General features: G+C 43.5%; 1 protein-coding gene, 1 long non-coding RNA gene and 1 pseudogene across 26 annotated transcripts in view; 1 reads left to right on the forward strand and 2 right to left on the reverse strand.

Annotated features, from left to right (window-relative positions):
- The window catches only part of LOC149128651 (uncharacterized), a 12,458-nt gene extending 6,968 nt beyond the window's left edge, over positions 1 to 5,490 (reverse strand). The window contains exon 1 of the long non-coding RNA XR_016222643.1: positions 4,578 to 5,490. This is a non-coding gene — a long non-coding RNA (uncharacterized LOC149128651). The remainder of the gene's footprint in view (positions 1 to 4,577) is intronic.
- A 29,555-nt stretch (positions 5,491 to 35,045) lies between these two features.
- AGTPBP1 (ATP/GTP binding carboxypeptidase 1) lies at positions 35,046 to 217,955 on the reverse strand. Of its 25 annotated transcripts, XM_089315703.1 has the most exons (28): positions 216,973 to 217,042; positions 197,883 to 197,947; positions 194,550 to 194,667; positions 176,632 to 176,756; positions 156,924 to 156,991; positions 153,071 to 153,134; positions 152,515 to 152,661; positions 148,448 to 148,579; positions 145,896 to 145,989; positions 136,529 to 136,566; positions 132,757 to 132,965; positions 131,971 to 132,148; positions 127,197 to 127,252; positions 123,556 to 123,653; positions 122,116 to 122,232; positions 113,746 to 114,449; positions 103,426 to 103,509; positions 102,729 to 102,815; positions 102,488 to 102,636; positions 75,130 to 75,217; positions 71,405 to 71,549; positions 66,601 to 66,754; positions 65,422 to 65,602; positions 64,030 to 64,159; positions 62,896 to 63,027; positions 57,378 to 57,554; positions 52,508 to 52,668; positions 35,046 to 38,796 (listed from the first exon to the last, which is right to left on the reverse strand). In XM_089315703.1, the coding sequence occupies exons 13-28, from the start codon at positions 127,216 to 127,218 to the stop codon at positions 38,619 to 38,621; spliced, it is 2,607 nt and encodes an 868-aa protein (XP_089171829.1). In that variant the 5' UTR covers positions 127,219 to 127,252; positions 131,971 to 132,148; positions 132,757 to 132,965; positions 136,529 to 136,566; positions 145,896 to 145,989; positions 148,448 to 148,579; positions 152,515 to 152,661; positions 153,071 to 153,134; positions 156,924 to 156,991; positions 176,632 to 176,756; positions 194,550 to 194,667; positions 197,883 to 197,947; positions 216,973 to 217,042; the 3' UTR covers positions 35,046 to 38,618. The 25 variants fall into 25 exon arrangements, 24 of the variants coding, with proteins under 24 accessions (XP_089171829.1, XP_089171773.1, XP_089171776.1 ...); XM_089315647.1 differs by lacking the exons at positions 127,197 to 127,252; positions 216,973 to 217,042 and adding an exon at positions 217,699 to 217,719; XM_089315650.1 differs by lacking the exon at positions 127,197 to 127,252 and having other exon boundaries at positions 194,550 to 194,623; positions 216,973 to 217,043.
- Positions 217,956 to 232,135: 14,180 nt separating this feature from the next.
- On the forward strand, positions 232,136 to 232,747 carry LOC127487608 (small nuclear ribonucleoprotein-associated protein B'-like; annotated as a pseudogene).
- The last annotated feature ends 25,713 nt before the right edge of the window (positions 232,748 to 258,460 follow it).

Consider the following 258,460-nt stretch of genomic DNA (forward strand, 5'->3'; position numbering starts at 1 on the left):
GGGTAAGGAACCAGCAGCAAGGCCAGGGCGTCAACAACACCAGCTCTGAGCCCAGCCTCCCTCTCTGCTGATCACACCCACAAAAATGAGCGAATCACCAGCACAACCAACAGTGCCCGGGAATCCAGCTCTGGAGAACAGAAGGCGTTCTGTTGAGCATGTAACCACCTTGGCAGTGAGTGTAAAGCCTGCATGTCAGCCTCACGGGGCCCTGGGTCACCTTGCCATGGAGCAAGTAGACTGGGCGGTAGGGCTGGCATTGTGGTGTAGCAGGTAAAGACACCGCCTGCAGTGCCGGCATCCCATATGGGCGCCAGTTCGAGTCCTGGTTGCTCCACTTCCGATCCAGCTCTCTGCTATGGCCTAGGAAAGTAGTAGAAGATGGCCCAAGTGATTAGGCCACTGCACCCACATGGGAGACCCAGAAGAAGCTCCTGGCTCCTGGCTTCGGATTGGTGCAGCTCTGGCCATTGCAGCCAATTGGGGAGTGAACCAGGGGATGAAAGACCTCTCTCTCTCTCTGCCTCTCCTTCTCTCTGTGTGTAACTCTGCCTTTCAAATGAATAAATAAATCTTCTTCTTTTTTTTTCTTTGACAGGCAGAGTAGACAGTGAGAGAGAGAGAGAGAGAGAGACAGAGAGAAAGGTCTTCCTTTGCCGTTGGTTCACCCTCCAATGGCCGCCATGGCCAGCGCGCTGCGGCTGGCGCACTGCGCTGATCTGAAGGCAGGAGCCAGGTGCTTCTCCTGGTCTCCCATGGGGTGTAAGCACTCGGGCCATCCTCCACTGCACTCCCGGGCCACAGCAGAGAGCTGGCCTGGAAGAGGGGCAACCGGGACAGAATCCGGCGCCCCGACCGGGACTAGAACCTGGTGTGCCAGTGCCGCAAGGTGGAGCATTAGCCTAGTGAGCCGCGGCGCCAGCCCAATCTTCTTTTTTTTAAGGGCCACGTTCTGTACTATCCCAATCATAGCACATCCTAGGGAAAGCAGATCAAGGGAGACAGATGAGTAGCTGCAGGGGATTGGGAGTTGTGGGCTAGAGTGAGCACAGAGGATTTTTAGGGCGCTGAGCGGAACCCTGCGAGCATGGATACATGACATGGCATGTGCATTTGTCCAACACCAGGAGTGAGCAACAGTGTCAAGTGTGGGCTCAGGCTGACAGTGCTGTGTGCATGTAGGACCATGAGTTGCAGCAACTGCACCACCCTGTCCGGGGTGCTGAAGACAGGGGAGGCTGTGCAGGTGCAGGGACAGGAGGAAAGTCCTAGGGAAATCTGAGTCTTCATAAAAGTCTTTCTCCCATTTCAGTGGTGGAAAAAAAATTCCAGATACGCCGAGCACCACTGGTTCTGCAGATCATGGGGGGCAGCTGTGAAGGTTCCAGTAGCAGGGATCCTGCCTGCTATACGAGAGTTCCCGGCTCATGAGTGCTTGGTCATGAGTGAAGATGGAAATCTCAAAACCTCTCTCTCTCTCTCTCTCTTTCTCTCTCTCTCTCTCTCTCTCTCTCTGCTCTCTCAAATAAATTACCAGCAAAGACATTGTCCCTGTGGAAAAAAAAATTGGCAAATCTCAAAGATTCTGGTTCCAGCACAACTTAATATCCCATCCCTAACTTGACACACATCCATAGGACTTTGTCAGCTAATGCATCACCCCTGGACCACCATCAATTATCAAAGAACATTTCCCTCCCACAGAAATTTCCATAAGAGCACCAGATGCAGGGACCAGAGTGATGCCCTGGATTGGGCTCACCCAGACCTGACTGTTGTGGACATCGGGGGGAGACCCATAAGGTGCCAGATCTCTCTTTCTCTCTCTCACTTACTTGCTTTCACTCTCGCTCTCTCTCCTTCACTCTCTGTCGCTCTGCCTTTCAAATAAATAAATAAGCAAATCTTTTTTTTTTTTAAAAAGAACCTCGTATGCAGCAAGAAAAACAGCTCAACAGGGGCTAGCGCTGTAGGACAGCAGGTTAAAGCCCTGGCCTGAAGCGCCAGCATCCCATATGGGTACCAGTTCGAGTCCCGGCTGCTCCTCTTCTGATCCAGCTCCCTGCTACAGCCTGGGAAAGCAGTGTAAGATGGCCCAAGTCCTTGGGCCCCTGCACCTGCTTGGGAGACCCGGAAGAAGCTCCTGGCTCCTGGCTTTGGATTGGAATAGCTCCGGCCATTGCGGCCATCTGGGGAGTGAACCATTGGATGGAAGACCTCTCTCTGTGTCTCTACCTCTCTCTGTAACTCTTTCAAATAAATGAAAAAAGAAAAAAGAAAAACAGCTCAGCAACAAGAGCAGGGAAATCTGCTCACATAAAGATGTTTACAGAGGCTGCTCGCTGCTCTTCAGGAATCTGTACCTTGAACGATGACAGGGGACAGGGGGACATCAGGAGGGTTCCTGGGGGGCTGCAGGCTGCAGACAAGGAAACAGAAGTGAAGCGGACAAGCAAAAAGACACGGTGGAAGCTGCACCACGAGCTTACTGGAAGTGAGCTTCAGGGGAGGTGTAAAACCCGACCAGCTCGCCCACCCTGGGGCCAGCACGGCACAGCCGAGTGAATGCACCCTGTGATGAGGCTTGGAGAGGAGCGAGAAGGCAAAGGAGTGCTGAATAAAAGGCAGGTGCAGATAAGCATCAGGCGGTCGTCCAAAGCCAAGTCCAAGTCCGGACAGATCTGACACCGGCGGGTCGTCCAAAGCCAAGTCCGTACAGATCTGACACCGGCGGGCAGGATGACTCAGGGCAGCCCACTGATGCTGACAACAAGCTGAACTTCACATAAGAGCCGTGTCAGCTCCGCATCAAGGAGGCTACACTGCGCTCCCCGTGCCTGCAGGCCCCGGAGGAGATCTCTGCCCGTGGCTGTGGCCAGCCGCGGCTGCCTCGGGGCCATCGGGGCTTGGGGACTTATTGTTGTGTGTGCCCCAGCGAGCTCAGAAGAGAGAGTTTTGAATTGATGAAAAAGCGAGACCTGCATTTTGAAGGGTGGCTTTGGGATTCTATAAAAGATCTTGCTGAAAGCATTGTGAAGCGATTTATGACAGTGGGTCCTGCTCCCGGGATCACAGCTAGGGAACTGCTGGCTAACCAGCAACTAGCAGGCAACCCACTGCTTTGGCTGCATCAACAGAGACGGTAGAAGTGATTGAAGAATGCAAAAGAACCCTGGGGAACAGGTGAGGAACACACAGCAGCCCCAAAGAAGCACAATCAGCCACTCCAGGATGCGTGGGAAGGTATCAAGGGTGATGGGGGGGGGGATGTCACCAGCATCAGACACCAAAGAGGAGAAACACCCACCCCCTCATGGAAGGACAGCCTCTGTGGCCAGTAAGGAGGTGAGCTGGATGGTTTGCACGTCTCCTCCTCAGGTTGTATACCCAGCCACCAGAAACACCCCATGTGACTTCAAGGCCAGGACTAGCAACCAAGTGCATGGCTCCACCCAAGACCTATGGACAACTGAAGAGGAATGTTTAGGCCCCTCCAGGCAGGCTTATGTTTCCTGAGCTCATGGGGCAGGAGAGTCTGTGGCATCAGACTGAAGCTAACCCTGCACAGTAGCCAGCATTGCATTGACGTGATAGGAGAAATGCCAAGGGGCTGGGGGCAGGCTGCAGCTGCAGAGAACTCAAGGTACAGTGTGTGCAAGAGTTGTCTGGGTGGGCAGATGCCCTCCAAGCAGGAAGGGCACTTGGGAGGGCGTAGGGTATACGTGCACAGTTTTCCTTATTCTGATGGTTAATTCTGTATGTCCTGGGGCTGGCATTGTGGAATAGCAGCTTAAGCCTCCACCCGCCATGCTGGCATCCCTTATGGGCACTGGTTTGAGTCCTGGCTGCTCCACTTGCAATCCAGCTCCCTGCTAATGACCTGGGAAAAGCAGTGGAAGATGGCCCAGGTGGTTGGGTCCCTGCACCCATGTGGGAGATCCAGAAGAAGCTCCAGGCTCCTGGCTTCAGTCTGGCCCAGCCCTGGCCATTGTGGGCATTTGGAGAGTGAATCAGCAGATGGAAGATATCTGTGTGTGTGTGTGTGTGTGTGTGTCCTCCTCTCTCTATAACTCTGCCTTTCAAATAATTTTTTTTAAAGATTTATTTATTTAACTTGAAAGTCAGAGTTACACAGAGAGGTAGAGACAGAGAGAGAGGTCTTCCATCCGCTGGTTCACTCCTCAATTGGCTTCAACGGCCAGAACTGCACGGAGCCGAAGCCAGGAGCCAGTAGCTTCTTCCGGGTTTCCCACGTGAGTGCAGAGGCCCAAGCACTTGAACCATCTTCTACTGCTTTCTCAGGCCATAGCAGAGAGCTGGATCGGAAGTGGAGCAGCCAGGTCTTGAACCAGCGTCCATATGGGATGCCGGCACTGCAGGTGGCAGCTTTATCCGCTATGCCACAGCGCTGGCCCCTCAAATAAATTTTTGAAAAATTTCATGTCACCTTGACTGGCCACAGTATGCCCAGATTCAACATTATTTCAGGGCATGTCTGGGAGGGTGTTAAATCCCTCATACAATCCAAATACAACCAATCCATACTTAAAGCCAGATCATCCAGCTCTAAGGCTCACCTATGGTCTTTCTTCCCATGGGACAATCCTGACTCCACCTCTGACCCAGCAGGGCTGAACACCACAGCCTGGCTTCCAGAAAGGGCAGGGGCCTCTCCTCTTCCATTGCTTAACAGAAAATGATGGAGCAGCTTCTACGTGCGGGCTGCATGCTGGGTGTGGGTGCTGGCAGTGCAGAGGTGAAGAAGAAAGTCCCGGCCCATGGCCCTGCACAGGGAGGAGCCTGCTTACGGTCAATAAGGGGGTGTGGTTGTCGCTCCCCGTCTTCGTGGAGGAACGACACAAGACCCTGCGCTGTTCTTTTGTCTGCTCGGCCCTCCCCGGGTTTGCTGCTGGTTCTTCCTGGGTTGGCTACCGACCCTTCCACCTCCGTGGAAGGGCGGTTCCCCCAGCCACTTTACCCACTTCCGCGGGGGAGCAGCACACCGCCGGCCGGCTCTCTCGGGGGCTGCACAGGTGTTCCTTCAGATAGATGTTCCTGGTGCATGTTGTCTCTCTCCTCCTTTATAGTCCTCTTCCACCAATCCCAACTCTGCTACCCACACGCCGAGTACGCTGCTCTCCTCCGATCAGGAGCAGGTCCTGCTGCTTATTGGTTGAACTGGAGGCAGCTGTGTAGAAGCTGTTTCCTCCTCTCCCAGCACCATATTGTGGGAGAGCAGATGCATAGAATAAGTCTTAATTCCAATAACAGTCTCGTCCGAGTTGCTCCCAGTTGCTCCCCACAGTGGTGAGGGAGGCAGTGGGACTGCATGATCAGAAGCCAAGGAGATCACGTTTGGAATGAGACCTGCAAGTGCCAACAACTGTCAGCAAGATGGAGGGTGGGAAGCCAGGACCCACCTTCACCCTCTGAAACATCCTCAGACAAATTTCCTTTGTGAGGAATCTGCAGCGATTCAAAGAGGAAAAATAAAACTGCAAGACTAATGGAAAGCAAACAATAAAATAGTAATAGTAACCCACCCCTTTAAAAAATACTGAAAATACAAATGGATAATCTCTTCAACCAAAAGACGTGACAGCTGAATAGGGGAAAAGTTAAGGGACTCGGGAAGCCAGCTATTTTCTATCTACAAGAAACTCCTTAGAGTTAAAGGCATTTGTAGGCTGGAAGTAAAGAGGTAGGGAATGACATCCCACACAAATGACAGACAAAAGAGAGCAAGGATGGCTACACTGGTAGCAGATACATCAGACTTGAAGTATTTCAATTAAGAAATTGCCACAGGGCTGGTGCTGTGGTGTAGGGGGTAAAGCCCCCGCCTGCAGTGCTGGCATCCCATTGGGGCGCTGGTTCGACTCCCAGCTGCTCCTCTTCTGATCCAGCTCTCTGCTATGGCCTGGGAAAGCAGTGGAAGATGGCCCCAAGTCCTTGGGCCCCTGCACCTGTGTCAGAGACCCGGAAGATGCTCCTGGCTCCTGGCTCCTGGCTTTGGATCGGTGCAGCTCTGACCATTGCGGCCAACTGGGGAGTGAACCAGAGGATAGAAGACACCCTTCTCCCTCTCTCTCTGCCTCTCTTTCTCTCTCTGTGTAACTCTGACTTTCAAATAGTAAATAAATCTTTTAAAAAGTTACCACAACAGAAAAAGAAGGGCATTATACAATGACTAAAAAAAAAAAAAAAAAGGAAGACTCCATCAGGAAGATGTAACAGTTATAAATATATATATACCCAACATCAAAATACATAAAGCCAAGTATAGAAAGCCAACACTGGCAGAACTAGGAGAACAGATAGAATAATAATAGGAGACTCCAACACTCTGCCTTCAAGAATGGATAGAACATCAAGACACGAGGTCAACGAGAAAATAGCAGACTTGGACAACACCATAGACCAAATGGAGGTAAAAGACCTTCTAAAGGACATTTCACTCAACAGCAGAATGAGCACCCTCCTCCAGCTCACGCACAACACACTCCAGGAGAGATCACGTCAGGCCACAAAGCAAATCTTACAAATTCAAGAAAACCAAAATCATACTAACATGGAGACAACTGTGAGTCAGTAGCAGAAGGAAAACTGAAAAACACACAAACGTGTGGAAATGAAACAAAACACCATTGAACAACCCTTTAGCCAATGAAGAAATAAAGAGGAAATTGAAAAGTACCTCAAGACGCATTACAATGAAAACACCACATGCCAAAAACTTATGGAATACAGCAAAAATGCCGAGAGAGAAGTTTACTGCAATAAATGCCTACAATTTAAAAAAGAAAAAAAGAAAGACCTCAAATAAACAACCTAATTTTATACCTCAAAGAGTTGGAGACAGAAGAAAAAAGCTAAGCCTAGACTTAGCAGAAGGCAGGAAACAACAAAGATTATATTAAAAATAAACAAAGTAGGAAGTAGAAAAACAACAGAAGAGATGAACAAAACTAAGAATTGTGGGGGTTTTTTGTTTGTTTTTTGCAAAGGTAAACAGAATTGACAAATCCTCACCTAAACTAATCAGAAGTAGGAAAGAGCAGAGAAATAAAGAAAATCAGTAATGAAATAAGACACATTATAACTGATACCATAGAAATAAAATGGATCTTAAGTGACTGCTATGAACAACTGTCCATCAACAAAATGGCTAAGCAAGAAGAAATGGATAAATCCCTAGAAACATACCACTTGTAAGACTAAATCAGAAATGCACTTAAGTGTTCAGAAAAATTTTTATCTCTTTAATTGAGTTTATTCCTAAGTATTCAATGTTTGGCAATGTGTTATAAGTGGGATTATTTTTCTTTTCAGATAGTTTATTGTTAGTGTATAGAAATGCAACTGGGTTTTATACCCTGCAACTTTACTTAATTCATTCATTAGCTACAATAGATTTTTTTTTTAATAGAACCTTTAAGGTTTTCTACCTATTAGACCCTGTTGGCTTCAAACAGGGAAATTTTACTTCTTTTCAGATTTGGAAGCCTTATATTGTTTTTATTGGCTAATTGCTCTGGTTAGGATTTCTTTTTTTTTTTTTAGGATTTATTTATTTATTTATTTGAAAGGCAGAGAAATATCTTCTATCTGCAGGGCACAAAACTCAGTTGCATTTCTTTTTTTTTTTACAATACCAGATTTTGGCAATGGCCTGTTTTATTAAAAATTTGCAACTTACATAAAAATTATATACACTTTTTTATGACAGGCAGAGTTAGACAGTGAGAGAGACAGAGAGAAAGGTCTTCCTTCTGTTGGTTCACCCCCCAAGTGGCCACTACAGCCAGCGCACAGCGCCTATCTGAAGCCAAGAGCCAGGTGCTTCCTCCTGGTCTCCCATGCAGGTGCAGGGCCCAAGTACTTGGGCCATCCTCTACTGCTTTCCCGGGTCACAGCAGAGAGCTGGACTGGAAGAGGAGCAACCAGGACAGAATCCGGTGCCCCGACCGGGACTAGAACCCAGGGTGCCAGTGCCGCAGGCAGAGGATTAACCTATACACTCTTAATAGCTATATTTGACTCATTAGGTCTTTTCTGTTAGAATTTACAGTTTCAAATCCAAAGGCCAAAGTGAAGAATCTCTTCAAGATTATTGAGGGCAAATAATTAAACTCAGTGTGTACAGTGTTATGGACTTTTTCCGAGAGAGCAAACCAAGTAGGCAGTACTTTTACCAAGTACCTGATTGAGGCCCATTCCCATTGGTTGATAACTGCTCCTTCACAGTATCTTAATCTTGTAGTACAAACTATCTTTTCAAGGTTTTCTTTAAAATGTGGGTTATTGCTTATATGATTAAACATAGGACCTCGCATACTATGGATTGAAAGGCGTGTCAGAGATTACTGGATCTAGGGCTGCCACCTGAAACGCTAGTGTTCCATATCAAAGATCTGGTTCAACTCCCAGCTGCTCTGCTCCCAACCCAGATCCCCACTAATGCAGCAAGGAAAGCAGTAGAGGATGGGCCAAGTACCCGGGCCCCTTCTATCCATGCAGCATGGAGTTTCTGGCTCCTAGCCTTCAGTTGCATTTCTATACACTAACAATAAACCATCTGAAAAGAAAAATAATCCCATTTATAACACATTGCCAAACATTGAATACTTAGGAATAAACTCAATTAAAGAGATAAAAATTTTCTGAACACTTAAATGCATTTCTTGATATGTATACTGAATGCATTTCAAGACCCCTAATGAGTGCATTGAAACTTGGATTGTACCAAATCTTATATATACTATCTTTTCCTACAAAAACAACAACAACAACAACAACAACAACAACAAAAACTACTATCCAGTTTAATGCCATTTCCATTTTTTGTTCAAGATTTATTTATTTATTTGAAAGTCCAAGTTACAGACAAAGAGGGAGAGACAAACAAAGAAAGACATATCTTCCATCTGCTAGTTCACTCCCCAGATGACCACACTGGCCAGTGCTGAGCCAGGCCAAAGCCAGGAGCCAGGAGCTTCATCCAGGTCTCCCACATGGGTGATATATGCCCAAACACTTGGGCCGTCTTCTACTGCTTTTCCCAGGCCAGTAGCAGGGGGAGAGCAGAATTGTAAGAGGAGCAGCTGGGACACAAACCCAGTGCCCATAATAGGATTACGGCATTATAGGCGCTGGCTTTACCCATTATGCCATAATACTGGCCTCACCTTTTCCATCTTAGCTGAACACTTCTGCACTGTCACTACAAATTTTTCAGGTTGAGGTGTGACAGCAAAATACTCAGGAATCTCTTTCTCCTTGCAATTTTGTGGCAAGATTTGTTCTTACTGCAGATCTTAGCAACCTCAATGTACACTTCTTTTCTTTTTCTTCCATTAAATCAAGAACTTGCACCCTTTCACTTAGAGGAAGCACTTTGCAGCTCTTGTTGGCATAGCTCAGTTGCCAGTACCATTGCTCTTGTGCTCTGGGGCCATGGGTAAATAAAGGTTATCTGAACACAAGCACTGCCACACCATGACAGTCGATCTGACCACCAAGGTGGCTGCTGAGTGACTAACATACATAGCACTGAGGATACGTGGGAAAAACAATGAGCCATGTCCCAAGTGGCACGAAGCGGGACAGTAAGAGACGGCTCATCACACTCCTAAGAATGGCCAACAGTTGAAAGCTTATGAGTTGCTTATTTCTGGAATTTTCTATGGAGGATTTTCAGACTGTGATTAACTGTGGGAAACTAAAGCCACGGAGAACCAAACTGCAGGCAAGGATGGGGAACCACTGTCTAGAGGAGAAAAGGGCCCAGGGAGAGGGTCCTTTGCTTACCTATAGAGCTGGAGCAATAAATTCGGCAGGGCCAACCTTGCAGGGTCTTTGCTTGGATCAATGAGGCAAGGATGGAGTTCTGCTCCAGTGTCAGCCATTGTCACTAAGCTTCAAATGCTGTCCAGCTGTTCCTTCTTAGAGGTAAGGTGGCTGACTGAGGATTTGCCAGAGTGGGGAAAGCTCTCCAGTGGTGAAGAGCCTTTAGGGGCCGTTGGAGAGACTGCCACCTTGCACTCCAGAAGCAGCTGCTTGCTCCGAGCCACAGCCTCATTTCAGTGACGCTGGGACGACTGAAACTGAGCTGCTCTTCTTCCCATTCTGCCCATTGTGTTTGTGGGGCTCATTTCCAAACCTGCAGGAGCCTGTTGTGTTGTTGCGGTCCCATGATCCATTGGGCAGTTGCTCTGAGGAGTCGGAGCAATGCCAGTACTCCCTCAGCTTCGGGAATCTACCACGTGTGAGGTCTCATTTTGTAATTGTTGGGTATTCTTCTGGTATTCTTCTGTTATCTGTGAGGAAGACAAATTATGTTCCTTTTGGTGCATTAAACACACATGCATGCAGGCAAAACATCCTCCTGTCTAGTTGCAAAGCCAAAACATTTTTTACTGAATAGTATATTTTCCTTTCTTTGGAAATGCAGGCCAAGCATGGAAATTGTCCAGCCAAAGGAAGAGGTTGGTGATGGTGAGGTGTTGAAGGTGTGTTACTCTTGTCCAGAGGGACCACGGATGGTCCAGGAGCCCAGACATCTGCACCTGATCCACAGCATCCCAGAGTGTCCAGCCTTCAGTGAAGTGAACAACATCATTTCATTTTCTCCCTGGAGACGCAGTCACACACGATTCTCATCTGAGTCACGGTAAAATGCAAATAGAGTGAACATGTAGCAGAGTGAAACACAGGCTTAGGACTGCTCTTTGATCTCTCTTGATTAAAGAAGTCATGAACGGCTGGCACTGCGGCTCACTAGGCTAATCCTCCGACTTGCGGCACCGGCACACCGGGTTCTAGTTCCCGGTCGGGGTGCCGGATTCTGTCCCGGTTGCCCCTCTTCCAGGCCAGCTCTCTGCTGTGGCCAAGGAGTGCAGTGGAGGATGGCCCAAGTGCTTGGGCCCTGCACCCCATGGGAGACCAGGATAAGTATCTGGCTCCTGCCATCGGATCAGCGCGGTGTGCCGGCCAAAGCGCGCCGGCCGTGGCGGCCATTGGAGGTTGAACCAATGGCAAAGGAAGACCTTTCTCTCTGTCTCTCTCACTGTCCACTCTGCCTGTCGAAAAATAAAAAAAAAAGAAGTCATGTGTCGCTCCCCCTCTTCATGGAGGAACGACACTAAACCCTGCCTAGGCTTCATATCTGAGTCACGGCACCATTATGTCGCTCCCCCTCTTCGTGGAGGAACGACACAGGACCCTGCGCTGTTCTTTTGTCTGCTCGGCCCTTCCCGGGTTTGCTGCTGGTTCTTCCCGGGTTGGCTACCGTCCCTCCACCTCCGTGGAGGGGCGGTTCCCCCTGCCACTTTCCCCACTTCTGCGGGGGAGCGGCACACCGCCGGCCGGCTCTCTCGGGGGCTGCTCAGGTGTTCCTTCAGATAGATGTTCCTGGTGCATGTTGGCTCTCTCCTCCTTTATAGTCCTCTTCCACCAATCCCAGCTCTGCTACCCACACGCCGAGTACGCTGCTCTCCTGCAATCAGGAGCAGGTCCTACAGTTTATTGGTTGAACTGGAGGCAGCTGTGTAGAAGCTGTTTCCTCCCTTCTCAGCGCCATATTGTGGGAGAGCAGATGCATAGAATAAGTCTTAATACCAGTAACTTAGTCTAGTCCAAATGCTCCCAGTTGCTCCCCACAGTCATGATCATTCATGCAGTAACAAGTGTTTCCTGCTCCTTCCCTTAAATATATTGTGTGTGTGTTTGTATGCACCCATTAACATATACACACTTCTCTACAATTATACGTAAGGAGGCTGGGCCAGTGCTGTGCTAAGTGCTGTGAATTCAAAATGAGGAAAAGACCTCTCCATATGGTGCTCACTCTCTAGCGATACCACACAGACCTGGAGACACACTCTCAGATTTGGACAGTGTTCAGAGGAAGACCCCAAGCAAGGCTATCTGGCAGAATGTGTGGTGGCTCAGACAGAAGCTGAGTTGGAAGGCTGGAAGTCCACCATCAAGCTGGCAGCAGGATTGGTTTCCTCTGAGTTCTCTCTGCTGGGCTTGCAGAAGCCATCTGCTGCCTGGGCATTCACATGGTCAACCCTTGGTGCCTGTTCTGTGTTCTAATCTGTTCTTTGCAAGGACATCAGTCGGGTTGGATTAGGGGCCACCCATACAACCTCATTCTTGACTTAATGACCTTTTAAACATGCTCTCTCCAAATATGCTCCCATTGTGAGGTACTAAGGGTTAGGACTTCAGTTTATGAATTTGGAGCTTTGGGGACACAACCTGGCCCACAGCACAAGGCTAAGTTCAGAGTCACCAAGAGTAGTGCTGGGGGCAGGATCCTGGGGCAAGGCAGGGGCAAGAAAATTTAGGTCCAGTAATGTGATCCACTTGCTACATGAGGAATTCAGAATTTTGATTTTGATTCATTAAATCATGGGAAGTCTGCAGATTTTTAACTGGGAGAGTATCGTGATGAAAAATTGGATTTAAGGACATAACAGTTCCAAATATATTTCTTGCTACACAGAACACTGACTTAAAGAAAATTAATAAAAGCAGATTGTAAATGTCACAGCTCTGATCCAACATACTGATTTCAGTTATCAGCTGCACAGTAGCCCAAGCTTGTACGGCTTCACCAACCATTTTAGTTAGTTTCACAGTTTTGTAGCTCAGGAACTTGGACTCAGCTTAGCTCGGCACATCGGAGCACCCAGAGAGTGTTCCAAAAGAGAGAGCATGCTAATTTACAGCCTTTCAAAGACTGGACCTGGGAAGAAAGAAGGAGTTACTTAGACTGCATTCCATTTGTCCAGGTTGCATTAACTAAGAGTGTAGGAGTCAGGCAGGAGCGGGCACAGGAGCTGGGCAGAGGATCCCGGACAGTCCTCTCACCTGAACTTGATTTTCCAAGGCTGTTCCAGGAAAGCTCACCTTGGAACGTTGTCCTTGGAGGGCCAGACCAGTACAGCCAAGGGGAGCTGCAAGACATTAGGCTGAGCCAGAGGGTTTTTGTTTATTTGAAGATTTATTTATTTATTTGAAAGGTAGAAAGAGAGAGAGAGAGAGAGAGAGAGAGAGAGAGAGAGAGAGAGAGAGAGAAGTCTTCCATCCACTGGTTCACTCCCCAAATGGCTGCAATGGCCGGAGCTGCACTGATCTGAAGCCAGGAGCCAGGAGCTTCTTCCAGGTCTCCCACATGGGTGCAGGGGCCCAAGCACCTGGGCCATCTTCTACTGCTTTTCCAGGCCATAGCAGAGAGCTGGATCAGAAGTGGAGCAGCTGGGACTCGAACCTGCGCCCATATGGGATGCTGGCACTGCAGATTGGGTAACCTGCTGCGCCACACCGCCAGCCCCTGAGCCAGCGTTTAAACACACAGTGGATGAAGAAGGATGTGGCTGGAGCAGGAGGGGCCTTCCTGCACCCCCTCTCCTCCACCCTGGACGCTCCCCTACCCACGACTATGCAGACTGCTTCTCCGGGAAGCAACTTGTTCAAGGAGCTCGCCTTGTCTTGTCACAGAAAAAGTTCTCCTCTGAGCAGCTCCCCCTGGTGGCTGATAATTTGGTGACCCCTCGCAGACAGATCGCGTGTCTGCTAACGGTACTGGCAAACAACACGAATCCATTCTCTCTACCCTGTTCCATCAAGGGGTGCACTGGCTCAGTGAAGCCTGCTTTAGGCCCTGGGTGACTGGCACCCCCCTCAATGACACACCTAAGGCAGGAAGTCCACGTCGCCCGGCAACAACTGGCCCCAGATATCAGCGGCTGAAAACGAATCCAAGTAAGCCAGGGATTACGTTAATGGTGATGAGATTATCTTGCAAGCTGAGACTAGAATTGCAAACATAAATGCCTTTTATTCAATAAAACTCAGACTGTAATGGTAACGGTGCATTAACTCCCAGCGAGAGGAAAGAATGCATCAAGCATTTAAAGGGTTTCGGGAGTAAATTTTCAGACCAAATTGGATGAGAAGGAAGGAGGAGGAAGTTGGGGGTGGGAGTGGGATGGGAAACTGACACTTTGTGCTGCGCCAGGCTCTGCTTAAACCAGCTCCTTCCATCCTCACAACACCATAAAGAGTTAGGACGGGGCTGGGGTTTGAGTAAAGGTCTCCCTGAACTGAGGGGTGAGGTCCCCAGGTCTTAACAGTGATAAGGCTAAGCCAGGGGGTGGGGTGGGGGCACGGGGAGTCACTCCAGTTGTGCGGTGTGAGTCTTGGAGAGGCGATTGGGTTGGATCGGGTTGTTAGGGTACAGTCCCTGGGATTGACTCCTGCGGCTTTGCACAGCTATGGACAGACGGGCACACTCATTGTCTTGTGCCACAGGATGCTCTGTGCTACCTAGTGCTTGCCATCATCAGAGGTTGAATCCATGGGCCCCTGATCTTAGACTGTGCACCTCCAGAACCATAAGCCAATAGAAACCTGTTCCCTTAACAAAGCTGGGCTGCCCCTGGCATCTCTGAGAGTCCTGAAACAGTGACTGATCCCCGTGGTGTTTTCCACAGTGCAAGGTAAAACTCAGGCACAGAGTCATTTAGCTTATGAATGGCAAAACCAGGATGCAGGGCCCGGCATTGTAGTATACCTGGTAAAGCCACCGCCTGCAGTGCCGGCATCCCATATGGGTGCTGGTTCGAGTCCTGGCTGATCCTCTTCCGATCCAGTTCTCTGCTGTGGCCTGGGAAAGCAATGGAAGATGGCCCAAGTCCTTGGACCCCTGCACGTGCATGGGAGGCCGGGAAGAAGCTCCAGGCTCCTGGCTTCAGATTGGCACAGCTCTGGCTGTTGCGGCCAACTGGGGAATGAACCAGTGGATGGAAGACCTCAGTCTCTCTCTACCTCTGCCTCTGTATAACTCTTTCAAATAAATAAATCAATCTTAAAAAAAATGCAAGATGTGAACACCTGTAACCTGATGAAGCAAAAGCTACATCTTTGGTCAGAAGTGGAGAAGAGAGGGTCCATGGGCTAGACTGCCCTGCAGGCAATGGCTTTACCCGCTATGCCGCAGCACCCATATGGTGTTCTCCCCCAAAGGGAGGCATCCAAAGGGATCCTACCAGATCCCACTAACGAGTTGGCTTCTGGGTCGGTGCTGCGGTGGACTGGGCTAAGCCTCTGCCTGCAGTGCCAGCATCCCATATGGGCACCGGTTCGAGTCCAGGCGGCTCCACTTCCAATCCAGCTCTCTGCTATGGCCTGGGAAAGCAGTGGAAGATGGCCCAAGTCCTTGGGACCCTGCACCCACGTGGAAGACCCAGAAGAACCTCCTGGCTCCTGGCTTTCCTGCATTGGCTCAGCTCCAGCCTTTGCAGCTATTTGGGGAGTGAACTAGCGGATGGAAGACCTCTCTCTCTCTCTCTCCTCACTGTAATTTTACCTCTAAAATAAATACATACAATCATTTAAAAAAAAAAGAGTTGGCCTGTTTTTCATAAGGATTTCCCAGTTAGTCCCGGGAGAATGGCGCAGATCTGCGTGTCTTCACTAACTCGGAGCCCTGCTTTCTCCCTCCCCGTGCTCCCAGCTCCATCTCCACAGGGCCTGCGCGGTGGAACTGCACTGAACACACGCTCCTTTGTCTTTGGCCAAAGCGGCTTCCGCAGAGCAAGGAGCAGCGCATCCCTGCAGTCGGTGGATTGCTCCATGTGTTACCTGGTCCCGGGCGGCCAGAAGTCTGTCCGCTGGGAGCGGTCCACTAAGCTCCAGCAGGTGCTTAGATCTTGTTTTGATGCCCTCTGATCATTAGAAGGAGCAGAGTTTGAAAGGGTTTCTGTCTGAGGATGCAAGCCTCACACTACTTGCTGACTATGCAATGTTTTCACAGTTGGGATGAATCTGCGACCCAGTGTTTGCTTATTTTTGTTTCTCATCCTTGCACTCTGGATTCTGAGACAGCAAGGTGATGCAGGGTTCTTGATTTTTTTTTTTTAAGATTTATTTATTTATTTGAAAGTCAGAGTTACACACAGAGAGAGGAGAGGCAGAGAGAGAGAGAGAGAGAGAGAGAGAGAGAGAGAGGTCTTCCATTCACTGGTTCATTCCCCAATTGGCTGCAACGGCCAGAGCTGCGCCGATCTGAAGCCAGGAGCCAGGAGTTTCTTCCGGGTCTCCCACGCAGGTGCAGGGGCCCAAGCACTTGTGCCATCTTGCACTGCTTTCCCAGACCATTGCAGAGAGCTGGATTGGAAGTGGAGCAGCCAGGACTCAAACCAGCACCCATATGGGATGCCGGCACTGCAGGCGGCGGCTTTACCTGCTACGCCACAGCGCCAGCCCCCGACTATGTTCTTAATTTGTGTTTTGTTTTCCTCTGAGCTCTAAGGAGGCAGTCTTGGGCTCCTTGCTTGCTGCTGGATTTCAGAACATGGTTGTGCTGTGGGGCAAACAGCAGGACCCACCTGTACACCTGTTTGGGGGACAGAAGGCATCCCTAGGAGCGTGTCTGAGTTTGGGAATCTCCAAATCAGGCCCGAGAGTCCAGCATGTTGGCACACGTGGCTTATCTGGGAAAATAAGATGGTGACGGAGGGAAGGGAATGAAGCCATGAGAGGACGTTGGAGGGGGTGGGGGTGGGGTCTGGGAGCTGGGGACACCTGGGGGCCCAGGCTGGCTGGGCACTCTGGGAGACAGTGGAGACGGCGCCTGGAGTGACCTCTGTGAAGGAGCCAAGGCCCTAGGGCTGCTTCCAGGTGGACAACAATTGCCCCAGACCTCAGCTTGCCCCGTGCAGGTGCAGTTGGGCTCCCAGCAAGGTTTGAGTCAGGGGGCTTGGAGATGATGAAGCCTGGGGGGACATGGTGGACATCACCATTCCTGCCTTGGTGCCACTGAAGAGAGGGCGGAGCTGGCACCTCTGAGGACCACAAGGAGGAAGAAGGGTGCTCCTAGGGTTATGGAGAGCTCACGGCTCCCACTGGGTGGTCAGTACCCCAAAGCTTATGGCTTCTTGGACTCCTGGTTGGTGGCTGGACTAAATTGACCACCCTTGTGTTTGCTTCCACTCTTACAGCCTGGGAATGAATTAGCCCTGGTAGGAGGGATTCGCCTACGTAGGGGAACTCCACACTGCCCAGCCGACTCGAGTGGACATTCAACCAATCGGGATAGATGTCTAGCTCCAACAAGTGAGGTCAGAGAAGCAGGGATCGGAACCAGAACTGGCCAGTGGCAGTGAGGCCTCCTGGCTGTGCCACCTGCTCTAATTGCAGGCAGAACCAAACCCAAACTGAGAGCTGAGGCTGGTGACCTTGGACTTCAGCTCCCAGCCTCACTGCAGCGTCCTCTCCTCTCCCTCCCGTGCTGTCTCTCCCAGCACCCTGATGCCTTCCTCTGGCCCAGAGCTCTTAGTTTCAGAAACCTCACTCAGGACAGGCTAATGGATCAGTCACTTACACATAGTATGAATGTAAGACCCTAAAGCATCTGCATATCTCTGCCTGTGGAAGAAAAAACGTGGAAAAAAAAAACGTAGGGGGTGGGACCAACGCTGTGGTGCAGCGAGTTAAAGCGCCAGCATCCCATATGGGCACTGGTTCTAGTCCTGGCTGCTCCAATTCCAATCCAGCTCCCTGCTAATTCACCTGGGAAAGCAGTAGAAGATGGCCCAAGTCCATGGGCCCCTGCACCCATGTGGGAGACTCGAAAGAAGCTCCTGGCTTCTGATCGGCTCAACTGATGCATTGCTATGTGAAAAGACCCCTCCATTGGAGATGAAGGACAACCAAGCAGGCAGGAGAACAAAGCGCAATGACCCAGTCTACTGCTGGGTTTCCAGAACAAGGTGTGTGCAGAGCAGCTATTAAAGTGGCAAGTTTACAGAAGCTAGAAGCAGGGTTAATATGATAGTTGTTTAAAAGAAGTAGGAAGAATGACCAAATGGACAGATGAGTGAGGGTGTGGATGGATGGATGGTTGGTTGTGCAGTTGGGTAGGTGGATGGATGGATGGATGGGTGGATGGGTGGATGGTTGGATGGATGGGTGGATACACAGATAGATGGGTGGATGTGTGGATGCATGGGTAGATGATGGATGGATGGATGGATGGATGGGTGGATGGTAGGTGGGTGAGTAGACGGATGGGTAGATAGATGTGTGGATGGATGGGTAAATGAAGGACGGATGAATGGACAGATGGATGGGTAGATGGTTGGATGGATAGTGGGATGGGTAGATGAAGGATGGGTGGATGGACAGATAGATGGGTGGATGGTTGGATGGATGGGTGGATGTGTGGATGGATGGGTAGATGAAGGACGGATGAATGGACAGATGGATAGGCAGATGGTTGGATGGATAGTGGGATGGGTAGATGGATGGACAGATGGATGGGTGGGTGTGTGGATGCATGGGTAGATGAAGGATGGATGGATGGACAGATGGGTGGGTGGGTAGATGGATGAATGAATGGTTCACGAGCTCATGGTTTCAGATAGTCTAAGAGATCACTGAAACATTTACATTTTCCATCCTTTAGGGGTTTTTGCATATTACAAATATGGGAGAATTAGGGTTTATTCATAAAGCAATTCTTAGAAAAACTTGAGAAAAAACAGTTTCCTTCCATAGTCTGGCCATGATGTGTGTGTATGTGTGTGTGTATATATATATATAGTATATATATATATATATACACACACACACACATATATATATATATACACACACACACATATATATATATATATATAATATGATATCATTTTTTCACAATGTTTTCCTTCTAATTATGGTTAAATGTAAAAATCACATTATGGGGGCTGGAGCCATGGCATGGTGGGTGGAGCCACCACCTGCAGTGCAGGTGTCCAGTACAAGCACCAGTTCGAGTCCCAGCTCCTCCACTTCTGATCCAGCTCTCTGCTATGGCCTGGGAAAGCAGTAGAAGATGGCCCAAGTCCTTGGACCTCTGCACCCACGTGGGAAAGAGACTCAGAGGAAGTTCCTGGCTCCTGGCTTCGTATCAGCCCAGCTCCAGCGGGCCACTTACAGAGTGAACCAGTGGATGGAAGACCTCTCTCCCCCCCCCCCCCCACCGCCTCTCTGTAACTCTTTCAAATAAGTATATAAATCTTCTTAAAAACCTCATATTGTGCTTCTAGGGAGGGAGTGTAGAATTTGTGTTCACCATCTGGTAAACACAGTACAAATTGCCATCTTCTGGCTTTAAAAGCTCATTGGTGCCAATGGAATGTCCCAGATATGGGGCCAAAAATAAATAAATAAATAAAAGACTTAACAGACTGCATTGCTGAGGGTTTTGGTGGCTTAAAAAGAGCCAAATTGAGGGGAATACCTCAAGCCCCTGATGGTTCGCGTGCTTTCTCTCTCTCTCTCTCTCTCTCTCTCTCTTTCTCTCTCTCTCTCTCTCTCTCTCCCCCCTCTAGTGCAAATACTGAATGTTAGCCAAAATTGGCATTTTGATGATTTCAAACCTATTGCAAACAGGGTTCCAAAAGAAAGGCAAACAGAGTTTGGGAAGCAGAGCAGAAATCCAACTCTGAGACACACCCCAGAAATCTCCCCGTGTGCACCCCCTACTTTCCTGCAGGGTTTCTGTGAGTACACCGGGAATGTAACTCTTTAGGTTGGTATCATGGATCGTATTTAAGACGCCCTGTGAGCTCATATGGACCAAATGAATAGAAACCCAGGCCTATGTAGGAGAAAAAAATGGTCGCGTTAATACAGCAGAGAGGGAACAGCTGGCCACTGCAGAAGTCTCATCTCTGATGGGTTGGGTTCACTCCGCAGGATGTAAACGTGCGGTTTCCTCCTGGGGCCCCGGTGGGGTTCGTGTGGCTTGGCCTTTACTGAGAAGCTCATAAAAAGGAGAGGAAAAAACCACGTGGTTGCCAAGAGTACAAAAAGGACGGGATTTGGTTCAGCAGGCCAGAAAGTTTATTGCCTTTTCCACAGTTCATTAAGCAACCCGGGGAAAGCTGCGTTCTATGCGGTGGACTCTCCGGGCAATGAAGAAAGAAGAACCGGCCATGCTTTTCCCCCACAGGGCATCAGAAACAGGACTGGACCAAAGAAACTGGCAACAGGAGGCAGGGAGCACACCCGCCTGCCCTAGCCCACAACTAACGACCCTGTACAAGTGAGAGGGCCACGGCGGGCCAGCGAGACATGGGCGCCACCACCGCCATTGCCACAGCTGCTACTTTTAAAATATATTTTATTTTATATTTTATTCAAAAGTCATAGTTACAGAGAGAGGGAGACTCAGAGACAGGGAGAGGGAGATGCAGGGAGGGAAAGGTGGGGGGGGAGGGAGAGGGAGATCATCTATCTGTAGGTTTACTCCCCAGATGGCCTCAAAGGCCAGGCCAGAGCCAGGAGCCAGGAGCTTCGTCCAGGTCCCCGTGTAGGAGAAGGGGCCCAGGCACTTGGGCCATCTTCTGCCGCTTTTCCCAGGTCATTTAGCAGGGAGTGGGATTGGCCATGGAGCAGCTGGGACACAAACCAGCAGCTGCAGTCTGTGTGCTGGGCACAAGCAGCCCCTGGAAGGTACCGCCCTGTCTTCTTTGTGCCCTGACACTGCCTCTGAGCCAGGGCCCCTCATCGCCAGGAGTCACTTGCAAGGAACTGTCCCACGCCCACCCAGGTCCCCACATGGCCCTTCCCCGCGGCAACTGATGAGATGAAAAATAGCCCCAGGTGGGATTCAGATGCAGGACCCGGGACTGAGAGCCCTGAGGGGTATCTCCAGGTACCAGGGGCTTTCAAAATGTTCACAGAGGGACCAGCGCCATGGTGCAGCCAGCTACCCCACCACTTGTGACAACCGACATCCAATATGGGGCACCTGTTCGAGTCCCGGCTGCTCGGCTTCCAGTCCAGCTCCCTGCTCATGTGTCTGGGAAAGCAGTAGGTGCCTGGGCTCCTGCCACCTACGTGGGAGATTCTGATGGAGCTCAGGGCTCCTGGGTTTGGCCTGGTCACGCCCTAGCCATGGTGGCCATCTGTGTCCTAAAGCAGCAGCAGCAGCAGATGGGAGATACCTGTGTCTCTCTCTTCTCTCTCTTCCCACTCTTCAAATAAAATAAATCTTTAAAAACTTAAATAAATAAGGCCAGCGCCTCGGTTCACTTGGCTAATCCTCCGCCTGTGGCGCCGGCACCCTGGGTTCTAGTCCCGGTAGGGGCGCTGGATTCTGTCCCAGTTGCTCCTCTTCCAGTCCAGCTCTCTGCTGTGGCCCAGGAAGGCAGTGGAGGATGGCCCAAGTGCTTGGGCCCTGCACCTGCATGGGAGACCAGGAGGAAGCACCTGGCTCCTGGCTTCGGATCGGCGCAGCGCACCAGCCTTAGCGGCCATTTGGGGGGTGAACCAACGGAAGGAAGACCTTTCTCTCTGTCTCTCTCTCACTGTCTAACTCTGCCTGTCAAAAAAAAAAAACTTAAATAAATAATTAAGCATAGAGAAATACAAGGACAAGTGCGGGGCGAGGGCGGGGCGAGGCAGGGTGCAAGGTGGGGGGCCTGGGGCGGGGCATCAGCTTTGCCCCTCCCTCTGGACATTCTCGACTGGCCCTGGGGCCTGGGCAGAATCTTCAGGAATCACCCCCCCACATCCCCACACCCCCAACACACATGGCGGGGAGTCTTCCAGCTGCCGTCTTTGGGACCCCTGCTGTCCTGGTTTGGCCCTCACAGTGCAGTCCCCAGAGCAGCAGCCTCGGCTGATCCAGGAGAAAAGCAGAGGCCGAGGCCCCACTGGCCATGGAAGGAAGGGAGGGGCACAGGGAATCTGCACCCACTGACCGCTTCCCAGCAGGTGCACCCCGGGACCTGCATGTCTGTGTCCCGTGAGGGCAGGATCTCCTCTCCTCTCTCTCCTGGCACCTCTGGGTGTGACTCCCTGCATCGGCCTCTCCCTGCCGGTGTTAGAAAGATGCTGTTCCGCTGAGTTGGGTTTCTGTTGCCTCCCTAAAGCACTGCGCCACAGTGCCCCCGGGGGACATCCACACAAGCGGCCCGCGATCCGGCCCACCGTGGCTGCACAGCAGAGCCCCATGGGGCGTGGTAACTTCTGACACTAACTTCTCTCACACTCAGACCTGAACTATCTGAAGGCTCCATAGCACCCCTGTTCACGGTGGCTCCTCCCACAGCAGGTGCATGGAGCCAGCCTCAAGGGGCTGGATGCTCGGCCAGGGCTGGAGACTGGCGCACCCAAGTGGCCTGGGGGATTTTCTCAGAAACTCACATGGATAAGGCTCCTGCGGAGGCTGGCTCAGAGTTCCCAGCCACCTTGTGTGGCTGCGGAAAGTCAGGCCAGCTCAGATTCTGCGGAAACAGAATTAGATACCACATGAAGAAAGGATCTGTGGCCGTCTTCCGTCTACACCTCATGGGGCTTTTAAATTGTTCATCTCTTTTATTTTCCTTTATTTGAAAGGCAGAGAAAAAATTTCCACCTGCTGGTCCATTCCCCCACCTACCTGCAACAGCCAAGGCCAAGAGCTTAGAACTCAGTCTCTGTCTCTACCTCTACCTCTCTCTGTAACTCTGTCTTTCAAATAAATAAAATAAACCTTTTTAAAAAAAGTTTGGCTGGTGCCACAGCTCACTTGGCTAATCCTCCGCCTGCGGCGCCGGCACCCCAGATTCTAGTCCTGGTCGGGGCGCCGGATTCTGTCCCGGTTGCCCCTCTTCCAGGCCAGCCCTCTGCTGTGGCCAGGGAGTGCAGTGGAGGATGGCCCAAGTGCTTGGGCCCTGTACTTGCATGGGAGACCAGGAGGAAGCACATGGCTCCTGGCTTCGGATCAGCGCAGCACGCCGGCTGTGGCGGACATTGGGGGGTGAACCAACTGAAAAGGAAGACCTTTCTCTCTGTCTCTCTCTCTCTCTCTAAATCTGCCTGTCCAAAAAAAAAAAAAAAAAAGTTTAAGAAAGTGGGAAGCAGGCCGGCACCGTGGCTCACTAGGCTAATCCTCCACCTTGCGGCGCCGGCACACCGGGTTCTAGTCCCGGTCGGGGCGCTGGATTCTGTCCCGGTTGCCCCTCTTCCAGGCCAGCTCTCTGCTGTGGCCAGGGAGTGCAGTGGAGGATGGCCCAAAGTCCTTGGGCCCTGCACCCCATGGGAGACCAGGATAAGTACCTGGCTCCTGCCATCGGATCAGTGCGGTGAGCCGGCCGCAGCGCGCTGGCCGTGGTGGCCATTGGAGGGTGAACCAATGGCAAAAGGAAGACCTTTCTCTCTGTCTCTCTCTCTCACTGTCCACTCTGCCTGTCAAAAAAAAAAAAAAAAAAAAAAAAAAAAAAAAAGAAAGAAAGAAAGTGGGAAGCTAGAGGTTGAGCCGCCACCTGTAACGCCGGCAGTATCAGAGAACTGGTTCAAGTCCTGGCTGCTCTGCTTCTGGTGCAGCTCCCTGCTAATGCTCCTGGGAAAGCAGTGGAAGATGGCCCAAGTCTCTGGGCCCCTGCACCCACGTGGGAGACCTAGATGGAGTTCCTGGCTCCTGGCTTTGGCTAGCCCAGTCCCAGCTCTTGCAGCCATTTTGAGGAGTGAAGCACGGAATGGAAGATCTCTCTGTGTCTCCCTCCACTCTGTCACTCCACTTCTCCAACAAATAAATCTCAAAAACAAAAGTCCATGAAAACGCATGTTATGGAAAAAATACTATGCATGGATTCCCCCAATTTCTCATGCCTCATCAATGTCCACCAATCTTCAGAGGTCAGTGGCACCCTCGTTTCCAGATGAGAGCATTGGAAACGGGAGACATTCGGTAATTTGTCTCAGATCCACAGCAGAGGCAGAAAACCCTAGTGGGGTCAGTGCTTTTCTCTTGGCTGCGACACATCCGACCCTCTGCGCCTGTGTTGGGAAGTCCACCTGTGTCAGGAAGCCCTTCCCCCGCTGCAACCAGCTCCAGGCTCCTGAGCTGTGGCAGCATTCACCCGTGTGACAAACCCCAGGCTCCGTAAAACGCTCTGCGTCTTTGGAGGATCCCACCCCCGAGAGAAACAGATGGAAACAAGAATCCTCCAGCTGAGGTCTGCTGGTCTATCTGATCGCTTTTCCCTGCTTGCGACATCACTGTTCTTCCAAGACGTGGACGTTAAAAATAGCTTGGCAAACCCTCTGCCTCCTCATCTCCCTAAAACGCAGTACGGATGATGTGAGTGTTCACACTTTGCAAGAGGTGCCTTGTGACATGATGCCTGCTGACAGGTGCTCAGGGAATCCACACTTGTGGGCTCAGTGTAAACAGAGCCCCTGTCCCCAACACACACACACGAAGCCGAGAGGCTGAGACCCCATTCTCTCTCTCTCTCTCCCCCCCCTCCCTCCCCTCCCTCGTCTCCCTCCTCTCCCCCCTCTCCCCCCTCTCTCCCCTCTCTTGCTTGCTCCTATGCAGGTAGATGATCAGAAAGATGCCTGATGCAGCAGAATGCTAAGGAGCAGGCTTTTCTGACTGCCCTCTGTCTGCAGGAACTGAGTGCCTCTTATTCAGAATCCTGGCTCAGGCTTCAGCAGGTGCAGGAGCGGTGGGTGGGGCCTCCCCTGCTGGCTGGGCTGGGGTGGATCCCTTCTGACCTGCTCACACAGCAGCCTTCTGGACAGGAGAGAAGCCATTTGCTGTGGAGCCAAATGCCACCCAGGGCATGGGAGGCGCTGTGGTGTGGCTGTAGACTGTGCTGGAAGCTTGGTTCCCTGCGGGGCCACGGCGGGGGTGGGGGGTGGGCTCGTGGGGGTGATTGGGGTCTCCACCTTCAGGAATGTATTAAAGGGGGTGCCTGAACCAGTAGAAGGAAGCTCTATCAGCCTGCTCTTCTCTCTCTCACGCCCTGGTTCAGTATCTATCTGTTGCAGCCTCCAGTCCCCTTGCATCCTTGCAGAGACGGAGAGCTCACTCCTCCTTGGCTGGCTTTTTCCATCATCTCCAGCAGTAGGGCTCCATAGCAACTCTCACCCAGAGCCTACGGGATCCCCTGGGGCCAATGCACTCCATCATCCCCACAACACCGGCCCCATATCTTGAGCAGCTCTCAGCTCGGGGTCTACCCACAAAACATTTTTCTTTTTCTCCAATGAGTCCCACCGCACCTATTCTCCTGTCTCCTGCCTTTGGTGGCATCAGGTGATGGATTTTGATTCCATGTAAGCCTCCTCCTGGTCCCTAGGCTGGGACAGGGCTCCAGACCCCATAGTCAGGCATTACAGCCTGCTCTAAGTCCTCCTTCTTCAGGGACACAAACAGCACGGCTTCTGTTCTCTGGGTCTCACCATGGTCCTCTCTCGCCATTACCAGGCTCAGAGTTGGGGGTTGTGGCTCAGCCCCGGCCATACAGTGCACTCACTGGTAATTGCTGGTCCCCCAGAGCTCCGCAACCGAGTCCCTCCATGGCCCCTGCAGTCCTCTGCTAAGCACAGCTCCTAACAGCCTGAGCTGCCCTCCGCTCCCACTGCCAGCCTTGGATGAGGCGGGTGGCAGGACAGAGTGGGACCATGGGTTGGGGGGCGGGCATTTGGCCTATTGGTTAATACCAGTTAAGACACTCACATCCTATAATGGATGTACCCGGGATCAATTCCAAGCTCTGGCTCCTGACTCCAGCTTCCTGCTGGTGGGGGCCCTGGGAGGCAGCAATGCTGGCTCAAGTACTTGGGTTCCTGCCACCCACGTGGGAGACCTGGACTGAGTTCCATGCTTCCGACTTTGGTCTGGCCTCATCCTGCAGTACTTGGGGAGTGAACCAGCAGATGGGAGCGGTCTTTGTTTGCCTCTTGGATAAATAGCTTTTAATGTCTTTAAAAGTCACAGGGAAAAGACCCACTGCAATGGATGGAGAAGCCCACCCGCCCGCCTGCAGGAGGAGGTGGAGGGGCGTGAATGTTTGCTTGACCACAGTCCTAATAACTCCAGAGGGTCAAGGATGGTCACTCACTGTGCAGGGGCTGGGAGAGATTTGCTCCTGCCTCCAGCTTGCACCTGTTCTGCCCGTTGTAAGCTCTGGGGCTGCCTGTGTCTGAGCAGATGAATTCTGTTTGCCAGATCCCTACAGCTGCCTTGCTTGCTCATCTGTTTTCCAACTGCTGAGATGGTGTGGCTGCCTCCTAGTCTATTCTCTGGGTCCTTCTGAGTTTGTAGTTATTAGAAATTACCTCTCTCGGGTTCTTCCTGTGCTGGACCAGTTCTGCATCTTCTGTTGTTACACAGAGTCACACGTGATGACACTGCATGGGACATGAACACCCACACGCACACACACACAGGTGCATAGGGAATTGGAGAAATCTGAATAAACTCCGTGGGCTGTACCAATGTCACTTTCCTGGTTTTGAGGCTGTATTTTTTTTAAAATGCATTTGCACTTTAATTCCATTCTCCACATGGATTTTTAAAAATTTTTAAAAACAAATTCTTGTAAAAATTTATCCATTTGAGAGAGAGAGAGAGAGAGAGTGAGAGTCCATCTGCTGGTTCACTTTCCAAATGCCCAAAAATAGCCAAGGCTGAGTGAGGGCCAAAGCTGGGAGATGGGAACACAATCCAGGTTTCCCATGTGGGTGGCAGGGGCTCAATTCCTTAAGCCACCACCCTGGCTCCCAGGGTGTGCATTAGCAGGAAGGTGGAGTCAGGGGCCAAACCAGGACTCAAAACGCAGGTAATACGGGGTGTAAGCATAGCAGCCATTTGGCCCAGTACCCACCATGTTTAGCATACTTCAAATATGCAAGATATAACCATCAGGAGAAACTGGATAAAGGGTATACAAACCTGCCCACACGTGTTTGGCTATTTTCTTGGAATCTTTATTATTTAAAAACAAGATAAAAAATTCTCCTGACTCCTTGCAGCGAGGTGTTGGGGTGGTGGTGGTGGAATTTAATACAGCTTCCAAACCCCTACCCTGAGTCGAATGTCCTCCCCTCCCTGAGTCAGGAGTTCTAACTCCTGGGTCAGATGTGTTAGTAGGAAGTGCCCACGCTGTCACACTCAACGTTGCATCCGAAAATAACTACTGCTTTTCTTTGTTTTGAATGCTTTATTTATTTATTTATTTGAAAGTCAGAGAGAGAAAGAGAGGCAGAGAGGCAGGGAGAGAGACAGAGACAGAGACAGAGAGTGAGAGAGAGATGTCTTCCATCCAATGGTGCACTCCCTAATTGGTCGCAACGGCCGGAGCTGTGCCAATCCAAAGCCAAGAGCTTCTTCTGGGTCTCCCATATGGGTGCAGGAGCCCAGGACTTGGGCCATCTTCTACTACTTTCTCAGGACATAGCAGAGAGCTGGAGCAGCCAGGACTCAAACCAGCACCCATATGGGATGCCAGCATTGCAGGTGGCAGCTTTACCCGCTACGCCACAGCACCGTCCCTGCTTTTTTTCTACAAAGGTTTGTTCTTGTAGTCCCCACTGACCTCGACAGAAACACCTTCCACTTGTGCAGGTGGCAAGCCCCAGACAAACCTAGCCTAGCACATAGTTTCACCCATGAAGCTGGCCCAGATGATTTACAGACAGAGATGGAGGGCTTCTGGTACTTCCCATTCAAAACCTTGACAGACTAAGAAGCTCACATTCCAGGAAATGTGCTACTGGCTCACCACACGGTTTGATCCAGGCACACGGAGCAGACACGCTGGCTCCCTGTTTGCGCTCTCCCCTTGCCCAGGTGACAATGACTCAGCAAATTCACCAACTGGGAATTGGTTTGCAGAGAGAGAGAAGGAAAGATCTTTGTCCGTTCCTACAGAGGGCCTGCCAGCCAGCCTGAGAGAGCTGTCAATCAGTGCTGACACTGATGCTGCCTGGAAGTCCTCGGCTGAGAGGTCCAGACCTGCAACACGCGAGAGCTTGCGTGTCGGGTTCATTGCCCTGAGCCCATGTCCCACTCTGGTGACTGAACCAGCTTTGTAACCTGGGACAACATACTGGATCTCTCTGAGCCTGGGCTAACACAACAGTAACATGGCAACAACAGTGCCTTTTTTGAATTGTTGTGTGGGTTCAACTACGTTCGTCAGACATTAGGCACAAAAGATTCAGCACAAAATAGGAGCTAAATAAATGGTGAGGTTGTAGATGGTGGCCCCAGTGTGGCTTGTCCGGTGATTACAGTGGACATGCGACTTCCGGGCTGCTAGGACAGTCTGCAAGGGCCCCTGGCCCAGGGAGAGGGTGGGTCCCAGTTCTCAGAGCCCCTCGTGAGTTTGTGGTACAGAGAGTAGGGCTTGCTTGAATATAGACTCATCCCCAAGGAAGAGCACTGGGAGGCAACACTCCTCCAGCCGATTCTTTTTTTTTTTTTTTTTTTTTGGATAGGCAGAGTGGATAGTGAGAGAGAGACAGAGAGAAAGGGCTTCTTTTGTCATTGGTTCACCCTCCAATGGCCGCCACGGCCGGCGCACCGCACTGATCCAAATCCAGGAGCCAGGTGCTTCTCCTGGTCTCTCATGCAGGTGCAGGGCCCAAGTACTTGGGCCATCCTCCACTGCACTCCCGGGCCACAGCAGAGAGCTGGCCTGGAAGAGGGGCAACCGGGACAGAATCCGGCGCCCTGACCGGGACTAGAACCCGGTGTGCTGGCGCTGCAAGGCGAAGGATTAGCCTAGTGAGCCGCGGCGCCGGCTCCAGCCGATTCTTTTGTCCTAAAATACAGATCGAGTGCCATCACTGCTGGCTTGGGACACCCCCCCCACCCCCATCCACACCCACACCGCTCCCCAGTGAGCAGAGTCCAATCCCACAGCACGGCTCCCAAGTCCATGCCTGGACCCTGCTTCCGGCTCCTCCGCTCCATCCTCTGCCTGGATGCCTTCCCTCGCCTCTCACTCCTCACCTGCCAGCCCCCTTCTTGAACTGCTCGGTTCCCCAGGCTCTCCCTGCATCGCACACCTCTCCCCGGGGACCTTGGCAGCATCTGTCACCCTGCCCCTTGTCCCAGCACACTGTGCCCTGTCCCCCATTGCTATCAAGTTGGTTTTGACCAGCGTGACCAACAGACTTGGCACCTGGCTCTCCCGTGGGGGCTCCGAGTTCCTGCTCCCCTTTCCATGCCTATGACATCACTACGCCATGGGAGCTTGCAAAGTGCTGCTGCCCCTTAAGCAGCTTTCTGGATCTGGTATTTGCCTCCAATCTAATGGCATTTCACCTCCAGGAACAGAACAATCGGTCGTTTAGGTGAAGGGAAAGACATTTATTTTTTGATAGATTTACAAACAACAAAGGACAGAGATATCAAACACAAAGCTTTGGGTGTGTGTGTGGAGGGGTGGGGGGAATAGCAACCTAGACGTATTTTGCTACAACTCTGCAAAAGAATCAAAGCCTTCATCAGTGTTTGGGCAAGGACATGACATTTTGTGTCTTTCAAAATATAAAATGCACCAATGTCAGCGCAGACCTCCGATCAGACAAGTGCTGTCCCTGTCAAGTCCATTGCCAAATCGCATTTGCTCAGACTTCTCATTTCACGTGAGCTGTCATCCTCTGCCACCACTTAAAAGCCTCATTATGAGGCAGCGAGTGCACACATTTGGATGGAAGAGAGCATTTGCAATTATATTTCAAGGGGCTTCCCAGAGCTATAAAGTCAGAGCTATAAATGTGTGATGTGTCACGTTAATTGTCAACAGAATATGAAAGGAGTCTGAAATTAAGAGTGAGCTCCACACAGCGTAGTGGATTGGGGGTATGGGGGTGGCGCCCAGGGGCACAGTCAGAAAGCTGGGTGACCACGGACAAGTCGCTTAACCTCTCCTGGAGGAATTGCTTCATCTAAGTGAGGGAAGGGCACTTGATGATCTCTGAGGGTCCAACCAGCACTACGGGGTCTCTGGAAAGACAGGGCAACCCCCAAATATTAAGTAGAATCCATGAAACTGAGCCAAATGGGCCACCATGCACAGCCTCAGTATTCATGGAGCTGTTATTTTGTGCTGGGCTTTGTACCCTGTGGGGAGCAGCCCGGACTGGACTGAGTTACTGGAATTAAGACTTATTCTATGCATCTGCTCTCCCACAATATGGCACTGGGAGAGAAGTAAACAGCTTCCGCACAGCTGCCTCCAGTTCAACCAATAAACTGTAGGACTTGCTACTGATTGGAGGAGAGCAGCGTACTCGGCGTGTGGGCAGCCGAGTTGGGATTGGCAGAGGAGGACTATAAAGGAGGAGAGAGACGGCATGCACCGGGAACAGCTAAGGGGAACATCCAGCTGAAGGAACACCTGTGCAGCCCCCGAGAAAGCCGGCCGGCGGTGTGCCGCTCCCCTGCGGAAGTGGGGAATGTGGCCAGGGGGAACTGCCCTTCCACGGAGGTGGAAGGGACAGTAGCCAACCCGGGAAGAACCAGCAGCAAACCTGGGGAGGGCCGAGCAGACGAAAGAACAGCGCAGGGTCCTGTGTTGCTCCTCCACGAAGAGGGGGAGCGACATAATGGTGCCGTGACTCGGATATGAAGCCTAGGCAGGGCTTAGTGTCGTTCCCCCACGAAGACGGGGAGCGACAGTACCCGATGTAGTACCAATGTAATTCAATTCACGCAATTCAAAAATGGCACCGCTGTTGCCATTTTGCAGTGGTGGGAGCTCAGGCTCAGCGAGATCCAATGTGTCATCTGTCCCACATCACAAAGCTGGTTCAGTCACGGGCAGTGGGACATGGACATGGACTTGGGGCTGACAGAGCCAAGCCCTTCCAATGAGGCTATGCTTTCTCTTAGCTCCTTGCCTTTCCCTCTTTTTAGAAAAGACACCCAAGTGTCGATTCTGCACAAATCTCACATATTGCACTCATGTTGTCTACACCTTTTCAAGGTTGCCCCGATAGCTTATTTAAGTCCGGCTCGACTTAAAGCAACAGTGCGAGTTCTTGGGAATATTGGGTCCTGATTCACCAATAGAGACCATAAAATAAGGACTTGGGTCCAATAAAGAGAAATGGTGGCGTGAGGCAGGTATAAGCCTCCCGAGCTTGCCTTTCTAGTAGTTCACTGGGCAAAGTGTCTCTAATGATCATGAAATCTTAGGAATTTTTTTCACCCAAAACAAAGAATTTCTAGGCAGTTCAAATCAAAAACAGAGGGAACAGAATAACTCTTGCTCACCATGTTTACAAAACAGACTAAACTGTGTTGTGCCCTTTTCCCACACCCCATATGTGGCTGCTACTGCCCCAGGTCTTTTAAGCTCATGAACCATGAGTGTGATATTGGGTGATTCGATTACATGGACATTAAATCATCTCCACCCAGCGCAAGCTCATCCCACGTTAACCAAGGAGAGCTACTGCAAACAGCATCCTGCATCCGGTTATTTGAAAGAAATCTGCCATGAGTTGAAATCCCAGGATTTCTGAGCTAGGACACAAAGTGCACCCCTGCAGCCTGCTGGAGACCACGGGCCGCTGGAGAGGTCAAAGCCAAAAACCATCGCTTCAGAGCCGATGGTGAACTTAACACCTGTGGGTGGTACAGTTGTCCCTTATAAATTCCCAGTGGGGAGAGCCGTGACCTGGTTGAGGACTGCTTACAAATTCACCCACTGTGCCGGTTCTAGTCCTGGTTGCTCCTCTTCCAATCCAGCTCTCTGCTATGGCCTGGGAAAGCAGCAGAAGATGGCCCAAGTGCTTGGGCCCTTGCATCCGTGTGGGAGACCCAGAGGAGGCTCCTGGCTCCTGGCTTTGGATCGGCGCAGCTCCAGTCGTTGCAGCCAATTTGGGAGTGAACCAGCGGATGGAAGACCTCTCTCTCTGTCTCTACTTCTCTCTGTAACTCTTTCAAATAAATGAAAATAAAAAACAAAAAAACAAATTCACCCACTGAAGAATTAAAGGTACATTCTGGGTTCATCTTCCTAGGGGGACCTTTGAAGGGATCAATGTCAGAGACAAGTTTCCACTTTTCTATGTCTCTCAAGGTCAGTTTCACTATTCTGGTGAAGCTGACATCTGAACATGCAACTCCAGAAGTCTGTTTTTCAGGCATGGGGCCGGGGCCTGCTCACAACTGTTCCTCAGCCCACTCCTCTTTCTCCAAGTCCTCTGCCAAGTGTGTGACACAACACCTCCCATTCAGGTTGCCACAGACGGCACCTGCACACGATCAAGTACTGCTTCTCATCAGAGACCGTGCTGGGCTCCACACACACAGCCACCCGCACTGTACCTCCGGTACATCCCAGACAAGTGCACCAGGGTAGAGGGCTTGCTTAACCTGGGGACTTCCCTCAGGAAGGAACACTCACATTCTGATTTCTTGGAGCCTTCAGGCTTACAAGTAGCACCAAGCTTTCTGTTTGTTCTCAGTCCCTGCATCCATCTAGACAGCAACACAATTCTGTTTGTTTTCTCCCTAACAATGAAGTCCACAGTGAGCATTACTGGCAGCTAGGCCATGCGGTGGCTGACCTGGATCCCACCAAGAAAGCGTGGGATCCAGTGGGGTGGTCGGTGGAGCTCCCAGAGAATGCCAGTGTGGTGGGACAGAGGCCACTGCTGCCAAGCCTCAGGGTCCAGTGCACATGTCACTGCTTTACCACATTGAGGGGACCACAGGTCAAATGCTGGGCCCACATCAGCAAGCCCACTCTTGTGCCATACTATGCTCCTCAGACAGGTCTGTGGAACCTGGAAGAATGCTACTTTATAAAACTCCCAGGGCCAGCGCTGTGGTGCAGTAGGTTAATCCTCCACCTGCAGCACTGGCATCCCATATGGACACTGGTTTGAGTCCCGGCTGCTCCTCTTCCGATCTAGCTCTCTGCTATGGCCTGGGAAAGCAGTAGAAGACGGCCCAAGTCCTTGGGCCCCTGCACCTGCGTGGGAGACCCGGAAGAAACTCCTGGCTCCTGGCTTCAGATTGGCACAGCCCTGGCAGTTGCAGCCAATTGGGGAGTGGACCAGCAGATGGAAGACCCCCCCGCCCCTCTCTCTCTGCCTCTCCTCTCTGTGTAACTCTTTCAAATAAATAAATCATAAAGAAAAGATAAAAAAAAGTATAGCCAACAACTCTATCATAAACTAACACCAAGTTGCAGTGTGTCAGCCATCTTGTTGTTCTGCACCATAGAAAGGTCATATACTTCTAACTAAAATTGCCTCTTGAAAAAAAAACCAGGTAATTTGGGGCTCATTTCTAGAACCTGCCTGTGAATGTGACAAAGAAGCTACTGAATAAACTATCTTCCCATTGAAAATTTCTATGGGGGTGCAAACTGTTGAAATCTTTACTTAATGTATACTAAACTGATCCTCTGTAAAAAAAAAAAAAAAAAGAAATTATCAACTCCCAACTTGACTCTCACTGGGATTAAACATGACAATAGGTCTGATCTGATTTCATCATCATTTAAAAAAAATCATCTATTATTTTTCACTTTATGTTTCTGTGTGGGAGCAAACTGTTGAAATCCTTACTTAATGTATACTAAACTGATCTTCTGTATATTAAGATAATCGAAAATGAATCTTGATGTGAATGGAAGGGGAGAGGGAGTGGGAAAGGGGAGGGTAGTGGGTGGGAGGGACGGTATGTGGGGGAAGCCATTGTAATCCATAAATCGTACTTTGGAAATTTATATTCATTACATAAAAGTTAAAAAAAAAAAGAAAATGTAAATTCTTTAAAGAAGAGGAAGCAAAAAAAATTACTTTGGACAGTTCTGTTAATACGAAATTCCTCTCTCTTGGCATCATGGATGGAAAAGCGCCTTGTCCTACACCATCACTATTTTGTTAGAAATAAAATTAAAAAAAGATTCAAGGCTCTGGAGAGGAAACAAGATCTTTTGTCTCTCCCTCCATCATTCTGCCTTTCAAATAAATACATCTTAAACAAACAAGTAAAAGTATGAGAACAAAATTTTAATTATTTTGGTGCAAATTACTCTGAAACCCAAGCGTCGTTTTCTCGTCACACACATCTTCCAGGAACTTTTTCAAGATCCCCCTATACATTCCCATCTTTTTTGCACCCAAATAATCATCTCTTTTCCACCGACTTTTTCGAAGTTCCGTCTTATTAGCTCTGAACACACCCAGTGAAAAGTCTCATCACTGGAAGAAATACTCTAACTTTAGGGCAATAATGACAAAAATGTGGCTCACTTCTGGTCCAGCAATTAAAACCTGGTTTGCCTGAGGTATTAGAGCAACATCTGCTGTTCTCGCCCCGTGTCTAACAGAACTCAGCCCTTAAACTTCCCGGCCGCTGGGCGGTGGGGGGCGGTGGAGTCATAGCTTCAGGAATGGACACTAGGAGGTGCAGACCTACCTGTTCTGTGCACAGGCAAATGCAGCTCAAACAACTGGAACAAGGAAAGTGACTCACCAGCCTGCGGAAGTCCCTCTAGGTGTGGCCAATGTCTTGGTGCTGTTCCTTTGACGGTGGTGAGCTCTCCTCCGGGGGCTGCGGGATGGCCGCTGGCGACTCTGTCTTCCCTTGCCAGAGAAAGGCCTTGTTCTAGCATTGCCATCGCCAGGGCTAACAGGCACTCTGCTGGGTCTGGCTCAGGTCACGTGCCCATGGGCCCCCGCGAGTCATGGGGGACGTTGGTGAGCTCACAGCACAGAGATCCAGACCATCAGTTAAGCAGAGGTGAGAATGAGTATCTCCCTCCAGGGATGTGGGGATTTCCCATATGTGACAGTCCCTGTGGTGGAGTGTGGGACATCGTTTCATTGTGTACAGCTCTTATGGGAAGGAGAAATGAAACATTGCAACTGTACACTGGGCACTGTCCTGGCTACATTACATAGACAACAGCCGTGTACAAGGAATATTTTCAGAGTTTCAAGTCTATCTTTCTATGTGTGGTTACACAATTCACTCTACTTCAAGGGCCCACATTTTGAAACAGAAAGAAAACAGATGGGAGTGTCAAGAATTTCTAAGAATATGAGGAAGACAGGAGGAAGCAGCAATCCCGGATGAGGTGAGGGAAGAAGGGGAGTGTGCAAACAGTAACAACGTCAACATCGTTTGACTTCATTGTATCTTTAGCACTGAACGTCAAAGCAAGCCCTTAGTTTTAAAAATTCTCTACCATATCGTTTAGCTGGAGAAAAATGTACAGAGAAGCCGATTCATTTTCAAAGGTGCAGACTTTTATTAAACTCTAGTCTTTTCTATTTCAATTTTCACCAACAAGCATCTTTTGCCTTTTACAATTTCTTCACATGTGCCATTTCTTACGGATCTTTTTATGGTTTCAAAGTACATTACAAACATTTGCAGGATCATGCATCATAATTACTCGGACCAGGTTTCTGCAGCCGTTCACCTCATACTCGGCATTTTTATCAATGACGTCTTTAAAAGGAACAGTTGTACACCTGGCACCACAAAGGTAAACTTTGCAAAATATTTGGAGCTACACCTCTGACCTTTTAAAGTCATCTAGGATTTCGAGGAGCGGAGTACCACAAATCCATGCCCACTTCACAGGGGTTTGTATGTGTGTTCACAAAAGCACAACCACAAAGATCACCACAGTACTCCACAAACCGCCAACCATGTCCTAAACTCCGAGTCCCCGTGTGACCCCAGAAATGCCATTGCTAAGAGAGTCCATTGCTTGGATGTGGGCCATACATAGTCGGCAATCTCAAATTGGGGGGAAAAAAACAGGCTAACCATTCAATGTGCCCAACATTCAGCCAAGCTCTGAAGAAACAGATCTGACAGAGGATTTCGGGAGTCTGCCTTGTCAACAGGACTTTGTGGAAGGAAGGGGTGACCACAGACCTGAGTTACTGCACACTTACAGCTGCCCAGGACAGGCACGTTAAGAGTGCTCTGTAAACACGGCTGACAGGGGACATCTCGAGGGTTAAAGAGACTTTCTCCCAGGTTTGCTTTTCTGTAGGTTGCAGGGATTTGAATAGACTTTAATCAGAGAAGTATTACCTAACAGTGACATTCTATTGTATCAAGTAGAAATACTGTTTCAACAGGTTTTTCCTCGCGGAAAGAACTCGAGTTTGTATACAGCTACTAAACCTTCACCAAAACAAGAAAAAAATGCATCGATATTCAATACTTCGCAATGTTTAAGGTCTGACTAGGAGAACAAGATTGATAAGGATACATTTGAAGATTCGTTACTGTCACTTACTACCATGCAAACAATTCCATTAATACATTTATCATCCACTTCAGCGCTTAAACTACCATAGTCATCTTGATTTGGGTGCTGCTAATTTAGAGAGAGCGTATTCACTGCTCTCAGTGTCCTACCTGGAGCAGAACTCCAGAATTCAGACAGGTCCACGTTTCTATAAAAAAAACTAGACTGATTCCACTTCTTGTGTTCAAGCAAGTCTAGGACCAGGACAGAAGGCCCACGGGAAGCAAAGGGTCCTGCCTTCTACCTTGCCTGGACAGATTTCACAACTTCAAGACACTCTCAAGCTTTGCACAGTCCTTGCTCTTGGGGAGGTGGGGAGAGGCAACAGGTGAGCAAGTTGTCAGGAGACCCTGGCTCTGCCTGAGTGGCCCTGTGACCTTATTTGACCTCTGCGCCTCTATTTCCTGGACTGCACCAATCGGTGACCCTCAAGGTGACATCCTGCACTGATGTCACCAGCTGGGTACTCACACAGGCGGCAGGTCCTTGTGCCCCAGCCCTGATCTACACACCAGCAATGTGTGTTTGGAGAGGCTTCCAGGCACAGAATTCAAAGTTCCAAACGCAAGGTGAATCAAAAAGATCTGAACTGGATCATTAGACTCAGTTTATCAGGCTTTGTCACTGCTGTGCAGGGCAGAATATTAATTTTCAGGACTATGGTATTGAAGATTTTCTCCACCATTCTTTGGGAAAAAAATGAGGCCACAGAGTTAACATGAGGGCAATTTTAGCTACTAGTAGCCAATAAAATGAAATGTAGTTATAGCCCTAATTAGGAAAGTTGGCATATTAAGTTATTTTTTATTTTTCCAAAGCTACTTACTGTTGACAAAAAAATCATCTTTTAACTATAAAGACTTTCCCTTCCATCTCTTTAATAAAAAAGGTATATTCAAGCTTGTAATATATGCTGAAAGTTATATTTAATGTAAAATGTTCCAACAGTACAAAATAAGAGATTTTTACACTGCTAATGTAATAAACTTAAATTGCCAAGTCAACCCGAACATGACAGTAACTGTAGTTACCTGACATACATGGCTACCTTGGGTTTTAGTTTCTAATTTTCAACTCTGTAAAAGCCGCCAAAAATTCTTATGTGGGTGTAATGGCTCCATAATCTGCTCTCTGCAAAAAGTATGATTTTAATGACAGATGTAAATTATTTACATTATAAAATAGATTAAAATATTATAATTATAAATAATTAAATAAATAGTACTTTCCCTTGCTACAGTATCCTGATCTTTCCTAAATTAAGGTTCATGTACTTAGAGAACTGGTTCGACTTCCCAGCCCAGTTAATCTTTATTTCCTGAGATGGATAACAAGTAAGTGCCTTTCAGCTGCCCCATACTGTGTTTTTAAACACGGCTCCCAAGACAACAAAAAGAACTTACACTACAGATGCAATACCTTCAGTTGTACAAAGAAAAAATCACTGGTTTGGAAAACTGTAAAACCTGAGAAGCACGTTTAGAATTTCTTTTCCATTCTAATTAGTTGAAAAATATTCTACTCTAGGAACAAGCGAGGAAGATGGGGGCCCAAACACTTGCATCTTGGCAAGGACCTGTTACTGGAGTATCTTCTGGGGTGTGTTTTGTCACAACAAAACCTGTTGCCCATCGCTTGACGACAAAGGCATTTCCTGCAGCAGCGTGGCTAGAATTCAGGAGGCTATAGCCACACAAAATACTTTCCATCCACGGCCGTCACCCTGGACTCTACCTTTCACATCAGCAGCCCCAAGACTTTCACATCAGAAGCAGCACTACTCAGGGGACGCTCACGAAACACACCATCAGGGAAAAGAGGTGTGCGAATACATCTTTTATGATATGTACAAACACACCCATACATCATAAAAGACTTAAGAGTAGTAAATTGGGCTTTTTTTTTTCTTTTCTAAATTTACCAATGTGTCCAGAGATTCTCACATAGTGCTATGGACCAAATCATCTGAGCTGGCCGAAAAGGATGACGAAATGAATGCAGCATTTAATAGAGTTTTTATTTGCTTAATTTGGTAAAGGTAGAATGTGATGGTTTCAAGGCAAACGCTTGGAATATTTCAGTCACAACCCATAACATGATTCTGAAGCACAGTCTTCGATATCTACCCGACCTTACACAGACACAGCTATAGAATTCCATGTACAATATATTCTGGTCATGAACGACTCAGGGATTTCAATAGCTCTAGAATTTAGATGTCATATTCTGACACACTGCAGGACATAACTATAACAAGATAAAAAATCCATGCAATGCTACTTGGGTTTCTTTTTAAAAGTAAATCTAGTTTTTGATCATTCAATGCTATATAAAGTGCATTGAATACCTAAAATAAAACAAGTGCCAATTTTATCACGAATTAATAACATATTTATTGTCCTGAAACCAAACAGGCCCAAGTTACTTTTTGTCCTTTTGAGTCAGTTCTCTATAAACTCATTTCTCTCAGCTTCCCCGTGTAGGGTATTTCGCTTCTTCTCTGCAGTTAGTCAAGAGATGACAGGGGGCTCAAGGGAGGTGCGTTCTGGATAGTTCTGAGTCAGAGAGCGCTTCTTCGTGAGCAGAAGGTTCATAGTCTCCCACATTTTCGGTCAGTTCGATATCTAACTCATCATTACTTTCTGCGCTGTAATCAACTTCTTCAAGGAACCGAGGTTCATCTTCATCCAAAACGTAAGTGGTAGGGCTGTGGTCAAAACATACACAACACGCAAGACTTCATGAGAGGCTGCTGTTCTAACAGAAGGCTAGCTCACTAAACGGGATCAACTTGGATTCCCATAGAATACGAGCAGCTTGTATTAATTTTTAAAACTGTGTCCAAATGAACAAGCTGAGATATGTATAACAGTTGAAAGCTCCTTGTATGAACAATCAAGGGTGACATGCTTACTTTCAATTCTATTACAAGAGTGTCAATATACATCCTACTCAGATTTCTAAACAAAAAAAGTGGGGCTCTCTCATTAGGTTCTTTCTTGGAAGGATTTCAACCGTTTGCAGGCTATTAAGATTTATATGTAAAGTTCTGTAATAATTAACGTAAACCAGGCCGTATAGGAAACTGTAGGTATCTGGTTCAACTGATGCACTGACATCACTTGTGCCAAGACTATCGAGTGATCAGCCATCATAAACACAGCCCAAAGACCCACTCCCACGGCTGCCGCAGCTCGGGAATAAAAGTGAAAAACAAGTGAACACTCCATCCTGAGACTAATTACTCTCCCGGGGGACACAGAGCAATGAATGTCTGCCCGAAAGCACTGAGCACTTCTCAATGCTCAGTAGGTAGGCTGGCAGGGAGTGAGACCGCCTCTCCACTAGGTCTCGTGACATACTCTTTCTTCTTGAAAAAGAAGTCACGGCATTCTGATTTCTCTCCATTTGTGAGATATCAGACACGTGTAAGCAGCACGCACACACGTGTACACTGTAGCAAAGAAACATCACAAACATTTGCAAGTTCCGAAGGCAGTGACCAAAACCACTGTGATTTCATACAGAGGTACGTTTGTTTATATCCTCTCTGTTTCCAAAAGGCATTTCCAAAAGTCAATGGATTTAAAAGCCATCAACTCAAATAATGCAAAGGAACAATAAATTGCTAAGATGATCAGAGAAGCAGATGTCATGAGGCACCTAAAATTAGGGCATTACTGCAACTGACTGTTAAAATCCAGTTTGGATACCCACAAGGCAAGGATGGAGAATTAACGGATGGTATAGTTCTAATTTTTGAAAAGGAGAAAACAAAATCCATCTGGCAAGAGCACTTTTTTCCTAGAGTTACTTTAATCTTATTCATTAAAGAAAAGAGAAAAATACATTGGAAAACCACCTTGAGCTAATATAATATAGCAAACTCCCTCTGCAGCACTCAGAGCTTGCCCATGACAGAGCAGTCCTGATAAATCAAGCTGAACACCATACCTAATGCAAGAACAATGTCACAAGTTCAATACTGTAAATCAAATATGTAGAGTAAATCGGCTAGGTCTTTAAAACATGAAGCTATCGAAAGAGAAGGTTATGTGCCCTTTAAAATGCCTGTTGCCATCTTTCTTTCTTTTGGACTACAATCACTCGTTTCCCCTCCTTGTTTCAAATTCTCAGGAGACATCCTAGGTGAGTCTTAGAATAGATGGAAATGGAGTTAAAGGAGGAGGCGAGAGAGAATTGAGAAAAGGCGAGTTGTCTATTGCCACAGACTTGGGTGTCGCTATTTTCTTCCTGGAGATGTTGTAACTAGAAGTGACCATGGAAACGCAAGGAGAAGGACCTGCTCCAAGGCCATGCCCTGTGTATGCACAGGGGCTGGACCCAGAGACAGGGTGCACGGGGATCGATGTATCCTGACACAGGCAAGGAGTGCACAGCCTCTGTGATGTGGCCGGCTGGGTGAGTGGGCTCGCGAGACGTGAATCTCAGCCTCCCAGGACCCCAGCAGAAAGCAGAAGGCCATACACGAAAGTGGTTGTGGGGCTGCAGTCATGCACTGGGGTCGGGGTCGGGGCCAGGACCTAGCTTTCCACACGAAAGTGAGTGACCAGAAAAGTCAAACCAATCTGAACTGAAGGAAAGGGTTTAAAGAAAAAGCCTCGTGTCAGAGGCTACGAGGAAGCAGGAGAGGAATGTGACATGGGAGGGACAAAAATATCCTAGATGGAACCAAACAAGCTAAACAGCAAGAACACTTAGAACAATGCTGATATTAGATGCTGATGTGCACTTAAAAAAAAAAAAGGAATTATTTATTTATCTGAATGGTAGAGTTAACAGAGGGAGAGGGAGAGACAGAGAGGTCTCCCATCTGCTGGTTCACTTCCCAGATGGCCACAACAACAATGGCAGTGCCAGGGCTAAGCCAGGAGCCTGGAACTCCATCTGGGTCTCCCATGTGGGTGGCAGGGGTCCAAGCACTTGGACCATCTTCTCTTCTGCTACTGTTCCCAGGCACCTTAGCAGGGAGCTGGTTCGGAGGTGCAGCAGCCAGGACACAAACTGGCATGCACTTGGGATGCAGCTGTCTCAGGTGGAGGCTTAACCCGCTACGCCACGGCGCTGGTGCGCACTTTTTAAGACAAAGTAGCACACCCTGGAGGGTAAGTTCTTGAAAAATCAGAAGCAGCGCCATGGCAGGGAATGTCCACAATCCAGAAAATAATTTCACCCTGTCAGCTCTTGATGGTGGCTCCTTCTTCAAGCCGTGACGGGAAATAAGGGTATGAAGTAGTCCCCTCCTCTTATCCCACTCCTGTGACTCACACGGGCTCTGATATTTCACTCCTGTTCCTGCAGATCCCAACAAAATCATGTTCCCAGACCTTGCTTCCCTTAGACCTACACACCGCGACTGAAGTAGACCACACGCGACCAGCAGCTGTGAGGAGGCCCGGTGCTCCCTGCAGAACATGAGCAGGATCAAATGGACCAAAGGGAAGAGGAAGTTGGTTGGAGGAACAGGCAGGCACGGCAGGGGTCGGGGAGTGAGGAGAGAAGGTTCCAGGCTTAAGTAACTCAAACACTAACACAGTAGAAAGAAAGGCAGGGATTACAACTCTCAACACTGACACTAACCTTTGTCATACTATACCAACTGCCATTTCCAATCCCTTTTTTACTAGATCTTTCCATTCCATGAAACAGTGGTGAAAATCCCTGATAGCCTGCTGTTCTGATCTGCTTCATTCCTTTCTGTCTCCTTCTCACCGGCTTCCCGTTATCTAGACAGTCCTCAACAGGTATCTAGAGAAAGGTTCTTGGTGGACAGCTCTTTTTATGTGAGGGAGCCCATCGATTTTCATCTGCATTGGGATGATTTCCAAATCCAAATTTCTAGCCCCCACTTCTCCATTCAACTTCTCCTGCAAAGCGTGGCCTTGCAAGATTGATTCTCAGGGCTCTCTCACTGCAGCCTGTTGGAAACACAGCACTGCTGCTCCCCCCACCCAGAGCCTACTCTAACACAGCACTGCTGCTCCCCCCACCCAGAGCCTGCTCCTCCTTCTAGTAGTCCCAGATCACTCAGTGAGTCACGACGACCAAAATTACCCTCGCGCAAGTCAGCCACTGCATCCTTGGCCCAACTCCTCGTCTCACACTTCACGTCACAAGCCTTCGCCGATGTCGCTTCCTCTGTGTGAGGTCTACGTCTCACCACCCTTCTGCTTCTGTTTCTTTCAAAACCCAGCTTGCGCTCCTCTTCTGATATTCTTCCGTAAAGCCCACCTTGGGCCAAGTGCCTTCTCTCCATTCCCGCTTCTACCCTGCACACACATTCTGTCCGAGCGCTCACCATCTGCAGCTGAGACCACCCACTGGGGCCTGTATCCCTCAGTAGGATGTCAACAGCCTCAAAGTCCGGAATGGCAGCTTCCCCATCTGAGTCCCTCCTGGAGGTCTGACAAGATCATCAGTTTTTGTCTGGAGTACGATCCCATCCCATTGAAATTACATTACTGAAAACGCACTGCAGGCACAAGACCAATCACAGGAACTCATCTTTACTTTATTATCAATTCTAACGCATGCTTCACGCACACAGCTTAGGAGTGTCTTCATACCCATCATCTCACATTATTGTTGGGGCAACCTTCATTTAAAAGACAGACCAGCCCCTAAGGTCATTGCCTGAGGGTTCTAAAACAATCCTTGTGTGTCAGCAGATGGGAATTCAAATGTCCTTGGAACCATAAGAAAAAGAGAGGCCGAATCAGGAGGTGACTATTTCCCATCTCTGTTAACTTTGCTTTCCTGCCACTCCCGACTGGTTCCCTTCATTCCCTTCACGCACGTGTACTCCTTTTCCGTGTTTTGTTTCATTTGCCAACAGCCCTTTCCATTCTAGATTTTTCCAATCTTTCCATTGTAGATTGGAGTTCTTACGGTGAACAGGAGCAAGGCATTAAGAAAATACTACATTCTAAAAAACGACAGTAATTTAGACCAAAAACAAACGCTGCTTCATGCAAAATATCAAAACCTGTGCTCCAGGAGCCTTCTCAAAGGATGAACGCATTGACACACTCTGCTGTACGGCACCACTACAATGCACAGAAGGTTTACGATGCCAACTGCTTTCTAAAGAAAACAAACAATTCTGCTTCACACTAAGCTAGTAATCACTACACAAAATTAAGCCTAAAAATCTACCTTCTCTCTCAAGTACCCACCGTCTACTTCTAGTAGAGCTACTCTGCCAGCCGCAGTAGCAGATTCAAGACCTGCACTGCCCACGGAGCCAGAAACTCCGGGCTTCTACCTGGATTCTTCTAACCAGCCGGGGACCCAGAGCTGAGCCCAGGGTCCCAAGTGCAGAGCTCTCTAGCTCACAACGCTGTTTGGTTCAAGTTAGGTAATAAATGCGAAAACACTTACTAATATTATAACACAGAATGTTATGACAATAATAAAACCTATCTTGTTAAAGAAAAAAGGAAATCAACTTTTCTCAGCTTCTAAGCAGGTCAGACAGCAGCCTGTCCCAGGCCAACTGGACCAAAACACTCATTCTAACCTCCGTAGCCCAGAATCCTCCCTTATGCAATTTTGAGAATAATTTACCTGTTTTAAGACAGGACAGTAAAAACATCACGGGGAGTGGGGAGGGGTGTTGTAACTGATGCACAAACAAGAACATTCCAATTTGTGGACTGCCTGTGTCTGGCTTTCTTGTGTTGAAATGTCAGATAAGGTGAAAGCACAAATACTAGAGGATAATTTATTTATACAGTTTGATTCCAGTCTTCTGAGATAATTACATCACATCCTAAATATCACAAAATAAACAAAGTCATCCACAGAAAATACAAGTAACAATTTTTGTCAGTAGATACTGCATACACACAGAGCTAGTGAACAGAATATCTATTTGGAAAAAAAAGGAAGGAAATTTGACAACTTATTGATACTTTTGCTGAAAAAAGTACAAGCCGACTGCAGGAAACAGTAATTAGTGAAGTCACTAAACTCCACTTCACTTGCTATCCATCTAAAAGCATTCCTTACACATAAAGAGAATGTTCAATGGTTAGAATACCATGCAATAGAGTTCCACAAACTGAAACCAGTGTGTTTCAGTAATTCTGCTTATATTTTAGAGTGTGATACAAGGTATAACGAAGGGATAGGAGTTTCCAAGTTAGAGCTGGGTCCAGTTCCTGGTTTGGTCAGGCACTGCTCCGTGGGTCCTTGGGTCACTTCATCTCTCTGAGCTTCAGTTGCACACATATGTAAAATGACCACAATGCCATCTGTCTCTGACTGTTCTTACGAGAACACTAGACTCTCTGACATGACCACACTCAACAGAAATTCATCCAGTGTCCCAAGACCAGGTTCGGCGATTTGCTAGGGAGACTCCGGACTCAGCAAACAGTCAGGTTCACGGTTGTGACTTATTACAGTGAAAGGATACAATGCAAAATCAGCAAACAGAAAAGGTGCAAGGGGCAAAGTCCAGTGGACACCAAGGTCAAGCAAGGCGCAGCTGCTAAGAAGCAGGGGAGCCATCCAAGTTTTCAGTAATTTCAAAGGACTGCAGGCAAAAATTGGAGTTCAGAACTGCCAAGTTTCCTGAAAGAAGGGAGTTGCAGAGATGTGACCCCAATACTTGACAGTTTTCTCCTAGAGGCATCTGACAAATTCTTAAACTATACAGAGCAAGAAGCTAAAATAAAATGCAAAGCAGATAGCAGCAAAACAAACAGAACAAAATAAACAGACGAGCAACGGGTGTATCGCAGTCTTGTGGAGCTGAGGCCAGGAGGAGCCCTGGGCCTTCCATGGTGACCTCTGCAGGGCTACAACCTGGAAACCGTGGGAGGGTAAACCAAGCATTAGATGACTTTCACACATTTTTGCGCCCTACCTAAAGTCAGCTCAGGAATTGAGGTGTTCTGCTGCGCTCTGCTCCAACAGCCTACCAGAAGAGAGAAAGGAGGAATTTATTTAGAGCCTTTAGTTTTGATACACAATATCTGGCATTTGACCAATATTACCAAAGTCATGTCAAGAAATAGAACATGAAGGAAAAAAAAGTCCACTAGAAACAGATTCAGAGCTGGTACGGTATTGGAGCTTGTCAGATACGAACTTTCAAGTAACTGTGAAATAGATGACAACAGCAAGAATTAAATGGAAAGGGCGAACTGAAAAAATAAATGAAGTTAAGAAGTCCAAAATCGGTTTCACAGAACTAGTGAAGCAGAAATAAGGAAGCAGAAAATTTCCATGCGGAAGCAAAAAGAGCAGAAAAAAGGACAGCAAAATTCAAAAAAAAAAATAAATACTCACAAAAATTAAACCTTCAGAAAGAAAAGCATGTGGCAGAAGCTACATTGAAGAGCTAATGGCTTGGGATTTTCACGAACAATGACAGACTCCAGCCATGTATTTAGGATGGACTAAAATTCCAACAAAGTAGAACAAGTACAAGGAAAATCCACTGTCAGCACTCATAGCAAACTTGCTTAAAAACAACAGCAAACAGCAAAGGAAAGAGATCCAGAAGAGACACCCCCACCTTCAAAGGAACAAGAAAAATAAGACTGACAGCCACGTTCAACAAAAACAGTGGGTGCTGAGTTCACGGAAGTGACATTAGGCATCCTAAGATCGCAGCATTATCTGTGAAGAGGTGAACAGTGATTAACTTGTAGCCTAGGAACTCAAGGACTCATACTGTCATCTCCAGGCTGTCAATACAAGAGAATGCCGAGCATGGAAGAAGCTTAAAGAGACAAACACGGAGTAACAATAAAATAATTAATTTCAAAGCAAACAAGGGAGACGAAAGGAACATAACACAGGTGAGACTAACAGGAAGTAAATATGGTCCCTGATGGCTCTCTCTGTCTCTACCTCTCTCTATAACTCTGTATTTCAAATAAATAAAATAAATCTTTAAAAATACATACACACAGAAACAAACAAAAAATTGAATTAGATGAGAAATATAGAGTCAATAAAATACAAATCTCTCATGAGATAAGCTCTATGGATAGTGAATTATAAACTGCTACTGAAGACCCAACCAAGGGGCTGGCGCTGTGGCGTGGAGGGTTAAGACACTGCCTGCAGCCGGCGCCGCGGCTCAATAGGCTAATCCTCCACCTAGCGGCACCGGCACATGGGGTTCTAGTCCTGGTTGGGGCGCCGGATTCTGTCCCGGTTGCCCCTCTTCCAGGCCGGCTCTCTGCTGTGGCAAGGGAGTGCAGTGGAGGATGGCCCAGCTCCTTGGGCCCTGCACCCCATGCTTCTCGAAGGCAGGAGAAGCACCTGGCTCCTGCCTTTGGATCAGCGTGGTGCGCCGGCCGCAGCGCGCCAGCCGTGGCGGCCATTGGAGGGTGAACCAACGGCAAAAAGGAAGACCTTTCTCTCTGTCTCCCTCTCTCACTATCTACTCTGCCTGTCAAAAAAAAAAAAAAAAAATAGACACTGCCTGCAACACCATCCCATATGGGAACTGGTTTGAGTCCCGGCTGCTCCACTTCCAATCCAGCTCCCTGCTAATGGCCTGGGAAAAGCAGTGGAAGCTGAAGAAGCTCCTGGCTCCTGGCTTTTGCAGGGTCCAACCTGCTGCCATTTGGAGAGTGAACCAGCAGATGGAAGATATCGCTCTCTAACTCTTTCAAAATAAATACATAAATCTTTTTTTTTTTTTAAGACTACTTAGAGTGAAGAGGTAGAAAACAGGACAAGACAGCTAACAGACATGTGTGAAGAAGAGGCTCCAATACAGGAATTCTGGAAGAACACAATAAAGGGAATGGTTAAGAAGCAATTTTCAAAGAGAAAGTGGTTCAGAACTCTTCACTCAAATGTGTCAAGGTCTATTAAAAATAAACCCATTCCTATACACAATGTGCCAAAATTAAATAGCACTGGAGGTAAGGATAAAATCTTAGAGTTGCAGGCAGCAACATTCCGTTCTAGAACAATGCTACTTAAAGTGTGGTCCACAGACCAGTGTGGCTCACAACCCTCTGACCACGAGGACGAAAGTACAAATAGCAGCCAGCATGATGTATTTAGAAACTCACACAACAATCGGACACTGTGACTATGTGCGTGGTGACCCACAACAAGAAACTGGAGCGGAGGCCTGTATTCCCTTAGGCCCCTTCTGCCATTTTCGTAGTATTTCATTCTGATATTGTCACTTGAGTAATCAAACAAATCGGAAAACAGAAACTAGCTATTTGCTCTGGCTGGTTTTGAAGCACTCTCAAAGGCTAGACCAGTGAGAAGAGAGTGCGAGTGGGGCCAGCTGAGAGAAGAGGCAGGCATGGCTGGCTCACGCTGCCCCTCTGAGACGCTGGCAGTAGATGGCTATGTTTACTGAGGACACATGGTGGCTGCTGCGTGCAAAGCAGACGGGAGCAAGACTAGGAGGCCACGAGAGGAGCCCTGGCAGGAGACGGTGGCAGCCGGAACTGGCCTAACGGCAGAGATGGCCAGAATGTGGAAAACCAGCAAGACGTTTCAGGGAGCAACCCGAGAGCGCCGGGTGATTAATTGAGGGCAAGGCAGGGAGTGAGAGACGCCAAGACGTGAGCACCTAGGTGGACGGAGAATGCTGATTTGCTTTGGGACAGGTCGGGGGGCCGAAGTCTCAAGCTGGGTTGTAGACAGGTTAACCCAGTGTGCGAGTGTGTGTCGTCAGGTTGGAAGCTGGACATGCAGGTCCAGAGCTCAGAGACAGAGAATTTAAAGCCCTGAGAACGAATGTCACCCACAGAAGAGAAAAGGGAAGAAGATGCAGCAGAAAAGCTCAGAGAATATTTATGGTCACCTCCCACCTGCTCCCTCCTTTTTTCCTCCTCAACAAACATACTCAAGTGATCTGTATTACATTCCCTAGGGCTTTCATTTCCAAGGTAACTGGTATTAGTGACCACTAAATGACGAATACAAAAAGCTAGGAGAAGAGAGGTTAAGATACATACAACCCTCCACCCACTTTACCAATAAAGTAAATAATGACAAGAATCTACAATTATTCCTGAAAGGTTTCTGAGAAGAAAAGGATAGTTGAATGAATAAGCAACTGCTATAAAATTATTGAAATCATAAATGGTAGTAACTGAGAAAAGCTTTGCTAAAATAGGGGTGGGGCAGAGGGTGGAAGTCTGGCTTGGTTAAAACACTGCTTGGGGCACCCACATGCCATATCAGAGTGAATGGGTTCCAGTCCTGCCTCTGCTTTTGATTTCAGCTTTGTGGAAGGTGTGCCTGGGAGGTAGCAGTGGGGTCCCTGACATCCACAGAGGACACCCAGACTGCATTCTGTGCTCCAGCCCTGGCTGTTCAGGGCATCTGGGGAGTGGACCAGTACATGGGAGATCTATCTGTGACTCCTTCTCTCTGCCTCTCAACAAAACAAAAATAAACACGTTTTCAAAGAAGTCAGACTTAGAGTCAACAGTACGTGCCAATGATCCTGTCTGAAATTCTGAAGCTGGCTGGGGTTGCCTTCAGCCCGCACTCAGCACTTCTTTGCTCCATCTGTATTACATGGAAACTGGTTCAACAACAAATGTGCATCGAAGGCTCTAGCAGTGTACCACATTACACTGGAACCACTGGCTCTGCAGTCACCACTCCCCTCAAAGCGCCACATCGCCTGCGGCTTACGTCCATTCCTAACATGCTGAACTTACACATTTTACACGAGGATGCATCAGATTATCATTCCATGCTTAACAACATAGACACTTTCTCACTTTCTCACTCTTGTTCTCTCTCTGCCTTTCAAATAAAAGCTTCAAAAAAGTGGGAAGGGAACACAGCCTTGTGGCACACTGGGCTAACCCTCTCTCTGCCCGAAATGCCAGCATCTCACAGGAGCATTGATCTGAGTCCTGGCTGCTCCACTTCTGAGTCAGCTCCCTGTAATGAGCCTGAGAAGGCAGCAGAACATGGCCCACCTGGCGCAGTGGCGCAGCGGGTTAACGCCCTCGCCTGCAGTGCCAGCATCCCATCTGGGCGTCAGTTCTAGTGCAGGCTGCTCCTCTTCCCATCCAGCTCTCTGCTATGGCCTGGGAAAGCAGCAGAAGATGGCCCAAGTGCTTGGGCCCCTGCACTCACACGGGAGACTTAAGTTTCAAGCTCCTGGTTTCTGCCTGGCCCAGAACCAACCACTGTGGCCATCTGGGAATGAACCAGTGGATGGAAGATCTCTTAACTCTCCATAACTCTCTGTAACTTTGCCTCTCAAATAAAAAACAAATCTTAGTAAACATACACACACACACACACACACACACACACACACACCCATTTACTATTTCTTCTTGAGCCTAGATCTGAATACTGGCTCCCTTGATTCTTCCACCTTAGCTTTTGTAATCGCCCAATAAGCCTTTCTTTCTTACCTCAATTAGTCTATTTCCCATGGCTAATTTTGTTTACTCTATATTCAGCTGCTGTTTCTTTGCCAACCTTTATCTAGTACTTTTGAAGTCGTAGCCTAAAACTCAGGGAAACTTTCAGACACACCGAGGCCATTTTAAAGTACTGCAGTAACTCTTCGCTGTCAGTGATGTTTCGCTATTCCCCTTCGTGGGCCCCGCTGTGCCCCTGCACGCGGCTGAGCTGGGCGGCTTCCATCACATTAGCTCCCTTGGCACACCGAGCACTCGCCCCTGCTTCCTGTTTCTTCTGTTCTCCCAGAGCCTTGGACAACACTCTGCCTGCAGCAGGTCTGCAGTAACACTCAGAAATAAGGCCAGCCAGCCAGCAGACACCGCACGGCAGGCTCTGAATGACCAAGACTGCCTTTAAAAAGCTCCTCGCTTTGGAGAGGTGGAGCCTGAGCGGGGTGAGGAAGATACCCAAGAGAGGGCCGTGGAGATGGGAGACTGTGGTACACAGGTGGGCTGACCAATAAGTAAAAATACTAAAGATCATGGGAGCCAGGTTTCTTCCTGTTAAACAAAGGAGTCAGAAATTCAAAAAATAGCCTGAACCCCTAGTTATAGGATTGGAATGAAAGGTTTCACTGGGAACTCAAGATTTTCAGATTATGTCTACGTTACGCCGGTAAATATGTAAATATATTCTAGATATCTCTGTCTACTGAGAGAACTTGAGAGCAGTGACACCACAAAAGCATCAATACAACCAATATCTAGACTTACTGTGTTACACCAAAAGCAACCAAGGAACCCTAAAGAAACGGCTGATCCCAACGCTGGGATTAAACTAAATGCAAACACGTGCCTGGAAAGCCTGTGTGCCAGAAAGGAAGGAAGTCCTCAGAGCATGACGGGAATATGTCCAAAATGCAGGGAAGTTGTTCAAAGAGGCCAAATCCAGGCAACTGTGAGTTTCAACATAAATAATAATAAAAACTCATTGAATTACAACTGTTGAGCCATAAGTCAACACATATAAATTTTAAAATGAATTTAAAGTTTCCTAAAAGATAGAATATTGGGACTGGTGCTGTGGCATAGTGGGCTAAGCCTCCACCTGAGGTGTCAGCATCCCATATGGACACTGGTTTGAGTCATGACTGCTCCTCTTCCAATCCAGCTCTCTGCTATGGCCTGGGATAGCAGTAGAAGATGGCCCCAAGTCCCTGGGCCCCTGCACCTGCATTGAAGACCCGGAAGAAGCTCCTGACTCCTGGTTTCAGAACGGCCCAGCTACGATCATTGAAGCCATTTGGGGAGTGAACCAGCAGATGAAAGACCTTTCTCTCTCTCTCTGTAACTCTACCTCTCAAATAAATAAATAAAATCTTAAAACACAAAGAAGAAGAAATAGAATATTGACATATACCCATAAAAACACTTGTTAGTTATGAACAGGGAGAAGAGTAAGGTTGACAGACACCCCCTTGGTAAAGTGTGGTCAAGAGAACGTTCTGAGTAGAGGACCACATCAAATCTGTGTGTACAACAGCACAGATACAAGGGAAAGAACACAGCATCCACACTCTTGCCAGGGCTGCAGAACTTGAATATAACCCCAAGGAAAGGCAGGCAGACTCAGACGAAGGATTTATGATCTTCAAAAGCATCAAGATCAGCGATCTACGAAAATTCACTTGAGATTTCATAAACAAGAATGGCAGCATGGAGGGAGAAGTCAGGAAACAGGAAAAAAGGGCAGAGTAACATTTCAGGGGCAAACTTCTTTCAATTTCTAATTGGCTCTAGTAGGCATATAAGTTTACAGGCATACACTGATGAGAAGGAGAGACTGTTAACCCGTTCTGTGCCACAGTTGCCTTGGAGAGTCTGATGAGGCTTATGAACTCCTCATGGCAGTACTTTTAAATACATAAAACTAAATAAATGCAATTACAAATGAAACCAACTATACTGAAATTCAATGATCAGATGCTAAGAACACATATAACTGTGTATGTGGTTTCTTTAAAATATGTGCTTTTCTAAACACATATATGTTCATTTTAAGAGTAAAATTAGGCAAGGGTGTAAAAAATAGACAGTTGTGAAGTACTGGTAAGTCTAAATGATATTTCAGGATATCTAAAGCAACTGTAGTATGCCTGTGGTTTCTGGGTTATGAATTCATCAATTAAAAGTTAACAGGAGGCTTCTAAATTCAGTGAGAATTTCACTTCCATTGTTTTCAGCAGGCACACTGAAGAACAGAGAATGCAGATGACCACCTGTCTAAATTAGCATATTTATAAATAATGAAGTTCCAAGTAATGCTTCAGTGACACTCAAAACTGTGATGTATATCAGTGATACGGATGATAACGCATGCCAATAACTAACAAAGTTGAAAACAAGTTCATATCTAACAACGAAAATACTGAAGTTTCTTTAAAATAGAACTATTCTTACCCATATGCACCAAAATATAGAGTCTAAGCCCTGGCATTATAACGATAATTATGGTGTTGAGCTTACAACCAGGCAAAATTTCCATAGCTGGAATTTGAAAAGAAAAGCATGAGCTAATTCAGAAGAGGCAGAAACAGGCCTCCAAAGGGAGGCTAAATTTAGCTGTTTCTAATATGTAGAACCAGAAAGTTACTGGATAGACATCCAATGTGTGTACACATCAACAAAATAAAGGTTCTTGATGTATGAATCCTCACTCTAAGCCCATTCTTTATAGATTACCAGGTGCAATATTTCGCACATTGTTTCTTTCTGAGTTAAAAGTAGGCTTGCAAGATCACTACCAACAGCTGCAAAGTATATCCATTAAAATCTCATCCAAATATCAACATGAAGAGAATCAGGAATATGATCACAATTTGGAACAAAGATTGGATGAACAAAATTAATTATTATCAATTCTAAGCATACTTGTGGCAGTCAAACTCTCTATGCCTTTCCAAAACGTAGCTATTAAACAAAGCCTAAAAGTACACTACAATATAATAAAAGATAGGTGTGTCCTACCTAGTTACTTTGCAGCTTGATTCAATTAAGTCATTTTCAAAGTCGAGCAGGCTGGAAGGTAGATTGTATTCCAATGGGGATGTCAATCTTTTCAAACGCAACAAACCAACACAAAATTTTGCTCCCATCTCTTCCAGTTCTCGAGTACCAATCTGTAGACCCTAGAAACAAAGAAATATTACATATGTATTTAGAAAGTCTGGGGGGCAGGTGTTCGGTGTGGCAGCAGAGACACTGCTCGGGATGCCTGCATCCCATATCGGAGGGCCTGGGTTTCAGCCCAGCTCCACTCTTGCTTCCTGATAATGTGCACCCTTTGGAGGTGATGGTTCAAGTATCTAGGTCCTTCTATTCATGAGCTACAACTGGACTGAGGGCTGGTGTTGTGGTGCAGCAGGGTAAGCTGCCACCTGACGCCAGTAGCCAGCATCCCTATGGACACTGGTTTGTGTTCTGGCTCCTCCACATTTGATCTAGTTTACTGCTATTGAGCCCAGGAAAAGCAGAAGATGGCCTATGTACCAGGGGCCCCACCACCACGTGGGAGACACAGTTGGAGTTCCAGGCTCCTGGTTTCAGGCTGGTCCATCCAGGCAGTTGTGGGTGTTTGAAGAGTGAAGCAGCAGACAGAAGCTCGCTCGCTAGCTCTCTCTCCCTCCCTTCCCCTACCCAATAACTCTGCCTTTCAAATAAATAAAATAAATCCTTAAACGACTTTTAAAAACAAAGTTTGCTATTTTTTTTTTATCTTTTATTTAATGAATATAAATTTCCAAAGTACGACTCATGGGTTACAATGGCTTTCCCCCCCATACCGTCCCTCCCACCCACAACCCTCCCCTTTCCCACTCCCTCTCCCCTTCCATTCACATCAAGATTCATTTTCGATTATCTTAATATACAGAAGATCAGCTTAGTATACCTTAAGTAAGGATTTCAACAGTTTGCTCCCACACAGAAACATAAAGTGAAAAATAATAGATGATTTTTTTTTAAATGATGATGAAATCAGATCAGACCTATTGTCATGTTTAATCCCAGTGAGAGTCAAGTTGGGAATTGATAATTTTTTTTTTTTTAACAGAAGATCAGTTTAGTGTACATTAAGTAAAGATTTCAATCGTTTGCACCCCCATAGAAACACAAAGTGAAATATACTGTTTGAGTACTCGTTATAGCATTAAGCCTCAGTGTACAGCACATTAAGGACAGAGATCCTACATGAGGAGTAAGTGCACAGTGACTCCTGTTGTTGACTTTACAAATTGACACTCCTGTTTATGGCATCAATAATCTCCCTATGCACCAGTCATGAGTTTCCAAGGCTATGGAAGCCCCTTGAGTTCTCCGACTCTTATCTTGTTTAGACAAGGTCATAGTCAAAGTGGAGGTTCTCTCCTCCCTTCAGAGAAAGGCACCTCCCTCTTTGAAGACCTGTTCTTTCCACTGGGATCTCACTCACAGAGATCTTTTTGCCAGAGTGCCTTGGCTTTCCATGCCTGAAATACTCTCATGGGCTTTTCAGCCAGATCCGAGTGCCTTTAGGGCTGATTCTGAGGCCAGAGTGCTATTTAGGACATCCGCCATTCTATGAGTCTGCTGAGTATCTCACTTCCCATGTTGGATCACTCTCCCCTTTATTTATTCTATCGGTTAGTGTTAGCAGATACTAGACTTGTTTATGTGCTTCCTTTGACTCTTAGTCCTTTCATTATGATCAATTGTGAACTGAAATTGATCACTTGCAACAAAATGGAGGAATCTGGAACACATCATGCTGAGTGAAGTAAGCCAGTCCCAAAGGGACAAATACCATATGTTCTCCCTGATCGGTGACAACTGACTGAACACCAAAAAGGAAACCTCCTGAAGTGAAATGGACATTATGAGAAATGGTGACTTGATCAGCATAGCCCTGACTGCTAATGGACAACTTAATATATTATCCCTCATAGTATTTTTTTTTTGTCTGTTCTACTTAATATGACTGGTTTAATTCTGTAATTATCACACAGTTATTCTTAAGTGTTGAAAATTAACTGAAATGTGATCCCTGTTAAACATAAAAGTGGGAATAAGAGAGGGAAGAGATGTATAATTTGGGGCATGCTCGGGCTGACTTGCCCCAATTGGTAGAGTTGGAAACATACCAGGGGATTCCAATTCAATCCCATCAAGGTGGCATGTGCCAATGCCATCTCACTATTCCAAAGTTTGCTATTCTCTGCTACACTGCATTAAAATTCCAGTAAAGTAATTTAAACTATATTAATAAAATTAAAAACCTGAACCAGAACTTGACAAGGATAATGTCTGTAACATGTAACCATTCTGGGTCACAAAGGAACTATCTTTCCTATAGGACATTGCTAGAATGTCTACTGACATTCAGTGTGTTGCAAACTGTTATCATCAATGCACTGGGGAGGAAAAAAAAGGTAGATGAATAATCTGTGGTCGCTGTTACTCTTGGAGTCAATATGCTCAACTATGCTTAACAAGATCTTGATGGTATTTCTTCTGATCTGCTACTTCAGATGCCAGTGTTGAGCTACTACAGTGTTAAAATGAAGGCTCCAATATGAATCCTTCAATATATATTACAGGACTTTTACTGTGTGATAAAAGAAATTGGTCAGTAAAAAACCAACAGAAAGGTAACTGTCAAAAAAAGAAACAAATCTATGTCAATGAGGCATTAATAATGTTAAATATCTATGATCCATGTCAATTAATGTCCACTCCAAATTCTCTCTACCAAAGAAGACTTTATCTCAACTTCTCCCCTCTTCTTACCACTAGTTTCTAAATAAGCAACACAAAGTTTACCAAAAGTTAAATGTTACCACAGAAAATAAGACTATAAACTAAGATACTGCTTATTGCTTATTCTTCAGATATAAAAACCAATCTCTAATCTAAGTGGGATTCTTGCACCAACCAAAGTTGCGGATTTAGATGAGAGCAGAGCCCAAGAGAGGGGCATCGTAGAACAGCTCCTCAGTGCCTGGGCTACAGAGCTCCTACGGCTCATGGCGCCTGAGGAAAATGAACCGTGGAAGCCACTACTTACTGTACATGATGTATGTGCCTTTACAATGGCTTAACTAAACAGTCGAGCCAGCTCCCACATAGCCCAGAAAATATGACTCAGTGGCTTTATCAGAACGTGTGTTTGCTCCTCAACTCAAAAGTTTTAAAAAGGCCAGGCCTGTTTCTGAATTAGTTCATAGAAAATAAAAATAAAGAATATTCACAGCCAAAACTCAGTACATAAAAATATTGCTGAGGCCGAAGGAGACTGCTTCCTAAAACATTATTAGATTACTAAAACAAATCAGCAAACAAGTTTAAAACTTGTTATGCATGAGAAGCATGTGTGGGGACAAAGCATATGGGAATTCGGTACTTCCCAGTCAATTTTGCCCTAAACAGGAAAGCTATTACACACACAAAAATCCTGACTTGGTAAGACACACTTCTCTCCATTAGTTTTGAATGAATGTACACTCTATTAAGTGAATCATATAAAAGAGAAATGAGTATTTGTTACATATTTGTTTTATTTTTAAAGGTTTATATATTTATCAGTTATAAACAACAACTTCAGAAAACTGGTTTAACAGTGTATATTTCAAAATAGATTTTAGCTTCCTTTAAAAATTTGGATATTTCATGCCCAAATTTATCAAAACACAAACACAGTGTTTTGTTTTTATTTTGAAAGAGTTACAGAGAGGCAGAGAGAGAGAGAGAGAGAGAGTCTACCATCTGCTGGTTCACTCCTCAGATGGCCGCAATGGTTGAAGCTGCGCCCATCCAAAGCCAGGAGCCAGGTGCTTCCTCCTGGTCTCCCATGCGGGTACAGGGCCCAAACACTTGGGCCATCCTCCACTGCCCTCCCGGGCCACAGCAGAGAGCTGGACTGGAAGAGGAGCAACCGAGGCTAGAATGTGGCACAAATATGGGATGTCAGCACCACAGGCAGAGGATTAACCAAGTGAGCCACAGCGCAGGCCCCAGAGCAAGATCTTCTATCCACTGGTTCACTCCCCAGATGGCCATAATGGCCAGGGCCAAGCCAGACTGAACCCAGGAGCTTGATCCTGATCTTGATGTGGGTAGCAAGTACCCAAGCACTTGGGCCATCTTCTACTGTGGAAGTGGAGCAGCCAGGACAGGAAAGGATGCCCACATGGGATGCCAGCTTTGCAGGCAGTGGCTTAACCCATTGTGTGTGTCTTTGAAATGCAAATCTCTTCACTGAAGAAGAACCAATGGAAGGAAGACCTTTCTCTCTGTCTCTCTCTCTCTCTCACTATCTATAACTCTGTCAAATTAAAACAGAAAGAAAGAAAGAAAGAAAGATAGAAAGAAAGAAAGATAGAAAGAAAGAAAGATCTTGCTCTATCGCTCCCTCTCTGTAACTTCTTCAACTAAATAGAAATATTAAAGACACAAAATATAAATATAACTAGTTGCTTTATGAAATACAAATGTTTAATTTTAAATACATAAAAATAAATTTATACCCAACATATTAAAATATTTTTATTAACAATGTCTCATTCATTATAAATTACTTATCGGTATTTGAATATTACTCCAGTGCATTTTCTTAAAACTTACGAATGTAAATAGATGCAAATAACAAAAACTTAAGCATTCCAAGCAAGCTCATGAGTTCAAAGAGGTAGAACAGAAAAACCTGTTCTGAAGATTGCATATAATTCAATTCCATTATCATAAATTACATATAACTCAACAAAACAATTGCATTATTTCATACATACTTGAACGCCCCCAGAAGTACATAGGAAAGCAAAGTCCTCAAATGTTTTTAATGACTGAGAGCCTTAGAGTGTTTTACCTTGTACTTTCCCTGGTCACAGCCACACAAAGTACTCTCCATGGTGTAGCTTCTTTGCACTCCTATTTCTCTCCAAACCACAACTCGTGCCGTGGATTCTTTAGATTTCTCCACTACGAAGCTACAACTGCTCATGCAAAATGCTGGGGCAATATGGCTCAGTATCTTAGGTAAAGTCTGTAAAACAGGAAAGATAATAAAGCAAGAGTTCTTCTTCATTAAAAATGTTTAATTTTTTTCATGAAACCATAGTGTTTATAGTGAATCTCCTTGCTGACATATCCTCTGCTAATCAAATATCAAAACGATCCTCTTGTAAATTTAGAATGCTCTGCATTGCTAAACAGATAGAAATCAGTTAAAGCATACAATGGGAGACAGGATCACATTTATAGCATCAATCAATACGTAGACTAAAACCATGCAAGCCCTGCTGATGGCACTAAGTGATGGTCAGGAGACAGAAGTTCCTATGGTATGTAAGATGACTATGGATAACTACAGGACTGTGTGTATGATTTTTTAAATAAACTAGAGGAGAGGATTTTGATGTTTTCACCAGAAAGAAATGATGAATGTCTGAGATAATTACGTTTACCCTGAAGTGGACCTTGCATAATGTCTACACGTTTCCAAAAACATCACATGCTACTCCCTAAGTGTTTATACTTTTTATATATTAGTCGAAAATACGAATTGTCTAAAATGTGGAAATTTAATCATGAAAGATTTAACACTGTAAATGTCAGTCACTCCTAAATTAATCAATAAAGCTAAGAAAAATCACAATTGAAGTGTACCCAAATTCTTGCAACTTGAAATTATTCCTGGGACAGGTGTAGTGCAGGTTAAGCTACCACTTAGTAAGCCTACTTCCCATATCTGAGTGCTGGTACAAGTCCCAGCTACTCCACTTCTGATTCAGCTTTCTGCTGATGTGCAGCAACCAGGTATGCAGTGGGTGATGGCTCAAGGGTTTGGGTCCCTGCCACCCATGCAGGAAACCCAGATGGAGTTTTGGGCTCCTAACTTCAGGGCCTGGCACAATGCTGACTGCTATGGGTACTGGGAGAGTAAACCAGTGAATGGAAGGTCTGGGTCGGTCGGTCTCTCTCTCTCTCTCTGCCTTTCAAGTAGATGCAAAAAAATAAATAAACAAACATTAAGAGATTATTCTCAAGTTCACCTGGATGTGTAAATAAAGGTATACATCCTAGAAAATCCTTAGGAAAGAAAAGCAATGCCTGGAGAAATAGTCCAATAGAGATAGAAACCTGGATCACAAATCTAAAATAAGTTACACTGTGACAATATTGTAGGAACACACAGATCTCCGGAAAAGAGAATCTGGAAATAGAAATAAAGCTATTACAGTAATCATTAGTGAAGGAAAGATATGTCATTGCTTAAATGTGCACAACTCAGTGTTCACTGAGAAAAACATCTGAAGTCACTCTTCATTCAGTTAAATTCTATCTGGACTCAGAATTTAAACTTAGTAAGTAAACTTTTCAACTGAAAATAAAAATAATAAACATGAAACTGTACTTTGAAAAATTTGGAACACAAATGCTATGTTAAAAAATCAACAAATACCATAAAAGTTCTAAATTACTACATATAATAATAAAAAACTAGGAAACATATTTGTAATATGCAAAAGAGTTCTTATTTTAAAAGTAATAACTAGATAATTAGTATAAAAGCAACCAGAGGGGCGGGCGCTGTGGCACAGTGGGCTAAGCTGCCACCTGTAGTGTTGGCATCCGATACTGGCAGCCAGTTCGAGTCCCAGCTGTTTCTCTCTTGATCCAGCTCTCTGCTATGGCCTGAGAAATCAGTGGAAGATGGCCAAGTCCCTGGGCCCCTGCACCCCCGTGAGAGACATGGAAGAAGCTCCTGTCTCCTGGCTTCAGATCAGCCCAGCTTTGCCATTGCGGCCATTTGGGGAGTGAACCAGCAGATGGAAGACCTCTCTCTCTCTGTCTCCCCCTCTCTCTTTGTAACTCTGCCTCTCAAGAAAATAAATTAAAAAATCTTAAGAATAAAAAAAGCAACCAGAGAATATGAGAAAACGCTATTTGAAAAGAGGGAGATCATAATTGGCCAAACATAGGAAAAGATGCTCAGCCTCATTTATAATTACAGACATGGAGAAACAGCACTATCTTTCATGGTATCTCTGAGACTCAGTTCTACAATCTTTTTTAAAAAAAAAAAAAAAAAAACAGAGTGGCAGACTGGCAGAGAAAGGAGGAGAGGCAGCAAAAGAGAGATCTTCTATCCACTGGTTCACTCCCCAAATTGCTGCAACAACCAAGGTTGAGCCTGGCCGAAACTAGGAGCCTGGAGCCTCTTCCAGGTCTCCCATGTGGATGGCAGGGGTTCCCGCTGCCTTCTCAGGCTCACTGGCAGGGAGCTGGATCTGAAGTAGAGCAGCTGGGTCCTGAACTGGCACCCATATGGGATGCTGGCATCGTAGGCAGAGGCTTAACCTGCTATGCCACAATGCTGGCCCCCAGTTATACAACCTTTATGACGAACAGTTTGGCAATATGAATCAAATTACCACCAACAGTGGACTACTGAACAAATACATTGTGGAACACCTGTATAAGAATAATGAAAATGCACCATAGAAATCTTGGATAATTATTGAAAGACTGAGATAGAACTAGCAAGAGGCAAGAAGCTTCACTGAGCACACTGATAAAACTGACTCATTAGTATTGAGAGAGAGTGGGAGATGACTTTCACTTCCTACTTTATGTGCTTCTGGAATGTTCTGTTTTAGACAACTCTAAACATTTTATTTACTTGGGAAGGGAGAAAAAGAGACAGGAGACCAAAAAGAAAATGTGCTTTAAAATTCTGTTAGGAGCACTGGTTTGCTACCAAAACCTTTTTTAGGAAAACAACCTGGGGTGCTTGTTTTGGCATAATACTGTGACAGAACGTAGAAGTTTAGAACTTGAAGCAGTAACATCTCATCCCAGTGTGATCCACACAACGTTTTAGCCAAGCAAGTGTGTCAAGGCACACAGAAGTTCTGTTCACTCGTCTGTCCAACAGCAATGATAGTCTTATTTAGGATTAGGGGTCTACTACAAGCATAGTTCAAACACTTCATGGGAAAACAGATGAGAAAGTAACTTCATTTTGTTGCAAAATGAATAATTGATATCCATGCAGTTTTTGTCACAGTATGTGTTTTCCATAAACTTTTTGGACATCCCTCATATCTATAATATTTAGCGATATTAGGTGCCTTAGAAGCTAATATTTCATTAAGCCTAAATCACAAGTTTTCTCCCAATAAGATGATTATCACAGTGTAAGAATAGTAACAATACTTTTATAACTTATTTTGAACTTATTTAAACAGGGAAAAAGTGCAAAACTAGTACAAAAAAATGCCACCTCTCTCCCTCAGCTACTCTTAATGCTAACAACCACAGAACAGCATCAGGACAAAAAATTAATCCTGATTTAATACTCTTAGTAAAACCACAGATCTGTTTTCAGTGTCATCAGTTTTTCTGATATCTTGTTTCTGTTTCCAGATCCCATCCGGAATCTCATACTGCATTTCGTTACCAGTCCTCCTGCGGTCGCTAGTCTTGCCACAGCTTTCATGATCTTAAACAATCCTGAAAATTACCAGCTTTTCTATCAAATGTCCCTTGATTTATATGCTGTAACTTTTTGTATTTTTCTTCACTAAACACATACACTAACAGGACACAAGAGTCCTAAGATTTATCATCAGAATCCCCGCATTTTTGAGTATTAACCTATCAAATTATCTGGGGTGGGGGGCAGGTCATGGCACTGAGTGAAAAACAGAGGCCCATCAAAGATGTTCACGTCTTAATCCCAAAACCAGGGAATTTGTTGGCTAACACGGCATGGGCCTCAGAGACTCTGAGCAGGAGCAGGGTCTCGATGGACCCTGTAAGCGGAAGTGGAGAGAAGCTGATTACAATGGAAGCAGAGGTCAGAGGTCATTTGATTCCATGACACAAAGAACACAGGCAGCCTCTCCACGTGGAGGAGGAAAAACAGAAATGGTTCTCCCCTAGGGCCTCCAAAAACTATGCAGTCCTGCTCACACCTTGATTTTAGCTTACACTTCTGATCCAAAGAACCGCACGTTCATAATACATTGCTGAAGCTCCCATACTTGTGGTACTCTGTGGAAATGCTCCCTCTACTCTTCCCCCTCCCCGCCCCTGTCTTTCTGTCTCTGTCTCTGTCTCTCTCTCACATACACACACACACACACAGATTCCCCTTAACAACCCTGAAATGTAAGATAATATTAAAGAAATGAAGAAAAATGGACACCAAAGGTAAACACATTTGCTCTCTCGTGACTGTGCCGCAAGCTCATTTCTGGAGGCTAAGTAGGAACTCCCAGAGGGAAAGCTGACAGAGAAGCAGGAAGGATGGTGATGGCAGTGGTGTCCTAGAGGCCAACACATGGGAAAGTGCGCCCTCTGCCATCCTCCGCGCCTCACTGGTGACTAGTCCTGGGCTCTGCTAACCTACTGTCTCCTTCACTTAACGTGGCCTCACACCACAGGGCTCCAGAGCCGCGGACGGCAGGCAGGGCAGCGGCATGGCTGCTGTGCCCACACGCTGGCCTTCCACTCTCTTCTGCTGCCTCTCACCCCTGACCTGGGCCTCTCTCTTCAATTTAGTTTCCTCACACTTTCCTCGTTTTCAGAATACTCCTTTATTTTTGTGAGACTATCTTCCAGTAACTCCAGAAAAAGGCTATTTGTGATGTAAATTATTAAGATTTTCAAGGTCTGAGGACATCATTTTTACTTTCACACGGATGCACAGGATGGAGTATGAAATTTTTAGGTTGGAAATCTGAGAATTGTGAAGGCTTGCTCCACTGATGTTTTAACTGGGGGCAGGTGGATAGGATTCCAAGGAGAGCAAAACGTGCACAGTACTTGGGAATAAGACTAATGAAGACAGCAGACCTGGCTGCAGAAATTTTCTATCTTTGCTGAAGAATATAAAAGACTAAATTACACAGACAGGCATAAAATTCACAAAGAAGAATAACAGGCATAAAAGAGTCACGGTAATTTTTTTAAAAGAACAAGAAAGAGAAATTCGCCCTACCAGGTATCGGTACTAACTTAACACTAAAATGATATGGTATCCAAAGAAACAGAACCAAGACTGACAGCAGGTACAGAGAGCCTGGAACATATGGCTGCAGCAGATCAACACAGGAGAGACTCTAGGGAAAATGGTATGGCTACAACTGATAGCCAGGGGAAAAATAGAATTACACCCTCACATTTCACACAAAAATAAATTCCAAATAGATGAAAAATCTAACTACAAATCGCAAAACCTCAAAATAAAAAAATCTAAAACATAAATGGCAAAGTGTCAACATCAACGAATCTGAGTAGTTCATGAATGTTAAGTCACTTTCTGTAGTTTTACACGCTTGAAACTGGAAAACTCCTGAGTCATCTGTAATAATTACCCTGTATCCCATGTCTTCCACAACATCACATGAAGAGGCATTTTCGTTGGTGTGCCACACTGTCTCTTTGATGCTGCAGCCATACATAAACACATTCTTCTTTCGGGAATGGCCATGATAATCACAATAAACCTTGAAAAAATAACAGATTTTTAAAATAACAAGGTTTCAAATTCATATACTGCTAAGGAAAGGTAAGTAATATCACGCCAATGAACAAGTCTGTGTCCCTTCGTCGTTTTATTGTAACAGAACCACTACTTAACAAGTAGAACCAATAAAAGTAATGACATCTAGTTTTGGAAAGGATTTATAATTAATTCTAGAATTGCTAAATGCTTTGAAGATCCTACATCAAGCAGCAAGTCCCACTCTACCTTTTGTATCTACTTTCCATCACTCAAAAAATAATCAAATCTACAGCTAGGCAACACTGCCTCAAGACTACTAAAACATTTATTAATTTAAAAGAATATAAAAATGTTCTCATGAAAAGTATCATAAAAGAGGTATGGTGTCAATGCAATTTTTAAGAGCATCATTTTTAAAATGAAGAATAAAGGACAGACTCACATGTCAATTTTACCATTCTGCAAAGTTTTTCCACCTTCCCCAAAGAAAGATGAAGTAATTTAAACACTGATAAAAGAATATTCTAATGAAAGGCTGCTGAAAACACAAGGAACATACGTGTGTGTGTGTGTGTGTTTGTTTACAGAGTTCAGGACAGTCTCACAACACACCTGTACCACATTTCCCATGTATGAACTGGAGACATCAGTATCTGAGCTGACAAAAGAATCCAGAAATACTCCTAAGTTTGCACTAGTGAGAATTTAGAAGACATACACCATTGCCTTAGTACTGTTCAACAGTGAAGTTAAACCCCCAAAATTCATAACCAGGGATTATCAACATTCATAGACCAAAAAGAAAAGCAACCTGACAACGTAATACAAACACAGTATATTAATCTGAAACCAAAGTGACTACACGAGAAATTGATAATAAACAGACATCTTAAGTAAATTGCTTTTGACATCATTTAAACAGAAAATACGTACAAAATACTGAGTTACTGATCAACAAAAACAACATGGATTAGACTAAGTAAGAACAAACACTGCCACCTACCAGGGGTAAACGCTTCACAGCGGCCAGGTACTGCAGCAGCCCTTTAGCGTGGTAGATTGTCGGGTGCAAATCTGGGTTTGGACTCTGCCACTGTCGGTTTAAATCCTCTCCACTTAAAGAACAGCGGTGACTACACACACAGAAACACAGAGATGGAAAACACTGCTAACAGTACATCTTCTACATACTTCTGACCCCTTCATGATTTTATTCCACTAACTATTTCCAATAGGTGTAGGTGGTGGGCTCTACCCAATACATGCTATATTCATCAGGTACACAGCTACTCCACTATTTGCTGCGTGCAAGATCTTGTGTCGCATGCATTAAGCTGTGGTTTATAATCAAGGTTTTCCAACTACATAAAAAGGTCTCAATTCTGGGGTTTTGTTCCATTTATGAAATGGATTAATGGTCACATCTTCCATTCTGATTACATCGTAATCATTGGCTATGCCGACATTCTTTATATTGACTGCATTAGTTGTTTTCTAAGAGTGCTGAGCCCTCTTTCTGAGAAGAATAATGAGATAAACAGGATTCACATTATTGTAAAAATTCAAATACATTTTACTTATCTCCAGGTATTAAATATTAAAGCCACCAAGCAAAAACTTAAGCAAACCATCAGGTAGAAACAGAAATATAAATAGAATTCTGACTGGTTTATATGTTTCTGTATTAAAAACAGACATAAAACTAGTTCCATAACTGTAACATACATATTAACTAAAAAGATACTTCCTTTTTTAAAAAATTCAGTAATTCACTAAAAAATGAGCAACATTCATGTTACTTCTATTGAATAAACAAGATGTGGTATTGTTCTCTTTGGAAATGCTCATGGCAGCTAAAGTAAATCAAATCCAGGAGCACCAGAGACCTTGTCCAACAGCCAGAATAAATTATAAGTCACCACCACTTAAAAAGTAATTATATTCCAGTACTTCTGAACTGTAGAATTCCTCCTGTCAGAAACTACACTTCCATGTATGAAAAAGCCATCAGCAGATGGGACTAACCTTCAGTAACAGTGGAAAGATTCTAGAAGTTTTCCTATCTCAGAAAACGCTGTGATTGTACCATTAACAACAACAAAAAATGTTTAAGTATGTGTTAGAAGTCTTTCTCATATTCTGACACTGTGCTTTTTCTAAAATATTTAAGACACAGATGCTTTATAAAATCCCATGCTCATGGATACAAAATTTATTGATTTACCATGCTACTAGTAATATATATATTTAGAAAAGTTTATCTTAGATGATAAATTTATTACAGAAAAATCACTAATTTGATTCCCAAATTAATCTGGATACTATCACTTCAACAATTTTATACAAGACAGACACAACAAACCAACAGAATTTCTACAACTATTGCTTAACTTACTTTCCATTGATGACACCATCTGGATTGAGCATAGGGACAATTTTAAAAATATAGGACTCTCGTAAGCTTTGAGCAGTAGGGTTATTACTCATGAGATACTCCAATGTTCCTTTCATAACCCAACTTGCATTAGTTTCTCCAGGATGTACCCGAGCAGATAGGAAAATGTAAGGGCGATTTCCTAAAGCACACATAAAATCTCAAATTAAAATGAACAGCTACTAAAAGTTCATATGATATTTCAACTTTGGGGCTTTAGAAATGTCTCTACTCAATTGCGAATTCTAACATAAATTCATAGTAGAACTCACTGTGCACCTACCACATCCAAGTACTGCACTATAAAGCATGTCCTAAAGGAGCTCATAACAGGAACATTAAACAACAAACAGCACTTAAGTCACTTATTATTTCCCAATGATTAATCCAACAGACAAAATCAGTTCTTTTATGCAATCCTGATTTTATACAGTTAGGAAAACAAGGTACAAAATTATTTTTCATCAAGTCATGAGAAAATATACTATTATCCCTATATTATACTCACTATAAGAAGCACGGGGGAAAAAGTACATTTGCTCAAAGACTCACCAATAAGGCGTATTTTCCACCACACATTTAGGTAAACTACAGTTCTACAAAGCTGATCGCCAAGTTTTCACACATAAAAAAGCTCGCTCTTTCTCCTGAAAATACTTTACCTTCCTGTCAAAACTGGAACATCTTCTTTTTATTATCACAGCTATACAGCTAAGGCAATTTTTAAAACATAAATGGCAGGAAAAAACAAGTAACTATTCAGTGTTAGCTTTTAAAATACTCGATACATTTCTGGTTATTTTATTGACAAATAAAACCAGCTGCTGGTTTTTAAATCAATGATACTGTTATGTGAAGTCTCAAAATATTTTCTTGTACTCTGCTTCAAGTAGGACTTCCAAAAATAAGAACAAAAGATCAACGTTATCATAAGGGACTTAGAACATCTCACACGGCTCCCTCCCCTTCAAGGTGAGGGATGCCAGGCCCGGGAGGTAGGCCCGTGGATCGGCAGTTACAGGATCAAAGCCGGAACCCATGCTTTTTGATTCTTGTTCTTGGGTGGTTCCCACTATACGATACACGTAGGACAGAGAAAACTAAGTGAGAAAGACATACTTTTACTGATGACAGACTTACTGAATTGACAGATATGTTCGTAATAGTTGGACTCTGGCATGGCCGTGATAGTCACCAGTGGACAGCTGTTTCCAGACAGGGTTTCACATAGCACATCTTTTCGGAAATAGATTTGCTGAGGATTGTGTGCTGCTTCCAATTTCTGAAGATGCATCTTGATAAAACATAAAAGAAAGTATACAATTATTTAAAACTCCCTTTGATACATAGAGATCATGCTTCCAGATTTCCGAATAACTAGATGTGAATCAGGTTCTTAATCCCTTATCCAAAACCCTCTCGATCAGACATAGTTCAAACACCCTCATCTGGGAGACGTGAGAAAGGTGACACCATGTATACTCCATCAATTATGCAACACCACCAGCTGGGTCGGGGCAGCAGCCTGCAATAAACACAGTAATCTTTCTGCACTAAAACATATTGATGAGTCAGACCAAGCGTAATGAATACTCTAAATAAGCTGACAGCAGTGTGGGTCAGGATTTGCTATCAAGTGTGTTACAAAAAAGCTCTTGATTTTCAGAATTTTTTGAATTTTGAGTAAAGTGACTATAGAGCTGTTCCAGCAATCTAAGGAAGGATGAAAGATATGTAGCACAAATTTTTAACCACTTATTTTTCCAATTTCAAAGTTAATACAAGTTCACTGTAAAACATGTGAAAGAGTATAAAGAGGGGCCAGCGCCGTGGCTCACTTGGTTAATCCTCTGCCTGCAGCGCCGGCATCTCATATGGGTGCCAGGTTCTAGTCCCGGTTGCTCCTCTTCCAGTCCGGCTCTCTGCTGTAGCCCGGGAGGGCAGTGGAGGATGGCCCAAGTACTTGGGCCCCTGCACCCGCATGGGAGACCAGGAAGAAGCTCCTGGCTCCTGGCTTCGGATCAGCGTAATTCTGGCCGTGGCGGCCATTTGGGGGGTGAACCAACGGAAAAAGGAAGACCTTTCTCTCTGTCTCTCTCTCTCTCTCACTGTCTAACTCTATCTGTCAAATACAAAAAAAAAAAAAAAATGAAAAATTTTAAATGTCTACCAACTGCATCACCTAGATTACTACTAACAAATGCCATGTATGTAAATAAAAGTGTGATTATATATGACCTTATAATCTGATGTTTTCACTTATTAATTTATGCATGCATAACTATACACATACAGTCACACAATATCAATAAACACAGTAAGTGTTTCTGAGTGCACAAATTTCGATGGTTTTATTATATAGCTATACCAAAATTGCCCAAGTCCTTATTTTTAGGTACTTAGCTGGTTTTCAAGCTTGTACCTAGGGTCATTCATACAATCACTAGTGACTCAGTGGTCACCAACTGCCAGGGACTGCAGGGCACTGGAGATGCACCAATGAACAAAAGGAGCCTGTGCCCTGGGGAAAATGCAGCGTGCTGTGTGAGCTGGGGGAGCCTCGCTGGGTCTGGGCAGTGAGGACAGCTCTTCCAGAGAGTTACACACAAGCTGAGATTTGAAGGATGAGCACAGAGGACAGAGCATGGAGCGAGACCACAAGGCAAGACAAAACAAAGGCACTGCAAATACCTCAGAAATCTTCATTATAGCTGGGGCAGAAAGAACAAGGGTAAGAACCAGAGAACCCAGGGCCAGCGCTGTGGTGTAGCGGGCTAAGCCTTCACCTGCAGTACCGGTGCTGGTTTGAGACCCGGCTACTCCTCTTCCGATCCAGCTCTCTGCTGTGGCCTGGGAAAGCAGTAGAAGACGGCCCAAGTCCTTGGGGCCCTGCACCCGCTTGAGAGACTGGAGGAAGCTCCTGGCTCTTGGCTTTGGATAGCCCAGCTCCACCCATTGTGGCCACTTGGGCAGTGAACTAGAGGATAGAAGATCTTTCTCTCTGTCTCTCCCTCTCTCTGTAACTCTAACTCTCAAATAAATAAATAAATAAAATCTTAAAAAAAAAAAAAAAGAAAGTAAGAGAGACAGAGAGAGAACCCACTACAGAATGAAGAGTCTGGTAGACTTGTCTTTCCCGAAGCATGGTCAATGTACTTCTGGAATTATCATAACTGATACGTGAATAGTCTTCACAAAAAGACAGAGCTTCAAAAAATTCAAGGAAAGTGGGACTATGAGATAAATTTATTTTGGTGCAAAACAATTTTTAAATCCCTGCATACGTTTTCATAACATGCATTTCCTATGAACTTCATACACAGGGATTTCAAAATTGTTCACACCAAAATAAAACTTATCTTTTAAATCTATTTTTTAAGTTTTTTTTTTTTTTTAAAGTCAACATCTTTTAAGATTTATTTTTATTTATCTGAAAGGCATAGTTACAGAGAGAGAGAGAGAGACTCCATCTGCTGGTTCACTCTCCAAATGGTTGCAATAGCCAGGGCTGGGCCAATTCGAAGCCAGGGGCCAGGAGCTTCTTCCAGGTCTCCTACACGGGTGCAGGGGCCCTAGCCCTAGCACTTGGGCCATCCTCAGCTGCTCTCCTAGGCATGTTAGCAGAGAGCTGGATGGGAAGTGGAACAGCCAGGACCTGAACCAGCGCCCCTATGGATGCCAGCATCATAGGCAGCAGCTTTACCTGCTACGTCACAGCACCAGCCCCTTCCATCAATTTTCTGAAATGCCTTTGTAGGTATAAATTAGAAAAAAAAAAGTCAAGCACATTAAGCTTTTTATTATTCCATGTATATTAACTTAGGATCAGGACTAATTTTAGGAAATGACCTATTCTGAAGTATGCTTGAAGATAAACATTAAATGAATAATAGTGCAAACAGTAGGTGGATATGTCCAAAAAATGTGAAAAATAGGAGAGAAAGGACAGAAAGAACCATGGTAAGCATTACAGATGTCATACAGAGGGCAAGACCAATCACTAAGAGTTTTAAGCAGAGGATTTATGATAAGATTTTCCATAAAAGAGCCCATCTGGCAGCAGTGTGAGGAAAATACAGATGAAAAAGAAAGGGGTGAAAATGAATCTGACAACACCAGGCAGGGTTGGTAGGGTTCCAGGAGAGAAACATGGTAATGTCTGGCCAAGGTCAGGGCAGTGTGGCTGCAAGAAGGCAGAAGGACTCAGAATACATGATAAAGATAACACCAGTATGTTGAACCATCCCTGCATACCAGGGATAAATCCCACTTGGTCTGGGTGGATGATCTTTCTGATGTGTTGTTGCATTCTAGTGGCAAGAATTTTATTGAGGATTTTTGCATTGATGTTCATCAGGGATATTGGTCTGTAATTCTCTTTCAATGCTGCATCTTTTTCTGGTTTAGAAATTAAGGTGATGCTGGCTTCATAAAAAGAATTTGGGAGGATTCCCTCTTTTTCAATTGTTCTGAATAGTTTGAGAAGAATTGGAGTTAATTCTTCTTTAAATGTCTGGTAGAATTCAGCAGTGAATCCATCTGGTCCTGGGCTTTTCTTTTTGGGAGGACCTTTATTACTGATTAAATTTCTGTCTCAGTTATGGGTCTGCTTAGGTTTTCTATGTCTTCATGGTTCAATTTAGGTAGGTTGCATGTGTCCAGGAATCTATCCATTTCTGATAGATTTCCCTCTTTGCTGGCATACAACTCTTTGTAGTAATTTCTGATGCTTCTAATTCTGTGGTGTCTGTTTTTACATTCCTTTTTTCATCTCTGATTTTATTGATTTGGGTCTTTTCTTTTTTTTAGTTAGTTGGGCCACAGAACTAAGTCATCAAGTGCCATGTATTCTAATGCTATGGTACTATACACAGACACATACCCGAACATGATGAGAGTGTAGGCTGCAGCCTTTACTGAGACACATTTAGTATTCCCAGCCTTCATTCTTTATTTTCTGCTATATAGATTATGTTTCTTTCATCCCCCTCCCCCTCCAAGCCTGCTTCTAATCACAGAGCTCAAATTCTTTCCTAGTAAAATGACCGTATTATCATGATCCTCAGCGATCTGGATAGATACTCTGCTCGCAGAATGAATCTACCTTATTTGCTCATTTAACAAATATACTTGCCTTAGTTTGATTCTTTTTTATAATAAAAATATCCAAAAGTCCCAAAAAGTCTGACAAAACAACTCCTATAACTCAATATTTTAAGAAAATCTGGATCTAGTACTCGTAATGAAAACATTTCCTACAGAAAAATCCACACTGCATCTTTACTTCTCTAACCCTTCTGATGGCAAGTAGAAATCTCACCTAGTTAAAACTTATAAATCATGGGATCTTACCTATAGCTTTCCACAAAAAATGGGAAGTAAAAGTTATATCAAATTTCTTTAACATTTCTTTCTATTAAAAGTAAGGACCAGGGAACCTGTGCTGTGGCACAGGTTAATCCTCCACCTGCAATGCCGGCATCCCATTCGGGGGCCAATTCAAGTCCCAGCTGCTCTTCTTCCTATCCAGCTCTCTACTATGGCCTGGGAAAACAGTAGAAGATGGCCCAAGTCCTTGGGCCCCTATACCCGTGTGGGAGACCTGGAAGTAGCTCCTGGCTCCTGGCTTTGGATCCACGCAGCTCTGGCCATTGCGGCCATCTAGGGAGTGAACCAGCAGAAGGAAGACCTTTCTCTTTGTCTCTCCCTCTCACTGTCTGTAACTCTCTCAAATAAATAAATAAAATCTTAAAAAAAAAAATAAGGACCACATTTCCATTTTATTCCCTTTAACGTTTTCAATAAACACTATAATGTTTTCTAAAATCTTCAACACTGAATCGTACTTTATTACGATATTCAATGAAAAGCAATTTTGCTTCAATTGTCTGACAGACATGCATTCAACACAGTAATAGCCACAATACAACTCAAGAGTTCTCACCTGTAAAGTTGAATACGTATATGGATAATGATAAGCGAAGTAGCAAACATCATCTTTATGCGGGAAGTTGACAGTAAATGTAATTGTATAGTAAGATTTTCCCTTTTGCCCGCCTGCGGCAACTGAACTTCTTGAGAAGTGATTTCTGTAATAGAAATGCATAAAATGTTTATTTAGTCCACACAAATTCAAATTTTCCTGGCCTCTTTTAATAAATAGAATCCCAGGGCAAGAAAAAAAGAAACCCTAACCTGTAAAAAGTTTAATTTATATACCCTATAAAAAAACAGATTTGATCTATGAGCTACATGGAATCTGTTCTCTTTGTATTAATGTCACATTAACACGGGAATTGATGAGAACTGTGTTGTAGTAATTACCATGCATTTGCAGTGACCCTGAGAATCTAAACAGCAATAAATTCCTTTCAAAACTAAAAAAAAAAAAAAAAAAAAAATCTAAATATAAACTGAAAAAAACAGATCAGGTGCTCACAAAGCAATTAATCATTACTAGTCAAAGACATTACTTATCATGCCTGGATTTCTACCTAAATGGAACTACCTAATATGACACATCAGTAAGATTTCAGAAGTCCATTCTTTGATGACTACGCATACTGCCCAAACTAAGCAATGGGCAGCAATGGCTGCTACAATCAGCTGATGAAAGGCTACAGAAAAGTACATAATAACAGATCATTTCAATACTGGACTCATCAGGTCACAATATCCGAATTCATTAATCATCTTAAAATTACAAAGACACAAATTATCAAAGATAATTTTGTTTCTTGATGTGATACAATAGGAATTCACTGCACAACCTCCAAAGTATTTTTGCCAAAAACCAAAACTGAAATTGATTAAGATTCCAGAAGCACCACTTTAATCAAGACAGAAGAATTTGTTGGGGCTGGCATTGTGGCGTGGCAGGCAAGGCAGCCCCCTGCAATACCAGTATCCCGTATGGATGCCGGTTTGTATCCCAGCTACTCCACTTCTGATCCTAGGAAAAGAAAGAAAAGATGGCCCAGCTGTTTGGGCCCCAACACTCACATGGAAGACCTTGGTTCCTTTTCGGTCTGGTCCAGCCCTAGCCATCTGGGGAGTGAACCAACAGATGGAAGATATCTCCCCCCGCCGCCGTCTGTCTGTCTGTCTGTCTCTCTCTCTCTCTCTCCCTACCTTTAACTCGGACTTTCAAATAAATAAATAAGTCTTTAAAAAAAGACGTATTTGTTAACATTCTTGGAATTCAATTTACAAAATCCAAATGTGAAAAATTTTTCATGATGAATAATCCAGTTTCTTTGACAAATGAACAATTTAAAAAACAGAAAAAACTATGTGAAATTGTGGTTGAAACAAACCAACTATAAAACTCTATTTTTGAGGCAACTGGGGGATTTTGAACACTGATTGGACATTTCATCATACCAAGGCACTTTCTTTTCTGAGGTATGATAGTGGTACTGTAGTCAGATTGTCTTAAAAGGTCTTCATCTTTCAGAGATATACTTTTGAGTATTTATGGATAAAATCCGCTATCTGGAAACCACTTTAAGGTTCAGTGTGGTAGCAGGGGTGAAAGTATAGCTAAAACAAAGCTCCCCATGTGCTAATAATTACTGAGAGGGACTGATGACCTGGGGCCTTCTGCTCTGACCCTCTGCTTGTGTGAATGCCTGAAAACATCCATAATAAAAAGGTTTTTAAACTACAAGTACTTTCCAGACTTGAAGGACCACTAGCATATGCTGATTTAAAGAGGCTATCTTTACCAACATTACTTCCAAAATTTGTAATCATCTTGAATCATTTAAAGCTTAACTGAAGAAAAATCAGGGCCTGAAGGTGATTTATTCGTGCACATAAATATTCAGGTATTTTCAAACTGGTATAGTCTGCATCAACTTAAAGAGTATATGTCCAATGGCAAGTGCTAAGGACTAAGAAACACACACAACAAATTCAAGAACCACTCTTTGTCAACTCTTCCTTAAAAAGTTTAAAACCTAGTTGGAAAGGTATGCACATCACCATACTGTAGCTTATGGCAGTGTACAGCCAATAAATCTGTAAAACTCACATTATTTCATATATTTGTGGGAGGTAGGTTTATTCTGTTTCATATAAAGGCAAACAAGCATCCCATTGACTTAACTAACATGAAAAGGTAACACACTGCAAAAAAATAGGTTTCACTCCATGCTACATGAAGTTCAGGCTTTAAAAAAGCAACCAGAACAGTGTCTACATAGAAAATGGTTAATAAATGTTGAATTGAACTGATTTCAATTCCAGATCTGGAAGCCGCCAAGAGAAAAAAAAAAAAACAAAAACTAAACATGTGAAAAAGCCTTGCCATCACCGCTCACGTAGAACAATCTGCCATGCTATGACCAGTTAACCTGCAATATGAAAATCATCCATGGACTGATGACTACTGTGCAAAAGCAGAGATGCACCGAAGAAACAATGTATTCTTAAAACATTTCACCCTAGTGGTCTAAATAACTCTGCCAAAATGTAGCCAAGCACTGCCAGGATTGTCAGTGCTCCAATCCAACCTAACAGAATGAGAACAAGATCAAAGAGTATTTCCCTATGAGCCAAGGGGAGTATGAGATACTCCCAGGTACAGATGAATTACTCTATCTCTATTCCTCACTTATTTGCTATTTATTTTGCTAAGAAAAGTCAGGCTAGGGGTTGGGGGACTTTACTGAGATAAATATCAAAGAATATTTTTCCCTAAAAGTAACAGCACTTAAGAACGAGATTTTTCCAAAGCCATGCCATAAACTGTTAACAACAGTTCAATTTTTAAAGTCTGCTAACTGACAATGCTAAAAAATAAAGGACACTAGTGTTAGCTAAGCACAACATAAAAAGTCAAAATCCACTCTGGAAACACCAGGACTGAGACCACAAGAGAGAAGAAAAGGGGATGTTCAGTGGATTCAGCAGTGGAACATGTCTGGACACGTCACATGCAGTAACAGGTAAAACTGGGAAGCAAGAGAGACGAGAATCCCGAATTATCTAGAAGTGGAGTTGGAGAATAATTCAGTTTTTCCACAGAAGCAATAAATGATTTCTAGCATTTATTTCTCACTTGCTGAGCACATCACCTGGTTGAAGTAAAAATCGCACTGTGTAAGCTGACGTAACGTACCTGTGGGACACATCTCCAATTAAAATATTTTGGAAATCAAGGTGAAGTAAACATTTGTAAATACAGGAAGGGAAAAGGTAAGAATTTTAATAGATATCACAGGAACAAAAAGCCACTGTAAATTACCAGCTGTAATTCCTAACTTCAGTTTTATTCAATGACATTTTCGGTTTAAAGCTAGGTTAAACATATTTAGTAGCAGAGACAAGGTTTGGGCCTAGCTCTGTCTACACACATGTTTCATTTCTATTATATGTGAGGGGACCTCAAAAACTTCACAGGAATATGTTTTATGACAAAACTACACACAGTTATCAATATTTTTATGCATCAAAATAAACTTATTTTATTAAAAAGACTTTCTGAAGTACCCTTCTATACTTCCTAAGTGGACCTCAAATTCTAAAGGACTCCTTAAAATTGCAAAGGTCTAACATCACAACTTGACGAGTGCAATAACTCTATTTTTATCTTTACACTGAAATAGAATGAAGGCACTATCCCCTCTCTGTAAGTTGAAATCCTATTATTCTTTGCATACTTACTTATAGTAACAAATGTCAGTCCCCATGCGAATCCACCATGGTCTGGCATTTAATGCTTCCTGAACCGAATACATGAGTGGTTGCATACCTTTGAGAGACAGAGAGGAAAAAAAGAGAGAGAGAAGAGAGAGAATTCTTTTCAGCATCTTTTAGTTAAAAAGTAATCTTGCCTTTGTAGAAAGCATCAAAGTTCAGGAAACCGGAACTCGGTTTCTTCATATGTGTAAGAAAAAATCTGAGGAATTTTAAGAATCTATGTCAATCAATATTATGCTTTTGCTCTTTAGTTGAACTAAAACAGGACTACAATTTTTGGATGAAAAACCACTAAACTTTTTTTCTATTAAATTTTCAATATTAGATCAATTAAAGATCCTTATAACAAGTCAGTCAGAAATATATGAAGAAATACTGTCTAAGCATCTCTGCAGCTCCCCATGAATTCCCCCCTCCACTAAAATTCCATGGGAAAAATCCATCCAAATAGGTCTTTTCTTTCCTTACTCTTTTCCATACAAAGGCATGCCTGCAGTAGAGAAGAGGAGGAGGGACTGTTAAAAACAGTATTAAGTATCGCTTTTCGGCCTGGTAGCTAAGATCAAGTGTAAAAATAGGATTAAATGTACAGTATGCTTTCTTGGACATACTTAGAAAAATGTTTTCCATGTAAACTTTAAAAGCATCTCATTTCTTCAAATGATACACTACTTTGCTAACAAGAATTAATTTCACATGTTAATTTCAGAAAGACTGACAATTTTTACTGAGATCTGGTTTGACTTCACTTAAACTCTGCTTTAAGGATAGAATCATATTCTTGGCACAGAATTTACATTTATCTGGGAGGGGAGGACATTTGGCCCAGCAGTTAAAGATGCTAGTTAAGAGGTTCACATCACATGTTGTAGTGCCTCGGTCCAATACCCACTCCCCTCCGGCTTCCAGCTTCCAACCAGCGCAGACCCTGGGAAGCAGTGGGTGCCACCCACCCACGGGGCAGACTTGGATGGGGTTCCTGACTCCCAGCTTCAAAACCAACCATTGCGGGCATTTAGAGAGTTAACCAGCAGATGGGAGTGCGCACGCGTGTGCGCGCTCTCTCTCTCATAAATGATGAAAAAAAGTTTCTAAAGAACTTATTTGCATCTTTACAGGATTTTTTCTTTCTGCTTTTCTTTTTTCCAGTTTTTATTTATTTGAGACACAGAGCTAGACTGAAAGAGATGGCTCATCCATTGGTTCACTCCCAAACTGCCTGCAACAGCAGAGGCTGGGCCAGTCTGAAGCCAGGTGCCCAGATCCCAGTCGAGTGTCTTCCATGGGCGCCGGGGAAGTGAGTTCCTGTGGCTTCCCTGGGTACACGTTAGCAGGAAGCGGGAACTGGAACGGATCTGAGAACTGAACCCAGGAACTCTCACTTTCTTTCACATTTCTAACTACTTATTTCAACAAGGAATAACTGGTGACTCTTTGAATTTATCTTATATTCACACTGACCAATACACTCACTACTTGGAACAGGTTTTGGGTAGTCTCTGGATTTCCTAGGTATACAATCATAATTATTTGCAAATTAAAATCTTTTATCTCCATTTGCAGCATTTAGAGTAGTTATTTCATTTTACAATTTCAATGCATTTAAAGAAATCAAGCAACCTCAAAAGATGATACTAAGTTAGAGCAGTAATATAAGCAGGTACACACGGCAGGAGGTGGTTCCTGTCATTATCAGACGCATGGCAGCACGTTCCCCCAGTGAGCTACTCTCATTCTAGCCACGTGATGCCTTCCTGGTCACTGTTAGAAAGCCCCACATGGTGCTACACTTCGAGGCTGACTCGCTGGCTTTGCCGTTCACCCGGGCCACAAGAATGCTTTCATTCTTTTCTGGATTTCTCTTACAGGCAGCCGGAGCGTGGGACACGGCTGACTGCTCTGGACCTTTATCAGAGCTCCCCCAAAGGTCTGCTCCTGCTCCTGAATGTTCTGGGAAACCGGGACTCCCTCCCTGCAGCCTCAATAAAAACCCCAAACTGGCCTCAGGACGCAAGGCAGGAGTTCTTCAGATTCGGAAGCCTACTGACAGGTTAAGCTTTCTCTCTCTCTTACCCTCAAACCTTGTCCTTGTTGTTTTGGTATGGTAACAGGGACAGAGACCGAGCTTTGGTGACAGTAAGAACACACAACAATGCCTTGTCCATAATTTTAATCGAGATGTTCCACCACTCAATGAGATATCTGCCATTTCCTAAAAACCAACTGTATCACATTTAAGTAACAAAAACAGCTAACGCTGAATAGTTTCTAAGCACCAGACATGGTTCTAAATATGTTTACGTATAGTAAGGTATTAAATCCTCACATTTGCATTACGTGCAGCAGATACTACTATTATTCCCATAATTGGGGTGGTTTCACCATAATTCTTATTATACTAAAAAGTTTTAATCATTGTATCAAATGCCTCTTCAGCCTCTACTAATAGAATCATAAGGCTTTTCTCCTTTAAACAATTGGCATAACACATCATGCTGGTAGGTATCCTACTGTGAACTCATTCTGGGAAAATATTATTCTTCTATTAGCATGTAATTTAATGAATAGATATTTAGAATTTTTGCAATTAAATTCCTAGGTTTTTTTTTAAACTACCTATACCAACTACTGGTTTTCAAGATTAGACTAGCTGCGGAAAAATTAATTCAAAAGCTTCCTAATGTTCACTGGAATAACAAAACCACAATCTATTTTTAAAAAGATTTATTTATTTATTTGAGAGGCAGAGTTACAGAGAGAGGGATGGACATACACACACACACACACACACACACAATCTTCCATCTGCTGGTTCATTTCCCAAATGGTCACAATGGCCGAGGCTGGACCAGGCTGAAGTAAGGAGCCTGGAACTCCGTCTAGGTCTCCCATGTGAGTGTAGGGGCCCAAGGACTTGGGCCATGATCTGCTGCCCTCCTGGGTACCTCAGCAGGGAGTTGGACTGGTAATGGAGAAACTGGGACTCAAACCAGCTGCCCACATGGTATGCCGGTATTACAGGCAGCAGCTTAACCCACTGTGCCACAATGCCAGCTCACATACAACTTTTTTTAAAAACATAATAATTTGCACAATTCATCTGGAATACCATCTCAATATGGTAACTAATAAATACATATATTTATTTCAACAGTTATAGCTTATATAGAATCATTTTGTTTTCTTTTTCACTATTTTTGGCATTTATTGTTATTAATTCTTTTCTCTTCCTTTTGGCTTTATTTTATTCTTCTATTTTCTTTTTCTAATTTCTGAAGTTATTTTCAGTCTTTCTCCACTTTAAACAATGGAAGCTACTATAGACTTCCAAGTTCCTCTGACGGCCAGCTGACTACAAGTCATACTCCTGAAGTCCTCCCTCCTAGACTCCTTTCCAGATCAATGCTGGCCAGCTCAACTTCCATTAGGAAGCAAATGTTTTATATATACTCGTCCAGTCAGGCAGCCTCAAGCACAAGAAATGAGCCTAGCTCCACTGAAGATCTGTATTTTAAAAATATTTTAATTCATTTAAGTTTAAATAGGGAGATGAGAAACCAAGATGGCAGCTGAGTAAGGCGCTCCATAACCACCTTCCTGCAGAGACAGCAACGTGAACAGCTACAGACACAGCAGGTCCCCTTCACAGCGAAGCCAGCTCAGAGACCGCAGCATCTCATCTTGTTATGAGTCACATTACAGGAAGAAAGGGTTGTCTGCATCGCCCTCCCTTGGCTCCACGGAGCAGGACGTGGAGTAACCATCCCTCTTGGCAGAGAGAGACAGTGGATTGAATCCCACTACCAGGCACACTGCAAAAACTCCAATTGCACTCAGCACCCTGCCCCAGCACCCCGGCCCAAACCTGTGGAATGAATATTTGGATTTCTCCACAGCCAGGTAGCCATCGCCACTGCTTCCTCAATGATTGGCAGAAAGAAAAACTCCAGTTACACAGAGAGGCCAGGAAAGGGAGCTCAGAGCTGGGCCTACCATGCTAAGACCCAGGACCTGATAAGACCCAGATATCTCCGGCCTTGGACCGGGCCAGTGTTCCCAGACCGAGCCTCTAGAATCGCCTGCCATCGGCTGGAGACCTGAGCTCTGGGGAGTCTACTCGTGTTGGGCTGTTACTGCTGGCCTCTGGTGGGCTTGGTGGTCATCCCCAGGACTTCGTAGGGATCTGTGACTGGGACCCACGGGTGACCAGCCTAGGGCAGACAGGAAGGGGCCATGAAACTCTGTCTTGGGACCCAATACTGAGCAGGTCTTAACAGGTTTAGTCCCAAGGCCAGGACCGGCCCCAGGATCAGGCAGAGACCTTGACCTCGGCGACACAGACTTTTCTGGTGTGTATCAGTACCAGCCTCTTGTGGGCCTGGTGACTGTGAGGCCCAAGGATGAACTACCCTAGGGCCTGCCTGAAGAGTTGAGGGGCTGCCTCTATCATCTACCCCATCCCCACCACCTCGGGCAAAAAGCAAAGAACTGGAGGAGTGTTTGGGGACTCAGCATTAAGGTGATTAAACTCAGCACAGAGCACATTCCTATTGGTCCCTGCACCCAGGACGGTGCCTGCAGAGACCCTCATGACAGATGCTGTTCCATGGTCCTGGCTGAGCAGTCCTACACTCCAGCCAACAGCACCAGTGGCTGACGGGTGCGGTGTCGGGCAGTGAGCCCACCTCAGCAGCAGAGAGCCCACGGCAGGCTGAGCCCCAGCCCTACCGGCAAGCTGCACTGGTCGCTGGTAGGCTTAGGGCTCTGGAAATGTTCTAGCATCGTGGTGTTGGTGGACACAGAACAAGGAGTCTGAGCCCTCCGTAGGCCAGGAAAAGGCGTACAGGACAGACTACTCCCTTTGAGGCCTCTGCCCATCAACTGCAGATTTTGGAAAAATCTGAGATTGGGGGGAATTATAAATCAGTAAAAACATATCAACGGTGGGCCTGGAACAAACCACAACTTAGGGTGCTATCTAGTGTTGAGACAGAAGTATCTATAGGCTCAGAGAAAGGAACAGATGGCTTAGGATTTCTAGAAAGCAAGCCACAAAAGCAGATAGATGACCACACCTAAGCCGTCAATGCACAATGTGCTACACCAAGAAGCATCTGGAACTCCCAGGAAGCCATGATTTTACTCAGAAGGCAAACAAGGCGTTAGAAACAAACCACCAGGAACTGAAACTTCCGAAGGCTTAGATGAAGATCTCCAGAAAGCTGTTTTAAAGAAACTCAATGAAATTCAAGAGAATATAGAGAAAGAATTCAACATTCTAACAGAGAGCTGATGGAGAGATGGAAGTAATTAAACAAAACCAGGCAGAAACTCTTCCATTGAAAAGTACACTAAGTGAAATTAAAAACATGATAAAAGGCATCAATGGCCAAATAGGTCAAACAGAGAATCAGTGAGCTCCAGGCCAGGCGATCTGAAAATACACAGTCACAGGACACAAAAGAAAAGAGAATCAAGAGGAATGGAGACAGCATACAGGAAATGTGGGGTGAAAAGAGCACATATGCACATTATTGGGGTTCAGGAGTGATTTGAGACTAGCAAAGGGGTAGAAAGCATATTCAAAGAGATAATGACAGAACACTTCCCAAACACAGAGAAGCAAACAAGTATCCAAGCAGGAAGATCAAAGATCACCCATCAGATTTAACCCAACCAAGTCTACCCTAAGACATAATCAAGTTCCCTGTGGTTAAACACAAACAGATGATTCCAGGGCTGCCCGAGAAAAGACGCAAATAACACACAAAGGGATCCCACTGCAGACTCCTTGGCGGAGCACTTACAGGTCGGGGGCATGGGGACGACTGTGACAGCACCCAAGGGGGAGAAAACTGCCAGCCAGAACACTGTTTGCCCGGACAAAAGATGTGAGACCTTAGCACCCCCAGACCTGTGTTAGAGAAATGCTGCAGAGAGCTCCTCAGACTAAAGGAGACACTAACAAGCGGGAAGAGGACATCAGAAGGCGGAAAACTCACTGGTAGAGTAAACAAACGCAGAATGCTTTGACTCCGCAAACATGGTGTGTGTCTTTACCGTGGAGACTTTAAAAAATTTAAATCACAAGGCCAGCGCTGTGGCATAATGGGTAAAGCCGCCGCCTGCAGTGCTGGCACCCAACATGGGCACTGGTTCAGTCCCAGCTGCTCTGTCCGGCTCCCTGCTATGCCTGGGAAAGGTTCCTGGCTTTGGATCAGCCAAGTTCCAGCCAATGCGGCCATTTGGGGAGTGAACCAGTGGATGTAAGTTGACCTCTTGCTGTCTAACTGTACCTTTCAAATAAATAAATAAATATTTTTTAAAAACATTATAATCACTGCACTGTAATGCTAAGAGATAGGTAATACTGAAAGAGATCAAGTGGAAAATCTAAAGTTCGAAACATGGAGAGGACTGGAAGACAAACCTAGAGTTCTTTGCTACGATTTTTCTCTTTGTTTTTTGATTCTCTATTTCCCTATGTTTATAAACAATGTTTTTCCCATTTCAAGATAGCTGGTTATACCCAAAAGAAGGTTTTTGTAAGCTTCATGATGACCACAAAGTAGAATCTATAACAGTCTTGCCAAAAATAATAAGTAACTTTTCTATAAATGAAGATTGCAGGAGAGGGAGAAAAAAAAGAAACAACAATAAAATATAAAACAAGTATCAAATGGCAAAACTAAGACTTTACCTAACAATAATTACCTTAAAATGTCAATGGACTAAATTCTCCAATTAAGATACTGAGTGGCCAAATAGATTTTAAAATTGGACTCAACCTTATGATGCTTAAAGAAACTCACTTCATCTTTAAGGATACATATACATATATTGAAAGTGAATCGGCCGGCGCCGCAGCTCACTAGGCTAATCCTCCGCCTTGCGGCGCTGGCACACCGGGTTCTAGTCCTGGTCGGGGTGCTGGATTCTGTCCCAGTTGCCCCTCTTCCAGCCCAGCTCTCTGCTGTGGCCATGGAAGTGCAGTGGAGGCTGGCCCAAGTCCTTGGGCCCTGCACCCCATGGGAGACCAGGATAAGTACCTGGCTCCTGCCATCGGATCAGCGCGGTGCACCGGCCACAGCGTGCTGGCCCTGGCAGCCACTGGAGGGTGAACCAACGGCAAAGGAAGACCTTTCTCTCTCTCTCTCTCTCTCACTGTCCACTCTGCCTGTCAAAAAAATAAAAAAAAAAAAAAAGAAAGAAAGAAAGTGAAAGGATAGAATAAGATATTTCATAAAGGGGCTGCACTGTGGCATAGCAGGTCAAGCTGCTGCCTGCAGTGCCAGCATCCCATATGGGCACCGATTCGAGTCCTGGCTGCTACACTTCCAGTCCAGCTCTCTGCTGTGGCCTGGGAAAGCAGCAGAAGATGACCCAAGTCCTTGGGCCCCTGCACCCACGTGGGAGACCCAGAAGAAGCTCCTGGCTCCTGGCTTTGGATCGGAGCAGTTCTGGCAGTTGCGGCCAACTGGTAATGAACCAGTGGATGAAGACCTCTCTTTCTCTGCCTCTCCTCTCTCTGTGTAACCCTTTCAAGTAAAATAAATAAATCTTTTAAAAAAAAGATATTCCATGAAAATGGAACCCAAAATAAAGCAGAAGTAGATTTTAAATTAAAAGCAGTAAAAAGAGACCGGGAAGGTCACTGTACACTGATAAAGGGCCGAACAGAGAAAAAGGAGCCATGCTTATAAATACACACGCACCCAATCCTGGCGCACACAAACATACAAAGCAAATATTAACAGACCTAAAGAGAGATACAGACTCCAATAGGAAACAATAGTGCGCTTTAACACCCCACTTTCAAATGTGCAGATACCCAGGCAGGAAAGAAACAGGAAAGTCAAGTAGCACCTAGACAAGCTGGACCTAACAGACAGCTACACAACTTTCCATCCAGCAAGTACAGAATGCACATTCTTCTCAACGGCACACATAACATTTCCTAGGACAAATCATATGGCAGCTCACAAAACAAGTCTCAATGAATTTAAAAGAAATCATATGGAGTATTTCTTCTGACCACAGTGCAATAAACCAAAAATCACTAACAAGAAGAACTTCGGACACTACACAAATACATGGAAATGAAATAACTTACTCCTGAACAACCAACAGATCGAAGAAGATATCAAGGAAGAAGCTAAAAAATTTCTTCACATGAAAGAAAATGGAAACACAGTATACCAAAACCTATGGGATACAACAAAAGCAGCAGTAAGAGGGAAGTCTGTAGTAACCAATGCCTGCATTAAAAAAGAAAAAAAGGGGGTGAAGTCACAAAGAACTTACTACTGCACCTCAAGGAACTAGAAAGAAAAACAAAAACAAACCAAACCCAAAACTGATAGACTGATACAAACAACAAAACTCAGAACACAAATAAATGACACAGAGACCAAAAAACAACACACAAAAATAGGATCAATGAAGCAAAGAGCTGGTTCTTTGAAAATACAAAAAAAGTTGATGAATTCTTAGTGAGACTAAGAAAAAAGAAAGGATTTAAACACATAGAATCAGACAGAAGAAAAGAGACATTATGATTGACACTACAGAAATATAAGGCATTATTAAAGATTACTATGAAGTTATATGAACAAATCCATTAATTTTGAAGAAATGGACAAATTCTCAGACACATATGCCTTATCAAAACTGAATCACAAGGAAAGAGAATACCTACACAGACCAGTCTTAAGTACTGAGATTGAATCTGTCATTAAAAAAAAAAAGGAAAGAAAAAACTCCCATCAAAGTCAACTGGCTTTACTGTTGAATTACACCAAACTGTTTTTTAAGATTTATTTCTTTTTTTTTCTAAGATTTATTTATTTTTAATTCAAAGTCAGGGCTACACAGAGAGAGGAGAGGCAGAGAAAGAGAGAGAGAGAGGTCTCCCATCCGATGGTTCACTTCCCAACTGGCTGCAACAGCCAGAGCTGTGCAATCCAAAGCCAGGAGCCAGGAGCTTCTTCCAGGTGTCCCACACAGGTGCAAGGTCCCAAGACTTGGGCCATCATCTATTGCTTTCCAGGCCAGAGCAGAAAACTGGATGGGAAGTGGAGCAGCCGAGTGTCGAACCAGTGCCCATATGGGATGCCGGTGCTTCAGGCCAGGGCGTTAACCTGCTGCACCACAGCGCTGGCCTGAAGATTTATTTTCTTTACTTACTTACTTACTTGGAAGGCAGAGTTGGGGGTGGGCCAGGAAGGGGTGAGACCTTCCAGCCACTGATATGCTTCACTCTCCAAATGGCCGTAATGGCTGGAGCTGCTCTAGGCTGAAGTCAGGAGCCCAGAACTCCATCCAGGTCTCCCATGTGGCGAGGAGCCCACATACTTGGGCCAGCTTTCCCAGGAGAAAGCTCAATCAGAAGCAGGGCTGCACTTGAGCATCGTTGGAAGCAGCAGTTTAACCCACTGCACCACACCCCGATCCCCTTCTACCGAACTTTTAAAGAAGAAAAATGCCAATCATTCTGAAATTATTACCAAAAATAAAAGAGGAAGGAATCCTTCCAAATTCATTCTATGAGGCCAGCATTACCTTGAAACAAAAACCAGGCAAGAACACACACACACGCTACAAATCAATATCCTTGGTAAATACAGATGCAAAAATCCTCAAAAAAATAGTAGGAGAGCGTATGAAACGGCACATTCAATAGATCTTCTGACCATGATCTAGTCATTCCAGGGATTCCAGGGTTCAACACATGCAAATCAACAAACATAATATACCACATTAACAGAATGAAGGGCAAAAATCATATGATCAACAAAAGGCAAATAATAAAAGCCAACATGCCTTCAAGATAAAACTGAACAAACTCAGTACAGAAGGAACACACCTCAGTATAATGAAGACCATATATAACAAGTCAGCAGCTAACATCATACTGAACAGGGAAAAGGATGCTCACAAGACAAGGATATCCATTTCTACCACTCCTATTTAACATAATACTGGAGATCCTAGTTACCGTGATCAGGCAAGAGAAAGAAACAAAAGGAATCTAAACTAGAGAGAAGGGACTCCACTGTCACTATTTACAGATGACATGACCTTACCCATAGAAAACCTCCATGGAGCCAGCATCAGGGTATGGAGGGCTAAGACCATCTGCAATGCCCGCATCAGTTCAAGTCTCAGCTGCCTACTTCCCATCCACCTCCCTAGTATTTCACCTGGGAAAGCAGAAGACGCCTGAATACCGGGGCCCCTGCCAACCACATGGGAGACCTGGATGGGCTTCCAGGCTCCTGGCTTTGCCCTGGCAGAGCCCAGGCTGTTGTGGCCATCTGGAGAGTGAACCTGGCCATCTGGAGAGTGAACCAATGGATGGAAGATCAATCAATCAATCTCTGTCTCTCCCTCTCCATATGTAACTCTATCTTTCAAATAATAAATAAATAAATATTTTTATTTGTTAAAGATTTTATTTATTTGAGAAGTAGAGTTACAGACAGTGAGAGAGAGAGACAGAAAGAAAGGTCTTCCTTCTGTTGGTTTACTTCCCCAAATGGCCACAATGGCCAGAGTTGCACTGATCTGAAGCCAGGAGCCTCTCTCAGGTCTCCCATGCAGGGACAGGGGCTCAAGTACTCGGGCCATCCTCTACTGCTTTCCCAGGCCACAGCAGAGAACTGGATTGGAAGAGGAGCAGCCGGGACTAGAACAGGCACCCATATGGGATGCTGGCACTGCAGGTGGAGGATTAACCAGGTGAGCCACGGTGCCGGCCCCATAAATAAATAAATCTTAAATGAAAAGCTCTGGGCCAGCACCACGGCTCACTAGGCTAATCCTCCGCCTGCAGCGCCGGCACCCCGGGTTCTAGTCCCAGTTGGGATGCCGGATTCTGTCCCGGTTGCTCCTCTTCCACTCCAGCTCTATGCTGTGGCCCAGGAGTGCAGTGGAGGATGGTGCGAGTGCTTGGGTCCTGCACCTACATGGGAGACCAGGAGAGGCACCTGGCTCCAGGCTTCGGATCAGCATGGTGCACCGGCTGAAGCGGCCATTGAAGGGGTGAACCAACGGAAAAGGAAGACCTTTCTCTCTCTCTCACTGTCCACTCTGTCAAAAAAGACAAAAAAAAAAGCTCTGAAGACTCCACCAAAAAGCTGCTAGAGTGAAAGAATTCAGCAAAGTTCTGGATACAGTCAATATACCAAAATCAGTAGCACTGTTAAACACCAATAGTCAATTATCTGGGCGTCAGTGCTATGGCATAGTGGGTAAAGCTGCTGCCTGCAGTGCCAGCATCCCATATGGGCACCGGTTCTAGTTCCAAAGACCCCAAATAGCCAAAGCAATCTTTAATAAAAAGGACAAAGCAGAAGGCACTCCACTATCTGACTTTAGAACAGATTACAAAGCTACAGTAATTGAAACATGGTATTGGCAAAAAACAGATCCAAATACCAATGGAGTAGAATAGAAACCCTAGAAGTAAACCTACACAACTACAGTCAATTAGTCTCCGACACAGGTGCTGAGAACATGCATTGGAAAAAGGATGGTCTTTTTAATAAATAGTAATGGGAAAATTAGATAGCCATATACAGAAAAGTAAAACTAGATCCCTATCTCTCACCATGTACAAGAATCAAGTCGGGGCCAGCGCTGTGGTGTAGTGGGTAAAGCCACCGCCTGCAGTGCCAGCATGCCATATGGGCACTGGTTTGAGTCCCAGCTGGTCCACTTCCAATCCAGCTCTCTGCTATGGCCTGGGAAAGCAGTAGAAGATGCCCCAAGTCCTTGGGCCCCTGCTCCAACGTGGGAGACCCAGAAGAAGCTCCTGGCTCCTGGCTTCTGATCGGCACAGCTCCGGCCGTTGTGGCCACTTAGGGAGTGAACCAGTGGATGGAAGACACCTCTCTCTCTCTCTCTGCCTCTCCTCTCTGTGTAACTCTGACTTCCAAATAAATAAATAAATCTTTAGGAAAAAAAAAAAGAATCAAGTCAAAGTGGATTAAAAACCTAAATGTGAGACCTGAATCTTTAAAACTACTACAAGAAAACATAGCAAAAACACTTCAGGACATGGGAACAGCAAGGATTTTCTGGGTCAGATCTCAAAAGCACAGGAAACAAAAGCAAAAACAGACAAACAGGATTTCATCCAACTAAAAAGCTTCTGCAAGACAAATGACACAATCAAGAGAGTAAAGAGACAACCTACAGAGTAGAGGAACATATTTGCAAGCAGTATGAACATGTAATAAGGGGTTAAGATCTAAATATGTAAGAATGTCAATAGAAAACCAAAAACAAAAACAAAATCCTAATTCGAAAATAGGCAGATTCAGACATTTCTCAAAGGAAGAAATATATATGGCCAACAGGTACATGGAAACACACTTCACATCACTAACCACCAGGGAAATACAAATCAAAACCACAGTGAGAAACCACTTCACTTCAATGAGATGGGCTACCATGAAAAAGATGAAAGGTAAGTTTTGGCCTGGACGTGGAGTAAGGGAAGACTGCACGCTCCTGGTGAGTGTAAATTAGCGTGGCCATCGTGTAAAACAGTATGGAGGGTTCCTCACCAAAAAGAAAAGGGAGGGGGGTCTGTCATATGAGTCAGCAGTGCCACTCCTGGGCGTTTATGGAGGGGAAGTGCAGTCAGTCTGCTGGGGACATCTGCACTACCGTGTTCACTGCAGCACTATTCACAATAACCAAGAAAGGGACAGAGACAACGTGGTACATACACAGGGCAATACTAACCCAGCCACAAAAATGGATGAAATAGTTTCATGGGCGGCAACATGGATGGAACCAGAGGTCATCATGGTAGGTGAAACAAGACAAATATCACGTGATCTTACTTAAAAAAACAGGTGATCTCATAGGAGCTGAAAATACAATGGCAGTTACCAGCGGCTGGGGAGGGAAGTGGTGGGGAAAGGTTGATTGACAGGTACTAGGCTATGATTAGCTAGGAGTAGGAAGTTCTGGGGATGAAATCCTGTCATTTGCAGCAAAATATATGGAGCTGGAGACATGGTGTTGATTGAAATTAACCAGACACAGCAAGATAAATACCACATGTCCTCCCTATAGTGGCAGCCACAATTAAACAAAGAAAACAAACAACAAGGCCCTCAATCTACACACAGAATGTTAATGAGTAGAGGTCAGGAGAGGAGGCAAAGACAAAGGAAGTATGGAGTAAAAAAACAACAGAGGAAGCTGACTAAGGCTATTTATTGTGACAAAGATAATAATAAAATGTTAACAGGAAAATGAGGTGAGGGGTACATGGGGACTCTTTGTATCACCCTTCATAATTTTTGTTTTATAAATTTAAAATATTTTGAAATAAAATGTTAAATTTTAAATGCAAAAAATGATGGGAAAAAGAAGTTCTGGGGTTCTACTGCATGGTATTTTTCTCTATATTTTTTCTCTTAAAAAAATCTAGAAGATGGGATTTTGGATGCTTTCTCTTTAAAAGGAAATGTTAAATGCTTAAAAGGAAAAATAACTTTACCCTGATTGGATATTACACAAAGTATATATGCAACGAAACATCACACAGTACCCCACAAATAATCAGGATTTTTGTATCTGTTAAAATTTCTTATAAAAGATAAAAAAACTTTTAAAGAAGAAAAAATTTAAATAGCCACATGTAGCTGGTGGCTATTGCATTAGCATTGTTCTAGATAATCTGCAACAGCAGATTTAAATTTTGTCTCCTGGACTTTTTTAAAGAAGAGTATATAATTTCCAAGTGCCAAATTTTTAATCATTTTTTTTTGTTGATCCCTAATAATATTTTGGTACATAAGCAATGACATCTGTAGAGTTTTTTAAAAATTTTAAAGATTTATCTGAAAGGCAGAGTTGGTGGCGGGGTTGAGAGAGAAAGGGAGAGAGAGATCAATCTTCTATCTGCTGGTCCACTCCCCAAATGGGCACAACAGCCAGGGCTGGGCTGGGCCAGGCTGAAGCCAAAGGCCTGAAACTCCAAATCCAGTCTCCCACAAGGGTGGCAGGGGCTCAGCATTTGGGCTGTCCTCCCGTGCTTTCCCAAAAGCATCATCAGGGAGCTGACTGGGAAGTGGGAAATGGGAAACAGAGCAGCCAGAACTCAAACTGACACTCATACGGAATGCTGGCACTGCAGGCAACAGCTTAACCCGCTGGGCCATGATGCTGGCCCCTGCAGAGATTTTTTTAAAAATCAGTATCTTCTTTGTAACAAAATATATAACAAACTTTAAATGTTTCATGAACCTAAAGAAGATTACTACAAAGCGAAGGTACATACTCCCTCCAAAAAACTGCTCCCAGGGTCCTTTACAAATGAATTCTTTCACACTTCATCAAACACTTCAACTCGCAGACATTTTAGCCCTCCCCCCATTTGTTTTGTGATATTTTTTGCAGTCCGTATGCTATTTTATCCTATGGGCAAATGCTCATGGGCCTTCTGTCCATAACCCTAATAGGTAACCTACTTATTTCCTCCATCTTAGTTTCTTTCTACTACTTACTAAATGCTTTTCTTCTCCTTTACCTTCCTCCTTCACTGGCTTGGATGCATTTCCTCACACTTCCTTTTCTTCTTCCTTAACACGGAGGCTTTCTATGGTACTTTCCAATTCCACTTCCCATCCTTAAGTCATGACCAACTGATGCTTTTCTAACATTACACCAGATGAAAGCCATTATGCCAAGACAAGCTGATTTTCACTTCTCCCACATTACCCTCTTAAAACATTTTCAGTTAACACAATTATACGTAGCAAGTCTTATATCTGCCGACTTTGTGCTCATCGATCTTTCTCAGAGAAGGATCAGGCAGTCTATCTTCTGAATTCTTATATACTCCAACATGCCATTTTTGGCAGGGACAAACAAATTATAGATGTTGCAAAGGCCACCTGACTGTCTTCCAGCTTACAGCACCACTGATGAGTCATCCAAAACTAGTTTAATTTTTCCCTACGCAGGACAACATGGTGATTAAGCCCATGCAATCCACAAACAGACCACCAGGGCTTGAATTCTAACTTCACCACTAGCCTTGGATGTGTTATTAACCCTCTACGCTTCCATTTTCTCTCCTGTAAAATCAGAGTAACAACCTTGCTGGTTGGTTGCTGTTGAATTAAAAGCACTATATGTGTTAGCACTTAGAACAAGGCCTGGCAAGCACATGGTAAAGAGTCAATGGATGTCACATGTTGTTGTTGTTATTTCAAGTAATTCACTCTTTTAAAGTCAAAGATGTTCAGATTTTTCTCTTTATAGCTAAAAATCAGCAGTTTCGCTGGAACACATACACGATGTTTGCCTTTCTTATCCCTAACTGGAACTGTCCACGTTCATCCGGATTGCTTAGAAGCAGCAACAGTCCAATGGCTGACTTCAGACTGGGGCAGGGGGAGGGGCAAGGGAATCCTTATGTGTCTTGAGCCCAAAATCAAGGACACTCCGAAGAAATAACAGGGACATGGCAAGAACCAATGTGAAAGGGAGCCTACTGGTTAAAGCCTGGCCAACCTGAGCATCAAAATAAATAATGATAGCAACAGATTAACCCACTGAGTACAGGCAGAAACCAAGTCTATATGAATATTAATAAAGTGAAAGCTTGAGCAGGCACAAGATAGTTATAAAGTCTCAAAATACTGAAATGTAAAATACAAGCTAATTACGAAAACAAAAAGGGTGGCTTTATAATGAGAAACCCTAGTACCCCCCAACTTAAGCAAGTTAACATCAGAAATGGGACAAAAGAAAATTCTGTGCCACCAGAACACATCGGTTCTGTGATATTCCTGCCAAAGACGCATAACTTACATCAAACCATAAGGAACACGAGGCAAGTCCAAACTGAGAACCGTTCTACAAAACAGGCCTATTTTCAAAGCATGAAGGCCACGAATTTCAAAGGCTGCGAATGTGGTTTGGAGCTAAATTCTCAGACTGAGGAAAAACTGGAGCCTTGACATGGGTCTCATGATTAGAAGGAATTCACGATATCAATGGTAATTTCCGGATCCTGAGAGTTACACTGTAGTGCTACGGAAAAATGCCACTATATGGAAAAATTCGGGTAGAAAATATGCCCGAAGCCTTCTACGACAATGCAGCATCAATTCAGATGCTCGGGACCACCCGGATAACGCGTACAGCTTTCCCTTAAATTTGAAATTATTTCATAGTAAAATATTCAGAGAAACTTGATGATTACAAATGGAACTGGGATCTCGTTGACATCTATTTTGTGCCTGCTCACTTTATGTCCCCAGTGGGATCTTTTCCACAGTGCATTCAACCACTGCCTCATGCACTGGACAAACACTGCCTGAACATCTACTAAATGCCATGGTATGAATGCTGACCACAGTCAACAGCAGGAGCGCCATTCCTGATCTCAAGGAGCTTATAAACAAGGTGGGGGGGGGGGGTGTTGCCAGGAAGGGTATTCATCAGTCACACACATAACATAAATCTGTAAAAAGTCCACCGAAAGAAAGAAATTTATGAGGAACATCTGTCAAGGAGACCGCTCCGGTCTGGGGAGACAGAGAAGACTCCCCTGGTCCAGAGACAGCTCATCTCGGAGGTATGGAATTCTCTAATGTGAGCCTGGGGCTGGAACAGCACAACCTAGAATCCAAATTTCTGCATTGTTGCCTGGTTCCAAATGCATCCAATTTATGCAAGAAGGTAATTAAAATCCTCATATATCTGAGAGAAGGCAGAGAGAACGTGAGAGAGAAGCCTGCTACTAAAGCTTCCAGATACTAAAAAGTCAAGACTGCCATCTAGTGGTACTTTGAGTAAATCCTTTTCAAGGAATGGGTGGAGGGGGAGGGTAAGAGGAGATGTGGCACATTATTGGAGGGAGCCTACACTCTCACATTCAGCATTCAAAGGCAGCACTCTCTTCAGAAATAAGAACAAAGCAACAAATGTAAATGCTGTGAACTGCTTAACATGATGATCATTCATTTGTGAGAAAACCAAGTATTTAACAGAATCACCTAAAAAATCTCAAGGAAAAGAGTGGCCAGGAGAGGGCACTGCCAAAGAACACGGCCTCTATTAGGCACATATTCCACCATCCAACCAACACCTAAAGACTCCCTCGACCACCAAGCGCTCATCAAGTGCAGGAGAACGCCGGCAGACAGCTGCTTCTAAGTATTACGTCCTCATTGCAATCCTGTGAACTTCAATCGTGTGGACAAGTTTCCACAGCAGGCATTTCCCAGGGTCCTCAGCACCACCCCCAGAATGAATTCAAAAGGGACCTGATGGCCACAGGGTTAATTATACATGGGTTAGTTATGATTTATTGGTCCCTTTATTCTTCTAATTGTACTGATGTTAAGACAAAACAAGATTTGCTTTATGCTATATTAACCACACAAATCGAATGGCAGATTTTCCTAAGAAAATTACATCTACTTGAACAGCCTCTTTAGTTTCTACTTACTTCCTAAATACCTACAATTGCATGGGAATAAAAAAAGAACTCACAACAAGCAATTTCATGTTAGAAAATGAGAAGAATCTCTACTAAGCTTAAGACAGATGGAATAAGACAGAGAAATCCAACGCAGAGTATGTCTCATGATCTAATTTTGGGATTTTTTTATAGATTTTACATTTTTTGGCTTCCACAGCTAAGAGAAATGTCACACTACACTTGAGGTCCATTAAAGATTAACAAATAGAAAAAAAAGTAAAGAAGTAAAAAAACAGAAAGCATAAGAAACCAAAAATAGCAATATAAGACAACTTTAAACAGGTTAAAAACACCTATTAAAAGAAAAAAAGTCAAACATCAAAATTCAGCTCTACAAAAACCAAAGGCAAAGAAAACTCAAAACATCACACAAATTCAACTGAAAACAACATAAAATAGAATTCAGGACTAAAGATCTTGGGTGAGATGATGTGAATACTTTAGGTACTATAAAAAGGTAAACACAGCAGGAAGACAGAAAAACTGCAAATACTTTTTCCAAATAATACTGCATCAAAATAAGAGAAAAAAATTTGAAATGTGGGACAGGAACACAAGAGAACTGAAGAACGGCCGAATTTAACTGTTAGGAGGATAGAGAAAGCCAGACTAAACCAGGATTCAAAAAACGGAATGAACAGGATGCACGTTGTAACACAGCAGACCAGAACACTACCTGGGAGACCTGCATTTTTCCAGACAGAAACACCCGGGATAAAATCCCGCCTATGTTTTGGATCCAGCTTCCCGCCAATGCACCTGCCGGGCACCAGACGATGGTCCAAGTGCTTGGGCCCTTGCCTCCCACATGGGAGACCTGGATGGAGTTCCCAGCTCCTGACTTCAGCCTGACCCAATTTTAGCTGTTGTGGGCATTTGGAGAGTGACTCACTGTATGGAAATCTTTCTTTCTGTCCCTCCCTTCCTCTCTCTCTGTCATGCTGCCTTTAAAATAAATAAGTAAAACATTTTTAAAAAGAAAACTGGATGAACAAATCTACACAACTAAATGTGAAATTAGCGTAGGTACATCTTGCTATCTGCCCCCCAAGTTCCTGACACAAAGCTCCTCAAAGACTTAAGATGTATCATGTGACAAGGGTGCTAGGAGAACCTTTTGCCCCAAGATGTGGTCAGTGATCTCAGCTCCTGGTGTACAGTTCCTAAAATACTTGTCATTTTGTAAGTTGCAGGAGTGCTGGGAGTTTTTTACCACTATATTTGGTTTTTGACCTGGGTTCCTGACAAACAGCTGCTAAATAAATCTCTCAGAATACCCTGGGTAATAGGAGCACCTTTGGTTCTACTTGGCTCCTTGCATAGGGGCTGGTCAGCAGAAAGGCCAATCACCATTGGAAGCCTGGAACGTTCAGTTCCACCCCACATCCTCCAGGGAGAGGAAAGGAGCTGGAGATGGAGTGATCATCAGAGCTATAAAAAAACAGGTATTCGGGTCAGAGAGGGAGTTTCTGAGTTGATTAATCCTTCCAGACGTCATTAGAGTGGTGCACCCCCACTCCCCAAGGAAAGATGCTCCTACACTTGGGGCCCTCTGGGCTCCACCCTATATACCTTTCATGTGGCTGTTCACCCGTATCCTTTACAATCAGTCAATGAACCCACAAGTTTCCTGAGTTCTGGGAGCCATCGTCGTAAACAATCACCCAGCCTGAAGAGGGGATTGTGGGAACCTCTGATCTGTAGTCAATTCAGACACATGAAGTGTGGTAACCTGGGGAATCACTACTTCCAACCAGCATCTGAAGTTGGGGTAGAACTGGGGGTTGGTGGGTGTCTATGCCCTTAACCCACCAGGTCTGCTCTAATTCCAGGTGGTGCTGTAACTGAATTGTAGGACATCCAGCTGTGATGTTGAAGAACAGGAGACTTGCAATGTGTGGGCCAATTATCACACAATTGGGCACAGAAGGGTTGAAGTGGCATGAGTAGTAAGAAAAAACCAAGAACTTTTTTTTTATGATTTGGTGAAACAAAATTTATAACTAAGTACCAAGTGATAAGATATCCACATAATTTTTATATTTTATATATTAACTTCCACAAATTACAGAAAATGTGGCATTTGCCTTTCTAGGTCTAGCTTATTTCACTTAGCATAACAATCTCCAGTTGCATCCACTTTGTTGCGAATGTCAGGATTTCATTCTTTTTACGGCTGAGTAATATTCCATCATGTATATAGATCACATTTTCTTTACCCAGACAGACATCTAGGTTGATTCCATATCTTTGCTATTGTGAACTGATAACCCATAAACATGGGTGTGCAAGTATTTCATATGCTAATTTAATTTCCTTTGGATATATTCCCAGGAGTAGGATAGGTGGATCATATGGTAGATCCATTCTCCATTCTGTTTTCCATAATAGTTCAACCAATATGCATTCTTACCAATAGTGTATTCAGGTACCTATCTCAAACACAACTTCACTGAACATTTATTATTTTTTGATTTTTGGAATAATAGCCATTCTAACTGGAGGGAAGTGATACCTCACTGTGGTTTTGATTTTCATTTCCCAGATAACCAACAATCCTGAGCATTTTTTTCATGTATTTCATCCTATGAAAATTGCCTGTTCATATCCTTTGCCCATTTCTAACTGGATTGTTTTGTTGCTGTTGAATTTCCTGAGCTCCTTATACATTCTAGATATTAATCCTTTAATGGAAGTATAGTTTGCGGTCTGTCACTTGCCTCTTCACTTTGTTGTTTCCTTCACTGTGCAGAGCTTCTTAACTTGATAAAATTCAATTTGTCTATTTTTGTTTTTATTGCCTGTGTTTCTGGAGCCTTATGCAAGAAGTCTATGCCTGAGCCAATGTCTGGCAGTGTTTTCCCTATATTTTCCTCTAATAATTTGATAGTTTCAGGATTAAAATTCAGATTGTTGAACCACTGTGAGTTAATTTTTCTGCAAGGTTTAAGGTAGGGGTCTTGTTTAAAACGTCTGCATTTGGAAATACAATTTTCCCAACACCACTTGTTGAAGAGAATGCTTTTTCCAGGGAATGATTTCAGCTCTTTTGTAGGTTGTAGATGTGTGGGTTGATTTCTGGGGTTTCTATTCTTTTCCATTCATCTACATGTCTATTTTTGTGCCAGTACTAGGCTATTCAGATTATACAGACTTGTCTTAAAATCTGGTATTGTGATGCCTCCAGCTTTATTTTTATTGTTTAAAATTGCTTTGGCTATTTGGGGTCTTTTGTGTTCCATATGAATTTTAGGATTGTTTTTTCTAGCTCTGTGAAGATTGTCCTTATAATTTTTATTGGGATTGCACTGAATGTGTAAATTGCTTTGGGTAGTAGGGACATTTTGATTATATTAATTCTTCAGATCTATGAACATGTTATTTTCCATGTTTGGGTGTGTGTGGGTGTGTGGTCTTCTATGAAAATTATGCTGTGGGGTGAGCACTTTGTTAAGTGGTGGGCTACCCACACCCCGCATCAGAATGCTTGGGTTCAAGTCTCAGCTCTACTCTTGATTCTGGCTTCTGGCTAACACCTGCTGCCCTGGGGAGCAGCAGGTGATGGCTCAAGTACTCAGTTCTCCACCACTCGTGATGGAGTCCTGACTTTAGTCCCAGGCTCCTGGTTTCAGCCCAACCCAGCCCCAGATGTTGTGGATATTTGGGAGTGAACTAGCAGATGAAAGATCTTTCTGTCTCTGTCTCTCTGATTTTCAAATAAATAAAATTAATTTTTAAAAAATTATGCTGCCTACAAAGATTACACATGACTTTCTAAGTGTCTATGAAAACAAGAAGTAGCCAGATATTAAATTATAAAAATATTGCAAATGATACGTTCTATATGCCTGAGGACAAAATGGGTTAAAATTTGAAAATAATGAGAAAAGTTCAAACAAAATAATTCCAACTAAAAATATAACAAATCCCTTCCTAAATAATTCTTAAGTCAAAAATGGAAGGATATCAACACTCCAAACAATTAGAAGAAATATAAAACAAAGCGACTTTACCATTAAAATCTGAAGGGAATACAGAGTTGTAAAAAGGAGCAAATGCAAAACTTAAAATGCTTTGATCATCAAACAAAAAAAAAATAAGAGCTTGGTTTTGTTATTTTTTTTTTTTTAAGATTGATTTATTTATTTGAAAGACAGAGTTACAGAGGCACAGAGAGAGAGAGAGATCTTCCATCTGCTGGTTCACTCCCAAATTGGCTGCAACAGCCAGAGCAGGACCAATCTGAAGCCAGGATCCAGGAGCTTCTTCCAGGTCTTCCATATGGGTTCAGGGGCCCAAGGACTTGAGCCATCTTCTACTGCTTTCCCAGGCCGTAACAGAGAGCTGGATTGGAAGTGGAGCAGCCGGGAATTGAACCAGTGCTCACATGGGATGCCAGCACTGCAGGCAGTAGTATTACTTGCTATGCCTAGCATTGGTCCCAAGAGCTTGGTTTTTAAAAATGTTAAAACAATATCAAATGTTTAGTTAAAGGGTTGTGAGGCCCACATCCTGTAACAGAGTACCTGGGTTCAATGCCCAGGTCTGACTCCCAACTCCAGTTTCTTACTAATGAAGACCCTGGGAGTTAGCATGATGGCTCAAGTGACTGGATTTCTGCCACTCATGTGGGAGACCTGGATCAAGTTCTTGGCTCACAGCTCTGGCTCCAGGCCTGGTTGTTAATAGGCATACTTTGCAAGTGAACTGCTGGGTGGGAGTGTTTCTCTCTCTCTCTCTCTCCCCCTCTCATAAAAATAAATTTTAAAAAGTAAAAAATAATAAAAATAAAATAATAAAACAAAATCGTGTTTTAAGTCAAGAAAGAAAGAAAGACACATACTGAAAATGCCACATACAAAAATCTCTGCTACTTGAAACTTCTCTACCTCATGACTAGTGAGATAAAACCTTTAAACAAAATACTAACAACAAGGCAAAGCTTTTTAAACAAAATACTAACAAAGAAATGGTATGTTAAAAGATCAATCCATGTGGCAAGCGGCCTTATTTCTGAAATTCAAGGATGGTTTAATGATGGGAACATTATTAATAGTATACAATCCACCAACATATAATGGCATTATACAGTTATATATACTGACAAATATGAAAAATAAAGTAACTGACTTTTAAAACCAAGTAAAAAGAAATTCTTAATGTGAGAAAGAATATCTATCTCTAAATAAGAGTTAACATGTTTAATGTAAATACTAGTAGCATTCTCATTAAAAAAAATAAATCAAGGCTGTCCAATGCTGTTTTAATTTTAGAACCTTTAATTCTCAAAGGTTCTATCCGTAAACAATGAAGTAATGAAAGACACACAATATAACCATGAAAAACAGAAATTCTAGGTACATCCACAGTAGAGCCATGAGAAGTTATAAAAAGTTCAGTACTGAGACTAATCTTCAAGTAAATTAATAAATCAATATTAGGTTTTAAAATAGAAGAGAACACTTTAAGAATAACATCAAAAAGCATATTAAAAACTTTTAAGAATAAATATAAATACAAATATAGAAAACTTATAAAAACAAAACTAAAAAACTTAGGTGAGGGCACAAAATAATTGAAAAACAAAATATACCATGATCCTAGGTAGCAGAACTTAAATTTTTAAAAATCCTCTCCAAATTATTCTATAAATCTACTACAATGGAAATTTTTGGCACTTGATAAAATTGTTGTGAATGGTATTTAGAATAAACTGTTCAGAAAAAAATGAGTAGAAAAAGTTTTTGAAAAAAAATGACAGAATATTAAGCTACATTATAAAGTCAAAATAATTTAAAAATAAAATGGTACTAGGGCAACAAATAGTTCCCAAATATGAGTGGGCACTTAGGATCATAGCTTATGAGAACTGTGATATTACAACCTAACAGGGACACAGAATGACTCAACTCAAATTCAAAATGTGAGGAACTCCGCGCAAGACAGGGTGTGTGACCACTTATCAACCAATTTCTAATCTGTGTGTACTAATCTAACCATTTGCTGTACCTGCTAACAGAGAAACAAGGCATGGTGTCTCTAAGCAATGTTTCCCACCCTTCTTTTACTTGTGGTCAGGTACGCAGCGGCAAATGAGTTATAAATGTGAGATGTTGGACAACTCAATAAATTCATTAAAGCAGCATTTCTAAACTCTGATGAATTAGAGAAAGTTCAGTCAAAGCTACTTTACTAAGAATAGGATTAACTTAAATCCCAATTCACAGAAGATATCTAAATAAATTCAGATGGATGAAATCAAATATAAGCCTACTATCAAACATCCATCCAACAGGGTGAACTAAAGGACCCATTTCCCCCTGATTCTCAGCAACGTCTGTTCACTCTCAATGGGAAATTCTCTTTCTAGGAATTCATGGCAAAGTATAAGTAAGGAGATCTACTTCAAGACAGCTTGTAATTCTGAAATGCTGCCATAGACTTAAATTTCTGTCAATCTGTTACCATTTATTACACATTATTCAATAGATTTACTACACACTATTACACAGATATTATTTACAACGTTGCTGGATAATAGTTAAGGACAGAGGGGAAAATTTTGCAAATGACTGTGTAGCTTTAAAAAATGCAGTGTTGCAAACGAGTTTTCAAACTGCAACCTCAAATCTATAAAAGGGTAAAATTTAATTGTAAAATTATGTGAGTCAGTTTACTAAGACAGACAGCAAGTATTAAAGATTGGTTGTCTGGATGTTCTCTTCTTTCCTACCTAGTTTCTTCTCCACACTGTTTTAATCTTGCTAAATCTCAAATATATTCTTAGTTTCCACTGCTTTGTAATCAGAAAAAAAAGATGTATGTCTAGAGGGCACACAGATGAGGAAATTCCACTTCCATGAACTTGTAACTAAGAAATTACATACACAAATATAAGTATAATAATGTTCATCTAAGTAATATTTAAATAGAAAATAATTAGAAATAAATGCCTAACAAAGTTTTGAAAAAATAAATTACAACACACCTCCACTGGATGTCCATTAAAACCCTGCTTCAGAAAAGTATTGCTGACAACATAATATTTGATTAAAATATAGAATACAAAATTACCTGGTTATGGCTCTCATTCTGAACAGCAGGTACCTGACTATGTGTATGCAGAGATCATACACAGCATTATTTTAGCTGGTGGGAACCGACAGATGATTATCTCTGGGTGCTGTATTGTCAATAGTTTTAATTTTATTCCTAAGACCATTCTGTTTTCCAAATTCTCTACAAAGTCGGTTTGGAAAATGTGATATATACATACAAGAATACCAAAGGAGAAAGGGGAAGTAGGAGAGGAAATTTAAAAATAAAGCAACCATCTGTCCCGCTGCTTTGATTTAGATTTAGTTACAGAATCTTAAAATTTCAAATGACACTAAAGGAAGAAATTATTCTATCTACCACATGGAGGTACAAGTATTTTTCTATCTTTCTTTCTTTTTTTAATCAGGAAGCACTGCTCCAAATGCACACTTCTAATTTTCAGGTTTAAAACATTTAATAAAGTTTCAAGTGTAGAGTATTATCTTTTAAATTAATAAATAAATGTTATTAATAAAAATATCTATTTGTAACACTATTTGAAAATTACATGGACATATGAAGTATAAATCTGGCTGAATATTTTACTCTTGAGAAATACCCAAAATATGAATAAAATTAATTTAACTATTCTTCTGTCTTCCAAAAATATTATGCCTAAAAATGTTAACACCTACTTTTGAGTTAAATATGGAAAACATAAGATTTATTAATTTTGATGATCATTATATGTGATTATTTTTATATGAAAGGTGAAGGTCACTTAATAAAAGTTTCTGAGAAATATTACGTGCAATGATTGGTAGTTATTCACTAAACTCACAAAAATCAAGAATGTGAAATAGACTACATCAATAATACTCATAACAGTATTAAACAAACCAACATAACCACTGAAGAAACTTTAGTAAAAATACATACTTTAAATACATACTTTAAAATTATAAACCACTTAAAATTAATTTAAAACATTTAAATATCTGAAAAGTGTTTATAACTAAGCTAGATATATATGCTACATTATCTTCCTATAATTATTGCATTAAATAAATGAATCTGATTAAGCTCGTATCCCTAATTTTAGAGTATACAATTTCTATTTTCCACATACGCAATGACAGGTAGGAACAACCTCTTTTGGAAATATTAATTTTTCAGAAACGCCTTCTTAAAGAGTACCAAGACACTCATGCTTTCAACAACCTAGAGGACTCCTTTGAAACAGACAACATAGCATTATCACGCCTCAGTTGTTTAAGTCTTTTCTTTCAGATGATTGAGATCTCTTGAGATTTTGGAACTCATCACACACAATACAAATTTCTCCTCAACTGCAAATGTAAGATTTTTTAATATATACCAGAAAAAAAATCTTATTTTACAGACAAAAAATTGCTATATTCAGGTTAAGTACCTGACATTTAAGGTTTCAATTTTTAAATGTTGGTGTGAAGTATACAATTATATTACTTTCCACAGACATGCCTGACTACAAAGACAAAACGTGTGACCAACAGCCCTTAGTTTTATATCTGTTAAAGTACTAAACAAAAAAGCCTTAAATGAGGCTACATATATTTAAGATTTTTGCTGGCATATTACCAAAGTTGCTTAAAGATAGTCGCGTAAGGAAAAATAGTAGAGAAAAAACAACCCTTGAAAATGTCCATAAAACCAGGAAATCCCCGGAAGACTGACCAGAAAGGAGAGGAGCCACAAATTCTCACTGGGAGGAATGAGCCAGGGGCTCTCACTGCGGACTCCATGGACCTAACAGGAGAGTAAGAGATTGCTCCAAACGACCCTACACATGCATCTGATGAGAAAAGCGACCAATTCTCAAAAAGCACAAACTGCCACAACACAGCTCTGAAACTATTAAAGAAACTGAATTCCTAGCTTAAAAGATTACCAGTGTCACTGGAGAATTCTACCAGACATCTAAGAATTAACACCAATTCTGTACAAGCACAAGGGGAATACTTGACTATTCCTCAACTCATTCTACGAGCACTACTATGATATCCAAAGCAGATACCGTACCAAAAGAAAACACTACAGATCACGCTGAGTATGAATACAAAAATTCATAACAAAATATTAGCCATGAAAACCAAGTGGGTTTTATTCCACAGATTAAAAGGCTGACTCAGGGTTCAGCACGGAGTAGGCTGGCAGAGTAGGTTAACCCTCCCCTGCACTGCCGGCATCCCATATGGGCCCCTGTTCCAGTCCCCGATGCTCCACTTCCTTTTAAGCTCCCTGCTGATGGCCTGGGAAAGCAGTAGAAGATGGCCTAAGTTCTTAGGTCCCTGCACCCTTATAGGAGACCAGGAAGAAGCTCCTGGCTCTCAAGTAAATAACTGTGTCTCTCAAGTAAATAAATAAATTAAAAAAAAAAAAAAGTTCAGTATTCAAAAAGCAATCAATTAGGCTAAAGAAGAAAAATCACATGATCAGATGGAAGCACTGGAGCACACATCATAAGTCTTTTGGTCTATTCAACTTGGATGTAATTAACTATACCTATTACATTTTAAAGCACTTGGCTATACAGCAATAACTCTTCTCATCAGAAAATCAAAGCTTAACCTATTTCAAATTTTGCATAATAAACATCTGAATTTTGCGAACTAGAGAAAACAAAAGATACTGAAACATTAAAAAAAAGTAATGGTTTTTTTAAACGTCTGTTCTACAGTTATGATGCTTATAGGCCCTCTCAATTGGGAACAAAAACTGTCTTACCATAATTAAACTGACTGTTGGACTTCTCACAGTTAATGATGTTAAACCTGTAAGCAACACCTGGCCGCATCCCACTGACTTCAAAGTAAAACCACTGATGATAGTGATTACTGTTTATATCTGAGTTCAGAATAAGATCATACTCATTTCTGAAAAGAGAAGACAAAGAAATTTAATGAAAATTCGAAAAACTTCTACACACAAATACGCACACAAAATAAGAAAATCTGAAATGACTTACTTTCTAATCTGAATTACTTTACGTAGATTCCCAGATTCAAATTTGGAGTTAAACTTTAAAATATCTCCTTCTTCTGGAACAGTGTAACTAAATAAAAATTTTAAAGCAAGTACATTAAAATACATTGCATTTAAACACTATTGCCACATCACCTTCCTCGTTACTTTCAATACCAAAAAACCTAACAAACAGATGTAAAGTACCAACTCTGGCTATTGTTTATAGACAAAAAAATCATTTATAATTAGTTAGAGACTTCCTTGTATGCTTGTACTGGTGTAAGAACTTTTGCCTCACTATCTTAAGAAAAGGCCAGACTTATTTTTAAAATCGTTTATGCCCTAACAATAATTCTAATAAACCATTCTCAGATGAAAATATTATAATTAATTTAGAAACAGAGAATATCATCTATTAGCACTAAAAAGGCACAGGAAACCTCCAGTGCAAGGGCACAGAATTCCAGCTTAAGAACACAGTACCGCTTCGTGACCTTTACCTTAACCCCATTAACAACTCACCAAAAAGCAAACAAAAGCTCGTGAGAGACTCAAGTAAACAAGCAGGATTTACCCTTAGCATAAATCCCTGCCAAAAAAGGAACACGCAGGGAAGATAAGCTAAAAGAATGTCCGCTACAATTTCTTAGCTGTTAGAATGTTGCAGTAAAATAAGTTTTTTTAAAAATCACACTTACTTTGGATTATCTAAGTCATACACCACTCGATCTATGATATCACTCTGATGTATCAGCCTCTCGATATCTTGGGCAATTTTTGTCCTGAAATCATAAAAATATGTCCAAAGTTCATTATTATGCACCAATGCAAAGCTTATACACAAGTGTTGGATGAAAAATAATAAAAAGTTCTCAAAATGAGCATTCTTCCATCTATGTATTTCATGTACAAAAAAGTATCAATACATAACAAGACAATAATCAATATTTATCAGTCTCATTCTAGAAAACAGACATGTAGAATATAACCACAAGTCCAACAGTAAAAACAGAAACAAAAACCTTCAATGTGTATTAAGACTTTTTTTAGTAATCAATTAATTTATTTGAAAAGCACAGAGACAGAGAGTGACAGCAAGAGACAGACAAGAGATCTTACATCTGCTGGTTCACTGCCCAAAGGCCTGCAACAGCCAGGGCTGGGCCAGGCTGAAGTCAGGAGCCTAGAACTCCATCTGGGTCTCCCAGTAGGGACCTTGAGCCATTACCTGCTGCCTCCCAGAGTAGGCTTTATCAGGAAACCAGAATCAAAAGCCCAGTTGATACTGGAACCTAGGCACCATGATATGGGATACAGGTATCCCAAGCTGAGTCTTTTTTTTTTTTTTTTTTTTTGGACAGGCAGAGTGGATAGTGGGAGAGAGAGAAAGGTCTTCCTTTTGCCGTTGGTTCACCCTCCAATGGCCGCCATGGCTGGCGCGCTGCAGCCAGCGCACCACGCTGATCCGAAGGCAGGAGCCAGGTGCTTCTCCTGGTCTCCCATGGGGTGCAGGGCCCAAGCACTTGGGCCATCCTCCACTGTACTCCCTGGCCACAGCAGAGAGCTGGCCTGGAAGAGGGGCAACCGGGAAAGAATCCAGCGCCCCGACCGGGACTAGAACCCGGTGTGCCGGCGCCGCTAGGTGGAGGATTAGCCTAGTGAGCCGCGGCGCTGGCCCCAAACTGAGTCTTAAACCACTGTGGCAAATGCTCACCCCTTCTATTACAACTTTCTACATAAAAATGGCATGGATCCACTACCTAACCCTTTGGCAAATCACTCTGTATACATAACAACGCATTATTACAAGCAGTAAGAAGGAGACTTTTGTAAACAAAAGAGGGAGATAAGACACCACTTAGGACAGGGACATCCATAATGCAGTCTCTGGTCGGAGTCCCGGCTACTCCCCTTCTGATTCTACCTTCCTGCCAGCGCACACCCTGGGGGGCACCAACTGACGGCTCAGGTACATGGGTCCCTGCCATCCTCATGGAAAACCCACACTGGGTTCTGGGCGCCTGTGTTCAAACTGGCCCAGCTGCAGCTGTTGAAGGTACCTGGGAGTGAACCCACAGATTCTGTCTCTGTCACTCTCCCTTTCAAAAACCACATCTATGTGGAATTTAGCTAAAAGGCAATTGGCAGTCAGCTTGTGTGTTCTGCAACGCACCCCTCTCCTGCGGTAGGGAAAGGAAACAAACACCCATCAGGGAGTGAAGGTATCCCTTCAGGATTCCCCAGGCCAGATCCCCTGCATCAGTCCAATGAAATGGACACAAACCGGAAAACTCCTAAAATCCCGCCACCAAGCCGCCCACAGGACCCACAATCTTCCCCAGCGCGGCTAGTGCTGTGGTGTAGCAGGTAAAGGCACCGCCTGCAGTGCCAGCATCCCTTATGGGCGCCGGTTTAAGTCCCGGCTGCTCCACTTCCGATTCAGCTCTCTGCTGTGGCCTGGGAAAGCGGTAGAAGATGGCCCAAGATGGGCCCCTGCACCCGCGTGGGAGACCCAGAAGAAGCTCCTGGCTCCAGGCTTCAGATTGGCGCAGCTCCAACCGTTGCAGCCAACTGGGTAGTAAACCAGCAGATGGAAGACTGACTTTCTCTCTCTCTCTCTCTCTCCCTCTCCATCTCCCTCTCCTATCTCTAACTCTAACTTTCAAATAAAATAAATAAATCTTTCAAAAAAAATTGTCCCCTTCAATATTGAAGTCCACAAAGATAACAATCACCAGACAGAACTAAACCATAGCTGAATCCCAAAGCCAAATGCCTGGAACTCCAGGTAGACTGGCCCAAGACCCTGCTAGAGCAAAGCTACCTCTCCAGTGTTAACTTGTTCTTAAAGAGGAAGCCCACTGTGTGCACTCACTGAAATCACAAGTTTGCTAGTTTCAGCTGGAGACAGGGGAAGCCGATCAGAACTGTGGTTTCTAGATTCATCGAAAACAGAGTAAGAAAAAAAGTCTGTCAAAATGGTGAAAATAGGCCGGCGCCGCGGCTCACTAGGCTGATCCTCCGCCTAGCGGCGCTGGCACACCGGGTTCTAGTCCCGGTCGGGGCGCCGGATTCTGTCCCGGTTGCCCTTCTTCCAGGCCAGCCCTCTGCTGTGGCCAGGGAGTGCAGTGGAGGATGGCCCAGGTGCTTGGGCCCTGCACCCCATGGGAGACCAGGAAAAGCACCTGGCTCCTGGCTCCTGCCATCGGATCAGCGCGGTGCGCCGGCCGCAGCGCGCTGGCCGCGGCGGCCATTGGAGGGTGAACCAACGGCAAAAGGAAGACCTTTCTCTCTGTCTCTCTCTCTCACTGTCCACTCTGCCTGTTAAAAAAAAAAAAAAAAAAATGGTGAAAATAAAATCTCAGGAACACACTAAATCCTGAAAGTCTCCTTCACTTTGGACAAACGTGAAACTAGTCTCTTGCACAAAAGTACTTCCCTGTGGTTAAGAGATACTGTACTCCCACAGAGTTTAGAAATGTGCCTAACATCATGGTGTCATCTTAAATTCAAAATAAGCCAAGAACCTATTCTAATTGAAGAATTAAAAATTATTAGGAAAACACTAAGAAGTGTGATAAACAAATGAAAAAGAACACTGAAAAAATACAGTACAATGATAAAATTCTTAATCTACTAAACAGTTAAGCATAATATACTTTTAATTTTATTCTCCAGATGACGGATAAAGTAATTGGGCCCCTGCAATCCTTATAGGAGACCTCAGTTGAGTTCCTGGGTCCTGACTTTGACTGTTGCATGCATTTGGGGTCTAAAGCAGCAAATGGGGGGCCAGCGCCATGGCTCACTTGGTTAATCCTCTGCCTGCAGCGCCGGCATCTCATATGGGAGCTGGGTTCTTGTCCCAGTTGCTCCTCTTCCAGTATGGCTCTCTGCTGTGGCTCAGGAAGGCAGTGGAAAATGGCCCAAGTGCTTGGGCCCTGCACCCGCATTGGAGACCAGGAAGAAGCACCTGGTTCCTGGCTTCGGATTGGCACAGCACCGGCAGTAGCGGCCAACTGGGGAGTGAACCAATGGAAGGAAGACCTTTCTCTCTGTCTCTTTCACTGACTATAACTCTACCTGTCAAATAAAAAAAATAAAATAAAGCAGCAAATGGAAGATCTCCTTGTGGTTCTCTGTTTCTGTCTCTCTGTCAATGTCTCTGTGTATGCAATTGTCTCATCTTTCAAATAAAATGAAAATAAAATTTTGAATTAAAAAAATTTATTCTCCACAAAATAATTCATTACTAACAAACCAGTCTATCAGGAAAAAAAGACTTAGTGTCAAAGAATTAAGCTGTAAATTCTTGATTTAGGTTCAATGTCATAACTTTAAAATACCAAATTCTTTCTAGAGAAACAAACTTTTTTTTGTAAAGATTTATTTATTAATTTTAAAGTCAGGGTTATAGAGTAAAAGAAAAGAGACAAAGAGAAAGAGAGATTTTCCAGCCACTGGTTCACTCCCCAGATGGCCAACAGCCCCGGCTAGCCCGGGCTAGCCCAGGCAGAAGTTTATACACAAAAATCAAATATGGCATAAAGTAGAAAATGAAAAAAAGTTTCATTTTCAACACAATCTGTATCTGCCTTTTGTTACTTTCCTTTCAGATGCTATTTTTGGAAACTGCACACTTAAATTACTTTCTGTCTTTGGAATACAAAGCCTAGAATGCCATAAACAAGCACCCTGCTTATTTCATTTAATAGTCCATCGTAAGAGCTCCTTCATTAGTGCAGACAGCTTTTCGGTTTTCAACCATGGCATAGTCATCATAAAATGGATACGCAATAATTTGTGACTAGTCTCTGATTGATGGGCATTTGAGCTGTATCTAATCTCAAAATAACGCTGCAATAAAAACCTGGCACACCATTTCATACATAGGTGGGGTGTGTGTGTGTAGTTGTATGTGACTTAGGAGATCAATGTACCCCATAAGTTCCCGGATGTGAGGTCAAGTGTGAGGAAATCTGTACTACTGACTTTGATAGTCCCTGAGAGACTGTCCTCCAAGGGATTACCATGAACACTATCGCCCTGAATGTATTAGGAAGGTGTGTTTGTTCCCACAGCCTCATCCATAGAATGTGCTGTTAAACTCCTAGTTGCTAGGTGGGAAATGGTATCTCTGTACATTTTATTTTGCATTCCTTTTATTTCGTATGAAGTTGGACACATTTTGTGGTTAAGAGTCACTGAATTTCCTTTTCACTTTATTTAGATGAATGCATTTTCAGCAATACCTTCAATGCCCCTGAATACAGGCAGTATGTATTAAATTATAATTTTAATACATATATAAAATGTAATCTTTTGAGACATGAGGAAATAATAGAAAATCAAAAATGCTAATTCCAGTTAATCTTTCTTCTTTCTTTTTCTCATGTTTTAATTTTATGCAATATGAAGAAAAGGAAAAATGCATAAAAATCCTAAACAGTTTAAAATGAGTTGAGTTTGATTTTCAAATCTAACTTAAACCAACAATAAGAGTTTACATCATCAATATGATTACAACAAAAATTTTTTAAATCTTAGCATATTATCTATAAGATCTGAATGTTATAGTAGACTTCTTCCCTTCTAGATTAGGTGGTTTGTTCTTTCCAAAATTTTTAAAAATGTATTTACTTGAGAAACTAGGAAAGAGACAGAAAGAGACCTCCCATGCAGCGGTTCACTTCCCAGATGACCACAGTAGGCAGGCATGGGCCAAGCATAAGGTGGGAACCAGGAACCCAACCCAGGTCTCCCACATGGGTAGCAGAAACCCAGTTACTTGGGCCATCATCACTGCGTCCGAGGGTCTGCATTAGCAGGAGCCTGGAGTAAAGAGCTGGGGCCAGGTATGGAACATCGGTACTCCACCCCCGGTACAGAAGTTTTAACTGCTAGGCTACATGCAGCTAAGTCTCAGCAGAGATTTTTCAATGCAGTGTTACTCATTTTGTACTGAACTTTCTTTTAAAAAGATTAGTGACTGCACACAAGAAAGAGAACCACCCAGCAGAAAATCAAATAGCAAAAAGACATTTTACTGAATAATTTTAAGGAGTATTAAGCTTCCTTTCTCTGAAAGCACTAAAACACTAAATCCGCATTCATTTACCACGCCATTGGGACTAAAATGAAACCAGCAAGTACTTCACAAAATGTTCATCATTGTTTTATTAAAAAAAAAAATAGAGGCTCTAGAAGACTATGCACGTAAACAAACTATAGTCAACATCTCCATGTATTCCAAAAATAAGCCATTAATCAGTGCTTTAGAAATACCTATGATCTGGCCCATATCTGAATCATAAGGACTACCTAGCTTCAAGGGTCAGCATATTTTTTCCTGTGGGGGACCAGGCAGGAAATACTTTAGGCTTTTCGGGCCATATGGACTGTCACAACTATTCAACTCTGCCACTCTAGGAGGAACACAGCCACAGACAACATATTTCAAAGTAAGCACGTATTTACCTTGTGGATACTTACGTGGATTTCATATAATTTGCATGATAATTTTCTCTAAATCATTTTAAACAGTTAAATATGTAAAAAAAAAAAAAAAAGCTAAGATTTTATTTTATAGAAAGCCAGAGTGACAGAATGAGGGATGGAGGGAGGCAAAGGGACCGGTTCACTCCCCAAATGTCCGCAACAGCTAGGGCTGGGCCAGGCCAAAGTCAGGGGCCTGGAACTCCATGCGCGTCTCCCACTTGCATGGCAGGGGCCCAAGCACAGGGTCATCCTCCCCTGCCTTCCCAGGTGCACTAGCAGGGAGCGAGACTGGAAACCGAACAGCCAGGACTCAAACCGGAGCTGAAATGGGGTGTCCAAGATCAGGAGCAGCTTAACTCACGGGGCTACAACGCCAGTCCCCGTGAACAAATATTTTAGGTTTGGAAGCAGAAGGGCCGCAAATGACTATCAAACTTGTCAGATGATGATCAGTAAGTAAGAAATGAATTTAAAAACCACAGAGGAAGAGCTGTGAAATAAAACGAGGTTTGAAATGACACTTGGTTGTACTACGTGTGACACGCTATTATTTTCTCTTTAAATATTGGTTACTAAAGAGTATCAGTTAAATTTGAAAAACACTAATCTAATTCTCTGCTTTTAGTTGAGCGAATTGGTATCTGGAGAAAATGAAGTTATTTGCTCCCACTCACACAGAGTCTGTGGGAGAGCCAAGTCTAGGAGTTGCTGTTGGAGAGTCTCCTTGCTGCCAAGTTGTCTCAGCGTACCACACGGCCCACCTCGCTCAGCAAGTCTACTCCAACTGTCCAAGTACTGCTGCTCTACACATCTGTTCTCCCAATCGTGAACGAGTGTTACTTAAAGGAGTATGCAATTCTGAAGACTTCCTGCCCATTATTCAAAAATAATGGGTAAAAAAGTGAAAGACAAGAGGAGGTTTTAAGATATACACCTCTGAGCATCAAGACCATGCTGCTCATGGCCGGAGCTGTGGCGCAGTGGGTAAAGCCACCGCCTGCAGTACAGGCATCCTATATGGGCGCCAGTTCAAGTCCTAGCTCTCTGCTGTGGCTGGGAGGACAGTAGAAGATGACCCAAGTCCTTGGACCCATGCAACCGCGTGGGAGACCCGGAGAAGCTCTGGGTTCCTGGCTTCAGATCAGCACAGCTCCGACCACTGTGGCCATCCAGGAAGTAAACCAGAAGATGGAAGACCTCTCTCTCTGCCTTTGCCTCTCTCTAACTCTGCCTTTCAAATAAATAAATAAAATTTAAAATAAAAAAGTTCATACTCCTCATATGTAAACTAAGGAGGGGAAAGGCATAACCCTGTTGCATACTGTACAATTTATAAACATTTCTAAATAAAAATATTTTTATAGTAGCTATAGCTAAGTTAACATTATTGAGGAAAGTTCTACATATCTAAATAATTTCAACTGAATCTTATTGCTTCGTTGAACTATGAAGCTTCATCCCCCATCAACCTAATCACTCTCAGGCACAAAGGTCCATACTGAAATATGGCTAGATTTATCCTCATATCAAACATCTGTTTCCTGTGGAAATTCTGGCAAATATGACATGAGAACGCACAAGTACGATAAAAGGTATTCTGTGCAATACAGTGTATAAAATCGTCAAAGTTGGTTATAGTCACCACTTCACAAAATAGATGATGAGAAACTAACAGAAAAAGGCTTTCAGGTGCTTCAGAAATAACTTATTTCTTCACCTACAAGTCAGATGGCAAAATAATATTTTCATCAAGGTTATGAAAATCAAGAGGGAAGTCTACAAGAAAAGAAATGCTTCAAACTTATGGAGAAACACAAATCCCTCAATGTTAAAATGTATTCTGGGAGGATGGCACAAGTGCTTGGGCCCTGCGCCCGCATGGGAGACCAGGAGAAGCACCTGGCTCCTGGCTTCGGATCGGCGCAGCACGCTGGCTGTAGCAGCCATTTGGGGGTGAATCAACGGAAGGAAGACCTTTCTCTCTCTCTCTCTCTCACTAACTCTGCCTGTCAAAAAAAAAAAAAAAAAGTATTCTGGGGCCAAATTCTGTTTTTTCTCTCTGCAAACTTTCTAAGAACAAGCACAGGCCAGCAGGTGATTTCTGACTGTGTTTTTGCTGCCTTGAGCTTCCTCTCTGTTATACTTTAACTTGCACATCAGCACATCCTTCTTCAAAACACACACGCCAACTCCTTCCTCACAGTGTTCATCTCACAGTGTCAAAGTCTTCTTAAAGATTCAGTTTGGCTAGCAGACAAGCTTGGTGGTTCATGACACTGTACACACGCAGCTAAACAACAGTCAGTCACTTCCGGAAACGTCCCACAGGCGGCCCAATGTGAGGGAAGAGCTGGACTCTGATCTGTGGAACAGACCTTGCAGGGGAACTCTAACAGCTGTGTTTCAGAGACAAGGTGAGGAAAGAGCTGCTGAAGGGGACAGTAATCCTCAGTCTCTGTAAACTCCTCAGCCATCAGGACAAGCCCCAAGCAGAGGACGGAGGAAGTGCAGCGTGGGCCACATGGGAAACACAGGTCAGGCAAGGACAAACAAAGCCCATCAGGAGCACCTGCTCAGAGGAGCACGCTCACAGGTCTGCGGGAGGGGCTCCTCCTCCGCAGAAGGACACCTGAGGGCTCACAGTGGTCTGCCAGCTACTGCAGGCCAGCACACACTTCCCCACAGTAAGGCTACATCAGCAAAACACCAAGTTTCCTTCCATGTCGATGACTGTATCACCCAAACAGGGTTGGCCCTGGTTATCCAATGTGGAGCAAGGAATCTTCTAGAAGCTCTTATGTCCCTTATTAACATAATTTACATAAATTAGCATAGTATTAAGAGAGTTGGTTGATGAAGGCTTTCAGAACATGAGATCCATGATGGGAAACAAAAAGGACTGGACTCTCAGTGGTTAAAATTAAGGCTGGGCTGGCACCTCAGCTCACTAGGCTATTCCTCCACCTGCGGTGCCAGCACCCGGGGTTCTAGTCCCAGTCGGGGTGCCAGATTCTGTCCCGGTTGCTCCTCCTCCAGTTCAGCTCTCTGCTGTGGCCCGGGGAAGGCAGTGGAGGATGGCCCAAGTGCTTGGGCCCTGCACCTCATGGGAGACCAGGCGAAGCACCTGGCTCCTGGCTTTGGATCAGTGCAAAGCCGGCCATAGCACGGCAGCCAGTGGCCACTTGGAGAGTGAACCAGCAGAAAGAGGACCTTTCTCTCTGTCTCTCTCTCTCTCACTGTCTAACTCTGCCTGTCAAAAAAAAAAAAAAAAAAAAAATTAAGGCTGAAAGGCTGGTGCCGCAGCTCACTAGGCTAATCCTCCGCCTGCAGTGCCAGCACCCCGGGTTCTAGTCCCGGTCGGGGCGTTGGTTCTGTCCCGGTTGCTCCTCTTCCAGGCCAGCTCTCTGCAGTGGCCCGGGAATGCAGTGGAGGATGGCCCAAGTGCTTGGGCCCTGAACCCGCTTGGGAGACCAGGAGGAAGCGCCTGGCTCCTGGCTTCGGATCAGCACAGCGTGTCGGCCGCGGTGGCCACTGGAGGGGTGAACCAATGGCAGGAAGACCTTTCTCTCTGTCTCTCTCTCTCACTGTCTAACTCTGCCTGTCACACACACACACAAAAAAGGCTGAAAACCAAAGACTCATAAAAAAGTCCCATCACTGTCCCACAGTCCTCTCCGTTCTAACCCTAGGCTGGTAAGGCTAGAAAGAGGAGAGGACACCTTCGGTTTGAGGCAATGTAATAAGGAAATTTAGCTGCTTTCAGGGTTTAAAGAACACTTATAATTCAGGAAGTGCCTTCTGTAGACAAGATGGCACCCCTGCATTGTCTATTTCCACCTAAAATTCCGGATCTGTGGCAGGTATTTGACCTAACAGTAAAGACACCAGTAGACACACTCACTTCCCATACAGGAGTGGCTGGCTTCAAGCACCAGCGCCACTCCTGGTTCCAGCTTCCCACGAATACAGACCCTGGGAGGCACAGGTCACGGCTGAATTAGTTGAGTCCTGCCACCAAGGAAGGAAACCCAGACTGAATTCCAGGCCCCCAGCTCCAACCTGGCCCAGCCCTGGCAGTCACAGGCATTCAGGAAATGAACCAGTTGATGGGGGCTCTGCCTCCCTGACTCTGTCTCTCAAATAAAAACATAATTTAAATTTTGTCCAATTTTACAAGAAAACAGTACTGTCCATATTCTTTCCTTTATAGCCTATTTTAAAAATCACATACCTAAATCAAGTTCAAATGATTTACCAAGGTAATATTTACTCAAAGATCATTAAATAATCCACTTTTATACTTTTAAGATTCAGTCTAAACAGAAAATGTCTAAATTGTTAAATGGCCATGTTTACTATTCTGGCTTCATTTGAATAAACAAGGAACTTAGAAAATAAATTCCACCCACAAGGACAGTTTGAACACAATGCAAAATTTTCAAAGCAGGATGCAAAATCATAGTACCTTTAATTTAGAGCAATTTCACCTTATTTAGAAGGGGAAGAAACCTGCAACTCACCTTTGTACACCATAAGGCCTTTCCAAAATTGGCTCTTTGAAGGGCGGTGGAATGTGACCAAAATAATCAGGATAAGCCACCTCTGAATATTCTGGGACAGACTTTGTATTTTTCACAATCTCGATATAGAGGTCTGAGTCATGGAGTGTTGGCCCGTCCGGCAATTCAACGGACGCCTGTTCCACGGAGGAGTTAGACTCGGTGTCCTCATCGTCTTCGGTTTCAACTCCCGCACAGCACAGCTTCCCGAACTGAACTGTTCTTCCCTCGAAGAGGACATTGCCACAGGTGGCCACGTGCGGACAGACTTTCGTGCACGTGAGGACAGTGAGCGGGAGGTTGTAGTCCTTCTTCACCCCTGGGGCTGCTGGGGAAGGCATATTCTGCAAGGTAATCCTGTCCAAGGCCTTCACGATGTCATTGTTCAAGCCATGGGTTGAGGAAACAGTTCTGCTCTCATCACCGAGAGGCGGCTGTAGCGTCCGGCCACTGTCTTTTGTATCTTCTTTTGCAACATCCATCGAGGCGGGTTTCCTATCACCTTCCTCTCCTCTAGGTGACACATTCTCCTGCACAGCAGCTCCTCTTCTCGAACTGCCTGAACTCCCGGACGCCTCCTCTCCAGCCGTAGGAACAACAATAGGACCTCGTACCTTTCCCTCAAACACAAAAGGCTTTGGTTCTCTGGAGATTAAATCATAGCCCTTAAAAAAAAAAAAAAGTTCAATCTTTTAACTGCAAATATTAAAATATATTAGCAAAACTAAGGTCATATTCATTTTATATGCTGCTTCAGAAATCTAACATTTGAAATCTTTACAGATAGACAAGACAGAGTATCTTTTCATTTCACTAATGAAAAACAAAATATTAAGCCACAATACAAATTCATAACAATTTTCTTTTCATGTACAAAATAATGCTTATATACCACAGAAACAAGGGAACTTTTTGAAAAGCAGAAAAATATTTATGGAGTATCTGCCTTGTGCCAAGCACTGATCAGACACCTAGACACATCAGTTTAAACAACAATATGAAATTCTTTCTTCTAAAAACGACATTTGTCATAGCTATGGAGGAGGTAAGATCATCAATACAACAAGAGACAAATATTATATAAATGCATCTTACTGAACATTCCAGAGGTGAAGTGTCACAGGAAACAAAAAATTAAAAAGGTGGAGGGAGAAGGTGAGAATGCCAGGGAAGAGGAGGCGAGTGGCATTTCTGAACTTCTGATGCCCCCTGTTTAGGGAGCCTCCCTGGACAGAGGAGATACAAGCAAAGACTTCAGGAGAGGGCGCCACACACGTGGACAGCACTCCAGGAAGAGATAACTACCAGCACACGAGCGCTAGCATAGGAGAATGCTGAAGAAATTAAAGGTTGACAAAGCATATTTTTAAACCACCTAAAAGTAATCAAAATTCAATGCCTAATGTGTATTTCTGATGCAATAAACTGAATGCAGCAAAGAAAAACAGAGATGAAAAGCTTGTAGAAGAGGTTAGCAAACATGGAAGAGAGTAAAAAGTTCTAAATTCAATGCAAATTGCAAAAAGAAGAGAGAACAAAGGGCATGAGAGGTAACCAAAAAAGAGATTTTCCAGTTCTGTGAAAAAACAACATACAGAAGCCAAACTCAGTGAGCATTATCAGGCATCTGCAGACCACTAGACAACAAAGTCATCTAAAGCACCATCAGAAATTGTTTCTTATAAAGTCAAAGCACACTTAACCATACATACTACTCAGTTATTTACCTGAGAGAAGAGACGGTGTATTTCCACCGAAAGTTTTATACACAAATGGTTGCATCAATTTTATTCATAAAAATACGAAACTATAAATTTTCTAATACTCAACAGCTGAATAAAGAAATTGGAATATATTCCATGGATAAAATCTCAAAAACACAGCTGAGCAAAAGAAGCCTTAGACAAGAGTAAGGATTCCATCTATAAGAAGTTCTAGGATAGGCAAAACTCTACAGTGATAGAGACCACACAAGAGACATGAAGGGAACCAAGGAGACTTCTGGGGATGATAAAAACAATCTTACCTCTTGATTGGGGTAGCAGTCACACAGTTGTACAAATGTATCAAAACAACAATTTTAAATAAATGTAATTTATTGCATTTAAATTGGACCTTAATAAAGATGATGTTTAAAAAGTAGTCAGAGAAAAAGGAAAACAACTATCAAAAATGATTATGAAATAAAGGTATTTTCAGAGAGAGAAAGAGAAGCATCATTCCTGGGGGAAATAATCACAAACAGAAACTCTAAGAAACAAGAAGAAAGGAAAATTTTAAGGTATTAAGAATGTGAATACATCTACAATGAAGATAAAAAACAAAGCAGTAATATCATAGCTTTATTTATTTATTTTTTGACAGGCAGAGTGGACAGTGAGAGAGAGAGACAGAGAGAAAGGTCTTCCTTTGCCGTTGCTTCACCCTCCAATGGCCGCCGCGGCCAGCGCGCTGCGGCCAGCGCACCGCACTGATCCGATGGCAGGAGCCAGGTGCTTCTCCTGGTCTCCCATGCGGGTGCAGGGCCCAAGCACTTGGGCCATCCTCCACTGCACTCCCGGGCCACAGCAGAGAGCTGGCCTGGAAGAGGGGCAACCGGGAAAGAATCCGGCGCCCCAACCGGGACTAGAACCCGGTGTGCCGGCGCCGCAAGGGGGAGCATTAGCCTACTGAGCCACGGCGCCGGCCAATATCATAGCTTTTCTAAGCTAGAGTTAAAATATAAACCAAAAGCATGTAAATTGATGTGGAAAGTGATTAGAGTTCTCTATTTCCTTTTTAATTATCTTTAGTGACATTTTCATTTTATTTATAAGGCAGAGTCAGAGATCTTCCCTCTTCCAGTTCACTTCCCTGGGCTGGGCCAGGTTGAAGCCAGGAGTCTGGGCCTCCTACCTAGGTGAATGGACCCAAGTACTTGAGCCATCACCTGTGGCATCCCAGGGCGCACATTAGCAGGAAGCTGGATCAGAATCGGAGGAACTAGGACTCCAACGTGGGATGGAAGTACCTCTGTGCCACACCCGCCCCTCTAAGTTACTTTACCACTAAGGGAAGGAAAGGTCCTGATGTTTCGGACTGTTGTAAACAGAAGTAGACTTCAAAATGCTTGAGGAAAATATAATTAAAAATAAGTTTATTTACTTTTTTTTAAAAGATTTACTTATTTTACTTGAAAGTCAGAGTTACACAGAGAGAAGGAGAGGCAGAGAAAGAGAGAAAGGTCTGCTATCTGCTGGTTCACTCCCCAAATGGCCACAACAGCTGGAGTTGAGCTGATCCGAAGCGAGGAGACAGGAGCTTCTTCCAGGTCACCCACGTGGGTGCAGGGGCCCAAGGGCTTGGGCCAACTTCCACTGCTTTCCCAGGCGACAGTAGAAAGCTGGATCAGAAGTAGAGCAGCCGGGACTCGAACCGGCACCCATATGAGTTGCTAGCACTGCAGGCGGTGGCTTTACCTGCTCCGCCACAGCGCCGGCCCCAAAAATAAGTTTATTTTGAAACAAAAAAAAATTTGAAATCCATGCCAACAAGAGGTCTCCAAAAAGTTCATGAAAAAAACACATAATATGAAAAAAAAAGTACAGTGATTTCAAAATTTTATACCAAAATAAAGTCATTCTTAATTCTACTTTTTCCCATAAACTCTGAGACTCCTTGTATGTTAGAATATCAAGAGTAACTAAAAATTGTGCACATATGTCTACACTCAAGCTTATGCATTCAATGATGCAGCTTATTATACATAAACTGATAAACTGTACCTCCAGAAACTTAATTAAGTTAAAAATAACAAAAATATGTAGCTTTCAAACTTGTGGTAAAACAAAAAAATTTGAACTGAATAAGGAAAACACAGGGGCTAGAGTTGTGGTACAGCATGTTAAGCCACCAACTGTAACATCATGATCTCAAATAGACACCAATTCAAGTCCCAGCTGCTCCACTTCCGGTCCAGCTCCCTGCAATGCACCTAGGAAAGCAGTGGAGAATGACCTAAGAGCTTGCGTCCCTGCCACTCTCACGGCAGTTCCAGGCTCCTGGCTTTGACCTGCCTGTTGCAGCCATTTGGGAGGTAAACCAGCAGATTGGAAGAGGTGTGTGTGTGTGTGTGTGCGCGCGCGTGCATGTGTGTGTGTCTTCCCCCTCTAATTCTGCCTTTCAAATAAATCTTTAAAAAGAAAAAAAATTGAAATGAAGGCAAAACAAATGAAAATCAAAATAAGTTCTCCTACACATAATTCTAAATGTACGAATAGTATGTAAATCATCTAAATGTTCCAGATACTTGACAAAACTCAGACTCAATTTTTTAAAAACCCAACTACATGCTTTTAAAAAACACACATCCAAAGATGTGTAAAGCAGCCAAGGATACTGCAAAGCTGAAAGTAAGACTTACCAAGACATCAGGCAAATAATTAAGGTTAATGTGACTACATTAGTATTTTTAAAAATGCTTTTTGTCTTAAAATCTTAAAAACAAAGATAATAATTTCATAATGATAAAAAGTTCAATTCCAAAGGGAGTAAAACACAATTCAATTTTATGCAGAACAAACAAGACTCAAAGTCTACAACAAAAACTGACAGAGCTACAAACACATTCACAACCACGAGAAATTCTTAACATAGTTTTCACTTTTTAACTACTTTTCACAGTAATCGATATAAGAAAAAAATCCATTAGGATAGCAAAGAACTTCCCGATATAATCAGCAATCTTGTTTAATAAATCAATGCATACACCTGTGCCTCAAAACAGCCACACAACATTTATCCAACACATAAGATTATACAACATAGAAAAGGCTGAATATATTCAAGAACAAAACAAGCCTCAAAAATTTCAAGATAATACAGAATACGTCAGGGGCCAGCACTTTGGTGCAGCAGGTTAATCCTCCACCTGCTGCACCAGCATCCCATATGGGCGCCAGTTCTACTCCCAGCTGCTCCTTTTCCAATCCAGCTCTCTGCTATGGCCTGGGAGAGCAGTGGAAGGTGGCCCAAGTCCTTGGACCCCTGCACCCACATGGGAGACCTGGAAGAAGCTCTTGGCTCCTGGCTTCAGATTGGCACAGTTCCAGCCACTGTGGCCAATTGGAGCATGAACCATTGGATGAAAAACCTCTCTCTCTCTCAGCCTCTCCTTCTCTCTCTGTGTAACTCTTTCAATTAAATAAATAAATCTTTTCAAAAAATTAAAAAGAGAGGAAAAAGAAAAAAGAATACAAAATCCATATGGTGAATGCCATCACGCTACCACAGATATATACAAAAAAACAACTGTGAAAATGCAGAATTTTGACATTTCCAATACCCTGCCATCAAGAAATAAGTGGCCGGTGCCCCGGCTCACTAGGCTAATCCTCTGCCGGCAGCACCAGCACCCAGGGTTCTAGTCCCGGTTGGGGCGGCAGATTCTGTCCCGGTTGCTCCTCTGCCAGTCCAGCTCTCTGCTGTGGCCCAGGAGGGCAATGGAGGATGTCCCAGGAGGAAGCACCTGGCTCCTGGCTTTGGATCAGCATAGCGTGCTGGTTGTAGTGGCCATTTGGGGGGTGAACCAACAGAAAAAGGAAGACTTTCCTCTCTGTCTCTCTAACTCTGCCTGTCCAAAAAAAAAAAAAAAAAAAGCAGCAAATAAAATTGTAATTGTGACTATGAATAAATAAGCATAGCTTTAAAATCAAATCACAAGGTCCTTTCATAAAGACCTTGATAATCGCATTGTGGCATAGCAGATAAAGTCGCTGCCTACTATGCCAATGTACCATATGGGCTCTGGATTGAGTCCAATTGCTCCACTGCTGATCCAGCTTTCAGCTAATGTACCTGAGAAATCAGTGGAAGATGGCCCACGTGCTTGGGCCCCTGCAACCACATGGGAGACTTGGAAGAAGCTCCTGGCTTTGGTCCTGTCTGCTGTGGCCACGGGGAGTGAACCAGCAAATAGAAGATATTCTCTCTTTCTCTCTCACTCCCTCCATCTTCCTCTCTCCCCTTTCTCTCTCTCTCTGTCTCTCTCTCTCTCTCTCTAACTCTGCCTTTCAAATAAATAAAATAAATCTTGAAAAAAAATCACTTTTGGGGCCGGCATTGTGGCAGAGTGGGTAAAGCTGCCACCTATGATGCAGGCATCCCATATGGCCACCAGTTCGAAACCTGGCTGTTCCACTTCCCATCCAGCTCCTTTCTAACTCACCTGGGAAAGCAGCAGAGGATGGCCCAAATGCTTGGGCCCCTGTACCCATGTGGGAGACCTGGAAGAATATCCTGGATCCTTGCTCAGCCTGGACCAGCCCTGGCTGTTACAGCCATTTGGGGAGTAAACCAGCAGATGGAAGATCAATCTCTCCCCCCCACCCTCTCCTTTCTCTTTCTAACTATGCCTTTCAAACAAATGTCTTTTGTAAAAACTGTAATTTGCGATACTATATACTTCTTGTATGCACAGAAACGGAGAGTAGGTGAAGTGCTCACATAATGATCAATTCCCCCCCAAATTTGTTGCCTTGATTTACCAGTATGTCTTATCTCTGTAGTTTTGGCTGGACACAAACGTGTTAAGAGTACCCAGATAACTGCTATAGGCTGAATGGAAGAAAACGATCCTATATTCTATCCCAAACACCTCTTCTGCCTTCTGCTTTTCCTTCTCCCTGACCACTTCTCTTTCTTTGAAAGGGAGAGAGGGAAAGACAGAGGACAGAGAGCTCCCATCTACTACTGCACGCTACAAATGATCAGGGCTGGGCCAGGCCAGCACCAAGAGTCATGAACTCCATCCGGTCTCCCACGTGGGCAGCAGAGGTCCATGCACTTGGGCCATCTTCCCCTGCCTTCCCAAGCACATCACCAGGAAGCTGGATCAGAAGCAGAGTAGCTGGGATGCCAGTGTTACAAGATGTGCTTTAACCCACTGCACCACAATGCCGCACGCCTTCCCCCTTTTTTTCCTCCCCCAGACAAAGTGCTTCTCCTTCAGTCCTGCCATCTTTTCTATCATCCCCGATTTCAAAGTATCTTCATATATACTTCAAGTCTACGGAGAGTACCAAGGAAGGAGTGGCAAGAGGAGGGGGGAGTTGTTCCCTCTTCTACATCTAAGGCTCAGAAGGTCCCAAAGAGAAACTCGAATAATTAGAACCTTAGAACTGTAAAATGCGAGACCCTGGCTGGTAACTGTTCCCCCTCTCCTCTCTTTTTAATTTCTCATATGCATATGAGGATATTGAAGACTTTTTCTTTAAACAGGTAGCGATTACATAATATGGAATTTGGGAAGCAAAGGGGCTTACGAAGGGCTAAACAAATCCTTGACATTATTTACTTCTAACTTTTTATTTTACCCTTTAAGTCCTGGGGAGTTTCACAGGCTTATCCAAGGGCCCACCACAAGTCAGCAACAGAGTGGGAGTAAGAACTAGATCTACTGACAGCAATCAATTCACCTGTCCTTGCTGTGTGATCCAGGGGGGTGATTACACTGATAAACAAAGGTAAGCAACGTTACTGAGAAGTCACTCCGCTGTGAGCACTGAGCATCTGTCCTGACAGCTGAAACACTGGTTGGAACACCCATATCCCATACCGGAGTACAGAGGTTTTGCACCTGCCTCCAGCTCCTGCCGATGCAGAATCGGGAAGGCAGCCGTGATAGCTCAAGTAATTGGGCTCCTGCCACCCACATACAACACCTGAATGGAGTTCTTGGCTCCCTGCTTCAGCCTGGCCCAGTCCCTGTGTGAACCAGTGGATGGAAGTTCTTGCTGTCCCCTCTCTCTCATAAATAAATAAATAAAATTTTACAGCCATTCTTTCTGTGAATCAATTTAGATTTAAAGTCTTCAAAATGTCATCTTCCCTCTCTCCCCAGCCCTCTTCATGGTTACACAGTAAACTACCAGGGAAAAAACTTAACATACATCAACTCTATTCTTAATTCAGCACATTTTAGTCCTACCTCCCCTTAAACACTAATGATACAGGAAGACTGTAACAAAATGCTGTAAACACGGTTTTGAAATGTCATTTTAAAGAACTAAGAAAAAGAATAAAAAACTGTTATCAATTAAAAGTGATGAACCAAAGTGGGAAAAAAGTTCAAAAATAGCCCATTTCTTCTCATTTTATGGATAAGCAACTTGCTGAGTTCAGAATGGTGGTATATTATTTTAACATCACTCAGAAATGCAATACTAGTTTCACTTTTTAGAAATGAACAGCAGAATAAAGATAATGATTACAGAAAAAAAGAGAAAGATTTTTTTACTAAAATCAGTGAAGACATTAAATTTCTATATTATCTATAATTATCTATATTTATACCTGAAAATCATCAACAAGCTCAGGGAAAAGGTGTTCATACATTTTTAGTTCTTCAATTGTTCGTCCTGGTTCTTGCTGGGGCTTTAGTTTGTTAATATCTGTTTCAATATCATCATTCTGAAATATAAAAAGAGCATATCACCAGTTTACAAAATACTAAAATTACAAAACACATTGTGGAGTTAAAATGCCCCAAATTACTAATTAAGCATAATTAGAGATGACCACCAAATACAGACAGCATTAATTTCAACATAAATTCAAATCTGCTTATTATTTTTGGATTGTTTTCTTATGATTGTTCTGGTCACAGTTATTCCAGTATCACAGTATAGCTGGCTCTTCAAGAGAACTACCTGTGTCAAGATTAAGACTAACATGTGTTCTCAATCCCCCTAACTGGCATTATTTTTGCTCAGTACAACTGAAGAAAACTAAACTGAAAAAACGTGTATGTATGATGGTGGTGATCAAAACAGCTAAGACTTACTCTGCACTGAAATATATGAAGCATTATGCTAAGCATTGTATTATCTAAATTAATCTACATAAGAACAATGAAGATATAGCATCATTACCTCCATGCAACTTAACAAAAAGAAGAGATACAGAGAAGCAGCTTGCTTAAAACGATACACCCTGCAGGGACAGGAGCCAGGACACTGAGGGTGACCCCAGGGCATACACTGCCAGCCAGGGGGATGCACCACCTGTGAAAACTGATGAGCATCACACTCCTACACTTCATGGCAAATAAAGCCCTTAGAAAACTGTCAGCATCCACTCTGTTTTTCAGGGGGAAAAAAAATAAACCGTGGACAACAGTCAGGAATGATTTCCATGCCCCACTAGGAAAGAAGAAGGTACATTAAAAGGAAAAGTATGTCCTTGTATAGCAGGATTCCTGTACTGAGACAAGACACCAAGGCCTTGTGACAGGAAGTAGTCTTTATTGTGGCAGCATAAGGCCCAGGTGGAATTTCCTATCCCAAAGCCTGAGCCCTGAACAAAGAAGGTTTTCCCTTAACTGTGGATTTAGCCTCTTTGTCTCCCTTACCTGCATACATCTGATTGGATGTTCTAACACTACACGGTGGCCCAATACTACAGAATGTAGTTACTGAGGATGATCTTTCCACACACATACTGAGCCGTCTGCCGTCCGACAAGGGTTAGCACCATTGCTCTGCGCTAACAGGCAGAAGCTGAAAAGCTGTGTACAAGCAGACAGGGACAGGTGGAAGCACTCACAGGCAAACAGGGAACAACCACACTTCATTCCCAGAACCAATGCCTCCCTCTTTCTTCTGACCTCGGGAAGGCTTCTCCCACGACGTCAATCATGTCAGTTAGAAATAAGTCTAATTCAAAGACAAAGGCCTCTGCCACAACTCTAGTACATAACTCATACAGGTAACTAAAGATTAGAAGTTTACTAACCTTAAAATTCTCATCTGGGTCATCTTCGTTTTCATTTTCAGTTTCAGCTTCTAAATCAATATCATCGTTGTCATCACTTTCATCTACTACGTCATCCACTGTGATACAAAACGTGCTATAAGTAGGTCAGAGGTAAGCACTCGACAACATGCACATCAAAGGGAGAACGTTATATAGAAACTAACGTAATCGCCCAAGGAAAAGCGAGTGAGATTTTGTATTAAAAGAGCTCTACAGCTAGCCTGCTGCTGAAAACCCATGAGACATGTTGGAAATGCTGTAAGATCTGTGTTCTCTGTTTTTAAGAGGCAATAATGCCTTCACTGTAACAGCCTGAAGGAAACACCCTGTTTTCTATTTATGATCAATTTCAGTGACTCAGACTTTCTCCTTTTACAATCACCGCCCACCCATTTGTTTCGATGAGGACCCTGTGCTCCAGGAGGGGCATTCTTTTCTCTAGGTTTCTTTTTAAGATGCTTCAGTCTGACCTCTGGGAACTCAAAGGTTAAAGAGGAGGAGGAAACAAGTCATGAGAATACAAAAGAGAAATAGTAATGAAGACCTACACTCCAAAACACAGGGAAACTAGGAAGGCAATAACTAATTGCAGATTGCTGGGGCCAAGGACTTGATCTCCAATCACTTCATCAAGCAGGTAATAGTCACAGAAGAGATAAGCATCACCTGAGGCTTCTACGTCACTATAAAGGTGAGTGTGACTTTTCAGAAGAAGCAATAATGGAAGCCGGCGCCGCGGCTCACTAGGCTAATCCTCCGCCTAGCGGCGCCGGCACACCGGGTTCTAGTCCCGGTCGGGGCGCCGGATTCTGTCCCGGTTGCCCCTCTTCCAGGCCAGCTCTCTGCTGTGGCCCAGGAGTGCAGTGGAGGATGGCCCAGGTGCTTGGGCCCTGCACCCGCATGGGAGACCAGGAAAAGCACCTGGCTCCTGGCTCCTGCCATCGGATCAGCGCGGTGCGCCGGCCGCAGCGCGCTGGCCGCGGCGGCCATTGGAGGGTGAACCAACGGCAAAGGAAGACCTTTCTCTCTGTCTCTCTCTCTCACTGTCCACTCTGCCTGTCAAAAAAAAAAATAAAAAATAAAAAAAAAAAAAAGAAGAAGCAATAATGGGAAAACAAGCCCATGAAAAGCTGTCTTTGGGATGCTGAGGCTGAGTTCGACTGGCAGGCACAGGTCACTCAGGAAAGTGCTGACAGGCCAAGTAGGAGCGAAAGAAAGGCCAGAATGCAGCAGGCCAAGCAGATTGGATTTTATCCTGTGCAAGATAAACGCTGAGGGTTTTCAAGAGGAGAAGGACTGAATTCAACTTGCATTTTCCAAACAGCACCCTGGCAGGAATGAGAGAGCAGGCACGTGGTGGAGGCAGACCGTAACTAAAAGAGGGAAAAATAGTAAGTGTCTGGACCAAGACGGAGTAACAAGAGTGAAGGAAGTAACAAGAATGAAGACGGGAGTAACAAGAATGAACATGATGGAAAAACTCGGGAAATGGGAGGGACAAGGTCACGGGCAGCGGGCGTGCAGGAGACAGGGAAGCAGGGCAGGACTTACAGGCTTCTCATTTAACAGTGCCTTTCGCAAAGTAAGAAATATGTTGAAAAGATACTTTTCCAAACTCTCTTACTTCTACTTCCGGTGTACTGAAGGGCAAGGATTATCGACTGTCCCAGTAGGATGCACTCTCCTCCCCTTCCTTTCAGCGACAGTGCCCTTCACTGAGTCCAGCCTCCCACACACACACATCCAGTTTTTGGCCAGGGGGGTACATGAAGTACAGTGGTGAAGAGATTCCAGGCCACAATATATCGAAACAGAAAATGACACTCTCCGTTTTCCACATGCACATAGGAGGCCACCGTAGGAGATGATGGAAAAACACCTATTGCCCTTGATGACTTAGAGGGACAGAGGTCTACAGCCAGGGATGGTCTATTTTCTCGTTGGCTATGTAAGGGGAAAAAAAAACAAACCCACACAACTTCGATCTCCTGAAGTGCAGCACATGGACTCTGGAGACAGAATATCCTAACTTAAATCCTGGCTCCCCACTTACTGACTGACCTTAATTAAGCAAGTTACCAAAGTTCTTCCTGTCTTCGTTTCTTCATCTATAAAATGGAGATATCTACACATTAAAGGGGTTAGAAAAGTGCCAGGCAAATAAAGAGTAGGAATATTAACACGTTTATCATTACTGTTGTCTGGTGACTGTGCTACTGGGTCAGCTCTGTCTCTCCTGAGACAGGCAACAAATTGTCTCCACTTCCTTTTGGAAATAGGTAGCAAAAATAGGTAGCACTGCATTACTGGGACTACTTGTGTGTATGCCCTAACAGCACCGGTCAGGGACAAACGGGGGAAAAGCTGACACTGGAGAAAGAGACAACTTAAGAAGTCTCAAGAAAAAAGAAAGGGAATGAATTGAGAAAAATCTATTCCAAGTGGGGGAAAAAAATGACTGCTAGAATAGACAAGAGGGGACAATGCATTTCAGAGTCAAAGAGAGAAAAGACAATTTTAATTTTCAGTCAAACCTTCCAAATATTTTCCGCTATGTGGTACTTTTCTTTGGGTTTAAACTCCATATGTGAAATACCATGCAGCTTAGTGAGTCTCAGACCATGTCTTCTATTCCAAAGATCTATTCTTATACTATTACCAATATTTAACAATATTATGGTTTAATCATACAATTTAAACCAGGGCATGTAAATAAGTATTCTGGTTATTAAGTTTCAAAATGTCCTTGGCTCATTCATCACAAAAATGGAAATCGAGGAAACAACTTAAACGTCTATCAGTAGGAAACTAGCTGGGTAAACTGCACTGTATCTCTACGATTTAACCTCTAAAAGGAATGAGTCAGCACTTTCTGGCAATGATTTGGAAAGTATGTTCCAGGAGGACTGCTGTGTTGTTGCTATCACTCTTGTATCTACTTCCCTTTATAGTGGACAGCCTATATAGTACGTGTGTGTGTGTTTGTGTGTGTGCCTGTGTGTATTTTTCTGTTTGCAACAGGCTGTGCATATGCAACAGTTTTGTCATTTTCTTCCAACTAGCATTTCACTGAAGTTTTATATAAGCCACGTTTTACAACTAATTCCTTGGATTTTCCATATAGACAGTAATGTATTCTACAGATATTAATACATTTATCTCACTTTTTTAATGGTTAAGGACCTTTCTTATCCCTCACTTACTGATTTTAGCTACAGTTTTCAAAATTATGTTAAACAAAAATGGTTGAGAAGGCACCCTCTAACATTTCTTTACTATTTGCCAGGTCAGTTACAGATTTAAGTTAGGTAGTACTCAGATTATTTAGAAAATAGTTCTGGTTTCCTTAAGAAATTTTATCTGGTACTATAGGACTTTCATGCAATCTCTTCATGGCATTCACTGAAGTAATAGCTTGGTTTTCTTCTCTGGATTTACTGATAATAAATTTTATTTAAATCTTAATGTTACAGTCGACTTATTTTCTCAAAAATAATTCTTACTTGTTCAAGGTGCCCTAGACATGAAAATACTTAAGTCAATTTGCTAATGTTTTAGGATTTTTGACATTTATTTTGATGACTGACATTAATCTGTAGGTGGTTTCAAGTTATTCTTACCAGGTTTTGTTTTCAACATCATTCTAGCTTCCAAACTTTGCTTTTTTTTCTATGCTCTGGAAAATAAAGCATAGGAAAATTTCTTGAAAGTTGAGAGAACTAACCTATGACGTCATTAATACTTTGGTGTCTTCATTGAAAAAATTTGACTGCAGAGTCATGTTTTTTACTATTTAATTTTAGTTAGCCAACATTGTCCTAAAATACTGTCCATTTCAATTATGTATTCAAATATATTAGGAGTTATCTTCAGCAGCCACATAGATTGATGTAATCTCTATTTATTTGCCAAGAGTTTAGAGGTATATTAAAATCACCCACTACTAATGTGTTTCTATCCATTTCTCCTTGCAATTCAAATGATTGCAGCTTAATACATTTTGACATATTCTTTAGCACAGCATCATCTATCTCATATAAAGTCATCTTTGCTGTCTTACACTGTTTTGGATCTGATTTACATTTTGTGACTAGTAACACTGTCTTCCTTGCCTGTAAGTGGAGATGACAGATGACAGATATTTGCCATTCTGTGCACATTCAAGCTTTCCACCCTAGGAGTCTCCAGTATGTATCAGCTAGATGTGTTTTGTATTTTGTTTTTTAACCCAGTCTGAGAACACTTTTTTTTTTTTTTTTAAAGATTTCTCTGAAAGGCAGAGAGGGAAAGAGAGAGAGAGGGAGAATGATCTTCCATCCATTGGTTTACTACCAAAATGTCTCCAATAGCCAGGGCTAGGACAGGCCAGAGCCAGAAGTCAGAAGTTCCATCCAGGTCTCCACCCTATGTGGCAGGGACTCAAGCATAAGCCATCATCTGGTGCCTTTGGAGGAAGCTGGACTTGAACCAGGCACTCCGATAGGGGATGTGGGTGTCACAAGCAGCAGCTTATCCTGTAGCACCTGTAGCACCCCAATGCCTGCTCCAGTCTTTGTTTTCAAAGGTATATTTATTTATCCAAAAGGCAGAGTTAGAGAGAGAGATAGAAGGAGAGATAGAGAGAAGGATCTTCCACCTGCCGGCTCACTCTCCAGGTGGCCACAACTGCCAGAGCAGGGCCAGGCTGAAGCCAGGAACCAAGAGCCTTGGCCAGGTCTCCTACGTGGGTGGCAGGGGCCACCTCCACTGCCCTTCCCAGGCCACCAGCAGGGAGCTGGCTCAGAGTAGAGCAGCTAGGACTAGAAGCGGTGCCCATATAGGATACCAGTGTCCCAGCAGGTGGCTTTACTTTCTAGACAATAGCGCCGGCTCCCCAGACTTCCTTTTAATAGGTTTCCTTCGTTACTTAGGTTTATTATTACTAAAGTGGATATGCTTGTCCTTGCTTTGTTGAGCACTTTACAGTTTTTTTTTTAACTGTAATCTTTGAAATTTCCTTCCCTTTAGCCTTCAACAAGTTTTTCCAAGGAGGAAAAAAAACCATAATTTTACACAGAAATTCAAAGTGTTCAGTCTCTGAAGCCCACCCATGCATTCCTAAGGCTCAATTACCCCATTCTAAGGATCCCTATTACTTTTCCATCTCTAAACTTTGGTTTATTTAAGTAAAAGTTCCAGTTTATGGTAACTATGTCTTATCTATCTTTCGCCAAGAATCAGTTGATATGTTTCATAGTAGTACAGCCATCTATTTAGTATTGTGTAGTCAATGTTTAATATTTTAATTAAAATTTAATTAATACAATTGCTCTTCCATGTCTTCTGCATTCTTGACATCTGACATCTTTAGCTCATCACCTGACTGGATGGCGCAATACACCACGTAATTGCGTCAGGAAGGGGCCCTGGGCAAGCACACACCTAGGAATCCACCCCCTTCACAGATCATGGCAATGAATAGGCCTCAGACTCTTGGGTCAGAGATCCTTTTCTCCAAAGCTCCATAGACGCTGCTTCACTATCTTTTGACATTTAATAATTGGAAGAGAGAAGGCCTGAGGTCAGCTCTATTCATTCAACAAATACTAAATACATTCTTACTGTGTCCACTGGACTCTAATGGATGCTACAGATAAAACGAAGACAAGACACAACAGTCCTATTCTGCAGGGGCAGGCAGTGGTTAACACTGGGTTAAAACGCCAACCCCCCATTCTGGAGTGCCTGGGTTAGAGTCCCAGCTCTGGCTTGCAGTTCTAACTTCCAACACAGCCCCTTGGAGGCACCAATGACACTTCAAGTAGCTGAGGCCCTGCCACACACAGCACACAGAAGTGACCTAGATTGAGTTCCTGGTTCCTAAAGTCGGCCTCAGTCCAGGTCCAGCTGCTGCAGGCATTTGGCAAGTGAACCACCACATCGGAGCTCTCACTCTCTGTTGATCTCATCTCTTCATTCTCTCTAACACACACAGATTCGCTTTGTCCCTGGTTCATGGCACAGACTCCTAACTCTCTTGGGGCAAGAGTGTCTTTTGTTCTAATGAGGTGACTTTTAGCCTCAGGATACAGGCTAGTGGCTAGAAAGACCAGGGGTTGGAACTTCAGCCCCATTCCTCAACATGTGAGTAAGAGAGAGGGCCTGGAGACTGAATCACTTACCAACAGTCAATGACTGGATCAATGATGCCTAGGTAACAGGACCTCCATTAAAAACCGTTGGTTTTCTTTGGCTCCAGTGGGGCTGAGAGAGCTTCTGGGCTGGTGAACCATGGCGGTACTAGGGCAGTATGCCTGCAGAGGCCAGGAAAGCACCCTGCCTGTTCCCCCACATCTGTCCCTGCACACCTCTTCCTCATAGCTGCTCTTGAGTTGCATCCTTTGCATTAAACCAGGACATGTATGTAAATGGTGCCCCTGAGTTCTGGGAGCCATTCTAGCGAATTATCAACCCTGAAAACTGCTCTCCACTACCAATTTCATAGCCAGGCAGAATTACAGGAGGCTCAGACTAATTGGCATCTGAAGAGGGCTTAATCTTCTGGGACTGAGCCCTTCCTTAGCTAGTGGGGTTTGTGCTAACTCGGGTCACTGGTGTCATAACTGAACCAAACTGCAGAATATTCATTTGGTGTGAGTTGGGGAATTGGTGGTGTGAGTTGGGGAATTGGTAGTGTGAGTTGGGGAATTGGTGGTATGTTGATGTGAGTAATGGTAAGAAATTGGTGTCAGTAAAGTGAGGGAAAAAAGCTCAGATCTATCCTCATGGAATTTATATTTGAGCTGAGGAAGGTAAATAAGCAAATAAATAAATAAATAAAGATGGTGACAATGTAACAAAGGCTGAAACATGAGAAAATAACCGTGAACAGAGAGAAGGTATTTTCCTGTGCAGACACAGGTACTATCAGAGATCTCCCTCACATCTGAATGATGAAGGCTTGCCAGCTCATCAGTGGAAATCTGCATTTCTAGTTCAGCGATTCATCAAGTCTGAGGAGCAAAGAAATCAGCAGAAAAATATCATCTCTCTCATTTCCCCCGTGTCTGGTGAATCCTATCCATCAATCTGGCCACTGAATAAAGAACAGCATGGGATAGATATATCCTACCTCGCTCCCGGTGTCACTACCTGCTGTATTACAGGGCCTCAGCAGCTTCCTGCCACCTAGAATCACCCACTTAAGGCCCCAGAATAAAATTTCCTTACCCTGTGTTGAGATACAGGGGAGAAAAAGATTCCAACTACTCCTTGACTGTCCCTCAATATCAGGTGCTAATGGTACCTCAACATGGAGCCAGAGACATGGCATTTCAGGGAAGGAGAGGTAGAGACTTGATGTCTTCCTTAATATGCCTGTGTATATTCCGAGTATGTTTGCATGTTATGTGTTTGTTCCATGAGGATGCCTCGCTTACCTAGTTCTCAAATTTGATACAGATTTTTTTCACTATTTGAAAAATCTGTTGGTAATTTCAAATGCAATCTGAAGGAGGCAGACCAATGTTTCACTTAGCTATCTGATGCAGAAGTCCCTAACTTAATGCTATGCTTTCAAACTGCTTAAAAGTGATTTCTGAATACTGCAGTTTGATATTTTTATGTCAATTAAATATGTTTTAACAATTAAATATTTTAGAAATAAAATCATAATAGTGTGCCTTGAGATTTATCATTAACAAACTAGTATTAAGGATAATACAACTAAAATTATATGAAAATTCCTAATATATATCTTAAATAAGTGTTTTTAAATATAATAGACCTTCAGTTGTTTTCAGAAACATGGTCAACTGGCAAGAAAATAATATAGAAACTCTATTACTAGACTACTTTCCCTTTTCTAGATCTCAAGAAAAACATCCTTTTCTCCCCACATTAAGAAACTGAAAGTCTTTCTTTCCTATACATATAAGCATTACATAGAAAACAACAGCCTGCCTCTAATATAATTTCATATTTTCATCCCAGGAAGTCATGTGCAAGTTTCGTTCATCATAAACCATAATAATTTTGATTAGGTTCTTATAACTTAGGAAAAAAGTTCATAAAAAAGCTACAACTGTAAAGCTATCCATAATTACCCATTTAATATTTACATTCTTTGAAAATGTATATGAACTATCAAATAATGTTCTTACGTGAGGCTTGAAATTTCTCAGAATTCACATGTACATACATGCAACACAACCCACAGTATGTCACTCAATTACTAGGTTTAGAGTCCTTATATTTGCAAAAGTCTCTAATAACTAAGATAAAACATGAACATTTGTCATGTTCATTAGGGTCTTCTTTCGCTGAGGACGTGGACACAAGTTTCAAAAGAAAGCCATCAACAAAACTGCACAATTCCAACAGGTAATCCGAGTCAGCAGTAACCCTGGCTCCTACCTTCAGGGGGCAAATTGTACAGCTGGGCCACGGGACCGGTCACAGGAACAACTGGCAACTGGAAATGGAAAGAACTTTTAATCGTTGGCAGTGGCAGGCGATTTTTCGGGAAGCATTTCCTCATTATCAGACTGGAGGTGTTGACAAGAGGATCCAGAGTCCTGACTGCCAAGCATTCCTGTTTGTCAGGAGAGGAGAAAATGAATAAATAAAACAGAATGCCTCCGGTGGGTAATGAGGCAACTTTACAGTACTTCAGAGAGAAACCCACTAGTAATCTTCTAGAGACAAATATCACAAAAACCCATACTGCAATACAGGGTGGTTATACAGCAGCTTTACTATTCTCAAGTATGTACTTCTAGGTCACACTCTGCTGTGGCAAATCTAGTCGGACTTGTCCCTAAGCCTTTTACCTAAGCAGGAATCAGTACCATCTTTTACATCACAAGTCACTGAGGAAGCACTGAAAATCTGAGTAGGGTCAACTAAACATCCTAGCAAACATAGCTCTCTGGAAACCCTGCCAGCACAGTGGGTGATTTATACACCTTCCTTTTATACTGGGGGGCAAAACCACACAGTGCAATTCTCCCACTCAGTCAAGGGTCACACAGGAAAAATGACTGTTTTTAGTTTTACGTTTTTAAAATACATCCTTCATATATATATATATATATATATACACACACACACACGTTTTTGAGCGTTTGTGCACAAATTCACTTTTCTTAAAAATCAAATCATGTAATTAGTACATCAAAACAACAGGAAGTAATAACTCACTTGTGAAGTGTTATACAAAACTTTCATCCCATTGGCATCAATAAATGCTTTTCTTCCCAACTTGATGTTTGTAACACTTTTTAAGCTCTGTAAAATTCCTTTTCGAATGAGCATGTTTCTATGCCGATTATCATGGCGGTGCCAATCTATATAAATTGTTAAAAGCACTTGGACATATCCTCTGTCTACAGCTCTCCTGGCATTTGTTTCTTTAACAAAAGAAAATTGAGAAAGAATATATTTTAAATAACAAGAGAAAATGGTAGAAGAAATCACATTACAAACATAAACCTCAATATGGTGGTGAATTCTTACACTTCTTTTTTTTTCCCAGAAAATTACTAATCATAAATTTAAGGTTTTTTTCCTAATAAAATAAATATGACAATTTCTAGAAGGACAATTACAACATTTTTCAAAACCTGCCCCTATATTGTTTTGTGATTTATAAATACCAAAAATCTCACTACTAAAATGGGGCTACATCTTTTTAAATGTTAACACGAACAAAAGCTTCACGTACTTTAAAACTCTGATTTAAAATACACAAATATAATAAATCAATCTTTAATTTTCTGGCTGTGAATATGAATTTGTGAAAAGCCATCATCGTTTTTTCTAACTTCAATTACAAACACTGGGTTCCCACTAGCTCCACTGGCTTGTACCTCCTATTGCAAACTTTGTGTTTTTAGTAAAATTCATTGCTGCAATTACTCCTCTAATTACCACACAAGTATCTATGATACCACAATACTAAATTGAAAAAACTTACATTATCTTTTAGTAAATGAATGGTAAGGAGCATTACATGATTGGAAAATAGGGCTTTCTAGTCATTAAAGCTTTTAATATAACAAAAATTTCATACTTTTTTCGGAAACAGCCAATTTAACTGGAGTTGACCTAATTTGATTATTGTTAAAGTATTAATATTTACCATTAATAACCAAAAGAGTGCATCTACTAAGACAGCAGCATGGGAATCATACCCCAGAACAATGTACCAAGAGACCAAGTCAGCTGGCACTGCTGTAGAGAGCTGAGTGCAAGCAGCACAGAGACTGGAATACCAACCTGGCTGAGGTTGGGCAGTCGCAAGGAAATACTAATCTCCTCTCAATCTCAAGCTGAACTGTCAGTGTCCCCCCGATCATGGCATGGACACTAAGGTCAAACAACAGTAAGGCTCTACTGAACTTAGTTCCCTGTAAGAATCCCTAACGTGCTAACACATAGCTAAAACATAACACTGACAGAAACTTACTAATTCCCTTGCAGAACTATGTTCTGCCACTACAGGGGTGGGAGAAACTTACCAGAGACAGAAGTTTTCTCTGTTGCATTTAGCAACAGACAGTTTGCTAAGGCTGCAGCTATCTCCAGAATCAGTTCCCACTGTTCTGACCACTAACACTCCATGCATTTTAAATGAACATACACCTTTTCACACCAATGAGAACATATAAGCCATTACCATCACCCTATTACAGACTCTATGTGCTTCTGCCAGGATTCCCAACAACCTAACTGGTATTTGTCGGAAAATTAAAATTCTTCATGAAAAATCAAGTAAGAAACTTGAACAGATGCTGAACGAACCTTAAAGGAAGTCAACAGAGCCACTCACAATCCGCAGCAAGTGTAATTAAATCAGGTAGTAAAGGGGTTTTTACGCAGGTGTTCAGGGCACCAAACTCCCTCCCGATCAGCCTATGCCTCTTGTTTCCTCTAATTAAAAGACTCCTCAGGTTAAGCTTCAGGTTGCAGCCTCTAACCTGCACTCCAGCCACGGCCACCGGGCAATCTTTCTGGACTGTGTATGTATTCTCCTGCCTGGCTTTGCACTTCACCACATTTATCAGTAGTCTGATTTTATCCTTTTTAAGCAAGGCTGTCCCCCACACACAGAACAAGGAATTCTTTCTGAATAAATGAAAATGCTCCAAAACGCCAATGGTTCTCTGTAAAATCTGTGGGGTGTGCTACTAGAAATTATTTTGGTTTTATCAAATTTTCGTATTATTTAGTGTCATGGGTCATTTAAAGCAGAGGTGGGGACACGCAGCCCATGGTCACATAAGACCAGAAAAACCACTTGCTCCGGTTCTGTCATCACAACAGCAGCTGGGACTCAAAATTCAATAAATCTGTAGCAGGCTAATTTTTAAGTTGATAAAAATTCATCTGGCCCACAAATACCATATATAAATATACACATATACAATGGTCCTTGGCAGAAAAAAGGTTGCCCACTTCTGATTTAAAGATGTGTTAAACAAAAGTCATTCTACTCCTCAGTTTCTTTTTTTTAAGCCTGATTTAGTCAACAGGTGTGTGTGGTCACCATCCTTTGAAGAAAGGCAGGGATTAAAATAAAGACTTCCATTGAAAACTAAAAATGCCAATTTCAGTCATCTTGGATTAAATGACTCTCATAAAATACAGGAAACTTTTGAAAGTCTTAGTTTTGACCGAGAATTAATGACTTTGACATCAGTGATTCTGAAAATTAATTTAAGCTTTACAAAAAGTTGAGTTTAAACAGCTGTTCTAGGCCACTGCAACTTAAAAGTATATGTCCATACCAATTTAAGAATAATCTTTACAGTTTGAACCACACAGGACATATCAAAGCGAAGCCACACAAATACTTTTAAAGGTTATTCGTCTCATGATGTTTGTCTAAAGTTTATCACGATATAAATTAGAATATGGCTAGTCTGAATACCATACACTTATTTCACTTCAAGAATAAAATTATTACATGAGAACTCTGGAATATAACACTAATACCAAGGTGAAATTTTTAATTTAAAAATTTTTAAATTTTAAAAATTTTAAGATGTTTTAAAATTTAAATTTTTCCATTTTAATTTGTAATTTTAAGGATTTAATAAGCCATTAGTTAATCAAATATCAGATTCCAACAAATTAATCATATGCTACCATTCAAAAAATTTTGGTGACTCAAACTTCAGGCAAAGCTGGTCTCACCATTGAGAGTTTTTGATGAACTCCCTACCTACTATGTCACTCTCCTGGGAGAGTAGGGACCACAGGCAAACCATCGACATAAATCCTGAAGCCTAAATGTTATCTTACTGTGGTTAAACAAAATGTTAACTAATGGCCAAAGGAGTACTTATGAAAACCAATATTTAAAATAGATACTAAGTATCTTGGAAAAATGCATAGATGTAAATCACTCTCAAAAAACATAAGATCATCTACTTCAGTGCTTCAGTTCTGAAGATAAAGAGAACAGTGCTGTATTTTGTAAGTTTATTAAACTGACAGTAATAGTCAACTTGTCAAAAACTTATAAATTTGTATTTACAAATAAATGTATAAACAACATTTCTAATAAGGTTCTAAGTTAAAATCACAGGTTAAATAGACAGTAATTGTTCAAGATATTTCTCATAGTAAAAGTTCTCAATATCCTGCTAGCTTCACTTTTTAAAGATACATATACAGTTATATATTTTCCTCTACTAACAGGGTTATATGCTTATGCTAATAACTTAGAAATGTGAAATAAATGTGCTTGAATAACATATAAATATGCTAAATGAATCAAAGCTCAGCAATCATGACAGTAGTTATGACACGTATCAACTGCACTGGAATGTAAAATCAACTTTGACATTAGAATATTAGGAACCAGCTATATTACCATAAACTGAATCTACATTTCCAGTTTCTTTAATACAGTAAACAGAATGCTCAGAAACATAGTATCTAGTATTTCTAGTATTTAAAAACTTACTTGATTTTAGCAATGCAGCAAGAGTGTCTAAAGCAACCCTGTCAACACAACGAGAAAACACAAACAACAACAAAACTAGTAAAATTAATCTCCAATAGGAAATTCATACAGTCTTTTCAGATACGTAATTATCCCATTATCTATTCCAAAATGTATTCTGTTATCATCAATTACATGTGGTGTTTCTCTGCAGCTCTCTTTGCACTTTGAAACTGGGTATGAGGTATACTGAAGTTACAATAGAAAAGCACCAAAAAAGTTTTAAGATAGAAAAAGAAAAAAAAATTAATGTGTCAGTCTTTTTATCAGAAGTTGGATAAATGGAATCAATTACTGTACCTACATCTGACCCTGAGAAATTTCACAAAGGAACCACACTATTAAGAATCATAGGCCCTGACTAGCTAAGGAATTAAAACAAAAACAAGTTTTAGCACAAATTAAGCTCAAAACTATAAAGTTTTATAGACATCTTGTTAACTTTCTGACCTTAAAGGATTTCTGTTCAATTAAGCTAAAATCCTCATTAAAGTCATAATCAATATAAAATATCTTAGAATTTGCAAGTTTTGAGGAAGTATGAAACCCTTAATATGTTTCAGCCACAAGACACCAAAGGGAATAAGGCATATAATATCTCACAAACATTTTTTACTGTCTTAAAGAGCAAAAAAACAGCTCTAAGTATTTAAGAAGCTTGTAGTTTCTCTGAACATAAGCATTCACTTTACACACAGTGAGATCACCTGGCATTAATCAGTTATACAAATACATACAGAATCACTGTGGAAAATCTGTAACTTAAACAGTTATTTTTAAAAATGAGTTCCTGAAGAAATCGTGTTTAATTTCAATAACTACAAATGTAGAGCTACATACCATGCTGCCTTACATTTAACAACTATAATTAAAGTGCACTAAAATAATTATGTATGCTAACAACTTTTAGGAAGATGTCAACAATTACAATTAATCTGCATTAAAAACATGTATGGCACCAAACGTAAGTATTTCACTCAACAGCATTTGTTGAATGCCTACTAGATACCCACAGCAGCAAGTTCTTCTTGGGTAGAAAATTAGAAAACAAACTTATCTCTTCCAGGGATAACTTTACGGTCTACACAATGCAATAAAATGAGCATTTCTATGGGAAAAAACCACCCAAGAAATTAAACCAAAAATGTGGCAGTAAAGGTGAGAGTGGTAAAGGGCAGATGTGGTGAAGGCAATGGGCGTAACTGATCTGCAGGTTTAAGGTGGACCCTGGTTCACAATGAAACCCACAACAACAATCCAGGACCAGCACAGAGCTAGTAAGTGCTCAACAAAACCTCCAACGAGAGGAAGTCCTGAACAATTAAACTTTGGGTACTGACACAGTGAAGCAACCATGTAAACTTTCATTCATAACAACAATTCATAAGGACATTAATAAAGGCAAAGTATATGTTTTTGAAAAATATTACACTTACATCTGTAACGTACATGAAGTGGTGGCAATGATGAGTTAAAAATAAATGAACATTAAGAAATAATCTCCATTTTCATCAGAGTGAATCACCAGTAAGAAACTTTTCATACTATTATAGTCAGGCAATAAAATGTAGAACTGTAAAACCATCAGAACAGGATGGCTTAAAACTGGTCAAATACGAAACTAAATAGATCTCCCAAATTAAACTGTAGTTTATCAAAACTAAAACAGAAAACTGTTCACCAAGATAAAGGTGCTTTATTTATATGCTTCTAGCTTAATTCTCAAAACAATTCTAATCCACAGAAGTGGCACATTTTACAGACCTGGAAACTAAAGATTTTAGAATACATTGTGCCTGGAGCCACATAAACACCCAGTGACATGGAAAATGAGTTCTCACTGAGAAAGGGAATAAGGACCTGAGTCTCCTTTAGGAGACAAGCTGAGGGCCAGTGCTGTGGCATCACGCCTCCTCCGGCAACGCCAGCAGCCCCGATGAGTGCACTGCTTTAAGTCCCACTGCTCTGCAGCCCAGACGGCTCCCTGCTGGTGTGCCTGGGAAAGCAACAGAACTTGTCCAAGTACTTGGATCCCTGCCATCCCCTGCCACGTGGGAGACCTGGATGGAGTTCAGGGCAACCGTTTGGGTAGTGAACCAGCAGATGGTAAATCATTCAATCAATCTCTCTCTCCTCCCCCCATTCCCCCCCTTCCCTCCTCTTTCCCTGCCTAATCCCCTCTTTCTCTGTCACTCTGTCTTTCAAATAAATAAAAATGAAATATAAAAAACAAAAGAAGCCAACCTGAACTCTTATTTGCAAACAAGATGGAGCAACAGGAAACGGATCCACCCTTTCACATGACATAACTTCTAAAAAATGGACAAAATGGAAAAGTCATTTAAGATATCAGATATCTGGTAATGAAAGATCTGTAAGAGATGGAAACAAATGAGGTAGCTGCAACAACTGCTCCTGCTGATTACACCCAGAGAGAGGGCTGCCAAGCCATACCACAGGGGGACAGAAACCACACAGCACCCTGGCAGATTCCGAGTTGAGCACATGGATTACTTGAACTGGACATGAAAAATTCAGGAAGAATCTGCAGAGCGTCCAAAGAAGGAAACCTTTGCAATCAGAGAAGCTCGGGGATTTTCAGAGGGTTGGTTCTCTTTGAACATGCAGAAGGTAGTTATCAGGGCCATGTGTGACTGAGGGAAAGCACCCCAAACAGGCATCACGGGTGTTAACAGTACTCACAGTCCCTGTTCTCACCAGCCACACCAGCCACCTCGAAATCCAGGGGGCATGTGGCAGAGCACGCAGCAGGACCCGCCTCAGCTGTGGTGGATCATCAGTCCTAGAACGCTGCACAGATCCCATCTTACGCATCCAGAAAATATTTCAGGAGGACAAATGGCTTCCAAGTATCCTAGCTGCATCCCAGAGCAGACCTCAAGAATATTTACAGAAATACAAAAACACCCAGCACCAACAAGCTGAAATTTACCCTGTGTGGCACCCAATCAAAAAGTATCACAAGTACAAAAAAAAAAAAAAAAGTAAAATAAGGCCCAAAATGCGGAGGGAAAACCAACTGAAAGATTAAAACAGGGGCTGGCATTGTGGCATACCAGGTAAAGCCACATCTGTGATGCCAGCATCCCATGTGGGCACTGATGCATGTCCTGGCTGCTCCCCTTCCAGTCCAGTTCTCTGAAAATGGCCTGTGAAAAGCAGTGGCATGACGGCCCAACTGCTTGGGCCCCTGCCACCCACGTGGGAGACCAGGAAGAAGTTTCGGCCTGGCCCAGTGCTGCCTGTTGCAGCCATTTGGGGAGTGAACCAACTGATGGAAGATCTCTCTGTCTCTTCCTCTTTCTTTGTAACTCTAACTTGCAAATAAATAAATAATTAAATAATTAAAAGAGCTACCATAATTGTTGCTGATGTGTTCAAATATCTACAGATTTATTATGAAGGAAAAGCAGTTATTTCAAAAGGTAAAACATATAGATACCACTGATGCAGCCATTGCACTCCTAGGTATCTACCCAACAATAAAAGCACAGGGCCATATCAATGCTCTTCCACAAACACACCAGTCCCAAAAAGACAAATGACATACGCTTTCCCTGATCTGTGGTAACTTACATAGAGTACAAAGAAATGCAATGTATATGAACAAAACTGACATTTTGAGATGTAAGTATTGTTTGTAGCCCTTGTCTACATTCTTGAAGAACAGTGGATTTTCTACTTACTACTTATTGTATCCTGTATTTAGTGGAGGGTTAATTTTGTGATCATAAAGAAAACTGAAAGTATATCAATGTAAAAATTGGAAGAAAAGTAAGGGAAAAAGGAGGGAGAAAAGGAGGGTAGGCTGGGAAATATCACTATGCTCTTAAAAATGTGTATATGTAATACATGAAATTTGCTTTTATATAATTTTTTAAAATTTAAAATTAAATGGGGCCAGCACTGTGACATAGTGGGTTAAGCCAGTGCCAGCATCCCATATGGGTGCCAGTTCAAGTCCCAGCTGCTCCACTTTTGATCCAGCTCCCTGCTAATGGCCTGGGAAAGCAACGGAAGATGGCCCAAGTCCTTGCACCTGGGCCCCGTACCCACGTGGGAGACCTGGAGAAGCTCCTGGCTCCTGGCCTCAGCCTGGCTCAGCCCCAGTCATTGTGGCCATTTTGGGAGTGGACCAGTGAATGGAAGCTTTCTCTCTCTGTCTCTTCCCCTCTCTCTCTCTCCGCCACCAACTCTGCCTTTCAAATAAATAAATCTTCACAAAATTTTAAATAAAAACAGAAACAACTCAAATGTCTATCCACAGATGAATGGGTAAAAAAACACTATAATCTATCCATAGAATAGAAACACTGCTCAGCAGTGACAAAGAATAAACTATCGATCCACGCAACAACAGAAGTGACTCTATGATGCATGGAAGAAGGCAGAGGCTCCCTCTAACTGAATGCTGCAAAATGTTAAAAACTGGCAGATTTTAAAACTTTTATAAAAACCACTTAAATTAAAAACAGAGTACATGCTGTATGATTTCATTTACATAAAACTGAACATGCAAATGAATCTGTAACGACAGCAAGTACAGCAGAGAAATGACTACAAGCAGGGCCGGCACTGTGGCGTAGCGGTCTAGGCACATCTGTGGTGCTGGCATCCCATATGGGCACTGGTCTGTGCCAGCTCAAGATCAGGTGACCCCACTAGTCTGGCATCTGGACAGGGCAGAATGTGTATGGAGGGAGGATCCCAGGGTGAGCCAGGAGGCAGAGTGAAACACAATGATTAGGAGCTGGCAATGGCGTAGTGGGCTAAGCCTCTGCCAGCGGTGCCAGCATCCCATGTGGGACCTGGTTCGAGTCCTGGCTGCTCCACTTCCAATCCAGCTCTCTGCTATGGCCTGGGAAAGCAGTAGAAGATGGCCCAAGTCCCTGGGCCCCTGAACCCATGTGGGAGACCCGGAAGCAGCTCCTGGCTTCTCCCTTCAGATCAGCACAGCCCCAGCCATTGCAGCCATTTGGGGAGTGAACCAGCTGATGGAAGATCTCTCTGTCTCTCCCTCTCTCTGTAAGTCTACCTCTCAAATAAATGAATGGGGGGGGGGGAGACTGCCAGGACCAATAGGCCCCAGTCCCAGTGAGGCTCCTGGAGGTGCTGGAGCTTCAGCTTCTTGATGGTGCTGAGAGTCTCACAGGCTCAGCCACACCATTAGGATCATATTATGACTTTCACGGGCTCCAGGCAACTACTTGCCTTCATGGGCCCCTTACTCCACAAAAAATTTGAAATTTGTATTTAACAATTGAGTTGCTACAAAGATGAATATTAATATCACAAACTAACATTTTCTTCAACCTAAAGGTTCATTTTTTTTCTTATGATTTTTAAAGAAATTAAGCATTTTTGTGGGTTTATAAAATCAGTGTGGTTTCTTGGCAATCTGCCTATCAGCCTAAAGGCTAAGCCAGCACTGGGAAAAGCAGTGAAAGATGGCCCAAGAGTTTGGGCCCCTGCCACCCACATGGGAGACCTGGATGATGCTTCTGGCTTCTGGCTTTCACCTGGCCCAACTTCAGCCATTGAGGACACATGAGGAGTGAACCAGCAGATGGAAGATTTCTCTCTCTCTCTCTCTCTCTCTCTCCCTCTCCCTCTCCTTCTCTCTCCATCTTTGTCTCCCCACCCCCTCCTTAATTCTTTCAAATAAATAAAATATTAAAAAAAGAAAATGTTTAGTCAATATATGGTTTCTTTTATTTTCTAAAGCTTTTATTTAATGAATGCAAATTTCATAGGTAAAACTTTAGGAATATAGTAGTGAGTGGTTTATTTTAAAGCAGTTTATTTTAAAGTAAAAAATAAAGTAGAAAATTTGTTTTTCTTTTTGAAGTATAAATAGGAAACAGAATAAGGGGATTGTTTAACTACATTTTCTTCTCAGAAATTTTACACCCACCGAGTTCCACATGTTTTTGGATGTAGTCATGTGGTATGTTATAAAGGCCTTTGAAATGTCCCATTTGTCCTACAAACAGATTAGGTAACTTGGTTAAAATAGAGTAATGAAGATCTTAAGTATGGGGTCATGACCAATACATGAGAAATAAACGATAAAGTACTTTGCAGATTAAGAGGAGAAATGTTGCATTAAATAAAGGCAAAAAATAGTCTTTTAGTATTAATTAGGACATATTCATATCCAATTACACTCTGTTTTCCTAAACAATACTACATTAACATGGGAATGGTGCTAATTATATATATCATCTCATTAAATCCTCACAAACCTGATAATGGAGAAAACTAATATTATTACTATTTTAGGGACAAGGAAACTGGGGCATTACAGGTTAAGAAACTGACTTCAGATCTCATGGACAGTTACAGAGCTAACGTGCAAATCCAACTCTGACTCCACAGGCTACTCCAAACCACTCCACTCCACTGACTTTGTAAGCCAGTTTTACATATTTGTGTTATTACCAATCATCAGACGCTCTAGGATTGTGTATAATCTTTGCATAAGTAAAATATGTTGAGTTGCCCTGTCGCTCCCCCTCTTCGTGGAGGAACGACACTAAGCCCTGCCTAGGCTTCACATCCGAGTCAAGGCACCATTATGTCGCTCCCCCTCTTCGTGGAGGAACGACACAGGACCCTGCGCTGTTCTTTCGTCTGCTCGGCCCTCCCCGGGTTTGCTGCTGGTTCTTCCCGGGTTGGCTACTATCCCTTCCACCTCCGTGGAAGGGCAGTTCCCCCTGGCCACATTCCCCACTTCCGCAGGGGAGCGGCACACCGCCGGCCGGCTCTTCTCGGGGGCTGCACAGGTGTTCCCCTTAGATGTTCCCCTTAGATGTTCCTGGTGCATGCCGTCTCTCTCCTCCTTTATAGTCCTCCTCCGCCAATCCCAACTCGGCTGCCCACACGCCGAGCACGCTGCTCTCCAATCAGGAGCAAGTCCTACAGTTTATTGGTTGAACTGGAGGCAGCTGTGCGGAAGCTGTTTACTTCTCTCCCAGCGCCATATTGTGGGAGAGCAGATGCATAGAATAAGTCTTAATTCCAGTAACTCAGTCCAGTCCGGGCTGCTCCCCACATTGCCCCACCAAATGATATTTAATAAACAATTACATGTAACACTCCCAAATTATTTTAAAATATTTTGAATAAAAGGACTGACAATGTCCTAAATCCTATCTGTTTAAGGGTAAAATTTAACAAATAGTTCATGTGAATAAGTTCTTTTTTACCAATAATTCACAGCTAATAAACAGGAAAAAAAAAAAAGAGCAAACTGGAAAAGTCTTTAGTTTGCACTCCCTACTGAAACAGGCCTCGGCAATGTGATAGACAGCTGCTGAGTCACTAAGAGCAAAGTGAATGGAGAAGCTGCTATGGGATGGATTCCCTCAGCACACTGACCTCGCCTGATGCAAAACAACATGCCTAGACTACCCATGAAATATTTCTGATCCCATAAAGAGAGCTCAAAACTAATCAAGCCACTAGCTTTGCTGATCTACAAAAAATGCAAGGGATACACAGCTTTACAGCAAGCAATCTCAGGATGTAGTCATTTGAATACAAAATGTGGTGCACTCTAAGAGTCACAACATCCAGGTCCTTCAACAAATAAAACATAATCAAAAAATGGGGGGCAGGGACTTTTATTGACTTAAAAAGATTATGACGCAGGGCCAGCATTGTGGCGCAATGGGTTAAAGCCCTGGTCTGCAGCCTCCATATGTATCCCATATGGGCAGTATGAGTCCTGGCTGCTCCATTTCCAATCCAGCTCCCAGTTAATGTGCTTGGGAACGCAGTGGAGGATGGCCCAAGTCTTTCAGTCCCCGAACCCATGTGGGAGATGTGGAAGACTCTCCAGGCTCCTGGCTTTGGATCAGCCCAGCTGGCTGTTCCGGCCATTTGGGGAGTGAACCAGCAGATGGAAGACCTCTCTCTCTCTCTGCCTCTCTGTAACTCTTTCAAATAAATAAATAAATCTTAAAAATAAAAAAGATTAGGACACCTATCAATCAAATGGAACATACACATCTTATCTGAACCTGATTTGAACAATTCAAATGAAAATAACATATTTCTTATTCAAAAAGTCTGCATATTAAGCAATTATTAATATTGTTGGGCACAGAAATGATATCATAATACTGAAACAGTCTGCATCTGATAGTGTTCATAACAAGGAATTCAAAGATCACACATAATGGTTAATCCTCGCTTTAAAATACTCCAGGAGTAAACAAGGCCAGAGGGAGAAGATGAAATTAAAACAGATTATTAACTATTGTTGAAATTAGGTGACAAGCACATGAGTTCATTATACTATTCTCTGTACTTTTATGTAGGCTTATAAATTTCATAAACGGAATAAGCCACAATGTTTCTTGTATAAATTCTGATTCAAACAAACTGCAAAGATGCAGAGGTTTGAAACATCTGGAGAAAACTGAAGCCTAGATTTTAGATTGCATTAAGAAATTAATAATTTTGTTGGATATATTTGTACGGTTATTTTTTAAGTCCTTATTTGGAAGACTTATATATTGTAGTATTTAGGAGAGAAATGATAGTATTCAAAGAAAGTAACGGGGATTTGTTTACAGAAACACACACACACACATCACCTGCAATCTGCTTAGAAGGGTACCCCAGAAAAAACAATCCGAAACATATGGGAAATAAATGAAACAAAAGTGGCAGAAAATTAATAACTGTTGAACACATAAGCAATAAGTAACTTCTTAAATTAGTTTAATAGAATAGCATAGAAACTATATTTCATGGATGTTTGAAAATCCCACAAAAAAACTTCAAATACCTCTAATACAGCTTAAGAAAATACTAAACATAAACAGATAACTAGAAACCACTTTATTTTCTGCAGTTCAAAGTCCTATGAATGGATGAGAATTACACACAGTCACACATATAAAAGAAAGAATGACATGACTAATAAAATATAAATGTGCAAATGTAAGGCATGTCAGGGTAGTTGTGAGAACAAAAGAAATAGTCATTAAAAGACTGCGAAACTGAGTGGGAAATATAGTAGGCACTCAATAAATGTTTTTGAGTGAATGATATTCTATAAATTATTTTTCCTTCTTATGCTATTTAGCAATGTTCAAAATCTAAATTTCTATGAAACCTATAGATCAGTCAATCTAAAACTTTCTAAAGTTGATGTAATCTGAAGATAAAAATCTTTATCATGATAAAAATCATAATTTAAGAACTAGGAAAAGACCCTAGATACAATTTAATTCAACCTGCTCATTGTACATATGAAGATACTGAGGTCCAGAATTAACAATGGCTATTTACTCACTTCATAAGACTGGAATTCTTCTTACTAAATGGTCCAATGATTTTAAACATCAATTCCACAACTCCATTTTTCCCTAAGGATACCGAATTCACAGCTGGAAGGGAGAGAAAAGATGCAAAGTGGTTAAAAAAAAGAAAACTTCAGTAATTAAAAATGTGTACACCTGGTAATGCATAGCCAAAAATATACACAAATTGTTACGTAAGTGTGAACTCAAGTCTCTCTTAAAGCCCACCTTAGCTATGGTGGACCTGAAGGGACGGGGTTTGTTTCTCTCTTTCAAATGGAAGTTGCAGGCCAATCCCAAAATAAGTCACAACCAAAAAAAATTTTTAAGTGCTTCAGTTGTCCCATTGTTCCACCTAAACTTAATGAACTTCACTGAATGCCAGTCACAAGGATTGGTCTGCCCGAGAGAACACAGAACAGAAAGACTGACAACACACATAATCACTAGCTTAGTTTCCAGAAGAGTAAAAGAGCTAGGCTACTTGGGTTACACCAGAGAAATCCTGAATCCAGGAGGAGCCAGGCGGTTCCAGAGAACATGATGCCTGGGCTCAGTCTTCTAACATCAGCAGGAGTGACCCAGGACGGCAGCGGGAGCTCCTGGGTGGCTGGGTTCACCAAGGGTCTCTGCAGACAAGGGCAGCACAGACTACTGCACAGAGACAAGGGACAGCATGGGAGTAAGCCATCACATGCTGTCTCAGAACGCACGAGAAGACAAAGCAGGAAACGGAGGTAGGAAATAAATTACCAACGGCCCCAGAAATTAATTGTCAGCTCCAGGGAAACACCCAAAATGTCCCAGAAACAGATCAGAACTTGCAGTGCTCTGGGGAAGAGGATTTGAGGGACACTAAGGCTGTGTGGTCTTGGTGGGAGGTAAAGAAGACTTTCATTAAAGCAGTGGTAGTAAGGAAAAATGGGGAGCAATTTTAATACCCAATTATCGGGGCCAGCGCTGTGGCATAGTGGATAAAGCTGCCGCCTGCAGTGCCGACATCCCATATGGGCACCGGTTCCAGTCCCGGCTGCTCCACTTCCAATCCAGCTCTCTGCTGTGGCCTGGGAAAGTGTTAATTCAGTAAAACACCACTAAAAATGTAGCTCTTTTTTTTTTTTTTTAAAGATTTTATTTATTTATTTGAGAGGTAGAGTTACAGACAGTGAGAAGGAGAGATAGAGAGATAGGTCTTCCTTCCATTGGTTCACTCCCCAATGGCTGCAACAGCCGGAGCTGCGCTGATCCGAAGCCAGGAGCTTCCTCCTGGTCTCCCATGTGGGTGCAGGGCCCCAAGCACTTGGGTTACCCTCTACTGCTTTTCCAGGCCACAGCAGAGAGCTAGACTGGGAGAGGGGCAGCCAGGACTAGAACGGGCGCCCATATGAGATGCTGGTGCCCCAGGCAGAGGATTAACCTACTGTGCCATGGCACTGGCCCCAAAAATGTAGCTTTTAAATGTTTTGGAAGATGTTCCTGGGGCAGCGCTGTGGCATAGTGGGCTAAGCTTCCTCCTATGGCACAGGTATCCCATGTGGGCGCCAGTTCATATACCGGCTGCTCCTCTTCCAATCCAGCTCTCTGCTAATGGCCTGGGAAAGCAGTGAAAGATGGCCCAAGTGCTTGGGTCCCCGCTCAAGTATGGGAGACCCAGAAGAAGCTCCTGGCTCCTGGCTTTAGATCAGCAAAGCTCTGGCCATTGCGGCCATTTGGGGAGGATGAAAGACCTCTCTCTATAACGCTACCTCTCAAGAAAATAAAAGTTGAAGGAACAGTAGAATAATACATAGATACAAAAGGAAATAAGAACATTTTTTTTTAAGATTTACTTATGTCTATGCTGTGTTCCTTTTTTGTAATTTTTTTTAAATCCAATTTTTTTTAAATCAACTGTTTTCCTGTTTTTCTAATATATGTTTCCATTTTTTCCATTCCTATGTTATGAGTGTTTTTCTGTTCTTAACTATTTTGGTTAGGTATCTATTCATTTTCTAACAATAAAACTATTTATTATGTAAGCATCCAAAGGTATTTTCCTCTAAGCACATCATTAGCCATAGTGTTAAAGCCTAGATAGACACACAGGCAAAGCATTTTCTGTTACTTTGCAATGTTCCTCACTCCATAGCAGGGGAGTGGGAAGGAAGCCCCTACCTCACTGCGGTGAGACCTAGGGCTGCTGAGTAGGAGAGTCTGGGAGACCCACAGAGGCTGTCTCTGCCTTCCCTCTCCAGCTTCTCTCGAAGCTCTCGCACCATCTTTCTGCACTCTGCTGCTTCCCTACTCTTCCACACCTACTCAGCACCCTTACCCCAGTTCTTTACAAACTGGGCAGTTACTGAGAATTCTCAAGATTGCGTCAACGCACGTCCTCACCCCACGTCTCTTTTGTTGTAGTTGGAGTTAGGAGTTACAATAAGCCATATCTAATCTTCCCTTTCCTTGTCCACAAGTTTCAGAAGTTTACAGAGTTAAGGTACTCTAAGGTTTTCCTTTTGTGTAACTTCACAACACTGAATTAACCAAAGGCCCCTCAAATACTCACAGTTGGCAGAATACACTCGTAAAAGCTGAAGACAAGGTAAAACTAAGCGATGATTCTGCAAATTCTGTTTGACCAAATTCAGGGTGATATTCAGAGCCCCATTAATTCTAGCTTTCACTCCAAATTTTTTATCTGTTTCAAAGAAGAGAAATGCAATTTATTTACATGTAAATTGTGAATGAAATGAAGGTATCACAAAGCAATAATACCTTAAATTCATATTGTGAATTCATACTGTCAAATAAAAACCTGACTGGAAGGAACTAAAATTACAATCATGTGACTGTGAAAACACCCCTTGCATAGGAAGCAACATACCAAAGGGCGGTGGGGAAGGGGCTCAGGTGAGAGGACACAGCTAGAATAGCCCGACAGTTAGACTGTCATAAAAGGAAGAATTTACCTGACCCACTGCACATGTCAAGTCTACCTGGTTCAACACATTTCCTAGGAAACCCATATATAGCTGAGCAGAATAAGGAACAGGCTAAATGTTCATTACCAGTATTCTTCTCAGCCTTACAGAAAATTATAAATTGACTTTTTAAAAATGAACAGCCTATGTAGAAAATAATCTGGCAAATATCATTCAATAAATCTGTACAATAACGTAACTCAACATAAAAAAGGAAGAGTTGCTCTTGGTTTTTATGCCTACCAAGAAACTAAAAGAGTAAAAATAAATTTAAGTAACAAGAACATAAGAATGTTAAGATTTAAACAAAAAAGTATGTTGGACCAGCAAATAGAGAAACTTCACAAACAAAATTCTAAGTCAAGGGCAGGCGTCTGGCACAGTGGATAGGATGCCATTTGGGGTGCCTACATCCTGTATCGGAGTCTGTGGTTCCAGTCACAGCCTCTCTGCTTCCAATCCAGCTTCCTGCTAATGTGTACCCTGGAAGGCAGATAAGATGGCTCAAGTTCTTGGGTCCCTGCCACCCATGTGGGAAACCCAGATGGAGTTCTAGGTTCCTGGCTTCGGCTTGGCCCAGCCCTGGCTGCTACAGGCATTGGGGGAGTGAACTAACAAATGGAAAATCAATCTCTTCCTCTCTGTCTCTCTCTCTCTCTTTCAAATAAGATGAAAACAAATAATCATGAAAAAAAGAATTCTAAGTCAGAGAACTAAATAATACCATGGGAAAGTAATTCTGACCTCTCAAGAAAAAAAACAGGATAAAAAATCACTATCACTGAAGAAATTACCGTTCGATGCTTTCAATGACATGAAAACAGAAAACTAGGTCAAATAGTAAAGGAATAGCACACATTTTTTCAAATACATAGAAAAAGTACAGATTCCTACAACTTGAATGTTAAATACAAATATAAATTAAATACATAAATGGCTTAACTTCATGAAAAGTACAAGATAACTTGGTTCTAATTAGAGAAGGAAACAAAGTAATAGTCAATAATAAATAAGATTTTCTTACTTTTTGATTGTTTGCAAAAATCTCTAAAGGGGGTCCTTAAATCTCACATACAAGAGTTAAAGAAAAATAAAATACAACTTACATATTTCTTTTTTATTACTTATTGTGAAAATCAGAGTTATAGAGAGGGAGGGAGAGACAGAGACAGAGAGATCTTCCATCTACTGGTTCACTCCCCAGACGGCTGCAACAGCCAGGGTTGGGCCAGGCCAAAGCCAGGAGCTTCTTCCAGGTCTCCCAAACACCTGGGCCATCTTCAGCTGTTTTCCCAGGTGCATTAGCAGGGAAATGGATTGGAAGTGGAGCAGCTGGAACATGAACCGGCACTCATTTAGATGCCAGCATCACAAATGGTAGCTTTACCTGAGCATATGCTTACTTCTTAAGGCCCCTAATATACCAGGAAAATTAAAATCCAATCACTATTATTTATCTGGTAAAAAACTAGCTAAATAATATAAAGATATGCATTAAACCTATATTTATTAAGCATTCACACTAAATATTAATGTACATTAAATGTAAATACATAAACTATGTATATACTACATACATACACACTTTTCTGAAAAGGTAGTTAAGCTAAATACTCTAATTTTTTTTTTTTTTAATTTTTTGACAGGCAGAGTGGACAGTGAGAGAGAGAGACAGAGAGAAAGGTCTTCCTTTGCCGTTGGTTCACCCTCCAATGGCCGCCGCAGCTGGCGCGCTGTGGCCGGCGCACCGCGCTGATCCGATGGCAGGAGCCAGGTGCTTCTCCTGGTCTCCCATGGGGTGCAGGGCCCAAGCACTTGGGCCATCCTCCACTGCACTCCCTGGCCACAGCAGAGAGCTGGCCTGGAAGAGGGGCAACCAGGACAGAATCTGGCGCCTGACCGGGACTAGAACCCGGTGTGCCGGCGCCGCAAGGCGGAGGATTAGCCTAGTGAGCCACGGCGCCGGCCTAAATACTCTAAAATTTAAAACTCATATGCCTTTGCCACAGGCAAAACTCTTAAAACAATTCAAAGAGGTTAAGAAATCATTTAATCTTTGTGCTTACACAAAGCTGCAAAATGAACTCAGATTCCATTCAAAAGATCCTTCCTCCATTAACCTGACGTAAATCAGCTTGCTCCTTTGGTCCATGGGTATATCCCACTTTTCTTAGTCTATTTTTTAAATATTTTTGCATGTCTTACTGCGGTAATAATCAGTCTCAGAACTGCATGTATTTTGCTCTTCTTTGCTAGATTGCAAGTTTCCTAGGTATTGAGACTACACAGCACAAATGTGACTTAATGAAAAGCAATGACCCACTCCGTCTCGTGTTCCCCAGCATTCCTATCCACCGGTAGGCGTTCGGCAAAGCAGTTAAGACTCATCTTGGGATGCACACATCCCAAACTGGAGCACCTGGTTCCAAGTCCCAGCTCTGCTTCTGACTCAGACCTCCTGCCGATTCTCCCTGGGAGGCTGCAGGTGATGGCTCCAGTAATTGGGTTCCTGCCACCCACCCAGACTGAGTTACTCCCTCCTGGCTTCAGCCTCACCCAGACTGGCTGTTGCAGGCATTTAGGGAGTGAACCAGAAAATGGACGAGATGTCTGCTGTCTATTTCTACCTACCTACTTCTCCTTCCCACTCCAAATAAATAAATAAAAATTTTTTCAGTTGACTAATCCTCCACATGTGGCACCAGCACCCCGGGTTCTAGTCCCGGTTGCTCCTCTTCCAGTCCAGCTCTCTGCTGTGGCTCGGGAAGGCAGTGGAGGATGGCTCAAGTGCTTGGGTCCCTATACCCGCAAGGGAGACCGGGCGGAAGCACCCAGCTCTTGGCTTCAGATCGGCGCAGCGCTGGCCGTGGCAGCCATTAGGGGAGTGAACCAACGGAAGGAAGACCTTTCTTTGTCTCTCTCTCACTGTCTATAACTCTCTGTCTCTCTCTCACTGTTTAACTCTGCCTGTCAAAAAAATTTAAAAATTTTAAAAAATTTTCAAAAACAAGAACTTTCCCATGCATACTGTTTCCTTCTAGCCTCAACCATAGCCCTATCACAGATACCCTTTACACCTACATTCATGTGTATACACACACATACACACACACACAATTTATATACACTTGTGATTCTAACATTTTTCTGCCTTTCTCTACTACATGCAGAACAATTTCATGAATTTGGGGTCCTCCATCTTTTTAAGAATTATTTATTTGAAAGGCAGAACTACAGAAAAAGAGGGGGAGACACACAGTGAGATCTTCCATCTGCTGGTTCACTTCCCAGATGGCCTCAAAGGCCAGGTCTGGGCCAGGCCAAAGCCAGGAGCTTCGTCTCAGGTCTCCCATGTAGGTGGCAGGGGCAGAACTTAGGCCATCTTCTGCTGCTGTCCTAGGTGCATTGGCAAGGAACTGGATAAGAAGCAGAGCAGCTGGAACACAAACCAATCCCATATAGGACACCAGCATCACAGGTGGTCCCAGGGTCCTCCACCCCTGAAAGTCACTAGGTAACTGTAAAAAGCATTCCATTGCTAAGGCCAAAAAAAAAAAAAAAAGTAGCATTTTAGATTTTTTTAAAGTGAGCAGAAAGAATGAATTTCACAAAGATGGTCTGGATTCAATATGCATGCAAGGGAAACCTTTACCTTTTGGTCCAATCTTTGCAAGAATTGAATGAATCTGTACCATTAACTCCTCATGTGGGGGAGATTCTTTGCTGGCATTCACAAGTAACTGTAACAATATTTGTGAACCACCTTTGCCAACTAAGAAACTCGCTCTTCGACCTCCGCCTAAAAGTTTAAAAAAAATGCTTTTCAACAACAAACCTTCCTATATTAGGTATCACAATTTGTTAACATTCAATAAATGTTTAAAGTGCTGATTTCTAAAGCCAAATAAATACTACCAAAATCACTTTTATTTCATATATTTAGGATACAGCACACAAAGAATAAGCATGTATGATACCAAAATTATCGGTTAAGTTCAAGGCTATTAAACATAATTTTGTTTGGGGTAGTTTGAGGAATACTTGAAGATACCAAAAACAAGCAGTAACAAAACTATGATATTTCAGTGTCTAAATTCCAGTATTCAGAAAAGCCCCTCTATGAGTATCAGAAAACTCCAAATAAAGTACACGATACATTGCTGCTCACTGCTTATAAACAAATCTTACCAAAGAAAATAAAAACTCACCAGCTGACACCAGCTCAACAAGAATGTTTAAGATATTAAGTGTTGTTTGCAGATCTTTTGTGTTCTGAAATAAATAATTGAGTTGCTTTATTAAAACACCATAAATTTGTGATTCCCAAACATTTTTTTTACCTGCTGGGAACTATCTATATTTTACACATGACTCTTCCAATTTCTCTAAGAACAAATGCATTCAGGTTTCTACTATTCTCATATCACTTCCATCATTTCTGGCTGCCTTTAAGAATTTTCACAAGTCATTTGAGTTATCATTGTCTTAGTATCAGCGCTACTGTAGGAGGAATTAACTGAATTCTTCATCTTTGTACCAGATAGACAATAAAACCCAGGACTTGCATCCTGCATGGAATCTGGGTTCTAATTCAGCTTCCAGCTGAGGCACACCCAGAGATGCAGCTGCCACCCTTGCTGGAGACCCAAATGGTGTTCCAGGCCCCTGGCTTCAACCTGTCCCAGCTTCAGGGGAATAGGCAAGCAAAGGAAGATCTCTACGTCTCTGTCTCTTATCTCTTATCTATCTGTCGCTCTTCCTTTCAAACAAATAAAAATAAATAACATAAGAGGCACTAAGATGTATGCATGGTGACTGTTCAGTCATCCAGCTCCATATCTGGAAGTAATCATGTTAGTTTCTTGTGTATTCTACCAAAAATAAACACACAAAAAAGAAACCCATCTATACAAACATGTAGACTGATTCACTTCTTCAAATGGAGCTACCCAGCAGATACTACTCTGCACTTTGATTTTTTACAGGGCAATCAATCAATAGCTTCTTCCCTCATTTTAAGGGCTACCGGATAAATTCCATTCTACAAGAGGTTCTCAAAAAGTTCATAGAAAATATTAATTTTATTGTTCCATGAATTTTTTTGAGTCCGCTCGTGTGACTATACCATCGTTCATGTAACTCAGTCACTTACCCACGGATGTTTAAGTTGTTATTAAAAAACTGCAAAAAGTAACTACATATGTTTACATGTGATGAAGCACATCTGTTTGTGAAATAAATTTCTAGGTCAAAGAATATGGGGACTTATGTTGACAGACAATATCAAACTGCTCTCCACGGGATAATTCACACATCATCCGCAATGGAAAAGAGCCCAATTCTCAAAGCCTGGATGGACAACCAACCTACAAAGTGAAAATGTTCAAACACTGCACTTCGGTTACATTTCTCTTACTGGATATGATGTTCAATCTCAAGTGACATTGGTCTTTCCATATCTGGGAACTGTCCATTCATAACTTTTACATGGTCTTTATTTTCCTCATTGACTTTTAGAAGCTCTTTATGTTAAAGAAAATCTATGAGTTTCCAATTATTGATAGTGGTTTTATCCAAGCATTTTTGTGGTTAAAAATGTATCAGTCTTTTCTCTTCTGGCTCCTGTTTGTTTCCCACATAAAAAAAGCCTTCTTTTTGTAAGATTATTTTTTTAAATCCCAATGCTTCATCTAGTATTGGGATTTTACTTTTCATACTTCAATCTCTGTTTTATATAGAACTCATTTTGATGTAGGATGCATGAGATAATTGACACTTTGAGATGGGATGACTTTCAACAGCCCTTAGTCTCTGCTGAACTCTTTATTTAGTGTAGGGTTAGTCTTACATCTATAAAGTTAGATAGAAAATAGATCTTAGTGGAAAATAAGAATGGGAATGGGAAAGGGAGGAGGAAGAAGGGTGATTGGGTGGGAGGGAGAGTGGGGTGAGAAGAATGACTATGTTCTTAAATTTGTATTAATGAAATGCATGAACTTTATATACCTTAAAAGGTGTCTGGGAGAAAAAAAATGTTACGCCTTCCCAGATGGCTACCAACCTGTCCCCTGTCTACTTATTAAGTAGGCCCTCCGCTCCACACTAATCTGAAATGCTTTTAATTACGTAGTATTAAATTCCCTTAAATATCTTAATTCATTTTTTGATTTTTCTATTACATGGATGCCTATCTACTACCTATACACACAATTTCTAAACCATTTTAATTAATAAAGCTTTATAATGTCCTTTGATGTTTGGTAATAGTTCTAATTTCTCTTTTTCAGAGATGTTCTATTTTTGCTTTATTTTTCTCCTCACTTTAACTTTAGAAACAAAACTCTTAGTATTTCTTTTTTTTTTTTAAGATATATTTATTTATTTGAAAGGCAGAGTTACAGAGACACAGAGAGAGGAAGATCTTGCATTTGCTGCTTTACTCCCCAGATGGCCACAACAGCCAGGGCTGGGCCAGGTTGAAGCCAGGAGTCAGGAACAACTTCTGGGTCCTCCATATGGGTGCAGGGGCCCAAGCACTTGGGCCATCTCCCACTGCTTTCCTAGGCACATTATTTGGATAGGAAGTAGAGCAGCCAGGATTCAAACTGGCACCCATATGGGATGCCAGCGCTGCAGGTGGCAGCTTAACATATTCTACCATGACACCAGAACCAACTCTTAGTGTTTCTGTTGAGATTGCCCTAAATTGCCAGATCAATTTAGAGAGAAATGCCACTTTTACAATGTTAAGACTTCCTACCGGCCGGCGCTGCAGCTCACTAGGTTAATCCTCTGCCTGCAGCACCAGCACCCTGGGTTCTAGCCCCAGTCGGGGCGCCGGTTCTGTCCTGGTTGCTCCTCTTCCAGTCCAGCTCTCTGCTGTGGCCTGGGAAGGCAGTGGAGGATGGCCCAAGTGCTTGGGCCCTACACCTGCATGGGAGACCAGGAGGAAAGCACCTGGATCCTGGCTTCGGATTGGCGCAGTGCACCAGCCGTAGCGGCCATTTTGGGGGGAAGGAAGACCTTTCTCTCTTTCTCTCTCTGCCTGTCAAAAAAAAAAAAAAAAAAAAAAAAAAAAAGACATCCTACCAAAGAACATGAATTCGGGGCCAACATTGTGATACAGCTGGTAAAGCCACTGCCTGTGATGCCGGGATCCCATACAGGTGCCAGTTCGTATCCCAGCTGCTCCACTTCCCAACCAGTTCCTTGCTAATGGCCTGGGAAAGGCAGCAGAGGATGGCCCAAGTGTTCAGGCCCCTGCCACCCATATGGGAGACCTAGATGAAGCTCTTGGTCATTGTGGCCATCTGGTCTCTCTCTCTCTCTCTCCATCCCTCTGTTAACTCTTCCAAATAAATAAATAAATCTTTATTTTCCTTTCATTCTTTGTATTGAATAAAACACAGAATTCTGATTCTGAATACTGAATATACCCTGCTGGTCTACCCAAAACTTCTACACTAACACTGAATATCAATTATCATCAATACAATGTAGTTACTCAACTAACATATATATACTAAAGCAAATCATGAATGTATATCAACTAATACAATAAAAAAGAATTTCCAATATGTATTGCTTATTTGAAGTTAAAGATTTGTTTCCAGATAATATGTTATTTTCTATTATTATATCTAATTAGAATGGCATTAAGATTAAAATTTATGGTTTAATTATAATCACAAGGAAATAACCTAGAAATCCACCTAATCACCATTTCAAATAATATAAGACACAAAATAAGCTTTCATTCATTGACTTTATCTCTAAGAAAAAAATGTTATACTTCATACACACACACACACACACACACATACACAATATATGAGGACTGTTTCCTTCAGCACTGCTTCATATTAACAATTATATAATCAACGCCTGCTAGTAACTTACCTCAGCATTGCTTCATATTAACAATTATATAATCAACGCCTGCTAGTAACTTACCTCAGCATTGCTTCATATTAACAATTATATAATCAACGCCTGCTAGTAACTTACCTCAGCATTGCTTCATATTAACAATTATATAATCAAAGCCTGCTAGTAACTTACCTCTAATGTTGTCAGCAGAACTTCCATTCCTGTAGAGCCTTTGGCTGTCATTTCTCTCCTTGTTTTTTCTGAAAAATAGAAAACAATTTTTCTTAAAACACCAACTGAAAATGTATACACATTTTGGGGCTGGCACTATGGCATAACAGGTAAGGCTGCCACCTAACAGTGCCAGCATCCCATATGGCCACAGGTTTGAGTCCTGCTGCTCCACTTCCAGCCCAGCTCTCTGCTGTGGCCTGGGAAAGCAGTAGAAGACGGCCCAGGTCCTTGGGCCCCTGCACCCACATGGGAGACCTGGAGGAGGCTCCTGGCTCCTGGCTTCAGATCGGCGCAGCTCCAGCCATTGCAGCCATCTGGGAAGTGAACCAGAGGATGGAGGACATCTCTCTCTCTCTGCCTTTCAAATAAATAAATCTTTAAAAAAATAAAAGTATCTACATTTTGAAGAAGTACACACATCACTAACAGAGAACCAACAAGTCTCTACTGGCCCAGTAAATATTCCAAACTGGCTCTAGGATGCTCCTACTTCCACTCTGTGTAGACCTCTAGATTCCAATTCCCAAGACCTTCGGTGCATTTCACCACAGCTCCCATCACGGACCAGGTGAGTGCCTGTTAGTCCACCTAGAACCTTCGAGTCAGTGATACAGGGCAGGTGCCAGAACTGGGATTAAGAGTCAATGGTTAAGCCTTTTTCTTCATCTTTATGAGTGTATATAGAAAACAGTTATCACAACTGTTAACAACAGTGTTAACTGCTTTCAAGTGTTTTGATTGTATTAACGCCATTTAAAAATTCTGGAGTCATTGAAAAATAAACATCAGTAAGGAAGAGTTACTCCTGTAGGAATCTGAAGATCCGATCACCTAATGATTCACTTCCTCTCACTAGGATGGGGGAAAAAACCTGCTTCTACTATTTAAAGGTTCCTAGAGCTTCTTCTTAATTATTCTATTTGATTAACAAAGGAAAATAGATCATAGGCCAACATTCCATTCACTTTACATTATTTCATATAATTTTTTTACTTTAATGCTCTGGAGAAAACTGTACTTTTTTCAAGGATCAAAAATCCAAGTTAAGAAAGAAGAAACCCTGGTAAAGTCATTAATCAAACAAGGGAAACAGACCAGGTGACCTAGATATATCTGAACTCAAAGCTTATGGTCTTCTACAAATTCAATGCACTTTTTTTTAAAGACTTATTTTAAGTACTTGAAAAAATTACAGAAAGAGGTAGAAACAGAGAGAGAGAGAGAGGTCTTCCATTCACTGGTTCACTTCCCAAATGGCCACAACAGTTGGAGCTGAGCCGATCCAGAGTCAGGAACTACTTCGTGTCTCCCAAGGGAGGGCAGGGGCCCAAGCACTTGGGCCATCCTCCTCTGCTTTCCCAGGCACATTAGCAGGGAGCTGGATCAGAAGTGGGGCAGCCGGGGCTCAAACTGACGCCCGTATGGGATGCCGGCACTGCAGGCCAAGACTTTAAGTAGTTGTGCCACATCGCTGGCTGGTCAGTGCACTCCTACCAAGAGTAACAGAAGATCATTCTTTTAGCGGGATGATTGCACAACAGACTTGGTGTTGCTCCCCAAATGAATACCAATGCAAAAACTTTTTTTCTAAGATTTATTTATTTGAAAGGCAGAATGATGCTCCTTTTGCACTTGAAAATTAAATTAGTCTAAATCAGCAGTTATTAAAGAATAAATGGACTCTCAAGAGGAATAGCAAATGTGGCTTCATAAAGTGAGAAGAAAAGCCAATTTGAAGTAACTGGGTGGTGCCCAGCTTACTCACTAAATGAGTAATGGGGAGGCACTGTCAGGCATTCTCGTTTTTACAAGAACTGCTAAGTTAACAGCTCTGTCTTGGTGTTTGTACTATGTCACGCGTGTAATACCTTTTAAATTTATTGCTTTTTTGCTTATTAAATATTTTTCATTTTGTCAAAAAAAATAAATGGACTACAGAGAGGTTATAGTAGTATAATGTTATTTGTGAAACTATCTATAATTACCTACAAAAGAAATACACTAAAGATTAGATGTCACATTCATCCATAAGTCAACAACCACAGGGCCAGCATTGTAGTGTAGTGGGTAGATCACCACCTGAGATGCCAGCATCCAATACGGGTGGCAGTTCATGTCCTGGCTGCTCCAATTCCGATCCAACTCCCTGCTAATTACCTGGGGAAAGCATCAGAAGATAGCCCAGGTGTTGAGTCCCTGACACCCACACGGGAAACCTGGAAGAAGCTCTTGGCTTCTGGCTTCTGCCTGGCCCATCCGTGGCCATTGCAGCCATCTGGGGAAGTGAACCAGTAGATGGAAGATTCAAGTTCTCTAACTCTTTCAAATTAACAACAACAACAACAAAAAAAGTGATAGCGTAAAAGAAAACAAAACCTCATGTTATTATGTGCCATCTCAGTTCCAGCTAATCAACTGTGTTAAACTCACAGAAACATACTTCTTTTAAAATACAAACTTCCAGAAGTGATATAAAGATCCAAAATACTGTATATCTTTGTTCCCTGCTGCCATAATGCTAATCCTAAAACAATGACAAATTTCCTTACCTACAAAAAACCGAAAAGCTGATTAATGTTGGTAAATCTAAACATCTCCTTTTGAAAAGTATCATTCCTCTGCCATCCCAACCTATCCTTCACCCTTTCCCCGGGCCACCGGCATCCACCAAAGCATATTAAATTGTTTCAAATAACCAATGTACCCTCAATGTCCTATTTTAAAGATTACTGATTTAATAAAAAAGTCAAATCATTTTCAATATTAATATCACAAAATATTCAAAAGACAGAGGCCCCTACTACTAAGAAATTCACACATTTCATCTTCACGGGAGAAAAACTCTCTTCCTCTGAAGATAAAACAGCATAGCCTCTAACTCCCCTTGTTACCAACAGGCACCATCATCTGTTACTGCCTCCACTAAATGAAAAGCAGGTGTTCCACCAACCATTTTCTACTCTACATTCATTTGCCAGTGTGGATAATCCAATCAAGTCCCTACTTACAAGTTTCCTGACCTCATAAAAACACAATCCTTGTTACAGTGTGAACAGCATTTGGCTTCCCAAATTCATGTAGGTGTTTAAACCCCAAAGTCCTAGGTTAACAGCTGGAGGATGAATGTCAGTGAGTTAAGAGTGGAGACAACATAATTACAGCACCTGCAACGTGGTTCAAGGGGAAAGTCACTGAGGGTTTCTCATGAGAGGGGGAGAGAGAGAGAGAGGTCTTCCATCCATTGGTTCTCTCCCCAAATGGCTGCAACAGCCGGAGCTGCGCCGATCCCAAGCCAGGAGCCAGGAGCTTCTTCCAGGTCTCCCAAGTGGTGCAGGGGCCCAAGAACTTGGGCCATCTTCTACTGCTTTCCCAGGCCATAGCAGAGAGCTGGATCAGAAGTGGAGCAGCCAGGATTCGAACCGGTGCCTACATGGGATACTGGCACGGCAGGCAGAGGCTTAGCACACTACACCACAGTGCTGGCTCCCAATCCCTTTGTTTTGCTCTGCCTCGTGGTTCACCCTGGGATCCTTCTCCACACATGAGGTTACCTGATCTTGAACTGTGAACCTCCAAAACTGTAAGATTTAAATGAACCTTCTTTCCTCCTAAATTGTTCCTCTCATGGATTTATAAAGTAACAAAAAGCTGATGAACAGAATCTTCTCAATGGTCATTCTCAGGAATTCAATGTGCTCCAGTTCTGATACATTAATTTCTAATCTCCCACTTTCATATCAGAATCTCCTGTTGTCCCTAGTCCTCACTCCCTTAGAGGAAATTTTTTTTAAAGATTTATTTATTTATTTGATAGGCAAAGTCTCAGAAGCAGAGGCAGAGAGAGAGACAGAGAGGTCTTCCATCCACCGGTTCAATCCCCAAATGGCCACAATGGCCAGAGATGGGCCAATCCAAAGCCAGGAACCTGGAGACTCCTCCAGGTCTCCTACACAGTGCAAGAGGCCCAAGCACTTGGGCCATCTTCTACTGCCTTCCTAAGCCATAGCAGAGAGCTGGACTGGAAGTGGAGCAGCCGGGACTCAAACCAGCACCCATAGGGGATGCCGGAAACCGCAGGTGGCAGCCTTACCCACTATGCCACAGTGCCAGCCCCCTTATAAGAAATATTAACCAGTCACCTTCACTGAAACTTATTTATCAATATTGTTTCCCCACTGTATCAGTCTCCTCTATACCTTAGAGTCCAAGTCCTCCCCTCCCATTACAAACCCTTATGCAGAAATTAATTCTATACTCCTAAATCAGTGAAAATAATGCCACAAGAATTTCTTCTCCCAATTTAAGGCTGTTAGTGTGAAAAATTCAGAAAACCCAGCTCCACTTGGGGACATAAAACTGCTCCTCTCATGTATCTTAGCTCCCATCTGCCACCTTCCGATCTGCTTTGCCTGGAGCTATTCAAAATTTCTATCAGCCCTCAATCCTCCCTCTTACATCTCTGGACTTCAATTCCAAACACTCAGCACCTACATTTCTCCTCAGGGAACTGAAACAAAGTAATTGGGTAACACAGATAACACTGTACACATAATGCCCGTTATTGCCACGTCCACAGTCTGCGGACAGGAGAGGATGTGAGTGAGGGTCATGAAGGCCCGTTCTCCTTGTCTGGATCACATCCTTTCTGTATTCCCATGAACCTGGATGTGTCACTTCAGCCTCCACCCACATGCTGACCACTCCCTGCCAGGTTTTCCATTATCCCACTACTTACCAGACCTTAGTCTACCTTTCCTCCCCTACTCCCATCACCTTTCTGTCTCAGTGGAGTGCCATCAACAAGCCCTCTACAATCCCCATCCTAAATTCATCACCACTCACATTACAACACATTGAAACCTTGCTTCTCACCCTGCCACTTGAATGTGCACTTGTTCAGGCCAACAGTTTGTTCATTATTAAATTAAAAAAAAAAAAAAAAACTTCACTTTATGGCATTTAACTTTATCTTTTTTGTTTTTCTTTTTTTTTTTTTTCAGATTTATTTTATTTATTTGAAAGACAGAGTTACAGAGTGAGGTAGAGCCAGAGAGAGAGAGAAAGAGAGATCTGCCATCCACTGGTTCACTACCCATATGGCTGCAACGGCCAGAGCTGAGCTGATCCGAAGCCAGCAGCTTCTTCCAGGTCTCCCACACTGGTGCAGGGGCCAAGGACTTGGGCCATCTTCTACTGCATTCCCAGGCCATAGCAGAGAGCTAGATCGGGAGTGGAGCAGCCGGGACACGAACCAGCACCCATACAGGATGCCGGCGCTGCAGGCCACAGCTTTAACCCGCTGTGCCACAATGCTGGCCTCTTACCTTTTCTAAACAAAATGACACTGAGAAAGTTATTGTTTATGTTTTACTTATTTGAAAGGCAGAAACACAGATAAGGTAAATATTTTTGTAAACAAAAAACTACCTTTCATTTTATTGTCTTTAAAATATGCGTGACTGAGTAAAACACAAATTGTCTCACAGGAGACATAAAGTATACAGATGTGATTTACACAATGGCCGTTGAAGAATGATAGAGATGACAACATTCTAATGGGGGCTGGAGCTGTGACAGAGCAGGTAGAGCCACCACCTGTGGTGCCAGCATCCCACATGGGCACCAATCCAGATGGGCACCAGTTTGAGTCTTGGCTGTTCCACTTCCGATCCAGCTCTCTGCCATGGCCTGGGAAGGCAGTAGAAGATGGTCCACCAGTGCCACGGCTCACTAGGTAATCCTCTGCCTGCGGCACCGGCACCCCAGGTTCTAGTCCTGGTTGGGGCACCAGTTCTGTCCCGGTTGCTCATCTTCTAGTCCAGCTGTCTGCTGTGGCCCGGGAAGGTAGTGAAGGATGGCCCAAGTACTTGGGCCCTGCACTCACATGGGAGACCAGGAGGAAGCACCTGGCTCCTGGCTTCGGATCGGTGCGGTGTGCCGGCCACAGCACACTGGCCGTAGCAGCCATCTGGGGGGGGTGAACCAATGGAAAAAGGAAGACCTTTCTCTCTCTCTCTCTCTCTCTCTCTCTCTCTCTAACTCTGCCTGTCAATAATAAAAAAAAAAAGATGAGGTTCCAAGTGCTTGAGTCCCTGCACCCATTGTGGAAGAACTGCAGGAAGCTCCTGGCTCCTAGCTCTAGATCAGCCCAGCTCTGGCCATTGTGACCATTCAGAGAATGGACCAGCAGATGGAGGATCGATCTCTCTCTCTCTCTCTCTGCCTCTGCCTCTCCATAATTCTGCCTTTCAAGTAAATAAATAAAAAAAAAGTTCTAATGTCCTCATATTTTACAGGAGGTTACAATATTGTTTCTGAGTAAACAAAAAGTTATTTATGTTTGTAGCATTTTTTCAAACGCAAAAGAGTAATAACTATGAAGTCACCAGATGTTCAAATAATCCAAAAGTAGGTAGTACAAGAAGAAAGAAGGAGTATAAAAACAAAAGAAGAAGCAGAAAACCACAAAATTGTAGGCCTGATATAGGCAGGTGGATTGGATTAAATTGATAAGATGGGTGAGCTGGAGACCACGCCTTCACCCTGCCCCTGCCTGACCTCACCTGTATGCCCACCTGCCAATCAGACTACATAACCACTTTCCCTATGAAGTGAATAAAAGCCTGGAGCACGGTGGGCCCCTCCCTTGCTGTCCACTGCCTCTGCCTTCCTGCCTGGGCGCTCTGCTCCACGTGACTCCCGGCCTGCTCTCTGCCTGGTCTGGACCCAGCCTGTGCTTCTAGACTTCCTTCTCCCCTAATTAGAGCCCTCACTTTCCTGTGCATTTCTCCCACTGAATCAGTGTGAAAAACTTACCATTCGCCTGGCTTCTTTCAGCTGATATTCAGAGTTCTTATCTGAATAGACAGAACAAACTCTGAAAGTATTAAAAATCAATAATAAGGCTGGGCGATATCAGGCCTAACTCTGATCAACAATTAGAGTAAATATTCAAATTAAAAGGCAGAGACTGTCAAACTGGAATTTTCTTTTTCAAAACAAAAAAGAAAAGATCCAACAATGCGCTGTTTACAGATGGTCTTTGGACTCAAAGATACAGAAAAGACTGCAAATGAAAGAGGAAAGAGGAGGAGACAAAGGAAGAAGGAAAGAGGTGGTGAACTTCGATGACTGGAAAAGCTGTTATACAGACAATAAGGTAAGAAAGCTGAGGGTACGTGGTAGGCCTGGAATAGCTCAGGGTTCTGGCCTTTCGTACCCTCAGAAAAAAGAGACAGAGCAGACCTTTACAGAGACAGGTTAGTTTACTGAATCAAACAGGGGCAACTGTCTGTTCTTGTGAAAAGACTTGGTGCGGGGCCAGCACCATGGCTCACTTGGATAATTCTCCACCTGCAGCACCCGCATCCCATATGGGCGCCTGGTTCTAGTTCCGGCTGCTCCTCTTCCAGTCCAACACTCTGCTGTGGCCTGGGAGGGCGGTGGAGGATGGCCCAGGTGCTTGGGCCCCTGCACCCGCATGGGAAACCAGGAGGAAGCACCTGGCAACTGGCTTCAGATCAGCGCAGCGCTGGCCATAGCAGCCATTTGTGGGGTGAACCAATGTAAGGAAGACGTTTCTCTCTGTCTACACCTCTGTCTGTCAAATAAAAAAAAAAAAAAAAAAGACTTGGTGGGTTTTATCTGGTCTGGTTGCCAAGGGAACTTGGCACCAGGGGCTCTCCAGAAGCCTTGGAGGCCTTTCGCTTATCTAGTTTTGTAAGCAGTTTTGCAGGGGCTAGACAGAGAAGGACCACGGTAGGGGTGGGAAGGTGACATTCTTGTGAGCAGTTTCGTCCTTTAATACTAGTATCAGACAACATAAATTTCAAAATAAAAGAAATCACCAGAAATAAGAAGGAACTTCCCCTAGTGATAAAAGGGTAAACATCAATAAAACATAAAAATCATAAATATAATTGCCTATTAATATCTTCATAAGACACCTCTCACAGCCATATCTAAAACTGGGATAGTTCCCAGGACACAAACCTCCTTCTTCACTCTGTATTTCCTCCCAGATAACTGCATTATACTCCCAATCCACTGGCTCATATCCAGTCCTCCCTTCAGAACTATGTACTTGGCTTCCCACTGTTCTCGCCTGGCTTCTTTAGAAGGCATAGTTAACATAAGCAATAATTATAACACTGCATTATTGGATTTCTGACATGTACAGATGGAATACACACAGCATTAATAACATAAAGGAGTGAGAAGGAAAAAAAGCTGCACTGGAAGAAAATTTCCATAGTTTATTGGAATTAGGCTGAAATACACTGCAATATGATGCATATTTTAATCCCTAAGAACTAAAAATTTCAAGTTTAAAAAAATCAACACATAACACAAAAGGAGCAAAGGATGAGAATTTAAAAGACCTAAAACATTTAGAAAACAAATATCAAAAATGGCAGACATAATTCCAATCATATCAATAAGTACTTTAAATTAAAAGCACCAAACATTCAAACTAGATAAAAAGCAAGAGGTAATAATATGTTATCTTCAATAAACACACTTTGGATGCAAAGTACAAACAGGTTCAAAGTAAAATGGAGAGAGTGTAACATGCAAAGAGGAATCCGGAGGCAGCTGGACTGGCTATATTTTTATCTGGCAAAACAGCCTTTAAGTCTAGAAATACTACTGGAGACAAAGACAGAGATTGCATCACAATGATAGAGTCAAAGCGGCTGGAAGATGAAAGATCTACAAATGTATCCATAGCCAACAGCAGAGTCTAACAGAAGGAATGGGCCCAAAACTGCCAAAGTTAAAAAGAGTTCAACAGTAATAGGTGGAGAATTCAATACCCAGCTCGTAAGAACTCACAGAGCACCCAGACAGAAAATGAACAGGGTATAGAGGAACAGCAGCATCAACCAACTTGACCCTACATTTACAGAGTACTCCACCCAGCAGATAAAGTAACAGCAGAGCACACATTTTTTTCAAGTATACATGCAGCATTCTTCAAAGAAGACCATACACTATCATAATATCTCATCACTATCATAATATCTCAATAAGTCAGACAGTATGTAGTCATAATAAAACTAAATTAAAAATCAACAAAAAGAAATGGGGGAGGGGATTGGCACTGTGGTGTAATGGGTAAAGCCATCACCTGCAGTGCCAGTATCCCATATGGCCCTCAGTTCGAATCCTGGTTCCTCCGATTTCCATCCAGCTCTCTGCTATGGCTGGGGAAAGCAGTAAAGATGGCCCCAGCGTCTGCATGGGAGACCTGGAAGAAGCTCCTGGCTCTTGGCTCCTGGCTTCAGATCAGCCCAGCTCCTGCCATTGTGGCCATTTGGGGAGTGACCCAGCAGATGGAAGATCCTCTCTCTCTCTCTCTGTAACTCTTTCAAATAAATATATAAATCTTTAAAAAAAGAAAGAAATTTGGAAAATCCTGAAATACTAGGAAATTAACACACTTCCAAACAATCCATGAGTCCAAGAGAAACCACAAACTTAAACATATTTTGAACAGATTCAAACAAAAACACATCATATCACTTAGAGAATGCACTCAAATCACTGTTGACAAAAGAAAAGTCTCAGAACCAATAACCTAAGATCAATAAGACAGAAAAGCAGGGAAAATCAATAAACCAGACATTGGTTCTTTCACATAATACTGACATTTGGCTATACCAGGGTTTCTCAGCCTCAGCTTCGTGGACATTTTAAGCAGATAATCCTTTCTTGCCGGGGGAGCAGAGAGGCGTGCAATACACTGTATAATATTTAACAGCATCTCTGATCTCTATCCAACAGCTTCCAGTTGCAACACCCCCAAAAAGCATTTTATGAACAAAACGGTGTCCAAACATTGTTAATGTCTCCTGGGGGGAAAAATGGAACAAAATCAACCCTGGTGACTCAGACCAAGCAAAAAAAGAGAGAAGAATCAAACTACCAAAATCAGGAATGAAGAGGGGACAGCCCTTGCCATTCTGTAGAAACTAATAAAAAAAATGTTGCCAACAAATTAAAATTAGAATATTTGCATGAAATAATTAAATGCTTTTAGCAAAAAATAAGGACAAATTACAGGAGGTACTGTGCATACTACAAATAAGTAATCCATTATTAAAGACAGAATGTAATGAATCCAAGAAACAGTAAGAGCAAACTGGAAATTTTGTTTCAACCATTTGAATAAGGTGCAGTACAGGAGTTGGTTTGCACTTTTAATCATGTAAATACACATGTGTGCCTGCTGTAACAATTCTAACAGTATACAACATCTAAAGTAAAAGCAAGAGTTCACACTTCATTCCTCTCCATATCTAGTCCGCTGATACAATATTGCCAACAAGGTGTAAGGTAGCTTTCCTTTATGTGTGTGGGCACAGCCCGTTCCTGCAAACATCACATATAATCACTGATTCTGTACAAAAACAAGACTATACCTACAGAGTTACATGAACCAAAGGGACTTGCTTGTTATTCAATATATTACATGTAGGCCTCCAGGACAATTCATATACTTCCACCAATGAACCATTATGTTCCACATGATAATTTTTTTCAGTGCCCATTAATAAATTCTATAGAAACACAGCCATACCTGTCCATTTATGTATCATCTATGGCTGTTTCTGTGCTACAGGGCAGAGTGCAGTAAATGTGACAAAGGCTATATGGCCCACAAAACCCAACACATATGCTATCTGGCCCTTCACTTAGTAAGCTTGGCATTCTCTGCTTTAAAGCAGTGGCTTTCAATTTTGGAGTCACCTGGAAAGCATTAACAATGATGATTAAATTGGTTGTGGGTGAGCCTGGGTGTTAGGATTACAAGACCCATCATATTTGATTTATTATTGATAACACTTGCATAATATGGCTATCAAGGTCTAGTTTGGCTATATTAAAATGTATCTAACCATTCTCTCGATGGACATTTAGACTGTCTCTTGATCTCTGATCTTACAAATAATATTGCAATAAATACTATCAATATCTTTCTTTTAAAAAAAGATTGTTTGTTTGAAACGCAGAGTTAGGTTACTGGGTTAAGCCACTGCCTGCAGTGCCGGCATCCCATAAGGGCACAGTTCAAGATCCAGCTGCTCCGCTTCCTGTCCCACTATCTGCTATGGCCTGGGATAGCAGTAGAATGGCTCAAGTACTTGGGCCCCTGCACCTGCGTGGGAGACCCGGAGGAAGTTCCTGGCTCCTGGCTTCAGATCAGCGCAACGCTGCTTGTTGCGGCCATCTGGGGAGTGAACCACTGGTTGGAAGACCGCTTGCTCACTCACTTGCTCTCTCTCTCTGCCTCTCCTTCTCTCTGTAACTCTTTCAAATAAAATAAATCTTAAAAAAAAAAAAAAGAAAGGCAGAATTAGAGAGAGAGAGAGAGAGAGAGAAAGTATCCACTGGTTCACTCCTCAAATGGCTGCAATTGCTGGGTCTAACCCAGGCCAAAGTCAGGAGCCAGGAGCTTTTTCCAGGTTTCCCATGTCAGTGCAGGGAACCAAGGACTTGGGCCATCTGCTGCTTTCCCAAGTGTATTAGCAGGGAGCTGGATCAGAAGTGGAGCAGGGGCCGACGCTGTGGCATAGCAGGTAAAGCTGCTGCCTGCAGTGCCAGCATCCCATGTGGACGCCGGTTCGAGTCCCAGCTACTCCACTTCCAATCCAGCTCTCTGCTATGGCCTGGGAAAGCAGTAGAAGATGGCCCAAGTCCTTGTGCCCTTGCACCCGCATGGGAGACCCAAAAGAAGTTCCCAGCTGCTGGCTTCAGATCAGCGCAGCTCTAGCCGCTGCGACCAACTGGGGAGTGAACCAGCAGATGGAAGACCTCTGTCTCTCTCTCTCTCTCTCTCTCTCTTTCTGCCTCTCCTTCTCTCTCTCTGTAACTATTTCAGGTAAATAAATAAAATTTTTTTTAAAAAATCTTTTTTTCATTAGCATTTCCTAAAATTTAAGAAGGTAAAGAAACATTTCAATATTTTTATTGGTTGTTTGCATTTCTTTCTCTTTAAATTACAAATTCCTAATCTCTGTTTTCCAAATGGATACCCAATAGGGTTATCCTACAAATGACAAGATGATCTTTCATTACTAATTTATACTATGTTGGCTGGCTAATCAAAAGTACCATAAACAGTGCTTATGTTACACAAGCCCAGGGGAATATATTCAAAGGGCAGTGGATGACAGGGTGGGAGGAGGTGGCAAGTCTCCGGCAGTGGTAATGGCTGTGAGCATGTCTGGTGGAGATGTATCAGAGGGGGCTTCCAGGCCATGATGGGAGGGGTCTACAGTGGTGGGAGGAATGGACAAAAGTGTTATGCGTAAGTGGGGGATTTGGTTTCTTCTGTTTTTGTTGAGTTGTTGGGTTTTTGAAAGGACTCATTTCATATGACAATATAGTGAATAAACCTGACACGTTTAACTTGGCACTGAGACAATGAGCATCCTTCTGTGGCGCATTCGCTGATAAGCACTGTATTTCCAAGGCCTAGAATCCAATATTCATACTCTGAATTACAAAGTGCAGGTATTTTAAATTTTGATAGAAACAAAAACGATCTGAAGAGACCTTACTGGGTTTTGGTGGTGGTGTCAACCATCTTCCAAACACACAGACTGTACAGAATGAAGTTCTCAAGTAAAGTAAGGGTCAATGATCAGGAAGAAGGGCTAACAACCACTGAGCTCCTGAGAACACTCTTGTTTTGAGACCTGGAACTCCAGGGTAATGAAACATTAACAAAGTCAAAATAAAGATATAACTGCTAAGGGACCAGCACTGTGGCACAGAAAGTTAAGCCTTTGCCTATGATGCTGCCACACTGGTATTCCATATCAAAGCACAAGTTCAAGTCCTGGCTTGCTCCACTTCCAGTCCAGTTCCCAGCTAATGCTGCTGGGAAAGCAGTGGAAGATGACTCAAGTACTTGGGTCCCTGCCACCCAAGTGGGAGGCCCAGATGGACTTCCAGGCTCCTGGCTTCCACCTGGCCCAGCCCTGACCATTGTGGTCATTTGAGGAGTAAACCAGCAGACAGGAAGATCTCTTTCCCTTTCGGTACCTTCCTCTCTGTGTGTCACTCTGCCTTTCAAATAAATAACCTTTTTAAAAATTGTGAATTGGCAAAACAATTAGAATCATACCATGCAGCTTCCCAGACCACAGCAGAATGAAGCTGGAAATTAGCAACTCAGGAATCCCTAGAGAGTATGCAAACACTTGGAGACTGAACAACATGCTCCTGAATGAACAATGGGTCATAGAAGAAATCAAAAGAGAAATCAAAAACTTTCTGGAAGTAAATGAGGATAATAACACAGCATATCAAAACTTATGGGATACAGCAAAAGCAGTGTTGAGAGGAAAGTTTATAGCAATAGGTGTCTACATCAAGAAATTGGAAAGGCACCAAATAAATGAGCTTTCAACGCATCTCAAGGATCTAGAAAAACTGCAGCAAACCAGACCCAAATCTAGTAGAAGAGAAATAATTAAAATCAGAGAAGAAATCAACAGGATTGAATAAAAAAAAATACAAAAAATCTGCCAAGCGAAGAGCTGGTTTTTTGAATAAATAAATAAAATTGACACACCATTGGGCCAACTAACTAAAAAAAGAAAAGACCCAAATCAATAAAATCAGAGATGAAGAAGGAACGTAACAACAGACACCACAGAAATAAAAAGAATCATCAGAAATTACTACAAAGAGCTGTATACCAGCAAACAGGAAAATCTATCAGAAATGGATAGATTCCTGGACACATGCAACCTACCTAAATTGAACCAGGAAGACATAGAAAACCTAAATAGACCCATAACTGAGAAAGAAATTGAAACAGTAATAAAGGCCCTCCCAACAAAGAAAAGCCCAGGACCAGATGGATTCACTGCTGAATTCTAACAGATATTTAAAGAAGAACTAACTCCAATTCTTCTCAAACTATTCAGAACAATTGAAAAGGAGGGAATCCTCCCAAATTCTTTCTATGAAGCCAGCATCACCTTAATCCTTAAGCCGGAGAAAGATGCAGCATTGAAAGAGAATTACAGACCAATATCCCTGATGAACACAGATGCAAAATGCCTCAATAAAATTCTTGCCAATAGAATACAACAACACATCAGAAAGATCATCCACCCAGACCAGGTAGGATTTATCCCTGGTATGCAGGGATGGTTCAACATTCGCAAATCAACCAATGTGATACACCACATTAACAGACTGCAGAAGAAAAACCATATGATTATCTCAATAGATGCAGAGAAAGCTTTTGATAAAATTCAACACCTTTTCATGATGAAAACTCTAAGCAAATTGGGTATGGAAGGAACATTCCTCAATACAATCAAAGCAATTTATGAAAAACCCACGGACAGCATGCTATTGAATGGGGAAAAGTTGGAAGCATTTCCAGTGAGATATGGTACCAGGCAGGGATGCCCACTCTCACCACTGCTATTCAATATAGTTCTGGAAGTTCTAGCCAGAGCCATCAGGCAAGAAAAAGAAATCAAAGGAATACAAATTGAAAAGGAAGAAGTCAAACTATCCCTCTTTGCAGACGATATGATTCTTTATTTAGGGGATCCAAAGAACTCTACTAAGAGACTATGGGAACTCAAAGAAGAGTTTGGCAAAGTAGCAGGATATAAAATCAATGCACAAAAATCAATAGCCTTTGTATACACAGGCAATGCCACGGCTGAGAAAGAACTGCTATGATCAACCCCATTTACAATAGCCACAAAAACAATCAAATACCTTGGAATAAACTTAACCAAGGACGTTAAAGATCTCTACAATGAGAATTACAAAATCTTAAAGAAAGAAATAGAAGAGGATACCAAAAAATGGAAAAATCTTCTATGCTCATGGATTGGAAGAGTCAACATCATCAAAATGTCCATTCTCCCAAAAGCAGTTTATAAATTCAATGTGATACCAATCAAAATACCAAAGACATTCTTCTCAGATCTGGAAAATATGATGCTGAAATTCATACGGAGACACAGGAGACCTCCAATAGCTAAAGCAATCTTGTACAACAAAAACAAAGCCAGAAGTATCACAATACCAGATTTCAGGATGTACTACAGGACAGTTGCAATCAAAAAAGCATGGTGCCGGCGCCGCAGTTCACTAGGCTAATCCTAAACAAAAAAAGCATGGTGCCGGAACACCACGTTCGAGTCCCGGTTGGGGCACCGGATTCTGTCCCGGTTGCCCCTCTTCCAGGCCAGCTCTCTGCTGTGGCCAGGGAGTGCAGTGGAGGATGGCCCAAGTGCTTGGGCCCTGCACCCCATGGGAGACCAGGAGAAGCACCTGGCTCCTGCCTTCAGATCAGCGCGGTGCACCAGCCGCGGCGGCCACTGGAGGGTGAACCAACGGCAAAAGGAAGATCTTTCTCTCTGTCTCTCTCTCACTGTCCACTCTTCCTGTTGGAAAAAAAAAAAAAAAAAAGGCATGGTATTGGTACAGAAACAGATGGATAGATCAATGGAACAATGGAACAGAACAGAAACACCAGAAATCAACCCAAACATCTACAGCCAACCTATGTTTAATCAAGGATCTAAAACCAATCCCTGGAGTAATGACAGTCTATTCAATAAATGGTGCTGGGAAAATTGGATTTCCACGTGAGAATCATGAAGCAAGACCCCTACCTTTCACCTTACACAAAAATCCACTCAACATGGATTAAAGATCTAAATCTACGACCCAACACCATCAAATTATTAGAGAACATTGGAAAAACCCTGCAAGATATAGGTAGCAGCAAAGACTTCTTGGAAAAGACCCCAGAAGCGCAGGCAGTCAAAGCCAAAATTAACATTTGGGATTGCATCAAATTGAGAAGTTTCTGTACTTCAAAAGAAACAGTCAGGAAAGTGAAGAGGCAACCGACAGAATGGGAAAAAATATTTGCAAACTATGCAACAGATAAAGGGTTAATAACCAGAATCTACAAAGAGATCAAAAAACTCCACAACAACAAAACAACCCACTCAAGAGATGGGGCAAGGACCTCAATAGACATTTTTCAAAAGAAGAAATCCAAATGGCCAAGAGACACATGAAAAAATATTCAGGATCACTAGCAATCAGGGAAATGCAAATCAAAACCACAATTAGGTTTCACCTCATCCCAGTTAGAATGGCTCACATTCAGAAATCTACCAACAATAGATGCTGGAGAGGATGTGGGGAAAAAGGGACACTAACCCACTGTTGGTGGGAATGCAAACTGGTTAAGCCACTATGGAAGTCAGTCTGGAGATTCCTCAGAAACCTGAATATAACCCTACCATACAACCCAGCCATACCACTCCTTGGAATTTACCCAAAGGAAATTAAATTGGCAGACAAAAAAGCTGTCTGCACTTTAATGTTTATCACAGCTCAATTCACAAGAGCTAAGACCTGGAATCAACCTAAACGCCCATCAACAGTAGACTGGATAAAGAAATTATGGGATATGTACTCCATTGAATACTATACAGCAATAAAAAAAAATGAAATCTGGTCATTTGCAACAAAATGGAGGAATCTGGAAAACATTATGCTGAGTGAAATAAGCCAGTCCCAGAGGGACAAATGTCATATGTTCTCCCTGATCAGTGACAACTGACAGAGCACCAAAAAGGAAACCTGTTGAAGTGAAATGGACACTATAAGAAATGGTGACTTGATCAGCCATGGTCCTGACTGTTGATGAACAACTTAATACATTATCCCTTTTAGTATTTTTTTTTTTTTACTTAATACTATTGGTTGAACTCTGTAATTAATACACAATTATTCTTAAGTGTTGAAATTTAACTGAAATGTGATCCCTGTTAAATATAAGAGTGGGAATAAGAGAGGGAAGAGATGTACAATTTGGGACATGCTCAATAGGACTTGCCCCAAATGGCAGAGTTAGAAACGTGCCAGGGTATTCCAATTCAATTCCATCAAAGTGGCATGTACCAATGCCATCTCACGAGTCTAAGTGATCAATTTCTGTTCACAATTGATCACACTGATAGGTCTAAGAGTCAAAGGGATCACATAAACAAGACTAGTGTCTGAAAATACTAACCAATAGAATTAAAAAAAAAGGGAGAGAACGATCCAACATGGGAAGCGGGATACACAGCAGACTCAAAGAATGGCGGATGTCCTAAATAGCACTCTGGCCTCAGAATCAGCCCTAAAGGCATTCGGATCTGGCTGAAGAGCCCATGAGAGTATTTTAGGCATGGAAAGCCAAGATGCTCTGGGGGAAAAAAATTACAAAAACCTATATGAAAGATGTCTGCGAGTGAGATCCCAGTGGGAAGAACGGGTCATCAAAAAGAGGTACCTTTCTCTGAAGGAAGGAGAGAACTTCCACTTTGACTATGACCTTTTCTAAATAAGATCAGAGTCAGTGAACTCAAAAGGCCTCCATATCCTTGGCAACTCATGACAAGAGCCTAGGGAGATTACTGACACCATAAACAAGAGTGTCAATTTGTTAAGTCAACAAAAGGAGTCACTGTGCACTTACTCTTCATGTAGGATCTCTGTCCTTAATGTGTTGTACATTGTGATTTAATGCTATAACTAGTACTCAAACAGTATTTTACACTTTGTGTTTCTGTGTGGGTGCAAACTGTTGAAATCTTTATTTAATATATGCTAAATTGATCTTCTGTATATAAAGATAATTGAAAATGAATCTTGATGTGAATGGAATGGGAGAGGGAGCGGGAGAGGGGAGGGTTGCGGGTGGGAGGGAAGTTATGGGGGGAAAAATCCATTGTAATCCATAAGCTTTTCTTTGGAAATTTATATTCATTAAATAAAAGTTTAAAAAAAATTGTGAATTGGGGCCCCCCTGAACTGTGGCACACCAGGAAAAGCTACCACCTGCAGTGTGTGGCACAGCAGGTAAAGCGACCACCTGCAGTGTCAGCATCCCATATGGGCACCAATGCAAGTAACAGGTGCTCCACTTCAACTCAGCTCCCCGCTAAGGAGCCTGGGAAAGCAGCAGAAAATGACCCGAGTGCTTAGGCCCCTGCATCCACATGGGGGACCTGGAAGAAGTTCCTGGCTCCTGCCTTTGGACTCACTCAGCTCTGGGTGTTGCAGCTATCTGAGGAGTGAACCAGTGGCTAGAAGACACCCCCCCTCCCCGTGTCTTCCTCTCCCTCTCTATAATTCTTGCAAATAAATAAATGAATCTTTTTAAAAGAATTGGGAATTGTCTGGACCTTAATTTTAACAAAAATGCCATTAAAGTGTTGCCAATAAGTATTAAGCTAGTTGCTGATTTTCCCCTGATTGTGACACACACACACACACACACACACACAGAAATCACACACAGGTTTTGGAATGTTAACAAAGTCTTTTATTGTTAATATCCACTGAGATAATTACATGGATTTTATTCAACTTGTCCAAATAATGTTATACCAATATACTTCCTTACATTAAATCATTTGTATTTGTATTCATTTTCTTTAGCAGTGATCTTCATTTCTCTTGTACCCTTGTCAAGGTTTGACATCAAGTTAATATTACTAGCTTCATAAAACAGAAATAATTACAAGTGACATCTACTGAACATTTTTAATACTCATTTTCATGCTGTTCATGTGAATTTCATCACAGTCCCATGATATCTGTTACCTCTCTTCCAGAGATGCTGTAGCTAAATCCTAGAGATTCAGTAACTTCCCTAAGGAACCCATGCACTGAGGGCAGAGGTGAATTTCAAGGTGGGGGCATGCTAATAACCAACATTCCATGCTACTTGACACCTTTCTGTCAACATTCTATGGAGACTCACCCTGGGGTTACTAGGAAAGTCTCTAGCTAAGGGCGTTGCAAATTCCCCAGCTCTGCCAACAACTGGGAAAATCTGCTAGACCACAAGAAAGCTGACCCTTTGCAAGCTGGACATTCAGATTCTAGTCCATTCTGCAAGCAGTCAGCCTCTGGCTGTCCTGCCCACCTGCTGCGTCCCTGCAGCCTGTACAGTACATCTACCTCTGCTCTCTCCATCAGGATGGCAACACACTCTACAACCACAAGCAACACTGGAATTCAGAACTTTCTAAAAACGGGGCAGTGAGAACCATACATCAGTAAAATTGTAATAATCAAAAATAATGTATTGCGGCCGACACTGTGGCGCAGCAGGTAAAGCCACCGCCTGTAGTGCTGGCATCTGATATGGGTGCCAGTTTGAGTCCTAGCTGCTCCACTCCCAATAAAGCTTGCTGCCATGGCCTGGGAAAGCAGTAGAAAATGGCCCAAGCCTTTGGGCCCCTGCACCCGCGTGGGAGACCTGGAAGAAGCTCCTGGCTTTGGATAGGCTCAGCTCTGGCCAGTGTGGCCAATTAGGGAGTGAACCAGTGAATAGAAGACCTCTCTCTCTCCCCCTCTCTCTGCCCCTCCTGTTTCTGTGTAACTCTGACTACCAAATAAATAAATCTTGGGGAAAAAAAAAAACACAATGTATTGCGGATCAGTCTCCTCCAAAGTTCTTCAGTTTTCTACTTGTTGAGCAAATTTAATAAAGTTCAGTTTTTATAGATAATCACAGATTTATCAAGTTTGAACATTCCTAGCATCTACTTTTAAATAACTTTTAGAAAGCACTCCAAAAAGCAAAGGACAGACTCAAGTTTACCTTGACTTTGAGCAAGATGAAGAATCTTTGATGTGACATATCTGGCAGTATCCGATTCTGCTGATTCAGTGTTTATCTTCTCCAGCTGAGCCAGGAGTCCCACAATCCGAGAATTATTGGCAAGGCTAAAAAAAAAAATGTTATCTTACATCAGGATACATTCTAAACCAACTGTAAAGTCAATACTACAAGATCATTGTTTAAAAAAAAATTGCACTCTTCTAAAAACATTAAGCTTTTACACACATGACATTTCCTTACATTTCCTTATTGCTTTATAACTTAATATTGTTAAATTTCTACTGACTTAAGCAAGCAATTCATTCTATTCCAGAAAATCATAAATCACAAATACGTACTCAATAGTAATCTTACATCTTTTTTTCTCCCTCTGTCTGCTGAGACTTGCTTTATGGCCTAGCATGTGCTCAATCCTAGAGAAAGTTCCATGCACTGGTGAGAAAAATGTGTATTTGGAGGCTACAGGGTGGAAGGCTCTGTAGGTATCTGTTAAGTCCATTTGGTCCATAGTGTCAATTAACTCTACTGTTTCCTTGCTAATTTTCTGTCTGGTTGAACTGTCCCTTGGTCAAAGTGGGATACTGAAGTCCCTCATTACTACTGTATTGGAGTCTATGTCTCCCTTTAGATCCATTAACATTTCTTTTCAATAGCCAGGTGCCTTGTAATTAGGTGCATATACATTTATAATAGTTACACCTTCCTGTTGAATTGATCCCTTAATCATTACATAGTGCCCTTCTTTGAGTCTTTTAACAGTTTTTGTGTTAAAGTCTATTCTGTCCTATATTAGGATGGCTACATCAGCTTTTTGGTTTCTGTTAGCATGGAATACCTTTTTCCATCCTTTCACTTTCAGTCTGCATGCATCTCTGTTGGTGAGATGTGTTTCTTGTAGGCAGCAAAGAGATGGGTTTTGTTTTTTAATCCATTCAGCCAATCTGTATCTTTTAACTGGAGAGTTGAGTCCATTTACAGTCAAGGTGACTATTGATAAGTAATTTTGATAAGTAAATTTGATAAGTAATTTTGCTCTGCCATTTTTCCGAAAACATTACTTTTTTTACTTTGGATTTCCTTTGACTTTTACTGGGAGATTTTCTTCCTTCACCTTCTTTCGTAGTGATGGCCATGTTTCGGTGTTTCTGTGTTCAGCACATCATTAAGCATCTTCTGCAGGGCTGGATGGTTGGTGACAAAGTCTTTCAACTTCTATTTGTTATGGGAAGTCTTTATTTCACCATCACTCACAAATGAGAGATTTGCAGGGTGTAGTATTCTGAGTTCACAGTTTTTTTTCTTTTCTTTTTTTTTTTTGTTTTTGTTTTTTGTTTTGTTTTGTTTTGTTTTGTTTTTGACAGGCAGAGTTAGACAGTGAGAGAGAGACAGAGAGTAAGGTCTTCCTTCCGTTGGTTAACCCCCCAAATGGCTGCTATAGTCAGCACACTGCACTGATCCGAAGCCAGGAGCCAGGTGCCTCCTCTTGGCTCCCATGTGGGTACAGGACCCAAGCACTTGGGCCATCCTCCAGTGCCTTCCCGAGCGACAGCAAAGAGCTGGACTGGAAGAGGAGCAACTGGGACAGAACCAGTGCCCCAACAGGACTAGAACCCAGGGTGCCGGCGCCACAGGCAGAGGATTAGCCAAGTGAGCCATGGCGCCGGCCAGTTTTTTTCTCTTAAGACTTGGAATGTATCTCACCATTCTCTCCTAGCCTGTAGGGTTTCTGATGAGAAGTCAGCTGTGTGTCTAATTGGAGATCCTCTGAAAGTAATCTGGCATTTCTCTTGTGCACATTTTAGAATCTTCTCTTTATGTTTTACTGTGGAGAGTTGATTACAATGTGTCGATGAAGATATTTTCTGGTCATGTCTATCAGGAGTTTTATGTGCTTCCTCTACTTGGATGTCGCTTTCTTTCTCCAAATGAGGGAAGTTTCCTCTTATTACTTCACTAAAAAGGCCCTCTAATGCTTTCTCTCTTTCCACACATTCCAGAACTCCTTAGATCCATCCATCAATCATAACACCACACAAAACCTTGTATATGTGCGTGTGTACATACATGTGTGTATGCATTCGTCTGTGTTTGTGTCACAACAGTTTGAACTCAGAAGTAGATAAGAGACTTCTGCTTTCTTCCATTAAACCAAATATAACAGAGATCTACAAAAATGTTGTCAAACTATGTCACTCTTCTTACTAAATAAGTTTGCTTTGGTAAATGAGTTATTTTCAATATAAAAATGTTATATGATATGCAATGAGTTTATTTTTTAAATTAATTAATATTTTAGTTTCTCAGTTTTAATTTATAATATGATAAATAACAGATAAAATAATCCATGTAAACAAAAGCTTTTTGGAGTCATCATTAATTTATGAACATAAGAAGATTCTGAAGTCAAAAAGTTTGAGACTGGGGCGCAGCACTTGTGGTGCAGTGGGTAAAGCCACCATCTGCAGTGCCGGCATCCCATATGAGTGCTGGCTCAAGTCCCTGGTTGCTTCACTGCCAATCCAGCTCTCTGCTATGGCTTGGAAAGTAGAAGATGGCCCAAGTGCTTGGGCACCTGTACCCATGTAGGAGACCCAGAAGAAGCTTCTGGCTCCTAGCTTCAGCCTGACCTGGCCCTGGACATTGTAGCCATCTGGAGAGTAAACCAGTGGATGGAAGGTCACCCGCGCACGTGCTCTTTCTCTCTCTCTCTCTCACACACACACACACAAACTCTGTGCCTCAAATAAATAATCTTAAAAAAAAAAAAAGTTTGAGACTGCTGTTCAAGCTAATCTCACACATTCTGTGCTCCTAACTCCGAACTGACCCCTTCTCCAAAATACCGCTGTTCTTTTTGGCTGAAAATGGGGTTTAAGACATCACAATTTATACACTGGAAAGCAAACACATCTTTTTAAAAATTTTCTACAACCCAGATTTGAGAGAAATTCACACTAATGGAAACCAAAACTCTGAAATTCAGTAACTGAGCATTCTGTTTTCTCCCATTCTGTTTCTCTTAAAAAGTCACCCTGTTGGGGCCAGCTTTGTGGCATAGTGGATAAAGCCGTCACCTGCAATACTGGCAACCCGTATGGGTACCAGTTCATCTCCTAGCTGTTTCACTTCCAATCCAGCTCCCTGCTAATGGTCTGGGAAAGGAAGTAGAAGATGGCCCAAATGTTTGGGCCCCTTCACCCATGTGGGAGACTTCATTTTGATCTCTGTTTTGTTTTTAAAGATTTATTTTATTTATATGAAAGTCAAAGTTACAGAGAGAGGTAGAGACAGAAAGAGAGGTCTTCCATCCGCAGGTTCACTCCCCAGTGAACTCACTGGGCTGGAGTTCACTCACTCACCGCTGGAGCTATGCTGATCCAAAGCTAGGAACCAGGAGCTTCTTCTGGGTCTCCCATGTGGGTACAGGGGCCCAAGGACTTGGGCCATCTTCTACTGCTATCCCAGGCCATAGCATAGAGCTGCATCGGAAGTGGAGCAGCCGGGACTCGAACCAGCTCCCATATGGGATGCCAGCACTTCAGGTCAGGGCATTAACCCGCTGCTCCACAGCACCAGCCTCTCATCTCGATCTTGATCTCTCTCTGTTTCTCCCTCTCTATCGGACTTTCAAATAAACAAATACACTTTTAAAAAAAAAGAAAAAGTCAACTGTTATTTTTCAGGAGCTAGTGAAATATCTACTACTCAAAAAATTCAATATAAAACACTCATACACAAAAAAAGACACTGAACACAGGGCATATTCCATTTGAAATTAACAGCCTGCTTTGTCAGGAACCCTGAAAAGTTAAGCCATTACCAAAAAAATCTTCCACCTACATGATTCCTTTACAAGAATCAAGTTCTTGGAAATAATGGAAGGACAGATTAATTTTCTAAAGGAAGGCAAATAAACAGATATTCAGAGTACAGATACATGACTTTCCCTATTTCTATCTTTCTCATCAACAACATGAAAACTGGAGAACTTCACATTCCAAAGCACTCCCCAAGGCAGTTCACTGAAGACTGTCGACACCAGCATCGAGGGAGTCACAGGGCGAACACCAGAGGGCGGCTTTACATTTGAGTGACTGTTAGACTGAATTGGAAGAGAAAAGCTTGTATGTCCTGGGCAATCTGAGACTGCGCTGCAAAGCAGGAACATTTCAAATCAAGACACTAAGAAGATGTTTTTTTTCCCTGCCTTACTAATTTATTTTTAGACCAAATCAAAATGAGATTGAGCCTAACCTTAGGAGATTCCATTTATAATTAAATGTTACGCATGGTACAGGAAGAAAATCATGCAATTAAAAATATGATCAATGAGAAACACACTGAGTCAGATTAATTTCAAATGTATATGTTAAGGGCAGTGTCACTCAAATATTTGTTTTAATGTCGTGGTCTTGTGCTACTTTTGATTCTGAGTTTACATTCACTAAAATATTTGTTTTAATGCCGTGGTCTTGTGCTACTTTTGATTCTGAGTTTACATTCACTAAAATATTTGTTTTAATGCCGTGGTCTTGTGCTACTTTTGATTCTGAGTTTACATTCAATCTTACAGCTATTTTCCTAAAAATATAAATTTTTGTGGATGTTGGAAAAGTGTCAATGGCACACAGACGTTACTTCAGGAAAAAAAAGATTTTCCTAAGCAAGGGCAAGGAATACAAAAGTCACCTTCACATTGAAAGTAAATTGTATCTTTTTCACCTTAAAATGTAAATCTAGTACAGGTAATAAAGACTCCTCACACATAACAGCAAAAAAACCATAAAAATATACTGAAGCTTGCAATTAAATAGGATTCATCGAAATAAGACTTAATTCCCAACAATATGGCCCTATTTCTAAAATGTGCACTATTTTTCAGAAATGCTCCTCATTTAAAACTATTATTCCTGCTTTAACCACAGTTTTTCTCTTCAAGCACTGGACAACTTTGTTTTCTCCATTCCTATGGGTTATATAACCATATCAATACTTACTATATTATAAATTAAAACTGTGAAGTTTTTCATTTTGTATTCATTAACATTACTAACACATTTTTATGAAGGATGTCTACATTTCGAAAACAAAAACTTTAGAAAGAGTAGCACTGTTTTGCATTCAAAATCTCTTTAGTGAAGAGCTCACTAGAAGACAGATTTTCATGTCCACATCTATATTCCATCTGGTACATACCACACATCACCAGCCCCTGGGAAACTCCACTGCACACTCCAGAGAGAATGTCTCAGCATTACTCTGAGAACAGCTGTGACCTCACACCCCTGGTCCACAGAGCCCACCCTGAGAGGCTCTGCGCAAGACCAAAGACTCCACAGTCCCCTAGGCTCCTTTAACATAACAGAGCTGAATTCCCTTTGTGCAAATCAGCAGGGGACTCTGCTCACAAGGACCCCTGGGTGAGGTGTTTCCAGGATCACCAAGGCAGGAGGATTAGAGAGAGGGTGCTGGGGCTGCCCCATAGGGGCCCTGGCTCTAGTCTCAGCTGCTCCACTTCCAATCCAGCTCCCAGCTAATGAACCTAGGAAAAGCAGCAGTGTTTCGGCCACTGCTACCCATGTGGTAGACACAGATGAAGCCCTTGGCTCCTGTTTTTCTCCTGACAGCCCCAGCCGAAGCCATCTGGGGAGTAAAATAACGTATGGGCTATTTCTCTGTCTCTCACTCTCTGCAACCCTGCCTTTCAAATATGTAAATCTTTTTTTAAAAAAAAAAAAAACTGGGGGCCAAAAATATGAGCCCTCTTGGGGAGCCACTTCAACACCTATCTCCAAAGGCTGGTGGCCCAGGACTTTCAGAACCACATGCAGGGCCGGCGCCGCGGCTCAAGAGGCTAATCCTCTGCCTTGTGGTGCCGGCACACCAGGTTCTAGTCCCGGTCCAGGCTCTGGATTCTGTCCCGGTTGCCCCTCTTCCAGGCCAACTCCCTGCTGTGGCCAGGGAGTGCAGTGGAGGATGGCCCAAGTGCTTGGGCCCTGCACCCCATGGGAGACCAGGAGAAGCACCTGGCTCCTGCCTTCAGATCAGCGCGGTGCACCAGCCGCGGCGGCCACTGGAGGGTGAACCAACGGCAAAAGGAAGATCTTTCTCTCTGTCTCTCTCTCACTGTCCACTCTTCCTGTTGGAAAAAAAAAAAAAAAAAAAAAAAGAACAACCACATGCAAGACACTGAGCTACCTCGGTTTCTCGCTTGCCTGTGACTAGAGCTGTTCCAGAGTGGGTTCATTTCAAGGTGGATGGGCTTCCTGGTTTTAGGCAGCCTGACTATTTCTCCCCCTCATAAATGGTTTACTCTTTCTACCTGACTACCAGAAAGACTACTTTTAAGGCCCACAGCTTTTCCGAACGTATCTTCTCCGGCCAGTCTTCTCGAATACAGCCTCCTCTGGCTTCTGCTACCCATCCAAAAGTTTTCTTTGTCAGTTTCTAAAAACAAACCTTACAAATATACACATCCTACTCCAATGTTCCAATTTCCTTCTTTGGGAATTCCAATTATAAGCATACTGGACTCCCTTTGCCAGTCTTTCATATCTAGCATTTTTTTCTGTAATCCTTTTCTAATTCTTCGTTTAGCCTCATCAAATTGTGTTCACTTTCTCTGACTACTGTCTGCCTTTATAGGATCTGTGTATCCCCGTGCTCCATCTGCTCTAATCAGTCTTTCGGGGATCATTTCCTCTACCTTGTTGAGTACTGCCAGGCCACGCTTCAGCTCCTCCTGCTGACTCACCACATCATCTTTCAGTGTGTCCACTTCTGATTCATGATCTTCACAGAAATGGGCACACCATCCATTTTTTTAACCCCTTAAGGGATATTTCGTATTTTTTAAGTCTATAGAAGAAGAAATTTTGCCTGCTTCTTAACAGTGTTAGTTCTGGTAAAGGACTCTGTGAAGAGGTGTTAAGTTCCCCCTACTCTTCTTTTTCTTACAGAACCCATTTTTTTAAGATTTAATTTTATTAGACAGGCAGAGTTAGACAGTGAAAGAGAGAGACAGAGAGTAAGTTCTTCCCTCTGTTGGTTTACCCCCCAAATGGCCGCTACAGCCGCCACGCTGTGCTGATCCGAAGCCAGGAGCCAGGCGCCTCCTCCTGGTCTCCCATGCCAGTACAGGGGCCCAAGCACTTGGCCCATCCTCCACTGCCTTCCCGGGCCACAGCAGAGAGCTGGACTGGAAGAGGAGTAACCGGGACTAGAACTGGCACCCATATGGGATGTCCGCACCGCAGACGGAGGATTAACCAAGTGAGGCCACGGCTCTGGCCCCTAAAAGATTTATTTATTTGAAAATCAGAGTTACACAGAGAGAGGAGAGGCAGAGAGAGAAAGAGGTCTTCCATCCGATGGTTCACTCCCCTATTGGCTGCAATGGCCAGAGCTGTGCCAATCTGAAGCCAGGAGCCAGGAGCTTCTTCTGGGTCTCCCACACAGTTGCAGGGGCCCAAGGACTTGGGCCATCCTCTACTGCTTTCCCAGGCCATAGCAGAGAGCAGGATCAGAAGAGGAGCAGACGGGACTCAAACCAGCACCCATATGGGATGCCAGCGCTTCAGACCAGGGCTTTAACCCACTGAGACAAAGCACAGGCCCCCTTAGAGAACCTTTTTATTACTCACTGAATAAGCTGGATTTCCCTTATCAGTAACTTGGACAAGCTCCTGTAAAATGACTGGCAGTGCAGGCAGGCCAGGATAGTATTGTAGGTTAATTAGGGCTCTCTCCTTTGCTGCCAGAGACAGACTGCTTTGGATAAATACTATTTACTTACAGAATTATTGATTCACCCACCTACTCTGCTTCTCTGAACCAATTCAGGCCCAAGAAGATTCTGCTCCCACCCCTGCACAACCCAGTTACTGTGGATCGTAAAATTCTGCAAAACAACTCATTGCCTACTCTAACCCAGCAACGAGCATGTCGTTGCCAGAGCTTGCTATCCTGCTATCCTGGACCCGCTGTGGCCCATCCACACTTATCCTCACTTCCTCCCAAGGGGCTTCTGCCCAGTGTCCCAGCTGCATGTCCACGGAATGCTGAGTCTACAGATAATAATCCCTACTATTGCCAACATTTGAATCTTTAAAATCATGAGGCTGCTTAGCTCTGGTTTTGCAGCTTTTTAAACTATGTGTGTGGTGTGCTTATATTTCCAGGAGGACATGGGGAAATCACAACTATTCAGTGATATCCAAAATGGAAATTTAAATACACAATTTTTTAAAGGTCTCCTGGCTCTTATCAACAAAACAAGTTAGACAAGGAAATCGGGCTGGCATTGTGGCACAGTGGGTAAAGCCTCCACCTGTGACACCAGCATCCCATATATGTGCCAGTTTATGTCCCAGCTACTCCACTTCTGATCCAGCTCCCTGCTGATGCACCTGGAAAAGCAGCGGAAGATGACCCAAGCACTTCGGCCCCTGCACTCCATGTGGGAGACCCAGTTGAAGTTCCTGGCTCAGCCCTGGGTGTTGTGGCCATTTGGAAAGTGAAACAGCAGATGGAAGATCTGTCTCTCTCTGCCCAATCACTCTGTAACTCTTTCAAACAAACAAAAAAGCAAGAAAGTAAGCTGGAGACAAGAGGAGGAAAGACCCACTCCTTCTTGTAAAAATAAATAAGTAAATAAATAAATAAATTCAGAGTGGAGATAAGAACTGAGTAAGGAAACTATGATAGTGGTCTAAGGCGGGGATGATGAAAGCCTGGTCAAGACAGCATCAATGGGCATGAAGAAATATCCTTGTAGTGAGAGACAAAAGGAGGGCCAAGGGTGACTCTGACATTTATAGCCTACCTGTGGGCATGGTAGGATATCATCAATGGGACAGGCCAACTCTGGAGGAAGAAAAGACCTGCAAGGGCTCACTTGGGGGAGCAGGTTACGTTGGCGATGAATGAGACTCTCAGGGGGCAATACCTAACAGGCACTCAGATACAGAGGGGTGGGTCTCTACACAGAGGAGCTTTCACTCAACAGACTCAGCTAGACTGCCTTGCCAAAGGAGAAAGAGCTAGGGGAAGGACTGAGCCCTGAGGAGTGTATGAGATCCATAAGTAGTTTCAGAAGTTCCATGAGCAGATTTAGAAGCAGCAGCCAGTAAAGTAGGAAGGAAAGAGACAGTAGTACCACAGAAACCAGTTGAAGATCATCATATCCAACCCCAGTGGAAAGACAGGAAATAAATGAGGTGAACCCAACAGCCACCTCAATTTACCACCTGGAATTTTCCCATCAAGGCAGAAAGGGAATCCCAGGCAAGGCCATGAGAATGGGGAACTGAAGAGGAAATGAGCTAAAAGTCCAGGAAGACCAAGCTGACAAATTCAAAGGAAACACTTCCAGCTGCAGAGAGCTCCCCCAAACACAGAGCCGAGTACAGATCCACTGACAGTTACGGAAAGAGCTACCTCAGCAGATGTGGGGTAATGCTGTGAACTGCTCACACAGCAGGAAGAACTGTATCTGTTCCCACCAATGCAAGCAGAAAACCTCATGATCAGCAGAGCTCTGGGTATGGTACACACAGGGCTGTCACCTCAGTACTGAGGAGTTTAGACACAGGCTGAGAACAGCCCCAGTCCATCTAACAAAAATGCAAGCAAGACTCAAAAGACTCAAACCGGTTCTAAGCAACTGACCACCTGTATCTCAGAAGGCTCAAAAAGATTTTAAGGAATACAAAAATATCCAGGACAGCCCACAGCAAAATTCACTAATCAAAAATTACCAGGAATGTACAAAACAGGTAAGTACACTCAATAATAACAACAATCAACCAAAAGAACAAAGAACTGACATAAACATACAGGAGACACAGAAGATCCTGGATCCTGACATCCAGAAACAGCAGATGGAAGATCTCTCTGTCTCTACCTCTATCTGTGTGTGTGTGTGTGTGTGTGTGTGTGTGTGAAAGAGAGAGAGACTCAGCCTTTCAAATTAAAAAAAAAAAAAAAAAGAAAAGCAATCATACTCACTTGAAGATGGGCTGTGGTTAAGTCTACTAAAAGTATATTTATATTTCACCCTTCAGAAACCACTAACAAAACAGAGTTCTAGCTAACAAACCAACAAAGGTAATAAACCAGAACTAGAAAAAACTACTCAGTAACCTAATAGAAGGCAGAAAAGGAGGAATAAATGAAGAATAAATGAGACAAATAGGAAATGAATAGTTGAGATATCTTTAAACACATTAAATTAGAAGGTCTAAAACCCTCAATTAAAAGGCACAAAAGGTTGAAACAGAAATAAAACAAACCCAACATATGCTGCCTATAAGAAACACTTCAAATGCAAAGACAGAAATAGGCAAAAAGGAAAAGAACAGAAAAAAACGCATCCTGCTAATACTAATCAAAAGAAGGCTGTGTTGCCAGCAGAGAAATCTAGTCCAGGACTACAGGCCATCACACAGTGACTTCACCAACACCACAGGAACAGTGTCTCAGCACTCCAGCAGAGAAATCTACTGCCAGGACTATAGGCCATCGCCAAGCGACCACTTCACCAGCACCACAGGAACAGTGTCCCAGCACACCTGAAGCAGAGCTCAGAACCATAAGAGAAAAAAAACTCATAGAGATTTCATTATCCCTGTCTCTATAATCAACAGAACAAGTAGCAGAGAGGAGCAAAGATTAAAATATGTGAATAATAAATAACTATCAGCCAAAGTACCCTACTGAACATTTCTAGAATGCCCCCATCTAATAACAGCAGACTATTCATTTTTTTTAATTTATTTTTTATTTTTTTGACAGGCAGAGTGGACAGTGAGAGAGAGAGAGAGAGAGAGAAAGGTCTTCCTTTGCCATTGGTTCACCCTTCAATGGCTGCCGCGGCCGGCGCGCTGCAGCCGGCGCACCACGCTGATCCGATGGCAGGAGCCAGGTGCTTCTCCTGGTCTCCCATGGGGTGCAGGGCCCAAGCACTTGGGCCGTCCTCCACTGCACTCCCTGGCCACAGCAGAGAGCTGGCCTGGAAGAGGGGCAACCGGGACAGGATCCGGTGCCCCAACCGGGACTAGAACCCGGTGTGCCGGCACCGCAAGGCGGAAGATTAGCCTAGTGAGCCGTGGTGCCAGCCCAGACTATTCATTCTTAAGTACTCATGGAATATTTACCAAGATAGACCACTTTCTGCAGCATAAAACAAAGTTAAAGAAATTTAAAGACATACAAATCATACAAGGGGTGTTTGCTGACCACAATGGAACTAAATTAAATCTGCCAAAACCTTGGCAAATCCTCAAGTATTTGGAAACTGAATCTCATGCTTCTAAATAACTCATAGACAGTGAGACCCCAGTGGAAAGAAAGGGCCATCAAAGAAGGAGGTACTTTTCCCTGAAGGGAAGAGAGAACTTCCACTTTGCTGATGGCCTTGTCTAAATAAGGTCGTGTTTGTGGTCACAAAAGGCTTCCATAGCCTTGGTAGCTCATGGCAGGAGCCTCGGGTGATCACTGACATCGACAGACATCATACACAAAAGTGTCGATTGTTAAATTAACAACAGAAGTCACTATGCACTTACTCCCCATGTAGGACCCCTGTCCTTAATGTGTTGTACTATGAGACTTAACAGTAAAATTTGTCTTCAAACAGCACTTTTTCTTTGTGTTTCTGTGTGGGTGCAAACTGTTGAAATCTTTACTTAGAATAGAGTTGGTCTTCTGTATATAAAGATAACAATAAATGAATCTTAATGAAGAATAGGATGGGAGAAGGAGGAGGAGGTGGGATGGGAGAGGGGGTGAGAGGGTGGGTATGGAGGGAAGAACCACTATATTCCTAAAGTTGTACCTATGAAATTTGCATTTATTAAATAAAAGCTTTTATAATAAATAAATAAATAATAGCTCATAGACAAAAGAAGAAATTCCAAGGGAAATCAGAAGGTGTTTTGAACATATCAAAATAAGTTGGATATCACTAGGATAGCACCTAGGAGAAAATTTACAACAATAGTGCCTTCACTAGAAAAGAAACAATCTCAGTGACCTTAATTTCCAACTTACATGAAACTCAAAATAAGCAGAAGTCAAGAAACAACAGAACACCCACAAAGCAGAAATCCAAGAAACAGGCAATGAGGAAAACAATAAGAAAAAAAAATCAATGAAACCAAAACTTCTATTTTGAAGAAACCAATTCAACTGATGAACTTTCAGGAAGACTTACCAACAACAGGAATGAAAAGTAACATCACTGGGGCTGGCGCTGTTGCACAGTGGGTTAACGCCTTGGCCTGAAGCACTGGCATATCCCAGCTGCTCCACTTCCAATCCAGCTCTCTGCTATGGCCTGGGAAAGCAGTGGAAGATGGCCCAAGTCCTTGGGCCCCTGCAACTGTGCGGGAGACACGAAGAAGCTCCTGGCTTCAGATCAGCTCAGTTCCGGCTGTTGCAGCCATCTGGGGAGTGAACCAGCGGATGGAAGACCTCTCTCTCTCTCTCTCTCTCTCTCTCTGCCTCTCCTCTCTCTGTGTAACAATGACTTTCAAATAAATAAATGAATCTTTAAAAAAAAAGGCAACAGCACTACAAATTCTATACCCATTGAAAGAAGAAAGAATATTTTGAACAACTCTGTCAATAAACTGGACAATACAGAAGAAATGGACAATTTCCAACTGCTACTGTAGTAGTCAATTACCACAAACTATTAAAATAACACAAATTTATTATCTTACAATCTGCAGGTCGGAAGTCCAAAATCAGTTCTAAAGCCAAGGTGCAGTAGGAAGATGGTCCCTCTCCAGGATCTAAGAAAGCATCCAGGCCGGTGCCATGGCTCACTTGGTTAATCCTCTACCTGCTGCACCGGCATCTCATATGGGTGCCAGGTTCTAGTCTCAGTTGCTCCTCTTCCAGTCCAGCTCTCTGCTGTGGCACAGGAGAGCAGTGGAGGATGGCACAAGTGCTTGGGCTCCTGCACCCGCATGGGAGACCAGGAGGAAGCACCTGGCTCCTGGCTTTGGATTGGCGCAGCATCGGCCGTAGCGGCCATTTGGGGAGTGAACTTTCTCTGTCTTTCTCTCTGTCTCTCTCTCTCAGTCTATACCACTACCTGTGAAATAAATAAAAAAAGAAAGAAAGAAAAGAAAGCATCCATTTCCTCACCTCTCTCAGTCTACTCCTTGACTCAGGGCCTCTGTCATACCTCTGGCTCCCCTCATCGCATCTGCTGCTACCTCTGACCCTCCTGCCTCCTCCTCACAAGGATTCTGTCGTTACATCAGGTGCACTCAGACAATCCAGGAGAACCTTCCCAGCTCATAGTCCTTAATTTACTCACATTCCCAAAGTACTTTAGACCAAATAAAATTAAAATAACACACTCATAGGCAATGGACATCTCCTGGGGCATTTATTCAGCCTATCATAGACACAAATTACCAAACCTCACTCAGAAAGAAACAAAAACATCAACAGTGCTGAATTAAAGTCTGTATTCTAGAAGTTTCCCATAAAGAAAATCCCAAGCCAAGATGGAGTCACTGGAGAATATTACCAATTATTTAAAGAAGAAGTAATTCTACTGAACTCTTGTAGAAAAAAAAAAAATGAAAAGGAGAGAATACTTCCCCATTCCAAAATCCCAGGAGGCCAGTGTGACACTAATAACAAAATTTGGCCTATTTCATTTGACCACGGGTGAAAAGTTCTAAGCCACCTTCTGGTATATTAAATTCAACAATATAAAAAAATGGTAATAATGATATCTTCAGAAGCATATCAATCACAGTAATGCAAGGTTACTTTAACATTTAGAAGGCATCCGGTGTAACTCATTTGCTAACAAACTAAAACAGAAAAACTCTGCAACCATCTCAGCAGACACAGAAAAGGCACTTTACAAAATCCAACGCTGATTCTGGATTAAAACGGCCAGCAAACCAGAATACAAGGGACTTATGTCAACCTGACCAATAGCATCTACAGAAACCTACTGCTAACAAAACACTTCAAAGGGAATAAAAGAATGTTTTTTCCCTAAGATCAGAAACAAGACAAGAATATCCACTCACACCATTTCCATTCAACATTACATTGGGGATTCTAACCAGTGCAAGCCACGGGAGGGTGGAAGACAAAAAAAGATAGCCAAATGGGTAAGGAAGATGTCAAAGTGTCTTCACGCACAAACATCATGTCTATCCATCTAGAAAGACTAAGGAAATTTTAAAAAAAAGCTACTAGAAAAATTATTAAGTTCAGTAAGCTGACAGGATGCAAAAGCAATATTAAATCAATTATATTTTATATATATTAATATATATAAATCAAGTATATTTTTATATTTAGTAACAGTCAATAAGAAATTTAAATTGACAAATACCTTTGACAGCAGCATGAAAACAAATGAAATAGGGATAAAGCTGACAAACTACCTGAAAAGCCAATAGACTGAAAACTATAAAACACTACTGAAAAAGTACAAAATAGCCATCATCTAAGTCAAAAAAGTTCTGATCTTCACACATATGATTCTGAACCTGAATAGACTAAATGGAAATTTTGCCATTCAATTATCTGACAAAGGATTTGTATCCTTAACATATTAAGAACTTCCAAAACTCAGTAATTGTTAAAAGCACAATCTAATCAGTGGGAAGAGCTTAAAAAAAAATCACAAAGTAAAATATGCTGAAGGTAAATAAGTACTTGAACGGATGCTCAACACGATTACAAGGGATTTTTGTCAACCTGACCAGCAGCATCTACAGAAACCTACTGCTAACAAAACAAATCCCCAGCTGTAATTTCATTAGAGAAATGCAAATTAAGATGACAATGATACCACCACACTCCTACTAGAAGCTACAATCAGAGAATACCAAGTGTCAGTGAGCCTAGTAGAGGAACTAAAATTTTCATATGTAACTGAAGGGACTATACTATGGTGTAACAGTCTTGGAAAACAGGCTGTTGGCAGTTCCCTACAAAAAAAAAAAAAGACCAGGCCGGGGCGCCGGCACACCGGGTTCTAGTCCCGGTCGGGGTGCTGGATTCTGTCCCGGTTGCCCCTCTTCCAGGCCAGCTCTGTGCTGTGGCCCGGGAAGGCAGCGGAGGATGGCCCAAGTGCTTGGGTCCCTGTACCCGCATGGGAGACCGGGAGGAAGCACCTGGCTCCTGGCTTAGGATCCGCGCAGCACAGGCTGTAGCGACCATTAGGGAAGTGAACCAACGGAAGAAAGACCTTTCTCTCTCTCTCACTGTCTATAACTCTACTTGTGAAATAAAAATAATTAAAAAAAAAAAAGGGCTTATCCTATGATTCAGTCATTCCATTCCTACCTATTTAGCCAAGAGAAAAGAAAGCACATATCCAAACATATGTACTTACACATGGATGCTGCACTTGTATATACATACTTATTTGTAATAGCCAGAAAGTAGAAGCAGCCCAGAGGACAAATGCACAAGCAAATGTAATGTTCTATTCTGTGGAATACTGCTCAGTAATCAAAACAAAGTATGGGGTGGGGAAGCCACAGTGGCACACTGACTGGGGACATTTGCATCCCATAACAGTGCATCAGCTTGAGTTCCAGTTAATCCATTTTTTTTTTATTTTAATTTTTTTTTTTTTTTTTTTTTTGACAGGCAGATTGGATAGTGAGAGAGAGAGACAGAGAGAAAGGTCTTCCTTTTGCCGTTGGTTCACCCTCCAATGGCCACCACAGCCGGCGCACCGCACTAATCTGAAGGCAGGAGCCAGGTGCTTCTCCTGGTCTCCCATGGGGTGCAGGGCCCAAGCACTTGGGCCATTCTCCACTGCACTCCCGGGCCACAGCAGAGAGCTGGCCTGGAAGAGGGGCAACCGGGACAGAATCCAGTGTGCTGGTGCTGCAAGGCGGAGGATTAGCCTATTAAGCCATGGCGCCAGCCATCAGTTAATCCACTTCTGATCCAGCTTCCTGTTAATGCACCTGGGAAGGCAGCAAATGATGGCTCAAATACCTGGGTTCCCCTCACTCACATGGGAGACCCAGATGGAGCTCCTGGCTCCTAGGTCCAGCCTGACCAAGTCCTGATTACTGTGGGCATCTGGAGAACAAACTACCAAATGAAAGCACGTGTTCACTCACTTTCCCTCCCTCCCTCTCTCCTTATCATTCTTCCATGCAAATAAATAAATCTTTTTTTTAAAAAAGCATGAATTATACACACTACAACAGAGATGAATCTCAAGAGAGATGAACTGAACTACAACTATGCAGAGTAGAAAAGCAAGACCCATGCATCTCCCACCCTCACACACATCGCCAAAAGAGACTTTGTTTAACACTCATAGAAAATTCCAGAAAATAAATAAATAAATAAATAAATAAATAAAAATAACATGCTGGGGCTGGGGCGCAGTGGGTTGAAGCCCTAGCCTGCAGTGCTGGTTCAAGTCCAGGCTACTCTTCTTCAGACCTGGCTCTCTGGTGTGACCTGGGAAAACAGAAGATGGGCCAAGTGCTTGGGCCCCTGCACCCATGTGGGAGACCTGGAGAAAGCTCCTGGCTCCTGGCTTCAGATCAGCTCAGCTCTGGCCAACGCAGTCATCTGGGGAGCTAACCAGCAGATGGAGGACCTCTTTCTTTCTCTGGCTCTACCTCTTCCTACAACTCTCTTTCAAATAAGTAAAATAAATATTTAAAAAAAAAAAAAACTCATACAGACAGAAAACAGATCAGTGGTTTCCTGGAATGAGAGACAAGATGAGAGTGAATGGTTTCAGAAGAGTACCCAGAAACATTTGGGTGTGATGAATACATTCATCATTTTGTTTGAGGCGACAGCTTCACAGGTGTACAAGGTCAAACCTTACCAAACTGTACATCAAACCCATACATAATTGTTGCATGTCAGTGACGTCTCAATAAGGCTGTTTAAAAATTTCTGAGTGGCCAAATAAGAAATGTTGGTGCAATGGATAATACCCAATATAAACAGGAGTAGTTGGAGAGTACTAAATGAGATGTGGATTGCATTTACAGACTATCTCAACATTCTTGGCTTTTAAGGCACTCCAATAAATTGGGTAGTAACAGAAGAGCAGAGCGGAATATCAGATATCCCAAATCATGTTTAAATGATAAGGAATGGGAGTTAAAAACAAGACATTAGAATAAAGAATGATTAAAAGACCCTGAAAAGAAAGGATGGCAGGAGAGGAGTGTGAAATCTAGAACACAGGTGACAGTATAGCTCTATTAAAAAAAAAAAAAAAGTTTTATTTATTTATTTGAAAGAGTTAGAGAGAGAGAAAAGAGAGAAAATCTTCCATTCACTGGGTCACTTCTCAGATGGCCCTAACAGCCAAGACTGAGCCAGGTCAAAGCCAGGAGCTAGGAACTTCATCCGGTTGACCTCCCACATAAGTAGTAGCAGGGGGCAAACACTTGGGCCATTCTCCTCTGCCTTTCCCAGGCCATTATGGCAGGGAGCTGGATGGGAAGTGGGGCAGCTGGGACTAGAACCTGGGCCCATATGACATGCTGGCATCATAGGTGGCAGCTTTATCGGCTACACAACAATGCTAGCCCCATGCTCTTTGACAAGAAAGACACATCCCCTGTTAGAGTGATTAACCAGAGTAGAGAGAGAGAGGGATTTAATAGTACAGGGTCTATAAATGCAGTACAAGAAGCAGGAGGAAAATGGATTGCATTATCTCTATGGTCTATTAAGGAAGGTCATTGGCTCAGGGCAGATATGTGATACATACCAAACCCATGATGATCTTAAAGGTTGAAGGACATAAAGAAACAACAAAGCAGCTACTACAACAATTGGGAAAATGCACTTTCCAAACCACAGCAGATTACTGGGTTCAATTCAGGTTGAGGATCAATAATGTTTAGTGATACCTGCCAAGTTCATTCATCTTCCAATGTCATCCATCTGCTGCGTAAAGGTTATCCGGGGTAGGGGCTCTGTCAAGCTGTGATGGAGAAACACAAAGCAAGGCAGAGACATCCCATGTGCCTGCAGAAGTGTGTAACAATGAACTGAGAAGGGAGGAGATGAATGACAGACAGAAAAAGTCAACAGATTACAGCTCTAAGTGAGATCAAACTCATACACTTCCAAGCAACAGCCAGGAAGATAAAAGATACACTTGTAAAATGTAATATCAGAATTAGTACTGAGGGTTCTTCTGGTGGTAAGACCCCAGGCAGGACCCTGATAGTACAGAAAGTACCTGCTTCTTGTATCTTACTGCTTATTGCATTTAAATCAACCCCCTGACACGATCTGTACCTCTGCCCATCTAATGCACTGAATTTCATCCTTGCCTAAGCCTAGCACATTGGAATATTCCACCAACCCTCCAGATATGCTACAAAGGAACAAGGTTTCAAGCCAGCCTCTCCTCTTCATGACCGCACCATGCAGCAAACTCCTATGATGAGAACCTTCTTCTCCAGGCCTACGGACCTCTCAATTTAACACTTGACTACAAACTGGGTAAGTCAGCATAATGTAGTTGCCCTCAGGTATTCTCTTTGCTATCACATTACAAGCTTTGCATAAAAGGGAAATGGGTTTTTTTTTTCTTTAGGAACACACTCAACACCCATTTTCCTCAAAGCTCTATGTTAATTGTTGTATCTATGTTTCTTTTCTATTCTCCAAGATTTAGTTCCAAGCTACGTATATAAAAGGATTTAACAACTACCTCTCGGCTGACAAATAAATCTAAAGAAAACAAAAAAACAAATATGCGGCTGGCACCAAGGCTCACTAGGCTAATCCTCCGCCTGAGGCGCCGGCATCTCGGGTTCTAATCGTGGTTCCTCCTCTTCCAGTCCAGCTCTCTGCTGTGGCCTGGGAGTGCAGTGGAGGATGGCCCAGGTCCTTGGGTCCTGCACCCAATGGGAGACCAGGAGGAAGCACCTCGCTTCTGGCTTCGGATCAGCGCGGTGCGCCGGCCGCAACACACCGGCCATAGTAGCTATTTGGGGGGTGAACCAATGGAAAAAGGAAGACCTTCGTCTCTCTCTCTCTGTCTCTCTCTCTCACTTTCTAACTCTGCCTGTCAAAATAAAAACAAAACAAAACAAAACAAATAAGTAACAAATAACTCTGCCTGTCAAAATAAAAACAAAACAAAACAAAACAAAACAAAACAAATAAGTAACAAATAAGACAGCATCTAGAGAAGCCTCTGGAGATAGGGGAAGTGGTTAAGAAAATTTTCTCTGGAAATTGGTGTGCTTTGATCTAGCTTGAGGAAACAAACAATTCAGAACAATAACTACAAGTATTGCTTCTCTGGGGGACAGTTTTGTGAGTTCTCAGACTGTCTCAATATGCCACACGGTTGGGGGGACTGGTTCTGGGATTCCCCTAGATAGGACCATCTAGAGGTGTTCAGGTCCCTTGTATAAAACGGCACAGTGTGCAAACAACACAGAACCTGCACACCTCCTTCCTCACACTTTTAAAGTCATCACTACTTATAATATCTAATAAAATCTGAGTATTATATAAATATTTGTAATGCTGTATTATTAAGAGAATAATAAGAAAAAAGCTTTACATGTTTAGGACCTACATCATCTTTCTTTCAAATATTTTCAAACTCTAAGCAACTTCACAGTCTTAGAAATAATGATCCAGAGACTCATAGCTCAACTAAATACTTGCTTGACTGATCCATTAAAGTAAGGAAATCACTTTTCCATGATAACTGAAACACTTAGCAACCCCAGACAAATCTTATTTAAATCCAATGTTTAGTATAGCATATTACTGTTCATGACATAGCAAACTTAAAACACACCTAAAATGCAAAGTTACACACATGTAAACATAAAATACTACCATGACACAGAAATGTTGGGGCCGGCACTGTGAGGTATTGGTTAAAGCCACTACCTGGGGCACCAGCATCCTATATGGGTGCCAGTATAAGTCCTGGCCACTCCACTTCCGATCCAGCTCTCTGCCATGGCATGGGAAAGCAGTGCAAGATGGCCCAAACCCTTGGGCCACTGCACCCGCGTGGGAGACCCAGAAGAAGCTCCTGGCTCCTGGCTTCAGACTTGTCAAGCTCTGGCCATTGCGGCCATCTGGGGAGTGAACCAGTGGATGGAAGACCTCCCTCTCTCTCTGTAACTCTCTCAAATAAATAAAAAAACTTAACAACAACAAAAAAAAACAGAAATGTTGGTTACTATCGATATTAACAAGCTGTCATTTACTGAGTCAGCCAGGCACTATTTAATCTTCACATCCTTATTATAACAGTATTATCATTGAACTAATTTTATAGATGACAAAACTGAGGTGTAGCAGTTAAGCAGACTGTTCAAGGCTGTACAGCTAAGAAAACCTGAACATGGAACCAGTTTGCCTGATTTTAAACAAACTTCAGACAATTCCTTGGCACTTAAGAACTTTCACAGAGATGATATAATGAGCTCTGACTCCTAAGTCAAACTTTTCCTGCGAAGGTCCAGATAACAAATATTTTAGGCATTGTGAGCCACAGTCTGTCAAATTCCTCCACTTGGCAACCACAATGCAAATGCAGCATGGAAGGAGCATGGCTGTGTTCCAATAAAATTCTCTTCACAGAACTCAAACCCAAATTTCCTTCAGTTCTCAAGTGTCACAAAGTATTATTCTGACTTTTTAAAAGCAATTAAAAACATAAAACCCATTCTTAGGTCACAGGCCACACAAAACAGAGAGAAAGGCCTTACATGGCCATGAGTCATAGTGTACTGAGTACTGACAACTGCTTTAATATTAATAAATACTAACAAAATAATATAAACATACTATTAAACATGAATAGCATTTTTGACAGGCAGAGTGGACAGTGAGAGAGAGAGACAGAGAGAAAGGTCTTCCTTTGCCGTTGGTTCACCATCCAATGGCCACCGCGGCCGGCGCGCGGAGGCCGGCGCACCGCACTGATCCGATGGCAGGAGCCAGGTACTTATCCTGGTCTCCCATGGAGTGCAGGGCCCAAGGACTTGGGCCATCCTCCACTGCACTCCCTGGCCATAGCAGAGAGCTGGCCTGGAAGAGGGGCAACTGGGACAGAATCCGGCACCCTGACCGGGACTAGAACCTGGTGTGCCGGCACCGCAAGGCGGAGGATTAGCCTGGTGAGCTGTGGTGCCGGCAGTAATGAGTTTTTAACAATTATGTCTGCAATTTCTATATATATAAATATTTAGAATTACCTTTTCTCTGATACCACTTTTAACTTGCTCATCTTGAGTTACTTCATTTCATCATTGTGGGTAATCTGAAAGAAAAATGTTAATGACATTAAACACTTACACAACTGTGTTTTCTATTTTTAAGATGTCATAAAAGCCAGGCAACAAAAAATTTTCATTGTTGGCAACACAAGACAGCACTGGAAACCAAAAGGGTTTTTTAAGTGCTTTTGGTGGGTCACCTCGATGTGGAACATCTGACCATTAAAATACCTAAAATCAGCCAGGAGGACATTAGCAAAATCCTGGTGCTACAAAAATGCAGTTTGTTATCTGCTGTTAGGCATTCTTTTGAGACATTCTTACTGTTCTAATATTCCACCTTAAAATACTTGAACTAACCACTGCATCCTGTGATCAATGTACTTATTGTTTGCCATTCATACAATGGCCAAAGACTGGTAAATAAGTATGATTATTTCTATACGAGAACACTTTCAATTAGTAACAGGTTGATTCAACAGAGCAAAAAATATCTATAACATTATCTTGCTGAATGTACATAATGCACATTTTCCCTCCATATTTAGAAAATGCACTTTGTACACTTTAAACAACCTTCAATAGCAAGACACACAATTCTTATTATTGTTCAGATTAATTTTCTATTCACCAAAAAACACCCTGAATGCCTTTTACTTTTATATAGCAATGCTTAGAAAAGAAGAGTTTTGTGGTATCACTGAAAAGTGAAACAATGACCCTGTTTTTAGTTATGCTATATTTATACCACAACAAACATGCAAAACAGCAGACTTGAAATGGCTTAACTTAGATTCAGAATTTTTTCTGAATCTGTAATTTTTCTTTCAATAAGGACGTTTCAACAAAATACAACTCCAAAGCAAAGGAAATAGATATTTAGGACCATGCACAAAAATTAGGACATTTTAAAGTCCATGAGGGGCCAGCACCGCGGCTCACTAGGCTAATCCTCCGCCTTGCGGCGCCGGCACACCGGGTTCTAGTCCCGGTCGGGGTGCCGGATTCTGTCCTGGTTGCCCCTCTTCCAGGCCAACTCTCTGCTGTGGCCCGGGAGTGCAGTGGAGGATGGCCCAAGTCCTTGGGCCCTGCACCCCATGGGAGACCAGGATAAGTACCTGGCTCCTGCCATCGGATCAGCGCGGTGCGCCGGCTGCAGCGGGCCGGCCGCGGCGGGCCATTGGAGGGTGAACCAATGGCAAAGGAAGACCTTTCTCTCTGTCTCTCTCACTGTCCACTCTGCCTGTCAAAAAAAAAAAAAAAAAAAAAAAAAAAAAAGTCCATGAGGAATTTTACACTGCTACTTATTCTTTCTTTTAATAGACTCATCTTTTTAACAAATTTTACAAATTCAGAGTAACTTTTCCCAGCTTCTAAAGTATAAGAATCACTATATACCTAAAGGCAGGATGGAAAAATCATATGTGCTTTCAAAAGCACTGTTGCTGTCATAAACACAAATTTTGTCATTTCTACTTGTTGAGTGCTAAGACTCTCTCTAAAACTACATTACCAGAGCAAATTTTATTAGAACTATAAAGACTAATGTTGGGTACTTGCCATAGCCAACTCTATTTCAACAGTTAAGAAGTTACTCAAATTTGCAGGTCACAATACAGGTTAACAACATTCTCCTCTCCCTCCAGAAAGAGTAAAAAAAAAAAAAAAAGCAGACAGTAAAGAAAAAAAGTTCTGTTTAAGTCCACAGTGACAAAAAAAGAAAAGGAAGGGCCACAGAAGCACGGGTATTCTGCCCAGAATCCAGGAAACTGAGACTCCACGAACTCAGGAAATGTCCAGGACAACAGAGGAAGAGACCATGAAACAGAGCTACCTAAAAATTTCTGATTGCAAATAACTTCTTAGCTCCTCCATATCTCCAGCCTCACCATTATGGAAAATTCTTAGCCATTAAATATGTAACTCCTGGCAAACAATTTTCACTAATGAAACCGACAACCTCAAAGAATTCTACTTTCTGGGACTTTTAGAGTTAGCTGGGAAAAAAGATCAGCTTTCAATCCTATTATCCTAGGGCTAATCCACTGTGTACTACAGCTTTCAATTGCTGAAGCTGGAAGCCAGAGCGCTTTAGAGTAAATAAAAAGCTTCTTTATGCTGTGAAAGTCTGTGATGACTGCACTATGGAGTAGTAAGATCGGGCAGCTAGAAACAGAGGCCTTGCATCTCACCAAGTTCAAGGCTTTGCCAAGCAAGTGTGACAAGACAGGGACAAAGAAGCTGCAAGCATAAGCAGAGGAGTGATTACAATAACCAACCACTAAATTTAGACACAATCTACTCTTTCCACATCATTGGACTGTTTTCATCACCATAAAATCTGTCTTAAAGAAAAAAACTTTCTTCCTCCCACTGCCCCTATCCAAATGGAGTCTCCTTTCTCTCCTCCTGAAAGCAGTTACTCACTCACAGTGTCCACAGCCCTGTCTTCCCTTTCTCTAGTGAGTGCATTACAGGCAGGCTCTGCCCATGTCAGTCAGCAACCAGCGACCTCCTGTTATGCAACCCCGTTGATGGTCCATGACCAGTCCTCTTCTCATGCGTCCTACCAGCAGCAGCAAACTCACCCTCTTCCTGCAAACACTCTCTCCTGGCAGTAGTCTGTTGGCTGCCTACCACACAGGTCACTTCAAAGTCTCCTCTACAGAATGCCCAAGGCTCAGGTCCTTCTTGTCCTCTTCTACCTACAGTCTGTTAGCCGGTCACATCATCCAGCTTCCTGACAACTCAAACATCTCCACCTGGATCTCCTAACAATATTACCAACTCAAAATCAATCCAACAGTGCTCTACCCCTAGCTCTTCCAGAGTCACAAACAATCCTCTCCCCAGCCACTAGGCCCAACACCTTGGCTACTTGTTTGTCTCCTGCCGCAGACCCACACCAATCCATCAGAAAGTCCTGACTCCCACCACTTTCAAAACATACCCAGAATCTCATCACCTCACTACCTACTAACCACAGTCAAGCCTTCTACCTTTGACCCCCCACATTTGATTCTCAGTACAACATCCTGAGTGGCCCTTTTAAAACTCAGGAGGAACAGGGAGGAAAACACTTTAGTGAAGGTATTAGAAGGTGGAGTCTTTGAGAAGAAGATAATTGGGTCATTAGTGTAGAGACCTCATGAATGGGATCAATGCCCATAAAAAGAAAACCAGAAGATCTGGCTTTCCCCTAGCAAGAAGGAGCCATCTGTGAACCAGGAATGGGCTCTCTCCAGACACCAAATCCACCAGCATCTTGACCTTGGACTACAAAACTGTGAGAAATAAACTTCTGTTGTTTATAAGCTACCCATTCTGTGGCATTTTGTTAAAGCACCAGAAGTGGACTAAGACAACTTGAAAACTGTTTTCACTGAGTAATTGGTTATATACTATGATTACATATCAAAATCAATTTTAAGGGAATAGTTTCTATAAACTTAGAAGTGCTTAATATATGCCCCCATTATACCAAATACAACAATCCTATAATCTAATTCATCCCAGACTCTTAACAACTTAAAAATGCATGGCTGGTGCTGTGGCATAGCAGGTAAAGCCACCACCTGCGACTCCGGCATCCCATATGGGTGTCAGTTTGAGTCCTAGCTGCTCCACTTCCGATCCAGCTCTCTGCTATGGCCTGGGACAGCAGCAGAAGATGGCCCAAGTCCTTGCACCCTTGCACCCTTGCACCCTTGTGGGGGACCTAGAGGAAGCTCCTGGCTCCTGGCTTCGCATTGGCACAGCTCCGGCAGTTGTGGTCATCTGGGGGAGTGAACCAGTGAATGGAAGACCTCTCTCTCTGTCTCTACCTCTCTAACTCTTTCTAATCAATAAAATAAATCTTTTAAAAAAACTTACAAATTGTTTATTTCTAGAATTTTCCATTTAATATTTTCAGACCACAGTTAACCACACGCAACTGAAACTTTGGAAAGCAAAATCAGACAAAGGGGGACTATGGCACGTGCAGAGATCCCAGAATCTAGTTCGGGGTTTCTCAACCTAAGGTCTACAAGACAGTGATAAAGTTCTTTCAAGACATCACAATTCTTTCAACTATTGTTTAAAGTTCCCTGCACCATGCAATACACCTGAGCAGCATCAGTTTGTCAGAAATCAGCCACATGTGGGTATGTGCAAGAGGCCCGTGTCCATCTGGTGATGTGGCCGTGGTGACTGCAGACAGCACTGCACAGAGAGGACAGGCTGACCAACATCGGCCTCTCCACATTTGGTTATGCCCCGACCTCACTCACGCCCAAGACACAATTTACACCAGCTTTTCAAATAAATCAACTATTTTTGGTTTTTACTCATTGGTAAGATGAGGCTCAAATAAAGATCCAGAGTTACAAAATTTTATATATATATGATATATATATATAGAGAGAGATTTTGATTTCTTGATTTTGCGTAGGCTTTGTACATAGTCATTTAAAAATATTTTTCACCAAAATAAACTTCTCTTTTAATTTTATGCTCCACAAACATTCTTTTTATTATTTACTTGCATTTATTTTATGCTGAATTTATTCTCAGGCCATAAATTTTTCTTCCGTTTCTTTTGGGTTATCTTTTTCTTCTATGAAACTTCCTCTTCCGGTTTAGCAACAACTTGTGCCTTTTCAATATGGATGATTTCAACATGGCGGGGGGGGGAGGGGCTCATCAATGGGCTAAGCCAACCGTGAGCTCTCACAGTGCAGCAGCGCATCTTGCGTGCTTTGTTTCACCTGGAAGCGTTCAGGGAGCAGAGACTCTACATCAAAACCCTCTCAGCACCACTCTCTGCACTTGTCAAGCATATGCAGCAAAAATTCAGCTCTCTTTTGCACCACCAGTCCTGTGTCCAGCCCCACTGTTTGGCCCAGACTCACCTACCACAAACACCATTGTAATGAGGAACAGCAAACGCTGCTTCTTTAATGTGGCATCTTTCAGACACTTGGGGACTTTTCCTGGACACCTTCACAAATATTCACAAACATGAAGATGTGAACTTCTTGAGCTGCAGGATTCTGAGTTTTCTAAGAGAACAGTGAATCACTGTCACAGATCACCTAAGGTTGTTTACTCCAAGGGCTCCATGAACCTTCTTAAGTTCCCTCATATACAATAAAATTATGTTTTTAAATAAAGCACAAAGCTGATTCACTCATGTTTTCATTTTGCTCAACTTAAGATAAGCATTTACAGTTTTCACTGTCAACTGACAAGAGACCTTTCCTCCCTGCTCTTGAAGCTTATCAAACAAGAAAAAACAAGTCAAAAAAAAAAACAAAAAAAAAAAAACAAAAAAACACAGCAAAGCATTCATTACTTCTCTTTGATTGACAGGATACTACTCTTTCACAGAAATCCAGAATTTTTGAAAGGACAGATCAATAAATCTCATCTTGAGTGTGAAAAACAGTTTGATGGTTCCTCAAAAAGCTAAAGAGAATTACCCTATGCCCCAGCAACTCAACCCCTAGATACACATACAAAAGAACTAAAAACAGGGATGCAAACATTTACACCGATGTTCAAAGCAGCATTTTTCACATAAGCCAAAAGGAAGACAAATAAAATGCCTAGGAACAGTTGGAACAGTAAACAAGATGTGACATATCAATATAATGGAACATCATTCAGCAATTCAAAACATCAATGAGGAGAGTGCTGCAGGGTTAAGATACCACTTGGGAAGGCCCCATTCTGTATCAGAGTGCAGGGTTCACGCACAGCTCTGCTTCTAACGCCAGTCTCCTCCTAGAGGCAACAGCTGATGACCACTCAGGGATTGAATCCCTGCTGCCCACAGGGAAACCCAGATTGAGTGCCAGCCCAGCCCAGGCCAGCCCAGTCCCAACTACTATGGGCATTTGGAGAGTGAACCAGCAAATGGAAGATACCTCTCTCTCTGTTTCTCTCTCTCTCTCTCCTCAAACAAAATGAAAAGAAAGGCCAGTGAAGTTCTGACACATTGTACAAGGATGATCCTTAAAAATGTTATGCTAAATGGACTAAACATAAATGTGAAGACCTGAAGCCATAAAACTCTTACAAGAAAGCAGGGGGAAGGATTATCTGTATCTTTCTTCCAATGATTTTTTAAACTGAGGCACCAAAAGCATGACCATCAAATGCAAAAATAAACAAATGGAAATATACCAAACAAAAGCACAGCAAACAATTGACAAAATGGAAAGGCAGCCTATGTATGGATTAGGATAAAATGTCTGCCAAACATATACCTTATAAGGGATTAATACACAAAATAATAAGGAATTAATACAACTCAACAGCAAAAAAATGAGTGCCTGATTTAAAAATGGGCAAAGGATCTGAATAGACATTTTCCCAAAGGCAACATAAAAATAGTTAACAAGTATAAGGGAACTTCAATAAGTTCATGTGAAATGGAATTGAAAGATGAGTTTATTTTCATACCAAAAAAATTTGAAATTCATGAATCAAGGATCTTCAAAAAGTTCATGAGTAATGCACATGATGAAAAATCTATGCACGTACTTGAAAAACTTTACTTAAAAATAAACTTATCTTTTGCCAGCACCGCAGCTCAATAGGCTAATCCTCCACCTGCAGCACCGGCACACCAGGTTCTAGTCTCAGTCGGGGCGCAGGATTCTGTCCCGGTTGCTCCTCTTCCAGTCCAGCTCTCTGAAGTGGACAGGGAGTGTAGTGGAGGATGGCCCAAGTGCTTGGGCCCTGCACCCCATGGGAGACCAGAAGCACCTGGCTCCTGGCTTTGGATGAGCGCGGTGCGCTGGCCGTAGCGGCCATTGTGGGGTGAACCAACGGAAAAGCAAGACCTTTCTCTCTGTCTCTCTCTCTCTCAATGTCCACTCTGCATGTCAAAAATAAATAAATAAATAAACTGATCTTTTAATTTCATTTTTTAAAGATTTTATTAATATTGAAAGAGAGATCTTCTATCCGATGGTTCACTCCCTAGGGCTGCAACAGCCACGGCTGGGCCAGGCCAAAGCCAGGAGTTAGGAGCTTCATCTGGGCTCCCACGTGGATAACAGGGGCCCAAACACTTGAGTTATCTTGCACTGCTTTCCCCAGGTCATTAGCAGAGAGCTAGACTGAAAGTAGAGAGGCCAGGATCGAACCATTGCCGTTACGGAATGTCAGAGTCACAAGTGGTGGTTTTACCCACTACACCCCACAACACTGGCCCCTTATTCCTATTTTTCCACTAACTTTTTAAAGTCTGATCCCCTCAGAAATAAAAAGGCATTCACCATTACTTACTAGGGCAATTCAAATCAAAACCACAATGAGGTATCACTTCAAAACATTAGTATCAGAGAGACAGATCTACAAATTGCTTCATGGTGCCTCTAGGTATAAGGATTGAGAAAGGCTCATCTAGTTACTAGTAGGCAGGGCTAGCACAGACCAGAACAGGCCCAGAGTGGGTCTACCACAAGCGAGCACAGGTGGAGGCTCCTCATTACCACAGACTCCTCACCCCAACAGCTTCCTGATTCTACAATAGCAGTCAAAGAAATGAAGAATTGGAAGCAACTTCACAACTAGGTAGGAAGCACCCTAGTCACAAATGAGACAGTACAACCTTCCTGCCTGCATGCTAAGGTTTTGAGAGTTGCTCCTCCAAGGTCAGCCTAGGAGTGCACATCTGGCAAAGCAGCTGGTACGCTGCTTGGGAGCCCCACATGGCACACTGGGGTGCCTAGGCTTGAGTTCCCACTGCCAGCTGCCTGCAAATGTGCACCCCAGCAGGCAGCAGATGATTCAAGGGCCTGGGCCCCTGCCACCCACACAGGAGGCCCCACACTGAGCTCTGGGCTCCTGGCTTTGGCCTGGCCCAGTACCAGTTATTACAGGCATTTGGGGAATGAAACAAAGATGGAAGATACCTATCTACCCTCTCCCCCACCCCACCCCTCCACTTCTTCTACCTTTTAAATAAAAATAAATAAAAACTTTAAAAACTCAATCTAAAGTCTCCTTCTTTAGATCTCCCAACAATTCTATCAGCCACTTAGTGCCTGTGCCAGATACTGATTTACTGTTCCTCATCTCCCAATCTATCCTTTTTTGTCTGCTCCATGAAAATGGATTTCTGTTCATTAAATATTTTTCCTTTGCCAGCTGGCATGGTATTAGGCTTCGTCGGCAGAGGGCACCAGAAAGGCGTTTTGGGGAAATTCTGCTTCGTGGCCCCAGGGCCTCAGCTGCAGCAGGCTTCTAGCGGGACCCCACTCCTACAACATCAGGGCTGCTCCCCCGCCAGGCTTCTGCAGTATGCACACCCTGGGCAACAGGAGCCCAGACAGCTTTGCGGCACAGAAGCCTGGTGAGACATCCCAGTGAACAGCATTCCCTGGCACCCCGAAGGGCAGGGTCCCAGCAAGATCCACTAGTGAGGAGCCATTACTACTAGCCTTAACCTTGTCCTTTTTCTGATTTAAAAAAGATCGACTCATTTATTTGAAAGGCAGCTTTACAGAGAAGGGGCGGGGTGAGAGAGAGAGAAAAATCCTCCATTTGCTGGTTCACTCCCCAGATGGCCACAACAGCCAGGGCTGAGCCAAACCACAGCCAGGAGCCAGGAACTTCATCCAGGTTTGCCACGTTGGTAGCAGGGGTCCAGGCACTTGGGCCATCTTCCGCTGCTTTCCCAGGCCATTAGCAGAGAGCTGGATCGGAAGCAGAACAGTCGGGTCTCGAACTGGTGCCCATATGGGATGCTGGCTTTAAAGGCAACAGCCTGATCCCCCAGACCCACTCCTGTCCTTTCCAACAAGGGCTAGCTCTGGAAGGTAAGCAAGCATTCTACTCCTGTCCTGGGGTGGCCCTGCTCCTCATATTTACTACTCCTTTGTTCTTTAATCTGTACTTCTTACCAGGAAATTCCTCACTGATCCAATCCCATCATATAGTCAATAATGATTCATTATTCTTTCTACCTCCTGATTGAACCCTACTGATCACACCCCAACAATTCTCTTTAGTAGTTAATAGCCAACAGCAATCTCTCTGCAACGGTCCCTTCACAGTTGAAATAAAGAACCAAGAAGAGAGAAGGGTAGGTAGTACAATATCCTAAGAGATAAAGTTGTGGCACCAATATTTTAATTAGGAAGTGACAGTAATTATACACACCCAGGATACGAACTGCTGGTTCATATTCACAGGTCAGCCTACTAAATACTCTAATTGTAATATTAACTTCATCTTAGAATACTATCATTCCTGCCATGCTTAACCTCTACTTTAAAACTTAGGGGACCAACATCGTGGTGGAGCAGATAAAGCCAATGCCTGCAGTGCCGGCATCCCATATGGGCACCAGTTTGTGTCCCGGCTGCTCTTCTTCCAATCCAGCTCTCTGCTATGGCCTGGAAAAGCAGAAGATGGCCCAAGTCCTTGGGCCTCTGCACCTGCATGGGAGACCCAGAAGAAGCTCTTAGCTCCTGGCTTCCCATCAGCCCAGCTCCACCCAATGCGGCCATTTAGGGAGTGACACAGCGGATGGAAGACCTTTCTCTCTGCCTCTTCCTCTATATAACTCTTCCTTTCAAATAAATAAATACATCTTTAAAAGAAAAAAAGAGAACATTTAAAAAATCGCCCACATCCCACACTAGAGTACTGGTTCATTGCCTAGCTCTGGTTCCTGACTCCAGCTTGATGCTCATACATACCCTAGGAGGCCGCAATAAGGACTCAAACAGTGAGATTCCTGCTACCCATGTGGAAGATGTGGGCTGAGTTCCAGGCTGCTGCTCTAGGCATTTGGAGAACGAACCAACAGATGGGAGCTCTCTCAGAGCTCTCCACCCTCCCTGCCCCGTCTCTCAAATAAATAAGTTTTATTTAAAGTGCCCACCATACGACTCAACTAGTCCACTCCTAGGCATATACTCAAAAGAAATAAAAACATACGTCCTCATAAAAACCTGTATGAATGTTCAGAAAAGCTTTATTCATAATAGCCAAAGAGAGAAAACAATTCAAATGTATGTCCTTACAAAGGAATATTAGTTGGTGATGCAAAGAACTTAAATATTGGCACAGTGGTTAAGATGCTGCTTGGGATGCCTGCCTCCAGCAACAGAGTGCCCGGGTTCAATCCTGATCCCACTCCCAATCCTGCTTCCTGCTAATGGAGACCTTAAGAAGCAGGAGGTGAGGGGCCGGTGTTGTGGCGCAGTAGGTTAATCCTCCACCTGCACCGCTGGCATCCTATATGGGAACCGGTTTGAGTCCCGGCTGCTCCACTTCCGATCCAGCTCTCTGCTAGAGAGCTATGGCTTGGGAAAGCAGTGGAAGATGGCCCAAGTCCTTGGGCCCCTGCACCCATGTGGGAGACCTGTAAGAAGTTCCTGGCTCCTGGCTTCGGATCAGCTCAGCTCCAGCCGTTGCGGCCAATTGGGGAGTGAAGCAGCAGATGGCTGACCTTTCTCTCTCTGCCTCTCCTTCTCTCTCTGTGTAACTCTGATTTTCAAGTAAAATAAATAAATCTTTTTTTAAAAAAAGTATACTTTATGCTGTATACTATAAATGTATAATTGGTATGGTATGTAAGTTATACCTCAACAGAACTTAACAGTCTATGTGGGAACTTTAATAATTCAAATGTTCCTTTATGCTGCCTCAGAGTCTGCCTCCTATGATACAATACAATGCAAAACAAAAGCAGAATTACTAACCCACAAGGTCCTTGGAGATGGACTCTGAATTATCCAGCAGAGGTGCAGAGCCACACTGAAACATCCATGTTTCTTTTTTTATGATTTATTTATTATTTATTTGAAAGTCAGAGACAGAGAGGGCAGAAAGATCTTTCATCTGCTGGTTCACTCTCCAAATAACTGCAACAACCAGGGCTGGACCAGAACAAAGCCAGGAGCCAGGCACCCCATCCAGTCTCCCACATGGATGCAGGGGCCCAAGCACATGGGCCACCCTCTGCTGCTTTCCCAAGTGCATTAGCTGGCAGCTGGATCTGTGGAGCAGACAGGACTCGAACCAGTGCCCATACAGGAAGCCAGCATTCAAGATGGCGGCTTAACCTGCCACACCCAGTGCCAGCCTCCATCCATACTTCTACATAAAGATTCACGGTGTACAGTTCCCTAAAGTGGGATGTCGCTAATGTATGAGTTGATTTTTTATATATTTAGAGGTGGTTTATGCTAGAATTAATTGTAGGGTAGGCATTGAGTGCAGCAGCTGAGATGCAGGTTGGGACGGCCACACGCCCCCTCAGAGTGCCTGGACTCTAGCCCCTCCTCCACTTTCCAGTCCAGCTTCACCTTGACTCTCACCCTGGGAGGCAGCAAGGAATGGCTCCAGCACCTGAGTCCTTGCCACCCACAGGGTAGATCTGTATTGAGTGCCAGCCTCCTACTTCAACCTGGCCAGCCCCAGCTACCTAATTCTTTCTCTCTTTCCCTCTCTCTCTCACCCTCTGACTTTCAAATACAAGTACAGATAAAAGTAAATACATTTAAAACTTGTTAATACAGGAATTGGACCTTAACAGCAGAAAATCATAAAAGCAGTATCAGCCTGCTCTAGATAGCCTAACAAAAAGCACCTAACAAAAAGCAAACAATATTGTCTGCTCTATTGTTAAAAAAAAAAAATACACATTATTTGGCCGGCGCCGTGGCTCACTAGGCTAATCCTCCACCTTGCGGCGCCGGCACACTGGGTTCTAGTCCAGGGCAGGGCGCCGGATTCTGTCCTGGTTGCCCCTCTTCCAGGCCAGCTCTCTGCTGTGGCCCGGGAAGGCAGTGGAGGATGGCCCAAGTGCTTGGGCCCTGCACCCCATGGGAGACCAGGAAAAGTACCTGGCTCCTGCCGTAAAAAAAAAAGAAAAAAAAATACACATTATTTGAGGTTATCCTGATCTTTCGCTCTCAACTGGAGCTAGTTCCACAGCATGATGGATCTAAAAGCTGTTCTGGTCTCACTGACTTAAGACTGAAATCAAGCCCATCAGCAAGCCAGCAGGCACTGGTGTGCACACACAAGGTATTAGAATCTCACACACTTAAGTTGTCCTAATTTTCATTCTGCAGAAAAGTCAAAGAAATTCTGATGCCTACACTAAAATTCAAGTTGTATAGTCTAATTACATGACTAGTTCACATACACAAGTTTTTAAGTTAAATAAACTGCTAAAAAAATGCAAAGAAACACACAGCTCACGCTTGCAAGTTCAATCTAAATCGTTTAAATAGGTTCAGTGTGAGAAACTATCATGCCCTTTCATTGTCTTTGCTTACACGCCCTGATCCAGTTCTCATTCCACCACAACAACTTCACTATTTTATGCTCATCTATTTACACAAGGATTTCCCTGCCAAATACCATTAGACAAAAAGTTTCCAGTGCTGAAAAACATCTGCAGAACATTGGTCTACTGAACAATGATAAGCTTGACTGTAAAATATTAGATACTGCCCTGGCTGGACTGTGGAAAACAGAGCAAACACTGCAGCTGAAGATCCTGGAAGCTGGTTGGAGAAAATAAGAACACTGAGAGTCATCACCTTCTGTCAACTTCTCATCACCACTTCATGATCAGAAAGGAAATCACTTTTAGGAACACTCAAAGGAAATGTCTATTTCGCTATTCCCCAATACCAGCTCTATCACTGAAATGCAAAATGGCAAATCCATGCATGGCACAGCCTGTGATGCTGGCACCCTGTATGAGCACTGGTTCAAGTCCTGGCTCCTCCACTTCTAGTCCAGCTCTCTGCTAACGCACCTAGGAAAGCAACAGAAGATGGCCCAAACACCCACATGGCTTCAGCCTGGCCCAGCCTCAGCCTTTGAGGCTACTTGAGAAGTGACCAGTGGATGGAAGATCTCTCTGTGTCTCCCTCTAACTCTGATTTTCAAACAAATAGATGATTAAAAGAAAAAAGAAGGAGGGAAGGAAGGAAAGAACAACGGAAAGGCAGACCAGCAAATCCAGGTTATTTAACAAGAAGCAACCCAAAGAAGATGCCCTTGACAACACCACTAACGAAAAAGTGAGAAATCTTGAGCACAAGAGGCAAATAACACCTGTAATCTAAAGAAAGAGGACTACCATTTCCAGCAACAGTCATGGAGAGTACTACCTTAGATTAATGTTTAAGGAAGAATACAAACACTGGAGAGGGTTTGAGTGATATTAACCTTGTCTAAATTACTGTAGTGAGGTACACATTTTCATCTAGTTACCTTACTCACATGACATCCACTGATTGCTTTATGAATGTTTTACCCCAATCTGCAAAAAGGCAAATTTAATTTACCTAATTACTGTTATCAATTTGAGGAAAAAAGGTTAGAGTCAATCTACAAAATAAAAAGAAGCTTTTACGTTTTCTCTTTCCTGATCTTGCATCCTAATGGAAATCAAGTAAGTCTGGATGGATGGGTCAAACCTGTTCCACAAAAAAATGTTCAGACACTTTATAAAAAACTTTTTTTTTGCTCTATGACAAAGAAATGGAGCCTCGTGTCTGGAGAAAAGGGTCTCATTACACTTCAATTTAATTAAATAATTTGTTTAGAAAGTTTTTGTTCAATCCAGATTTCAAATGACTGTCTTAAGACTTAACCAATGCTGAAATCCTAAGTCTATATATGAATGACGCATGATATTAAAATTCTTTTTTTTTAAGGTTTAATTAATTTAATTTGTGAGGTGGAGTTACAGTGAGAGGGAGAGACAGAAAGAGATCTTTCTTTTGCTGGTTCACTCCCCAGTTGGCCGCAACAGTCGGAGCTGGGACAATCTGAAGCCAGGAGCCAAGAGCTTCCTCTGGGTCTCCCACGTGGGTGCACGGGCCCAGGGACTTGGGCCATCTTCTTTTGCTTTCCCAGGCCACAGCAGAGAGCTGGATGGAAAGTGGATCAGCTGGGACTAGAACCAGCGCCCATATGGGATGCCGGCACCTCAGGTGGAGGAGTAACCTACTGCACCACAGCGCCTGCCCCAGATCAAAATTCTTTCTTTTTTTTTTTTTTTTTTTTTTTGACAGGCAGAGTTAGCCAGTGAGACACAGAGACAGAGAGAAAGGGCTTCCTTTTCCATTGGTTCATCCCCCAAATGGCTGCTAGGGCCTGCACGCTGCGCCGATCCGAAGCCAGGAGTCAGTTGCTTCCACATGGTCTTCCATGCGAGTGCAGGGCCCACGCACTTGGGCCACATCAGAGAGCTGGACTGGAAGAGGAGCAACCGAGACAGAACCGGTGCCCCAACTAGGACTAGAACCCAGGGTACCAGTTCCACAAGCGGAGGATTAGCCTAGTGAGCCACAGCGCCCACCCCAGATTAAAATTCTTAACTTGAAATTTTCTCTGCCTCTAACCTATGATGGTGCTCATTAAAATGAATAAAATTTTTTTAGGGAAAGTACCATATCTCAAAATCAGTCCTAGTAGAAATCCAAATATTCAGGACATGAGGAATAAGAAAGCAATAAGGCATATAGAAAGCAATCACAGTAGTAAAACAACGGAAATATGTTCTCTTTATCAGTAATGAAATGTACATGGACTAAATTTGCCAACCAAAAGACAGACATTGGAAGAGTGTAGATTAAAGAAAATCGATTCCACTAAATGTCACCTGTAAGATTCTGACTTTGGAGTCAAAGGCACAACAAGGTTCAAAGGGAATGGATGGAAAAAGATACCCCATGCATACAGTAACCAAAACTGGGCAGCAGTGTCTACTCTAGTATCAGACAAAATGGCTGACAAAAAATCAAACAAGGATGCCAGAGACAAAGAATATATTAATAAAACAAGATATTACCAAAAGGTTCAGCAGAAAGAAGGTATAATTATCAACCTATACAAATCTAATAATAGACACCAAAATATACGAAGCAAAAACTGTCCGAATTAAAAAGGGAAACAGAAGATCTGGAAACAAATCAGCACATGAAAGAGACAGCTGCACTCCTCACAACAGCCAAGCTATGGAATCAGCCCAGATGCCCACTGACGGATAAACACAACGTGGTATACGTCACAATAGAATACTATTGAACCATAACAAGGAAGGAAATCCTGACATTTCCAGCGATGTAGACAGAACTGTAGCTCGTTCTGTTAAGTGAAACAAGCCACCTGCAGAAAGACAAATACTGTAGGTTCACATATATATGGAAGCTAAAGCGGGTAAAAGCCACCACTTGCAATGCGGCACCCCACATCAGAGAGCGGCATCCCGGCTGCCCTGCTTCCAATCAGGCAGCGGAAGGTGGCCCTGCCACCCAGGTGGGAGACCAGGATGCAGTTCCTGGCTGATGGCTTCAACCTGGCCTACATCTATCTGCTGTGGCCATCTGGGGAGTGAACCAGCACACAGATCTCCACCCACCCACTCACCCACCACCACCATTCTGCCTTTCAAATAAATACATTAATTTTTTTAAGTAGTCCATCTGAACTTAGAACAGTGTTCACTAGAGGTTGGGTAGGATACGGGAATAAAAAGGAGCTAAATAATGGGTTCTGAAGCAAGTCAGACAGAAGTACCAAGTTCTAGTGTGAGGATATTAGAAATACGCTGTGAAGGAGACTGCTTATCTCAGAGTGAACATACTGCGGCTGAAAAAGCTCTGGTTTGATGCTTAAACGACCAATCCCCCACCCCCCAACTTTGAAGATGAAGAAGGTAACCCTCTCCATTATTGCAGTACAAGTTGTGGAATCTCTTGAGTGCACAGACTGTCTAGTTGTATTTATCAGACTATTTCTACTGATGGAGTGCTCCAGGTAAGGAAGGGAAACACTGCTTGTTTTCATTTGCCTGATTCAAGTGTCTGAGAAACCACTCTCTCTTGTTCTCCCAGGCTGCAACGGAACAACTGTACCAGGGTTTGGGCACTTTCTTTTCTTTATAAAACATGCTCAGCAAACTGCACCAGTTAACTAGGGTTTGGTAAATTGTTGTTAACAATTATGACATCTGCAATGTTTTACAAAGCAACTAATTTAATAAAATCACTATTGTGAGGACTTCTCATGTAACACACCATGGAAAAAAAAGTCCACTGATAATGACTTCAGATTCCATACCACATAACCTTGAGAAAGTACAGTTGATTGAGTTTTTGGTATAAAATCAAACAAGAACATCAACAATTATCCGAGAAGGCTATTACTACGTCTTTGCCTTTCCCAGGCATTAACTGTGTGAGGCTGGATTTTCTCCAGATGCTTGTTCATACTTCAACCTAGAGAACTGACTGCAACAGACTTGTAGAAGCCAATATGACAATACAGCTGTTTCTATTAAACCACACAAAAAAAGAGTGAGAACACTACCATTTTTGTTTTCAAAGGTCATTTTTCATTAAGAATATGTTGTTTGTGTTCATATATAATGAGTTTACAAATGCCATTTCTAGTGAAGTAACAAAAATTTTATATTTATTTTGATTTACAATACAGTAAACATACACATATAATCCACCAGTTGCTCATTCAGGGTCCTCACTAATTTTTGAGGCAGGTAAAGGAGTCCTAAGACCAAAGGTTTGCAGACATCTGATTTAAAGGACAGAGAATTGAAACTGGTTAAGCATTCTGCAACTGAAAATCTAAAACCGGAAATGCTCCAGGATGCTAAACGCTTGGAGGGGCCATAAGACTCCAGAGGTGGAAAATTTCAAACGTGATCTCACACAATCAAAACATAGCCACACTCGGGGCTGGCACTGAACGTGGCGAGTTAAACCACCACCTGTGACGCCAGCATCAGTTCTAGTCTCCGCTGCTGTTTCCAATCCAGCTCCTCTAAGGCACCTGAGAAAGCAGTGGAAGATGGGCTCCTGCCACCCACTTGGGAGACCGGGACGGAGTTCCAGGCTCCCAGCTTCAGCCACTGTGGCCATTTGGGGAGTAAACCAGTGGACGGAAGATCTTTCCGTCTCTCCCTTTCTCTGTAATTCTGCCTTTCAAATAAATAAGTAAATCTTTTTAAAACACCTTAAAGACATAGCCATACCAAAAATATGCTATGAAGCTATCTTCAGGCTACATGTATAAGGTGAATACAAAACATAAATGAATTCTATGTTTAGACCCGGGTCCTATTCCCAAGGTATCTTATTACAGATATGCAAATATTCCAAAATCTTAAAAAATCCAAAATCCCAAGCATTACAAACAAGGGATACTCAACCTGTATCAGACACAGCAAAGCAAGAAGAAAAGCAAGTACATAAAATCATTAATGGAAAAAAACTTTCTAAGGAAAATTACACAAAAGCTGAAAATGAACACAAAATCAAATCAGAACTAACCTCATTCTATGCAACATAAAAGATCATTAGATGAAAGTCATTTTGCATGCATTCTAGAAACATGTACTATGCTGATCAGGTAAGCACAAACATACCCATTAATAGTTTGATAGACACTATTTTTGATAGCAGTACACGACAGGCAAAGAAACACCCAATAACAAACTCAAGACCAGATGATTAAAATAGCAGCCATCACCCACAGGAGGAGGCGGTCCAAGGTTCTGTCAGAGGGACAGACAGGGATATTTCAGCACTTCTTCAGCAACAGGGGCCTCCACTGCAGGGTCTAAACTGTTCTATTTAAAACTGCCTCACAGGTGCCAAGGCAGGCCAGTGACGCTAACTTCTCAGCCCCACAGAAGCAAAAGGTTGACAATGGAATGAACCTGTCTGCAGCCCAGTGTATCCTTTGGAAGACCAAGGAGAAGCAGCAGCAGCCCTGACAGGTATCAAGCACATGGGATTTACCAGGCACTATGGGCTAGACTCATCTAACACTCTAGATCACCTTAAGGATACACACCATTATTATCCCATTTTCGGAGTTGAGAAAATTGAAGCGCAAAGAGGATAAATACATCGCCTAAAACTAAGGCAGGATTCAAACTCACTCTGGCTCTAGGCCCAACCTTGGCTACCACACTACAGTACACAGACAAGTACCACACATCACACATCTTGGACTCCTCTTCCCTCTGCTAATGGAGGTAAACCTATTCTTACATGGCAATTCAGCTCAGCTAGATTTCTCTAAAGAGAATGAATGACTCAAGCCAGTTGGAACAGCTTCAACAAACTGCTACCACCAAAGTTTTCGTTGCATTAATACACTTGGCTGTTTCTGCAATGACCACCAGATACCATAGCAATTTCAAGTTTCAAGTCTGCCCCTTCATGTCCCAGTTCAGAGTTCATCCGGGATGGCTCTATTGCTGACAGAATTTTGAGGGCCTTAAAAATGAACCTATATGTCGGCACCATGGCTCACTAGGTTAATCCTTCGCCTGCGGCGCCGGCACACCGGGTTCTAGTCCCGGTCGCTCCTCTTCCTGTACAGCTCTCTGCTGTAGCCCTGGAGTGCAGTGGAGGATGGCCCAAGGACTTGGGCCTGCACCCTCATGGGAGACCACAAGAAACACCTGTCTCCTGGCTTCAGATCAGCGTGGTGCACCGGCCGCAGTGGTCACCGTGGGGTGAACCAATGGAAAAGGAAGACTTTTCTCTCTCTCGCACTGTCCACTCTGCCTGTCAAAAAAAAAAAAAAAAAAAAAAAAAAAAAATGAACCTATAACTTCACCGTGCAATCTGCCTCCCAAGAAGTGGAACGGGAAACTGAACAAGTCATGTAAGAACTCTGGCACACCCCGGCAAGGCAGTGATGACGGCTCAAGCGCCTAGATTTCTGCCACTCAAGAGCTTGCAAGAGCTGGACGGAGCTGCCAGTTCCAGTTTCAGTACTGCCCGGCCATAGCTGTTAACCGGCATTTGAGTGAAGCACTGGACGAGAACTGTCTTCCAAAATACATCGGTAAAAACTTAAAATAAATAGAAAAAAAAAAAAAACCCTCTGCCTTAAGGGTGACAAATAAGGTGTGGATAAGCCAGCATGATCTGACAGTCACTCTACACGGGAGATGCCTAAGGGTGGATTCTCCAGGGTCTGTGTAGTTTCAACATTTGGCACATGTTTTTAAAATAGGTACCATGTAAAGCACCTAAAATAAATCACTGGTTTGACTTACAGAGCTGAAAACATTCCACAGCACAATCACAAAAATAACTTTCTGGTTTTCCAAAAAAAAAAAAAAAAAAGGAGCGAGAGAGAGAGAATTTCTAAGAATAATTCCGAGGTTAACAAAGAAAGTACTGATGGTTTACAAGAAGTGAAAACGAGCGATCAAAATGACTGAAGTCTTGTAAGTAAGAATTGCTGGGCACTGGAATCAAACGTTCCTACAATTTTGAACTCCTGCAGAACAAAAAAAAAGCGCGGGGTAGGGAAGAAAAATAAATAAAAAGCATGCATGCACACAGAATTAGTGCCGTATTGCAAAAGAGAATGTCCGCGTCAGGCCCGGAGCCAGCCGCGGGAACGGGAAGTGGGCTCAGCTGTCCAGACGCACAGGGATTCGCCCAGCACCTCCCGGGACGAGAACCCAGCGATGCAGACGTCCCGGGGCCTCGGCAGCAGAGCCTCTGCGTTCGGGTTCCACCGCAGCTGCGAACCCGCAACCCCGGTCGGCGGCTGCGGCCAGACTCTGCACTGTCATCCCGGCCCGGCCGTGCAGCTGGGGCTCCCGAGCCGGCGACAGGCGCCCACCTCGCCCGCCCCGCGGAGCGCCGCGTCTCGCCGGCCGGCCGGGGGCGCCGGGCAGGGCCAGCGCCTCAGGCCCCGCGCCGGGCCGCCCCGCCGCCCCGCCGCCCCCCGCCCCGCCGCCCCGCCGCGGGAAACGCGCGTCACACACGACCTGTCAGGTGAGGGGCGGCGGCCGGGGCGCTCACCGGCTCCGGATGGGGGCGCTGGCTGGGGGCCGCGCCGAGCGCCCCACCGGGCTGCTGGGCGCTGGGCGCTGGGCGGCTGCTCGCTGGGCGCACGCGGATCTGTCGCCGCCCGCTGTCTTCATACAAAGCCTGGTGGCCAGCGAGGCGGCGGCGGAGACGGCGGCTGCAGCGGCGGCGGCGGCGGAACCTGCCCGCATCCCGGGCAACGTCAGCGCGGCGCCCCGCCCACCTCACGCCTCGGCCGGCCGACTCGGAGGCGCGTGCGCGGCAAGGGGGCGAGCGCTCCGCGCGGCGCCCCGCCCACCTCACGCCTCGGCCGGCCAACCCGGAGGCGCGGGCGTGGCAACGGGGCGGGCACTCTGAGCGGCCGGCGGCGGCGGCGGCGCGCGCAGTCGGAGACGCCACCGGAGAACTGGCAGCGCGCGCATTTCCCCCCCACCCCGTGCCTTGCGTCTTGCAGCCGCGCATGCGCTTGGGCACCGCCCAACCGCCCGAACCGAACGGGACGGCGGTGCGGCTCCCCACGTTCTTGCCCTCCCCTCTCTGTGCGCCCCCTACCAGGGCTTCACCCCACTCCCCGCCTTTTCCCAGAACTAGGCCGGCGCCCACCCGACCATCCCCAGTCACCGGGCAGAAATCACTCTCACCACGTGATGCATCCAGCTTGGGGCGGGGTCGCTGTCAGGGGGAAGTGGGGGTCTCGGCGCTCCCTGCGGCCCGCCTGGTCTCCCCCCACGGCCCCGAGGAGGCCCCGGAGAGGTGGACGGGACCTGGCGATAGCACTGCGGAGCACCTTGGAGAAGCACGCAGTGGCACCGTGCGGCCCAGCTTCATTTCTGGGGTGTCGGGTGCTCTACAGCTGGCTGACCTGTTCTCTGTGTGCCCACGTGGACCACAAAGACGGCCCTGCGGCGCTGGCCGCTGCCCCCGCACGGGGAATGGCTCCTGGGCAGCCAGAGCCATGTGCCAGGGGAGAGGGGGAATGAGTGACAGCGACTTCGTTTGGCTTTTGTGCTGCTGTCTATGGTGGCCGCGGGCCGGGGGCAGTGGGGCGGGGGTACGCAGTCAATCCACTGCCGCCAGCTACAGGAGTTCAGCGGAGAGCCGCGAGGTTTTTTCATGTTTTCTTGCCATTTGGCTTAAACAGAATTAACGCAGGTTCACAGTGCAGTGCAGCGTGCCCCCTGCAGATGCACGAGAGACTGCCATTTTTGTAAACCCTGGTTTCCCGCGTCCTGAGCGCCCACAGGTAGGTTACGGGATTGAATTTTCAACAACGGCGGCCCCCGCGCTACACAATCTGAAAAGGCAGTATCTGAGAGCACCTAGGTGAGACTATTGAACACTGTGCAAAAACTGAATATATGTGATCTATGAGGCATGTATTTAAAGAACTGTTCCTAAACGAATCAGCCCGCAATAAGCATTATGTGTGTTGGGGGCTGGCACTGTGCCACAGCAGGTTAAAGCCCCAGCCTGCAGCCCAGTTGGTCCACTTTCATTCCAGCCCCTGCTAATGGCCTGGGAAAGCAGTGGAAGGTGGCCCAAGTGCTTGGGCTTCTGCACCCAAATGGAAGAAGCTCCTGGCTTCTGATCAGCCCAGCTCTGGCTGCTGCAGTCATTTGGGGAGTGAACCAGCAGATGGAAGACCTCTCTCTGTCTCTACCTCTCTCTCTCTGTAACTCTGTCGTCTCAAATAAATAAACTCTTAAAAAAAAAAATCGTGTGAGTGTGTGTAGAATCTGAATTCTTCAGTAAAGCATTGTTAATGTGGTTTAACAGCTAGGACTCAGGCCAGACTACCACACACAGCTAGGTAAATAGCAGACTTAGGTAGCTTTGAAATGATTGCAAACGCATAGTTTGCTGTGTGAGTGACATACCTTTTGCTGTGGCAAGAGTTGGGAGTACTCACCCTCCCCAGGACAGTGTGACTTCACAGCTTCTGGAACACCACGTGTAGGAACGTGGCAGGAACAGTCTCTCCCAATGGGAATGATACGTTACCGCTTCTCAGGTCCTATATGTGAGCTGCTGACCACACCTACTGGAGTTCAAAATGCATGTAAATGCAAGAGTTTGGCACACGCAGGGCTCAGGTGGTGTCAGCCCACACCCTGTCACCTGCTTTTCCAAGCACCACTGGGCTCGGAGTTAATCTCCTAAACCTTGCTAGCAACACACCCATCCAAAAGCGTCAGGGGACCCGGTGAATCTCTGAGTTGGATGACACGTCTCCTGAGAACAATTCATGAAAGATACACCTCTTTCCTTAATGCGACTTTATCTTCCACAAAGGCCTCCTTCTGTCCTAACTGAGCTATTACTCATTGGCATGTACTCGCTATGTGATTATCTATCGAATATATGCCCCATAAGCTCTGTGATTAGTCTCCCGTCTTTTTTTTTTTTTAATAAGGTTTATTTATTTGAGAGGCAGAGTTACAGACAGAGAGGAGGAGAGACAAAGAGATCTTCAGTCCACATCTTTGCCCGTGCTTCAATCATGCCTGTCAAGAAGGCGCCATAAAATCACAGAGGACTGGGGTGGGCATTTACCCTACTGGTTAAGGTGCTGATAAAGACAGCCACAACCCTCCTCGGAGTGCCTGGGTTTGAGATGAGGCTCTGCTGTGATCCCAGCTCCTGCTAATGTTCAGTCAAGGAGACAGCAGGTGATGGCTTAAGTATTCGGGTCTTGGTCACCACATGGGAGACCCAAGTCTTGGAGCATTTGTGGAATGAGCCAGCAGATGGAAGCAACCGGGGCAGAATCCAGCACCCCTAACCGACTAGAACCCGAGGTACTGGTGCCACAGGCAGAGGTTTAACCTAGTGAGCTGTGCCGCTGGCCATGTGTGTTATTCTTACACAGTATAAGATATACATATTTTGGTCTCGGTCCAAGTTCCTGCCATAAAGCTCCTAAAACATCTGTACTCTTCACAGGGATAAGTGTCTCTGTAGCTACTGAGATGACTGGGGACTCCCAGACAACCTCCCAATGGGAGCTGTTGCTCATAAAGAGAACCAACCTGGTAGTGACAGGTTTGGGAATTTTAGCCCATGCCCCAACGGCAAGCAGGCAAGAGGGGCTAAGGGTTTCCTTGATCACCAAAGACAACAATTTGATCTGGAACACCTGGGTAGTGGCACTTCCACAGAAACCCAAAAGGACAAGTTTTGCAGAGTTTTGAGGGTGCAGAACATGTGGTGGTGGTGGGAGGGTGATGAGACCAGATAGGGCACAGAGATTCCACACTTCCCTCTATGTACCTTGCCCTATGTGTTTCTTACAGTTGGCTGTTCTGGAGTTGAACCTGCAAATGCGTCATGGTAAATGAAGCACTTTATTGTGTTCTGTGAGCCACTCAAGCAAATAGCCAAACCAAAGAAGGGAGTTATGGGACCCTCTAATTTTTTAAAAAAGATTTATTTAATAATTTGAAAGTCAGAGTTACACAGAGAGAGAAGGAGAGGCAGAGAGAGAGAGGTCTTCCATCTGCTGGTTCACTCCCCAATTGGTCACAATGGTTGGAGCTGTGCTGATCCGAAGCCAGGAGACAGGAGCCCCTTCCAGGTCTCCCATGCAGGTGCGGGGGCCCAAGCACTTGGGCCATCTTCCACTGCTTTCCCAGGCCATAGCAGAGAGCTGGACTGGAAGTGGAGCAGCCGGTACTGAAACTGGTGTCCATATGGGACACCTGCACTGCAGGTGGCAACTTTACCTGCTGTGCCACAGTGCTGGCCCCCCAGGGCCCTCTGATTTGTAGCTGATCAAACAGAAGCATAAAAACAACCTGGATATGCTGTTAATTATTGTCTTTGGGACTGGGCTCTTGTGGAATTTGACAGTACCTCCAGGTAAAAAAATGTTAGTTTTCAGTTAAATTCTAAATGTCTGCCAGAAAAGGAGAATTTCTTAGTGTATAGCAGGGGGTGGAGCTCCAGAATTTTGGGGACTACAAGTGTGATGAAAGCACTGAACAGGGAAAATGTCTTGGTTTTCCCTATGCCATAAAGGACAGGATTTATAGATGAAAGAATTCCAACCACAGGCTGAGCCAACATAGCACACTGTAGGGTGTCCGTGGTTTCCACAGGTGACCCTGGGGCTGCCTGGGAGCTGCACTCACTGTCACTGGCCAGCATCTGCAGAGAGGATACAGTGTATCACATACAGATCCCTATGTGGGGAAGGGTCAAGCCTCAAAATTCAAACTAGGGACTCAATTCAGCCCTTACCACACTTGCACAACCAGAAAGTTGAAACATCCACCCATCTTAGCTCGGGTACCATCTGTGCACCCAAAGTAAGAACAGCTGTCTTTACATGGTAGAGAAATGGCTTTTGCTTTCTCCTTTTAGCTTCCCTGGTTTTATAAGTTGTTATAAGGAACACAAGGTCACTGTTGTAATTAGGAGTGAAGCCACTGTAAAAGACAAAAAAAAAAAAAAATCCCATGACTTGAGTCCAGCTCACCTGGCTGACCCATTTTCCAGGCTCCTTGTAACAAACAGAATATTTCCAGCCACTCCATTTTAAGAGAGATCTGTCAGGGGCTGCTGCTGTAGCACAGCGGATTAAAGTCCGGGTCTACAACGCTGGCATCCAGTTAAGTTACCAGTTCAAACCCCAGCTGATCCACTTCAGATCCAGCTCTCTGCTATGGCCTGGGAAAGCAGCAGAAGATGGCCCAAGTCCTTGGGCTCCTGCACCTGTGTGGAAGAATCAGAAGAAGTTCCTGGCTCCTGGCTTGGGATCAGCATAGCTCCGACCATTGTGGCCAGCTGGGAAGTGAACCAGCGGATGGGAGACCTCTCTCCCTCCCTCCCTCCCTCCCTCCCTCCTTCTCTCTCTCTCTGCCTCTATATAACTCTGCCTTTCAACTAAATAAATGAATCTTTAACTAGAGAGAAAGATCTGTCAGAGAGCATGGCCTGCTGATGACCCTGGCACAAATTCCTGAATAGCAATGCCTCACGGATGGTTAACACGGTTAGCCACGACATTGGGCTTTTTAGTAGATGCATCCCAACTTTATCCTTTTCTGGAAAACTAATCGTTGCTGGCTAAATTCACGAATGGCTGCCTCCACCCTTCATAATAATCTGTTATTCAGCAGGAGTGTGCTTTTATAGCAAATGAAAAGTTCTAGTCTTCCACGAGTATCTTCAAACGTTATTGGGGTGTTTTGTTTTTAGCAGTGATATGCTTTCTCCAAGCAGAAGTTGGTTCTGTGAGCACAGACCTGAAGCAAAGAGGATCCAAGGCATACCAAACCCAGGCTCTGGGGAATGTCAGATGGCACTCCCTCAGTGGCACTATGGCACATGGCTCTCTGAGGGTTGCCACTCCTGATGGATAGAATTACTCCACCTGCGACTGCACTAGACTGGTTCATTGAAAACAAGCCAACCCCAAATAATGCCTCGTCTTCCATGACTGTCATCTTCTGTGCTGTAAACACCTCTCACAGTGCCTGTTTCAGGCTACCCACAGAATTCAACAAGGGCTTGCAAAATCCTGAATATTTGTCAGTTCCCATGAACCTGTATCAGTGACTACAGCACAACTCATGGATTCCTACACATGTGCTCCTTGCAAAACACAACCTGCCATTCCCTCTTTATGTGTTCAGACTCTTGGGTCCTAACACAGTCATGGCATCTCAGGCTACAGCTTTCTTTGGGGAGTTTTCCTTTCTTGATAATATATCTAGATGGCAGTGTAGGGTTACTATTATGAGTGAAAGTAAATTGTAAGTATATCATTGTAAAAATTAAGAGAGGGGATAGGAGAGGAAGGAGGAGGAAGGGTGGGTCATTGGAGGGAGGGAGGGTAGGGAGGGAAGTATCACTATGTTCCTAGTTCTGTATACATGAAATACATAAAATTTGTGTGCGTTAAATAAATAAAAAAATAGAATAAAGGTTCTCCAAGGCTCCAATTATAAAACAATTTCAAAGAAAAGGAACTGCTGGTTGCCCTGGTTTGATCAGAACACATTGTATACGTGTGTTCAAATGTTCCACTGTAGCCCATATATATGTGCGGTGGACACAACAAATGATCATGACAGTTGATACAAAAAGTTACCATAGTGGAAGTCCATGTGAAACACAGAGGAAGTACACAGAAGCCCTAAAAAGCGAGAACAAGCCCAGTGTCCAACAGCAGGTGAATAACTCAATGATCGGTGTTCCATTCAGACCAAAATAAACTATTGAACCACACAGCAACATAGAGAAACTTCAATTGTTAACACAAAGCAAAGGAAGCTAGAGACAAGAGAGCAGCTATTGTTTGATCCTGTCTCTAGAAAATTCTGGGAAACACCAGTCTAATCTATAGTGAGAGAAGGCAGGTCAGGGATTGCTGAGGGCTGGGATAGAGGTGGAGTGATTAACTGGAAAGGGCAGGACAGAACTTTCTGAGTAAGGGGAGTTCTCTAAACATTGATTATGGTGGGGAATATGCACCTGTATACGTGGGAAAACTCACTGACCCATACAGTGCAAGGAGCACACTCCACCGTGAGTAAATTGTATCTTTTTAAGGCTGATTTTTGAAATAATCCCTGGTAAAGAAGAGGGGTGACTGATGGCCCCCGGGGTTGTTAGGGAAGTTTAGACCATGGAGGGGATGAACTAACTGGGCTGTGAATGAGGACAAGAGAAGAGAGACGCAAATGCGAAATGGATTGGAGACCTCTGCAGACAAAGAACACGACGTGCAGAAAGGACCCGCAGGTTGCCATGGGAAGCACTGGGAAAGGACTGTGGGCTCTAAGTGGAGTGAATAGGGAGAAATCCAGGGCCAGTGTGTGGCCAAGGTAAGCCAAGCCCTCTCTCTGAGCCTTGGTTCTCTCTTCCATAAGACTGAAGGGTTGGAAAATAAGCAGACAGACGCACTGGACTGAATAATCTCCAAGACAATATTTTCAAACAGATGGGCCACAGACTAATTTTTATTTCTTGATTTTATTTGAAAAACAGAAAGGAGAGTCAGTCAGGGACAGAGACAGAGAGAGACTGAGATCTCCCATTTGCTTGGGGCTGGGCCAGGCCAAAGCCAGGAGCCTAGATCTCAATCCCAGTTCCCCATGCCCATGGCCAGGACCCAAGTACTTGAACCATTACCTGCCGCCTGCCAGGGTGCGCATTAACAGGAAGCTAGAATGGAAAACAGAGGCAAGACTCAAACCCAGGCCCTTCAGTATGGGCTGGGGGCATCCTCATGACTGTGGCCAAGTGCCCACAATGATCAGAACTGAGCTGAGGTTGAAGCCAGGAACTCAATCCAGATCCCCCACGTGGGTGGCAGGAACCAATTACTTGAGCCATCACGTGCTGCCTCCCAGGGTGTGCACTTGTAGGAAACTGGAGCCAGGAGCTCGAGGCAAGTATTGAACCCAGGTACTCTAATGTGGGATATGAGTGTTCCAGCCGCTAGGCCAAAAACACCTGCTCTGCTTGGTCAGTCTTATACTAACCACTTATGTATACCTGTCACATCCACTGCCCTCTAGAGGCCTCTTAAGCAATTACAATTTGTTTTCTAGCACTTAGGAAATTGTTTTGGCTATAGTATGCATTCAGTGCACATTTGTAGAATTTAATATAATTTAGAAATAGCAGTTTGCAACAGTTCCTACTTTTTTAGATTTATTTATTTGAAAGTCAGAGTTACACAGAGAGAAAGGGAGGCAGAGAGAGAGAGAGAGAGAGAGAGAGAGGTCTTCCATCCACTGGTTCACTCCCCCATTGTCCACAATGGCAGGAGCTGTGCCTATCTGAAGCCAGGAGCCAGGAGTTTCCTCCAGGTCTCCCATGCGGGTGCAGGGGCCCAAGAACCTGGGCCATCTTCTACTGCTTTCCCAGGCCACAGTAGAGCGCTGGATTGGAAGTGGAGCAGCCAGGACTCGAACCGGTGCCTATATGGGATGCCGGCACTGCAGATGGTGGCTTTACCCACTGCGCCACAACACCAGCCCCACAGTTCCTCCTTTTAAAAAGTTTTCAGTGCATGGAGGCAGGGGCAAGGAAAATAAATTATAATAATTACATATTATATCTGTTTTCAGGAGAAACAATGATAACAGGAAAGCAGTTGTAAGAACACTAACTGAGCTACGGCATCCTTTTGTCTGCATCTTTCAGAGCCAGCCCCTGTGGGCTTGAAATGGACATGACTGGCTTTTCCTATTGGATAATCCTCTCTCCTTTCAAGCCCATGCTGCTTCCAGTGCTCTCTGCATGGCTGGCTCCCGTGCAGCGCTCAGATCTCAGCTCAGCCTCAGTTGGATCTGAATCGCCTGAGCGGAGACTGACATGAGGACTCAGGAGCAGACTTCTGGTAGCAGAGGTGCGGACACACGGCGGAGCAGAGACCTATCGGCTGGCTATGGCTGTCATTGTTGGCGGACTGCAGCCATGAATTTCAGCAGCAGTAAAGAAGGCTCTTTAAAACATAAGCATAGGGGCCAGAGCTGTGGGCGTAGCAGGTAAAGCTGCTGCCTACAGTGCGAGCATCCCATGTGGGCATCGGTTCAAGTCCCAACTCCTCACTTTTGAGCCAGTTCTCTGCTTTGGCCTGGGAAAGCAGTAGAAGATGGTGCAAATCCTTGGGCCTCTGCACCCAACGTGGGAGACCCGGAAGAAGCTCCTGGCTCCTGGCTTCAGATTGGCAGAGCTCCCACAGTTGTGGCCAACTGGGGAGTGAACTATCAGATGGATAGACCTCTCTCTCTGTCTTTACCTCTCCTTCCTTCTCTGTGTAACTCTTTCAAATAAATGAATGAATCTTTAAAAAAAAAAAAAAAACATATGAGTCAGTTCCCTCGCATCACCAGAGATGATCAGTGGCATTTTTTTTAGTGTCATCATGAACTTACAGATTTGAACAATATCTGAAGTATCTGAATATTTTCAGTGATTATCCTTATTAATTATCAAATTTCTTCATCTTTCTTCAGTGAAAGTATAATTCACATTCGTTCCAAGTTCCTTTGATACCACCTAGTAGTCTTTTTTTTTTTTAAAGATTTATTTATTTATTTAAAAGGCAGAGTTTACAGAGAGAGAGGAAGACAGAGAGAGAGATCGTCCATCCGCTGGTTCACTCCCCAAATGGCCACAATGGCTGGAGCTGGGCCAGTCTGAAGCCAGGAGCCAGGTGCTTCTTTCATGTCTCCCACATGGTCCAAGAACTTGGACCATCTTCTGCTTTCCCAGGCCATAGCAGAGAGCTGGATTGGAAGTGGAGCAGCCAGGACTTGAACCGGCACCCACATGGCTTTACTATGCCACAACACCAGCCCCTTGGGAGGTTTTCAAGCAGCAAAATCTCACTGATAGTAAAATATGTATTTTAATTTGTATTTATTTTCCTTTTATTTGAAAGACAGAGAGACAGAGAAAAAAGACAGACAGACTGATAGTTATCTTTCCTCTATTGGTTCACTTCCCAGATGTCCACAACAGCCACAGCTGGGCCAGGCTGATCCCAAGACCTGGAACTAAATCCGGTCTCCCAAGTGGGTGATGGGGACCCAAGTACATGGTGGGGCGTAACTGGAAACTGGAACCAGAAGTGGAGTAGCCAAAACTCAAACCAGACACTCCAATATGGGGTACAGGAGCCCCAAGCAGTGACTCATCTGCACCAAACATCCAGCCCCAAAATTTGTATTTTAAATATAAAATGCAGCATGTGTTCACATTAATCATCTAAACCAAAGTCTAAATCTCCAGAGTTCTTATTTAAATCTTCATTTTCTTTCACTAAAACTCCTTTCTCCTACTCCCAAAATTCTGATTTTGATAAAAATAAATGTAATAAGAATATGATCCTTCATTTGTTTTATCTCAATCCACACATATAAAGTTCTCCAAATAATAGTACTAATAATAATACATCTGTCACAGACTGGGTTCACCAGAAGACGACACTGAAACAGAGTTTGGGGTACAGCAGAGAAACAAAAAGAACAGGAAGAGTTAGGTAGAAGCCAGATCAATGTGATATGACACAACCAGACTCCCCAGAACCTGGACCAGTCCAGCAGGGAATTCTGGAATGAACGATGCCCTTCACAGATGTCACACTGACCAGAATTTACAGTCCTGTCCTACTTGGTCACCAGATATGGACTGCACCAGGAAGAGCATGACCCCAGGCAACATGGCGTCCAGTCCCAGGAACCAGAAGACTTCCCTACGGAGAATCTGGGACACACTCCTGGTCTACCATGGTCTCCAACCATGTGGTTATTGAGAACAGTCCAGGATGATTTTTACAATTCTTTCTGTTTTTAGGGCCTATCCCTCTAGTGATCTGCAACTGAATTACTATATATATATATATATATATATATATATCTTAAAGATTTATTTATTTCTTGAAAGTCAGAGTTACTGAGAGAGAGAGGGGGAGAGACAGTGAGAGAGAGAGATTTTCCATCCACTAGCTCACACTCCCCAAATGGTTATAACTGCTAGGGTGGGGCCAAGCTGAAGCCAGGAGCCAGGAGCTTTATCTGGGTCTCCCATTTGGGCAGTAGGGACGCACACACTTGGGCCATCCCCCCACAGCTTTTCCCAGGCCATTAGCAGAAAGCTGGATCCAAAGTGGAGCAGCTGGGATGAGAACCGGCAGCCATATGGGATGCTGGTGTTGTAGGCGATGGCTTAACGCACTACACCACGTGCTGGACACTCAAATTACTATATTTTAGAGATATTCAAAAAGGTTTCTTCCTCCCTAGTCATGCTGTTAATTGTATCTTTTGTAAGTTCATCTGTTTGTATTTTAATTCTACTTTTAAGTAGGAGTTTTTAAATGTTTACATGGACTCAAAACCAAAGTATAAATAGAACTTATAGAAGAAATCTAGCATTTCTCTCTGTACCCACAATTCTCTGTATACCTAAAGGTAATAATGGATTGGGGCCGGCGCTGTGGAGTAGTGGGTAAAGCTGCCACCTGCAGTGCTGGTGTTAGGGTCGAGAAAGCATCCACTGCCCCATGAATGACTCTAAGAGACCTCTCATGCAATTAGCAAGGGGTTTATTAAACCAGCATGCTGGGGCTCTCTGAACACGAAGGAACAGAGCTGCGCTGAGAAGTCAAAGGTCAGAGTTTTTATAGGGTTTTCAGAGACATTCCCCATGGTACAATTTAGCAAATCACCTCACACCATGGGGAAATCATTAGCAAATTAACTCACATAGCAGGAAACTCATTAGCAAATCAACTCACAACGCGGGAAACTCAAAACACGTGTGGGGGATTCAAAGGCTATCTCAGTAGCGGGAATGACAGGTGAGGCAAGGGTTACACAGCTTTGGCCCCTCATCCTCACACAGGTGAAAGATAAGGTACCGAAACTATACAAACCCCGCCCCACGGGGTTTCAGCTTTGAAAGGAGGTTTAGGCCTGCAATTTTAATTATTTCACTGGCATCCCATATGGGTGCCAGTTCCAATCCCGGCTGTTCCTCTTCCTATACAGCTCTCTGTGATGACCTGGGAAAATAGCAAAAGATGGCCCATGTCCTTGGGCCCCTGCACCCATGTGGGAGACCCAGATGGAGTTCCTGGTTCTTGCTTCAGCCTGGCTCAGTCCCAGCTGTTGTAGTCAATTGGCGAGTGAGCCAGTAGATGAAAGATTCTCTCTCTCTCTCTCTCTCTCTGTAACTCTGCCTTTGAAATAAATAATCTTTTTTTGAAAACCTTTTTAATAATTTAATGGTATATCCTTCTATTTTACTGCTAATTTTAAATGCCTTCTCTAAGAAATTCTAAACAAACAATTGAGTTGAGTTATAAGAGTTAATTTATTAAGCTTGCATTTACAGCTTACAGAAGCTTTTGTGGGCTCTCAGTACATTGTTCAAATTGCTTCCAGAGGGAAACATGGAGCGAAGTCTCTGTGGACATGTTCTCGAGTGAGAAACTCCAGAACACACATATGTAGCCTCTGAAGATTACACGGACTGAGGCAAAGTGCACTTTCTTGCTTCCAAGTTATCCCATGGGCCCTAGGTGGCGTGATACTGCAGTGTGTCTTCTGAAAAATGAAGTGTCATGGGTTCACTATTGCCTCTTTCCAACAGTTACTTGTCTCCACTCCAATAGCTAAATTAAATTAATAAGAATCTGTAATTTATGTCCACAGTGTAGCATGCACAATTTGGAAAGTGGTTGCTAGGTGCTGTTGGGAACACAAAAGGCCAGGCCTGATGCTTGCTTCTAGTGTACTGGGGCGGGGGGAGCCATTTCAGTGATCTTCAAGCTGATTTTTGTTGTTGTTGTAAACAGTCCTACCCGCTGTCAAATTCCTGTTTTCTAGGAAGATTCCTCGGGTGAAGAGGTTGAACCAGGGTTTGTGAACAGTTCAAGTGCCCCTGCTTCCCTGTCTTCAGATGCGTTTGGAAACACTGACTTGGGGTGTCAGGAGGGCACTCTGGATCTGGAACAAGTGTCAGCACTTCCACCCAGGGTGACAGCAGAAGGCAGAGCGCCGTGGGTCTGTCCAACAGTGCAGCAGTGCTGTGAACAGAGCCTAGGAGACACAAGCTAAACACGCTGTTAGAGTGGCGGAGTTCCACGTAGCAGCCGCTGCTTTCCCTCTGAGGTTTTTAACTGGTGTCCCCGGAGAGCCTCCTTGAAAATGAAGCTGCTCCAAAGAGATCCACAAAGGATGCCTTTTTAAATATGAATTCAGTAAATAATTTTTATTTAATATTTTCCTTCTAAAATTTCCTTCTAAAATTCCATAATTCAGAAGTACCCTTAAGAAAAGTCAAGGGGCCGGTGCTGTGTCTCACTTGGTTAATCCTCTGCCTGCAGTGCCGGCATCCTATATGGGTGCCAGGTTCTAGTCCCGGCTGCTCCTCTTCCAGTCCAGCTCTCTGCTGTGGCCCGGGAGGGCAGTGGAGGATGGCCTAAGTGCTTGGACCCTGCACCTGCATGGGAGACCAGGAATAAGCTCCTGGCTCCTGGCTTCGGATAGGTGCAGCTCCAGCTGTCGCAGCCATGTGGAGAGTGAACCAACAGAAGGAAGACCTTTCTCTCTATCTCTCCCTCTCACTGTCTGTAACTCTACCTGTCAAATAAATAAATAAAATATTTTAAAAAGTCAAAATGCATTTCTTTCTCTTTTTAAAAAAGATTTGTTTTATTTATTTGAAGGGCAGAGTTACAGAGAGATAAGGAGAGAGAGAGAAAGAGAGAGAGAGAGAGAGAGATATTTTCCATCTGTTAATCCACTCCCCAGATGGCCACAACTGTGGGGCGGGGCTGGGGTGGGGGTGGGTGTTGGGCCAAGCCAAAGCTGGAGCCAGGAGCTTCTTCTGGGTCTCCTATGTGGATGAAAAGGAGCCAAGCGCTTGGGCCATCTTCCACTGCTCTCCCAGGCACATTTTCAGGGAGCTGAATTGGAAGTGGAGCAGCCAGGACTTGAACCAGCACCCGAACAGGATGCCGCCGTTGCAGGCAGTGGCTTAACTCAAGGTGCTACAACATGGCCCCTTCTTTTCTTTTCTTCCTTCCTTCTCCTTTTTTTTTTTCATGGTATTAACCCTTTATAAAGGATAAAGGTGCAAAGATCTGTCACTGTAAACCTTTGGATCTGTGGGTAGGCAGGTGTTGTTTTGACATTTTTAAAGGTCATCAAATGAAATTATAAAGCAAATTTGCATGATCTTATAAGCTTCCAGAAACAAAAGACACAGATGATAATATGATATGCAATCAAATGATTTACCAAAATTCTTTATTTAGAGTGCCTTAGTGAAGTTATTGGAAATTAACAATAAAATGGAAAGACAAACCATAAAATTTAAAAACAAGTTACCTTGTTTATATAGCCATGGAGAGAATTGTGGGGACAGAGAGGGACAGATTTGTTTTTCTTTAAGATTTATCTATTATTTATTATTATAAACAATTAATTATTATTATCTCCACCCACATGAGAGACCCCAAGGCTCCTGGCTTCAGATTGGCGTAGATCCAGCCACTGAAGCCACTTGGGGAGTGAACCAGCAAATGGAACCTCTCTCTGTGTCTCTAGTGTTCTCTCTATAACTGTTTCATATAAGTAAAATAAAAAGGATTTATTTTATTTATTTAAAAGTCAGAGTTACACAGAGAGAGGAGAGGCAGAGAGAGAGAGAGAGAGAGAGAGAGAGGTCTTCCATCCAATGGTTCACTCCCCAATTGGCCACAACGGCAGGAGCTAAGCCTATCTGAAGCCAGGAGCCAGAAGCTTCTTCCAGGTCTCCCACTCGGATACAGCATACCAAGCACTTGGGTCATCTTCCATTGCTTTCCCAGGTGCATTATCAGGGAGTTGGATTGGAAGTGGAGCAACCGGGACTAGAACCAGAGCCCATATGGGATGCTGGCTCTGCAGGTGGCAGTTTTACCTGCTATGCCACAGCGCTGACCCCAAGCATTCAAATTTGACCCTCTGTGATGTTGATGAGTTCAGGAAGTTACAGCCAAAGCATGTGACAGAACGAGAGCATGAAGAAAAACAGGTTTTGGATCTGACATGGCTGCATGGGGACAACTCTGTATCGGTGACAGTGGAGGGGCCACCTCCCAAAGATCCTGGCATTGTGTGGGTGCCACTTGCTGGAGCTGCAGGATGCTCTGCTGGCAGAGGTGACCAGCTGGGGTCCCAATTCCCCAGGCTCCTGTCTGATTACCTAGGGGACCAGCATGATAGGTACTGATTGACTCCATAGGGAAGAGACACTGTAGCATTGTTGGAGCCCCACCATAGTACCCAGCAGGGCAGGGGACTCCACCCTCTCCTCCTGGTGGCAGAGCAACCCCACCTCTAGGCATTATGGTACCCACATCTGGGATGAGACCATCCGTGGTCCACCAGTTCTCCCTGCTCAAGGAACACCACAATGCATGCCCCCTCCATGGGTGAGACCTCCTCCCCGGGAATCAGAGGCCCACCTCCCCCAGGGTTGTACCCACCAAGACCCTAGGACACTGCCAATCTATCTCAATCACTTCCCTGCAGTGTGTCTTGTGAAATTGTGCAGTGTGTGTTTTTATCATCTCTTTCTGCATTAACAATAGTCAATAATAAGTGGGTAGAACAATTAAACTGCTTGAGGGGGCTAAATATAAAGTTAAAATACAGATAAGGGAACTTGCAAAGAGGTTGCATTGACAGAAGACAACAGAGGGAAGCATCATTGTGAACGGCTTTAAAATAGAATCATCTGATTGCACTACTATCTTACAATAGCTCCTTGGGATCAATGGATGACTCACCTTGTACTTGGCCAGGGGTCCACAAACCATGCCCTTCAGACTAAACCCAGACCCTGTATAGATTTAGGACTTTGAAAATAGTACCCTCCTTACTGTTTCCACTTCTTCAGCTATTTTTTTTTTCTAATTAAATGAGCTTAACTTTCCGGTTAGCTGACTGAGATATTGGATATATATGCTTGGGATCTGCAGTGAGCTTCGGTGTTGGCATAAGAATGGTTTTTACCCTTTGCAATGTAGGGCAAAAATCAAAGGAAGAACTTAGGGTTTCATGGCGCATGAAAATTTCATAAGACAATCAAATCTCAGTGACTTTCCAATTTAATTGCTATATTAGCATGCTCGCTTATTTGCATATTCTCTGTGTCTGCTTCTGTGCTACAAGAGTAGAGTTGCATTATTGTAACAGAGACTGCATAGGGTATAAAACCTAAGACACGGGGGTGGTATTTGACCCAGAGGTTGATGCTGGTTAAACATCTGTGTCCCACATTGGAGTGCCTGGGTTTGATTCCCAACTCTGGTTCCTACCAATGCAGACCTCGAGGGGCAATAGTGATGAATCCAGAAGTTGGGTCCTTGTCATATGTATGGCAGACTGGATTGAGTTTTGGGCTCCTGGCTTACAGGCATTTGTGGGGCAGAGTAGTAAGTGGGAACTCACTTACTCGTGCATTTTCTATCACTAGGTCTCTTAATTAATCATTTTTATTTTATGTTAAAGATTTATTCATTTATTTGAAAGAGTTACACAAAGAGAGAGGAGAGGCAGAGACAGAGAGGTCTTCTATCCACTGGTTCACGCTCCAACTGGCTGCAACAGCAGGAGCTGGGCCTATCTAAAGCCAGGAGCCAGGAGCCAGGAGCTTCTTCTGGGTCCCCCATGCGGGTGCAGGGGCCCAAGGACTTGGGCCATCTTCTACTGCTTTCCCAGGCCACAGCAGAGAGCTGGGTTGGAAGAGGAGCAGCTGGGACTAGAACCGGCGCCCATATGGCATGCCGGCACTGTAAGCAGCAGCTTTACCCACTACACCACAATGCCGGCCCCTCTCTCTCTCTCTTTCTCTTTGTAACTCTGCCTTTCAAATAAATGAACAATTTTTTTTAAAAAGAAAGAACATTTTTTAAAAAGAAAAACCATTGTGGATTTATAAAAAAACTGAGCTTGAGTTATACTACTGAGAATACCAAAACATTCCCTCCAATCTCTGCTCCTGGTGACCCCTCCTAGTGCCATTTGACATGAGTATGACCCGCATGTTACAGTTAATGAGCCAATATCGATGCATTGTTGTTAAGTGAAGTCCACGGTTTCTTCAGATTTCCTTAGTCTTCTCCACGTATCTGTTTCCTGTCCCCGGCTCTCAGCCAGGTCTCCCTGTCACCTTGGTCTCCCTGGCTCCCAAGGCTCCTGCTGGCCGGGAGAATCTCTCCAACTTTCCTTGTCTGTGCTGGTCTTGACAACTTTCAGGAGTACTGTAGGTCAGGTATTTGGGGGAAAATACTCAATCTGAATTTTCCTGATATTGGTGATCACAATGAGGCTTTGGTCATGGGCTTGGGAGAGGTACTGGGTTGCAGTCATCACACCATGTCAATGGTACTGACCCCCAGAATAAACGGTAACTGCTGCCGTTGACCCATAACACCTGGCTGGCATAGTGTTTGCCAGGTTTCTCGGCAATAAAGTTGTTCTCTTCCCCTTCCTTTCCCATGTTGTGTTATATGGACGTGCAGCCTGCACTTAGAGAGTGAGGAGGTATGTGCTCCTCCTTGGAGTGCAGTATCTACACATACCATTTTGTTTCTTTTTAAGATTTATTTAGTTAGTTAATTTTTGAAAGGCAGAGTGACAGAGAGAGAGAGGGAGAGAGGGAGAGAGAGAGAGAGAGAGAGATCTCCCATCTGCTGGTTCACTTTCCATATGGCTACAACATCAAGGGCTGGGCTAGGCAGATGCCAGGAGCCTGGAACTCCATCCAGGTCTCCCATGTGCATGGCAGGGGCCTAAGCACTTGGGTCATCTTCTGCTGCTTTTCCAAGTACATCAGCAGGAAGCTAGTTCAAAGCAGAGTAGCCAGGGCTCACACTGGCCCTCCAACACGGGATGCTTGCATGGGATCAGTGGCTTAACCCACTACACCACAGCACAAGCCTATACATGAATTATTTTGAATTCTTCACAGGAGGTTTGTCTCTTCTCCCCCATTTGTTAATTCATCCATGTATTTGCATCAGCTTGAAATCGTGGACACTTATTTTGTTCTTTGGGTTATAATCTAGTGCTCTTTTATTTTGTGGCTCAAATTCTTCCAGGTTTGACCACTGAGAGCCCTTCCAGTTGGTCCCTGTGCCCCTTTGAAATACCCCCATTGAAATGGGCATTTTTAATGTTATTTTTGAGAAATTCCTTCGTTTTGGACACTACAAGAAGCCCATGAATGGTCCCCATTCTTTGTAATTCTGTTAGGATTATAAGTGCACCCAATCTATGTTATTCCCTACTGATAGGTTGATCTACTTGCCTATAGCTCATTCTCATTGCTTCCCTTATGCATAAGTAATACTGTATTTTTTTCAAAGATTTTATTTATTTACTTGAGAGGTAGAGTTACAGACAGTGAGAGGGAGAGACAGAGAGAAAGGTCTTCTTTCTGTTGGTTCACTCCCCAGTCGGCGACAACAGCCGGAGCTGTGCCGATCCAAAGCCAGGAGCTTCTTTCGGCTCTCCTACATGGGTGCAGGGACCCAAGGACTTGGGCCATCTTCTACTGCTTTTCCAGGTTACAGCAGAGAGCTGGATTGGAAGAGAGGCAGCCAGGACTAGAAACAGTGCCCATATGGGATGCCGGCACCGCAGACAGAGGATTAAGCTACTACGCCGCAGCGCCGGCCCCATAATAATACTGAGTTTTTTTTAATACCAATTCTTAGCCCAGTATCTGATATATGCAAGCCATTCACTAAATGTTCACTGCAAGGATGAATGGATGATTTGGAAGCTAGAGAGAACCTTAATTATCAGTTAGGGCATATTCCAGGTAAAGTACCCACGCCCTGAGGTCTTGTCCGGGTGATCGTGTATTCTCCATCAGTGGAATCTGAGTTATGAAGGAAGCGGTTGAAGCTTTGATTCCACACTCGGCGACTTGCTCGTTTTACTTCCACTTGGTATTTATTGTCCACTGTGAAGTCAAGACAGAGCCAAGCACAGCCTTTCAACTAATCCCCCAAGAAGTCTCAGCACTGCACCTGCTATGATGGACTATCTGAAATCCAGCTGCTGGGGCTCCTGGCTTTCCACAAAGAGCAAACAAATCAGAGTTTTTGGGAAGATGTAGGCATTTTTTTTTTGACAGGCAGAGTGGAGAGTGAGAGAGAGAGACAGAGAGAAAGGTCTTCCTTTTGCCGTTGGTTCACCCCCCAATGGCTGCTGCGGCCAGCGCATCGCACTGATCTGAAGCCAGGAGCCAGGTGCTTCTCCCGGACTCCCATGCGGATGCAGGGCCCAAGGACCTGGGCCATCCTCCACTGCACTCCCTGGCCATAGCAGAGAGCTGGCCTGGAAGAGGGGCAACTGGGATAGAATCTGGCGCCCCGACCGGACTAGAACCCGGTGTGCCCGCGCCGCAAGGCAGAGGATTAGCCTAGTTAGCCACAGCGCCGGCTTGATGTAGGCATTTTCTGTCGCTCACTCTGCAGGCTCGCGGAGGAGCGGCAACGGATTTGCTGTTGTTTCTTTTCCCCGGTCCTCCCCGGATTAGCTGCTGCCCCCCCGCTGCAGCCACCGCTGGCCGGCTCTCTCAGGGACTCCTCAGATGTTCCCATTGCATGTTGTCTCTCTCCTCCTTTATAGTCCTCTTCCACCAATCCGTGCTCTGCTGCCCACACGCCGAGCACGCTGCTCTCCTCCAATCAGGAGTTGGATCAGGAATCAGCTAATTGGCGAGGCAGCTGTGTAAGATCTGTTTACTCCCTCTCAGCACCATATTGTGGGAGATCAGATGCATAGAATTAGTCTTAGCAGTTCCAGTAGTTTAGTCTAGTCTCGGTAATCTCAGTATTTGTCCTCAGTATTTATTTGTCCATAGTCTTGGTACTTATTTGTCTCCCAGGCGACGGGCCCTGCCATGTTACAGGAGACGGGCCCTGCTCCTCACTAGGCCCTGCTCCCCACAATTTTCAAAACAATTAGCATAAAATTTGAGATTAGTGAAAACAGAGTTGTGGCAGATACTGAAAAGTATTGCACTGGTACTGTGGCGGGTAAATCCTCCACCTGGGGTGCAGGTATTCCATATGGTGCTGGTTCAAGTCCCGGCTGCTCCACTTCCAATCCAGCTCCCTGCTAATGCACCTGAGGAAGCAGTAGAAGATGGCCCAAGTGCTCAGGTTCCTGCACCCATGTGGGAGACCCAAAAGAAGCTCCTGGCTCCTGGCTTTGCATTGACACAGCTCTGGCTATTGTGGCCATTTGTGGAGTGAACCAGAGGATAGAAGACTCTCTCTCTCTCACTCTCTCCCTCTCTCTGTCTATAACTCTGCCTCTCAAATAAATAGATAAATCTTTTTTTTAAAAAGTTGTCCTAGCAGTAGTGTTTTTAAAAAAGGAAGAAGAAAGGTCTTGCATCAAGGGCAAGAGGAGACCACAGCACAGCATAGTGGGGAGGCTGAAGGCAGAGCTTAGCAGGACAGGAGCTTCGGTCAGGGCTGAGGTGACCCAGAGGCCTTGAAGAAGTAACTGGTGGACGCCCCCACCCTTAGCAAATCAGCCAGGAAGCTTGACGGCACACAGCAGGGTGCCTGCCCTGGGTTCTAGCACTGCAGCTCAGATTCCATTCAGAAGAGGAGGGGACACTCAAATACCGCATTCCAATTTAATGCAGATTGGGGGAATTGTCATAAACATCTTGATTCTGGGGCCAGAGTCTTGTGGTGGAGTGGGTTAAGCCACTGCCCGAGATAGTCGGATATTCTTGGGCCACCTTCTTCACAAATAACTTAAAGTCACTCCTTTCCCCCACCCCACCCCACGGCTGCTTTCCCCTCCCCCAGCTCAACTTCCCCTGACCGCTGACACGCAGAGAGAAAGGCCCACACCGGGTGGCTCAGCAACCCCTTCCCCGTCATGGCCGTCAGCTGCCTTGTGCTATAAAAACCCCGCCAGTGACTAAATTCTGCCCTGCATCCATGCACACCGGCAGGTAGCCCCTTGTTGCTGTGGATTCATTCTGAGAGGAGAAGCGTGGTGAGGGCAAGAGGCTCGGAGTCACCACACAGACCCTGGGAGTTGGGTGAAAGCGGGCCAGAGGTGAGCAGCCCACAGACTCGTTTATTTCAGGTGCTACAGCAGCTTAAATAGCCAGGGCAGCCAATCGGGTCAAGGGGTGGTTTATGTCTTAACCAATCACAGCCTGTTGCCAGGCAGGCTCCATTGCCATGTGGTTTCCAAAGCCATCCAATCACAGCCTGTTGCCAGGCAGGCTCTGTTGCCAGGTGGTTTTCAAAGCCATTCCTGAGTAACTGACACTCCTTGCCAGAGGCCATCTTGGCATGGCCTTCTCATTCCACCACAGCCCCTCTCAGGTTCATTCCCTTTTGAATAAACTTGCTGTGAATTTGTCTCTTGCCTCCTCATCTCTCCTGCTCTTATTCCCTTACACTCTCTGACTCTGCCTTTCAGATGAATAAATAAATCTTTAAAAGTAAAACTTTAGGAAAATCAGAGTCACATTTTTATGTCCTGATTTCCCAGCCTGAGAATTCCAGGCTTACTACCGCTATCATCTTTCCATGTCCACCTTGAATCTTTCTAGATGTTACCCAGGTCATAATTAACTATTCATCTTTGAGAATTCCTATCTCATTTAACTTTCAAAATGTATTTTAGCAGATATTCCACATATCCCATGTATCCCAGCTATTTAAGGCACAGGTGTGACTATCTCTTCCATATTGATGGATTGATTTGAAAGGCAGAGTGGCAGAAACAGAGAGAGAGAGAGCGCTTCCATCTGCCGGTTCACTCCCAGAATGGTCACAACAGCCAGGAACTCCATTTGCATCTCCCACATGGGTGGCAGGGGCCCAAGCACTTGGGCCATCTTCTGCTCCCTGCATTAACAGGAAGCAGCAGGGACACAGAACAGGCACTGGGAGACTTAACTTACTGTTTCCCAGCACCAGCCCCTACCTCTTCTGCTTCTCCCAAACACAACGACTCATTAACAGAGCTCTGTAATTGCTCCTTGAATTGAAAATGTTGGTTTCAAGACAGGATAGCTGTAGAATGAGAACAGTAGCTCAAATTCAAGTGTGCTGTAACATCAGCTAACCCGCCAGCATTTGAAGAGCCGGACTGAGAACAGTGGCTGTTGTCTGACATTTCTTGAAACAGCAGAAGGAAATGTTCTCAGTTTGGGGACACAAGGAGGATTCATTTGAAACAAGTCCAGGCTTCTCTGAGTAATTAAGTTTTCCCTTTCAGACAACAAGAGCACTGTAAGTGCAGTGGCTCCATAATCACGCTGTAGCCTCTGTAGAGCTACTACTAGTCACCACAGGCAAACCTTCAGTTAGTTTACAGCTTAAGGAAAGCTCTCACACATCAGCTTTCCTTCCGTAGCGGTATTTTTTTAGAAATTAGGTAATATAGAATTGTTTCATGCCAGAAGTTCGGTCCTAGTAAGAAAGCCCAAAATTCAGTTTAGTTCAAATTACTCTAAAAAAAAAAAAAAATCCTTAAAGAGGGTTGGGTGTTTGGCAGAGCCGCTGAGACCCCACTTGGAACACCTACATGCCATATCAGAAGGCAGTTCTGGCTTCTTTTCCAGTCTGGCTTCCTGCTAATGCACACCCTGAGAGGCACTTGGGTCCATACTGCCCACATGGGAGCCCCGATTGAATTCCAGACTCCCAACCCTGGCTGTTGCAGGCATTTGGGGAATGAACCAGCAGATGGGAGCTCTCTCTCTCTGTCCATATGTTTCTCTTTCTCCCTGTCTCTCTGCCTTTCAAATAAAAGCAAATTTTTTAAAATGTTAAATTAGGGACCAGTTCTGTGGTGTAGCAGGCAAAGCTGCCGCCTGCAGTGCCGGCGTCCCATATGGGCATCGGTTCAAGTCCCAGCTGCTACACTTCTGATCCAGCTCCCTGCTATGGCCTGGGAAAGCATAGAAGATGACCCAAGTCCTTGGGCCCCTGCACCCATGTGGGAGACCTGGAAGAAGCTCCTGGCTCTTGGCTTTGGATCAGCTCAGCTCCAGCCAATGCAGCCAACTGGGGAGTGAACCATCAGATGGAAGACCTCTCTCTCTGTCTCTACCTCTCTCTGTAACTCTGTCTTTCAAATAAATAAATAAATCTTTTTTTTAAAAGTTAAATTAAAAAAATTGACACCAATAAAGTACACAGAAGGATATATTTTATAATGTTCTCTTTTTTTCAAAGAATATGCCATTGAGTTCATAGAATCAAATGTACATAGTAAGCTAGAAATCTCCTAGAGAATACTGGGAAAAATTAAAATGTTACAAATGTATTTCATTAGGGGCGGTGGGCATTGTGGCACCGTGGTGAAGCCGCTACTTGGAGCACCAGAAGTGCCACACGTGAGAGCCTGGTTAGAGTCTCACTTCCATGTCAGATCCAGCTTCCTGCCAATGCATTCTGGAAGGCCGCAGATGATGGGATGACAGCTCCAGGACTTGGGCCCCTGCCACTCATGTGGGAGACCTGGAAGGAGCTCCAGGCTCCGGCTCCAGCCTGGCCCAGCCCTGGCTGTTGTGGACACTTGGGGAGTAAACAGTAGATGGAAACTCTCTCTCTCCCCACCGCCCATCACTCTGACTTTCAAATAAATAAATAATAATAAACTTTAAAAGATGTATTGTGGGGAGCAACTGAGACTAGACTAAGTTACTGGAATTAAGACTTATTCTATGCATCTGCTCTCCCACAATATGGCGCTGGGGAGGAGTAAACTTCTACGCAGCTGCCTCTCGCCAACTTGACTGATAAGTTGCAGGAGCTGATCCTGCTCCTGATTGGAGGAGAGCAGCGTGCTCGGTGTGTGGGTAGCAGAGTTGGGATTGGTGGAAGAGGACTATAAAGGAGGAGAGAGACAACATGCACCAGGAACATCTATCTGAAGGAACACCTGAGCAGCCCCCGAGAGAGCCAGCCGGCGGTGTGCCGCTCCTCCGCGGAAGCGGGGAAAGTGGCAGGGGGTGCCGCCCCTCCACGGAGGTGGAGGGGCCGGCAGCTAACCCGGGACGACGTCATTCCTCCACGAGTGAGGGAACAAACGGCAGCTAACCCCGGAAGGGCCGGGCAAGAAAGAACAGCACAGGGTCCAGTGTCATTCCTCCGCGAATGGGGGAGTGACAATGTATTTTTTTTAACACTGACTTATTCTGATTTTACTCCACTAGCAGATCACTGTGAATCAGTTGGCAAGGACTTCTAGCATATAGAGAAAGAGAAAAAGCTCTCGTGGGTTAGAAAAAAACAGTCCTCTGCTTCCCCAAATTAGGACCACTGGCACAGGCATGAATTAGGAGACTTCAAAGGATATCAGTTAGCAAGAATGTTTGCAAAAATATACACACTCACAAAGGAGGGATACAGAAGTGAGCTATGAGAATGATCGTCAGAAATCTGGAAAATGTTTTGTTGACTATAAAATCCTGACATAATGATCACAGTTCTTATAAAAGGATGAAATGCTGGGGCCAGCATTGTTGTATAGCAAGTAAAGCCACCACCTCTGATGCTGGCATTCCATATGGGCGCAGGTTCAAGTCCTGGCTGCTTCACTTCTGATCCAGCTCCCTGCTAACGTAGTTGGGAGAGCAGCGGAGAATGGCCCACGTGCCTGGGCCCTTGCCCTGACATGGGAGACCAAGAAGAAGCTCCTGGCTCCTGGTTTCGATCTGGCCTAGCCCTGGCCATTGCAGCCATTTGGGGAGTGAGCCAGTGGATGGAAGATATGCCTCTCCCTCTCCCTCTCTCCATAACTCTGCCTCTCAAATACATAAAGTAAATCTTAAAAAAAAATGAAATGTATGTTTAATATTCGCAGTAAGTGCAGGACAAAATTTCATTCTGGCTGCAAGGTTCCATGCTGTCCACCAGTGAGCATCTGGAAGTTGCTCTTTCTACAATGGTCACTGAACAGCTTCCCCAGCAGACCCCAATCCAGAAGCTGGAGGGAGCTGTCTGGTGTTGAGTGGTGAGGAGAACCAGTTTTAATCCTCTTCAAACTACCGGCGAGAATGGGATAGATGCTTGCAGCAAGGTAGGTTCTCCAAGAACCTGAGATCTTTTTATTTATTTATTTATTTATTTCAAGATTTGTTTACTTGTTTGAAAGTCAGCATTACGGAGACAGTTTGAGAAACACGGAGAGAGAGATCTTCTATCCACGGGTTCACTCCTCAGATGGTTGCAACGGCCAAGGTTGAACCAGGGCAAAGCCAGTAGCCAGGCTCCCAGTCTCCTACATGGGTGGCAAGACCCCAAACACTTGGACCATCTTCAGCAGGGAGAGGGATTGGAAGTGGAGCAGCTGGGACTCGAACTGGAGCCCATATGGGATGCCGGCTCTGCAGGTGGAGGCTTTATCCACCATGCCACAGCGTAACCCTGAGAACACGAGATCTTTGAGAGAGGAATGGCTGTTCTCTGCAGCAGCTGTCTTGTGTCCCTGACCCAGTCTCTCTAAAACTTCCCTGATTACACTCAAGACCCATGCTGTGTCTAATTTTGGTTTTATTTTTCTGCCCATAGAGCTTAAAATAGCTGTTTATTTCAGAGTAGTACTTTAGACCTTGAACCTGAAACATCTACATGTTATTTTTAAAACTGACTTCTGCATTTCTGTCCTCATCATTAAAGTAGACATTGTTTAATGTTTGTTCTTGAGTAAATATTTTATTGTAATTATAAAATTGTGTATTTCTGCAATAATGATGAATCACCTAGATATTTGAATATTTTCAAATTTAATCATTTCTAAGATAAAATGTGAAGCCTATCCCTGTTTATTGCACTAGTGTTATTTATGCTTGTATCTTATTTCATTTATTTTTGAGATAATATATTTTTAATTTACATTAGAGTGAAGGGCTTTATGTCTCTCCTAAAGAGTTCAACAAATAAAAAGTCAAAAGGCCACAGACCAGCAGGAAAATAGGCAAAGGCTACAAACAACCACCAAATGAAAAGAAGTTCAGCTTCACTTATATAAAATAACATTTAAAATAGTCAGAAAGTCATTAAAACCATACAATTATATATTTCCTGTCAACTTGTTTGGCAAAGATTTAAAACAAAGTTTGAAAGAACACTGTATTTGCAGGAAACTTGCTGAAGGTGTTAGAATACAAGACTGAGAGGTAGGCCCTACACCTGCCTTACAATAATGAATGAATGTTCTTTTTCTTTCTTAAAAAAAGTACATTCTAGAATATTCTGTGGCAATATTTGGAAATCACCTTTATAAAAACTGAAAGCATGCAAAGCAAAAAGATAAGTTTTACCATCCTCAGAAGCAAACATTTTGCTTTATTTGGAAACTTGAGTATCATCTTACAGGAGAGATTCGAGCCAATGTCTCAGTTTACTCAAGGCTTCATATGCATCCAATGTTGATCACACCTCGATGTGCAGAAGAAAAATTCCGGAATGACACTTTTAGCATTATCTCAGCGTAACCATTTCTCAAGTACTAGGGTAGGCTCAACTAATGTAACCAAGAAATCCCAAAATGGATAGCCGCAGCAGAAAGACACTGCTCGCTCACCCAGCAGGCCTGCTCCGCGGGATGCAGGGGTCTCTTCTGCAGGTGACTCTGGGACCCAGGCTCTTCCATCTTGTAGCTAGGGTCTAGGGCCTTGCTGTCTGCACACAGGTGGCCCAAGTGGAAAAGGGTATACACCTGTTTCTGTAAAACCACTTCTGAGCCACCAGTCCAGTTCTAGGAGTTTCTGCTATGTCGCCTTCAGTAACTCCCATGCTTCCAGCTATTTGTGAGGCCTATTCTCTGGGAGAAACTTGCTCAGCTTGGAATTTAGCTTAGCCTCTTTCTCTGTAAGATGTCAGTCCGGAAGAGTGAGTTTGCTTCCAGTGTTGGTGAACTGAGATATAGGAAGTTTACATCAAAGAGCTTGTGGGACATGCATATTATAAAAAACTGTGCTTGGATTTCTTTTTTTTTTTAGATTTATTTATTTTACTTGAAAGTCAGAGTTACACAGAGAGAAGGACAGTCAGAGAGAGAGAGAGAGAGAGAGAGGTCTTCCATCTGATGGTTCACTCCCCAATTGGCTGCAATGGCTGGAGCTGCACTGATCTGAAGCCAGGAGCCAGGAGCTTCCTCTGGGTCTCCTACATGGGTGCAGGGGCCCAAGGACTTGGGCCATCTTCCACTGCTTTCCCAGGCCACAGCAGAGAGCTGGACAGGAAGTGGAGCAGCCAGGTCTCCAACCGAGGCCACATGGAATGTCAACGCTTCAGGCCAGGTCGTTAACCCCTGCTCCACAGTGTTGGCCCCTGTGCTTGGATTTCAAATTTGAAAACATTTTTATTATTTGAAAGGCAGAGAGACAGTCACACAGAGGTCTTCCATCCACTGGCTCACTCCCAGAATGCCTCAACAGCAGGGGCAACAATGATGGCTCAGGTTAGTTGGGTCCCTGCTACAGAACACCTGTGGAACAGTTGCTGGCTTAGGCTCTACTATTTGAAACACAGGTGAAATGGGATGCTGGCGCCACAGGTGGAGGCTTAGCCCACTACGCCAGCGCTGACCCCAAAGAGTCCCCATTTCACTGGGCATCAATAATGGATCGGGTGAGGAGAGCTGGGATGAATGAAAAACTGGAAACTGGGCATTGTTTTTACTGCTGTATGCCTTGCCACATCTACCTTCAGCCAGGAACATATGAGAGCTACTTATACAATAGAACCTTAATTAGTGAGGCATTTTTAAAAAACAGTAAATCTTTTTTGACAACTCAATTTATTGTACATACTAAAATTTGCAGTGTCTGAGAAATTATTAATCACTAAAAATGGCATATTGACTTCAGCATTCTTAGACATGGACATTTGGTCTTCGTCATGTGGATTGCACTTTCAAAAGATAAGAGGGTTGGACAGAAGAGAATTTCATTTCTAGTGTAAGAGAAGGGTGTAACTGCCATCGACGTGGAGAATCAAAATTGCCTTCAGCTGAAGCAACTCTCATTCAAGCCACACACTTTCTGTCTAGTCACCCTCCCGTTGGCTAGCATACAGATTTTCTAAGAGATAGAGAGAATGCTGGATTTGCATACAAATGTTGGTACATGTTCCAAATTTAGCTGTCTAACACCGGAAAGTTGTCTCAGGGGTTGACAAAACATATTTGAATAATGCAGTCTTGGGGTTTGGAAAAGACCATGTGCCTGATGTTTGCAGTGCATCCTAAAAATAACTGCAAGTTGGGGGGTGGAGCCAAGATGGCGGAATAGTGAGTGCGCACACCGATAGTCCGGGAAAAGATAGTTTAATAAAAGTGGAGCTACGGTAGCCTCAGAAAAAGGATCAGGGAACAATTGCAGAGGAAACTCTCCCGGATCTAGTGGCTGTGACCCAGAGGACCTACAGGGAGAGCAAGGTTGCCCACCACGTGGAAGCCGAGCCGCGGGAGCCACAGGGTCTGTGCACCAGTGCTGGAAGGGGAGTGGATGTGACACAGACGGCCAGCTGGGAGAGCAGGGACGCCCAGGGCTCCGAGTCCACACATCGGTGCTGGAAGGGGAGGTGAGCTCAGTAACCTGAGACATTGGCGGGGAAACGGCGGGCAGAGTCTAGAGGGAAGCAGGGGAGCAAGAGACAAAGAGCAGGCCCCACTCGGGATATACATAACAAAAGGGTAGAGCTAGGGAACTGAGGCACTACAATTCAGTAGCCTAGGCAACCCAGTGGGAGTCCACAGGAGAAACTGAGCCCACACAGATTCTTTGGGTAGAAGCCAGAGATCGGAAGCTAAATACCATCAATTCTGCTCAGCCGTACAGTATTACTTACCTCCTGAATAAAAAATAAATAAATAAATAAATAAATAAATAAAAAGAGAGAGATTTACCACGCATAACCTGAGGGTGTCACTTTGCACACCCTTAACCTGGAAGAACCAAACAGAGCTCTCTGGCCACACCCATCTCAAGCCTCCAAGGCTCCTCCAACAACAGACAGTCCACTTAACACAGACATAGTATAAAAAAAAAAAACCTCACAGTGAGGGAAGAAGAATTAACAATGCCAAGCAACAAACACAAAAATCGAGGGAACAAGATCAATGAAGACACTATGATGCCTCCAAATAAACAAAACACCCTAAGCCAAGATTATGAAGATGATGAGATAGAAGAAATGAAAGATATGGATTTCAAAAAATTTATGATAAGAACATTTAGAAGTTTTCAAAAGCAAAGCCTTGAATTACAGAAATCCTTATTGGACAGGATGGAAAATCTCTCTCGTGAAAATGAAATTTTAAGGAAGAATCAAAATGAAATGAAGCAACTAGAAGAACATGAAACTGTGATAGTGATGAGAAATCAAAATGAAATGAAGAACTCAATAGATCTAATAATAAACACATTAGAGAGCCTAAAAAAAGAGTCAGTGAAACAGAAGAGAGAATATTGGACTTAGAAGACAGAGAACAGGAAAATATGCAGTCAAACCAAAGAAAAGAAGAGGAAATTAGAAATCTAAAAAATATTGTGGGGAATCTACAGGATACTATTAAAAAAACCAACATTCGAGTTCTAGGAGTTCCTGAAGGCATGGAGAGAGAAAGGATTAGAAGGCCTTTTTAGTGAGGTAATAGCAGAGAACTTTCTGGGTTTGGAGAAGGACAGAGACATCCTAGTACAGGAAGCTCATAGAACCCCTAGTAAACATGACCAAAAGAGATCCTCACCACGACACGTTGTAATTAAACTCACCACAGAGAAACATAAAGAGAAGATCCTAAAATGTGCAAGAGAGAAACGTCAGAAACTCTCAGAGGATCTCCAATTAGACTCACAGCAGACATCTCATCAGAAACACTACAGGCTAGGAGGGAATGGCGAAAGATAGCACAGGTGCTAAGAGAGAAAAATTGCCAGACCAGAATATTATATCATGCTAAGCTCTCATTTGTGAATGAAGGTGAAATAAAGACCTTTCATAGCAAATAGAAATTGAAAGAGTTTGCCGCCACTCGTCCAGCCCTGCAAAAGATGCTTAAAGATGTGCTACACTCAGAAACACAGAAACACGGTCATCAATATGAAAGAAATAAAGGAAGAAAACCTACCAGTAAAAGAGCATGGGAAGCTCAAAGCATATACTAGAAAATATCTTTGGGAAAATGGCAGGGCAAAGTCACTATGTATCAATAGTCACATTAAATGTTAATGGACTTAACTCTTCAGTTAAAAGGTACAGACTGGCTGAATGGATTAAGGAACAAAACCCAACTATTTGCTGCCTACAAGAAACACATCTTTCTAACAAAGATGCATGCAGACTGAAAGTGAAAAGTTGGAAAAAGATATTCCATGCCAACAGAAACAACAAAAAGCAGGTGTAGCCATATTAATATCAGACAAAATAAACTTTAATACAAAAACTCTTAAGAGAGACAAAGAGGGGCACTATATAATGATTAAGGGTTCAATTCAACAGGAAGATGTAACTATTATAAATGTATATGCACCTAATTACAGGGCACCGGTCTATTTAAAAGATATGTTAAGGGACTTAAAGGGAGACTTAGATTCCAATACAATAGTACTGGGGGACTTCAATACTCCACTCTCAGAAATAGACAGATCATCCGGACAGAAGATCAACAAGGAAACAGCAGATTTAATCGACACTATTGCCCAAATGGATCTAACAGATATCTACAGAACTTTCAATCCTACATCTAAAGACTTCACATTCTTCTCAGCAGTGCATGGAACCTTTTCTAGGATTGATCACATACTAGGCCATAAAGCAAGTCCCAGCAAATTTAAAAGAATTAGAATCATACCATGCAGCTTCTCAGACCACAGCAGCATGAAGCTGCAAATTAGAAAGTCAGGAAACCCTAGAAAGTATGCAAACACATGGAGACTGAACAACATGCTCCTGAATGAACACTGGGTCATTCAAGAAATCAAAGAAAAATTAAAACTTTCTGGAAGTAAATGAGGATAACAACACAACATATCAAAACTTATGGGATATGGCAAAAGCAGTATTGAGAGGCAAGTTTATAGTAATAGGTGCCTATATCAAGAAATTGGAAAGGTACCAAATAAATGAGCTTTCAGCGCATCTCAAGGACCTAGAAAATCTGCAGCAAACCAGATCCAAATCTAGTAGGAGAAGAGAAACAATGAAAATCAGAGAAGAAATTAACAGGATTGAATCCAAAAAAACATTACAAACAATAAGCCAAGTGAAGAGCTGGTTTTTTAACAAAATTAACATCCAATTGGCCCAACTAACTAGAAAGAAAGACCCAAATCAATAAAATCAGAGATGAAAAAGGAAATGTAACGACACCACAGAAATTAAAAGAATCATCAGAAATTACTTCAAGGACTTGTATGCCACCAAACAGGGAAACCTATCAGAAATGGATAGATTCCTGGACACATGCAATCTACCTAAATTGAACCATGAAGACATAGAAAACCTAAAAAGACCCATAACTGAGACAGAAATTGAAACAGTAGTAACGGCCCTCCCAACAAAGAAAAGCCCAGGACCAGATGGATTCACTGCTGAATTGACCAGACATTTAAGAAGAACTAATTCCATTTCTTCTCAAACTATTCAGAACAATTGAAAAAGATGTAATCCTCCCAAATTCTTTCTATGAATCCAGCATCACTTTAATCCCTAATCCAGAGAAAGATGCAGCACTGAAAGAAAATTACAGACCAATATCCCTGATGAACATAGACGCAAAAATCCTCAATAAAATTCTTGCCAATAGAATACAACAACTCATCAGAAAAATCATCCACCCAGACCAAGTGGGATTTATCCCTGGTATTCAGGGATGGTTCAACATTCGCAAATCAATCAATGTGATACACCACATTAACAGACTGCAGAAGAAAAACCATATGATTATCTCAATAGATGCAGAGAAAGCATTTGGTAAAATTCAACAGCCTTTCATGATGAAAACTCTAAGCCAATTGGGTATAGAAGGAACATTCCTCAATATAATTAAAGCAATTTATGAAAAACCCACGGCCAGCATCCTATTGAATGGGGAAAAGTTGGAAGCATTTCCACTGAGATCTGGTACCAGACAGGGATGCCCACTCTCACCACTGCTATTTAACATAGTTCTGGAAGTTTTAGCCAGAGCCATCATGCAAGAAAAAGAAATTAAATGAATACAAATTGAAAAGGAAGAAGTCAAACTATCCCTCTTTGCAGACGATATGATTCTTTACTTAGGGGATCCAAAGAACTCTACTAAGAGACTATGGGAACTCATACAGGAGTTTGGTAAAGTGGCAGGATATAAAATCAATGCACAAAAATCAACAGCCTTTGTATGCACAAGCAATGCCATGGATGAGAAAGAACTGCTAAGATCAATCCCATTCACAATAGCTACAAAACAATCAAATACCTTGGAATAAACTTAACCAAGGATGTTAAATATCTCTACGATGAGAATTACAACATCTTAAAGAAAGAAATGTAAGAGGATACCAAGAAATGGAAAAATCTTCCATGCTCATGGATTGGAAGAATCAATATTATCAAAATGTCCATTCTCCCAAAAGCAATTTATAGATTCAATGAAATCCCAAGCAAGATACCAAAGACCTTCTTCTCAGATCTAGAAAAAATGATGCTGAAATTCATATGGAGGCACAGGAGACCTCGAATAGCTAAAGCAATCTTGTACAACAAAAACAAAGCCGGAGGCATCACAATACCAGATTTCAGGACATACTACAGGGCAGTTGTAATCAAAACAGCATGGTACTGGTACAGAAACAGATGGATAGACCAATGGAACAGAATTGAAACACCAGAAATCAATCCAAACATCTACAGCCAACTTATATTTGATCAAGGATCTAACACCAGTTCCTGGAGCAAGGACATTCTATTTAATAAATGGTGCTGGGAAAACTGGATTTCCACGTGCAGAAGCATGAAGCAAGACCCCTACCTTACACCTTACACAAAAATCCACTCAACATGGATTAAAGACCTAAATCTATGACCTGACACCATCAAATTATTAGAGAACATTGGAGAAACCCTGCAAGATATTGGCACAGGCAAAGAGTTTCTTGAAAATACCCAGGAGGCACAGGCAGTCAAAGCCAAAATCAACTATTGGGATTGCATCAAATTGAGAAGTTTCTGTACTGCAAAAGAAACAGTTAGGAGAGTTAAGAGGCAACCGACAGAATGGGAAAAAATATTTGCAAACTATGCAACAGATAAAGGGCTAATAACCAGAATCTACAAAGAGATCAAGAAACTCCACAACAACAAAGCAAAGAACCCACTTAAGAGTTGGGCCAAGGACATCAATAGACATTTTTCAAAAGAGGAAATCCAAATGGCCAACGGGCACATGAAAAAATGTTCAAGATCACTAGCAATCAGGGAAATGCAAATCAAAACCACAATGAGGTTTCACCTCACCCCGGTGAGAATGGCTCACATTCAGAAATCTACCAGCAATAGATGCTGGCGAGGATGTGGGGAAAAAGGGACACTAACCCACTGTTGGTGGGAATGCAAACTGGTTAAGCCACTGTGGAAGTCAGTCTGGAGATTCCTCAGAAACCTGAATATAACCCTACCATTCAACCCAGCCATCCCACTCCTTGGAAATTACCCAAAGGAAATGAAATTGGCAAACAAAAAAGCGGTCGGCACTTTAATGTTTATTGCAGCTCAATTCACAATAGCTAAGACCTGGAACCAACCTAAATGCCTATCAGTGGTAGACTGGATAAAGAAATTATGGGATATGTACTCTTTAGAATACTATGCTGAAGTAAAAAACAATGAAATCTAGTCATTTGCAACAAAATGGAGGAATCTGGAACACATCATGCTGAGTGAAATAAGCCAGTCCCAAAGGGACAAATACCATATGTTCTCCCTGATCGGTGACAACTGACTGAACACCAAAAAGGAAACCTGTTGAAGTGAAATGGACACTATAAGAAACGGTGACTTGATCAGCATAGCCCTGTTGTTAATGAACAACTTAATATGTTATCCCTCTTAGTATTTTTTTGTCTGTTCTACTTAATACTTTTGGTTGAATACTGTAATTAATACATAGTTATTCTTAAGTGTTGAAATTTAACTGAAATGTGATCCCTGTTAAATATAAGAGTGGGAATAAGAGAGGGAAGAGATGTACAATTTGGGACATGCTCAAGCTGACTTGCCTGAACGGTAGAATTAGAAACATACCAGGGGATTCCAATTTAATCCCATCAAGGTTGCATGTACCAATGCCATCTCACTAGTCCAAGTGATCAATTTCTGTTCACAATTGATCATAATGAAAGGACTAAGAGTCAAAGGGATCACATAAACAAGATTAGTGTCTGCTAATACTAACCGATAGAATAAAAAAGGGGAGAGTGATCCAACATGGGAAGCAAGATACTCAGCAGACTCATAGAATGGCGGATGTCCTAAACAGCACTCTGGCCTCAAAATCAGCCCTAAAGGCATTCGGATCCGGTTGAAAAGCCCACGAGAACATTTTAGGCATTGAAAGCCAAGACACTCTGGCAAAAAAAAAATGACCTAAATGAAAGATCTCTGTGAGTGAGATCCCAGCGGAAAGAACAGGTCATCAAAGAAGGAGGTACTTTTCTCTGAAGGGAGAAGAGAACTTCCACTTTGACTATGACCTTGTCTAAATAAGATAAGAGTCGGTGAACTCAAAAGGCTTCCATAGCCTTGGAAACTCATGACTGGAGCATAGGGAGATTACTGATGCCATAAACAGGAGTGTCAATTTGTAAAGTCAACAGGAGTCACTGTGCACTTACTCCTCATGTAGGATCTCTGTCTTTAATGTGCTGTACATTGTGATTTAGTGCTATAACGAGTACTCAAACAGTATTTTTCACTTTGTGTTTCTATGTGGGTGCAAACTGTTGAAATCTTTACTTAATGTATACTAAACTGATCTTCTGTATAGAAAGAAAATTGAAAATGAATCTTGATAAGAATGGAAGGGGAGAGAGAGCGGGAAAGGGGAGGGTTGCAGGTGGGAGGGAAGTCATGGGGGGCGGAAGCCATTGTAATCCATAAGCTGTACTTTGGAAATTTATATTCATTAAATAAAAGTTAAAAGAAATAACTGCAAGTTGTTCTTTTGCAAACTGATAGTTAATGCAAACATTTCAACAAAACTTTGGGTCTCATTCAACCTCCTACATTAAGGTACTATCCCTCCGTGGTGTCATGGTTAATGAATTTGTTCAACAAATTTAATAGGGGCCAAGTGCACTGCTCTAAGTAAACAAACATATACATGAGAGGGAATGCCATGTCATCTTTAGCTGGATTGGAAGTAGAGGAGCGGGGACTAGAACCAGCATCCATATGTGATGCTAGCACTGCAGGCAGTGGCTTTACCTGCTATGCCACAGCACCAGCCCCACCATGTCATCTTTTTACTCCCTGCTACTGCACCTGGAAAAGCAGCAGAGGATGGCCCAAGTGCCTGGGCCCCTGTCACCTGGGTGGGAGACCCTGATGAAAGTCCTGGTTCCTGGCTTCAGTCTGGCCCATGGCTGGCGGTTGTGGTCATGTAGGGAGTGGACCAACAGATGGGAGACCTTTCTCTCTCTCTGTAACTCTGCCTTTCAAATAAATCAGTAAATCTTGAGAGAGAGAGAGAGATCACTATTTCTGTGACAGTTTTATCTCCATTTGAACGTGTCTCACTGTAAGAGAATTTTTCCAGTATCACTTCTTCCCAATGACTGAACACATCCACTGATTACAAGGAGTCCTACACACTGGCATCTGCAGTCCTGGTTCTCTCTTCACAGACAGAAAACATCCAATGTAGCGCTCATGTAACGGTCTTAGTTGGTTTTGTGTTGTTAGGATAAAATAACCCAAGGCTGGGCAATTTATTTATTTATTTTTAAAGATTTATTTTTTATACATTTGAAAGTGTTACAGAGAGAGGTAGAGACAGAGAGAGGTCTTCCATATGCTGGTTCACTCCCCAGATGGCCACAGTGGCTGGAGAGCACCGATCCAAAGCCAGGAGCCAGGAGCTTCTTCCAGGTCTCCTGCACAGGTGCAGGGGCGCAAGGACTTGGGCCATCTTCTGCTTTCCCAGGCCATCAGCAGAGAGCTGGATCGGAAATGGAACAGCCTGGTCTCAAACCAGCGCCCATGTGGGATGCTGGCACTTCAGGCCAGGGCGTTAACCCGCTGTGCCACAGCACCGGTCCCATGGGCAATTTATTTCTAAAAGGATTCACACAGTTCTCGAGGTCTAAGAGCATGGCACCATGACTTTGTGGCTTCTTGAGAGGGTGTGTGTCACATCGTAGTGGAGAAGTGGAGAAGGGAAGTGGACCTGTGCAGAGGAGCAGGTGCAAAAGGCAGAGGCAAAGGGGGAGGCTGCCAGGCTGGCTGCAGAACAACCCGCTGTGGGGGTAAACTCATCCAGTCCTGAGAGACTAACTCCCTCCCAGAGACCTACTCAAGAAAAACATCAATCCACTCCTGAGGGAGGTCCCCTTGTGACCTAATCACTTCCTGCACCCCTTAAAGGTTCCGCCCCCTCTCAGCAGTGTTACATTGGGTGCCAGGCTGAGATACACTGTATCCAAACCCCACAACATTGAAGGAGAAGGGGAACTGCTCCCCATTATGAGTCTGCAGTGGACTTCTATTTCAGTTCTTCCCTTGTCCCCTCTTCCTTCGCCACAGCCCAAATTAGAAGAGCTGGTACTAGAGTTGTCATTCATCAAGTAGGATCACAGGCCAGTAAGTCCAAACCCAGTCACTGACTGCACCTCTCTCTCTCCCACTGGTGCCAGGGGCTGGTCCTTTACCACCCGCAGTCAGATGCAGAAGGGAGAAGAAACTGTGCCTTGACATAAGAATAGTGTCACGGGGGCAGGCACTGTGTGCAGTGGGTTAAAGCCCTGGCCTGCAGCGCCAGGATCCCATATGGGCATGGGTTCGAGTCCCGGCTGCTTCACTTCCAATCCTGCTCCCTTCTATTGCACCTGGGAAAGCAGTGGAGGATGGCCCAAGTCCTTGGGCCCCTGCACTCATGTGGGAGACCCAGAAGAGGCTCCTGGCTTCAGATCAGCTCAGCTCTGTCTGTTGTGGCCATTGGGGAAAGAAGCAGCAGATGGAAGACCTCTCTCTCTCTCTCTCTCTCTCTCTGTATGTGTGTGTGTGTGTCTGTAACTCTGTTTCAAATAAATAAAATAAATCTTTAAAAAGTGTCATATTCCTGGCTTTAATATAAATGTCTATTTCATGGTTTTAAATTCTATTTTTCTTAATTTATTTGGAAGGCAAATGCAGAGAGAGAGAGAGAGAGAGAGCGAGAGAGAGAGCGCTTCCATTTTTAGTTCACTTGCCAAATGCCCACAACAGCTGACTGAGTCAGGCTGAAGCCAGGGACCTGGAACTCACTCCAGGTCTCCTACATAGTTGTCATGGGCCGTCACCTGTTGCCTCCCAGGGTGTGCATTAGCAGGAAGCTAGGTCAGAAGCAGAGGAACTGAAACCCAAAATCACTCTGATATGGGATGCAGGCACCCTATGCAGTGTCTTAGCTCTGCCGGACTCACGCCCCTGTTTCATGGTTTTATGTAAGTGATGAGAAGCCTAATTCCTTTGGGTGTTATTAATTTCCCGACTATCCTTTGCTTCCTGTTAATGTAACAGGCACTTAAATGTGTCACAAACAATGTTTATGAGCACCCTAAGTTGCCTTGTTGAATCCTAACCCTTGATGTGATAGTTTTAATGTGGGTGAAGGGGTATTAATATTTTTTTACTCCAGGCTCTTATCATGCACAAAGACAGGCACCCAAAGTGATGAAATTCACGTGAAAGGTTTGAGAAAGTGAACACACACAGACACGGGAGCATGGATTGCCCCACACAGAGAAATATTAGTCCTGAGCAGGCAGTGGGCCAGAAGAATTGCCCAAAAGGAGAAGGGGTGGGGAGGGGAAACAGAGAACATCTGGAGCCCCTCCAGTGGAAGAGAGAGCCCCCCTCCCACTGTTGGCCTCCTTGGGGGGGGAGTTAGGAATGCCTCTCCAGGTGTGAAGCCACCTGGGAATTATATGGCACCTCTGCAAGTTCCACGAGGAGCTCAATGGCTCAATATCCATGTTTTCCTTTTTTTTTAAGATTTATTTATTTATTTGAAAGTCAGAGTTACTCAGAGAGAGAAGGAGAGGCAGAGAGAGAGAGAGAGAGAGAGAGAGAGAGAGGTCTTCCATCCACTGGTTCACTCCCCAGTTGGCCACAACAGCTGGAACTGCACCAATCTGAAGCCAGGAGGCAGGAGCTTCTTCCACGTCTCCCACGTGGGTTCAGGGGACCAAGGACTTGAGCCATCTTGCACTGCTTTCCCAGGCCATAGCAGAGAGCTGGATCGGAAGTGGAGCAGCCAGGACTCGAACTGTCATCCACATGGGATGCCGGCTCTGCAGGCGGTGGCTTTACCTGCTACGCCACAGCCCTGGCCCCAAACATTTGCTTTTCTATGGCTGTAAAACTCTAAGTTGTGGTTGTGTTCTCCAACGACAGTGATGACAGCAATGACCCCCAAAGAACAAAGAGTGGAAGGCCCCTTGAACTGCTGGTTGCTCCCAAGGTGCACCTGTTGACCCATGGCCCTTGCCCACCCTTAGCTGCACCTGTTGTTCTAATCATTCTGTTTTCATATCTCCAGGTTCACTTAGTTTACTCACTTTCAGACATGTTGCCTTTGTCATTGTCTAGTTTCTGTTGTTTTCTCTTAGTTTTAATAACTGGTTTATTTTATTCTCCCTTCTATGGATCCTTGGTTTTTAAAATTAAAATCATGCCTGGCTTTTACCACGTCTTATGTTTTTATATCTCTTCTGTCATCTCAGCTTTCATTACATATTGCTTTCATCTTGCTATTTGGGCTTTTGAATCTATTATGAAGACACCCCGGGAACCCTGGAGTTGATAGGAAGTTTATTTTATGCTAGAGACATTTGAGATTCAACAGATGTAGACAGAAACCTTGGGATTTCTTTTATCTGTCTATAGGCTGCAGCTTCTGGGAAGCAAGGCTGCAATAAATCCCCTCCTGTTGGAGTGTCAAGGCCAGGAACACAAAATGCTACTTGGACCTGCATGAACAAACATCTTCATAAACGTTCTTATCTCCAAACAAAACCTGTTTATTCTTCCCCTGGAAGCCATTCTTCTGCCTTCTTTTGACCATCTTTGCAATGTAAGTTCCTATCTTAACCATTGAATGAAGTAGCTGATTTTTTTGACAGCTCCCTCATGTGTATGAGTAAGGCTTTTAATCAGTCAGATCCTGTTACTCTGTCTTTAGTTTGTTCAATACCTACGTCCCTGGACACCTAACCCAGGAGGACATAGGAAAAGATTTCCCTACCCAACAGTGTTGGTCAGGCAGTTTTGTAGATTTTTTTTGTGTCTTACTTTCTAGCCAGCTCAAAAGCAAGTGAGGGGGTGCTGTGGCATACAAGATAAAGCTGCAGCCTGCAGTGCCGGCATCCCATATGGGTGCTGGTTCAAGCCCCAGCTGCTCCTCTTCTAATCCAGCTCTCTGCTGTGGCCTGGAAAAGCAGTAGAAGATGGCACAGGTCCTTTGGCCTCTGCACCCGAACGGGAGACCCGGAGGAAGATCCTGGCTCCTGGTTTCGGATCAACACATCTCTTGCTGTTACGGCCAACTGGGGAGTGAACAGCAGATGGAAGATCTCTCTCTCTCTCTCTCTCTCTTCCTCTCCTTCTCTCTTTGTAACTCTGACTTTCAAATAAATAAATCTTTAAAAAAAGGAGGAATTGTTCCAAACTGCTATTACTAAATTACATTAAATTCTACAAATGTGCACTGAATGCACACTATAGCCAAAACAATTTCCTAAGTGCTAGAAAACAAATCGTAATTGCTTAAGAGGCCTTTAGAGGGCAGTGGATGTGACAGGTATACATAAGTGGTTAGTATAAGACTGACCAAGCAGAGCAGGTGTTTTTGGCCTAGCGGCTAGAACACTCATATCCCACATTAGAGTACCTGGGTTCAATACTTGCCTCGAGCTCCTGGCTCCAGTTTCCCTGAAGTGCACACCCTGGGAGGCAGCACGTGATGGCTCAAGTCATTAGGTTCCTGCCACCCACGTGGGGGATCTGGATTGAGTTCCTGGCTTCAACCTCAGCCCAGCTCTGATCATTGTGGGCACTTGGCCACAGTCATGAGGATGCCCCCAGCCCATACTGAAGGGCCTGGGTTTGAGTCTTGCCTCTGTTTTCCATTCTAACTTCCTGTTAATGGGCACCCTGGCAGGCAGCAGGTAATGGTTCAAGTACTTGGGTCCTTGCCATGGGCATGGGGAACTGGGATTGAGATCTAGGCTCCTGGCTTTGGCTTGGCCCAGCCCCAAGCAAATGGGAGATCTCAGTTTCTCTCTGTCTCTGTCTCTGACTGACTCTCCTTTCTGCTTTTCAAATAAAATCAATCAAGAAAATTACTTTGTGGCCCATCTGTTTGAAAATATTGTCTTAGAGATTATTCAGTCCAGTGCCTCTGTCTGCTTATTTTCCAACCCTTCAGTCTTATGGAAGAGAGAACCAAGGCTCAGAGAGAGGGCTTGGCTTACCTTGGCCACACACTGGCCCTGGATTTCTCCCTATTCACTCCACTTAGAGCCCACAGTCCTTTCCCAGTGCTTCGCATGGCAACCTGCGGGTCCTTTCTGCACGTCGTGTTCTTTGTCTGCAGAGGTCTCCAATCCATTTCGCATTTGCGTCTCTCTCCTCTTGTCCTCAGTCACAGCCCAGTTAGTTCATCCCCTCCATGGTCTAACCTTCCCTAACCACCCCGGGGGCCATCAGTCACCCCTCTTCTTTACCAGGGATTATTTCAAAAATCAGCCTTAAAAAGATACAATTTACTCACGGTGGAATGTGCTCCTTGCACTGTATGGGTCAGTGAGTTTTCCCACGTATACAGGTGCATATTCCCCACCATAATCAATGTTTAGAGAACTCCCCTTACTCAGAAAGTTCTGTCTTGCCCTTTCCAGTTAATCACTCCACCTCTATCCCAGCCCTCAGCAATCCCTGACCTGCCTTCTCTCACT

Source organism: Oryctolagus cuniculus, chromosome 1 (genome assembly GCF_051225735.1).
Source record: "Oryctolagus cuniculus isolate XC-2025 breed Fujian yellow rabbit chromosome 1, ASM5122573v1, whole genome shotgun sequence".
In the NCBI taxonomy this organism is placed as follows: domain Eukaryota; kingdom Metazoa; phylum Chordata; class Mammalia; order Lagomorpha; family Leporidae; genus Oryctolagus; species Oryctolagus cuniculus.

Excerpts from the sequence above, each read along its gene's own strand:
- AGTPBP1 (XM_070049197.2), bottom strand. The coding sequence starts at position 197,914 with ATGAGCAAGTTAAAAGTGGTATCAGAGAAAAG. Across the intron at positions 148,580-152,514 it reads TGCAAAGATTGGACCAAAAG|ATAAAAAATTTGGAGTGAAA; the intron begins GTAAAGGTTTCC and ends TCTTTGAAACAG. Across the intron at positions 57,555-62,895 it reads TGGAAGACATGGGATACAGG|ACTTTACCTAAGATACTGAG; the intron begins GTAATTATTACA and ends CCTGTTTTACAG.